The sequence below is a fragment of the Lynx rufus genome, unplaced genomic scaffold (genome assembly GCF_022079265.1).
Source record: "Lynx rufus isolate CCGP_SWC_20201006 ecotype Redwood Valley unplaced genomic scaffold, mLynRuf1.p SCAF_10, whole genome shotgun sequence".
Lineage (NCBI taxonomy): Eukaryota > Metazoa > Chordata > Mammalia > Carnivora > Felidae > Lynx > Lynx rufus.
In genome coordinates, this window is record NW_025814824.1 from 66727717 (window position 1) to 66958483 (window position 230767).

General features: G+C 39.7%; 1 protein-coding gene across 4 annotated transcripts; it reads left to right on the plus strand.

Moving 5' to 3' along the window:
- The first annotated feature begins 15798 nt into the window (after window positions 1–15798).
- SLC44A1 (solute carrier family 44 member 1) lies at window positions 15799–218690 on the plus strand. 4 transcript variants are annotated; one of them, XM_047067383.1, is made up of 16 exons: window positions 15938–16121; window positions 71011–71100; window positions 82394–82536; window positions 110257–110393; window positions 124643–124736; window positions 132596–132765; window positions 134714–134803; window positions 140778–140917; window positions 142814–143000; window positions 144169–144334; window positions 145802–145958; window positions 146661–146744; window positions 157171–157308; window positions 165964–166200; window positions 168213–168293; window positions 218005–218690. In XM_047067383.1, exons 1-16 carry the CDS (start codon window positions 15945–15947, stop codon window positions 218017–218019), a joined length of 2106 nt encoding a protein of 701 aa, XP_046923339.1. In that variant the 5' UTR covers window positions 15938–15944; the 3' UTR covers window positions 218020–218690. The 4 variants fall into 4 exon arrangements, with proteins under 4 accessions (XP_046923330.1, XP_046923339.1, XP_046923336.1 ...); XM_047067380.1 differs by lacking the exon at window positions 218005–218690 and adding an exon at window positions 171475–172231; XM_047067374.1 differs by lacking the exons at window positions 15938–16121; window positions 218005–218690 and adding an exon at window positions 15799–15910 and having other exon boundaries at window positions 168213–168518.
- The last annotated feature ends 12077 nt before the right edge of the window (window positions 218691–230767 follow it).

Consider the following 230767-nt stretch of genomic DNA (forward strand, 5'->3'; position numbering starts at 1 on the left):
ATTTGTTCATTTACATTTTCTTATGTCTTTCTTTACTGATATATTTTATTTATTAATTTTTTTAATGTTTATTTATTTTTGAGAGGGGGGGAGGGCAAGGGGCAGGGAGACAGAGAGAGACAGAGGATCCGAATTGGGCTCTGCACCTATAATAGAGAGCTCGATGTGGGGCTCAAACCTACAAACCATGAGATCATGACCTGAGCTGGAGTCAGACCCTTAACCGACTGAGCCACCCAGTTGCCCCTCTTGGTATATTTTAAAGCAGTTCCCAGAGTTCATATTGTTTTGCCCCTAGAGGCAGTATTTAAATATTGAATGGCTGAAAATTTTCCAAAATCAGTAAGAGACAGCATCCACACAGATTTGAAAATTCCCAAGCAGGATAAACAAACAGAAATCCAAATCTGGACACTTTGTACAGAAACCACAGAGTACCACGACAAAAAGAAAATCTGAAAAGTGGCTTACCCAACTTGCTCAAGGCCATGCAGCCAATAAAAAGACAGTCAAAGCCTCCTTCTGGGGTTATTTCATTCCAAATTCAGCATCTTTCCTCAATACTACATGTAGAGCAAGGCAAAAGGGCCCACAGTGACTACTGAACTGAGTGCCGATAGGCAATGCAAACATGCTCATTAAGCAACCCACCGGGAAATAACCATAGGCCCTAACTGACCAATTACAACCAGGCACAGTTCCTAAGATTACTAGAAAAGGGAAAATTCTATACATCTCCACACTCCCTCACTTTGCCTTGTAACTGTGGCCCCTCACTACCACCTTGTCCCTGCCACTGCCCACCCCCTCCACCATCGGGTTGCTCCACAATACATTAATCCTCTATACTAGCAACGTCTTTCTCAGGTAGCATTCAGAGAGTTAATATATCTACCTTGTCCTTCAGCATTGGGATCAGAAGAACTAACACCCAGTTCTTTATTGGTCTGTTTTTACCCAATGATTGGGGTGAGGCAGGGACTTTAGAGCTCAATGACTTTGTGTCTTCATTTTATAGATGAGAAAAGTGAGCCCCAAGTGAAGAGAGGCAGCTAACATTATCATTGCCTACATATTTAGGAATGTTACACTTATGATGAAAATGGCTAACTTTGTCCAAAATTTCTGGAGTGAGCTAGCTACAAGGACGTTTTTATAAGATGGGAAAAAATGTTCCATCTGATTGGAGAAATTTGGACTGTGTAAATATTTCTTTCCTTAACCTTCCTTCTGAAAGAAAGGAATTGAATATCCTTTTAAAAAAGCAATCAGGGGCACCTGGGTGGCTCAGTGGGTTAAACATCCGACTTCAGCTCATAAAGTAATCTCTATACCCAACATGGGGCTCAAACTCACAACCGTGAGATCAAAAGATTCACAAACTTTATCAACTGAGCCAGCCAGCTGCCCCTATGCCCAACTTTGTAACCAAATGTTGTATGAAAGATTGGGATTTGGGGCTCCTGGGTGGCTCAGTCGGTTAAACATCTGACTTCAGCTCAGATCATGGTCTTACAGTTCGTGAGTTTGAGCCCTGTGTCGGGCTCTGTGCTGACAGCTCAGAGCCTGGAGCCTGCTTTGGATTCTGTGACTCCCTCTCTCTCTGCCCCTCCCCTGTTCAAACTCTGTCTGTCTCTCAAAAATAAACGTTAAAAAAAAAGAAGAAAGATTGGGAATCAATAAGTTGAAAATTCACCAAAAATCTACCCACATTTTTTAAAATATATTTTTTTACAAATTTTTAGAAGATTTTACATTTGAAAATCTCACATCCTTATTATAGAAATTTTAGGAAATACTGAAAAATACATACAATAAAATAAAAATCATCAATAGTTCAGTAACTAAGAGTTAACCATTGATAATATACTATGGTTTTCTTCTCAGCTTTCTTCTATGAACATAAATATATGTTTTTACAGCTGTCATCGTGATAAGTATCCTCATTCATAAATCTTTGAAAACGTTTATATCCTTTGAATATATTCCCTAGGGTTATAAAGACATACAATAGCAGAGTTATTAAGAGATTGGGCTTTTAGTAAGAGCTGTCACTGAATACTACTAGCCTTGCCACTTACAAACTTATTTAACCTCTCCAGGTCTCAGTTATCTCTACTGTGAAAAAGGAAAAAAAAATGTGAAAAATGAAAAATGTAAAAAAGTGAACCTATTTCACGGGTTGATAGTAAAGCTGAAAATAATTGAATGTATAGCTCTTGGGATACATACAGTAAGTGACCAATAAATTATTATTTCAGTCTTTGGATAACAGGACTACAGGGACTTTTACTACATTTTGTATACTTTTTTTGTACTTAATATGTTTTCTAAATTAAACAGCCTCTATTGTGATAGGGGCATCTGGCTGACTCATTTGGTATAGCATGCGACTCCTGATCTTAGAATCCTGAGTTTGAGCTCCAAGTTGGGGATAGAGATTACTTAAAATAATAAAATAAAATGATTAAAGTGGCAAAGGTTATGTGTTCTTTACCCCAGTTTAAAAAAAAATGTTAAAGCATCCATCACTATTATCACAGAAAAATATTATTCTTTTTTAAAATGTCTTTTTTATTTATTTTGAGAGAGAACGTGTATGTGCATGCACGAGGGAGGGACAGAAAGAGAGAAGGAGAGAGAGAATCCCAAGCAGGCTCTGTGCTATCAACGTAGATCTGACAAATAGTGAGATCATGACCTGAGCTGTGAGATCATGACCTGAGCTGACACCAAGAGTGGGACACTTAACCAACTAAGCCACCCAGGTGCCCTCAGAAAAACACTACTCTTTTTAAAAGATAATGCTAGGGGCGCCTGGGTGGCACAGTCGGTTAAGCGTCCGACTTCAGCCAGGTCACGATCTCGCGGTCCGTGAGTTCGAGCCCCGCGTCAGGCTCCGGGCTGATGGCTCGGAGCCTGGAGCCTGTTTCCGATTCTGTGTCTCCCTCTCTCTCTGCCCCTCCCCCGTTCATGCTCTGTCTCTCTCTGTCCCAAAAATAAATAAACATTGAAAAAAAAATTAAAAGATAATGCTACTTTTTATTAGGGAATTAAGTCATGTTTCCATGTCTTTGTTTCTCTCTCTGTCTTTCTGTCTCCCTTTCTCTCTCTCTCTCTCTCTCTGCAACACAAAACACCCTGTTTTTTTTTTTTTAATTTTTTTTTTTCAACGTTTATTTATTTTTGGGACAGAGAGAGACAGAGCATGAACAGGGGAGGGGCAGAGAGAGAGGGAGACACAGAATCGGAAACAGGCTCCAGGCTCTGAGCCATCAGCCCAGAGCCTGACGCGGGGCTCAAACTCACGGACCGCGAGATCGTGACCTGGCTGAAGTCGGATGCTTAACCGACTGCGCCACCCAGGCGCCCCAAAACACCCTGTTTTTAAAAACTTTTTTTAACATGTATTTATTATTGAGAGACAGAGAGAGACAGAGCATAAGCATGGGAGGGGCAGAGAGAGGAGAAGACACAGAATCTGAAGCAGGCTCTAGGCTCTGAGCTGTCAGCACAGAGCCCGACGCATGGCTCCAACTCACAAACCACGAGATCACGACCTGAGCCAAAGTCAGATGCTTAACCGACTGAGCCACCCAGGGGCCCCAAAGACCCTGTTTTTAAAAGACTTGTAGAGGGGTGGTTCATTCAGTTAAGCCTTTGACTTGGGCTCAGGTCATGGTTTGTGAGTTCAGGCAGGCATGCTAACAGGGCAGAGCCTGCTTCAGATTCTCTCTCTCCCTCTCTTTCTGCCCCTCCCCTGCTCATGCACGGGTGCTCTTTCTCTCTCAAAAATAAATGAATAAACTTAAAAAAAAATAAAAGACTTGCAGAAAAATACTAATAGCTGACACTTCTGGAGTGTTTACTACAGCCAGGAAATCTACAGTAGTAGGCCAAGAGTCGGGTAGTGGGAGTGGCTAGCAACAATATAAGGTTCATTGTAGAGAATTTTAAAAAACAATCAAGTCTTGTCTGCCTGCTTTTTTTTTTTTTTTTAAATTTTTTTCTCAACATTTTTATTTATTTTTGGGACAGAGAGAGACAGAGCATGAACAGGGGAGGGGCAGAGAGAGAGGGAGACACAGAATCGGAAACAGGCTCCAGGCTCCGAGCCATCAGCCCAGAGCCCGACGCGGGGCTTGAACTCACGGACCGCGAGATCGTGACCTGGCTGAAGTCGGACGCTTAACCGACTGCGCCACCCAGGCGCCCCGTGCCTGCTTTTTATTATCGCCACGTGGCTGCAATTCTGAACAATGTCAGTGATAAAATGCCTTTTCCGAAAACATCTTTGGTTGGTCTAACTTTTAAACTTCTGAGTTTTAAGAATGTGTATATATTATATTTTGTGTATATACATATATATACATTTATAGGTGTTTATTATATAATATGTATACATATTACATATATATACATATATAATACATATATTCAGTCTTTGGATAACAGGACTACAGGGACTTTTACTGCATTTTGTATACTTATACAAATACATATATATACATATATATACATGTATATATAAACATATATAATACATATATAATATGTATAATATTACATATTATATAATACATATATATACATATATACATATATAATACATATATAATATGTATAATAAGAACACTTATTATATATTATATATACCTCATATTAGCAAATGTTCATTACTCATCTCTTAACAAATGCTATGTTCCAAATGAAAATTCATCCAGAGAAAACCCTAGTTACACAGTCAACTCTGACACACGTGGACACAGCTTCATGGGTTTGCTTCAAGAGTAAGTTCACAATGGTTAGGAATTATTCAAGTGTACTTAGGGCAGTGTTCGTGTTCACTGGGGTAGGACACGCCCTTCCATTTAAACATCAAATATAAATAAACTATAATAGCACGGTCATTCCAAAGGTAAAGAAAAAAAACAAGATTAATTTAACCCAATCATTTTATGTCACAATTTGGGTTTTTAATAACAGATTAAAACTTAAAATGCTAAAACTATGTACTGCAAGATATAATACCTTGGTTAGTAAGTGTATATTTTAATTCACACAAAACATACCTTTTTGTCCTTAAAATTTGGAAATTTTAAAAATTGTTTTGAGACAAAAAAATAAATTAAGAAAGTGATTATTCCTGATAATAATTTTGTCATCTAGAGCAGTGTATTCAATAAATGATTTGTTCCAGGCATCAGATATGCCGGGAACAGCAGTGTAAACTTGCAAAGTGCTCCTTCCCCCCTGCCCCCCATTTAAAAATCACAGTGCAATGCCACAGACTAGGACAAGGTCCCACAGCTAGTAATTTGCAAAGCTGGTTATCAAACCCACATTTGTCTGACTCCAGAGCTCAAGACTGCAATCAGAATGTTTGAGTTGCTAACCAGAAAGGCAAAGTAAGGAATAAAAGTTGTTGTGCCTCAGGCTTCTTTTGGAAAAAGAAAAAAAGTGCTTCAGGGAAGTTCATTACTTTTGCCAGGAACCTTGACCCCTAAGATTGTAAATTATCTCTACCAATACTCTCCTAAACAATCACCCAGGAGCCTGAAAGAGTTTATGTACCTTCCCATAGGAAATAATTTACTTTCTTTTCCCAGGAGTAAAAGCCCCATTAAGCTTCTAAATAAGACATTTTTTTCCCTATTACCTGGTTGCTTTAATAGATGTTTAATTTGTTTTTCTAAATAACATTAAAATAATATAGAGGCCCTATTTTCAGAGTTTAAAAGAGGCTACAATGATGAGGCAAATGGGCTTTCTCAATAGGTTTGAGAAACCAGAGGCATTTATGCTCACTCTATATTAATGTGCCTTGACATTTACTTCCTAGAGAGGCTCCAACATTTCCAGTGTTTTTAAATGCAAAATTGTTCTCAAGCCAGAGCTTTTAATTCCACTGTGACATTATCCTTTCCTTTTACCTGAAGTCATGAATGAGTTGCGCTTGGCAACACATGAAGAAAATTGCTGATGTCAGAAAAAGGACTGATAATAGAATCAGAACTTTTGTCCTGGAAGTGTTGGGATCAGGTTACTGATGTCTCTCCTCTGGCAGAATTTCAACTAGAACTTTCAGTGAAAGGTGTCACTGTGGAAGGATTTCCCATCGTAGGAAAGCAGTTGTGTGACAGAAGGAGGGCGGGACAAAGAAATGATAAGAATTCAGATTTAAACATCTAGTGATGAAATGTGACATATCAGAAGGTTCTCACACTTTCATCTTCACGGTGACCTAATGAAAAGAGCTTTATTGATCCCTATTTTATAGACAGGAAAATTGCTGTTAGCAGAGAGGCTTAGGGACTTGCCCATGGCATCCCAACTAGTAAGTGGCAAAATGGGCATACAAACCCACCTGTCTCAAGTCCAGAGATCTTTCTACTCTGCTACAGCTGCCTCCAGTGTCAAGGCCACCTCTATCCCTAAAATAGCATTATGAAGTTTTGAAAAGAAAATGCAATGATTCAGAACATGGGGTGTGGAGTCAGACAGCCTGGATCTAGATGCTAATCCCACGGACAACTTATAACCTCACAGGGCAGTGACAATGAGTGAGCAATGCTTACCAAATAACCCATTTCTCCTACATTTCCTCCCCCTACTCTTCTGTAAGGACATGTGACCAGTACTAACTAATGAAATACAACCAAAAGAACAGGCATCATTTCTGGGCTAAGACAGTGCAAAGCCCATGGGTAAGTAATTATTTTTTTTCTTTACAGGTTGAAAGACCTCAAGTTGCACAGGGTGCAGCTAAAATGCGTCCAAGCCTGGGTACCTGAATAATTGCATGGAGCAAATACTACCATCCACTCCCCAGCTGGACCAAATGCTGTGTCATAAATACTGTGAGGGAGAAGAAAAACCTTTGCTCTACTAAACTATTAGATTTGAGGGTAAATTTGTTGTAGCAACATAATCCAGTCTATCTAGACCACTTTTTTTTCCACCTCATTTTCCTAATCTCTAAAATAGTCATAATAATTTTTACTTAACTGAATAATTGTGAGGATGAAATGAGACTTTTTAAAAGCCATACCTGAATGTATTAGGAAGTTTCCATCCAAACTAGGAAGAGGCAGGAGGAAAGAGCTGAAGGAATGGCAATCTGGGTGAATCATTGTCTGCTTTTTCCAAAAGTAAAGGAAAATAAACTGCATGATGTTCAAAGATTCCTTGCCACCAATTGCAATGTTCTGCTACTTCTCTAAATTTCTCTTTGAGGGGCACCTGGGTGGCGCAGTCGGTTGAGTGTCCAACTTTGGTTCAGGTCATGAGCTCATGGTTTGTGGGTTCAGGCCCCACATGGATTGAGAGTTGACAGCACAGAGCCTGCTTTGGATTCCCTGTCTCCCTCACTCTCTGCCCCTCCCTAGCTTGCACGTGCTCTCTCTCTCCCTCAAAATATAAACATTAAAAAAAATTTTCTCTTTGACCTTGAAATTCCATCATTCAGTCATTTGACCCAACGTAACTGGTGACTATTCCACGTCAAACGCTGACCTCAAGGACAAGTCACAAGAAGGGGCAATCTGGGGACAGGGTATACATGTTCTGTGAATAGAGGGAAAATGGCCTGAAGAAACTTGGCATAGTCTCTCTTTCCTACTTTTGAAGAAGCCATAAATGAAGCTCTCTAGGAAGGAGTCTAGGGAAACTGGAGATAGTCATGAGAAGGCCCTTCGGGAGGGGAACAGCATGTCATTTTTGCTTTAGTACTCTTTTCAAATGTCTTTCTATATCCCTGCAACTAGCTGAGGGGGAGTAAGAGAGCAAAGCTGTCAGACCAGCAGCATCTTAATTATGGAGATTAGAAATATTTTATGCAATTGACACAGCCTCTTCTAAATTACATAGTATTAGGGAAAATGACTCTGTCTAGTGCCAATGAGGAAGGAAGAAAGGAGCTCTGAGAAAAAGAACAGGTGGATTTTGACAGTTTGTCCAATAAAATAATAATAGTTGGGGGGGGACATTAAAAACCAGGCTAATGCTACAATTTTCATTGCCTAACACAAATCTCTTAATAGGACTTGGGGGAAGCTGGGGATGACTAGCTAAGCTTCAAAGGGCCAGTCCAGCCAAACCTTGCAGTCTCTGCCCACCCCTTTTCCTTCATTTTGTTCTGTAGCACCACACTGGGAGGCCAGCTATTGGAACAGTTGGGAAGGGAGGAAGCTGGTCAAGAGATGGCTTGCTTCTTGGGCAGTCTATGTCCTTTGCTCAGTTGGAGAAATATCACTTAGTATCCCTGAAGTGGTACCTTGGTATCTCAAAAAGTTCAATTACTTCCCATGGCCTAGTAATTTCCTGCCAGGCATAGGAGCATCTGGTTCTACAAGAATTGACGCCCATTGAGAGCATCCTGAAGACTGAATGCTTTGGTAAGAATATGGAGGACTCCCATCAATCATACTTAGGCATCATTTTGCTGAATTGGAGCAGAGCAGTTGATGACTAGGGGCAACAGCTTTAGCACCTACTGTTTTTATTATGTAATCTCTCCTTCCTCTAGACCTCCCCACAAGGTACCACCACAGTGATCTTTTTTAAAGCAAAAAAGCTCTATTACCTCTTTCTTCCAAATCCTCAGATCCTCTTGTCTGTAAGAGGTGCAAACTCCAAGGTCAATGGATGCCAGGGGGTAGTGCAGGTGGGAGAAGCTGGCTCCTGCCAGGAGAGACTTTAGAGAGTGCTAGGAACTATGGCAAACTGGAGAGTTCATAGCAAGATCTCCCATCCCACATGCTCAATGTCACATTGATTTTTCTTCAGTTGGGGGTTGGGTGGTGGTGGCATCCATCATTCTTTCCCTTGTCTGAATGGGCCTGTGACTATAGCAACAGCCATGCTCCATGCTTTCTGAGGCTAGGTCATAAAAGGTAATGTAACGCAGTGTTAGCCTGGTCCTCTTGGGATGCTCACGCTTGGAACCCAGCCACCGTGCTGTGAGGAAGCCCAGGTCACACAGCAAGGTTCCATGTAAGTATTCTGGCTCGCAGCCAACAGCCAGCATTAGCTACCAGGCAGGTGAATGAGGAAACTTTGAGATGACCCCTGCCCCATCCATTGCATGATTGCAACCACATGAGAGCCCCCAAGTGAGAAGGTCCAGAACTGTGAGAGGTGGTAATAAGTAATTGTTGTGTTAAGTCTGTTTTGTGATGCAGCAATATAACTGGAACACCCAACAGATCTTTTTTTTTTAAGTTTATTTATTTATTTATTTTGAGAGAGCAAACAAGAGCAGGGGAAGGGCAGAGAGCGAGAGCAGGGCTCAAACTTATGAACCCTGAGATCGTGACTTGAGCTGAAACCAAGAATCAGAAGCTTAACTGTAAAGCCCCCCCTTCCTCCAGATCTTATTCATTCCTAAACCTGACTTTTGCTTCAGTTATTTTATGTCGAGAAATCTCTTTTTCTTTCCTACCTTCACTTACTGAAAATCTACCTGTTGTTCAAGGACCAGCTGAACGCCACTTGCCCCAAGAACCCTTTCTTAATCATGGCTTTCAATAGTGATCCGTTCTTTCTCTGTACTCTGGACAGTTTGCATAATTTCTCCATGATTAAAAGGTCATCTGGGAGGACCACTTGCCCCCACAGTCATTTTATAAAAATATTTTAGTATAGTTTAAAAAACAGGACCTGCTTTCTCAAAACCACGATGCAGAAGTCTATAACTCAGAAAGTGTCTCCCTCCTGTCTTACTCTACCTCATCCCAGTTTACCCCCATTTCCTCTCCTAAGGTAACTGCTCTAACAGAGTGATATGTCTTTTTTATAGCCTTTTCTACAAACACACACACACACACACACACACACACACACACTATTTGCATAAACAGGATTCTATCATAATGCTGTTTTGTAAACCTTTTGTAGTTATCTTCCCATGTCAGCGAATACTGATCTATCTCATACTTTTTAATAGCTGTAAAGTACTTCCTATTATTTAACCAATTATTTAACTAACATTCTATTTATAGAAATTTAGGTCTTTCCAATTTCTCCTTATTGTAAACAAGACTGTATTATTGTTGGATATGTTCCTGGACAAGAAATGGCTGAGCTAAAAGGAATGCATCTTTTCAATATATGAATTCTTAAATTCCACTCCAGAAAGAGGTAACTATATCCCCATCAATAGTATATGAGAACACTATGACTTTCTCTGACACTGAATATTATCAAGCTTTTAAATCTTTGCCAGTTTGTTAGGTGAAGAATGATAGCTCCTAATTTTTTAAGTTACAGTTTTATTATTAGTGAAGTTGAGCAGCATTTCACATTTTATGAGTCCTTGTATTTCTTTCGCTGTGGATTTTGTCTGCTATGTCCTTTGCCTCTTTCTCTACTGGGTTATTTTGGTTTTCTTGTTTTGTTTTGTTTTTTATTTTTTTCAATAGGAGACTTTCAGGTATTATCAATAGTAAATATGGTAGTCTGTTCAGGCTGCTATAACAAAATTCCATAGACTGGGTCGTCTATAAAGACGACAGAATTTAATTCCTCACGGTTCTAGAAATTGCACGTCCAAGATCAGGGTACTACCTGGAGTTCTGGTGAAGGCCCTCTTCTGGGTTGCACACTGCCAACTTCTTGCTGTGTCCTCACATGGGGGAAGGGACTGGGGGTCTCTCTGGAATCTATAAATCACTAATCCCATTCATGAGGGCTCTATTCTCACCACCCAAGTACCTCCCAAAGGCCCACCTTCTAAAACTATCATCTTTGGGGGTTAGGATTCCCACACATGAATTTCGGGGGACACTGACATTCGTGCCATCGCAGTAAACCTTTTATATATCCCTTTGCAAGGATCGTTTATCTGTTTGTCAGTTGGGTTCATTTACGGTAATTTTTTAACAAAATTTATTTATTTATTTTGAGAGAGAGAGCCTGGGAGCCAGGGAGGGGCAGAGAGAGATGGAGAGAATCCCAAGCAGGCTCCCCTGACAGCGGAGAGGGATGCGGGACTGGACCCCACAAACCGTGAGATCATGACCTGAGTGCAAATCAAGAGTCAGATGCTTAAGGACTGAGTCAACCAGGTGATCCTATTTATGTTAAATTTTGCATCTAAGAGTTTAAAAAGGTTTATGTAGTTAATCCTATCTGTGTTTTGCCAAGGTGTTAGGCTAGAATATCTTCAAAGAAAAGCCATCTATACTTTCAGTATGATACAAATAAATATATTTTATTCCAGATGTTTCAAGAAAAAAAAGCCAAACAAAAAAAAAATCACATACTATTTCACATATTTCTTTTGAGACATTCTAGACATTTGCAAATGTAAATTTCTAGGAGCCCATTGACAAAATTCAGTTATTCACTGAAGAAATATTTGTGACATATTCCAGGATACCAAGCTCTTTTCTACGCTTTTGGTACACGGTGGGAACTTGTCCAGTGGAGATAAGAATAAGGGTTAACAGGGGCAAAAAACATAATGCAGCATTTTTAATGAACAAAATAAATCCATTTCTGTGGGCCTCCTCTGAGCTTATATAGCATGTGGACTCATTCCTCTCGTTACATTTAATCTATACTCTAATTCTTGCTTTAAATGTCTTTTCCACCTCACTAAAATGTAAACGACTTAAGGGCAAGAAATGTACCTCATTTATCTTTGAATCCCTGGCATCTAGCTAGGTGTCTGGCTCATTATAGTGGCTCAAGAACTATGTTGTTAAATAAATGGCTTTCCCTACTTTACAAGTTGCCCCTTTCCTTCTCACATGAATACTCATAATCCTGTCTCCCTTTCCCTCCTTCCTCACCCACCACCTCAAAATAAAAGCCAACACTAGTTGTATGTTGGCAACAGCTCAAATCCCCAAGGACTGATGTTTGCATAATGATATTTAATCAAACACACTAAGCTCATAAGAAGGACTCAATTAAAAAATTATTGAATAAATGAATAACTACAGATTTTTTAAAATGTCATCCAGAAAAGTGATAGGGGAAATGCTACCCCTCCCTCCAAATGCCAGTTCACAGCAAGTGTTTTTAGAGAACTTATAAAGTGTCTGATATCGCAACGCAAATCCAATTGAAACCGTAAATAAAAGAGAGTTATTAACACTGGAGAGACATTAACTTACAAGTATGGGTAGAAAAAAGTTGCAGGACTAAGGATTTATAATTGTCAGAGTCTTGCTGGGAACAACGTTGTCTTTTTCTGTCACACGCCTGAGTTCAGGGAAGCTCTTTTCAGGGATTTCTAACTTCAAGGCTTAACTGGGAGGTTGAGATACATTTCCATATTCCCAAATAGAGACTTGCTCTTGCCTTTCTGGTAATGAATGAACAGTTACAGCCCTTGGTTACAATTAGTTTTTGCTTCTGGAGTATTTCCCAGGGGTGATATGCCCGTGCTTTCAGGAGGAGGTTGTGAGGCAGATCTGGAGGCTGGGGCTCCGCTGAAGCAAATGTGCTCTTGTGGGATATGGCTGTGAACACAGTAGGTGCTAAAATGTAAATAACACAGCCAAAAGCACCAAATGCGCCCTGCCCCTTTTTTAAATTAGAGGACGATTCTGAGCACTTTATAGGCATACACATATATCGATGCATTTATATTTGTTACCCCCAAACCTGTAATCATGTGAACAATGAGTCAGGCATTATTAAAATCTTTGGAAAGACCATTAGTTCAGTGTTCTCCTTCTGTGAGTGACCAGCACCAAGCCCTCCATCTGAAACTGGAAACCCTGGAATTCACACGGCCAATTATGCAATACTAGACCACTGGGAAGCATTTCTGGCTGGCTCAGCTAGTGATCTGCTTTTACCCTGCAGCACCAAGATTGATAGACCTTATAATTTTATGCTGGTTAGTGCAGATGCTGTTCTTACATAAGTTGAAAAAAAAAAAAAAAACAACAACAAAACTCCACTCTTCCCAAAAGAAAAACAAACTAACCCCTTCCCAAGTGGCTTGCCTTGATGACACCTCATGGCGGTGAGATCAGTACCTTGATCACTGGCAAGAAAAAAAAAAGACCTTTCGCGATTTCTGAATTTTCTGTAGCTTAATTTCATTGAATGCTGAACGTGCTTGTTTATGAGAAAGTGAAAAGGAACAGCAATTTGCCCCCCTCTATATCATTCCTTTTATGGGGCTTCTTTAGGGGTGAAGGCGATGGGAAAGAGATTCTCCTTAGAAGGTACAGAATATCAATTCAGGAGCCGTTAGTTTCTCTTATGCTAATGACGAGGTATAATTTTAAAACATCACATTCATATGCATATATGGTGCATACATACATAATTAGTATGTTTACAAAGCACCTTGCAGAACCCTAGAACTCCTAGTTCCATTAACCCTTAAAGGGAAAACGAGTTCATATCAGTCAAGCACAATGGAATGTACTCCCTTTCAATTATATTCACCCATCATCCATATCTAGGAAAGGGACCTCCAAGAAAGTGAAATACGTTTTTTTCTGAAGCACTGCCATGGTCTGTTACGTATTTATCTGTTCTGCAGCTCTAATTACAAAATAAGCACTAGCTACTACATGGAATAACTACACTAGCCAAAAAGATTTTTATAATCTGAGAGAAATGCTCCCATATTGACTCTGCTAAGAGAAACAACTCCCCTTTCCTTGATTATAAAGAAGGAAGACAGATGGCTTCTTGTTTAAGACTGTAATTTTACTTTCAGCCTCCTCCCTCAGTTAAAAACAAGATGTACTCTGAGGCTTTGAGGGAAAATCTCAAGGGAAGGTTTTTTATTCCTGGCTGCATTGAATAATTCAACAAACATTTGAGAGAGCTGAGGGAAATACAAAAGAGAAAATCCTTTCCCTTGTTCTCAGGGAGTTTACAATCTAATTGCGAAGTTTATAATCAGAATTGGGACTAGTGCCTTTAAAGTTTTATTTTTTCCACTTCTATATAATGGCCTGATGGTTACTGGTAACACACTTAGGATTCACCAGCCTGGCAGTAAGGTGCACCCTCTGATCAAATTGGTAGAGAACAAAGGTAGAATGTCAAGGAAGTGTTTGATGATCTCAAGCAGTACTTGTTGAGTGTGGCTCCACTTTCTAGCTGTTTCTTATCTAATCTAGATAACAACACTTCCTGGTCATCTTATCATCAACATTTCACAGAAGATTAGAGAGGTTTAGAAAGGTGATTCATCCACGGTCACAGACCTAGGAAATAGTATTGGAATACACCAACCAGAAATTCTTCTCTGGCCTTTTCTTTAGCTGTGTCCAGGTTCCTATTTCGACTTTCCGTTGCTTTCAATGCACATAAGGTCAGCTTACTTCTGTGCTGTTTCTTTCCCCTTAGACTTCGAGTAATCTCTCAAATTTGCTGTCTCTCATTCGTGTCAGGCCTTCTAGAGTCTCATTCCTGTACATCTTTGCAAATCAACTTTTTTTTTTCTTTTCTGATTCTGTCTGTGAGGATGAAATGAAACATGTAAAAGGCATCTGGTACTTGGTTTTCTTAATATTAAACCTGATCTTTACGTTTTATTCCTGCCACATTTTCACTTGCCTCTTTTCACCTTTTTTTTTTTTTTTTTTAAGTGAACTCTACACACAACCTGGGACTTGAACTCAAAAGACCCCAAGATCAAGAGTTGCATGTTCTACTGACTGCGCCTGCCAGGTACCCTTATTACTACCAGCTTTTAACTGTTCGTTCTCATTTGACACTATTTCCCAAGGACTCTCAGGGTTGTAAATTTCTTAAAGGTAGTGACCACGCCTACTCTAACTTGGTGCTACCCTACAGTGTATTAATTTAGCCACAGGGACTTGTAAGAGAGCAGAAACTATCTTTATTCCCAGTGTCTGTAAGTGACTGGAACTTATTATGTCCTCAGTAAATATTTTTAATATGAATGACTTAATACTCGTTTATTGTTTTTTGTGGACTATCCTGTGTGAGAAAGCTTAGTTCAGATCCAATATGGCTATGTACTGAGAGACCTGGCGAACTTGTTGCCTTTTTCCTATTTTGGGCTCTTCATAAAAATTTCGACTCGGGGTGCATTTCATTAGGCTGTTTCCTTCAAGGTTCAGTTTCATCAGCAAAATGGGGCCAGTAGCAACAGATGCTTGTTTCTCCCGTTTTCTATCACTCACTCCTTCTCCTGGGAAGGTTTATTGTGTACACTTTCCTCTGGCTAAAAAGCAACCGTGGGGGCAGTGAGATGCCTTTACGGTCTTCGGGTGGCGCGTCCAGTGGGGACAGCGAGCAACTCCTCATGCCTCGCCCGTGCCTCCCACGTCCGGAAGCAATCCGGCCCCATTTCAGCGGCGAGCCTGCTCAGCCCCTGCGAGCCTCAACCCCGAGCGACCTCTTGTTCCGAGGCAGCGCTGTGCCTCGGTGCCACCGCTAAATAGGCTCGGCACTGCGCAGGCTCCGAGTCGGGCCGAAAGGCCCGGCCTCGTTTTGGCCGCCGCCGCCCGGCTGCCGGCTCGGCGCTGCACTGGGGGCGGGGAGTCTGATGGGAGACGCGCGCGGCGCTGAGGAGGCGGCGGCCCGGGAGAGGGAGCGGGAGAGGGACTGGGCGCGGGAGGCGGGAGGCGGGGGACAGGGGGAGGCGCCGCCGCCGCCGCCCGCCCCTTTCCACTGGGGAGCAGCTGCAGCAGCAGGAGCGGAGCAGGAGCCGCGCAGCCGCCGCCGCCGCCGTGGGATGTGGCCGGCGCCCGCCCCGAGCCGCGCCGCCTCCTGAGTACCCGCCGCCACCCGAGCCGCCGCCGCCGCCGCCGAGCCGTGCGGGGCCAGGCCGCGCCCTCCCCGGGCGCCCGCCGGCTCGCATGCCGAGGGGCTCCGGGGCGTAGCTGCGCGCCCGGCGCCGCCTCCGGGCTCCTCCGGCCCCGCCATGGGCTGCTGCAGCTCCGCCTCCTCCGCCGCGCAGGTGAGGGGCTCCCTCCTCCCGGCCGCCCGCCCGGATGCCTCCCCCGCGCCGCGCAGCTGGTGCCTGCTGCATCCCGCCGCCCGAGAGCCTCCCTCAGCCCACCCTGCACTCCGGAGACCCCCGCCCCCGCCTCTCCCTTGCGCCTGTCCCGCAGGTGCCCCCGCGCTGGCTCCGCGGCTGTCGTCTCGCAGCCACCTCTGCGCGGCCCCTAGTAAGCCCCCCAGCTCTCTCCCTGGCGCGTCTCCGACTTGGCCTCCTCTTCCCAGTCACACCTGAGCGGCCCGTCCCGCCCGCCTGCAGGTAGAAGCAACACAGGCGCCTCCTCTCTGCCCCAGGTGGCACCCGGTTCCCTCGTCTTCTGGGCCTTGCGCCTCTCTTCCCATCTCCTTGGAGTCTCCCCTTTGCCCATCCACCGGCTGTTTTCTGTGCTCCGTGGCGGAGTACCTCCAGCACGGGCTCTTCACCCTTCTTCACCCCTTTCCAGTTTCTGCTCCATTAGGTATTCTGTCCCTTTCTCTTGCCCGCCGCCCCCGACACCAGGTTCAACTGTTTCAAGCGAGTCCGGGAGCCCTTACGCGGCCCACGTCCCAGATCCAACCCGCTCGCCTTGCACCCCATCCCCCCTTTGTGCCTTGACCCCGGGCACCGCGGCCTCTCCGCACACCGAGGCCCCTGCGGGAGCGCTGAGACTAGGCTGGGAAGGAGATTGGGCACCTGGTGGGTGACGGGAGCGTTACGGAAACTCCCTCTTTGTTGCCAGTGTAACAGGAGGAAGAGGTGCCGAATTTAGTTTTTCTGTGGGCACTGGCTGAATGTTGTCGCTGAGGGCTGAGATGCAGAGATTTCTCCCAGCGTCTACCCTGCCCCCATCCAAATTTCGCTAACCTCCCTCTCCCTTTGCCGATCCGAGCCCTTAACCTGGATGGAAATGTTTAGACAACTGTATAAGGATCAAATGTAATAGAACTTGACTGCTGGCCACTAATAACTGAGAGGACCTGTTTGTAAATTACCTAATTTAGTGGATTAGTGAGTGTATTTACAAATACGATAAAAAGCAATCAGGAATACTGCATCAAACTGTCTGGTGGTGGTGTATGAAAAATAGGCTCTGACAATGCATGGGATGTAATCTCACAGTTTCATTAGCGTAGAATTTAACTGTGGTCTTTGATTTGTTTGTTTTGGGGGAGACAAGGGCTCTTGTTTTTAGAAATAAAGGCTGGTTGGTTTTTGGTGAAGAAAAATGCTAGTTTGGAAAAAAAAAATTCCTCCAGAGATCTAGCATCTGTGGTAATGCCAGAAGTGTTTTGCTGCTGCTAAATGACTATATATAACTCAGTTTTAAATAACCTGCATACTTGTTCTGAAAATCTGAGATCTGTTAGAAAATGACTAGAATTGCAGATGAATGGAGGACATTTATGTTTTATCAAGTATCCAACCTATTTGTCCAGTTCTTTTTTGGAGTGTTTGCTTACCCGTGTTTTTTCCACCCTCACCACCCGCCCAGGATCGTGGTCAGGCTGATCGGTTTAGTTAGTTAAACCTTCCCATTCGTTTGGAATAACAAATAAAACTACATGTAGTGATGTTAGGAAGGAGCGGTCGATAAACCAGGGTTTTCATATTAACAGTTAAAGATGTGGGATTACACAATACCTTTCAACTGGTTAGGGAGTTTTGGGGGAGGGGGGAATCTAGTTGAGTGCTATTCATTTAACATTTACTTACATATTATTTTCGCCAAAAAAGGTGTTTCAAACTGTTTTCTTTTAAGCACTGGGTTACTTTACATCTTCTTTTGGTGGTGGAATGCCTTTAAGACAGGAAATTATTGATAGTTTATGGATGGCTTGAGCAGTTAAAATTGGGAGGGATGGATGCTGGACCAAAACTCTGCTTTAATCACAGGTCTTGAATTTGGCTAGCTCCACATCTTACTTTTCGGAGTGCTGTCTGTCACATGCATTTTCTTTGCTGTTTCCTCCTCTTGCAGCCACTGCTTCCTTCATGCCATGTTCTACAGACAAGATGTATGTCATGCACCCTGAGGGGTGCATTTTTTTTTTTTTCCTGTAGATTCCTATAACCAATTGGCAGCTGTCACATGCCTTTAAGTTCAGCTTTAGGGACTTGTAGTGTTCAGTGGAGCATTGAGGAGCAGGTTTTGTGCCAAAGAGCTTGTCATTTTTTTTTTTTTAATTTGATATTTTGGCTTTGTTCTTCATTTGTGAAATGTTACCAATCTGCTGGCATTTTAACGCCCCTTTCAGGAGTATCCTTGGTTTTAGAATAATATCATGTCTGTCTGTGTTGTGTTGAAACAAAACAGGGATGCAACTTCACATCACTTTGAACCTGTGTTAGAGGCCTCGATTGATTGTATTTTTAGGCAGAATGTGTTTCTTTCATCCTTTCTACTGGATTGTAAGCTTCTTGAGTATAGGAACTGCTTTTGTTTTGTTTTCTCCATCTTTGTATCCATTGCAGTGCCTCACCATACCTTGTGCAGAATAGTTGCTTAGCAGTAGTCGATAAACAGAATGTATCTACACACATTTGAACATCTGGCTGGCAAGTAACATTAAATATGAGTCCAGCCCCGACCCATGTGCTGTTTGACTTCCTTGGGCTGGTTGATTCCACCAAGCCATCCTCTTTGAAGCTCAAATTTAAACTGTTTAAGTTAAAATTGACCTGCCTTTCCTACATTCCTTCCTACTCTATCAATGGTACCATCAGTTTGCAAAATTGAGCAGGCTTTTCCTTTTCTCCTGGTGCTCTGCTCAGTGCCTATATTTTAGTTGGAGCAGTGGCTGTAACATCTTTAAAAAGCTTGTCTGCAAACTCTAATGATAACCTGCATAGCACATCAAAACAACGTGCTTCGGGGTACTCTGCGGTTCAGCTTAGCTTTTCTCAGTGGTATCGTCAGCAATTTTAAAGCCCTGGCAGGTTTTATCAATGTAAATATAGTGCGTTTCCTTTTTGTAGTAGGGATTCGCTTTTGAAATGTAATTTATTTTTCCTTATAGTCCCTTGCTATGTTGTAGACTCTCATAAAAGAGTTTATGGTCTTCCCAACTGTTTCATCTCTTGTAATCTGTCCTGGTGTTATTTCCATTTTCTTGTCAGTGTCTGGATATCATAATTTGCCATCGAAACAATTATCCTGTTTTAGGATTTAGATCAAAGAAGTGTCACATTCTGTACTAACTTACATTTCATTGCTGAAGGAGCAAATTATTGGCAAAATAATTTGTGCTGTATTAGGTACGTACATCTAAGAATCTTAAGAATATGTACGGAGTCAAGGACTTATAGAACTCTTAATTACGATTTTTGTTAGTGACCACTACAAGTTATTTGCAGATATTAGAAACTACTCAAAACAAGCCAACCCCTGATAGCCTTTGCCTAAAAATCTCTTTGAAGGGAACATAAAAGTGAGATAGTCTTGAGTTTCTTTTTACAAGCACTAATCTTCCCTAAGACTCTTAAAATTTATTCCCAACTCTCCATAATTCGTTTGTTCTGTTATAACCTGACATAATTTCTATTCTTGTAATGTTAAACTTCAAAGTTCACTTGTAAATCTTCAGATTTATGAAATGTTCTTTCCCATTGACAAACCAGTTTGAATGAAGCAGGCTTTCCAAAGATTACTTAGCAAATTGCTGTAAGTCTTTGTCGTTAATGGCTAGATCATTATTTCTCACAGCAGTGCTTCGGAGGCCAGGAGATTTGCAAGTGCTCTGAAGTGCTGTGTCCTTTGGTTCTAACCTTAGAAACTGTGAGAAGGATGGAGGAGAATCTTTCTGGTTGAACAAACCACCCCTTGTCTGACTTGAGGAGGAATTGTACTTGTCTACTGTCGTGTTTCATGGTCCTCAAATAGAGAGCTATAAATTTAACTGTCTTTCTCTAGCTCTTAAATCTTGTCTGGGGAGTGATGAAAAACAGTCAAGTGCTTCACTAACACTGGTTAACTTTTGAGTGTGTTAACTGTTCCTTAACAGATTTTAATAACCCTGTAGTTTCTGTCTGCTTTGTGGAATTTAAAGTCAGATGGTAAAAATGGCATTTGAAGAGTGTAGTGGGATTTCCCAACAGAAACTAAGTTGTTCCATTAAAATATGTCCAGCAAAGCAGACTTGGTCTGACCGGGATGAAAAAAAAAAAGTCATGGCATGGGGGGCACCTGGGTGGCTCAGTCGGTTAAGTGGCCAATTCTTGGTTTTGGCTCAGGTCATGATCTCACTGTTGGTGAATTGGAGCCCCGCATCAGGCTGTATGCTGACAGTGTGGAGCCTGCTTGGAATTCTCCCTCCCTTCTTCTCTTTCTGCCCCTCCCCTGCTCATGCTCTCTCTCTCGCTCTCTGTCAAAAGAAAAAAAAGTCATGGCATGAGGACAGTTTTTTCTTCTTCTTTCTTCTTCTTCTTTTTCTTCTTCTTTGATCCACTCCTCAAAATATGTAAACCAAAGAATGTCAAAATCGGAAAATACTGTAAAAATGGTAATGCTTTTTGTATAGCTATTTTCCACAGCCATTTTCAAGTTTTAATTTCTATGGTAACTCTGAAGTTGACTGTACTTTCATTTTACAGCTAAGGAAATTGAGACTTGGAGTTTAGGAAACCTTGGTTGAAGTCAGAGCTCCTGAGCAACAGATCCAAACTTTAACCCTGGTCTTCTGGATTGCAATCCTGTGTTTCTCAGTTTTCACATGCACACTTCCTAAATCTTAAATTGCAGCTCACTCTATCTTTAGAAAAGATCCACTCCATAAAATTTTGAATTAAGGAATTTCCAAGTTGAATTCATGCCACCATTTTGAACTTCCTGCTGTTCCTGTCTGTGGAACAACATCATATAATATAGCAAAACTAGTCTAGCTAGACTGTTCTCAGACTTGACAAATACTATCAAATACTATTTGATGTGTTAATCCTATCATTTAGAAGTGTTATTGGCTTGGGAGGATATTTATAACAACACATTGTATATTCTGGTGATTGGTTAATAGCTATTTTTCTATATATCCCTCTACCCTTCCTCTCCTACCTTCCAAGAAGAAAGAAATATTTCCATTTTGTAACTTTGGCCCCGATTTTTGGGACTTTGGGGGATAGTAGAGATAAACCAGTGCTATTATCTCACTTTCCTGTTGAGCTAAACTATAATTTAGAGCTATGAAGTACTCTGAGGTCAGAGAAATCCATTATCAGGTAGTTGGGACTAGAAACTAGTCTCTTAATCTCTTGATCTTTCTGTAGTATAGTTAATTCTTAATGTTTTAAGTCCTATCTTTGCAACCTTAGCTGTACATTGGAAACGCTTAGAGAACTTTAAAAAACAGTGATGCCTGGGTCCTACTCCCCGAGATTCTGATTTCATTGGTTCAAGATCACTGCCTGGGCACCAAAAATTTTAAAGTTCCTCTGATAATTCTCCTGTGCTGCCAAGGTTGAAAACCACTGCGAACATACCCTTTCTTTAGGTAATTGCATCTCCTCTTATGGTTTCAGTTACAATCTGTATGCTGACAATTCCCAAACTGAATTACTCAATTGGAAGAAACTCTGTCCTGGCCTCTGATCCTAATATCCAACGGACTACTTAGCATTTCCACTAGAATATCTTACAAGCAACTCAAACTCAGCATGTCAGAAACTGAACTCAAAATCTGCACACATACATATGTCTTTTTCAGTATCTCTGGTTCGCTGAGTGATACCAGTATCCTGGTGTGGAAACTGGAAACCTGAGATGTGCAGGAGCCCACCTGTCATTCTTCCGTATCTTGTGACCACATTTTGCTTATTTTACCTTCTAAATTCTACTGCCACCACCACAGTCTAAGCCTCCGTCATCTCTGGCCAGAAACTCTCTCCTGGATCTCCATGTATTATTCATGCTCCCTTCAAATTTTTCTCCATATTTCAGTCTTAGTGATCTTTAAAAAATCCAAAGCTGGGGCGCCTGGGTGGCGCAGTCGGTTGAGCGTCCGACTTCAGCCAGGTCACGATCTCGCGGTCCGTGAGTTCGAGCCCCGCGTTGGGCTCTGGGCTGATGGCTCAGAGCCTGGAGCCTGTTTCCGATTCTGTGTCTCCCTCTCTCTCTGCCCCTCCCCCGTTCATGCTCTGTCTCTCTCTGTCCCAAAAATAAATAAACGTTGAAAAAAAAAAAAAATCCAAAGCTGATTGTGTCCCTGTGCTACTTGAAACCCTTTAATGGTTTCCAGTTGGTTTTAGGACAAAGGCCAGAATCTCTGACCTTAGCCAACAAAGTCTTTGTGGGCTGGTCTCCGTCTCTCCTGTGTCGTTGTGCTCTCCTGCCATGTTTCTCCTTATTCTTTGTGGTCCAATCTCACAGAGTCTTCAGTAGATTGTATTCCTTCTCCTTTTAGGACTTTTTCCACCTGCTATTCACTTGTCTGGAAGACCGTTTTCTCCCTGGCCTTTGGCGGGCTGCTACTCATCCTTTAAACTTCCAGCCTTAAAGTCAGTTCAGTTCTTTGGAAAATCCTCCCTTGATGCTTCAAACCATGCCATGTCTCCTTATTAAATTCTCATAGCCTTATGTATTTTCCCTTTGAGTGCTTAAAGCAATAAATAATTATACAGTTGATATTGTCTGGTCCATTGGCAAAACTATAGCCCATGGACCAAATTGGGCCAACTACCTGTTTTTATATGGCTTGCAAGCTAAGAATGCTCAAAATAGTGTGTGTGTATGTATTTATGCATATATATGCAAATATGTATAATATATATTTAATAAAAAAGGTCAATCCATGATAAATTTATTTAGTAAAAGTTGTATGAAATTTGACTTTTAATTGTCCACAAAGCTGTTTGTTTTTTTTAAGTTTATTTACTTATTTTGAGAGAGATACAGAGACAGCATAGCATGAGTGGGCGGGGGTGGGGGTGGGTGCAGGGAGAGAGAGAATCCCAGGCAGGCTCTGTGCTGTCAACATTAGAGCCCAATGTGGGACTTGAACCCACAAAGCCATGAGATCATGACCTGAGCCAAAACCAAGAGTCAGAAACTTAACCAACTTGGCCACTCAGGCGCCCCTGTCCCAAAGTTTTTTTGGACCTGATCCCGTTTATTCGTTTATATATTGTCTGTGGCTGCCTTCATGCTATGGCAAGCTTGAGTAGTTAGTTGTGACAGAGACTTTCTGGCCCACAAGTGTAAATATTTACCCTGTGGCCTTTTACAGAAAATGTTTGCTGACCCCTGGTCTAGACTGAGCTGACAAAGAGCAGGACCATGTCTGTTTTGTTCATTGCTGTAATTCTCTATGCTAGGCTGGTCCCTGGTACATGATAGGTGCTCAGGGAATGTTTGAACAAATTAACAAACGTTCTCTTTCCATGGATGGATGTGGATGAACTCCTACCTTAGTAATTCTGATGTTTTAAAATTCAATACAAAAAAATTTTTTAACGGGTTGAATACTTTCAAAGAAGGTTCTCAGCATCTTCAGCAACATTCTTAAGCGGCTTGTTTGTTGCAGGTGTATATCTCAGGTGTGAAGCAAGCAGACTTACAGAGGTGTGGTGCAAATTCCTAGGTCAAGGTGGATGGGAAAAGACTGGTCCACTCAAATAATGGACCAGTTGGATTTACAGTGCTGACGTTTTTATAGCAGGCACAAATGGATGGGACTTTATGTATAGTGTTATAAAGAAAAAGTGTTTGGACTGGTGAAAACTTCAGTCATTAGAGAGGCATTGTTATTTCTACTGTGGGAATTCACTCTGGAAATGGTTGAAGTTTCTGGCACGGTAATATTTTTTCCCTTTTAGTACTTTTTGTTTTCTCATGTATTTGGAATATAGCATAGCATTATACTCCAATTTTGAATTTATGCATTGTATCAAACTTGGTACTCTTTTCAAAAGGTGATTTTTGAAGGTAATTTGCATTTTTCAGTATCTTTTAATATACTTAGTGGTGGTGGGGGGTCTTATTTTATTTATTTTTATTTTTTAATGTTTATTTATTTTTGAAAGAGAGAGAGAGACAGAGTGCCAGGGGAGAGGAGCAGAGAGAGAGGGAGACACAGACTCTGAAGCACGCTCCAGGCTGTGAGCTGTCAGCACAAAGCCCGATGCGGGGCTCGAAGTCATGGAACTGTGAGATCATGACCTGAGCTGAAGTCGGACGCTCAACCAACTGAGCCACCCAGGCACCCCTTAGTTTTTTTTTTTCCTTTGATAGACTCTTTTTGATTTCGTATCAGTTGTGTAATAGGATTTACTCAAAAAACAATTGATAAACCACTGGAATTTATTTTTTGTGTAAAAATAATATTACTCTTTTTAGCTGTTTTCTACAACATCCTACAACCAACTATTTAGACACTTATTTAGTAAGGAAATTGTTAAAGGCCATTTTTAGTCTGGGGTGCCTGGGTGGCTCAGTAGGTTTAAGTGTCCCTCTCTTGGTTGCCATGAGATCAGGCCATGGTCTCATGGCTCATGAGTCGAGCCTCACATTGGGCTCTGCACTGACAACATGGAGCCTGCTTGGATCTTTCTCTCTCTGCCGCTCCTGTGTTCATGCTCTCTTTCTATCTCTCAGAAAAAATAAAATAAAAATCTTATTAAAAAGAGCCATTTTTAAAAACAAACAAACAAACAAAAAAAGAGCCATTTTTAGTCTAATATTTAAAGTTGCCATATATACTGAAAATTGTTAAACAGTAAGTGTTTGATTTCTGGATACATTTGTATAATGTAAAATAAAATAGCAAACAAAAATAAAAATTGAAAATAGATGGTTATTTCTAGATGTTGAAGTAGCAGTGAAGGTATAAAAGTTTGCTTTTTTCTGTAGCATGTGATGATGATAATGATCCTGTAAGATTTTTCATTATGAACTTCTTAAAGTGATTCAGCTGTAAGAAATAAAGAAACCTTAACTCTAAATAGCTAAAACACTAAAGGGTTAATCTCACATAAGGTGAGAGGTACAGTGGCTTCTGGGTTGGTTACTTTAGTGGCTTGATGATGTCACCAAGGACCTGAGTTTTTTCTTTGCTTTTTTTTTTTTTTTTTTTTTTTAATAATTTTAAGGATGACCACTTCTCACCTATTTGCCCTCAGGATTCCAAGATGCATGTGGCTCTTTGTGCCTTCTTTTGCTGAGCTGACAACTTCCAGGGGTTTTCCTTTAGTAGAAGTTACGGAGGGCCGCATACTCATCCCTAGACAATTTCTAGTAAGGGAGAGGCAAAGAACCCTGTAATTGGCTTAGACTAACCAGGATTTCCCTGAGTCCAGTGGAGGGCGGGGCAACACCAGAACAAAATTAGAACGCCAACAGCGGTGCGGAGGGTAGGGATGGTGACTCCACAGTCCGCCAATAGTACCTGTTACATAGTTTTGCTATTTTTCTTCTGCCTATAAAGTCACACCTCTGCAGTGTTTCCTAACATTTTGCTTATAGCTCCATTATAAGACTTTTCACAGTTCAGAGCTGAAAGTCACACAATTATCTTCCTGTTCTCCCAGTAATACTGCTCAAGCCACTACGGAAGTCCTCGTTTAGCTCTTTCCCCCACCCTACTGCCTGTTTCCTGTTCTGAGCTTCAGGATAAAGAAGACCATTTAAGGTTGGGATCATGGTTAAGTAGCTAATTAATATTCTCACAGTTAGTGATCCCCAAAAGAATCTTGTGGGTTAGTTTAACCTCTTCCTGTAGCTCTCAATTTCTTTTCTGCCTCTTCTAACCTCTCACTTCTGTGTGTATTTATCTCTATTTGGTACTCATGTATCTTCCCCCAAATTTTCTTTTTCCTTTCTATTCTTCTCACCCCTCCCTGATGCACTTAAGGAGTCATAATACTGAGTGGGATATGCTAGGATAGAGAAGGAAAAAAAGAGAGTATCTTTTTTTCTTTCTTTTTCCCCCTCCTGTTTAATTTCTTTCTTTTTTTTTTGTATAAACAATAATAAAACTGAAGATTCACATCATTCTTTAGAATATCTATGATATAAAGAGCTCATAAAAAAATGCAACAAATAGCTCATTTACAGAAGAGGAAATAGTAAACTAATATGTAAATGTGTTCAATTTTGCTGATAATCAAATTAACTGAAAGCACAGAGACACTCTTACACCTGCAACTTTGGTAAAAGTTAACAGAATATTAATTGCTCATGTGGTTTTGACTCAAGTGTACTTTATTGATTCGCTGAATAAATTGGAATGACTCTCTTGGGACATTGTTTGATGACATACATTAAAAGCCATAAAAAGCAGTTGACATCCCTTATTTAGCAATCTAAATGTACAGTAAATGCTATATGCAAGAATCTTTCCATTTAGCATTATTTATAATAGCAAAAGAGTTTAATTTTAAGCAAAATAGTTTTGGTGTAAAATTTCTTTTTTAGTATAAAATTCAGTTGTACTTAGACTATTGTATGTGTCTCATTTTCCATCCCGCCCTTAATGATCCCGTCCTTAATGTGTAAGTGGCCTTCTACCTTCCTTGTAAGACATCCTTTCTGTTGTGTTACTCTACAGGGCTGTTAGAATCCATAGAATTGAACACCATCTTATACTGATTGTGGAGTGTGGACTGCATAGCCAGACGACATGGGTTTGAATCTCAGCTCTGTCACCAGCTGGGTTATTTGGGCCACATTCTTTAACATTTGGTGCCTCACTTTTCCTAGATGTAGAATGGGAACAATAATAAAACCTATCTCATAGGCTTATAGCAAATTGCACAATCTGTGAAAATATCTCAGACATTATGATATTAATGGAAACTAAATCTGGCAGATGTCCTTGTATCCATTAAGCCTCCCCTAAAAAGAATCCTCTTTGGGTTTTGGAAAAGTGACCCTGACTTTCAGAAATTTTAAATTGTGTCAGGAAGGTGAGTGCTAAGGTTGAAATAAACAGCAATAATAACGAGAGGCTAAATTGGGTGCTTAAGAATTTAGGGAATGGGGAAACCAAGAAAGAATGGACTAGTTGGTTGAGAGGGCTTCCTGAAATGACCCTGGATCTAGCCTTGAAGGATGGGATTTTATTTATTTATTTATTTATTTATTTATTTATTTATTTATTTATTTACGTTTGCTTATTTTTTGAGACAGAAAGAGAAACAGCAGGAGCAGGGAAAGGGCAGAGAGGGAGGCACAGAATCCAAAGCAGGCTTCAGGCTCCGAGCTGTCAGCACAGAGCCTGATGTGGAGCTCGAACTCACAAATCACAAGATCATGACCTGAGCCAAAGTCGGACACTTAACCGACTGAGCCACCCAGGTACCCCGAACAATGGGATTTAGAAAGAGTGGGAGAGTAGATAGATTTTAGTAGAAAGGTGGGGGGGCATTCCAATGAAAGGAACACCTTGAACAGAAAGACAAGGAAGCCTTTAACTTACTGCATGTCCCATGTCCGCATGGAAAGGAGACCTGGCTAGAGTAGACAGAAGAGATGTTACATGTAGGGAAGGCATTAATATTTGAAGGCAAAGGACATAGGCAGCCATGGAGGGTTTTTTAGCGTGACTTAAGGAAGATTAATCTGACAGTCTTGCCTGTGCTTGAATTGGGAGAAAGGGAAACAGATGGCACCCAGGAAGCTGTTCACTAACTTGGACCAGTGTTTCTCAAATGGGAAGCAGAAGAGATACTATAGAATTGAAATAGGATAGACTTTCCTGACTTATCTGGGTATGCCCTCATAAAACCAGTTTAGAATGCCATGTAATGGAAGAAGGGTATTATAATTGATAGGCATCCCAAGTAGAGATGGAGAGTAGTATGTGGGGGAAGGAAAGATGAATTTAATTTTGTGTGAACTGAGTTTTGATACCTCCATGTAGCTAGCAATTTCCCATAGGCAATGGAAGACCCAGAACTGGATTTCAGATAATGCTTTAAGTCATGTGGATACACAGAGATGCTTTTGGGATGGGTGATCTCTGAGAGGAAGGAAAAGGCATGAAAAAGGACGGCAGACAACTAGGGAATGAGTAATGACTGCTTATTCCCTATCTACTCTCATAATAAATTTCATTTTATTCTCACAACTCTCAGAGGGGTACCAGTGTTAGCCCCATTTTACAGATTAGAAAGCTGAAGCCACGAAAGCATAGGCAGTTTGCCCAAGTTCCCCCAAGAGTAAAGCCTGTAGGAGTTCAAAGCATGTACATTTCCTACTGCACTACTTTCCTTTTCCTCTGCTGGACTGAAGACTACTACATTAGAATAGTATTTAAATGTACCTCAGACACCACTTTTCTGTCACCTAGAGTCAGAGTTTGCGTGTACTGTTTACCCTCGCTTTAAAGTTGTGTGTGTGTCAATGGAGTACTACGTGGCAATGAGAAAGAATGAAATATGGCCCTTTGTAGCAACGTGGATGGAACTGGAGAGTGTTATGCTAAGTGAAATAAGCCATACAGAGAAAGACAGATACCATGTTTTCACTCTTATGTGGATCCTGAGAACAGAAACCCATGGGGGAGGGGAAGCAAAAAAAGAAAAAGAAAAAAAAAAGAGGTTAGAGTGGGAGAGAGAGCCAAAGCATAAGAGACTCTTAAAAACTGAGAACAAACTGAGGGTTGATGGGGGGTGGGAGGGAGGGGAGGGTGGGTGATGGGTATTGAGGAGGGCACCTTTTGGGATGAGCACTGGGTGTTGTATGGAAACCAATTTAACAAATTTCATATATTGAAAAAAAAAATAAAGTGTGTGTGTGTGTGTGTGTGGGTAGGGGAGGGTGTTGGTTTTAAATCAATGCACCCCAAACTAGAGGTCCGGGGTGACAGTTTGGAGCAGAGTCTGTGGTCTGTGTTAAGTGGTGGTTATAAATCTCAGGCTCTAGGGACCCTTAACTGCTGTGCATTTCCTCTTGGGCCCTTGTACAGTTTCTTCTAAAATTGTAAGTCTGAAAAGACTGTCATGGCAGTAAGTTTACTAAATGTGACTATAATGGTGTCCTTTTCCCCAGAACTCAGATTCTTTTTTTTTTTAAGTTTATTTATTTATTTTGAGAGAGAGTGTGAGCAGGGGAGGGGCAGAGAGAGAACGAGAGCGAGAGAGAGAGAAAGAATCCCAAGCAAAATTTGCACTGTTAAGGCAGAGCCCAATGTGGGGTTCAAACTCACGAACATGAGCTCATGACCTGAGCCGAAGTCAAGGGTTGGACACTTAACTGACTGAGTCACCCAGACGCACCCCCCACCCCCATCACTCAGATTCTTGAGAATGTAGTTTTAAATAAAGAATATATGTTTATTTAGTCAGTCTTTGGAGATCCATGGCCTCCAAAAGGGTTAATGTAATTGATGCAGGTATTATTTAATACTGAGTACCAACAAGGCTCTGGAGAGCACTAAGAAAGGAAAGGGTGAAGAAAATGGCCATGTTGAAGTTGACTTTGTAGCACAAATGATTAGTATGCACATTAGGATCAAATTACAAAGGTAGAGATTTTCACCACCAGGGCACAAGTTGGATTTTTTTTTAAACGAAATTGTACTTAACAACTCAGCATATTGAAGAGTTTTATTCCTTGCTTGCTAGGCTCTGATGTTTTTTCAAGTCTATTTTGCATGTGATTTTGTATTTTCATGACAAGTCCAAAAACATCAAGCATTGAATGAAAATTCTGAAGATACCAAGTTTCTAGGTCTAGCATATTAAATATATTTTAAAACTAACCATACTTGTACATCAAGAAAAAAATTTTGGGATAGACACTGGTGGTTGAAATAGATTTCAGTTATGAAAGTTTGCAAATAATACTTTAATATTTTCATTTTAAAAGTGAATGCAATTCTATTTTGTAGTGATAATTTTTTTAATTATTTTTTTTTTAACATTTATTTATTTTCGAGAGACAGAGCATGAACAGGGAGGGACAGAGGTGAGAAGGAGACACAGAACCGGAAGCAGGCTCCAGGCTCTGAGTAACCTGTCAGCACAGAGCTGGATGCGGGGCTTGAACCCACAAACCTTTGATCGTGACTTGAGCCAAAGTTGGACGCTCAACTGACTGAGCCACCCAGAAGCCCCTGTGGTGATAATTTTTAAAGGTTTATAGTTTAGTCTGAGAATGTGAGCCAAGAGCAAGTAGAAAGGCACGTTTCTCTTGAGGTAGTAAGGAGCAAACAGAGCAGGGAGCTCAGAGGCAGGAAGAACACTTTCCCCTGATCTGCTACTTACTGGGCTCTACGTTCCATGGCTGGTGCTCTCTCTCTGCCCCTCCCCCGCTTGCTCTCTATCTCTCTCTCTCAAAAAAACAAAAAACAAAAAACAAACATTTTTTTTAAATATTAGCAGAACAATGTAAATAAATTTCAAGTCACTCAAGTATATTGTGATAATATAAAAGCCTTCATGTGAATTGTTTCTCAGATTTGTATTTGAGATCTCCCAAGAAGTTAGGGAAGGGTTAATAGTTCAAGAAAAGACCCTTTAAGTTTATAACTTGGGAATCTGGACTACTGTGAGGCCAGCTGGGCCAACAGAGAGGGGACCAGCCATTTGTGCTTGAGGGTTTTCTTCTCCTCTTCCCTGGGTCTGCTGCTGAGACCTGAGGGACAGTTACCATTTTAACTTAACACTCCAAATGGCCATCCAGAGGTGGGACCTGGTGATTGAATGCTGTCTTGTTGGAGAAAGAATTGAAAGTGGAGATGATGTTATGGGGGCTAAGCAAATAATAGATCCTCAATAAGTGCTTATTGAATATATGTGACGGGGGGATGGGGTATTCAGAGACTAACATTTTAGTGTAGGATGCTAATGATACCTGTCAAAATTACTATTAAATATAACCTATGGTGGAGGGAAATGGGAATGAACCTAAAAATTACAATATGCCATTAGTTGAATTTTTTTGTTTTGTTTTTAATGTTTATTTATTTATTTTGGGGTGCGGGGGAGGCAGAATCAGAAACAGGCTCTAGGCTCTGAGCTGTCAGTACAGAGCCCCACGTGGGGGCTCAAACCCATGAGTAGCGAGATCATGAGCTGAACTGAAGTCAGATGCTTAACTAACTGAGCCACCCAGGCGCCCCTGAAATGTTTGTTATAAGTTAATTCTAGTGATTGTGAACCTAACCTTGTTAGCATGTATTTCTTCATTATAATGAAGTCTTGGTGAGGACATTAATATTAGCTAGTCAGGGGGAAAAAAAAGAGCACATCATAAACTAGAGACCTCCCAGCTGGTACACACCTAAGTATGCTAGGTAATCAGCACTGGTTGATAGATTTATGAGAAATGGAGGCTTCTCTTCCCTTCTGCCTCCCCCCTTCCACTCCCTCCCCCCTCTCCCTTTTTTGTTTTTACTGGTTCACACTGCAGAATGCATGATGGAAGCTCTTCTAGCCCATCTTCGCAATTCTTGTCTGGGAACAGAGTGGGTAGAGCTACACATCCTATATATTTTGTTCAAAGTGTGACTGGAAGGCTGGAAATTAGCACAGTAAAAATGACCCCTGCCCGTGACTGCGGCATAGGAACAAGGAAACTCCGGGGGCAGTGGGAAAGCACTGAAAAGAAAAAAGTAAAAGCATCAAGAATGCTGGTAAAATAAAGAAGAAATTCCACGCCAGTCACATTCTTGGTTTAGTTTAATGTTGACTGGCAAGGGTGCTGCTCAGGCTACTAAGTACGGCTTTAACCAAGAATGAGACTTTTCTTCTTGAAGTATGCAGTCTACAGAGGGGTGTAGGGGCTTCCACAGTGGTGGAGTATATGTGCATCTTTCTTTCTTTCTTTCTTTCTTTCTTTCTTTCTTTCTTTCTTTCTTTCGTTCTTTCGTTCTTTCTTTCTTTCCTTCTTTCCTTCTTTCCTTCTTTCTTTCTTTCTTTAAAAAAATTTTTTTAATGTTTGTTTATTTTTTGAGAGAGAGAGGGGGAGACAGAGCGTGAGCAGGGGAGGGTCAGAGAGAGAGGGAGACACAGAATCCGAAGCAGACTTCAGGCTCTGAGCTATTAGCACGGAGCCCAATGCGGGGTTTGAACTCCCGGATTGTGAAGCCAAAGTTAGGCGCCCCACATCTCTATTTCTTAAGCCAAAAGTTACACTCGTTTGCAGTGTGTAAAGCACAGATAATTTCTTGGTAGATTCTAAACTAGTTTTTAAAAATAAGAGCTAGTAATACGAAGGGCCCCAAAGGAACATAGACATTATTTTTGAAGTATGATCTGTGTCTATTCTTAACTAGTAAGGGTGGAGTTCAGTAAACTTTGGGATAAATTTATTGTGTCTGTAGGCATGATAGTATCTTATTACACAGTGAGAGGAAAAATACTGTCCTTCACTAGAAAATAAAGCTTCCCTGAAGCCTGTAGACAAGGCACACTGACTCTTGAAGCAGGTCCCATAGAAAAGATGGTACCTATGGTATGTTTAATATTTTTATTCCGGCATTGAAATGACCAGCATTTAAGCTAAGGTGTGATTTCACTGAAATGACCAGCATTTAAGCTAAGGTGTGATTTTTGTTCTTTGGTAGCGCAAGTAATTGTATTTACAACAGAGCAAATCAAAGGTGTTTTTTCTGTTGTTCACTAACCTCTGGTGGCTCTTTTGCTGCTCATTCACGTGTATTGACTGAAGTCCCAGGTCTCTGTCCTTCTGCCCTGCCAGGAAGCCCAGGTACTCTTGCCTCATACTGGAGGTGTGGTCCCACCCAGAGACTCATACCTGACTGGGTACCGTAACCTGTTTAATGTCCCATGGCCACCGAACCACGGGGCCCCCAGTGTATTCTTCTCTTGTCTCTTATCACTACATCAGACCATCTTTTTTTCTTCCCATTTTCTCCCACTCAGATGGGCATTTTCTCTTCTACTTTGTAGGTATTTACACCTCATCTGCTTCTGAAAATATGTGATTCGTAACCAAATGTAAATATATTTAAGACTTTTGAAATGAAAAGTCAAAGCTAAAAGGCAGAGGTGGTACAGAAGGAAGAGACACCCATGTGCTAAGTGCCTACGCTTATTCACCTACCGGAGTTTCTAGCCCTACTGTAGAATGGTACTAATTCAACGGAGATTTTTACATGGAATCCTTTTACAGAATCCCACAACTGGCAGGCACTTGAGGTCTGCAGCCCATCCCACCAAGGGGTCATATCCACTAAGTGGACGTCATTCAGGCTCTGCTTAACTACCTCCATCAGAGAACTCACTGCTTCCTGAGATAGTTAATTCTGCTTTTAGGCAGTTAGTAGAAGTGTCTTCATTTGTGCACGCCTGAGCCCTTATATGTCCATGTAACTTTACTGTTGGTTCTGATTCGGCACCTTTCAGCCAGATAGAATAACTGAACTGAAGATAGAACAAGTGAGATCAGCCTTCAATGTGTGCCAAGTTTGTGTGTGTGTATTTGAAACTTAAAAAATCCTTAATTTATAGAACCACTTCTAAAGGTCATGATTCCAGATCCTGTACTATTCTGGGCTCCGCCTCTTTTCCCCTCTTAGGCTTTGATTTTTAAAATTTATTTTCCATTCCTATCAAAGCTATATATGCATATATTTTTAAAGAGTCAAACAGTTCTAGCATGATTTTTTTTAAGTCTCTCCCCCATTTTCTCTTGCCCTGAGGCCATCACTTTCAAATCTTTGAACAAAATCTTTTTGCTTTTCACTCTGTATATCTAATATGCTTATATTGCTGCCTCCTGGTTCTTTGGGTTTTGGCATGAATTTTGGCCTTTGTTATGGACAGTGAAAATTGAGCTGTCTTGGCAACACCATTCTTTGCCCCATGCCATGTGCATTCTTCTTGTCCCCATTACCCTTCTGTGTAGACATTTCATAATTTTGTTTGGATCAGTGTTCAGTCTTTACATTATGACTACCTAAGTGCTCTTCACAGCTGAGTCATGTAATATTTCATCAATCTTACATAAGCTTTTGTTGCTCTTGGAGATAATTGGCTTGTTTTGCTATTTATCTGGTTTTCTATGTACTTAACGACTGATCCACCTCTAAATTTTTGCCTAGTTGTGTGAATTTCTTTGAGTCAGCTCAGATACTTCAGATACTCTTTTCAATTGCAGTTTCCCCCCTAGATCTCTCTACCATAGCTCCAATCTAGGCTGGCTACTTATCAGGCCTGCTGCAAAGGTCTTAATTGGAGATTTCCCTTCATGTCATACTAGGGATTGCCTTAGTCTATTGTGTGTTGGATTCCCAGTTACCTTGATCCCACGTACTTTTAAAAAATTTATTTAAACAATTAAAAAAAATGTTTATGTGGCTTTTTTTCTTTCATGAATCTGTGTAAGGTAAATGAAGGAAAGGAGAGAAGAAGGTGAAGTAGAATTGGAGGAAGAAAACATTTTTGCTTTCAGACTACAAGGTCTCCGAAGAGTTCAGAATATATGTATGCTTGGAATGAGACCAGAGAATCTGGTCAACGTGGTGGATTCAAATGCACTTACCTACCTCTGCTCCAAACTCCTTGGCATGGCATAAATACAGATCCAGATCACCAGGAATCTAAGGCGGAGGGATCACTAAGGGCATGGGTGAGAAAAGAGGCTGAAAACAAAAGAATTGGTTGACAGTGTGTGTTAGGAGTAGGTAGACCCTCTGATCTCTTCCCTAGCCAAGCAACTAGATAACATACTGCCCTACAATTTTCTATTTTTATGTGTGACCGTAAGGTTTGTGATCCATTTGAGTTCACTTTTGTGGAGGGTTTGAGATATAGGGTGGGTTTTTTGTTTGTTTGCATTTTTGTATATGGGTATCTCATTATTCCAGTATAATTTGTTGATAATGCTATGCTTTTGGGGCATCTGGGTGGCTCAGTTGGTTAAGCATCCGACTCTCAATTTCAGGTCGGGTCATGATCTCAAGGTGGTGAGATCGAGCACTGTTCGGGCTCCATGCTAAAGGCTGAACATGCTCTCTGCCCTTCCCCCTGCCCTGCATGTGCACACATTCTCTCTCAAATTAAAAAAAGAAAGGAAAGAAAAAGAAATGCTATACTTTTCCACTGAATTGCCTTTGTACCTTTCTCAGGTATCAACCATATACATGTGGTCTATTTCTGAACTTTGTATTCTGTTTCATTCATCTGTTTTATGGTAGCTTTTTACTATATATTGAAATCAGATAGTGGGATTCCATCAACCTTTTCCTTCTTTTTAAAGAACTCTTTTGGCTGTTATAGTTCTTTTATCTTTCCTTATACATTTTGTTTTATTTTTATTTTTTGAGAGACAGTGCAAGTGGGAGAGGGGCAGAAGGAGAGGGAGAGAGAATCTTACGCAAGCTGCATACCCAGCCCAGCATAGGGCTTGATCTCACGACCATGAGACCATGACCTGAGCCAAAATCAAGAGTTGGATGCTTAGCCAACTGAGCCATCCAGGCACCTCCTTCCTTTATATGTTTTAGAACCAGTTTGTCAGTATCTACAAAAAATCTCTTGCTGGGATTTTGATTTAGCTTGTGTTAAAACTGTAGATCAGTTGGGGCTCCTGGGTGGCTCAGTTGGTTAAGCATCCGACTTCAGCTCAGGTCATGATCTCGTGGGTCTCTGAGTTTGAGCCCTGCATCGGCTCTGTGCTGACAGCTCAGAGCCTGGAGCCTGCTTCAGATTCTGTGTCTCCCTCTCTCTGCCCCTTGCCCACTCATTCTCTGTCAAAAATGAATAAATGTTAAAAAAATTAATAAAAACAACCGTAGATCAATTAAGGAAGAATTGTCAATAGTGAGTTTTCATATCTGTGAATATGGTATAGTTCTCTGTGTATTTAAGCCTATGGTTCTTTTCATCAGTGTTCCTGTTGTGGTCTTTTCTGGGTTGGTTTATTCCATTGATTTGGTAAAATACTCCCCTCTATAGCCTCCTGAGAAAGGATGCTTGTGGTAATTTTTTTTGATACTTTGCATATTTTTATTCTTACCTGATACCTATTTTATATTTGGTTGGATGTAGAATTCTGGATTGGAAATTATTTTCCCTCAGAATTTAAGATGTTTTGTTCTTTTGTTGTCTTTGTCTTTAGGGTGGCTGTTGACTCTGTTGCCTTTCTGATTCTTGATTTTTTAGTATTAAACTTGTTGAATTCTCTCTGGAATCTTTAAGAATCTTCCATGTTCTGACATTTTTCAGTGATGTGTCTTTTGAGGAAGGATCTGTTTTCATCCATTATGCTGAACACCACGAGGTCTTTCAGTCTGGAAATTTGTATTTTGCAGTTGGGAAAATTTTTCCTGAATTTTCTTTGATTCCTTCCCATCTGTTTCCCCGTTCCTTAATTTTCTAATTTTTTTCTTTCATTTCTGAACTCCTTGTCTTCTATACCACATTCTGGTAGATTTTCTCAATTTATCTTTCAGTATTTCCATTGCATTTTTATTTCTGCTCTGAGTTCTTAATTTCCAATGGTATTTTACTCTTAAAAAAAATTTTTTTTTAATGTTTATTTTTTGAGAGAGGGAAAGACAGACTGCAAGTGGGGGAGGGGCAGCGAGAGAGTGAGAGGCTGAATCCGAAGCAGGCTCCAGGCTCTGAGCTGTCAGCACAGAGCCTGACACGGGGCTTGAACTCTCAAACTGCAAGACCAAACTGCATCTTCTGTTCGTATATCTCTGTGCAAATACATGTGAATTTCTTTTAAATTCACTTTTCTATCTGCACCATCTCTTTCTTACAACTTACTTTGTTATGTTGGTCTCCGCATTCATGTTAAAGCTTTTCTTAAATGTCTGGTAATCTTAGCTATCTGTTCATTATTTAAGTACAGTGCTGTAAAAGATTGTTTGAAAATACTGTATTCATTTGGGAATGGTTGACTGGGCTTCACTGTAGAGTGGTCTGTTTCCTTGGGAAATGCCCAGTGTCACTTCTTTTGGACTGGTCAGGTTTTTCCAAAGAAGTCTCTTCCTGTCTTCATTTCCTGAGACAGGAAGGTGTTATTAGTCTGGCTGCCAGAGTTCTGGGACCTAATGGGGAAAAGAAGATTGGGTGGGAGTTGGTCTCAGTATTTAAATATGTAAACTTCTACTTAGGTTTTCTGTTTTCCGTGTGGTGCCCTGCCTGCAACCCTTCTGGGAAGATGAGGAGCAGTTAGCTTCTCAGTTGCACACAGCGTATATCTGCTCTTAAGCGTCCTTTCATTCAGTTTTCCCATTTGATCCCACTGTCCTCTCCAGTTCCAGAGATATGCCACTAATTCCTGAGGTTTGGGGGACTTTTGTGCCATAAATTGGTATGCTACCTGGCTTTTCCCACCGTTGACTCAGAATTCAGCCTTTTGGAGACTTCTAGGTCAATTATCTCTCTCCTACCTGCTCCCAAGCTCCAGATATTTAAATCCCTTTACTGTCATTTTAGTGGTGTTTTGGAAGGGAGCAGAGTTAAATGCATGTATTCAGTAAGTCAGCATTTACTGGAAGTACTTTACAAGTCTCTTTCATCTATATGAGTTCTAGTTTAACAGTTTCATTGAAGTGTGGTGCACAGAAAGGAGCTTGCTAAACTAGATGAAGTCAGTCCTTCTGGATTCTTCATGTTGCCTAAGGTGGAATTAGCCTTTCTAAAAACTTCACTTACATTACCTTGCAGTCTACCAAAAGCCCTAAGTCATCTTTTTTCCTGTCCTGATGTTTTTGTAATGTTGGATTTTTAAAACATGAAGACAAAACTTGAATTTCCCTGGGAAATTTAGAACTGTTGATTTTTGCCCAATTTTGTAGACTTTCTTGAATTTTTGGAATTCTGACACTATTATCCAGTGTATTTGTTATTCCTTTCTTAAGTTTTTATTTTATTTTGAATTTCTATTATTTATTTTACTTTAAAAATTTTTATTTTAGAGAGAGAGGGTATGTGAGTGGAGGAGAGGGAGAGAGAGAGGAAGAGAGAGAGAGAGAAAGAGAGAGAGAATCCCAAATAGGCTTCTTGCTCAACACAGAGCCTGATGTGGGGCGTGATCCCATGACCCTGGGATCAGACCTGAACTGAAATCAAGAATTGGGTGCTCAACCGGCTGAGCCACCCAGGCACCCCTATTTTTTATTTATTTACTTTATTTCTTTTGTTTTTATTATGTGATGATTGGGTCAGCAAACCAATTATGTCCTTATATTGTTTTGGGGAAGGGCTTGTGGATTGTGGGGTTCACTGTACTGTGGTCTGGCTGAACTGTTTCCTTTGGAAAACACTGTGTCATTATCTTTAGGCCTTGATATTATTTATCATTTATATATTGGTAAAAATATATTTCATTTCTTTTCAGGACCTCTCTTTAGTTGGTCCGTTCTTTTCTCAAGACTATTTGAGTCATTCCAAATATACTTGATCCTTATGTGAGTCCATTTACCCCCATCTTATCTTCAGAGATAGTATTAGAGATGGGATCAATACATTTTAGTAAAATTCAGCTATATCATGTTTCCCAGTCTCTACTCCTAATCGCACACAAGGACATGGCATTAGCTAGGGATGGCTTGCTCAGGTATGTGGGCTGCTCTTACTGTTATTTACCTCTTCTTATTCTCAGAGCCCACAAACCCTCCTTTGTTAATCTGCTCTAGAACTTTACTCGGAGTTGAAGTTATGCTCAGTTGCAAAGTTTGTAGCATTCTCTTTATTCCCCTTTCTAAAAATGAGGATGCTAACATGTTTCTTGCCGTGCTTCATTCCTCTGGTTCTCTGCCATTGTGGAGGGCATGTACCTTGTCTGGGTGACCAGGTCATAAACTGCCCTGGATGATAGGAGAGGAGGAGTCTTATGTGTTCTCAGCATACTGCACCTGTCTAATATAGAAGACACTGAGTAAATTGGTTCGAAACAGTTTAGGGTTCTTTTTGGACTCCCTCACTTATTCACCTATTGGGCTTCTGTGTTCACAGTTCAATGTTGAGTCTCATCCTACTAAATCTTGGTGATATCTGTGAGGGTGTACTTTCTTACTTGCATTTGAAGTCACACGATTTATTTAAAAGTCATTTTTTAAAATATGTATTTATTTTTGACACAGAGAGAGACAGAGCATGAATAGGAGAGGGGCAGAGAGAGACAGAGACACAGAATCCTAAGCAGGCTCCAGGCTCTGAGCTGTCAGCACAGAGCTGGATGCAGGGCTCGAACTCCTGGACCGCGAGATCATGACCTGAGCCGAAGTCGGACGCTTAACCGACCGAACCACCCAGACGCCCCACAGTCACAAGACTTACTGAAAAAAGTCTTTGCAGAGTACCTGTTGGTGGTCCAAGCATTATGCTGGCCTTTATAGTAAACAATAAAACAGCTTCTGCTCTCATGGACCCAGCGAGGGAGGAGAGCACTGAAGAAGTGCCAACAGTCAAGTTTGTGCGTGACCCATCTTGTGCACGTGTTATATTGACATTAGAGGTCATGTATGTGATACTTCCTTCCCCCTCCCAAATTCTCTCCTAGGACTGCCTCTAGTCTTTCTTTACACATGTCTGGCCTGTGCTAACTTTGCTGCCACCACCCTCGTCTAAGTCAACATCGTCTTGTGCTTAGGTACTCTAGTCCTTTTTCCACACATCAGTCTGTGTTATCAAAAACTAACTCAACCCATCTCCCCTGTACCTAGAGCCCTCCAGTGACTTCCATCACACTTCAGTGGGATATCCAGACTTCCTTTCTGCCTTGATCTGGCTCTGCCTACCTCTTCACCTCCCCTCCTACCAGTTTCCATTCATTATGTTCTAGCTGAATTCACTGTGTTTTCAGACATGTCGAGATCTTTCCATGTCAGGGCTTGCTCTTCTCTCTCCCTGGCTGTACCCTCAGATCTGTCAGGCTTGTTCCCTCAGTTCTGAAATAGCCCTTCTACCCCAACCCTGTCATGTTGGGTTTTTCCCTCCATAAGCTCCACAAGCACAGGGATTTGTCCGTTTGGTTGGTTGCTGTATCCCCAGTGTTACACCAGGCTGGGCAATTAAGAGATGGTCAATGTTTATTATTGAATGAATGAGGCATTATAGTATCAGTTGACATCATTTCTTCTACCTCTTTATAATTAGTTCAGGGCCCTTTGGATGAGATAGGCCAGTTTCTGAGCAAAAGCATTTTTCCAGACTTAATAAGGTACCCACTGGTAGAGTAGTTAAGTGTCTTAAACTGTAAAAAACTAAATTCTGTTCTTTGATGCCATTTGTGTAACCAGTTGTAAACTTTGCATATGCTTCATAGTCTCCTCCTGGAGGAATACATTTCTCAGATTTCTGCTGCTAAACATTTTGCATCCTGCAATCTTTTTTTTTTTTTTTTTTTTAAAGTACAGTTTCTGCCCTATGTGGAACTCAAACTCAGGACCCTGGGATCAAGAGTCACATGCTCTACTGACCGAGGCAGCCAGTTGCCCCAGTATCCCATAATCTTTTTCTTGCCTCTTGGATCCTTCCTGTTGGACTTTGATAGACTTACTAATTTTCTGTGTAGCATGGGATGATGGTTTCCTAGAAGATTCTGTAAATCCTTAGTCTAATATTTATATTATAGCTCCTCTGGTACAAATTTTTCATTCCCTTCTTCCTCTATGTTCCTTGGTATCATTTTATTTTATTTAATTTATTTAAATAAATTTTTATTTTATTTCATTTTAATTAAAATTTTTATTTTTGAGAGAGAACATGTGATTTGGGGAGAGGGGCAGCAGGAAGAGAGAAAATCTTAAGAAGCACAGAGCCTGACCTGGGGCTCAATCCCATGACTCTGGGATCATGACCTGAGCCAAAACCAAGAGTTGGATACTCAACCGACTGAGCCATCCAGGCATACCCCCCACCTCTTTTTTTTTTTTTTTTTAAATCACCTCTCAGGGTGCCTGGGTGGTTCACTTGGTTAAGCATCTGCCTTTGGCTCAGGTCATGATCTCACGGTTCATGAGTTCAAGCCCCACATTGGGCTCTGTGCTGTCAGCGCAGAGCCTGTTCCAGATCCTCTGTTCCCCCTCTCTCTCTGCCCCTCCCCTGCTCACACTGTCTCTGTCTCTCTCTCTCTCTCAAAATTAAATAAATAAATTTTAAAAAATAAAATAAAATCACCTCCCTAATCTCCCTAATACCGACTGGTCAGTCATGGGAAAGGCCGTGTGAAGCAAACAGAATGGAATTTGGTCTTGAGGATGAGTAAGAACTTCAGTGGGACATAGGTAAGGGGACTCTGACCTGTAGGAATGACATTAGCAAAAGCACAGAAGGATACAAGGCACAGTGTGTTTCGCAGAAGTGGTTTCGGATCCTTGGAGTATGCGTTTATCAGTAGTGTGAGGTCTGGCTGAAAAGATGATTGTGACCTTAAATGGAGGCTCAGGATAATGGAGGTTCTGTAGTCTCTCTCAAGATATTTTTATATTTTTAGTGTGGGAATTATTTTGTTCTTTTTACATATTAGTTGAAGGTGAGGGTCTTTTAGTACAGTAGATTGCACATAATAGGTGTTCATTGTTGAATTGAATTCTGATAAGATTTAATCTTCCCAAGAATCTAGAAGGCCAGACTTTTTCTATTGAATTAATCTAAAAAAGGAGATACCTCATATCCATCTGCACTGTGGACGTTCATTTTTTTATTGTCTTTGTATCTTCCACATCCCTTTTCCATTTATTATATATGTTATCACAGCAAGCAGTGCTGGCATCAGGGAGGGGCCTAGGGTATATTTAATTTTCCCAGTATCTCCATCAAGGCCCTATTCTTTTTTTTTTTTTTTTTTTTAGTATATGAAGTTTATTGTCAAATTGATTTCCATACAACACCCAGTGCTCATCCTGAAAGGTGCCCTCCTCAATACCTGTCACCCACCCTCCCTTCCCTCCCACCCCCCCATCAACCCTCAGTTTGTTCTCAGTTTTTAAGAGTCTCTGATGCTTTGGCTCTCTCCCACTCTAACCTCTTTCTTTTTTCCTTCCCCTCCCCCATGGGTTTCTGTTAAGTTTCTCAGGATCCACATAAGAGTGAAACCATATGGTATCTGTCCTTCTCTGTATGGCTTATTTCACTTAGCATAACACTCTCCAGTTCCATCCACGTTGCTACAAAGGGCCATATTTCATTCTTTCTCATTGTCAAGGCCCTATTCTTGATGGGACAGTTAATATTTTCATAATCTTAAGTGCAGTGCTGTACAGGGGCATCTTCATGCACCTTGCTTCTGTTTCCCTCAAAGAAGAAAATCTGGAACCACCGTGAACTATCCTGTGTTAGATATAACTGTCCTGTTTACAGATGAGAAAACCAATTGATAGAGGTCAAAGATCTAAGATTATTTAGTAAACAAATAATCTGGAATCAGAACACAGGTCTTAGGTTTTTTTTTTTTTCTCCTCTATTTTTTAGGTTTCCCAAATTCCTGTTAAGGTTGATGAGTGGCCTGTTGGCCAGTTGAAAAAAATGCAATTTGTGAGCACTGGCTAGTAGGCCACATGCTGAAAGTGGCCTTCCCCATCTGCTGAGAATTATGGGCAAATTCAAAGCCTCTGGCCTTTCTTGTGACACGTAAATGAAAATGGGAAATAAAAAGAAAAACATACGTTATGCCACATTAAATATTATGTTAAAATAATTCCATTCAACATGCTTAATTTTTAATTTTCTATATTTTCACCAGTGACACTGTAATTCTCACAAGGGCTTTTTCCATTTTGTGTAAACTATAATTGATACAGATAACTTTGATCAGAATTAACCAAAGTTTATTTCTAGGACATAAAATGTTGATGAATTAGAGGTAGAGGTATTATTCCTTATTGTCAATGTAGTCAATATGGAGACGAGTGGGCTACATTTTGTTTTTATTAATGCTTGTCAACTAGGTTTTTCTTTTTTTTTCCAGTTCTGATTGAACAGGTGCACACTGATTTGAAAAATACATATGTAAACTCAGGATGCTGGGTGCTTATATCATTTCATAGTGGGTGATTGTGTAAAATTGCAACTGAGTGAATTTCATTCGAGCAATGGGAGTCTTGAAGATGTGAGTCCATTACGAAAAAGTATTATGTTCTGTGTATGTTGTCTGGTTTGTCCCCTGGAGTCACAGAGCAGTAAGAATTCAAACCATTGTGCATATCAGCATCATAGTTCATTAACTAATTTGGCATTGCTCTAACATTATGGTTTTTGTTTTTCCCTCAACAGAATGTGCTTAATTTTGTTTGTTCTTTGTAATATTAATAATAAACTAGTTTTCTTGGCCCTGATGGTCTTTAGAATCAGATAATATTCTTCAGTTGTAAGGAACCCTCAGCACTGTGTCTTCTGTGTTTTATCGACACCCACAGTCCTGTGTGAATGAATACGGTAGTTCTCTAAGTTATTATTTCTCTGTGCATACAAAAATGTTTCCCGGTGCTGAAAGACAGGGTAGGATAGGCACACTGACACTGAAGTTAGAGGTAAAGATAGTGAATATGGTCAATAAAAACAAAGGATATATATCTGTTAGGGTTTCTTCATGTTCATTGTGGCAAACTCTCATTCATGCATTCATTAGATAAACCCCTAATTCTTATTTTATTGGATGTTTTCCTGTAAGCAATGTGAAGCCTGTCTTTGCCCATTTTTATCCTGTTGAGCAGTGTATCTTTTATACCAGCATTAGATTCCAAATTCCCTCTGGACTCTACCCTGAGTTTATTCATGTGGTCTTTGTCTACTGAGCAAGATTGTACTTGAGGCATACTGGCCTTTTCAAATAAGCATCTTTACTCCTGCCTCACTGCGTTTACTTATGATGTTCTCCCTTTGAGTTTTTCTCCCTGCTTTCCAAATCCTGTCCTGATGAGCCAGCTCACATTGCTTTCTTTAAACAAGTCTTTCTCTTTAGTCTATACTGATCATTCCCATCTCTGAACACTTGGCACATAGTCATCTCACTAGCCTGAGTATTGTTATCTAAGTGTTTCTTGTCATCTACCTACAGAAATACTTTTTAAAAGTATAGAGATGAAGCCCAGAATTTAATAACATTTTTATTAGCAGTAACAGTAACACATAACTCTTTATCAAGTTATTTGGATAGTTTGCTTTAAATTTACTTTGCTACATGTGGTGCTATGTATTTTACACATATTATTATTAGTCTCAGAATGTTACAGATGAGAGAAATTAAGAGCACATTGGTTAAGTGTGTTGCCCCAAGGTCAGATAGTAGCTTGTTTATAGTAGAGCCAGGGTTTATAAACAGGTTTGCCAGGCTTCGAAACCAGTGTTCTTTGTACTCTCTGAAACTCTTTGTACCTCTCATACAAATGTGTATGTGTGTATAACTGAAGGAATTAAGTAGAAGTCTTAAGTTTGCCTGAACATGATTTTCTTCTTTAATAGACACTGAGACTACTACCTCATGGCATTATCATGGGTCCAGGTTGTGAAGGATAATAATTTCGCCATTCCTGTCCTCAAAGCACTTGAATCTAATTGGGTAATATAGGCATAGGTATTGTTACCTACACAAGGAAGGATGGAATAAGATGTATAAAAGGAAATTAAATAGTTATGTGGGTTCATGGAAGAAGAATTAGAGATGGTACCAGAAGGTAGCATTTATTCTGTGATTAATGGAAAGATAGAAATTGGAAAGAGATTGTGTTGAGTTTGGACTTTGGAACTTGTAGACTGGGCTTCAGTTTCTTACATCTTGGGAAAATTAGCCAATAGCTCTGACTTTTCCTCATTTAGTAGCACTTATCTCTCAGGGTTAATGATAATACTGTAAGAAAAATTACATGTGAATGTCTTGGCATTGTGACTAGTACATAACGAGTGCTCAGTAAATGTTAGCTAAAGTAATTTTATTAATGAAAAGGTCATGAACAAACTCTTAGAGGAAGCTTAAAGGTGACTATTAAGTTTGTGGAAGGGTTTAGTCTCTTTGGGACTAAATATGATGGTACATCGTGGACTGATCCTTGGAGTGTAAATGGAAAATTATGGTTTCAGTGAGTCATTTCATCCTTAGAGTATTACTGCCTCTTCCTTAGACAATAGATAGAGCCATTAGAATTTTGGTTTTTGTTTTGTTTTGACAGAAATGATGTGTTGTAACCTGAATTTTAGGAAAATAACTTATAAGAATGGGAAAAATAGGTTGAAGATGAGTGGAGGGGTATGGGAAGACTGGCTCATAATGAGCAGACTCGGGGAGAACTGTTCAGAATCCAAACCAGTGGAGATTGGTGGGGAGAAAGGTAAAGCAAGAGCGTGAGAGCTTGCAGAAGCAGGAATAACACCCTGTTATTTCACCCCAAGATTATATGCACTAATACAGAAATGTATGTATCTTTTTTTTTTAATTAAAAAAATTTTAAGTTTAGTTGTTTATTTTGAGACAGAGGGAGATCCAGTGTGAGCAGGGGTGGGGCAGAGAGAGGGAGACAGAGAGAGAATCCCAAGCAGGTTCCTTGCTGTCAGTACAGAGCCCAACGCGGGGCTTGAACTCACAAACTGTGCGATCATGACCTGAGCTGAAATCAAGAGTTGGACTCTTAACTGAGCCCCCCAGGCACCCCTGGAAATGTGTTCTTATTGTTCAGATTATAAAGTCTTTATGTGCTCATTGTAGAGAAACATTTAAAGAGTAAAACAATCATATGTAAGTCTAGCATATAGAAACAACCACTATGTGCTTTTAAGTCCCTTTAAAATTTAGAATGTCCTTCATACCCAGTATTGGTTGAAATAATGGTTTATTCTTTTTTTTTACAGTTTATTTATGTATTTTGAAAGAGAGAGAGAGCACGAGCAGGGGAAAGGCAGAGAGAGAGAGGGAGAGAGTGAGTCCCAAGCAGGCTCCACACCGACAGCAGAGAGCCTCATTTGGGGCTCGAACTCACAAAATGTGAGATCATGACCTGAGCCAAAACCAAGAGTCTGATGCTTTTAACCGACTGAGCCCCTCTGCACATCACTTTGAGTCTGTGTAAATGTGATCACTGTTACTATGTTGAGGTGACTTCCCTTTATTCGTTTTGGGGCATTTATATTTTGTTGTAATAGATCAATGAAAGATTTTTTTTTGTTTCAGTGTGTCTATTTTTGACAATTTGCATATTGAGAAGGGCTGAATTTCCAGATTTTTGTAACCTTTTTCAATCCTGTATTAATAGCTAAATGAAGCCAACTTCGTGGCATTTGCCTTCTTGTTTATCATCCTTAAATGGCTACAGTTTTTGTTGTATGTCTAGAATTAGCACTCTCTTTTAAAATTTTATTTGGAAAGAATTTTAGATTTATAGAATTGCAAAGAGAACAGAATGTTCCTGTATTCCCTTCATCCATCTTCCTCTATGTTAACATTTTAACCGTGGTGCAGTTATCAACACTAAGAAATTAACATTGGTACAATATTGTTAACTAAATTACAGCCTTTATTCGGGTTTTCCCAGTTTTTCCATTACTGTTGTTTTTTTCTATTCAAGGATACAGTCCAGGATCCCACATTGCATTTAGCCGTCATATTTTCTTAGTCAACTCCTCCAGGCTGTGACAGTTTCTCAGTCTTTCTTTATATTTCATTACCTTGTCTTTATTGGAAAATAAGCACCTGTACTTTTATTTTATTTTTTACCATTTATTTATTAATTTTTGGGAGCAGGCAAGCGGAGGAGGGGCAGAGAGAGGGGGACAGAAGATCCAAGCCAGCTCTGCACTGACAGGCTGACAGCAGTGAATCTGATGCGGGGCTCGAACTCACAAACTGTGAGATCGTGACCTGAGCCCAAGTCAGACGCTCAACCAACTGAGCTACCCTGGTGCCCCAGCACCTGTGCTTTTAAAGTTAATGAATTACAGGTTTCCCCGCTATCCAAAAGTAGAGGATTCCCATGAAAATTTTTGTAAGTGGAAATCCTGAAAAGTGAAGAAACAATTACCTTTTCATAGGGTGAAAAATCCGCTTCGAATTTTCTTTCATTTGAGGAGAGCAAGAACTAAGGTCGTTCTTTGATAAAAGTGAACTTTTGGATAGCAGGGAAAACCTGTATATAATTTGAAATCCACCTCTGTGTGGGCTCATGTGAAGTTTAAACTCTTTTTTAAAAAAAATTCTTGATAATGATATAAAACAGATTTATGAAATTAAGATTTCAGAATTAATTCAAAATCATTTTGAAAACTAATTTAATAAACTTGTTAATCCCCAAAGTGCAAAGTTACATGCCTGGAGCTAGCCGTATAGCGGCCTTGATGTATTGATAGGAAAGTGCATTTAAGGAACAACCATACTCTACAGCTGTGGGGAGTGTATAGTCAGGCATATTTCAGTTTGTCCTGATGCCAGGGTTACATCACACATGTAAAGCTCCACTGTTCATTTTGGCCTTTCATTCATGAAAATAAATATGTTTTACAGCATCAGGGATGGTAAATACATTCCAGAATTGAGCACATTGTCAGAAGTTTTCAGATAACTTTAAGCTTGTAAATTCATCTTTAGACTGTCCTAAATATTGACTTTTTGTTGGTTAAATTTTGCCCTCAGCTCTTGCACTTTGTTCATGAAAATATGAGCCATGCCAGTGGGACAAATGCTTGATAATTCAGGCCTGTCCCCGAAGGACGCACCTCAGAGGTAACCCCAGATACTCGAAGTGTGATTCCTTCTTTAAGACAAAAGTGTGAATTTCTTTTGAGATTGATTGGTAAGATTTTCTCATTTTTAAGTTCAGTGATTCCATTGAGTGTGGGGGTTGGTCAGCTGTGGAAAATGAATGCAGTTTCCATTTGCTTGGTTCACATGTCCAGTTTGAGTCACAACACTTGTATTTCGTTGGTCATATCCATAGTGCTCCAGTTTTCTCTCCCTGCAGTTTCAGTTTGGGTGTGCTCAAATGTCTTGTCACATCATGGAAGAACAATCTTGTGAGTCACCAGGGGGTCTGACAAGTCGAGCCACTCAAAGCCCTTTAATTCCAAGTGTCCTTGATCTGAGGAAGCGGCTCAGTGAATCTCTTAAATAAGTTTTCACAGCCTAGCCATATGCCTGCATTAAAATAAAGTAAACTTAACAGAAGTCCATGAGGGAGGGGAAGAAAAAAAAAAAAGAGGTTAGAGAGGGAGAGAGCCAAAGCATAAGAGACTCTTAAAAAAACTGAGAACAAACTGAGGGTTGATGGGGGGTGGGAGGGAGGGGAGGATGGGTGATGGGTATTGAGGAGGGCACCTTTTGGGATGAGCACTGGGTGTTGTATGGAAACCAATTTGACAATAAATTTCATATTAAAAAAATAATAAAAAACAAAAACAAAACAAAAAAAAATAAACTTCCATGTACTGCTTCACCTTCTTCTAAGTATTCTTTGAATTTGTGATGATGAAGGCCGGAACCTGGAGTCATAATCTATCACTTCCTTCATCACTTCATGTTGTGAACCTGATTCATTCATTCAGTAAGTAGTTATTGAGCTCAGTAGCATTCCCTGTGCCAGAAGTTCTTCTAGGTACTGGGGATACAGCAGACAGCACCAGGCTTCTTTTCCTAATGGACAAGACAGGCACACAAAATAGGTAAAATACACAGCTTAGCAGATGAAGACACAGGCTGCTATGGAGAAGAGTAAGGGAGGGGGAATAGGGAGTGTGTGTGTGTGTGTGTGTGTGTGTGTGTGCGCGCGCGCGTGTGCACGAATAATATGGTAGTCAGGAAAAGCCTCTCTGTGATGATGACATTTGAGCAAAAACCTAAGGGATGTGAGGGGGCAAGTGAGCCTGATTACTCAGGAAAGGACCGTTCTAAACAAAGGGAACAGTAAGTGCAAAAGTCAGAGGAGTTGGAAGCAAAGCCTGAGAGACCAGAGGAGCAGCAAGGCCAGAGTGGTGGGAGGGGGGTGTGGAGAGAAGTGAACAGCTCAGAGGTGGGTGGCACCATAGCACCTAGCGTGTTGTAGGCCATTATAAAAACTGGCCTGGGGCGCCTGAGTGGCTCAGTTGGTTAAGCAGTCAACTTCAGCTCAGGTCGTGATCTCACAGTTCATGATCTCACAGTTCGTGAGTTCGATCCCCACATTGGGCTCTCTGCTGTCTGTGCAGACCCTGCTTCAGACTGTCTGTCTCCCTCTCTCTCTCTGCCCTCCCCCTGCTCACTGTCTCTCTCTCTCTTTCAAAAATAAACATTAAAAAAAACAACAACTGGCTTTTGCTCTGAGTGAGGTTGGCAGACACTGTGGAGTTTTGAACAGAGGAATAATGTGATCTGGCTTTCCAATAAAAAGGATTTCATTTTACTGAAACTAGTGTGGAGGGAACAAAGACAGAAGCAAATAGAAAGCTATTGCAGTAATTTGGCTAAAAGATAATGGTGGCGTGTGCCAGGGTGGTAGCAGTGGAGAAGTGAGGAGAAACGGTCAGGTTCTGTACATGTTTGGAAAAATAAGAGGCATCAGCATTTCTTTTTATTTAAAATTTATATTCACTTATTTATTTTGAGAGAGCGACAGTGGGGGAGGGGCAGAGAGAGAATTCTAAGCAGGCTCTGTGCTTTTAGCGCAGAGCCCGATGTGGGTCTCTATCTCACGAAACTTAAGATCTAGATATGAGAGGAAATCAAGAGTCCGATGCTTAACAGATTGAGCCACCCAGGCGCCCCCAGGAGACATCAGCATTTTTTAACAAATGGGACATGTGGTTTGAGAAAGAGAGGCCATAAGGTTGTTAGTCTGAACACCTGAGAAGGTGGAATTACTGTTTACAGAGATGGGGAAGGCAGTTGGTGGAGCAGGTTGTGTGGAAGAATATCGGGAGTTCTGGTGATATATGTGCGTTGATGTGCCTTGTAAATGAGACAATGGGGCCTGGGTGTGGTCACCGTCATTGCCTGAATGTGCTTCAGGAATTTGCCTATGCCCCCTCTCTCTTCACTGCAGATACTCCTTCTACCACAAATGATTTAAACTTTTTAATATTTAAATCAAACATCTTAACTTCCTTGATGGCAGGTACTTCATGTCTATTGGCTGACTGGGTTAAGAAAGAATCACATCTCAAGTGGGCTACACTGTGATAAACAGGTTGCATTAGACCCGATGGTTGTGTGAGGAATACGGATGTTTCTGCCTGCACGCCTTATAGGTGAACCTGGAAAATACAAGCAAACAAAAACAGAACAAAACTAAAACCTCAACAATTTAAAATCACCTCATGTTGTGCAAAATCAGGCACCAAGAACAACAGAGCTGATGTGAGAAATAGAGTTGGGACAGAACACTTAGAACTAAGGAGCTTAGTAACCAAGTAGTCCTAATAGAAGTCTTTTTTTTTTTTTTTAATGTTTATTTTTGAGAGAGACAGAATGCAAGCATGGGAGGGGCAGAGAGAGAGGGAGACACAGAATCTGAAGCAGGCTTCAGGCTCTGAGCTGTCAGCACAGAGCCCCACACAGGGCTCAAACTCATGGACCACAAGATCATGAGTTGTGGTCTTGATTGAGCTGAGCTAAATCAACTGATTGACTGAGCTAAAGTCAGTTGCTTAACCAACTGAACCAGGTGCCCCAAGAAGTCTTAAGAAAAATGTAGCACAATTTACTGGTGTTGCACCTAATATGGGAGTAAGAAAATTCTTTGTAGCTTTGGATGCTGGAGCTCATGCTCTCTTCTTTGAGAAGTAGGTCTTAGAGATCTTCTAATAGAGACCTTTTCCTCATAACTAAAAATCTGATCCAGGTTATGGCCTTCTTCATTAATCCATGGTTTTAATAGAGGGAGAAATGTCTTTACTGCTTCCTCATCTGCATTTACAGCTTTGCCAGATAGTTAGAGGAAGGAAAAGTGTAGTTGTATTTGAAGCCACTGCATCAACTACTCCTTAAAAGTAAGTCACTTCTGTAGGTTTTTCAGCTCTTTTTCCCCCTTTAATGTCTTCTTGCTAAGGCTTTCTCCTTACTAATCATGAGAAAACTTGTGTCTGGTAACTCGGAAACATTAACATGCTGGGGAAAAGTGCATGTGAACTAATGTGACTTCTTCATTATATGAACATCATTCATCTGTTTGCCAGTCGTGTGTGAGATAGTGCGTGTCAAACAAACACACTACATTAGAACAGACTGTGCTGCTGACCCGGGACCCCTTAGAGTTGGTATACTATCCGGGACCAAACTGTAGGTCTACCTCCTTATTGGATGGGCTAGAATTTTCCTGTTTAAAATAGATATTCACTATGAAAAACCCTAATGTTATCTCAATAGTACGTTTAAAAAAAAACATTTGAAAAAGTTCAGCATTTGTTCCTCTGAAAAGCTATTTAAAAAGTAGGAAATGAAACCACATCCTCCTCAAGACCACCACTGTCTTGAACCAACATTGTCATTGTGTGACAATGACACACTAGAGGATTTTCAGCTTACTTTGGGAACATATCAGCAAGACTTCCATCACCATTAACATTGTTCTAGAAGTTCTGACTGTTGCAGTAAACCATAAAGGAAAAATAAGTATAATTATTTGAAAAGAGATAAAATACAAAAACCAAGAAAATCAACTAAAAATATTAATAAGAGTATATATATAACATATATAAATAGTAATATATATATATTTATTTGTTTTTAAAGTTTATTTTTGGGGGAGAGAGAGCGTACAAGCTAGGGAGGGGCAGAGAGAATGAGAGACAGAATCTCAATCAGGCTCCACACCATCAGTGCAGAGCCTGATGTGGGGCTCGAACTCACAAACCGTGAGATCAGACCTGAGCCAAGATCAAGAGTTGGACACTCAACCGACTGTGCCACCCAGGCACCCCAATAGTAATATATTTATTTTTAACATAATATAATCAACATATTATTGTAAACATTAATTATAAATATTAACATAAAAATATTAATATGGTAAGTTTAAAAAATCAGTAGCTTTCCCAAGTGTTGACAATAACCACTTAGAAACATGTAATGGGAAACACATCCCTTCACTACAGTAACAACAAATGTAAAATACCTAGAAATAACCCTAACAACAAATATGTGGTATCGAAATGAAGAATACTACAAAACTTGAGATTTATAAAATAAAACTTGAATAAACTGAGGGGTATACCTTGTTCCTGGATGCAAAAAGTGGAATAGTGAGATGTCATTTTTTCTCCAGTTAATCTACAAATCTAACATGATCTGAGTAAAAATTACACACATTTTTAGAGGGGCTTGAGAAAATGATTCTAAGCAATAAACATAAAGGAGAAGGGTGCCTGGGTGGCTCAGTCAGTTAAGCATCTGACTTTTGATTTTGGGTCAGGTCATGATCTCACAGTTCATGGGTTCGAGCCCCCCATCAGGCTCTGTGCTGATAGTGTGGAGCCTGCTTGGGATTCTCTCTCTCTTGCCCTCGCTTCCTGCCCTTCCCCTGCTCTCTCTCTCTCTGTCTCCAAATAAATAAATAAATAAATAAATAAATAAATAAATAAAAGCATGATGCTTCTTTAAAACAAATAAAGGAGAGACTAGTATCAGATAATAAAACGTAAAGCTATAGAAGTCAATCATGTGTTACAGTTTAGCACGGTGGCCATGAGGTTAGGTGTTGAGACTATTTGGATTCTAGGCTTGGCACTTAACAGGCAGGTGGTCATGACCCAATGACTTAAACTCTCTATGACTGAGTTTCCTCATCTGTGAAGTGTAAGATTAAATGAGGTAATGTCAGGGGCGCCTGGGTGGTGCAGTCGGTTAAGCGTCCGACTTCAGCCAGGTCACGATCTCGCGGTCCGGGAGTTCGAGCCCCGCGTCAGGCTCTGGGCTGATGGCTCAGAGCCTGGAGCCTGTTTCCGATTCTGTGTCTCCCTCTCTCTCTGCCCCTCCCCCGTTCATGCTCTTTCTCTCTCTGTCCCAAAAATAAATAAACGTTGAAAAAAAAAATTTAAATGAGGTAATGTCAATAAGGAGCTGAGTATATTGCTGGTACATGGGAAGTACCCAAAACACGTAAGTTGTTCTTGTTTTGTGTTGACACGAGTAAAATAGGTCAATGGAAGAGAATTGTGTAAACACAAGACCATAGTATAAATAAGAATTTACTATTTATTAAAGGAGCCATTTTGAATCAGACAATTGATATTATATTTAGTTAAAGAATTTTGGATACTCACATTGCACATCAAAATAAATTCTATGAAACCATAAATAGAAGAAAAAAATTTATCAAATAGTTGAAGAGCTTTAAAAGCAGTGAAAAAAAGACCAAAGTCAAATTGATTTGCCTCTACAAAAATTGATTTCTGTATAGAAGAAAAACTCACATGTTGGGTGATACACTGAGGCATAGTAGTGGTGTAATGGGAAAGGTGTAACAGCCATCTCTGAGAGGGAGGGGAGAAAATGCCCAGGTTTGTCACATTTGTGGATTTTCTTGGTAGAAACTCTCCCACTGTACTGATTTCGGGCTACTGACGTGAAGTCGTTGAGCAGGAATTGGGAAGAGACGTGCATTGTTGGCTTTCAGGAGCTGGTGCAAGCCGGCTGCAGCATACCACTTGATGAGAAATGGCAGAGCATGCTGAAAGACCACCTAGATATCGTCCCAATCCAGAACGCATTCCTGCTGGAAACAGGAGGCATCAGAGATAATTGAGAATAAAAATCTACTCTGCTGTATCATGGAGAGTACCTTGACCTGGACCTGGACCTGCACCAGCACAGGGAAGCTGAACCTGCAAAGGGTGTCTGGGGTGGAAAGAGCCCTGTGGGGTGGCTAGGGCCTATCCTGGGAGCAGCCTTTTGGGAAACAAAATCATACATTGACTGAGGACTAGGGGGCAAGGTGTTGTAAGGCAAACGTTTAGCAGAAAAAGCAGTTAGACCAGAGAAGAGGATGTTTCTCCCTTGGTTTCTTCTATTGAAGCCCCTGGTACTCTTGGTAGTGGTACATGTGTTTTAATATCTTCTTCTGTCTCTATATTCTTTGTTTTTTATTCTCCCTTTAATACTGTTCAGTTATTGTCTATAGTAGTTTTCATAAGTGTGGTCCCCAGAAAGACCAGTCATGGCAGGAATGGTGATGTGTGAGAGCAGGAAGGCTTGTGTTTACATAGTTACGAGGTGAGCCATGTGCTTTTTTTGTAGTAGACCAGGAGGCCAGAGACACGTTGCCTTATGACCAGGGAATCATGGTATTGTCAGGAAGGGAGGCTTCAAGGTATGGAGACTGGTCTCATGTTTGTTGGGTACTGGGATTCCACCAGGAACTTGTACTTTTTATTCCACAGTGGATTAGTAGCTTGTCATTTGGTAACCCAGTCTTACATGTATCATCTTAGAGTGAAGTGTTTCTTTGTGATCATATCTGTAGTTCTCATAGATTGGAAGTAGGATTTAATTGGATTTCAGGGAAGTGGAGACTTTTTGAATATGGGAACAACATGGTTGGAAGTTGTATCGTTGTTTGAAGTGGGACTGTGACTGAGAATCGTCACATACTTTGGGCAGTACAGAAAGAACCAATTGGTATGGAGTGGGATAGCGGTGTGGAAAGAGAAAAAAAGTAGTTGCTTTAAAGGGGTTTATGAAAATTAATCTTCTGATGTAAGAAAAGTAACTTCAGTAGACACAGAGGACTAGTTGGTGGGAAAGATGGGTTGCCAGATTTTGATACAGACTGGTCAAGGTACAAATACGGTCAGCTAGAGCTTAGAACTTGGCTTTGGAGGTGGACAAAAATTGTTTCTTATGAGTGGGATATTTTAATAACTCATTGGGCATAGAGGTTTACAGATGTTCATGTTTTGGAAGCATTTATTCAAGTTTGGTCCATTAACATTCATTTTTCTTGGTTGATACATATTTTTTTTTTTTAATTTTTTTTTTCAACGTTTTTTTATTTATTTGTGGGACAGAGAGAGACAGAGCATGAACGGGGGAGGGGCAGAGAGAGAGGGAGACACAGAATCGGAAACAGGCTCCAGGCTCCGAGCCATCAGCCCAGAGCCTGATGCGGGGCTCGAACTCACGGAGCGCGAGATCGTGACCTGGCTGAAGTCGGACGCTTAACCGACTGCGCCACCCAGGCGCCCCTGATACATATTTTTTTAAAGAGCACGTTTAGTATCTGTCATTTATAGGGCTATTAATTTGATGATTCAGTGTTCCTTCTCACTTATTTGGGTGTATCTAGTCTTTTTTTGTATGAGTTTTCTTTTTAATCACTTCAACTCTTCAGCTGGTTTTCATTAATTTAGCTCCTGATGTGCTCACATATTTTCCTGAAAACCTTCCCTCAGGATGGAACCATTGTATCTCAGGGTTGGAAGGGACTTAATAGTCTTCTAATCCAACTGTTAATTTGATGCTTGAATCCCCTGTATTATTCTTTTCCATTTCGGACTTACATAATCGATGTCTTGATTTTTAATAGTTAGATTTACCAAGAAGTGGGTTTTGAGGGTTTCTGGCAATATAGCATTCTCAGACCCTGCATTCACTTGGACATAAGCATCTGGTCATACTTAGGGGTGGCTGAAGGCCAGCTGGTTGCATGATGCTGACATGTTGGCACCATTCAGTGGCCCTTACTACTGGGTGCTCTGGCCTCGAATTTTAAACTCTGGGCAGGGGTGGGAATGTGGTTGGACTTAGGACCCAGATTCTAGGGCCAGGCTAAACCAGGACTCTCCTGTTCCTAGGGCTTCCTCCATAGCTCCTCATCTGTTTGTAGGCAGGGAGAGGGTGTTTGAGGTTGGTGGTGGTATAGAACCAACCTCTTTGTCTCCCAGGCCTGCCAGTTAAGGCCAATCTGTAGGTCTAACAGCTGCCTGTTTGTAAATTAGGCTGAAATACTGGGAGAACTCTCCAGAAGGGATCTAAACTATAGCTCTTTATTATTTTCTGCGTATAGAATTTGAATGCATAAAACTTGGTGTGGTTCAGGTTTTACCAAGGAAGCCCAGCTGTTGGCTATAGGTGACTTTACCGAATATCATCGGTCTTAGAATTCACCACACCCTAGAGCTTTGGAGGCTCAGAAACTTAATTTTGCTAGTGCATATAGAGTGCATCCTTCCACTAATAGTAGAATCACATAAAACAAAGTCATAAGACACATTCGTCAGCTCAGGAGGCTAAGTTAAAACTGACATAGAGACTAGAAAATGTTAGTTGTCTCAGCTAGTGTTAAGGTAAAGCCAAATTATTATTTTTAAATTATCATATTTATTCTTAATAGGAAGTAGTACTTTTTTTTTAATAGTGCAATCCAAATATGGAAAGTCCTTCTGATCCTGCCTCACGAAACAACAGTGGTTAACAGCTTAGTTTGCATGTATTCATCTAGACTCTTTGCACGTGCAGTAGCCTCTGTTACTCTGTTATTTTTTTCCATAGCTCTCTAGTTAGGTTATGCACATGGCTTGTTAACTTGTGGGAAGAAGCTACAGAGGACAGTCAGAAGGTTGCCCAGTGACGTGGAATCGGATAAACAGAGCAAGCTGGATGACTCACGTCTCACTAGCCTGGCTTGTCTGTTGATCAATCTAGAGTCTGCTGCCCTGGCACCTCTTCCTCAAGACCGTTTGGAAGGACAGGTGTCAACGTTTATATCTCAGACTGTTATTTCTCAGTGTAACTGGTCAAGTACAGATCCTGCCAACTAATAGGTGCTGAATAAATAGTAGTTGTGTATATACCTGCGCTTTCTGGCTCTTTTTTTCTGGCAAGTGCGTTCTAGGTGTGTTTACACCACAGTCTAGTTTTGCCTTGGTGTGTGTGTCCGTTGGTCTCTTTAAGATGACTTTTCTGTTTCTACTTTGATCTGTTTTATCTTTTATTTCAGTTCTCTGCAACCTTATTTCTCTTTTCCTCTTGTGACCCCCGCAGAAGGATTGAACTATTCTGTGAAAATCAGCACTCTATCTTGTAATGCTTGTAATTTCTGATTTCTCAGAAAAATCTTTCTTTCGTTAAATTCCATCATTACCCAATTCTTCACCTGAATTAAAAGTATTCAGCTTTCATCTTGTTGTATACCTAATGTAGCTATATTGAAAGTGCTAATAGGAAGTGGCCAATATGGCCCCCTTTTAAGTATTTTCTGTGATTTCTTTTATACATAAAACAGCTTTATTGAGATGTAATTCTTACACCTTATAATTCACCCATCTAAAATTTACTGTACCATAGTTTTTAGTACATTCAGAGTTGTGCAACCATTACCACAATCAATTTTAGAACATTTTTATCATCCCCCAAAGAAACCCCATACCCATGAGTGGTCATTTCCCATTTCCCCTCAACTCCCATCCAACACTAGGCAAGCTCTAATCTTTCTGTCTTTATAGATTTGCCTTTTCTGGACATTTTATATAAATGGAATCATATAATATGTGGCCTTTTGTGTCTGCCTTTTTTCACTTTAATGTCTTCAAAGTTCATCCATGTTCATGTTGTAGTATGTATCACTTCACTCCTTTTTATTCCAAAACTTACATTCCATGCTATGGGTATATACCACATTGTACTGTTCCATTCATCTCTAGATGGGCATTTGTGTGTGATTTCTTTTTTTCTTTTAAGTAAGCTCTCTGCCCAGTGTGGGGTGACATCAAGTCAGATGCCCTAACCGACTGAGCCAGCCAGGCGCCCCTTCTATGTGATTTCTTATTAGCAAAGTAGTACTTTAGTATTGTTTTTCTCTTTGAAACCCGAACAAGTGTTATGCAAAACATGGATGGAAGTTACAGAGGGCTATGAGGAACCAGCAGTTGTTCCTATCTGTAGACATCACTGCAGGTGTTTTCTTCAAATATCAACAGCAATATTTGGACATTTGGAAATTATCTTTGAAATCAAAATACAAAATATGTTAATAACATGTTATTCTTTGTTATGGCCTATAATTTTCCTGTGAGGAAAATGTTAACTGTGCAAAAAAAAAAAAAAAAAAATCAATTTAGATAAAATAAGCCACAGAAGGTACTATAGTATTTTGCTGTAATTCTTCTGCCTCTCATTATTCTGTTTTCCCTCTTCTCTTTCACGTACATTAGTCCACAGTATTTACACAGCATACGTTAACGACAGTGAACACGGAAGAACAGAGTGGTCATGAGCCCTGGAACCCAACTACCTGCTTCATATCCCTGCTGTTTTAGTACTTACTGGCTGTGTGACTCGGGCAAGTTATTTACCCCCTCTTTGCCTCAGTTTTCCCATCAGTAAAATGGGAATGATAATAGTATCAACCTCAGAGGCTTGTTGTGAAAGTGAAATAGGTTAATATGGGTAAAGTGTCTGGCACATGGAATATGTTCAGTAATATAAGTTATTGTTTGCATTTAGTGTCACACAGTCACTAAATACTTGGAATACAACATTATTTTGGTAATCTCAATTGAGGTTGATGCATGACCTTTTCCCACTGTTGGTAGATATGTGCATTTTGTCTGTCATTTCACCAGCCCGCATATGTGAACTTAAATGAATTGTGTATTTATGAAAGGGAGGAGAGGAAAGGTAAAACCCCAGAGATGAGAAAGGTTAGCAAGAGGAGAACAGAAAGGTGGGTGTCAAGTAATCAACTCTCTTAAGTCCCAGTGTGGTTCCTGCCGTGCGATAATAGCTCTATGTTGAATGGATGGAGTTTTGTATAGTTTGTTTGACTATGGGTTGTAGAATTGAAGTTTTCTTCAAATTTCTTAAAATGTTTAAGATCTAAGAAGCCATTTCATTTGCTGTTGTTGTCATTGCCTTTTGAGGGTTACTGTTAGTTTGTTTCTTACGTTCACCATGATTATCTCTACACCTGTGCACTCATTAATTTCTCCTGGTTATATTTCCTTTATAACTAATGTTTTGCTTTTCAGGCACACATTTTAGAATGTATGCAATATGGGAGCAATTCATGTTTGACATGATTATTGTTAAAAGTCAATTTTTAAGATGTATCATGGGAAAGATTTTCCCCCTTTGCCAGTTGTGAAAGGGCATTAACAATGGTTTAGGGCCTGGTCCTAGTGTGGAGTTTTACTTAAAATCATTTATTCCTGCAAATCACAGCACATGGCTTGTGGATAGTTTCTTTACCTTGTAAGTGGGGGGATCAAGTCAGCTGGTCATACTTCTATTTAGAAGAGGAGCCAGGGGTGCCCGGGTGGCTCAGTTGTTAAGTATTTGACTTCGGCTCAGGTCATGATCTCACAGTTCATCAGTTCAAGCCCCGCTTTGGATGAGCTCAAGCCTTGCTTTGGGTGAGCAGGAGCCCCGCTTTGGTTAAAACATGAGCCCTAGGTGAGCCCTGCCTCTCGCTCTCTCTGTCTCTCTGTCTCTCTGTCTCTCTGTCTCTCTCTCTCTCTCTCTCTCTCTGCCTCTTATGGGATTCTCCCTCTCATTCTCTGCCCCTGCCCCTCGCTCACTTGTGCCCTCTCTCTCTCTCTCAAAAAAAAAAAAAAAAAAAAAAAAAAAGAGGAGGAGTCAGGATTCGAACCCAGGCCTGTGTTGCTCCTTCTCACCATACCCATGTATTACCGCTCTAATGTTTGCTAGTATATTTATTACCTGTCTGGTCTTGCCACTTCTTCCACTTTCTTCAGGAGAAACCTTGCTCCTGTCTAGGTGATTTTCAGCATACAGCTTTCTAGTGACGTTTAAAGTGTTCTGATCTCCTGTCAATAAATGTCAGATAGAATAACGTGAACATTTTCTGGAGGTTTTGGTACTGTGTCTATATATAGCTGATACTACACTGAGGAAGTAGAGAAATAATAATCTGGAGAAATGGGAGCCAGGAGCACTTTTCTGTTGTTGTTTCTTCCATAATTAAATAGCATTGATGGAAGTCAAAGTGAGGAAAACACATTATAAGTCAAACTATTTAAAAATTGCACTATCCCCTTCCAAGGTGTGTACATTTTCATATACTATTGTACAAGTTGTAGAGCCAGAGCATAGATACAGTTTCATACCATATTTAAAAAAAAATCTTAACAATTTTTTTAAGTTTTATTTATTTTTGAGGGAGAGTGAGAGCATGCATGAGCAGGGGAGGGGCAGAGAGAGAGGAGACAGGATCTGAAGCAGGCTCTGTGTGACAGCAGAGACCCCAGTGTGGGGCTCAAACTCACAAACTGTGAGATCATCACCTGAGCTGAAGGCAGACGCTTCACCAACTGAGCCACCCAGGTGTCCCCCTACCATATTTTTTAACACTATTTTTTTTTATCATTTTCATTTTCATATGCTACAAGGCAAAGTCTTCATAAGTATTTTTATGATTGCCGAGTATTCTATTCTCATATTTAATGATTTTCTGTTAATTTCTAATTCTTTTTTCATAATAGCACTGTATTGAACATCTCGTGTGTAGCCATTTTAATGTTTTAGCTTATTTCCTTGGAGTTTGAAGTGTATTGCCAAATTACTTTCCAAAAGTATCTATCCAGTTTAAATTGCTTTCAGCATTGTCTTAACTAGCATTACTTGCCTTTACTTCTGAAAGTGTTTTTCAGTGGAAGCATGAACCCTTATGCTCTGGTTTCCAGAAATGTAGCGTTAGAGAGGTTGGCACTGTCTGTATTCATGTCTCCTAATGGGTGTATGACCAAATAAGTTTTGGTGACTCTCACAGAAAGGCCCCAGACAAGTTATGCTTGAAAGACTAGATTTTGTTAGTGTTTCTGAAACTTATTTAAATTTGGAATTTATTTTTCTTGTAGATCTATAATAAACATCTTTGTGGAATACCGTACTATATAATATCTGTGGGAAAAGGAGCCAGCTTGTGATGCAGTAGAATGCTTTGTAGGGATGTGATCTTATGCAGGAGAGGCAGTAAGGATGTTTGCTCTAACATTATGTCACCCCAATGGTAAGAAACCTAGCCTTGTTCATTCATTCATTCATTCATTCATTCATTCATTCAAGCAATTGACTGAGAGCCTACTATGTGCCAGACACTGTTCATCTACATAGCAGTGAATAAAACCAATACATCCTTGCCCCTAAGTAGGCAGTAAGATGGGAAGAATGGACATTATATGTTCAGTCCCTTACGGGAAGGTTCTGCACACATTGTTTCATGTGGAATAGATTTTACAGCTTACCAACAGTAAATAGTGCTGCTCCCTGATTTAATTAAGAAATAAATAGACATATTACCCTTACCCTCATGAAATTTGTAATCTGCTGGGGAAGCAAATAATTATATGTGAAGTGATAATTACTGTAATGGTGGTATATGCACACTATGTTATAGGGACACAAAGGAAGGGAATCTGGTCCCTATTGTGAGGGTTCCAAATTTTTTAAAAAACTATTATAGGGATTTGATTTCTCAAGAGTTCTTAGGCACTGCCACAGAATTGAACATATATTTGTTTCTGTGCATGTTTGCGATGAATTAAAAACATCTTCATTGGCAAAGACAACAGCTAATTTTGATTTAAAATATAAATTTACTCAATTCCACCCACTCATTATCTGTGTTATAATCACTGTAATCTTCACATTCCTTCTCCTTAGTCAGCCTGGACTTCATAAGTCAGTTCTTACCTATTCTGTCATGGAAAGGAAGCCAGATTGGAGTAAGAATCCTATACTGAGTACCTACAAGTTCCTGCTTTAATAAAGGTTTCTAGTATAGCAAGGAAACTCAGTAAATCCATTCATAGTACTGTAGAAGGGAGGGGGTGCAAAGCAGATCTTTGGTCTTATTAGTCTGTCCTTGGTATCAAGTCCCTAAGAAGTTTGGACACTTGTTGGATGTAATGGGGAAAAATGAAGGCCATCAAAACTGTCTAATTAAAAAAATTAAATGGTAATTTCAAATTAAAAATATTGCTCACCACTGATTCAGAAGAAAGACAACTTAGAACTACTGTTGGAGGATTGCAGACAGGCTCGTCTGTATAATTTTGATCATGTTTCATTGACGACGGAGGTAAAAGATGCTGTTTGCTATATTGCAAAGCAGGATGATCTTGGCTTATCGCCAGTAATTATCATGTGCTCATGTTCGAGAAAGGCGGTCACTGAGGAGTCTGATGTAAGAACATCTTTGTAGCGGGTCCCCAGGTATCTATCTATCTATCTATCTATCTGTTTTTAGGGCAGTTGGAGGAAGAGTGAAGACAAAAGCAAGATACCTCCCCATGATCTTTCTATCACTGTGTAATTACATAACTTGTAAGCAGCTCTAGTTGCCACTTCCCCCTTTTTTCTTAAACGGATGAATGTTTGTGATTTAGCATAAAGTTCATGAACTAAGAAAAGCAGTTGGACACAGATGCCTGTATCTTTCCACTCAATGTATCTTATTACCTTTAACTGCCTGTTAAAATCATGCTTTTATTTTTACCTTTCAAATATAAATTGCCAACACCAGGCTTAGCAAATGAAACGGATTACTTATGGTAACTGTAAGTAGTTATGCACTCCAAATCCTTGAGAGAGCTTTCCCAAAGGGCAGGCAATGTCTTTCAAAATCCTATTACAGGATTTTATTTGCAGGTGCTGTGAACAGAAGGCTGAAAACCTCCATGTTTTATTGCTACCCAACTTCATCAGGTCTGCTCACTCTATTGAAAATTGTGGCAAAAATGATACACATCAGCTCTTTTATTCTTTTGTTACTACTCTGCGCAAATAAAAGCATATTGGGGAATTTAATGAAGCAGTATGTCCTTGGAGGGAGCTTTGAAGATTTGGAGTGTATGACTATTTGTCTTTAATACTGGAGATTTTCGTGTAAAACAGACTGGCATGAACAAAAGAAAGTCCTCACAGATAGCCCAGTGTTTGCCACACATGTGCTTAAATCACAGATAGTAGCAGTCACCTTGGAGGCCTCCTGGGTGTGCCAAGGAGCACCCAGGACAATGAAAACTAGCAGACTCATTGGAACTCTGGAGCCACTTTTGGAGGTGGTCTGTTTGCCCAGAAAGTAGAGAGATCAGGATATCAAAAAACAAAACAAAACACTGGAAGGGGGAATTTGATTATTCAACAAATTAGCAAACATACCCCAAGGACACATGCTGGGAATCTGTGCTGCTTGAGAGGCTACATCTCAGCTTGCTTTGGCCTTCACATGCACGGTTGGCTTTTCATTAGGGCCTGGGAAAGGCAGCTGGGATGGAGGGGATGGATCTGTGCTGCAGAGATCTAGGCACACATGAGGGATGGGCATCCATAGGCTTCTCATGAGGTGTAGTCTTCAGGTTACTGCAATTACTGACCTACCAGTTTCACTCTCCTGATTGCTGGCAAGTAGGACTGTAGGGATGTGTTGATGACCTCATAAGGATAATCTTGACTCTGCTTAAGTTTCTAAGCTTCAGTGCTTAGTTATAATGCATATTTGCAGTATACCTCCTGATTGATCAAAACATAGAAGTATGGGCAACTACAGTTGTGAACTCCTGGCCCAAACGGTGTTGGAGTTGATGCTGGTTTGTCTTTTTGCAGGCTTAACGTCGCCAGTACACCACGTCTTTCCCTTTGGAGCAGCCTCGGGGGTTGTCAGTTATTGCTGCTTTGAATGTAGGAGAGAATACAGTCCTCTGGCTTACTCTAGGGAGATGACAAGGGAGCTTGTGGTCAATTAGTGCACCAGAAGTTCTAGGCTGAAGCAATTCTAGATGTACGTGACCAGATAGTACTTAGGAATCTCACCAGTGACATCAACATGAAAATATTGTGGCAGCTTAGTAAATACCGCATGGCACTAATTGTGTGAAAGGCTGAGAGGGCTCCTTCCTAAAGGGAACAACCATAGAACCTTTAGCATCAAGAAATCTTAATGGATACAAAGTAACGAAATGGCTGATTTTTGTATTTTTAAACCAACCTAATGTTCTGTTTGTTTACTACTAAACATTTCTGAGTGGAATAATTCTTATTTGGCAGTCAGTATTTCCCCATCATAGCAGCAAGAATTTTCAGCATGTTTTGGGCACAAAACACATTCTATTTTAGACACCAAAGAATCATTTTTCAATGTTTGCTTCAGAGTTTGTGAGGTAATTTCAACAGATCTCACAAATGTTTACTTAATAGTTCCCATCTCTATTCCTGCAGTACTTTTTACGCATCTCTATTTTGGCATCACTCAGCCATAATCATAGTACCTAATTTGTTTCTCTTTTACTAAACTAGAGCTCAGAGAGGACAGAGGCTTTCTTACTTGGCTTTGAATCTCAGGTCCATTGTAGTGGCGCTCAGTATTGAAGAATCAACAAAATGCTTGAGAGTGTTGTCTGAAAATCAAGTAACTTCTTAGTGTAATTATGCTCTTTTTGTAGCACGTTTTTCATTTTCTCCAAACCATGTCTACACAAGTCTGCTGTGTCAAGGAAAGATTCATAGCATTAGGTAATGATGTTATGAGATTATTGTAAGAATCTTTGGGAAGCTGCATACTTTTATTTAATTAGGAGAAAGTCATACAGAGAGTAAGCATAGAGTATAAAAAGGAGGCCAGAAGCATTCAGTCATTGCTGTTAGGTATTAGGTATCACCAGAGTGTCTCGTGACTCCCTCCGCTTGCCTCCGTATTTGAGACCTACTTGACTTTTTTTTTTTCTTCTTGATTCTGGATTGTTGGTATTGCCTCTCTGATCCTTTCATTTCTTCCTGATCCTTCCTGCCCTGTCTAGATTCACATCTGCCAGACCTTTTCCTACCTAACTGATCCCTGACTTGGCCCACCCAATTACTGCTGATGGCTTCCAGTGATACCTGATTTGACCTGACTGGTTATGACCTATCATTTGTCAAAACCTTTGTGTGTTACTAATATCTGCAATATATTTATTCAGCAACTATTCTTTCATTAGAAATAACATGGAAATTTAGGTCAAAACTTTTTATGGGTTTAGTTCCTAAAAAATATACATCCCTACTACAGCTTATCAAATTTACCAGAAGGCCTTGGATTTAGCTATTAGGGCTTATAGTGAATGTGGAGTCTAGGACATAGATGCTCCTGCTAAGACTTCTGTAAGAGATACTGTGGAAGCTTTTCTTTCTTGTTTCCTTGCTTGTATCTATGATGTGTACAAACTGTAGGGAGGAATATGAAGGTATTAAACATTGTTCTTACCTAACTTCAAGGATATGAATATAATAAAAACATAAACATGAGATAGAGGTCAGTTGTGGTCTTAGAATTGCTTTTTATGTGCTTCAGATTCTCTTTCTCTCTCTGCCCCTCTCCCACTCATGCTCTGTCTCTCCAAAGTAAATAAACATTAAAAAAAAAAATTGCTTTTTATGGTCTAGTACTATTATTAAAAATTATAATTCTGCCTTCTAGATTACTAACCTTGTATAAGTCAAAAGGCTATATAATGTGAATGTTGTTATACACATATACCCTTCTTTTATTTTTTACTTTATTTTTTACCTTTCATTTTTTTATTATTTTTTAAATATGAAATTTATTGTCGAATTGGTTTCCATACAACACCCAGTGCTCATCCCAACAGATGCCCTCCTCAATACCCATCATCCACCCTCCCCTCCCTCCCACGCCCCATCAACCCTCAGTTTGTTCTCAGTTTTTAAGAGTCTCTTATTCCTTCCCTCTCTAACCTTTTTTTTTTTTCCTACCCCTCCCCCATGGTCTTCTGTTAAGTTTCTCAGGATCCACATAAGAGTGAAAACATATGGTATCTGTCTTTCTCTGTATGACTTATTTCACTTAGCATAACACTCTCCAGTTCCATCCACGTTGCTACAAAAGGCCATATTTCATTCTTTCTCATTGCCACGTAGTATTCCATTGTGTATATAAACCACAATTTCTTTATCCATTCATCAGTTGTTGGACATTTAGGCTCTTTCTATAATTTGGCTATTGTTGAAAGTGCTGCTATAAACATTGGGGTACAAGTGCCCCTATGCATCAGCACTCCTGTATCCCTTGGGTAAATTCCTAGCAGTGCTATTGCTGGGTCATAGGGTAGATCTATTTTAAATTTTTTGAGGAACCTCCACATTCACATATACCCTTATTTTAAAAACTTTATGGAAAATTTCAAAGCTTCATTTTTCCCATTTTTGGAAATCTTTCTTTTTATACATTCAGATTTGTCTGGTATTTTATTCTTTCAGCCTGAAGATTTTTTTTTTTTTTAACAGAAGGCTCAATGCCAAATGTGAGGCCTGAACTCACAACCTTGAGGTCAAGAGTCTCATGCTCTACTGACTGAGCCAGCCACAGCCTGAACAGTTTTTGTAGTTCAGGTTTGCTGCTAATAAATTCTTAGAGTTTGTTTGAAAAAGTCTATTTTTGAGAACCATTTTTCTCAGAAATATAGATATAATTTTCTTTTTTTTTAGAGAGCGAGTATGAATGGGGGAGAGGAGCAGTGGGAGAGAGAGAGAGGGAATCCTAAGTGGGGCTCAATCCCACGATTCTGGGACCATGACTGGAGCTGAAATCAAGAGTCAGACCCACGGAGCCACCCAGGGTCCCCTAATAAGTGTTGACTTTTTAAAAAATTTTTTCAATAATTTAAAGATGTCATTGCATGCTTTTTGTTTTGTTTTGCATAGTTTCTGACAAGAAGGTTGCTTAATCTTTGTTTCTCTGTATGTAATGTGCCCACCTCCTGCTGCCATCAAGATGATCTCTTTATTTTTGGTTTTCAACAGTTTGAATTTTTTTTTTTTCAACGTTTATTTATTTTTGGGACAGAGAGAGACAGAGCATGAACGGGGGAGGGGCAGAGAGAGAGGGAGACACAGAATCGGAAACAGGCTCCAGGCTCTGAGCCATCAGCCCAGAGCCCGACGCGGGGCTCGAACTCACGGACCGCGAGATCATGACCTGGCTGAAGTCGGACGCTTAACCGACTGCGCCACCCAGGTGCCCCGCGGTTTTCAACAGTTTGAATATGATATGTATAGCGTGTGTATGTGTGTGTATGCACACATGCGTATGTATATTGGATTTATACTGTTTGGGATTCTCTGAACCTCTTGGATCTGTGCTTTGATTTTTTTTGTTATAAATTTAGTAAATATAGCTGTGCTTTCTTATAAATTTATTTTGTGATAATTTTTGTAAGATTCTCAGTCATTATTTCTTCTAACATTTTCTCTGCCCCATTCAATCTTCTCCTTCTGGGGTTCCAATTACACATATATTAGACCATTTGATATTGCCCTGTAGTTCTTGGATGCTCTTTTGTGGGCTTTTGATTTTTCGCTCTTTTTTTCTTTGTGTTTCATTTTCAGTAATTTCTATTGACCTATCCTTGAGTTTATTGATTCTTTCCTGGGCTGTGTTTAGTCTGTTGATGAGCCTGACAAAAGCATTCTTCATCTTGTTACCATGTTTTTTTTCATTTTTAGCATTTCCTTAAGTCTTACAGTGTCCATCTCTCTGCTTGAGTTTGAGGTCTCAGGTTTCAGATATAGATTTTCCACTTATTTTCTCTGAACCTTGGTTTTCTCTTTTACAAAGTAGAAAAATCAGGAACATATAATAATGACTAACAGACTTATTTTGAGGATCAAATAGGATCCCTTGGGCTAGTCCCTACCTCTCCCTTCCCTCAGTCTCAATCATTGTCATTTAAGGTTTGCACAGTATGATTACGTTGACCCTATTTAGTTCCTAAATTGTAAGATTGTGTGAAGGGGAAGGGACCTAACATTTACTGACAGCCTGTATTAATCTCATATAGAATTTGAGAAGGGGATAAAAATCACATTTAAAACGTGCTTTTGTAAAACATTTTACTTCTGCCAGGTCTATGTGGATTTTAATTGGAAGAAACAGACAGCATTAAATCCAGTTGCCACTTGGTTAAGTCTGTTAAAGAATCATTAAAATTTTTCAACTGTTGGGTTTCTTGACTCGCTTGAGAAATGTCATGGCTCATAAAACATCTTTCTTTCTCGGTGCCTATAGGATTTTAAATAATTGAGTTGGCTCCCCAGTTTTGCGTTGTGAGGAAAAACTAGTGGAGTTTTGTTCCTTACTGACTGGTGCAAATGAACGATATTCTCATTGGATTTGGCTTTGTGGTCACAGAGTTGGATTCAGAGTCTCGTTGCACAACTCTAAAATCTTGGGCTGATTATTTAACTTTTGAGTTTGGGTTGTTTTTTGTTGTTGTTGTTGTTGTTGTTTTTTAATCTGTGAAATAAGGATGATAACCTGCATCAGAGAGCTGTTTTGAAGACATAATGTATGTAAAGAAGACATAAAGTATGTAAAGCTTTGGGTATAGTACCTAGTTAATAGTGATCAGTGACTGATAACATTAAGAACAGTAGCTAAAATGCAAACATGCCACCATTCAGTCAAGTTGTAGTAAATAGAAGGGGAAAGGCAACTTTAATATTCTTTTTATTTCTTTTATTTGGAAAGGTCCATCTGGTAAAAGGATATCTTAATAGGGAGAGGTTAACTAAAAAGTGTGGATGAATAAGAATAACTAAGAATTAGTGCTTACTGTGTGATAGATACTCACGTTTAGTCCTCAGAATACCCCCAAGCCATCGTTCCTCTGAGACGCCTTTCTTTATCTGAGTAAGAGTGACCACCCTCTCCTTGATGTTCTTCTGTTCTAGTTTGTACCTTGTCACTATCTTTTACATGTAACTCCCTCCTCTCTCCGCTTCTCCTCCCCAGTGAAAGGTTTTTTACGTATTTGGTCGCAAGTGGCCCACAGTAAGTAGAATTAAATTGTTGGGATGTCAAATCTCTGTGTGTTTCTGGTCAAGAGTGAAATCCCACTTTCTTTATGTTGTAGGTGAAAATTTAAGCATTAAAAACTGAATGTTGGTCTAAGGTAACATTGCTAAGAAAATAGTTGTGGATAAAGAAACTGCTCAATCAATCCGAGGCTCCTCCCTGCCCCCCCCCCAGAGACTGTTTTTTTTTTTTTTTTTTTTTAGACTGTTTAAGATAAACAAATACAGCATCTTAAAGTAGCTCTTGCTCTGGAAATTACCTTAGGGTAAATATGAATTTCAAAGAGGTATCCAAATTCTGTATTTGTAAGTCATTTTACTCTAATGGGAATTATTCAAGATTGAAATTATTTAATACAAAGAAACATTCTTTATTCGTACTGTGAGTAGCTGTGTTCCAAACATAGACCACAATACTGGCATTCTTGCTTGAAAAGTACAAGGAATAATGTCAAATTATTTTTGCAGCTTTTCTTTTCTTTTTTTTTTTTTTTGTCATAAAAATTTTCACAAAATTGTCCTGCTGATCATAGATTTTTACAGTTGGAAGGAACCTAAGAGATGCAGTCTAACTCCTTCCTGCCACCCAGAGAGGTGAAGCAATTTTTCCAAAGTCACGTAGCTAACTAATGACAGAACCGGCGAGAGAACAGAGTCCTTGATCCATTTTCCATAGTGTTACATTCCTTAGGAAAAAACTGCCTACTCATTCTTGGTTTTTAATTTTAGTTAGAGTCTTAGGGTAAGGTTTTCCCTGTGAGTCACTACTGCTCTTTTGTTTTCTTGTGTGGGTGTCTGGGACCAATCTATTAAGGGGGGTGGAGTTTTTTGCTGTTGTTGAACAATTGAACAGTGTAAGGCACTAAACAAGGAAAAGGCATCTGTCTGGTTAGCATGTGAGGGGTAGGGAAGAAGGGTTGTAGCTCAGACTCTCTGCTTTTAACATTGATAAGCAGGTATTTTAAAGTTGAGTTTCCTAACTTGGGGTCTGAATTCCCTAAAGTTTTATGAAAACTATGCAAATAGATACATACCTCCCAAGAAAAGAATGTGTAGCTTTCATCAAGTTATTAAAGGGTACATAGCTAAAAACTGTTGTTTTCTTTTTTAAAGGGAGGAAAAGCCAATAAGCAAACCTGAGAACCAGTTCCCGACTCTTGTACTCTAAATACTAATTATACTAGAGGCCTCCTTATTATCTCCAGCCGCCTTCTGTTGGTATGCCCTTTCCTGAAGATAAGCCTTCCCAGATGGCTTCCTGGATCTTGTCATGGAAGCCATTGGAGGCCCCAACCTTCTCGAAAGAACGTTTCCCATAGGTTTCCCAAGGCTGCCTTCTCTCCCTTCTCTGCCTATTGTTTCCAGCATAGGGTGGGAGACCCTGGGTTTTTTGTTCATTAGAAAACTTAGGGGTGTTTTTTCTATTACATTCTGGTTAAAAGGAATTTGTAAGCTGACTTGAGAGCCTGAGAGTATTTGCTATAAGAAAAAAAAAATGCAATCAGGATTCCATTCAATACTTCGCACATTTACTTTTAGAATGCTTCTAGTTCTTCAGTTAGGGAATCTCTGTTTGATCGAGAAACTCTTTCTACTTTCTAGAAACAGACTGAAAATCCGTGGATGGTGGCTTAGGAGTTACCCAGATCTGTCTCTAAAAATGTTTTAATTTAGTTTTTCTCTCCTGAATTTTATTAGATCTAAAAGAAATTACCCTTGAATAGGAATTCACTTTAATGGGCTTTCTTCCTAGAAAAGAACATAATATGTAAAGCACATTCTAGATTAAAAAAAATTTTTTTAATGTTTATTTCTGAGAGAGATGGACAGACAGACAGTGCAAGCTGGGGAATGGCAGAGAGAGAAGGAGACCCAGAATCCGAAGCAGGCTCCAGGCTCTGAGCCGTTAGCACAGAGCCCGACATGGGGCTCGACTCACGAACTGTGAGATCATGACCCGCGCCGAAGTCAGACGCTTAACTGACTGAGCCACCCAGGCGCCCCTCTAAATTTTTAAGTTTAGCATCTGGACACACAAAGAGAAAGCAACCACTAAGATTAAAGTTGGAAGAATTTGTTTGTTCATTTATTCGTTAAAAAAGGCCGTATTGAATACATGTCTTGAACCCTCAGGTGTCATGTTAGGTGCTGGGAAATGAGAAGAGGTCTTTTCCCTTGTGAAGCTCATGTTCTTCTGGGGATACAGTTAACAATTCCAACCCAGAATGCTAACTACTCTAATAGAGGTACAAGAAAAGCATTGGAGTCAGTACTCTGCCTAACCAGGAAGAAAGGTGGGGTGTTAGGGAAAACTTCCCAGAAAAGTGACCTGTACTTGAGTTGTATCTTAATAGGTTCAGTAGAAACTTGTCAGGCAAGAAGGAGTCTAGGTATAAGTGGTATTTTTGTGCCTTCCTCATTTTAACTACGTTTAACATTCGCCACTCTCTTATTTTGTATTTTCAATTAGAGCTCTAAACGAGAATGGAAGCCACTGGAAGACCGTAGCTGTACAGACATACCCTGGCTGCTGCTTTTTATTCTCTTCTGCATTGGAATGGTAAGAACACTCTCCTAGATTATCAGAACCTGGTGAACTCATGATCCAAGGGGATGATGGGGAATTGGTTTAAAGGGGGAGCTTGTTATTTATTTATTTATTTATTTATTTATTTATTTATTTATATTTAACCCCTCCTGAATTGCTTATAACAGGAGGTCCTAGGATATCATTGAAGCTGGTTATTTTTGTCCCATACAATTCATTGGTATTTGATACCCCTTGATTTTTTTTTTCTTTTTTTAAGCTTACATGAGATAACATTAAGGGGATTGGAACTTTGTCTCTTTTACTAGATCACTTAAGGAAGCCAGATCATTCCACATAAATTTCTGTGAATTGTGATCTTAATGGCATGTTGACCAGAGCACTGGGCATGGAGTCTTGAGTATTTATCCAACCCAATCACACAAACCTGATGGCTATTTTTGTACCAGTTTTCCTTTCAGGGACTTGGTGTGTTCCTTTGTATAACATTAGAAGTTGTGCCAGGGGGTATCGACAGTGTTTCCAATTCTGACATCTTTTAGTTCTTCCTGAAGAGGTGAAGCTGCTTGCTCACTGCTTCTGCCCATACTAGGCCCCTGCTGCCTGCTGTGTGTGCTGTACTGAGTGGCGTCTCTCAGTTGGAGGTGGGGGACTTGGTGATTTTCCATTGGGTATAGACGATGGAGGAGCAGAGTCCCTCGTACAGAGTGTCGGGGGTGTGCTGATTCAAACTGCATACCCATCCGGCCCTGCAGGGGTTTCTGACACAGCCTTCAGGGACTTGAGAGTCCCTGCCAGTGTGCTGGGCTGGAAAAGAAGGTTGGAAACAACGGTTTTAAAGCTAGCTGATGTGTAGAGCTACAGTTAGAATGGACTTGGAAATCCTCATCTGGCTCATCACCCTCATTCTACAGAGTGAGAAGCTCAAACCCAGAGATGGCAATGACCATCCCAAGGCTCATTGTTAGTTATTAGCAGGGCTGAGAACAGAATCCCGGTCTCATAATTTCCAGGGCAGTGCTCTTTTCTGCCACCTTGTTTCCTCTTCCTCAAGGGGACTGTGCAGATGGTATCGCTTTCTTTTTCGTGGTCTTTACAAACCAAAACACAAATACACTACCTCTGGCAGCCTTTTTTCACAAATACGTGAGCGGTTTTAACCCCCATTTCCCCATATCTTTTATAGAGCTTCTTTAGGAAAATCTTATTCCGTGTCCTCTGCAACGGTACACCTTGCAAATGCCACTTGAAAATCACAGAACTACCCTAAGCCCAATAGGCATAATTAGCAGGTGCCAGTTCTGAACCTGAAGAAAGGATAAGAAAGCAGTAGACTTTTTATTTATTTATTTATTTTTTTTTTTTTTTTAATTTTTTTTTTCAACGTTTATTTATTTTTGGGACAGAGAGAGACAGAGCATGAACGGGGGAGGGGCAGAGAGAGAGGGAGACACAGAATCGGAAACAGGCTCCAGGCTCCGAGCCATCAGCCCAGAGCCTGACGCGGGGCTCGAACTCACGGACCGCGAGATCGTGACCTGGCTGAAGTCGGACGCTTAACCGACTGCGCCACCCAGGCGCCCCAGAAAGCAGTAGACTTTTTAAAGAGATATAATAAATTGAGTAAAATAAGGAGTGTTAGTTTTAAAGATAATAGCTTAGTTTCAAGAAACCTGAGATACTTAGAAAACATCAAAATACCCATTTCCTCACTTAGGACTTCTAAGATGTTGTTCGAGAGTCTTCTTAGTTTAATGGAGTGGCACCTGAAATGCAGTGTGCATACAGAGTGTGGGAAAAATTTTTTTGTTAACAGAATTAGTCCACCACCTCTCCCCATACCCTGAATCATCCCTGAGACAAACAGCAGCTGACCTTTCGAAATTAGATTTATAAACACATGTACCTGCCACTCCAGGTGCTTTTGATTTTCTACTCTAAAATAGCTCGGGAAAGCATCATGAATGTTGATAGGCTGACTTGGGAGTGACCTGAGAGTAAGGAGTATTTGTTTACTGACATGTTTTAATGCAATGGTAATTAATGTTGATGTCAGTGCAGTGGTAATTAAGACCCACTGTGGGTTCTTTTTATTTTTCTTTTATTAAAAAAATTTTTTTTAATGTTTATTTTCTCAGAAAGAGACAGAGAGTGTGAGCTCGGGAGGGGCAGACAGAGAGGGAGACACAGAATCCAAAGCAGGCTTCAGGCTCTGAGCGGTCAGCACAGAGCCTGATGCGGGGCTTGAACTCATATCACAAACCACAGGATCATGACCTGAGCAGAAGTTAGACGCCTAACCGGCTGAGCCACCCAGGCGCCCACCCCCCCAACCCACTGTGCGTACTTTTAAATGCAGGCATAGTGTTATGTGTCTTGGAAGGATTTTTTTAATGGATTACCTCCATGGAGTTGAGCTAACCTCAAATTTTGCCATGTGGAAACTGGAGAAATTTTCAAGTTCTGTTGCCCACCATACTGGCACAACACAATAGTAGGCCAATGTTTCTTTGTCTTCCGTGTATTCGTTTTGTATGGTTTTGAAAAGGTTTTTTTCTTTTAGGATTTCATCCTATAGTACTTCTCAGAGAAACATTCATCAAACATTTATTGATTTATTGAGCATTGCCCTATGCTTGATGCTTTTGTATGTATTTATCTTGTTAAATTTTCCAAGTTATCTTATGAAATAAGTTTTATCCCTAGCTTTTGAACAAGGTGTAACAAGGTTAAATATTTGCTTGTCTAAGAATATAATAATGGCAATACACGGCAAAGATAGAATAGGAACCAGAAGTTTCTGCCTATACTCTTTTGATCTAGTGGCCTTTCTGTCATCTTGTGACCTAATTTTCAAGTCATACCTTTATTCACTGTCCCTTACTTGTAGTTCTTTGCTCATTCCTTGATGTCTGTGCTTTGAAATATGTTAAGATCTTGTCTTATTTCATTCATCTTCACCATTAAGTCTTATTTACACATGTTCACCTCTTCATAAATATTTGTACTTCTCTTTTATTTCCTCTCTTACATTCAAGATTTTTCCATGCTTACTTGCCTTGTCTAGAACTTAGGGTATTTTTCTTTTCTTTAATTTTATTTTAGGTGGGGGGCGGGGGGGGGGAGTGCACATGAAAGTGTGGGAGAGAGGCCGAGGTGGGGAGAGAGAGAGAGAGAGAGAGAGAGAGAGAGAGAGAGAGAGAATGAGAATCTTAAGCAGGTTCCATGCCCAGCATGTAGCCTGATACAGGGCTCAATCCCATGACCGTGGATCACGACCTGAGCTGAAATCAAGAGTCAGATGCTTAACCAACTGAGCCACCCGGGTGCCCCAAGAACTTAGGTTATTTTCCAAAGCAAATTGCTACCAGCCTTCTTGAGAGCTATCATCTTCCCCATTTGAACTTTCATCAGTATTTTGAAATTATTGGACATACATTTAACTCCATTCTAAAAAATTGCACGTAGTATTGTGCTTCTAAATTTCTATTTTCCTTTAAGGTAGTAATCAAGTGGTTCTCATATTAGACAATAAAAAAAATACTTGTTCCTGGGTCCCACCTCTGATTGTGATTTAATCTCTGTGTTCGATGTTCAGTCAGGATTGAGAGACCACTGTTTTAGGCACCAATAAACTGCTGAAGAGTTTTGAGCAAGAAATGATGTGACCGGGTTTAGGAAGATAGCCCTGGTAGCCAATGTTAAAGATGGTCTGTAAAGCCATTGTAAAGGGGAACCACTTTGAAGGCTGATGGAATAGTTCAGATAACATGTGGAAAACTGGAAATAAGGTAGTAATAAAGGAGAGGAAGAGAGAGCATCAATGTTGCAGGCAAGACAGAGTGAGGATGACTAAGAGGTTCTTGTGTTAGGGGTTCAGGTTAGAACTTTTCAGCTCAAATCTGACTCCAGCTTGTAAGTTCCAAACCACAGTTTCTGTACACATGAAGGAACAAAAATAAGATGGATAAACAAATATTACTTTATTATTTTTTTTAATTTTTTAATGTTTTTATTTATTTTTGAGAGAGAGACACAGAGTGTGAGCAGGGGAGGGGCAGAAAGAAAGGGAGACACAGAATCCGAAGCAGACTCCAGGCTCTGAGCTGTCAGCACAGAGCCCAATGCAGGGCTCAAACCCACAAACCATGAAATTATGACCTGAGCTGAAGTCAGATGCTCAACCAACTGAGCCACCCGGGCACCCCAATACTAATTTATTAGTCACCAGACAGTCACCTGATTATATCCAATAAAGAAATCCTTGGTGAAAATGACTTGTAGAATGAAGCTTGTGCCATGTGGGCTGAAGATCCTTCCCATCTTGGATAGTGCAAGTTCATTCTCTCTCAGGGAGAGAGAGGTATGTATGAGAAGAGGGAAGAGATCCATCGGGACCCTATCTGCCCAGATCAGCTTACCGCAGAAATCAGGAAAGAGAGGCAACTGGATGGCCCTAGTAGGAGTGCTTACCATGGACAGTGGAAGGTAGAGAGACCTTACAATTTAGCCCTCTTACTTATTGCTTCTTACTGTGGACGAGGGGCTGTTCTGTATGTGACACAGAAACATTGAAATTTCACAACTACTTTCTCATTTTACAGATAGAGAGCAGAGGCACAGAGATAAGTTCAATAACTTATCTAGATAACCCAGTGGCAGCATTGAACCCGGAAGAGAAGAGGTAGAAAAGGTGAGGCCTCAAGAGATAGTCCCTCCTTTGTTGCCTGGAATTGGGAACAACAGATAGTTATTTAGAACATGGATGCGGTAACCTTGCCAGCCAGTAAAATGTTGTCTCATCAGTATTTCAGATTCTGAGCAAACAGTTTAGCATTCTTACTTCCTCTGGCACAGTTAGGAAGCAATAGTGATGGCCAGAAGTGTGGAGGGGGGAGACTGAGCAGTACCCTCACTCCATATCTTACATGTGCAGTCCAGTAAAGAATGAAACGACAAATGCAGACAGGGTATGTGCAGGAGAGGTGAGTGGTTTGGGGAAGTGTGGAATGAGAAGATGAATTCGACAGAAGTAGGGCATGGGTAAGGATAAGCACTGGGAAATGCAGAGTTGGAGCTTTGGAGAATGGTCTGGACTAGAGCTAGGCGTAGGAGACATCATTGCATACGTTGTCCCTTCAGACTGCTTTCAAGGACCTTTTTTTAATTTTATAGCATTAGTCTAGTTCCCAGAGCATAGTGTTTCTACCTCATTAACTATTGTTGAGCATGCAGCACCTAGTGAAAGACTCAGAGACTCACTGCAGTATTTAGTCATCTGTGTGATGGTCTGTGCTTTGCCAGGAAGAGGAAGAAAATTACCTTAAGGTTACCTGATCCAAATATGTACCTACTTAATGTTAAATCCTTTGTTTTTTTTTCCTTTTTTTTATTATGGTAAAATATAAATAACATAAACTTTACCATGTTAACTATTTTTACATTGATTACATGGATTTGGTTTTTAATTTAATTTAATTTTTTATTTTTTTATTAATTTTATTATTTTTTTAAATTTACATCCAAATTAGGTAGCGTATAGTGCACAATGATTTCAGGAGTAGATTCCTTAATGCTCCTTACCCATTTAGCCCATTACCCCCTCCCATACTCCCTCCAGTAACCCTCTGTTCTCCATATCCATGAGTCTCTTATGTTTTGTCCCCCTCCCTGCCTTCATATTATTTTTGTTTCCCTTCCCTTATGTTCATCTGTTTTGTCTCTCAAAGTCCTCATATAGTGAAGTCATATGATCTTTGTCTTTCTCTGACTAATTTCACTTAGCATAATACCTTCCAATTCCATCCATGTAGTTGCAAATGGCAAGATTTCATTATTTTTGATTGCCGAGTAATACTCCATTGTATATATATACCACATCTTCTTTATCCATTCATCCATTGAGGGACATTTGGGCTCTTTCCATACTTTGGCTATTGTTGATAGTGCTGCTATAAACATTGGAGTGCATGTGTCCCTTTGAAACAGCACAACTGTATCCTTGGATAAATACCTACTAGTGCAATTGCTGGGTCATAGGGTAGTTCTATTTTGAGTTTTTTGAGAAACCTCCATACTGTTTTCCAGAGTGGCTGCACCAGCTTGCATTCCCAGGATTTTCTTTCTTTCTTTTTTTTTTTTATTTATTTTTTTATTTTAGAGAGAGAGAGCAAAAGCAGGGGAGGGACAGAGAGAGAGAGAGAGAGAGAGAGAGAGAGAGAGAAAATCAGCGCAGAGCCTGATGCAGGGCTTGATATCATGACCATGAGATCATGACCTGAGCCGAAATCGGGAGTTGGATGCTTAACTTACTGAGCCACCATGTACCCCTAAATGGATTTGCTTTTAACCTACTCTTGTTTTTGTATTCTTGATCACTATGCTGGACCAAATGGGCTTATACTTCTTCCTGCAAGTATACTCTGAAAAATTTTACTTTGTGTCTACTTTCCCTTAGGATCATAAATTTTGAGAAGAGGAAAGCGCTTTAGAGATTAATCTAGTTAAACCCAGGAAACTGAGGCTCAGAATTTAAAGTGACTTACCCAAGATCATAGGGAGTATTTGTATCAGAGCTGGGTTCAGTGTCTAGTATTCCCTGTTTGTGTTTTTTCTTTTTTTCATTGCTCAAGCTGCCCATGAAACTGAGCCTATCTGATTTTGCTTCCTCATACCGCATGATTTTCTAACCTTTTGAGAACATTTCAGTTCTTTTTTTTTTTTTTAACGTTTATTTTTTTGAGAGACAGAGAAAGACAGAGCTCAAGTGGGGGAGGGGGAGAGAGGGAGACAAAGAATCTGAAGCAGGCTCCAGGTTCCCAGCTGGAGTCAGCTGATGCAGGGCTCAAACTCACAAACCATGAGATCATGACCTGAGCCGAAGTTGGCTGCTTAACCAACTGAGCCACCCAGGTGCCCCCATTTCAGTTATTTTAGGGTAAACTTCATGTATTTTAACCTTTTTGTACCCTGCATAGCATCTTGCATTTGTAAATGCTCAGTAAATACTTTTTGGGTGTATATTTTCTAGACTTCCAAACATTCTTGCTTATTGATTCTTTCTTCTTTCTTAGAGTAATACATCCTATTAATGTGTGAAGAAATCCAGAAATCTGGAAGATTGGCAAAATTAAAAAAAATTTTTTTTAGTTTGTATAAATATTAGTTATTCATCAGGTATTCTTTTTATAAAATGTATTTATTTTGAGAGAGTGTGTGTGCACACGTGAGTGGGGGAGGCACAGAGAGAGGGGGAGAGAGGATCCCAAGCAGGCTCCATGCTGTCAGCACAGAGCCCGACTTGGGGCTCAATCCCACAAACTGTGAGATCATGACCTGAGCCGAAATTAAGAGTCAGATGCTAACTGACTGAGCCATCCAGGTGCCCCTGCATCAGGCATTCTTGTCCTGTCTTCTAGGTCCTAATAGCCTTCCTTGTCTCCGGGTTCTCAGAAAAGGAGGAACAGAAGCCAAATGCTGCTTCAAGGTTTGACAAATTAGTGATTAGGAGATTGATTCCAAGCTTTCACTGAGTTTAGGAATAGAGGTAGAGGATTAGGTATAGAACTAAAGGAGGTAGTATTGAAGGGGGAAAAAAGAGCCTGGATATACTTTCATTTCAGAGCTATAAACATAAATCTTTTCCCCCATCTTTCTATTTTGAAACATTTCACTAGATTTGTATTTCATCCCCACCCCGCCACACACCACATGTGTTTTTGTTGACCGGTTTTTTTCCACGCCCAAAACCCAAACTAAGGCTTTCGCCTTGCTCAGTTGCATGTTAAGGCTCCAGGTTTGAAATTCACACATGCTTGTGACATAAAATGTGTCCCCTTTTTTGACTACTAGTGAATGAAACTAAGCAAATCCTCCTTCTTAAATTGAACTAATGAGTCCAGTTCAGAAATTGTCTGTCTCCCTCTGAGGCAGTAGGTACTTCCTAGTTTGCCAGATCTGGCATGGGATCCACCACCGCTGTATGCCTTTATCTGATTTGAGTCACCTTCTGTTTGTGATTAGATTTGTCTGCTCCTCTCTCTCTCTCTCAAAATAGCTGTTCTGAAAGCAATTCAGTAACTCAGTCCTTTTAAGATTTTAGCCATGGTTCTCTTCCTTACTAATAGGCTTACTTTCTCTGCAGTGATTGCTCTCTTCTATAGGCATATAAAAGCTTTCCTCATCCCCCTTATCATTTGCTTCATTAATATGATTTCTTTCTCTTGAATGCCTCTTCCTCTCCCCGCTTAGAGCCATTAAATTATTGAGTGCATTCTGTAAAGTTTCTCTCATCCTATTTTAATTTCGTGCACCACATTTTTTTTCTCATCTGAAACTATATTGCTTCCTGCATTTGGATTTCAGAATTTTTTGTTTTTTAAAGGAGATTGTATTTTTAATTATATTTGGCCTAATTCCCCATTGTAGGTACGTGTACCATATGGGAAGTCCCTGGGATAACAGTCATGGTTTCTTCCTATCTTCTTAGCTTACTATTCTCCTTCCTTTCTCCCCTGAAGCTTCTCACCCTCTCTTCTCTAATGCTTTTGGAAACTACTAAGAAGTTTAAATGGCCAGTGTGAAAATATGTCAGTGTCCCCATTTTACCATATATATGTAACATTTATAATTTATACTCTGCCTACATCCCAGAGGGATGTGAGGTGGCTTATGATAAAAAAAAAAAAAAAAGAACCTCACATGTCCCACAGTACTGTTAAAAATAGTCAGAAAGGGAAATCAGAAGCCATTGAAAGGAATCTGTAACACAAAGTACGTATGAAACATAAGAAGAAAATTTCTATAAAAAGTGAAAGAAGAACATAACCTTTTAATTATGCAAGGGCCTTGCTATTTTGACTATAGTGGAAGAAGATTGTAATTGTGGTCTAAATGTTTCTGTGTAGTGACAGAGTTACAGTATTTCTCATTTTCCCCCTAGAAATTTTTGTTCTAAAAGAAGAGAACTGAAGGAGTGTTTGGTTAGTCCCTAATTACCGTTGTCAGCCTCTTTGGTCTGGCTTCGTCATTCAGATTTCCCACTACCAGCCACCATGTCTTGGTCACCAGCTGTGTACCAGACCAGCGAGGGATTAGATGTGCATTATCTCATTTACTCCTCATCACTGGGTTGTGAAATAGAGGATGGGGCTCTGTGTTAGGGATGAGGAGGAAATACTCTAAGCAGGTAATTGGATCAGAGTCGCATAGGTAGTACGTGGTAGAGTGAGGGTTTAAATCCAGATCTTTCTGGGTTCCCTTTCTGTTACTTGGTGGTTCTTCTTGTCAAAGAACTGTGTTGGAAAATTAGCCGTTCAACCTCCTAATGTTTACCTCCACTTCCGGTTTTTGTTCAGTGTAGGATTTCCCAATGATAGGTTCAGGGATCTGCTTAAGATGGAAAGCTGATTTGAACATGTGTATGTGTGCAGAGGATTAAATTTTTTTATTTTCTTATGTTTTCATATTGGCTTGAAGTCCTGACATGGAACTAATTGTTTTGCATTTTTCTTGGAGGAGTCAGGAGAGAGGGAGTGGGCCACAAGATGAGGGTGCATAGGTGAGTCCTGACCAGCCTGTGCCTGACCCTAGTGCTAGCAGTTAGCTTTGAGGCAGAAGGGTACTAACATTTTTATTGAAACAGGACACTTACATGCATTATTTCGTGTCATTCTCACAGCAGCCTTTGTGGTAAGTGGTTTTAGCCTCAATTTATAGACGGGAAAACTGAAGCACAGAGCATTAAGCAAGTTTGTTCAATGTCACACAAGTAGAAAATGGAGTTCTCAGTGAAGCTTAATCTGCCCCTGGAGCCCATGGTCTTTTCCTTTACATGTTCTCATTTCTAACAATACTAGCTAATATTTATTGAGCTCTTACTATGTGCCAAGCAGGATTCTTAGCACTTTACAGGATTATTTCATTTAATCCTTACAGCAGTCTTATGAGCTACACAGTCATTATCTCCATTTCACAGGTGAGTAAATTGAGGTGTGGAGAGTTAAAGTAACCTGGCAAGGATCAGAAGGCATGGGAGTGGCAAATCTGGGATAGTCTCCACTTCTGGAGTTGACTTTCTTGTAAACCGTAGTTTCAAGCAGTTTCTAGTATTTAGAGCCACACTCCTTACTCTTTTTCCTTACCTGCAAGACAAAAATAAAGGGGTCATTCAGAAAAAAAGAATTTGTTTACCTTTTTAGGAAAGTAATTAAGGGGGGAAATACTTTTCTTGTAGGAACTGTGTGTGAGGACAGTACTTAGCACCGTAGCCCTGAGACCTAGCATGGCTGACTGCTTCTATGAGTACTACTCGTGAGACTTGGCTATGATAAGTTAAACAGTGCTAATCTCTGCCTTCATTAACCACTTCAGTAAAGATGATCAAAACTCAACCTTTCAATGACCACATTGCAAGATTTTCTAGCCCCAGCCTTTTCTCCCAATTCGGTTGATCAGTAATGATTCACCTTACTTCCTATTCTTAATGCCTACCAGCCTGCAGTGGAATATAGGCTGTTACTGCTCTTTGTGCATACTTGATTTAGCAAGCATGATGCAGTTCGGAAGCATCTACCATTTATTTGCCTTGGGCACTGTGATGAATCATATTCCCATGAAATGAAGTGACCTTTGTGGCACACAGACCCAGTGCCTCACTCTCCTTGGCTCTGCAATATTAAAAGCAGAGTAGTGTTTCATGGTGTAATTTTTTGGCTTGTATACAGCTTTACTGAAGGAAGGAAACAGAAATGTTGTGGGCACCAAAGTGGTAATAATTCAAAACCCACGTACCTATTGTTCTTTGAATTTCTTTCTTTCATCGGTTGCTGTTAATTTAACAGAACTCTTTTACAACCAAAAACTGCTGAAGAATGAAACAAGCTGGGTTTGATTTTATGCTCTCATCTAGCTTCTATGGCTTTGGACAACTTATTTAACCTCTCTGGGCCTCAGTTTCCTTATTATGAGGATTAGCGATAACGTCTGGTAAGCACCTACTACAGAGCCTGGCACAGAGCAGATGTTCCATACAGAGAAGCTGCTCTTATTATTATAAAATGCAAAGACGATCTCATGATGTAAAAGCTTGAGATTTGTTTTGTTATGGTAGTAAATAGTGTTTCCCTGTGGACTTCTTTGTGCTGCTCATGTGAAATCCAAGGAAAACAGTAGAATAGTGTTTGCAATAAGGAAAGATAGCTCTTTGTTCCCCTCAACAGACAAAAGAAGCTCATTATCGTATCAAGTAGTGACTGTTGCTATTGAAATGGTTTATTTGTATGTTTTTTCTGTTTTTTTTTTCTAGGGATTTATTTGTGGCTTTTCAGTAGCAACAGGTGCAGCAGCGAGACTAGTGTCAGGATACGACAGCTATGGAAATATCTGTGGGCAGAAAAATGCAAAGTTGGAAGCAATACCAAACAGTGGCATGGACCACACCCACCGGAAGTGAGTAGACTGTTGGCTGAATGAACTCCATGGAAACTTTGAACGGGGGTAGAAAATCCTGCTCTTTTATATTTTCTAATAATCTTCAGTAATATATTATTTTCATATGACTCCTGTTGGTGTTTTTACTTTTTAACTGTCCACTTGAATCATTCCTGGTTTTGGTCTCTAAATACATTTTCCAGGAAATAAAATGAGCTGCCAGGTTAAAATGGGTGACCTTCAGGGTTTAACAAGTAAAGGCTTGATTTGAGAGGGTTATTCCTTTACTCTGTTTTCCCATTAGCCTATAGGTTGTACACAAAGTTTTAACTCAGGAAATAACATAATATTTTTTCTTCCTAAGATTGTACTTGATGGGAGAGAGAGGGATGGTAATGGATTTTGAAACATTAAAGGTATAATGAAACATTTTGTGATGCATCATTTATAAGTACAGTACGCATAAATTTCCAATTTTATAAAAGATACATTTTCTTTGTCAGACTTTAAAATTTGTTTTGAGTTCTCAAGCTTCATCTTTTGAATGTCTTGAAATTCCTTAATTGTCTTTTTTCTTCGGAGGAGCTATGACTTCATTTTTAATGTCTGTGAGGGAAATGTATTTCATGAAACATATTTTAGGTATGATGTCAGTGTATTTGTCCACACTGTATATTTATGCCCTACTTGATTAGACAGGTCTAATAAATAAAGACAGATCTTCAGAATTAACCAAACTAATTTTAAAGTAATGGGTTATCCAATTCAATTAATGAACTTTATAGGAAAAGGCTAAGCAGTAGAAACATTTTTTTAGGCTATAGTTGTCTTAAGAAACATTTTCCAGGATGTGATAACTATTCTTATTATTAGATAAATCTGTTTGTTAAGTCATGGCCACTACCGGCAAATATAAGATTAATTTGATAATTTCACAAACCTGAAGAGACCCAAAAGGTTAGTAATATCTCAAAGATAGTTCCCCATTGAATGAAGGAATAATGCTATTCAAATAAATGAAATTTTAAATAATAATAATAAATATTTGTCTAGCATGCCATAGTTGGCAAGCATATGATACCATGCTGTGAGGTAGGTGTAGCAGAGGCTTAGAGAGATTGAAATGATTTTCTCAAAAGTCTGGTTGCTCAGTGGAATATCAAACGCAGACCATGAGCTTTTCCCCTGATAAAGCACCTGCATCCCTTGACAGAAGTAAAAACTGGACTCACGGAGAGTAATTTGGAGGATTTTCATTTATCCTATTTTTTGATTGCCTCATAAAATTAACACAAATTTTAAGCCTTGTATCCCCGTAACAAGATAGCCCATATATATATAAATTTTTATTTTGAAATAATTTTAGACTCATAGAAGTTGCAAAAATAGTACAGAATTCTACATCTTTTTTTTTTGTAGGTTGTGTTTTTTGCTGTCAAATACTGTTTGACTCGTTTTTGTTTTTTTTTTTTTTAATGTTTGTTTTTGAAAGAGAGAGTGCAAGCAGGGGAGGGGTAGAGAAAGAGGGAGACACAGAATCGGAAGCAGGCTCTGAGCTGTCAGCACAGAGCCCAACATGGGGCTCAAACCCACAGACTGTGAGATCATGACCTGAGCTGAAGTCAAATGCTTAACTGGCTGAGCCACCTGGGTGCCCCATGTTTGACTCTTTAACACTGTTCACATGTACCAACCATAAAATATCACTATTTAGATAATTTAGGAGGTTGGAAAAGGGCTCTCTTCCCTCAGGTCTGCTGCTCATATGAGGTCATACTCATGTATATGGCTTCTTTTGTAACTTGCTGATGGTTCCAAGCTTATTCTCACCATAAGGTTTGTGTAAATGTCACTCTTCACATTAACCTTGTGGAGGTTCATTTGGTCGATTTTTAATTTATATATACACACACACACATACACACATATATGTGTGTATGTGTGTGTGTGTGTATTTTGGCCTCTCACAAAGAAAGCCTGCTTTTTATTCCAAAAAATGATTACTTTTCCCTGAGTGCTTAGCAGAGCTGGGAACCATTCATGGATAGCTGTAGGGGAAATAGTTTCCCGAGTATAGCTACACTTTAATTCGTGTGTACATGTTTATTTATTTTTGATCTCTCCTTGTTCTTCTCTGCATATAAACATTTTAGTACCGACCCATCTAAGTATTTCTACCTATAAATGGTATATATAGTATTTAATGAACAATACGTTTTGAACATATCTTTCTCAGGTAAGTCTATACTGTTTGGGTTTGAAAGAAGACACAGTGCCTTTGTGTTTGTTACCTTTATGCCATCTTCTTCTTTTTCCTGCCACATGCATTAGTTTCCTCCTATATCATTTCCTGATATATCTTTGTCTTCATTATGAATACTAGGCCCTACTATAGCTATACAATTTTTTAAACCTGTTTTATCTGCTACTACCTCAACTTGACCCGGATCACTATTTTCTTCGGTTTCTTATCCTCGGTCCCTAGTACCTGATACTTATTAGGACCTACCTCCATACATATTTGTTGAATAGGTTAAAAATCTTGAATACAGGGGTCCCTGGGTGGCTCAGTCAGTTAAGCATGTGACTCTTGATTTTCGCTCAGGCCATGATCCCAGGGTCATGGGATCCAACCCCATGTTGGGCTCTGTGCTGGGCATGGAGACTGTTTAAAATTCTTTCTCTCCCTTTCCCTCTCTACACCCCCTCTAAAAAAACAAATTAATTAATTAACTAATTTTGTAAAAAAAGAAAAATCTTGAATACAACTAACTCTTTCTTGCCTTCATGAGTATTATTTCCTCTGTCAAGAAGAAAACTTTCTCCCATTCTTTACGTGGCTAAATTCTACTCACCCTTCAGCTCTCAATATAAATGTTATTTCCCAGGTGGCACTTGGGTGGTTAAGTCGGTTGAGTGTTCAGCCTCACTTAGCTCAGGTCATGATCTCACAGTTCATGAGTTTGAGCCCCACATCGGTTTTGCTGCTGTTGGCACAGAGCCTGCTGTGGATCCTCTGTCACCCCCTCTCTCTGCTCCTCGCCTGCTTGTGCTCTCTCCTTCAAAAATAAATAAACATTATAAAAATAAATAAATGTTATTTCCCAGAAGGGTCTTTTCTGATCTCACAAATTATTTTTTTTTAATATTTACTTCTGAGAGAGAGAAAGACAGAGAGACAGAGCGCAAGGGGGGAGGGGCAGAGAGAGAGGGAGACACAGAATCCGAAGCAGGCTCCAGGCTCCGAGCTGTCAGCACAGAGCCTGACACAGGGATTGAACTCACGAACTGTGAGATCATGACCTGAGCTGAAGTCGGACGCTTAACTGACTGAGCCACACAGGCGCCCCTGATCTCACACTTTAAATCAAGTGTTTAAAAATGCTCTCTCTTCTGGTGCCCAGTTGGCTCAATTGGTAGAGCCTGCAACTCTTGATCTCAGGGTTGTGAGTTCAAGCCCCATGTTGGGTGTAGAGTTTGCATACGTACATAAATACATAATCTCTCACTGTATCCTATAAACTTTTGCACTTATTTGTTAAATGTTTGCCTCTTCTAAGTTCCCTGAAAGCAGAAGTGAGGTATGTTTTGTTCATTACTATATCCTCAGTATTTGGAATGTAATAGGCACTTAATTAAATGTGTTTGAATGGGTAAAAAATATATAAATTTTTTTCTTAAAATATTCTTTAACAAGTGAATTATCGGGGCGCTTGGGTGGCTCAGTCGGTTAAGTGTCCGACTTCGGCTCAGGTCATGATCTTGTGGTTCACAAGTTCGAGCCCCGCATCGGGCTCTGTGCTGACAGCTCGGAGCCTGGAGCCTGCTTCCAAATTCTGTGTCTCCCTCTCTCTCTGACCCTCCCCCCATTCATGCTCTGTCTCTCTCTGTCTCAAAAATAAATAAATGTTAAAAAAAAATTTTTTTAAGAAGTGAATTATCAAGTCTAAGGATCTGAATATTTTAAGATTATTAATAAATATTGCTGATGAATATGGCTTTCCATAAAAAGGCTATTCCATTTACATTCCCACCAACAATGTCTGAGATTGCTTTATCTTTGCTAGTATTACTAGTTTATATTTTTCACTAATTTGGTTAACCAAAAAATGGTGTTGTATAGTTTTAATTTGCAGGTCTTTGGTTATTCATCAGCATGAGCCTTTTTCCTCCACACGTTTGCTGGCCTCAGGACAACTGTTGTGCTGGCATTATCTATTCTTGGTCTTCTAATCTCTAATCTTCTCCATCCTTTATACTGTGATAGGATTAAGTTCTTTAAAACACTTTTTATGGTCATTTCCCTGCTCAAGAGCCTTTTGTTTAGTGTGGATGCCTATAGTATCGTAAATGAGCCCACTCAACACCTGCCATTCCAGGCTTCCCATGATCTAGATAGACCCTTTGTACCTATTCAGTCCTCTCCCACTGCTTCTCCGTGTAGTAGTAGTCTTGTCCGGGATATTCATTCTGTCTGTGTGCTGTCCGCTCTACCGCTCAGCTGCCAACCTAAGTTCTTGAAAGATGTAAGGGCCGGGGGGTCTCATAACTAACCTCTTCATGACATATTTCAAAACAGACTTTATCCCATAGCCATCTTTTATTACCTGAACTTTCCTGTCTCAAATTTGTTTTTCTCTTGTCTTGAAGTTCTTCTTCAATTATATTGTGTGTTTTTTCTGCCTGCATTAATTATAATTTGCTAGGTAACAATATTGCATAAACTTAGTGGCTTAAAGCAAGACACATTTAGAATCTCAGAGTTTCTGTGGGTCAGGAATCTGGGTATGGCTTAGCTGGATCTCTTGCTTCAGAGGATCTCACAGGACTGCAATCGAGGTTTTGGTCAGGGCTGGGACTCTGCTTGGGAGCTCCCTTTCCAAGCTCATGTAGTTGTTGGCAGCACTCGGTCTTTCAAGATAGTTAGACTGAGAGCCTTAGCTCTTTATGGCTGTCAGCCCAGGGCCACCCTCGGTGCATGCTATATGGGCCACTCTGCATGGCGGCTTACTTCAAAGCCAGAGAGGGAAAGCATCAATAGAGAGAGTCTGCTAGCAAGATGAAAGTTAGATTTCATGTAATATAATTATAGAAGTGATGTCCTTTTACCTTTGCCATATTCTACATGGTAGAAGCAAGTCCCAAGTCCCACCCAAACCCAAGGGGAGGGAATAATTGGAGCATCTTAGAGTCTTCCGGCACCCTGCCCAACTCTGTCTCTCTCGAGTGCCATGTTTAGCTCCCAGATTTAAATACCCAAGAGTTATTCCATAGTAGCTTATTGAATTGAAATAGTAGAGGAAGGAAGAAAGTTAGAAGAGAAATGGGAAAGGGAATGCCTTTGACCTGTTCTAACCAGAAAATTTAAGATGCCAAGATGACTGTAAGAATTCCACTAGTAGTAAAGAAAAGGCAGTATTGTATTGCCTTACCATTCTTATTGTAATGTGTTCTTTTTCTCCAAATAATATTTTTGACCTGACAATGTATTTACTGCAGTAATAAGGATGTATAGGAAAATGGTAGACAGTGTCTTATGAGATACAAGAAGGCCCCAACTTCAAATGGATTATGTTCCCAAAGTTCACTTTTAAGTTGGTTCTTTGAGATGTGTACAACTTTTCTGTGTAGAAACAATGCTATCAATAAGGTTTTGAGCCTGGGTTAACTCAGGAAAGTTCATTTATCTTAGAACCACATAGCATCAGAGATGAAAGACTTCTTTAAGATTATCTAGTGTGTAACCTCCTTAAAGTACCCCATCAAACATTGGTGAGTGCCAACTAAGGCTCAGAGAGGAAAATGACTTGTTTTGTAGCTGAGCTATTATTATAGCTGAGGTGCTAGAGAATGTGGGTAAGGCTTATGGTCTTTCTTTTTTTTTTGGTTGTGGGGAGAGGGATAGTAATAATATATTTTGAACTCTGATCGACAATTCCAAAAACATCTCTTCCGCCACATTCTACATGGCCTACCATTTTCAAAACCATAAAGCTAGCTTTACAGTGTATGTGCCAATTTTTAGACAGAGAATTATTATTATTATAGAAATTGTTCCCAAAGGGGAAGCCCCTTTGAATAGAGAGGGCTGTTTCTAGTTCTAAGATACAGGATTCATGGATGTGGGAACTGTAGTAGGACAAAACCTCTAGCTCTCTTGGCCCCTGGGGAGATGATTGGATGAGGGGAGGTGTTGTGTTTCCTCCATGGATGTTACCTTGTCCTGGGTATCTGGGACGGGAGAGGCTATGGTAAGGTGCCCGTGACTCTTAGCACGCATAGGTTATTGTAAAGCTAGGTTCACGTATGTAGGGAACTGCTTTAATCTTTTTTATATAGGTATTATATCATTATTAGAAATTTTTTCTCCATTCTGCAAACAACCCTAACAGAGTTTAGCAACTCTTTCTTTGTAACTCTTAAGTAATTTTCTCAGTCAGATAAGTGAGATATATCTCACTTATCAATATTGATTTTTCCATAGAGGTTCCAAAGATATATTTTTTGCACATATCTAACTTTCTTCTTTATCTTTTTATCTTTCCTCTGAGGAAGCCATTTAAAGCCCCAATCACTGATAAAGGCTCTTTGACCGTAAAATGCCTCTCTGATTTCAGATAATCAGTATTAACAGGATATGCGGGAAGTAGAGGTCTGAGGAGGTTGATGGCATACATTTGTAAGTAAAATCTTTAGGGGGCATTTTATTTGAGACCTTTTTCAATTACCTTTGTAACCTGTGGCAGAGTATCTAGCGTGAGTTTTACTTCTTTCCTTTAACTGTCTCGTTCCCCAGAAATCCACAGTATAGAAGGTTTGTGCTGGAAGGGCCCTGGAGATCACAGAGCCCCTTCATTTTACAGGTGAAGAGACTGGGGTCTAGGAAACGTCAGTGGCTTGATGAAACAGTAGCATTAGGACTAGCACCCCACTCTTCATGCCCTTGTGCTCTTTGTATTATATAGTGGTAAGTTCCTGTGATTCCATTACCACCCCCCCCCCCCACCCCACGCACTTTTCACTTTTGGGGCATCTCCCTCTGGATTTTTAAAGATGAAAGACCTTTAGTAGAACATGCAGAGAAGAAGGGGCAGGTTACATAAATCAGTAAAGTCATAACTAAAAAAACTTTGAAACCTGTACAATCTATGAAGGCTTTGAATAATTTGAAGGCAGTTTTCTCTGTTTTTCTCTCAGGTAAAGAACAGACATTTTAATGATTAAATACGTCGTTCTTATTTCACATTTGGGCATTTCTACCATTTGTGTGTGATTGATTGATTTTTATATTCTAGAGAGAGAGAGAGAGAGAACAGACAAAAGGGGCAGAGGGAGGGAGATTGAGAATTTTAAGCAGGCTCCACGGTCAGTGCAGAACCCAACATGGGGCCCCATCCCACGACCCTGGGATCATGACCTGAGCCAAAATCAGGAGTTGGATGCTCAATTGACTGAGCCACCCAGGCCCCCCAGTTTGTGTGTTTTAAATACTTACTGGAAGATATGTAACTTAAACTGATAATGTTACTTTTTATTTAGTTGATTGTTTAATAGAAAATAGTCTTCTTTTAAAGACACTCTCTATGTTTAAGATCTCTGTGTGGGTACATCATTGGCCCCTGATTACTTTCCCTAAAGCTCAGGGCTCTATAGGTTCAGTGTCTGATTCAATCTACTCCATGACACTTATAAAGGCTTATTTGGGGGGCGCCTGGGTGGCGCAGTCGGTTAAGCGTCCGACTTCAGCCAGGTCACAATCTCGCGGTCTGTGAGTTCGAGCCCCGCGTCGGGCTCTGGGCTGATGGCTCAGAGCCTGGAGCCTGTTTCCGATTCTGTGTCTCCCTCTCTCTCTGCCCCTCCCCCGTTCATGCTCTGTCACTCTCTGTCCCAAAAATAAATAAACGTTGAAAAAAAAAAATTTAAAGGCTTATTTGGGGGTTGGTAGTGATACGGTAGAATTTAGAGAACGTGTTTACTCTTTAAACTACCCATAACAAGATTGCCCAGTTTCCTGGGCCTGCACCATGCTGTATACCCATCTATTTTAGGAAGAACATTTTTCTGTAATTAGTTAATATGTAAAACATGCCTTTTTTGAATACCTTTTAAGGAGTTATGAAATCTTGTTGACCATGCATACCTGTCCCTTTTTGAACAAGAAAAAGAACTGAAAAAGTAAAGTTAAAATTACTTGCCTTAAGGATCCTTTAATCAGCCAAGTACAGTTAGTTCTTCATGTTTATGGACCTAGGACTTCTGTCTCGTCTTCCTGATGACTTAAATTACTGTTTACTGAATGTCTATCATTCACCATTCTTTTTTTTTAATTTTTTTTGTTTATTTTTTTAATTTAAAAACTTTTTTTAATGTTTATTTATTAAGAGAGAGACAGAGTGTGAGAGAGGGAGGGGCAGAGAGGGAGACACAGAATCTGTAGCAGGCTGCAGGCTCCGAGCTGTCAGCACAGAGCCTGACGTGTGGGGCTCGAACTCAGAGACCGTGAGATCATGACCTGAGCTGAAGTAGGATGCTCAACCAACTGAGCCACCGGGTGCCCCATATGTTTGTTTATTTTTGAGAGAGAGAGAGAGACAGAGTATGAGTGGGGGAGAGGTAGAGAGAGAGGGAGATACAGAATGGGAAGCAGGCTCCAGGCTCTGAGCTGTCAGCACAGAGATCAATGCAGGGCTTGATCTAACGAACTGTGAGATCATGACCTGAGCCAAAGTCAGATGCTTAACCAACTGAGCCACCCAGGCACCCCTGTCCTTCACCATTCTTGAAAATACTGTTTATTATTTTATTTAGTTCTCAGCAAACACTTATTGACAGTCTGTGTGCTAGAGACCTCTATTAGGAATAATAAAATAGGAGGCAACCTAAATGGCTGAAAAAAGAGGTTTGGTTAAACTCATCTATTCATGCATTACATTTCTTGGCTTTTATCTCATGGAAATTATAATCTAATGGAGAAAACAGAACTTAATAAACTCATCATATGATCACAAGAGTTATTACAGCTGTTGAAAGTGTTATGAAGGGAGAGGTGTGGGGCATGAGAGAGGTTGTAATAGGAGGACCTGGCCTAGTCTGAGGTACTACAGAATGGAAAAATTATGGTGTAGAATCCTGTCCATTGACATGGAATAGCCACATAATGTTTTTAAGGGAGAATATTACAGAACAGCGTATATAGTATGATTTTATTTATATGTATAAAAATATGCAAGTATATAGAAAAGTATAGAATGGCATGAAAATGTTAACATGTGGTTAACTGTTAAATTGTGGATGGTTTCAGGGTGCCCGGCTGCCTCAGTCAGTAAAGGACACAACTCTTGATCTCTCGGTTTTGAGTTCAAGCCCCACATTGGGTGGAGAGATTACTTAAAAAAAATGTGGGTGGCCTTAATTTTCTTTTATACTTGGTCCCTTCATTTTTCATTAATCCATATATATCATTTGCATAATGAAAATGGAATAAAAGGCATTCATAATCTCTGTCCTTGAAGAGCTTGCATTTAGTGGGAAGACGGAATATACAGATAAGCCATAACAGTGCAATGTGGGACATCCTAGAAGTATTATGTATTGGAAACTCAGTGACTCCAGTTTCTTAGGTTCCTAACTGCAGACTAGTGGGGACAGAAAAATAAGGCAAGTTGATGGGGGCAGGGGAACCACCACTATATTAGTTTCTACTGTTGCTGTAACAAATTGCCACAAACTTTAGTGTCTTAAAACAACAAAGTTCTCTGTAAGCCAGAAATCTGTGCACCGCATGGCTCAGCTGGTTCCCTGTTCCAGGTTTCACAAGGCTGAAATCAGTGTCAGCAGGGCTGTGTTCCCTTCTGGAGGCTCTGGGGAACGAATTTTCTTCCCAGCTCATTCAAGCTGTTGGCAGAATTTAGTTCCATGTGGTTGTCAGACTGAGGTCCCATTTGCTTGCTGGTTGTCCACAAGGGGTCATTCTCAGTTTCTAGAGGCAGCCCATATATCGTATAGCCTATATTCTGCGGCTCATGATCCATTTCCTTTAGCAACCGTGGATCAGATACTTCTCATGCCTCAGTCTCTCTAACTTTGCCTTCTTCAGGGTAGCATCTTGGTCTAGATTGTCTACGTGGGTGGAAGAATCACTCAGCCAATGACTGGGGGTTCGGGGACAGAGTCATTTTAAGTGGGGTTTTAGAGCTTTAGGTGGGTTGGAGGTTCAGAGCAGGACTTGCATTCTAGCGGGGGAAAATCATACACAGTGGTGATGAAGGCTTCTTGGACCGAGTGGTAGCTCAAGAGCCTATCACTAGTGAATTCCAATTAGAATACCAAACTTGGTTCTCATTGGCTGAAGAATATTGTGGGCTGAGTCTACAGGTTGGAGTTCTGTAGGTCAGGCTGAAGCTGGGTGAACACTGGCACCCACAGTAAAGATCTCCTAACTCTGTCTTGTGGAGATATAGAGGCTTAGGAGGGGAGAGATAGTGCATTTTATCCCTCATGCTAATGCTTGAGTTTTACAGCTTTCAGAATATTCTTGAGAGCAGCTCGGTAGATCACCTATCTCTAAGTTTGAACAAATGGAGATACTTTAAGCCTTTGATGGATTTGGCTTTGCTTTGAGGGAAAGCACTGTCCTCTTTGCCTCTTGTCAAAGTCTCTGATTCTAACATTAACCGACCACCTCACCTAGTTTGGCTCAGCATGAAAAAGAACAGCCTAGATAGATACTTAACTTGAACTTGCATTTGAGCACTCACTTTGCCACACATTTATAAGCATTGGAAACAGTAACATTTATGATGTTCTAAATAGAAACTTATTGTATTATTTATGCAGTTTTTTCTAAACTTTATTTTTCTCTCATGGAAAATGTTAGAATTTGTAAAAATGAGGGGCACCTGGGTAGCTCAGTCGGTAAAGCATCAGACTCTTGATTTAGGCTCACCTCATGATCTCACGGTTCGTGAGTTTGAGCCCTGCGTTGGGATCTGTGCTGACAGTTGAAGCCTGCTTGGGATTCTTTCTCCCTCTCTCTCTGCCCCTCCTCCACTTGCCTGCTATCTTGCTCTCAAAATAAATAAAAATAAATTTTAAAAAAGTTGTGAAAATGATAGGTAAATTTTCCGAAGGCAAATTTATGGAGGCATCTTTGGAAAAAATTTTTTGTCCTATTTTGTGACCATACTACTCCTTAACCTGAATTGTAAAACTTTTTACAAAGGTAACATCTGTGTTTCTAGTATAATTCTACCTGTAGGGTACTACTTGCTATGGATAATACCACTAGCAATTTGAAAGAGGAGATTCAATTACATACCTTAGAAAAATGTACGAGTTGAAAGTTGAAATGTTTTGCAGATTCTAAGTAGGGAAGTAAAAACCACTTAGGGGGTGCCTAGGTGGCTCGTCTGACTTTTGATTTCAGCTCAGGTCATGATCTCAGGGTTTGTGAGATTGAGCCCCACGTTGGGCTCTGCACTGACAGCGTGGAGCCTGCTTGGGATTCTCTCTCTCTCTCTCTCTCTCTCTCTCTCTCTCTCTCTCTGTCTCTGTCTCTTTCTCTCTCTCTGCCCCTCCACCACTCATGCTGTCTTCCTCTCTCCCCCTCTCTCTTTCTCTGTCTCGTAAAATAAATAAATAAACTTAAAAAAGCCACTTAGAATTAGATGACATGTATGCACTGAGGCAAGGATGGGATGGTTGGTTTTTGTCTGTGTTACCTTCTTGGGTGTGTGCTGCTGTCATTTAAGTTAAATAGCTGATTATACGTGCTCAACCCAGACTTTCACTACTTGGGTTGGTTCCAGGTTAACCAGGCAGCTGTAAAGATTCTAAAAAGCTTTTGTAACTGTTTGTAAGCTCATAGATATGACCTTTGTAATATGCTTAGGTAATTATTAACCACTTCAACTATGAATTTTCAAGTCATTCGCTTGCCATCTATTTATTCATCTGCACGTGAGTGTTGAGGGCAACTAAGAAGTTGGGGGGGGGGAGTCCACAGTCCACACATGACTACCCTTACTTCCTGACACTAATTGCAAGTGTAGGTCTCTAAGATGACCCTTACTTCTGACACCAGTTGCAAGTTCAAGGGTCCACAAGACCATCTTTACGAAGCCTCACAGAACTCACTGAAATCTGTTATACTCACAGCTTTGGTTTATTTGAGGGAAGGGCTGCAGATTAAAATCAGCCAATGGAAGAAGTACAAAGGGCAGAGTGTTCGTTGTTTTCTCCCTCCTATGGAGTCAGGGCATTTACTTACCTGACACTGGTATGTGACATACACATGACACATTGCCAACTGACAAGCTCACCCAACGTCTCAGTATTCAAGGTTTTCATTGGATACAGTTAACCATTTGTTTTCCCCTTTCCTTTGTCCTTGGGCAGCCAGGAGTGTCTTAGCAATATCACACATATCCCACCTTGGGGGAGGGGGTTGTGGTAGCTTGTGCTTGGCCCTTGGCTTGCCTTATGGTCCCTCACCAGTTTCTTCCCCCATCCTTGTCCCCAAGCAACTACTGATCAGCTTTCTGACAGTATAGTTTTGTCTTTTCTAGAATTTCATATACATGGAATCATGTAGTATATTGTGTTTGGGGTCTTTTTTTTTAACATCGCGTAATAATGTTATTGAGATTCATCCATGTTGTTAAATACAATAGTTTATTCCTTTTTCATTAGTGAATAGTATTCCATCGCATGGATATGCCACATTTTGTTTACTTGTTCAGTTTTGAGATATTTGGGTCATTTAATTATTTAACGTAATGGGGGGGGCACCTGCTGGGTTGGCTAAGTGATTTCAGCTCACGCTAAGTGATTTCTAGCAGTTGGTGAGCTCGAGCTCTGTGTCAGGCTCTATACTGACAGCCCAGAGTCTGCTTGGGATTCTCTCTCTCTCTCTTTCTCTCTCTCTCTCTCTGCCCCTCCCCCACTCTCAAAAGTAAATAAATTAAAATTAAAAAAAAAGAATTTCTATTGTGAATAACACTACTTTGGAAGTCTGTGCACATGATACTGTATGGATATGTATTTCCTTACTCTTGGATAGGTACCTGGGATTGGGATTGCTGAGTCATGTGGCGAGGATGTGTTTAACTTTATAAGAAATTGCAGAACTGTTTTGCAAAGGGGCTGCACCATTTTATATTCCCATTATAGCTGGCACACAAGGATGCCAGAGCACCTAGTTCCGGGGGTCCCAGACAGACCGGGTTCAGATGGTCTAGTGCTCATTGTAGTTTTAATTTGTATGTTTTAGTGAGCAGTGATGGTGAGAATCTTTTTATAAAATACTGGTTAACCATCCGTAGATCTTCTTGTGTGAAGTATTTGCTCAAATCTTTTGTTGCACATTTTTGGACACATTTGTTTGTTTTAAAAAGCTTTGAGAGTTCCTTATTCTGTTTACTAGGCACACTTTGTTAAGTATATCTTTTGCAAATATTTCTCTAATTTGTGGTTTGCCTTTTTGTTTTCTTAATGGTAACTTTTGACAAGCAAGTTTTTAATTTTGATGGAGTCTAATTTATCCATTAGATACATTTAAAAAAACACGCACACGAAAATGTATCTTTTTAATGGCTCATGTTTTTTTGTATCAGAAATCACTGATATAGCCCAAAGAGTCATAAAGCTTTGTTTCTGTGTTTTTGCAGCTGGGGCACAGGGCTCCGGGGGTTCCCAAACAGACCAGGTTTGGCCACTCACCCCTGACAAAAATCCAAAGATAGAGAGACAAGCAGTGGTAAAAAAGAAAGGAATTTATTTCTGTGAGGCCAACACCCAGAAGACAGCCGACTAATGTCTCAAAGACTGTCTCCAAAGTGCTGAAAATACTTCCAGGTTTATATAAGGAAAATGTAGGACAAAGGTGGGTGGGTACACGCAGGTGGGCAGTAAAGGTTGGGTTGATCGTTGTCTTGGGGTCAATCACATGGAGTCATGCTGGCTCAGGGCTGGCTTGAGGGGGTAGTGTCAGTTCCCGTCACAGAGATGCTTTGCCTGCAGGGTCTTTTGCCTGAGTTAAGAGATAAGCTGGAAAGAAGAACTTAATCAATTAGAAAGTACAGACTGAGGTCATAATGAAGGTAGCTGAAGTCCTCTTTCATTTTCCTCTATTAGTTTTGTATTTAGCTCTTATGTTTATGCCTGTGATCCATTTTGATTTAATATTTGCATATGGTGTAAAGAGGTCAAGGTTTGTCTTTTTCCCCCCTACAAAAGTCCAGTTATTCCAGCTTCATTTATTGAAAAGATTGCCTTCCCTGTTGAATAACCTTGACACCTTTGTTAAAAAATAGATTTTAAGTCTGAGGACATGAAAGGAAACTGATGGAGTTTCTGGTAGTGGCAGATACCAGTATTATGGAAAAAATTAGTTTATTTCAAGTTAAAATCAGGATATCACCTTTTTTTATAACACTGTTTTAAATAACTAGTTGTAACAAGTTATATGAAAGAGATCAATGGAATGCGTGTAGGTCAGTAGAGATAAAAATAATACTATTTGCCTACGACAGGTGACTAACCTGAATGTTTAGGAGACTCAACAAAAACATATCTTGAAATGAGATGCTTGAATCCTGGGTTATGAAGTACACCCTAACTCAATTCAGTCATTTATTTTATCACTAGACAAAATATAATGAAAAACATAATACTTGTTTTATTTAAAAAAATAGAATCAAACAAGATACAGGGCCTAATACAGAGAATTATAATACTTTAATAGAATGAAAAGAAAACAAATAATAAGAATATATTCTACTCCTGGCTGAATAGTCTTAATATAATAAAGATGACAATACTAACAAAGTGAATTTATAGATTTAATACAATACCAGTTAAGATCCTGATAGGATGGTGAATTGAACTTGATTGATAGTATAAATCACAGAATAAAGGAGCAGGAAAGAACTTCAGGGGGGAACATTTTTAAAAATTATTCTTGTTCACAAAATAACTTGAGAGGATTAGAATTAGGTGCATCTGTTGTAAATTAAATGGGGATAAAAGATCGGGAGCCATACAATGGAAGTTAAGAGATTAGACCAGAAATCTAGGCTAGGTGTAGTTACTAAAGTTAAGTAGCAAATTGATTGTGAACTTTCTGGCTTTGAAGGTAGAAAGGGAAACTTGTGGGTTTCACCAGAGTTTGCATATCTAAAGGCCGCTAAGCTGGCACTGTACATCACTTAAGTGGGCTGGGAGTAAGACTCTAGGGAATGTTGGGCACTTTGAACTTGATATGTGTGTGCCCAATAAAAGGATAGCTTCTACTTGGTTCTGTCTGATTTTTGGCATGTGGGTAGATGGCCCAGTGATGCTCATTTTTCAAAAGAAGCCAGAAATCTATTGGTGGAAGGAGAGTAGGGGAGGACACAGGACTTATCGCCTTAGTCTGTTCAGGCTGTTATCACAAACAATCACAGACCGAGAGGGTTAGAAACAACAGAAACGTAATTCTCTTAGTTCTGGAGATTGGAAGTCTAAGGTCTACACCAGAATGTCACATTCTCATGAGGGCCCTCTTTCTGGTTCGTTGCTAGCACCTTTTCACTGTGCTCTCATATGGTGGAAGGGGATAGGGATCTCTTTGGAACCTCTTTTATAAGGGCACTAGCCCTACCCATGGAGGCTCCACCCTTATGACCTAATCACCTCTCAAAGGCTCCTAATACCATCACCTTTGGAAGCTAGGATTCAACATATGAATGGGGGGGGGGCAACATTCTGACCCTAGCACCTTATTGATCTTCTGATCTTTAAATATTGGCAATTAGTGTATTGACCAAACAAAACAGGTAGAGAGGAATTGCTACTCATTGTCTAATTAATGATTGTGTCGTTTAGAGGGGAACAAGAAGGAATTTTACTATTCAAAACCAACACTTACCTCCAAAGCATATTAATAAGACTACCTGAATGTGTGTTGGTAACAGTGATGGAAGAAACAAAATAGAAATATCAGAAATAGGGGCGCCTGGGTGGCTCAGTCGGTTGAGCGTCCGACTTCGGCTCAGGTCATGATCTCACGGTCTGTGAGTTCGAGCCCCACGTCGGACTCTGTGCTGACAGCTCAGAGCCTGGAGCCTGCTTCCGATTCTGTGTCTCCCTCTCTCTCTGCCCCTCCCCGTTCATGCTCTGTCTCTCTGTGTCTCAAAAATAAACATTAAAAAAATTTTTTTTAAAAGAAATATCAGAAATAAACTGATAGTAGTGTATGAGAAAATAAGTAAAATAAAAACTAATACCATCAGTGTTTAACAAAAGACATTGTTGAATGATAATATGAAGGAACTACATCGAAAACTGTTTTAATCCCATACCATGCAAAATAAATTTTAGATGAGTTAAATATCTTAAAACAAATATTATACTTTGTTATGGAGAGGAAACCATTTATACATTGTTGAAGCATTAAAGGAGCAAAGTAGTACCAAAGTGGGGATGTTTGATTGTCAAAAAATTTGAGTCTCTGATACAAAGATAAAAGCAGTGCCTTGAGAACAGTATTTATAGTTTTTCTATAATGGGTAAGATTTTTCACGTAATTGGGGATATATCCATAAGGGTAGATTCAGTAGACAGGTAACCAACTGTGGTTTACATTTTTAACCAATGATTTGCATTAGAGAAGATAACATTAATATGTTTGACCTAAAGATCTTCATTTGTAAAATGAAGATAATAGCAGTACGTACGTCCTAGGGTGTTTTTCAGGAATAAATATGATAAATGGTGTCTATTCCTGAGCACGTTGCCTAGAACCGTAGATGTTAACCGCTATTTATTATAATCATCTTCATGATTATTATCTTCCAAAACAAGTTTCAAAGTTACTTATCAAAGCTTCTTGCCTTTTTAACCCAGATGGGAAAAACGGCTAATTTAGCCAACTTTACATCTGTGGAGTTTGCAAAGCACTTTCACATATTCTGTCTCATTGATTCTCACTCTAGCCCTGGGAACTCTTTGAATTTCTTCTCAGTGGGGGCTTTCAGGATTCAGTCTTCCGTAGTCACAGCTTGGTTTTTGGTCATCACCCTTTACTGCTCCACCTATAAAATCAATTCAGACTAATTCAAGAATTCCCCACTCTGACCACAGCCTTCCATCTTCCCAGCTTTTGCATTCTTTGCCCACTGGAGCCGTTCGTTGACCTTTAGTCTTTTGACTCCTGTAATCTCTCTTAAGTGCTCTTTTTTCTTTACTTTCATCCTTATTTTCTCTTATAACCTTTCATACTTTTGTGATAATACCTAGTGCCTGTCCTGCCTGTTGTTCTCAAAGATTAAAAAGGAATCTATGGTGGGCAAAGGATTTGAATGGGCATTTCTCCAAAGAAGAGAGGCGAATGGCCAATAAGCACACGTGAAGATGCTAAACATCATTGCATCAAGGAGATGCAAATCAAAACCACAATGAGTTACCACTTCAAATCCACTAAAATGGGTATGGTAAAAAAGACATAGTTGCAAATGTTGGCAAGGATGTGGAAAAATTGGACCCCTCATACATTGCTGGTCTGGACGTTAAATGGAGCACTTGCTATGGAGAAGTCTGACAGTTCCTCAAAATATTAAATACAGAATCACCATGTGACCTAGACATTCCATTCCTTTACCCAAGAGAAATAAAAACATGCATCCATAATAAGTCTTGTATACAAATATTCATAGCAGTGTTATTCATAATAGCTAAAAAGGGAAAACAATACAAATGTGTACCAACTGATGAATGGATAAACAAAATGTGTTATATCCGTACAGTATAATATTATTCAGCCATAAAGAGGAATGAAGTATTGACACATCCTGTAACGTGGACTAACCTTGAAAACATGCTAAGTGAAAGAAGTCAGTCACCAAAGGCCACATATTCTATGATACCATTTATGTAAACTGTCCAGAATAGACCAATCTATAAACATAGAGCATATATTCCTGGTTGCCTAGGGCTAGGGGTTAGAAAGTGTGGCCAAATGGAGAGTGACTGTTAATGGGCATGAGGTTCCTTTTTAGGGCAATGAAATGTTCTAAAATTAGATTGTGGTGATGGATAAACAACTGTAAAATATGCTTAAAAACATTTAATTGAGCTGAATTGTACAAAAGTTTGAACTCTACAGTTTCCAGGTAAATTTTATGGCATGTAAATTATATCTCGATAAAGCTGTTAAACTAAAAAGAAAAATAAAGTTCTGGTCATTGACTCTTAGCACATACTATTTCTCAGCCTGAGTGCTGGAACATGTTGATTTTGAGAATGATCCTTGTAACAGTGTAATATTGCCAATGAACTTGGGGTTGGGGTGATATTCCAGTTCACTAGAGTAAATAGAGAACTTTTCTTTCCTATAGCTCTTGTAAATTATTATTATTATTATTATTATTATAAGATTTTATTTAAATGATCTCTACACACAACATGGGACTCAAACTTATTTTTTTTTTAATTTTTTTTTAACGTTTATTTATTTTTGAGACAGAGAGAGACAGAGCATGAACAGGGGAGGGGCAGAGAGAGAGAGGGAGACACAGAATCTGAAACGGGCTCCAGGCTCTGAGCTGTCAGCACAGAGCCCGACACGGGGTTCAAACTCACGGATCTTGAGATCATGACCTGAGCCGAAGTTGGACGCTTAACCGACTGAGCCACCCAGGCGCCCCTGGGACTTGAATTTAAAATCCTGAGATCAAGAGTGGCATGCTCTACCGATTGAGCCAGCCAGGTGCCCTGAGTTATTTTTCTAAAAGATGATTTAGGGGCACCTGGGTGGCTTAGTCCGTTAAGTGTCCGACTCTTGGTTTCAGCTCAGGTCATGATTTCACTGTTTGTGAGTTCAAGCCCCACATGGGTCTCTGTGCTGACAGTGTGGAGCCTGCTTGGGATTCTCTCTCTCTTTCTCTCTTCCTCTCTCTCTCTCTCTGTCCCTCTCCCCCCTTGTACTCTCTGTCACTCTCTCACAAAAAAATTAACTTAAAATTTTTTTTAAAAAAGATGTTTTAATTTGCTTGTTTGTCTCAGTTTAGTATGAGGAACACAGTTTGCTGTCTGACTCTTGGTTACCATTCTGGTGATTATTTCTCCCTTATAGTCTATGTATAAGGAGAAGAAAGACAACTTAGCTAAATAGTAGAATCATTTTTTTCCCATGCCTTTTCAGTTCCATGCCTTTGTTTTGGCTCTTTGATCATCTTACTTTGCTCTTAGTGTTAATCTCTTTGGGGGACTTGGACAATCTGATCAAAACTGGAAGTATGAAATCTCTCTTTAGAAAACTGCATGTGAATTTGCATACCAAATTTTGCTTATGGTTTCAACAGGGACACAGATTTCACCAAGGATCAGAATCCCAACTCTGCACACTAACTTGGGTGATCACTCCTGGGGGTGAGGTTATCATTCATATGCTGATAATTCTGCCGTCTCTATCTCCTGTCCGATTTCTCTGCCAGAACATTCCAGCCAGCTGTTTAGGCTTACTCAGACACTCCACGGACACTCCAGACTCAAACTGTCTACAGTAAGAGCATGATCTTTATCTCTTCCAACTCTATTCTTCCTCCTCAGATGTAGGTCTTCTCAAACAGGAGTCCAAACCAGAATGCCCTGACCACCCTAGTCTAAACCAGATCATTCTTTTTGTTTTTTTTAATTATTTTATTATTTTGAGAGAATGAGAGAGAGAACGTCGGTGAGGGGCAGAGAGAGAGGGAGAGAGAATCCCAGGCAGGCTCTGCACCAACGGCACAGAGCCCGATGTGGGGCTCGAACTGTAAGATCATGACCTGAGCTGAAATCAAAAGTCAGATGTTTAACTGACTGAGCCACCCAGGCACCCCTTAATTTTTTCCTTATCATTCTTAATTTCTTCCTTTCTTAATTTTTTTCCCATAAATAAGCATCATGCTTAATTTCTTTCTTTCCCTCCACATAGAATCAGTCATCAGGTTTTCCTAATTGTGCCTAAATGTTTCTGAAATCTCATTTTCGTCCCCATTCTCAGCCTAGCCCAAGTCATCTTCTCTTGTAGAGATTCAGCAGCCTCCTCACCAGTCTCCTGACTTTCTCTCTTGCTTGCCTTTAAAAAATGCCCCACATGACAAATGGTGAACCTTTAACGGCTCCCCGGGGCCTTTAGGACAAACTCCAAACTTTCTGACGTCTTGGATACCACCTGTGAGGCCTGCATGATCTAGCTCCAGCTTGCCTGTCCAGCCATCTGGTTCTTCATCACCGTCCACCTCCACCATCCTGACATTCTTCATTTTCTCAATTATGCTGTGCTGTGTCTCACTTTTATGTCTTTGCATATTCTCTTCCTTCCTTGGTCCTGCCTCCTTTCCTCCACACCTTGCAAACTCTGACTCATTCTTTAGGTCCTGGCTTTAGATTTCCCTTCTTCTGGACACCTATCCATTCGTGGGGCCCTTTGGATGCATTTTCTTATTCTCTTTTCTCTGCTGTAGCATTTATACACTTTTGCAATTACCTCCCTACTCTCTGGACTATAAATGCTGGAAAGGGAGACACTTGTTTGTGTTGGTCTCATTTATCACGGCATTGCTTGTGCTTATTTAGTCGTATACCTGGCAGAGGTATTTGATAAATTTCTGTTGAATATTCCCTTCTACCTAAAATATCGTCTTCCTTACCTTCCCTCTACCGCCTGCTCCACTTGGCAAAACCTCATACAGTTAACATCCATTTGTTAACTCAACAAGTAAGTAAGGAACTCCTTCTTCATTCCAGGCACTGTTTTAGCCACTGTGGATATAGTGATGAATAAGACAGCAAATATCTCTACCTTTTGCAAGCTGACACTCTGTGGGTGTAGACGGATAATTAAATAGATAAGTAAAATATACAGTGTGTTAGTGAGCATAAGTGCTAAGGAGAAACAGAAAGCAGGAAAGATGGATGATGCACATCAGAGTGGAGAGACAGCATTGTATTTATTTTGTTTTTGTATTATGAAAAATTTTTTAATGTTTTATTTATTTTTAATTTTTTTAATGTTTGCTTATTTTGGAGAGAGAGCGTGAGTGGGGGAGGGGCAGAGAGAGAGAGGGAGACACAGAATCTGAAGTAGGCTCCAGGCTCTGAGCTTTCAGCACAGAGCCCGATGTGGGGCTCAAACCCACTAACTGTGAGATCGTGACCTGAGCCAAAGTCAGACGCTCAACTGACTGAGCCACCCAGGAGCCCCTTTAATGCTTTATTTTTGAGGGAGACAGAGTATGATCAGGGGAGGAGCAGAGAGAGAGAGGGAGACACAGAATCCAAAGCAGACTCCAGGCTCTGAGCTGTAACACAGAGCCCTACACGGGGCTCAAACTCACGGACCACGAGACCATGACTTGAGCTGAAGTCAGACGCTCAACCGACTGAGCCACCCAGGCACCCCTATTTAAAAAAATTGTTTTTAATGTTTATTTTTGAGAGAGAGAGACAGAGCATGAGCAAGGAAGGGGTTAGAGAGAGAGACGCACACACACAGGATCCGAAGCAGGCTGCAGGCTCTGAGCTGTCACCACAGAGCCTGAGAGATGGCATTTTAGATAGGCAGCTGGGGGAGGCTTCATTGAGAGGGTGACTTTTGAGTCAAGACTGTAAGCAAGTGAGGGGGCGACCAGTAGCTGTGCTGGTCTCTGGAGAAAGAACACTCCAGGCAGAGAGAAGGGCTGAGGCCTGTAGGAGAGAGTAAGGCGAGTAAGCCTGAGAGCAAGGAACAGAAAGACCTTGGGATGTAAGGTGAGAGTGGTAAACCTCTCAGAGTGTTGCTGTCTTACTCTGATTCCTGGGCTTCCTCACAGTTGGAAGCTGTTTTCAGCTCTCAGTGCTGTGAATTTACCAGAAATGATCATGGAAGTTTCCCTTCTTAGCAGTTACCTGTGAACCTATGGAAGTGCTATAGTAGAAGGCTGCAGGCTGGTCAGTGCCCTTTGGAGGCTGGTGAGGTACGTGCTGAGGCATCTCTATAACAAGTGCTACCTCTTTCTCGGGACATTTTTGCCTTTTTTTTTTTTTAAGTTTATTTATTCATTTGGAGAGAGAGGGAACACAAGCAGGGGAGGGGGCAGAGAGAGAGGGAGAGAGTGAATCCCAAGCAGGTTCTGCACTATCAGCACAGAGCCCGATGTGGGGCTCAAACTCACGAACCATGAGATCATGACCTATGTTGAAACCAAGAGTCGGACGCTTAACCGACTGAACCATGCAGGCTCCCCTTGCCTTTTCCTCATTAGGATTGGGAGGCAGTGGGAAAGTGGGGCGTTGGTGGCCTCAACCTCAGGGGTCACGTTGCCCATAGTTCAGCTCCGCCCTTTTCTTCTGTTCCCTGGTCTGTGTTCTTGACGTCTTGGGGGCATGGTGAACATTGCACAATTCTCTCAGCCACTATCTAGAGTTACAGTTTTGAAGACCAATCACTGCTTTCAGCTTGTTTCTCTCTTACCCCTTAGCTTTGTTGCAGAAAGTAGAGGGCAGGCGGGGTTTTAGTTAATTGTGTGTTGCATTAGTTGGTGTTGGGTTAGTTTGGGTTTTTTATTGGCTTTAGTGTGCAGACTCCATACCTCTGTCCTTGTGTAAAGCACAGCCCGTCATGGGGCAATTGGGCCCCACCCCGGGGTTGGTGGGGGGGGGGGGATGACTGGACTTGCCTTGCTGGCACCCCACGCAGGAAGTAAGAGGCCTCCTCTGGGCACAGTTCCACTGCGAGTGGAGCGGAGATCTAGGGCTCTCTGAAGCCTATATTTAGCAATAGGAGAAGCCTCTGCCAGGCTGTTGTGTTGTTCTTTTTGGTGTGATTCACTAATGGCAGCATACTCTGTGGAGAGGGGCTGTAAATTGTAAATTGATATGAGGTAATAATTGGCAAAATGATCAGACTCCATTTTTATTCTCCTCTGGGGAAAACACGTGTTAGGAATCACTAACGCAGAGGCGACGGACAGAGGGGTTTTTCAGCCAGCTTTCCAGCTTTAGTGCTGCAGTGCTTCCGTCCTGATTAGAGAGGACAGGAGCCAAATATGGCAGGAGGTGGCCAGCAGACTGGTATCTGTTTGCCACTCTTTACTCCAAAAAGCCTTGCCGCAGAGTTGCCATGGCAGCAGGAGGCAACTGAAGGCAAAGGCTCCGCTCTGGAGCAGCGCCCCCTGGTGGCCCAGCCTTCCCCTCCCTGGCCTTGAACCCAAGGGGCTGGTCACACGGCGGGGGGCTCCGGGTGCTGTGGCTTTTGAAAGCACATTCCCTAATGTAGTGGAGCTGTAAGGTCCTTCAGCTGTAAGGATGGCTGCCTCTTCTGTCCCCTGTTTCTCCTTGGGCATAGCCCTTTGATGTCCGATCCTGTAGTCCACCTTATCAAATTATTTGCTGTTCCTTAAATATGCTCTTTCATGCTTCTATACTTTTATACATGCAGTTTTCTCTGCCTAGAACGCTCCCTTCCCCATCTGTGTGGAAAATTCCTACTCATTGCCAAAATGTGGCTTCAATACTGCCTCCTGCTCCATAGTGCTTCCTCTAACCCCTTATGCTCTGCGCAGAATTACACTGTTTCCTCCACCATCTCAACCTTGCCTCATAGCAGAAATGACTGTTTTTGTTTCTTCTTCTCTAGACTGTAAATTATTTGCATTTAAGAACTGTTGTTTATTTTTTAATGAATTTTGTATCTCCAGGAGTAGACTCATAATAACACTTGGTAGTGTTTGTTGAATGAATGAAGTATCTTTGTGTCATCCTCTTTAATCCTTATCATGGGAGGGTTGCATACCATGTGGAGGACAGTACTGTGTTGTGTCCACGTAGGGCTTCAGAATCCTTGCTCTGGGGTTCCAGAGGGTTTAATCGGTGCCTGGGTGGCTCAGTTGGTTAAGCGTCCGATTTCAGCTCAGGTCATGATCTCATGGTTCATGAGTTCGAGCCCTGCGTCAGGCTCTCTCCTGACAGCCTGGAGCCTGCTTCGGAGTCTGTGTCTCCCCCTCTCTCTGTCCTTCTCCCCCTGGTGCTCTGTCTCTCTCTCTCTCAAAAATTAATAAACATTAAAAAAGTAGTTGGATGCTCAACCGACTGAGCCACCCAAGTGCCCTTCACTTTCCATTTTAAGTTGGAAGAGCAGTGGCGGAAAGAGCAACACTTGGGAGTCGGGCACCCCAGGGTTCAAGTCATCAAGTCAGTATGGCTTTTGGTTATTTGTCCAGCTTGTCAGTCTCAGTTCCCTTTTGTTGAATTAGGATGTGTGAGGACAGTGCCTAAGATACTTTGTGGCCCAAAGTAAATTCCCAGTAAATCTTACTTTCTCTACCGCGCCCTGTCTTCCTTGAAGAAAATGAAAGCAAAATAGAAGTGTAAAGCAGTTGTGAACCATCTCTGGCATCCTTATCTACATCAGCTCGTTCTGTGTTCACTGCCTTGCTCTGAGCACAGCTTTAAAAGTCACCTCTTTCTGTGCCTCTTGTCCCTTTTCCCGACCCTCCATGCTTTAGTGTCCTTCCTTTGCTTTACTGCCCTGTTTTCATCTTTGGTGCATCTGTCCCCATGAGTTTACTGTGTATGTAGACATTTTATTTAGAACTCTCTCCTGTCCTGTCTTTTTGGGGATAACCTGTATTTCAAGAATTTCGATTTGAAATGAATTTATCTGTTTCTCTCCTTCAGTAGTTCCCAGGAGCTGTCTTGACTGTGATACATAGTTACGTGCCTTACCTGCTAGCCTCTATAATGTTCGCTTTACGGTTTAGTCTTAAGCATTTGTCGCTGTTCCTCTTAACGTTGAAGTTCCAAGCTCGCTTAGGCTGTTTTGCAGATCTCTTTGCAAATGTGTTCTTCTCAGTACCACGTGGTGATGCTGCAGGCCCCTGTCCTGTGTGCCAATGCCTGCAGGTATCTGGGCTGTTCAGTTTGTGAAGTGTTTTTCTCTTCCTTCTCTTTTAATCCCACTTTTGGTAGTTGATTCATTCCTGCTCCTCTACAGGATGTGGAACTGGAAGCTGTTTGTAAGTTATTAGTAGGTCTAGTAGAAGACTCCCTGAGAATGGCAATGAAAATTTGCTTGGGTTTCTCGGTTACCCGTGACAGTGGTTGGCTGTTTGTGAGAAAAGCCTTTTGGGAATGTTTTATGGCCTCCTACCTCACATCTTGTGCTGTCAGTTTAAAAAAACCTACTTGGGGCGCCTGGGTGGCGCAGTCGGTTAAGCGTCCGACTTCAGCCAGGTCACGATCTCGCGGTCCGTGAGTTCGAGCCCCGCGTCAGGCTCTGGGCTGATGACTCAGAGCCTGGAGCCTGTTTCCGATTTTGTGTCTCCCTCTCTCTCTGCCCCTCCCCCGTTCATGCTCTGTCTCTCTCTGTCCCCAAAATAAATAAACGTTGAAAAAAAAAATTAAAAAAAAAAAAACCTACTTATCAGTAGATTTGTTAGTTAATCTGGTCTGCCAGTGCCGTGCTTACTTGAAAGTTGGCTATTTGTCTCCTTTCCAAAAAATGGAATTGCCGCATACAGTTCATTTTTGTTTGATGTGAAAACTGAAACTAATGTAAGGATTTATTTACCTGGCTAAAGGGCATTTTTCAATCAAAAGGCAAGAAGGGTACAGTTTTAATGAATCATAAAATTTATCTGTTCGAGACATGCATTTTTCCTACTCTGTAAATATTCAGTTAAATGCCATTTAGTTAAAATTTAATTACGTAGGAACTTGTTGCCATGGATTGAATTGAACTTCAGAATGCTGGAAACAATATTGTAAGTTAATATAGAAAGGTTACAATGATTTATTATTTTGTAGGAAATATTTTGGGGATAGAGCAGGTTGTACATGGGATGAAACTCAGAAGGTCTAGGTTTGAATTCATGCACCTTCTAGCTCTCTTGGGCTACATAGTCATTCTCTGTGGAATGGTAATGGTTACAAAATACCTTTTTTTTTTTTTTTTTTTAAAGTTTGGTGGTTTGTAGTTTATCCCTGACCTTCATGCTGGGTTCTTCGTCCCTGGTGCTTCTCCTGTGTGCAGTGTTACTCTACCTGCAAATACCTCTCAGGCCCCCATCCCCCTGATGTACACACTTCTTTTTTTATTATTTAATTTTTTTTCTGGTATCCTTTTATATATTGTCCATCCCAGCATATGTAGTGACTTGATCTTTTTGCTTTTCCGTTTTCTCACCTAGTTCTTATATTTGGTTATATTTCCTGATTTGAATCCTATTTTATATAGCAATAGAATTTAACAATGTGGGAAAGGCTGTTGGCAGAGAGACAATTTCATAAAACCTTCCACGGACCCAGGCGAGTGGAAACCAGCACTGGAGGTTCTTTACCTCCTGTCTTGCATGAAAACAGGAATTCCTGCTTGTTTCCCCTCTGTTGATCCATAACGTTAGACTTCGCTTTTCTTAGTTAAGAGTATTCTTAGTTAAGCGTATTTCTTTTGGGGCAAATGATAACATCTGCAATCTTTATCATCTTTTCTACTTTTTAACATTTTTTAAAAAAATGTTTATTTTTGAGAGAAAGAGTGAGAGAGAATGAGTAGGGGAAGGGCAGAGTGGGGTGGGCAGAGGATCTGAAGCAGACAGCAGGGAGCCCAACCGAAGCAGGGTTCCTGAGAACCCCACACCGAGAAATCATGACCTCAGCTGAAGTCGGACGCTTAATCCACTGAGCCACCCAGGGCCCCTACGGTTTAACATTTAAAAACAATCTGTTTCAGGGACGCCTGCGTGGCTCAGTCCATTGAGCGTCCGACTTCAGCTCAGGTCATGATCTCGCGGTTCGTGAGTTCGAGCCCCGCATCGGGCTCTGTGCTGACAGCTCAGAGCCTGGAGCCTGCTTCAACTTCTGTGTCTCCCTCTCTCTCTGCCCCTCCCCAGCTCATGCTCTGTCTCTCTCTGTCTCAAAAATAAATAAAACATTAAAAAAAAAAAAAAAACCAATCTGTTTCAGTGTAATTTCTGGTTAATCTTCCTTTTCCTAAAACATGAATGTACAGAACACAAAAGGGATAAATTAAGATTTGTTGATATGTAATCGACCTTTTTAATAAATGATATTTACTGTAGTTATCTCACCTCAAAAGTCATTTCATTTACTAGAAAATGAGAATTCTGAAAAATGAAAGAAAGAAAATGAAAATCACTTTATTCTAACATCCAGAGATGACTGCAGATAAAATGTTGGCATAATTCCCATTAGTCTCCATTCAACATTATGTATTCAATTGTATGTAATTTTACAATTCATTTTTATAATTACATATTAATTAGCAAAAGTTTATATTTCATTTTTATAATTTTAAATTTTATATGTAATTATATATTAGCTAAAGCTTATACATAAACTATAATTCACATTATATAGCACTATTGGAATATTCTAGTAACTTTTAGGGCACAACCTTGACCAAAAAAAAAAAAAAGAAAACAAATTAATTATCTAAAAAACTAAAATAGATAATTTCTAATTATGAACTACATTATAAAAATGTAAACATTAGAAAAATACATCATGACAAATAGGAGTCCTGTAAGTCCTCCAGTCCCCACTGTTAACAGTATGTTTTCAAACAACCTGTGATTAGATTTCTGAATTGTTTGTTCATCTTTGATAAAATTTGTGAAGGGTATGGATGTTCTTTGCTTACAGGCTTGGTCAAATTAGACAGTGAACCAGAATGTGTTTTTGCAAAATAACATCTCAATATTTTTCTCCATGCTTTAGGTATGTGTTCTTTTTGGATCCATGCAATCTGGACTTGATAAACCGGAAGATCAAGTCCGTAGCGCTGTGTGTAACAGCATGTCCACGACAAGAACTGAAAACCCTGAGTGATGTTCAGAAGTTTGCAGAGATAAATGGTGAGGCATGAGGCTGTCCAAGTCCTCACCCCGGTCACTTACTCCCACCATGACATACTGTATGTTTGCATTCCAGTATAAATTTGTGCTGGTGTTAAATAAATCACCAAGGAACCTCAAAACGAAAAAGGGAATTGAAAGTCCTCCTGGACTTCCTTGATAAAAAAGATTATAGTCACCTGGGGAGCTTGTTAAAACTCCAGATTCCTAGGCTCCCCCCAGGGAAATTCTGACTGAATAGGTCTTTGGGTTCTGGAAACTTGTATTTTTTTACAAATGTCTCATGTGATTTTGATGTAGCCTGTTTGAACATTTGGGAACGACTAGACTACTTTTTGTGAAATTGGTCTTTTTTTCTTTTTCTCTTCCTAAATACGAATTAAAAATTTTTTGATTAGTGTATTTTATTTTTGTCCCTGGATAACAATGTAATATATGTCTGTTACAGGAAATTTGGAAAATTCAGGGAAAAGAAATTGTGTTGGTGTGTTTTGCTTTTTTTAACTTAATATTATCTCATAACCATTTTTCTAAGAGTAAAGTTTTGAGAAACTTTGAGGTTAAACATATGGGAATTAGCTGAGAAAACGAGCATAGTCAGTTTTCTAACCTAACTCCGATCCCTTGGGTTTCTGATTTCCAAGTACTATCCTCAGTTCCCTCTGACTCGCCTCAGTTCTCTTCAGAGAATGTTATTTATAACCTCTCTTCCTGGAGGGCCACAAACTGATAGCCTGTGTTTGTGAACTTCCATGGGGTTTGATGTTTGCGCTCTGTGTGTTGGAGTCCTCAGAGCTGCCTTGGCCTCGCCTGGTTTACAGGCTGGTTCTGGTTCCTTGGAACAACGGCTGACTCAGCATCCGCCTGGTGTCACTTCTAGCTGGGCAGAGAGATAGCCTGGGAACGCAGCTACACACGCACCCCTAAGCAGCTTCAGAGTCTTCCTGAGGGGGTTGCTGGCCTTTTGAGGGCAGAAGGACTGCCGCCTTCTAGACTGGCAGTGTTCCTGTCACTACTGCTCCAGGCCTCAGTGTAAGGTAGTAGGAAGCACATGAGACTAATATGACTCTGGATTCTACTTCTGCTGCTGTCGTTAACTGGTTCTGTAATGAGGGACAGAGAGTGTAGCCTCTCTGAACCCATATTTCCTCATCTGAACAAAGTGGATTAAAAACAACGCCCCCATCATAGGATTGTTGTGAGGATTTGATGAGATGATGCACAAATGATTGGCACTTGGTGGGCACTAAATAAAGAGGTACCAGCGACTCTTCAAGATCTCATTTATTCCCACATGATATCCTCACACAGACTGATTGGCTGAGTCTAATACTAGAACTGTCGGCCCTATCATTATCAAGTTTCTTAGGGAGAAATGAGTTATTCCTTATGGGTTTTTCTGAAATCTTAGGCAAGGTGAGCATACATGGTGCACTTTGGGAGGTGGTGGTGTTGAGTTGGCTTTGGAGTATAGGCTCTGGAACCAGATTATCTGGGTTCAAATGTTGGTCCTACCACTTACTAGCCATGAGACCTTAGGCAAGTTACGTGATCTCTGGTTGCCTCAGTTTCCCCATTTGTGAAGGAGATAATATTTGTACTAAAGCTGCCTCACAGGGTTGTTATAAGGACCTCAGACATGAAAAATGCTTAGAAGAGTGTGTGGCAAATGGTAAATTGCCAAAAAAAAAAAAAAAAGTATTGGTTACTGCTGTTATATTATTACTATTAATGTTATTATTCCCCCAATGGAAGGTAATAATCTTTCTGCCTCTAGTCTCTCTCTGCTTCTAGCCCCTGACATACTGCTGCCATATTAACATTGATAGAGCTTTAGTCATGTTAATCCCTTACTCAGAAGCCATCAGAGGTCACAAAATAAAATAAAACGTTATATATCTTACCTTGGCATTCAAAGCTATACTCTAGTGTCAAACTATCTTCTAACACGTTTTCTTGAACCCACTGGGTGTGAGTCTTGGTCCCTTGAACCTGACATGTCAGCTGGAGGGCCAGAAGAGAGTTAGTTTCTTGTCGACCGTATTGCCTGCTGTGATGATCCACTGGGGAGAAATGCCCCATGCAGCCTTGCTGGTATGTTTATTTCCAGGTCATTATCCTTCTAAGTGATTATGATACTGAATATGGCCTATTAAGGCCAGTTTATAAGACCTTTCTGGTGAGTTTTGCAGCTTTGTTTTTTTCACAGTCTTACACAAAGCAGGTGTTCAAGAATATTAATGAATAAATATTATTCCAGAAAACAGACTTCTTAAATTGGTGCCTAACTACACAGGCACCCTTAGGCTTTTCGGCAGCTGTTTGCAAAGTAAGTCAATGTGTTAGGCATAAAAAAAAGTATTAATAATGGCAGCATCAAGAAACACAGCAGTGGAGGATAGAGAAGATAAATATTTAAAAGGGAATAGAAAACTATGAAATTATAATAGAGAAGAGAGCCTTTGGTGGTGGGATATAAGTACCTTTATTTTAATAGTAACCCTAGGTTGAAAATTTTTAATTTCTTAAAAAAAAATCTGGATTATTCTTTGGATTGGTGACTTAAAACTGGGCCTGGTAAGGGGTGCCTGGGTGGCTCAGTCAGTTAAGCGTCTGACTTTGGCTCAGGTCATGATCTCATGGTTCGTGAGTTCGAGCCGCGCATCGGCCTCTGTGCTGACAGCTTGGACCCTAGAGCCTGCTTCGAATTCTGTATCTCCCTCCCTCTGCCTCTCTCCTGCTCACACTTTGTTTCTCTCTCAAAAATAAACATTAAAAAACGTTAAAAAAAAAAACAAAACAAAACTGGACCTGGTAAGATTTAATTCCAGTGTTACTGTATCTGAGAGAATTCTTTGTCTTTTTGCATTATCTTTTTCCCCTTCTTTGTCTTTCCATCATTTGAGGTGCACATTGATTCGGAAGGAGCAGATGGTTTTTATAATTATTTGTATCCACACGTTGTTAACAGCTACATTTCTGTTAGAAAATGCACAGGCCCTTTGACCTCACTTATACACATCAGAGAGGAATATCTTCAAGAGCTAATTTAGGTTTAAGTGGGGAATTTCCAAATCTGTAAGAGGGAATTGCTCAAAATCCATGACAGAGTCTGCATGTAAGAACAAACTCCAAAGCTCTTAGAAGTAAACGTAGGAGGGGCGCCTGGGTGGCGCAGTCGGTTGAGCGTCCGACTTCAGCCAGGTCACGATCTCGCGGTCCGTGAGTTCGAGCCCCGCGTCGGGCTCTGGGCTGATGGCTCAGAGCCTGGAGCCTGTTTCCGATTCTGTGTCTCCCTCTCTCTCTGCCCCTCCCCCGTTCATGCTCTGTCTCTCTCTGTCCCAAAAATAAATAAACGTTGAAAAAAAAAATTAATTTGAAAAAAAAAGAAGTAAACGTAGGGGAAACCTTCATGACGTTATACTGGCAATAATTTCTTAGATATGAACCAAAAGCTTGGTCAACAAAAGAAACAACATAGGTAGACTGGACTACATCAAAATAGAAAACTTCTGTGCATCCAAGGACACAGCAGCGTGAAAAGGTAATCCATAGAGTAGGAGAAAAGATTTGTAATTCATTTATTTGATAAAAGGTTAATACTCAAAATATATAAAGAATTTCTACATCTCAACAAGAAAGAAAGAAAGAAACAGACAAATAAACAACCCAATTAAAAAATGGCCAAAGGACTTGAATAGACATTTCTTCAAAGAAGATATATGATGGGCCAATAATAAGGACATGAAAAGATGCTCAACATGCTAATTGTATGGGAAATGCAAATGAAAACCATAGTGAGATACCACCTTACACCCATTAGGACAGCTTCTATTGAGAAAAAAATCACAAACACCACAAAACAGAAAATAACAGATGTTTGTGAGAGTACAGAGGAATTGGAATCTTTGTGCATTGTTGGTAGAAATATAGAATTGTATGTCTGCGATGGAAAAGAGTTTGAAGTTTCCTTAAAAAATTAAAAATAGAATTAACACAGAGGATTTTTAGGGCGGTGAAAATACTTTGTATGATACTATAATAATGGATATATGTCACTATATATTTGTTCATGTCCATAGGACATACACTAAGAGTGAACCCGTATGTGAACTATGGACTTTGAGTGATCATGATATGTCAATGTGTAGGTTCATCAGTTATATCAAATGTACCACTCTCGTGGGGGATGTTATAATGGAGGAGGCTGTGCATGCGTGGAGGCAGGGAGTATGTGGAAAACCATTGTACCTTCCTCTCAATTTTGCTGTGAACCTGCTTTAAAAAATAGTCGTTTAGAAAATAGATTATCATGACTCAAAAATCCCGCTTTGAGGTGTATATCCAAAAGAACTGACAACAGGATTTCAGAGAGATATTTGCACACTCATATTCATTGTGGCATTATTCATAATAGCCAAGAGAGGGAAGCAACCTAAATGTCCACTGATGGATGAATCGCTAGAGAAAATGTGGTATGTACATACAATGGAATGTTAGCCTTAAAAAGTAAGGAAATCCTGTCATATGCTACAACATGGATGAACCTTGAAGTTGTTAGTCTAGGTGCAATAAGCCAGTAACAGACAGATAGGGCGATGGTTTTCTCTGGCTATAGAATTTCAGTTTTGCAAGATGAAAAAATTCTACAGATCTGTTGGATAACAGTGTATCCAGTGTATAGCTAATATGACTATACACTGAAAAAATGGTTAAGATGGTCAATCTCATATTACGTGTTTTACCACAGTTTTTTTAAAAAGGAAGGATATTCTGATACATGCTACAATATGGATGAACCTTAAGACATTGTTAAGGGAAATAAGTCAGTCACAAAAGGACAAATACAGTATGATTCCACTTATATGAAGTACTTAGAGTAGTCAGATTCATAGAGACAGAATAGAATGGTAGTTGCCAGGGGCTACAGGGTGAGAGGAATGGGGAGTTACTGTTTTTTGAGGAAAGAGTATGAATTTTGCAAGATGGAGAGTTCTGGAGATAGACAGTGGTAATGGTTGGACAACAATGTGAATCTACTTAATGCTACCGAAGTGTATACTGAAATAGTGTGAAGGTAGTAATTTTTTTTATTATGTGTATTTTACCATAATTAAAAAGATGAAAGAGAAACATCCCGTTTGGGGTAGTAACTTTTTTTTTTCTAATTTTTTTAATGTTTATTTTTGAGAAAGAGGGACAGACAGCATGAATGGGGAGGGGCAGAGAGAGAGAGGGGAAACAGAATCTGAAGCAGGCTTCAGGCTCTGAGCTGTCAGCACAGAGCCCAATGCGGGGCTCGGACCCATGGATTGTGAGAACATGACCTGAGCTGAAGTTGGGTGCTTAACCCACCCAGGTGCCCCTGGGGTAGTAACTTTTTAAATGATAATTTTAAACCTTATTTGAAAACATAAGGTAGGGGCACCTGGGTAGGGCTCAGTGGGTTAAGCGCCCAACTCTTGATTTCAGCTCAGGTCACAATCTCATGTTTGTGGGTTTGAGCCCCACATCAGGCTTCATGCTGACAGCACAGAGCCTACTTGGGATTCTCTCTCTTCCTCTCTCTTTGCCCCTCCTCCACTTGCGTGTATGTGCACTCTCTCTCTCTCAATAAATAAACTTAAAAAAACTGTAAGGTAAAATAACATTTTTCTTACCAGACAGGAAGATAATACAAATCATTTTCAAAGAGTTTTAAGTTTCCATGACAACATTTGAGAGTGCTTTTTTAGTATTTACAACTATCCATTTGTATGAACTTTTATTACCTTTCCAAATTATTTAAAATCTTTTAAGGAAAAGCTAACTTAGGTTCCTAGAATAATGTTTGTAAGAAATGTATTTATTAGGAAACAAAATATTGCCTTAACTCTTTCTTGTAGACAAGAAAGAGGAGTTGTTTTCTTGGACCCTGAAGTTTGTAGAGCGCCTCTGTGGCATATGTCTGACCAGCACAGAAAATTTAGAAGAAGTAGCCGGACACTCGATTGGTTGTGTGGAGATGCTGCCATAGTACAAAGAGCTGTAAGAGGCGAGCAGAAGAATTTAGATAAACGTAAAAGTCGAAGTTCTGGTATGTGAGTTGTGTGGTAGGTGTGCAAGTGTACAATTTGTTAGTTTGGTTTGTAGTTTTTATATGATACAAATATAAATATGATGCTAGAGAATAAATTAAAAATTGCTTTTGAAAAAGTAAAATTGACAGGGTGCCTGGGTGGCTCACTTGGTTAAGTGTCCCACTTCAGCTTGGGTCATGATCTCGCAGCCTGTGGGTTCGAGCCCCGGGTCGGGCTCTGTGCTGACAGCTCAGAGCCTGGAGCCTGCTTCGGAATCTGTGTCTCCCTCTCTCCCCTTCCCCTCAAAAAGAAATAAACATTTAAAAAATTTAGAAACTGAAAAAACATTAAAATTGGCAAGTATCACAAGGACTCTGTACTAAGCGTCTTTGGCTCCTTATCACCTTCTGGCAATAGTGTGCATGAGTTTCCTGTGGGGCAGGATCATGCTCTTCCTTTCTGAATATCCAGGCCCTACCTCACATAGGAGCTCTTCATGGTTTTTGAAAGAAGGATGGATTGGGCTGCTCTCTTCCTCCCTATTGACACTTACTAATTTCTCATTCTCTCAGCACACTGTATCTTTTGCTCGCTTCTGAATCTCTGTCTGTTGCCACCAGCGGGTAAATTGTTTAGCTTCATTCTAACCAGAATTGACGTGAACCTTTGTTTATCTTCTTATTCATCTCTCAATAATCCATCTTATTCATTCATTTGTCTTTCCTAACCATACTATCCACCTGAATATTCATAACCTTTTCTTTTCTTGAGCCCTCTTGTTTTTCCTCTTTCCTAACCTTGTACCCTCCAGAGAAGACTGCAGACATCTGGTGAGAGCTTGTACCTGAGTTATTCTCAGCAGAGCATGAATTCCATCTCTCATTTTACTTCCCTCCAGTTTCTGGTGAACAGGTTTCCTTCTTACTTACTTACTTACTTTATTTATTTATTTTTATTTATTTATTTATTTATTTATTTTGAAAACTCGAAGAATGTATACAATGCCCCTCCCTCTGAAGCCAACTTCACCTTTATATGAGATTTTCATCTGAACCCAGCCTGGCCATGTGAGGCAGTGAAGGAAGTGGGGAGAGGGAGGTCATGCCTGCTTGGACAGTCCCTTCCCTTCCTCTCTCCCCACTCTGAGTCTGGCCCATAGTTCATCCCTTGCTTTTCTCCACTGTCCCTGTTGTTCAGATCAATCAGGCTTGAGCCCTGCATTGTTTCATCGTACCATTCATTGATACCCATTTTGTGCCATGCACAGAGCCAGATGCTTTGCAGGTCATTTTATTCTTTCCACTTGCAATCTAAAGTCTAAATAGCAGTTTAGAAATGAGAACAACCTGTAAGTTGTGGGCCCACTGCATGGTCTCAGTGGGTGCTAATATTTTACATGGAATAACTTATTACCTTTTACATTACTCTTATCAAACTTTTATAATATCTAATTTGTTTTCCCTAACACAGTAGTAAAATGGCAGAAATCTTATCTTCCTTGTTTGTGTCCCTTTTATAGCATGTGAGAAATCACTCCCATTAGTGAGTGCTTCTTCAGTGTACCGTATTTTGTAGGAAGTCTGAGAGGTTTATGACCTACCGTTCACACTGTGTTAATGCTTTGAGTAGAGCCACAAAGGTGGGTGTTTTCTCAGTGATCATTGTTCTGTCTTTGAAAACCTCAAAGATTATGTGATGCATCAGATAAAATTCGTGAATATAAATAAGCCTTTGGTTATCATTATCTGGGTGTTACATTTAAAGTTAGTATCAATAGGGGTGCCTGGGTGGCTCAGTCAGTTAAGCGTCCTTCAGCTCAGGTCATGATCTCACGGTTCATGGGTTCAAGCCCCGTGTTGTGTTCTGTGCTGACAGCTCAGAGCCTGGAGCCTGCTTCAGATTCTGTGTCTCCCTGTCCCTCTGCCCCTTCCTCACTCACTCTCTGCCTCTCTTTCTCTCTCAAAAATAAATAAACATTAAAAAAAATTTTTTTAAATCAATAAAGCTAGTATCAATAGATGATCAGTATATTACCCTCTTTCTTACCAGTCCGTAACAATACAGCTTAAACCACAGAGTTAGTATTGATTCTTTTTCTTATAGTGAATCAAAAGATTGGACTTGATATCATTTATAAATAAAGAAAATGATCAACCTTAGCAACTGATTTAATTGCTTCCAAGTTCAGAAACCAGCAAGGGGAAAAAAAAATCCTTACATTTGATAGTGTAATTTTAAGTAATTCCTTCATTCAACAATTAAATGGGGCGCCTGGGTGGCTCAGTCGGTTAAGCGGCTGACTTCGGCTCAGGTCATGATCTCGCGGTCCGTGAGTTGGAGCCCCGCGTCGGGCTCTGTGCTGACAGCTCAGAGCCTGGAGCCTGTTTCAGATTCTGTGTCTCCCTCTCTCTGACCCTCCCCCGTTCATGCTCTGTGTCTCTCTGTCTCAAAAATAAATAAATGTTAAAAAATAAAATAAAAAAGACAACACCCATCAAGTGTGTGACACAGAAACAAAGACAAGGTATGGTCCCCTTGTTTAGGCAGCTTGCATAATAGAAGACAAACTTTTCATTGTCCTCCACAATACCTAGAAGTCTTGCACATAGATTTCCAAAGTTAATTCACTTAGCAAATATTTATTGTGTGCGTAGTATGTGCCAATAGGAGTTGACAGATAATGTCACACCACCAGCTGGTTAATGGGGGCTTCTTGGGAATTTCAAATACGTCCATACTTTTTACTGGTTACTGAAAATTGCATTCTTCCTGCATATATATATATATATATATGTATCTATATCTATCTATCTCTCTCTATATACACACATACATGTACATATATATGCTTTCCTAGTTAGAGAGAAAGGGGTTAAATTCATTGGACCTCATATAGCTATGTAATTTGTTTTTCATAATAAAAACTGTTCTGCATTGGGAGATTTTTATTAATTACAATTTTCTAAAGTATGTTTTCTCTTAATTTAGTATATCCTACAATAATACTGTGATAACAAGTCAAGCAAAATGTTATTTTATTTATGTTTTGTTTAACAGAATTTTTTTAATGTTTATTTATTTTGAGAGAGAGAAAGAGAGGGCTGGGGGGGGGGGGGAGAGGCAAAGAAAGAGGGAGAGAGAAAATCCCAAGCAGGCTCTGCACTGCCAGCCCTGAGCCTGATGTGGGGCTCAACCTCACCAACCATGAGATCATGATCTGAGCCCAAAACCACGAGTTGGACACTTAACTGGCTGAGCCACCCAGGTGCCCCGAAAATCAAGCAGAATTTTACAGCAAGAGTTAGCCTCCAACTTACCAACCCCGTTTTGTATTTTTGTTTCAAATTGGTGTTTTAGACCAGTAGTTCCCAACTAAGGGTAATATTGCCACTGCATGCCCCCCCCCCCAACTTTCTACTCCCCACACTTAGCAGTGTTAGGAGACATTTTTGGTTGTCACAACTGAGTGAAGGGTTGCGGAGTGGGGGGAGGGTCCTGGAATCTTGTGGATAGAGACCAAGGATACTGCTAAAAATCCTGCAATGCACAGGACAGCCCCTACAACCAAGAATTGCCCAGCTCAAAATACCAGGGTTGAGAAGTCCTGTTTTATATAGTATAACTTATAGTGAATAGTGAAAAGCAAATAAACATTATATATAACACATAACACCAAAATAAGAGATTACAAATAGTTATTTCATATTTTTTTTCAATCAGGATGTCTGTTGTATGGCTTTTGACGTACTGCCTATGTACCAGGAGAGAGGGATCCCACATATTTTGAAGACATAAGGTCCCAGTTCTCAAAAGAGTGCACTTTCTAAAAGTAGAGATGATATGTAAGCCAAAAAATTGCAAAATAATATGCTAAGTTTTATAATAGAATGAAGCAGTAAGTAGATTTGGGTGCATCAGAGAAGGCTTCCTGGAGGAGGTGAGGCTTGAGTAGTTTGTAGAATTCTGCTCAAACTGAACACTCAGATGGTAGTTAGGAATGGACAGCCCATGCAGAGGGAACAGCATGTGAAAAAGCCTGAAAGCTTGTTAAACAGCAAGAATTGTAGATAGTTATGTTTTGTTTTGTTTTTAATATTTTTAATGTTTTTTTGATTTATTTTTGAGAGAAAGAGAGCACAAGTGAGGGAGGGACAGAGAGGGAAGGGGGACAGAGCATCAGAAGCAGGGTCCGTACTGACAGCAGTGGGCCCAATGCGGGGCTTGAACTCATGAACCGTGAGATCATAACCTGAGCCGAAGTTGGACACTCAACCGACTGAGCCACCCAGGCACCCCGTAAGTAGTTTATTATGTTAAGATGAGGCTGGAGTTCTAGGTAGAGGCCTGCTTTAGGAGAGCTTTGAAGCCAAGGAGTTGGAAATTATTCTGAGGGCAGGAATATGATACAACTAATGCCCATTTTACAAAGACCCCTCTCAAGGCTGTGTGCAGCATATAGAGGAGAAACCCTTTGGGAGAGTGGTTTGAACCAATAAGAGATTTTAAAGGCCTGAGGTAGATAACTCATAGAAAGATCCAGTTGTCAGAACTTGGTTTCTTAAGTGTCTTGAAGGATATATGAAGACGATGGGTAAAGAAGAAGATATAGGATGACTTTCCATTTCAAATTCATGGGGATTTCATGGATGGTAGAGCCATTAACAAGGATGGAAAATACATGAAAGGAGGCAGAGCAGATTTGGAGAGTGGGTGATGGAAATGTCTTTTTTTCCCCCAAAACATGTTGTTTTTGAGGTATCTGTGGAATGTATGTTTTTTTTGCCCAGGAGCTTATTGAATATTTGTCTGATTATGATTATTAGGAATGGCACGGAAGAAGCATTGTGGCCTAAGAGTAGAGAATTTCATTTCTAAATTTGTCAGTGATTGCTTATAAGGCCTTGGAAGTATTACTTACTTTGTTTCATCTGTAGTGTTTGGAGCATGGTGATGGAAACATCCCTCTTAAGGAGGGAGTTCTTATAAGTGATGTTGAGCTAAAGAATAAATAATTGAATATTATAAGGCACTTGAAAAATTATAGTAGTTAAACATTCTGGGGACTATAGCAACTGTTTACCAAGATAAATGTTTATATACCCAAGTTGGCGTCCTAAGATCACTCATTTTGAATAACACTGGCTGAATTGCATGGATTGCCTCTGGTGTGGTTTAGATAAGCTTTTGTTTTTGGTTTTAGACTTCATTACTCAAGTATGGTTTTCCCTGCCTTTTGCATTAGAAGAAAAACTTTGTCTTACAGTTTCTGACCAAACCTCTTGTGCTAAGTATTGTTTATACCTTCACTTAAAAAAAAAAACCAAAAACACCTTAAAAGTGTTCACTGAAAATGCATTAGCTAACAAACATGAAAAGAAAAACAATTGTAACATGTTTGCCATTACTGGGTTATTTTAATGTTCTTCATTGAGGCTTCTCTGTCCATCAACTTTTGAGCAGGAAGCATTATAAAGTTTCTTCTGATTGTTACTACTAACACATTGTAAAGATCTTTTTCTTTTAATCTATTTAGTACAGGATCTATTTAGTACTGGCCTGTGTCCCAGAATACCATCAGAGATAAGGCTATTATCCTTTCATTGAGCATTATCCTGGGAAAGTATTTATAAAATTGAACTCTGTTGCACCTGCTGACCTCCTTTTTTAAATGAAGAAAGGGTGGGGACGGAGATTATGTTCACTGAATTCAGCAGAAGCAGTGTGTTTGACAGCACTGACACAGTGCTTTAGTTAGGGCCTTTCATATTGTGTAAATCGATTCCATCTTGGACTCTGAAAGGAAGAAGTTGACCATTCAGATCAGGAAGTTGATGATCACATTGGGTGCTCTGCGGTTATTGGCACAGTGGCTGGTTTTTTTCATGAGCAATCCTATAGTAGGACTCCCGGATATTTCAGGATTAATCTAAAATGTTTGCTTTTCACCGCTGCCATGTTTTCTCTAAAACTGCTGTAAATGGAATCTAGTGGCATTATCTTCAAACATGAAAGACTAATTTTAGAAGAGTTAGATATTTAATATTCATGCATATTTAACATGACAAATAACATGCAAATTTAACTTAACTACAATAAGTCATTAAAATGGTAAAGAATGTTCAAAAACAGTTTCAGAAACTTAATTTCCTAGTGAGTCTGTCTTAAGAAGCTGAAGAAACTTAAGTGCCATGTAACTTTCAAGTGTCTCTTTAAAAAGATCTTACATTGTCCAATTACTTGAATTATCTTTATATAAAATAGATGCTACATGGTTTTATGACGTATGATATATATAGCCCACATATTTTTTTTTACTTTTTTTTTTTTAATGTTTGTTTGTTTTTGAGAGAGAGAGAGAGTGTGAGTGAGGGAAGGGCAGAGAAAGAGGGAGACACAGGATCTGAAGTAGACTTCAGGCTCCTAGCTGTCAGCATGTCAGCAGGGAGCCCAACACGGGCTCGAACTCACAAATCGGGAGATCATGACCTGAGTCAGATCTTAACCGATTGAGCCATCCAGGCGCCCCTACAGCTGACATATTTAAATACCTGGCAGGTTTATTGCTGGTTTGGGGGCAGCATTACTGAATTAAATGCAGGTTTGTGGCTTTTTAAAAATTCTTTTGGTTGACAGGATAAGGTATAAATGAAATAAAACCACTCTCAAGTTTGCTTGTTATCCCAGCAAATCTTTTTTCTGTAGTCTCTTCTAGCTCTTTCTTACATCCTCACATGATATTTCTATAATTAGTTCAATGTTAAAACCTGCCATTTTCACCTCACATTTTATTTTAAACTTTTTCCAGGGTGGTACCATGTGAAACTTCATTGTTGCTATAATATAAACACAAAGCTATTCTATTTATATTTAATAATAAAATATTTGGCCAAATTAGTAATCTGGTAGGAACTGCAATTAATAAAATATAAACAGTTTACATGATAGAGTGCAGTAGGTCCTTAGCAAGATTAGGACTAGAGCCTAGGTCTTCTCAGTTAATGGTATTTATCGTTAAAATGAACCTGACAGTATTCTCGGTGCTGTATTACAAAATCAGCAGGTCAGTAAAATAATACTTATCAAGGATTGGCTGGACTGCATCCGACTTTTACATATTATTTAGATTTGTATTAGCCACACAGACCAAGAAATAGATGGCTGTTTGCATAACCAACCTAGGATTGAATTTGAGCTTGTTTTAAACTCTCTGAAAGCTGAGAATTCTTTGATCAATTTGTTCAGTTTATTTACAGTTACTATTTACTGCCTTTAAAATAAGGAAAAAGTAACGTATTGTCTGAAAACATATGTGCTGTATGCAGTCCTTTTACATACTTAGTAATGGGAAGCATAGGAAAAAGGGACGTCATGTGTAGTTGAGGCAGGGTTTGTAGTCAGAGACACCTAGGGTTCAATTCCAGCTCTCCTTCCTAGTAGCTGGGTCATCTTGGGCAAGTTATATATCTTATCTTTTAGCCTCTATTTCGTCCTCTGTAAAGGAGGTGTAATAGCCCCTGCTTAATCAAGTTAAAGTAAACACATAATTAACATATGTATGGGGTGAGAGGAGAGCCCCTCCACCTAGTGACTTTCTGAGTCCCCAGTGTGTTGGAAAGAGGGGTCCATCTCCATTCCTTCTGCAGGGATGCTAAACTTGCATGGGTATAGAATCAGCCCTGGAATCTTGGCCTGACCCTCAGAAATGCTGGGGTGGGCCAAGATACTTGGCTTCTTCAACAGGAGAATTTTGTCATGTTTCTGTTGTTTGGTTGTTTGGAGATGTGCCTGGACATGGTTTGGTTATGTCCCTGGACATGGTTTGGTTAGTTATAATTAAAAGTTGACTCTTTAAGAAAAAAAAAAAATGTATATATATATATATATATATATATATATATATATATATATGGCCACATATATGGCAGACACTCAAGAAAGGTAGTTCTAGTACTTACTGTTATTATTACCCTGAGTATTATTAAACTTTGTACATAAATTGCGAGAGAGAAATTAGTTTTAAATGATTGAGGACTGATGCTAAAGACCAAGTCAGATTCTTATTAATTCTAGTGTTTAAAAGTTGTATATGTTGAGTTGATATTAACATACAAAATGAAATTACAGTGAATCCATGGGAGAATTTATTTAGGCTCTGTTCTGCCAGCTAACATACAGCTTTTCTTTCAACAGGCTCAGCACTGTGTAGCTACAACCTAAAGCCTTCTGAATATACTACATCTTCAAAAGCTTCTGTTCTTTGCCCCAAACTACCAGTTCCAGCGAGGTAACTTTTATTGTATTTTGTTAACTTGTGACTTTTGTTTTTGTAGGTAGATTTTAAACTGTATGTATTATTCTGAGAGGAAAGTTACTTGATGATACCTGTTGCTTATGACCAGTACTTATTTTTACAACAAGACTTAAAAAGTAGTAGTAGAAATGACAACATGTGTTTCATATCTTAAAACACACACAGAGACAAACAACTTTTCTCATTCTCAGATATTTTAAATTTCTTTGGGGGGGGGGCTCACTTTTTTTTTTTTTTTAATGCCATACTTTTTAAGTGTGGAGAACTGCTGAATCATTACAAAATCTGCAGTGAAATTAGAAGCCAAGTCTCACAGTCTCCAAAGATTCTCTGAAGTTGATTCCAGTAATACTTAGTGGGATTATTTTTTAATTTACTTTGTAAATTTAAAAAATATGCCAGATTATTCTCCATCCTTTATTTCAGGCTACATCTTTTAGGTACATTCTCTATAATAATACGCTGTTTGCCATATCTTATCCAAGGTCTTATTCAACAGATATTTATTATTAAGTACCTACTGCATATCATGGATGCACAAAAGAGACAAGAAATATTCTTTATTTGGAAGGATCTCACAGTAGTTATAAATAAAGCCAGCTTTAAAATTACAGATTTTTTTTTAACAAGGAAACAAATTTGCAAGCATTGTACAATATGTCCGCAGAATTAGGGGCGTAGGATTTGGAACATGTCTGATCTTGAGAACCTTAAGTGTGTATCACTAACCATGTATGACATGCGTCAACTTCACTAGGAATACTGAATTGAGACCATTTTTATTATATCTTAGTATATGACAGCAAGCTACAGGTTAACATTTTGAGACCCATCTTATGTCTGCTTTCCTTTGGCTTGCTTATGGGTGTAACTTGTGCTTTATTAACTTGAGTGAAATTTGAAATTTTCTGTTGAAAAAGTAGACAACGGAATAATATCACTTTAGTTGATTTCCAGCTCTTTTAGTCTTGTCACGTTGCTATTGAAATTAAAATGTAAAGCCTATGGAAATAAAAATAAAGGAACTGTTTTAAAAAGATAGTAAGTAGGGCCTATAAATTATGGGCTTAGACCAATTGGTAAAAAGACTCCATTCATGAACATTGAGACTATTAGGGAGGCTGTGACAGTAAAGAAAAGGAGGTCCTTTGAATAGAGTCGCTGGAGAAAATTTATCAATGTAAAAACAAGAAAGGCTCTGTCCTCTTATCGACTCAACTGCTAAAAGCCTGTTTTAAATGCATACTTTGAGTGTAGAGTCACATTTTAAGGCGTAAACATGTTATGAAAGGATTACCTGAAAGCCTTGATGTGAGGATGCCCCTGTGTAATATGGGTGGGGTCAGGTAAATCTCCTGCACCAATGACCTCCGACTCTACCATGTTGAGGACTGCCTGTTCCTGGGTATCTATCTCAGGTGTTCCATTCTTGGCTGTATATAACTCACGTATCTCACATAAGGTGTCCTAAGGACATTCACTTTGAAGATGAAACATAGTATTAGGGGCTTGGGTTTTAGACATGGACAGACTGGGCTTCTCACAAGGTCATCTACTAATGTCTCAGTAATCCAAGAAGCAATGATGACCCTATGCCATCAGAAACCTGACTGTATACTGTTTATACTTATTTATATATCCCCATGTTTCACTAATCTTAGTACCTTACAGTCTAAAAGTATCTTACCACTTTAATTTGAACTCAGCCTGTTGGAAAGTAAAAGCGAAGTAACAGTTGATAGAAGGAAGTCAGATTAGGACCTTGTAAATATCATCATTTAGCATATGACAAGCAAAGTATAAGGATCAAAAAACAAAGAATTTGTTCTAATAAAAAACTTGGGGCAATACCATGTTCCACACTTTGTATTAGATACCAAATCTCCAAAGATAAGTAAGATCTAGTCTCTGTCCTTAAGAAACTCTGTCCTTAAAAAAAAAAAAAAAATAGGGACTGTTTTGGTGACTTTTTTGTATACACTAAAAGACTAGCACTAGGCAAACCTGTGCTGAGGCAAGTGGCCCTCAGCATGGTTCCTATCTATTTTGTGGTCCTCTGAGGAGTGCCCTAGTGGGACAGAAAGAGCTAAACCTTAAGTCCAGATAGGCCTGGGGGTGAATTCTGTGTCACCAGTGTCTCTTTGCCAGCTCAAGCAAGTCTCTTAACCTCTCTGTGAACCAAGTTTTCTCTTATGTAAAATGGGAATGTTAATACCTCTGTCATGGAATTGTTGTAAGAATTAAATAGGCAATATGTTTTAAGCATCCATTATTTAAAAAAAAAAATTAGCGTTTATTTATTATTGAGAGACAGAGACAGAGCATGAGCATAGAAGGGGCAGAGAGAGAGGGAGACACAGAATCTGAAGCAGGCTCCAGGCTCTGAACTCAGCACAGGGCCCAACTCAGGGCTGGAACCCACAAACCACGAAATCATGACCTGAGCCGAAGTCAGACGCTAACGACCGAGCCACCCAGGTGCCCCTTTAAGCATCCATTATTGTACTTGACATGTGGCTTAAGGAGTAAGTATTTCTGTCAACCTCTAGAGCCTCCCCTTTTGCCCCTAACCTTCCTGGGTCCCCAGGGACCCTCTGCAACTGAAAGCAATGCCTGTTTCTTAGATAAAAGCCATTGTAAACTAATTTGCAATAAAACACTCACACCACATAATTGCCAAATGGTTACTATTCCTAATGAGCTTTCGAATTTTAAAAGCAAATGCCTAGAAAGGGCCATATTTTATCCAAATTCATAACTCTCTGTTGATGACATGCCAAGCATGGTAGCAGTAGGGAGACAAGCTAGCCCTTATGCTTAAAATGCTTAAAGGTTTAGGTATAGCTAGAGAAAATTGCAGTGGTAGAAACAGATTACATAAATTCAGTTTATTCACCATTTATTGGATACTTCTGGATGCCAGTAAGGATATTAGGTGTTGGAGAATTAATAGCATGATATGGAAATGAGAAACCAATAGCCAAGAAAAAAAGTGTTATCTGTACATATTTTAAAATGAAGAATTCAACATTAATTAGCATTTATAAATCATCTGCTGTGTGCTATAGCCACCATATTAAGTTTCTCATATATGTTGTCTTATTTAGTCCTTACAAAAGCCTATAAGGATATTGCTCCTAATTTATAGATGAGGAAGTAGAAGATCAGTTACATAAGTTGTGCAAAGCCACAAAACTAATCGTTGGGAATCATAATTTTAATCTAAGATCTTGTGAAGTCTATACTGCAGTTAGTTTTACCCTGATGTGAGCGTTTTCTAGTTGTATCCATAGTATAAGGTGAGCTTAGGGCCCTCCTACTCTGCCGTCTTCCCCAAGACAAAGTCCTACACCAGTTGGTTAAAAAAAAAAAAAAAAAAAAAAGGTGGGGGAGCCTGGCTGGCTCAGTCAGTAGAGCATGTGATTCTTGATCTCAGGGTTATGAGTTCAAGCCCCACATTGGGCATGGAGCCTACTTAAAAAAAAATTTTAGGGGCGCCTGGGTGGCGCAGTCGGTTAAGCATCCGACTTCAGCCAGGTCACGATCTCGTGGTCCGTGAGTTCGAGCCCCGCGTCAGGCTCTGGGCTGATGGCTCGGAGCCTGGAGCCTGTTTCCGATTCTGTGTCTCCCTCTCTCTCTGCCCCTCCCCCGTTCATGCTCTGTCTCTCTCTGTCCCAAAAATAAATAAACGTTGAAAAAAAAAGAAAATTAAAAAAAAAATTTTTTAAAATTTTTAAAAAAGAGTACAAGAATGAAAGTGAGAAAATAAATAAAATGAAATGTATGAAAAACCAATGAGTATTGCCATTATAGTCTTTATTTATTTGCTGTGTTTTCTGTGCTATAGAGCTATTGCCAGAATCCTTTATTGTTACTCTTTCTTAAATAAAACTTTTCCTTAGAAATCATGTGTAATTGCTTATTTATAACCTGAGATTTTAAGATAATGGAGATGCAAACTCCTGTCTTCACTTCTGAAGGCCTACGGACAAGAGATAATACATTGTTTGTCATCATATTTTGAGGGAGCTCATTAGCTATGATAGTCTGGACTTAAGGCAAATGGACAGTATGTTTGCCAAGGTAAGATACAATTTTCCTCTGAGTGGCTAATTTTTAAAAATCTTTAAAAGACTCATTATAAATTCATTTTGTTCTTGTTGACTGATGTTTCAATAATGTGAAACAGCATCAGTTCCTAACAGGACTACATTGACTTCTTAAAGATTCAATATTCTGTGGGCTTCAAGAGGTAGAGGAACTTACTATAAATAGAATTCTTTATGCTGTCCTCTTAATTAAGAAGCACAGGGTGTGTCATTTAGGTTAGATACTAAAGTAGAAAAGATCTCATAGAAGTATTACTTTCTGAGAGGTATATGAAATCAGCTAACTCGAATTCATTGTATCACATAGGATTTAAATGGTAAAATATAAGACAAACCATTTCAATGCCATGATTACTTAGATTTTTTAACAAGAAAATCATCTGAGTATTAAAAACTCATGGCTGATTAAATTGTTTTTGTTTGGGAAACAGTAGAGAAAATGAAGACAAGGGAGTGTAGTGCTTTTTCTTTGAAACTAAATATTTAGGGGCGCCTGGGTGGCTCAGTCGGTTGAGTGTCCGACTTCAGCTCAGGTCATGATCTCACTGTTCCTGAGTTCAAGCCCCACGTCGGGCTCTGTGCTGACAGCTCGGAGCCTGGAGCCCGCTTCGGATTCTGTGTCTCCCTCTCTCTCTGCCCCTCCCTTGCTTGCACTCGGTCTCTATCTTTCTCAAAAATAAGTAAACATTAAAAAAATTTTTTTAACTAAGTATTTAACTTTGATTTTTTAATTGTAACCAAACATGGCCTTCTCTTGTGTCTTCTATTTCTGATATTCCTTACCACTTGACCATTTTGACCATCAGCTAGACAATGTAATCTGCCTGTACTAGTTTTATACCTTCAAATGTAGAGCTGTCAGGTTTTTCTTTAAACCAACATAGATTAAATTATAAGGTAAGGGACCCGTTGTTACTTTGCTTCAATCCTTTGAAGGAGACTTGTAAAAGCACTCTTTCCAATTAGCCAAGTATTTATGGATAGTATAAAAATGACTTGAGAGGGTAAGAGTGCAAATATTGCTCAGCATTTCCTCTTAAATAGGAATGAAAGATTCGAATTTTAAGAGTATAATCCTTCCCTTTTCAAACCATCGATCCTCATTATAAGTCTGAAAAGCAGAAAAACACAAACACTACTGGGCATCTGCTCCTATTAATTTAGAATTACTGACTTATGGCTGGGATCTATCACAGTTATCATCATCAACATCATCATCATCATCATCATCAAAGACTCAGAGAGGTCTTACTCCTACCCTTTCAGCTAACGGATGGAGAAACTGAGAAAGAGAGATGGAGTGACCTGAAGCTATGTAATGTTAGGAGGATCACCCAGGGCTTTTGAAGTCAAGGCCAGTTTTCTTTCTGTTATAACAGGCTCTTCTCTCTTTTAGAAATGTCGTGTATGTCTCTTTGAGTATAAAATTATATTAAAATCCTGTTAGTATATGGGAGATACAGGTGGAGCTGCTTCTGGACAGAGGGTAAGGTACACTTGTGGTTATATGACAGGAAAAAAAAAACAGCAGGGCCAAGAAAATTGGTGGATGTTGAAAATGAGAAAATGACATCAGTATCCTTAAGGGAGATACATTTTATGTTCAAGGTTGGAGGCAAGTGAGTTAAACAGAGGCTATATCAGAAATGATAGGGTAATAAGTAAAGCAGATGAAGATATAGGTAACCATGGAACAGAGAGGACTTTGGTTTCAAAGGATAGAGAACGAGGCTTCAGTTAAAAATATGGTTAGAAGTCCTCAGACAGGGATATTAAAGTGTCAGGGACATTATCTAGATAGCATCAGGAAGAAAAACAGTCATAGGTCACAATGAAGCTAATGTGTCCCACATTAGCCTCCATTGACTATGAACTTATGGTTAATTCTTTTGATTCTTTCCTGTAATATTTCTGACGAAATCCATTTCACTTAAAGGTATTCTGTAATAGCTTTTCATATCATTAGCGAAACAAATTTGGTCAAAAACAATGACTTGCATGCCTGTAATTTAAGCCCTACTAAGAATGCTCTGACTTTCTGCAATTTCTGACAAAATATTGAATCTTGGACATTAACTTTCACCAACACCATTTTAGAGGTATACACAAATACACCCACAAGTCACAAGAGTCACTTCTTTTTTAAGTGAACATTTCTATCATAGTGTCACATCATTTTGGGGGGATACATTTTGCTGAAGCATAACTAAGGTAAGACTAGACCTTTATAATTATTTTATTGTTCCATGAAGTTCAACAGGATGGAAGATGTTGCCTATTTTTACTCCCAGTGATGCTCATTTACCAGCATTTAAGGAAAATCAATACATAGTACACGTTTATTTTTATTGGAAAAATATTTTTGTTGTTTTTTGAGGAAGGAAAAACAAAGATAGTGTCTTGCTTCAGGTCATACAAAATTGCTTGCTGAGATCAGAAACTTTGGAATTTGGTCCCCAATCATAGACTCTTCTCCACTTATTTGATACAAAATACAGTGCCAACCAAAAATGAGAGCATACTTATATCATTCCAGCCAACGGTGTTATATTAGAGCTATGACTGATAGTTCCACAAATAATTCTGAAAATATGAGATTTATGTTAGTGATAGCTAAATTTTAGTGCACACAGAAGTATGTATTTCTGTATGGACAGACATATGGACTCTCTTAGAATTCATTCAAATCACAACTGAGGGCAAGTTCATAGAGCTTTTTTAGAATCTCTCATTGATCAGATGCATACCATACTTTCCAAGGCTAAAGTAGAATATGTTATAACAAACCAGACTTACTTATGTCATGGTTCACACATAACTATGTTCCTTCACAAAAAGAGTTGTGGTCAGTGTAAACCTGATAATAACGGATTACCTCTTTTTTTTTTTGAACACAAATAATTTTATAATAAAAATTATATATAGAAAGAAAACAGCTCAGAATCCCATGACCTTAACGAATCAGAGATTTTTCATTTATTTATATTTTTTCTGTTCTCATTTTTATGTATATATCTTTTGTACAGAGATACAACCATCACTTTAGATACAAATTTTTGTTTTTTTCCCCTTGTACTATTAACCTCGTGTTTCCATACATTAGTATCCATGGTTATTGTTTTAATTAGCTGCACATTATGCTGTATGTTGATGTCTTGGCATGATTAATTTATATGAGGATTATTAAGCTTGTGCCCCGAACACCTTTTTTAATGCAAGGTTCTGTATGCTGTTCTGATAGAGGAAACATTCTATTAATGGTGGCACATTTCAAGCAAAAGCATGTGTGTTTTCTATTTTTAAATAGCTTATGGCAAAAATTCATTTTCAGCTCAATGAAGTATATGTTCCTTAAGTTTTGTCATCTGCCCCTTGACTGATAGATGTGCAGGCTGAGGAGTTTAAGTGTTTGGTTTTGCTTTTGGTAGTTCTGTATGTGCGTATGTGTGTGTATATGTGTGTGTGTTTCTTTTCAGAAGGGGAGGGTAATGTCTTCTTTGGAACATGCACTCCACCCTCTTTGATAAGGCCTGTGGCAAGATTCGCATCCCTGCCCATGACAGTCATCTTCATAGCATTAAGCTCACGGCTCTTAGCGCCCATATGATGTGTGGAGGGTGGAGTGTATTGCAGTCATAATCACCTTTCATTTGTGTGTTTGATGTGGCATTTATATTAAGTAGGAGTAATTTTTTTTCTGATTTTTTTTTCTTGTGTCACCAGTGCACCTATTCCATTCTTCCATCGCTGTGCTCCTGTGAACATTTCCTGCTATGCCAAGTTTGCAGAGGCCCTGATCACCTTTGTCAGTGACAATAGTGTCTTACACAGGCTGATTAGTGGAGTAATGACCAGCAAAGAAATTATATTGGGACTTTGCTTGTTATCACTAGGTAATTGTTTTTCTCATTATTAGCTATTGCATAGTACTGCAGTAGAAGACTGTTCTGTCTTTTAACCAAAATATGAATACAGTGGGGATACCTGTAAAATGTTTAACTTCCCATAGCCAAAATAACTGTTTCAGATTATATATAGTTATAAATATATACATATTTATATATATATATATTTATATATCTGAAACTAATTTCCTTTCTTTTTCTATCATTGGAGAAAACTGGTGTTTTCCCAGACTTTGGTTACTGTCTCTAATAACCTTTAATATGATAGGAGGAGGCTTCTCTTAATGAATCAACACCCCTTTGTTTTCAGTTATGATTCCAAAGGCTTATGAAAGGAGGCCACATATTCTCTTACACATTTCCATCAAAGAACATAGATTTCTGATAGATTACTTTTGAAATATGTTTTTTTTTCATTGCTACAGTTCATGATGTCACTGTATTGCTGGAAAAATTAGGAAATCTCCACTTGTTAGCCATTGAGTTTTCTTGTCAATAGATAATATAATTAGGTAAATGTTATTTCAACTCCCTACATTATCCTAGAACTATATGTAGCCATATCAGAATCTATAGATCTTTCTAGTTGGGAGGAGTAAACTGTGGTAGGAACCAAGCAACTATCTCATTATATATGTGAAATGAGTTATACCTTATACCTGTTAACAACAATTATAGTCTTTGAGAAGACTAGCTGTATTTCCGTCTTGTCATTAGAGAGTATTTTCTTTTTGCTTAGGTAGTACTTGACTCAATTGAAATAATGCTGTCCATATGAAAAGCTATTTCTGTGATATTTGAAACGCTCCCATCTGTTTTTGGTTCCTGTACATTTATTGCAAAAGTGAGTACCTTAATAATGTTACCCAGTCACAGATCCCAACCATTTATTTGGCTTTGCAAATGGCCCGAAAAATCTTGACTACTAGTCTGGCTTTATGAAAAAATTATTTGGTTTCTGAAATAGTTGAATACTTTGACCAAGGCGGGGGGGATGGGGGGGAAACACCTTAAAACTGGTGATAATAATGTTAAGTCATTGGGATTCCAGTTTTTATTAGAATGGTTCTCTTGAGGCTTAAGATCTTTAAGAATTTATTTGTGAAATGGGCCTTTAGATGATTAAAGATGAACAAATTATGATTTTAGAAATGAATTTCCCCATGCAAAGGTCAAATCTCCCGTTTCTTTTTTAAGATTTTCACTCCAGATTTTAGCATGTTGGAATTTAGCTTGGGATGGGTAGAGGCATTTGGCTAAATAACTCAAACTAAGCTTTGCTTTTCTTTGAAGAGTCTCTCAACCAATCAGGACCCCTGACACCAGTTGAAAATTAAGGTCAGAGGAATTTGGGCCTCCGTAGGCTTCAGAATATTATTCTGTAGGATCAGAGCATCTCTTGGAGTTTTAGAAGAGAAATGACCAGAAAAAGATAAAATACTGTCTAGCTCATTGACCAACTGTTAGAGAAGTTGGTCTTGAAATGTGAGGATTACACATGGAAGTGTAGCTAGTTTAACTGATCTCTGTCTGTGTGTGGTAATTTTTCTCATCACCAACATGACACATCATTCTCTACACTTTGTATGTTAGCATGTATGTTTGCATGTGAGTTCCAGTGTCTTCCCGTGGTGAATCCACAACAGTTCTGTGCTGTTTTTGAGTCACCATGTGCATTTGCATGTTTTCTTTTCTGTCATTTATAAACCCACAGTTAGGTGCCTGTAGTTTCCAAGTGACACAATTCAAGTGGTGCACGTAGGCTCGAGTACCAGAAATGCAAAAGTAGCTAGTTACCCTTCTTCCCTAAACTGGGGTCTTGAACTGGTCAATAGCAACGTATTATATTCCTAGGAGAAAACAATTGAAAGAGTTTCTCTTTGTGTTTTCCAGTGTTTTAAAATAATATTCTACATGTTCTCTATCTTCCCTGCAGTTCTCTCCATGATTTTGATGGTGATAATCAGGTATATATCAAGAGTACTTGTGTGGATCTTAACAATTTTGGTCATACTGGGTTCACTTGGTAAGCTGCTTCTTCCTTTGTTTTTTAGTAATTAGAATTGAGAGTGAAGTTTGCTCTTAACAGTCCCTCAGTGCAGAACCACTTTGATTACTTTAAATAATTTTCCTTTTGTAAGCCTTGTGAATTCATTTATAAACTATAAAAAGACTGGTGAGTGGATTACACTGAAGTTAATTCACTGTGAGATCACTAAATGGAATAAAATGGCAGAGTCATCGGCATATTTGGAATAAAAGGGGGCTCACATTTTTCTGTCAGTGTCAGTTTGGGGAGAAGAGCCCAAGAGGAAAAAAAAAAGCAATTGAGGCTCTGTTCTGCTTCTTGTTCTTTAATTTTCACTTGATTCTTTCAGTGTTCCCTGCCTGGCAGAGGAAGGGACCCCTTTGCTTTTATCTTGGACTTTTTAAAGGCCTGAATCTACCATTTTAAGGTGTTGAAATTCTTTCTGGTTAAAATATTTCTGGGAGGATAATTTTATGTGTGTAAAATTTCATTACTCATTTTTCTATTGGCATTCTATTTTGTTTAATGTTTTTGTTTTACTATTTTTTTAATTTTTAATGTTTATTTATTTTTGAAAGAGAGAGACAGAGCATGAGCAGGGGTGGGGCAGAGAGAGAGGGAGACACAGAATCCCAAGCAGGCTCCAGGCTCTGACCTGTCAGCACAGAGCCGGATGTGGGGCCCAAACTCATGAACCACGAGATCGTGACCTGAGCCGAAGTCGGATGCCCAACCAACTGAGCCACCCAGGCGCCCCTGTTTTACTATTTCTAATGAAACCTTGTGGGATTTGTATGTTTATTGTCTTTTTTGAAAATAATAATTTCTCCCCCCTCCCAATCATAAATGTGACACCTACTAATGGTATCTAACTACTTCTATGGCTGAAAATAGAAATATAAAAAAAGAAAAAAGTTTTATTTTCACATACCACCTCTTTTCTTTAAAGAGAATTTACTTTTGCTTTTAAATTTTTCAGGAACCCTACTTCCCTTCTGTTGACCACTATTAGCAACTTGAAATTCAGAATACATTATATATATATATATTATATTATATTATATATATATTATATATATATATTATATTATATATATATTATATATATATATAATGTATTCAGAATACATATATATAATACAGATATATATATACATGTACATATATATATTTTTTAATGCTTTTTTTCACTGCTTTTTAAAATGAAATAGTTTAACTCATATATATTATATATATATATAATGTATTCAGAATACATATATATAATACAGATATATATATACATGTACATATATATATTTTTTAATGCTTTTTTTCACTGCTTTTTAAAATGAAATAGTTTAACTCATTGTGAAACTTTTTTATTAGGGGAGTTTGTCCCCATTACACTTATGATCCTGTCTGCTATGTTTGGTCTTACTGATGTCATCTCTTTTATGTTTTCCTTAAGTCTGTGCTTTTTTATGTTGTTTTCCCTATCTTTACAATATGGATTGTGCTTTCTTTGGTTATTGTCACCCTTGCTTTGGATGGCATATATATATGCCGTGTGTGTGTGTATGTGTGTGTGTATTTTTTAGTAATTTTTTTTTAGTGTTTATTTATTTACTTTGAAGGGGGTTGCAAAGGGCAAAGAGAGAGGGAGAGAGAATCCCAAGCAGGCTGTGCACTACCAGAGCAGAGCCTGATGTCGGGCTTGACTCATGAACCATGAGATACTGAGCCAAAGTCAATAGTCGAACGCTTAACCAACTGAGCCACCTGGGCACCCCAACATATATTTTATTTTTTACTTCTACAGTTGGTAACCTATATAGTTTCAGAAAATATTCTTTAATCTAGAATCCTATAATTTTTGAATGGCTCATTCTATAGAATTCTATCCTATAAAATTTTTAAATTCCATAATTTTTAGGGGTGCCTGGATGGCTCAGTCAGTTAAGTGTCTGATCTCGGCTTAGGTCATGATCTCACGGTTTGTGAGTTTGAGTCTCGCATCAGGCTCTGTGCTGGCAGCTCAGAGCCTGGAGCCTGCTTTGGACTCTGTCTCCCTCTCTCTCTGCCCCTCTCCCGCTCATATACTTTCTCTCAAAAATAAACATTAAATAAATTTTTTTTAATTCTGTAATTTTTAAAGGCTGAAATGAAGGAGTATGTGTTGAGTTTTCCTCCACCTCGTTTAAATTCAACATAAACTTCTTTCTTTCCAACCTGTCTCCCACTTTATAACTGTTACCAAATAATCTGTGTTTTTGCAATCAAGTTATTTTAAAATTAAAATATTATTTAATACATTGTACCCTTTTAAAGAATTTTTGCTTTGCCTTGAAATGTTTCATAATTACATTTAAGTTTATTACATTCTTCTGTCCTAGATTTAGTGAGAACTATTTTTGTAAAACTTCATTCTTGAGTTCTAAATTTTGGTTCGTCTTTGTTTTGACGAGAATCTGAATTCGAGTAACTTATTCACGAGGCAATTGTGGGTCGTATATTTTCTCAACTCTTGATTATCTAAGATTATTTTTGCCTTACATGTGAATATTGAATCTGTTGCATGTAAAATTCTTGAGGTGCAACACGTTCCCAGTGTCTGTACTTTAGTTTTTGGAGACCAGCCTAATTTTATTTCTGAGCTGAAATCAAGAATCAGACGCTTGACCGACTAAGCCACCCAGACACCCCTTAACTTATTCTTATAATTTAAAGTTTCTATCTAGTTCTGAATCTTTAAGTTTGCCTATGATCTCTTTTTTTTTGGGGGGGGGCAGATATTTTCCAACACAGAAGTAAGTTTTCTTATTTCTGTATTTGATTATTGTTTCTGTTCTAGTGGTTTTCTTCTTAGGACCATTGTTCATTCTTTTGCTATCATCTTCTAAATTATCATTTTAATCCTGATAACATTTTCCTTGTATTCAGGAAGTGTTCTTCGAGCGTATCTTCCATATCACTGATTTAGTTTTCCTCACTGCTGGTTCTGTACATGACTACTTCTTTCTATTATTCCGGTTCTTCCTTCTCCCAGCCATATTTCTTTTCATTTCTACTTGTGACCTTTGTATCCAGTTCTAGTGATGGTGTCTTAGTCACTTTTGGGCTGCTATTACAAAGTACCATTGACTGGATGCCTTATCAACAGGGAACATTTACTTCTTACAGTTCTGGAGGCTAGGAAGGCCAGATCCAGGCATGTGCAGGTTCGGTATCTGGCGAGGGCTGGCTTCCTGTATCCAGCCATCATCTTGCTATGTTCTCACGTGGTGCAAGCAGGGAGGAGCTCTCTGAGGTCTGCTTTATAAGGGCGCTAATCCCATTCATGAGGGCTCCACTCTCATGACCTCATCATCCTCCAAACACTCAACTCCAAATACCAACGATCACATTAAGGATTGGGATGTCAATATATGAGTTTTATGGGGACACAAACATTCAGTTTATAATATATGGAGAATTTTTTATAGTTCTGCCACTTACTTGGTATGTGACATTTGGCATGTTACTTAACTTTCCTGAATTTTGATTGTATTTATTATGTAGAAGATGGGACTTGTATTACCTACTTAATTGTATCATAGTGATTCAGTTTGGTCACATCTGTTGTACGGTTCCTGACACAAATTTATTTATTTATTTATTTTGAAGTGTATTTATTTATTTTTTTAAGGTTTTTTTTTTTTTAGATTTATTCACTTTTGAGAGAGAGAGAGACAGAGCATGAGCAGGGGAGGGGTGGGGAGAGAGAGGGAGACACAGAATCCGAAGCAGGCTCCAGGCTCCGAGCTGTCAGCACCGAGCCTGACGCGGGGCTTGAACTCACAGACTATGAGATCACGACCTGAGCTGAAGTCAGACGCTAAACCGACCGAGCCACCCAGGTGCCCCTAAGTGTATTTATTTTGAGAGAGAGAAAGAGAAGGAGAGAGGAAGAGAGAGAGAGAGAGAGAGAGAGAAAGAGAGAGAGAGAGAGAGAGAGAGAGAGAGAGAGAGAGAATCATAAGCAGGCTCTATGCTGTTAGTGCAGCTCCTGACACGGGGCTCAAACTCAAAAACCTCGAGATCATGACTTGAGTGGAAATCAAGAGTTGGGTGCTTAACCGACTGAACCACCCAGGTGCCCCCCCGACACAGATTTACATGTTTAATAAATGATGTCTGCTGCGGCTGTTGTGGACAGTATCCTCCTTGATGTCTTCATTATTAGCTCATTCTGTTTTCTGTTTTTCTTTCTCATTTGTGTTTGCCTTTCCTCTCCTCACTTTTTATTCCTGTTTGCAGAGAACATATTTTATTCCATTTTTTTGAGGCTGCTACAATTTTCTTTAAGATTTCAAAATGGAAATATTTCCCTTTTTCAAATGTTTTTCATAGACTGGTGGTTGTTGAAGTTTGTTTACTCATCTTCAGTAGAAAATAATTCTTGCTTGCTATTTGTCACCAGGTAGAGTTGGAATTTCCCTTTGACACTATTCAGTGTTTACTTGAGCGCAGTTGGAGGTCATGTTGATTTGCACAGATCTCAGCCCTATTTGTCTTCTCCCAGACGTTTATCTTGTCTGCCCACACATACATATCTTTACTCTGAATCTTCCATTTCCTTACCGTGGCCTACAAGGCCTGACAGTATGATCTGGTGCCCGGTGCCCCCCAGCCCGCCACTCTTCCTACTCTGCCCCTTGCTAGTTGCTGTAGCCACAGTGGCCCTCCTCCTTTCTCTCCTGCCAGGCATGGTCCCATATCAGCATCTTAGAATTTGCTATCACCTCTTGCCTGGAACATCCTTTCCTTAGATGTTGTTTGTTTTTGTTTTTTTTTTTTTAATGTTTTTATTTCTTTTTGAGAGAGAGGTGGGGGTGGGGAGACAGAGGATCTGAAGCAGGCTCTGCACTGTCAGCATAGAGTCTGATGTAGGGCTCAAACTCACGAACCGTGATATCATAGCCAGAGCCAAAGTCAGAGGCTCAACTGACTAATCCACCCAGGCACCCCTTTCCTTAGATACTTTTATAGATTGTTTTCTCCCTGTCTTTGATTCTTTTGCTCAGATAACATCTCACCACTGAGACCTTGCTTACTCATCTTCTCACAATGCTTTCCCAACCCCAGCACTTTCTATCCCTATTAAAAAGTGACTTTTTTTTCTTAGACTTCATATTCTTTATTTTTACTTACTTCCTTATTTGTTTGTTTGTTTGTTTCCTTATTACTGTATAAGCTCCATGGAGGACAAGGGTGGGGACTGGGTTTTGTTCACAGCTCTGTCCCCAGTACCTAGATGGGTAGATGGCTCTGGGCACTCAGAATGAGGGTGTCTGATGCAACCCTCTTCTGTGGAGGCGGGTTGCCCCCCTCTTCTGTCTAGTTCTTGGACTCTGAACCAGTGATGAGGAGAACAACTCCCATCTCTGGCACACACTTCTATTAAGCTATCAAAGATTTCCTATCTTTTTCCCACTTTTGGTGGGAACCAAGTCTTTGATCTTCATTTGCTCATTGGTACTGAATCAACTGCATAACTGTTTTAGCACGAGGCAGGGGGGTTTCTGTGATGGCCCAGTAGAAAAGATCTTTGCCTTCCTCAGCTTCATTGCTGATTTCTGTGACCCTTACTTGCTTCGTACAAACTCCCCAGCTCTCAACAGGTGCTGAGTCTCTTTATGATCAGTTCCTCTTGGGGTGCCTGTCTTTGTAGGCTCTCTCTGAGCTTCAGAGCCAATAATAGATACAGTTGAAGGATGTTTATTTGATACACTGAAAGATGTCTTAGTAACCTAGTGTGCATGATGAAAATGGAGTAAATGGAGCTCCCCTTATGCCTGCAAAAAGTTACAGCCACACACCTCCCAGCCAAATGGATTGTTGCCATGTTAGTCCCCCGGTGTTATGTAGGAAGGGTCCAGGAAAGTGAAGATTAATGTTAACACATTTTCTTGTGCTAGTTATTTCCAAAACAATTGTTTTTTGAACCCAGGTGGCACAGGTGTACTATGGTGGCTGTATGCAAAGCAAAGAAAGTCTCCCAAAGAAACAGTTATTCCTGAACAGCTTCAGATAGCTGAAGACAATCTTCGGGCTCTCCTCATCTACGCCATTTCAGCCACAGTGTTCACAGTGAGTATGGACTTGGGCCAGCTATCTTCTAGGTTTGTGTTTTTATTCACAGGGATCATTAATGAAGCAGAAACTCACCTCTGGCTATTGCATGCCTAACCCCGATCTCCCTTAGATAAAAACTGCCCCATGGTATGGAACACTAAAGAGTCTTCAGAAGGCTTTCCTAATGGAACGTTTTATTCTGTACTGCCCGCTTGTTGAGAGAGGATTTTCACTTAGAATATTCACATTATCATTTGTTAAGAAGAACATATTATTTTCATAATACAATTCCTTTTTAAAAAAATGGGTTTCTTTACTAAAGTATGTTAGGAAATATACATATCGTTTCATTTACCTGTTTGCTAATTATCTTCCTATGTTTTCCCTTTAAACTTTTTTTTCCTTTTTAAACTTTTAACAACATTATTCCAAATAAAAGTGATCTTTGCTGCCTGGGCACTATACAGTAAATTACTAATGAACATGTGGTTATATAATATGTATTTATATCTTTGGTCTGTCTCCTTCTCCTCTCTGAAAAAAAAAAAAAAAGGAACACAATCTCAGACCACTTCTTGGACCAATCCCAAGCTTTTAGTTGAGCTTTAGAAGTAAAAAAATGAAGCCACCATAAAACCATTGGTGCCAAAAGGTATTTGTTTGTTATTATTATATAAATATTTACTAATCATTTTTAAGTATAGTTTTTTTTAATGTTTATTTTTGAGAGAGAGAGAGAGAGAAAGAGAGAGAGCGTGAGCAGGGGAGGAGCAAAGAGAGAGGAAGACACAGCATCTGAAGCAGGCTCCAGGCTCTGAGCTGTCAGCACAGAGTCTGATGCGGGGCTCGAACTCATGAACCGTGAGATCATGACCTGAGCTGAAGTCGGATGCTTAACTGACTGAGCCACCCAGGCATCCCACAGTACAATTTTGTTTTTTTTTTTAAGTACAGTTCACCTGCTCTCACTCAGACCACGATGAGGGGGGGCAGGAGGTAAATGCGACATGGACTGTGCTCTGTAGGTGCTCTTTTTTTTCTTATGTTTATTTATTTATTTTTTTAATTTTTATTATAGAGAGAGAGACAGTGCGATTTTTATTTGTTTTTGAGAGAGAGAGAGGAGAGAGAGTATGAGCAGGGAAGGGACAGAGAGATGGGGAGACACAGAATCCAAAACAGGCTCCAAGCTCTAAGCTGTCAGCACAGAGCCAGACATGGAGCTCGAACTCATGAACCGTGAGATCATGACCTGAGCCGAAGTCGGACACAACCAACTGAGCCACCCAGGCACCCCTCTTATGTTTATTTTTGAGAGATAGCACATGCCTGCATGAGTTGGGGAGGGTCAGAGAGCGGGGGGACAGAGGATCCCAAGCCGGGTCCGTTTGCTGATAGCAGATAGCCTGATGCGAGGCTCAAACCCACGAAGTGTGGGATCATGACCTGAGCCAAGTCAGATGCTTAACCGACTGAGCCACTCAGGTGCCCCTAGGAGCTCTTGGTCTGATAAAGGAAATGAGGTACAAATACCTCCTGTGCTTTTGTAGTCATGGCATATGGTCTTCTCCCCTATTTTCATAGTGACAAGCATGTATGTATTCAAATAAATTAAAAGCCTCATCTTGATGGGCAAACAACACATTTTGATTCATAATGAGTAGAAAAGGAAAGGTAGAAGAACTCGAAAGACTTATTAATACATTGAGAAATCCTTTTGTGTGCTGCTTTAAGAACATTTTCAATATTCAGTTGAGGATGCTAAGTGCTGCAAGACGGATAAAGTATTATTGGGATTCAGAGAATAATCCTTCCCTGATTTGAAATGAAGGAATTTCCACCCTGTTTCAGTTTCTGTTTTTACTGCTTATAGCGATAACTGGGACCTTTCTCTGCATTCTCTCCGTACAGGTTCTCTTGTTCCTGATAATGCTGGTTATGCGCAAACGTGTCGCACTCACCATCGCCTTGTTCCACGTGGCTGGCAAGGTCTTCATTCACTTGCCACTACTAGTCTTCCAACCCTTTTGGACTTTCTTTGCTCTTGTCTTATTTTGGGCATACTGGATCATGACACTTCTTTTTCTTGGCACCGCTGGTAAGAAGCTATGTTGCTTCTTTCTCATAGTGATGAATTTGATTTGCATTAAAATATTTTAAAACATCAGCTATAATTCTTAAGACATTTATTGACCAAGGTCTAACAGCCGTCAGAACCAGCGTGGTTATGGCTCTTCAACAACCCATTCCTAATTCATGATTTTTAGATCATCCTAGCAAAGTAGATCTAAACCAGTTCATGGCTTTGAAGTAAACTCCAGTACTGATTCAGACTTTTGGATTGATTCTAAGATGAACAAATGAATGCAGAGCTCTCTGGAACTGCCTTAAACTCCCATTACGGCCCAAATCAACTTACTTCCTTGGGATTCTCTAGTTTGGAAAAGATCTGAACCTAGGTAGAATTCCTGGTGATGATACTGTTCAGAGTTAGACTCTCAGACTTGTTGGAGCCACTCTTAATATGAGAGAAAGACAGATACCATATGTTTTCACTCTTATGTGGATCCTGAGAAACATAACAGAAGATCATGGGGGAGGGGGAGGGGGGAAAAAGTTACAGAGAGGGAAGGAGGCAAACCATAAGAGACTCTTAAATACTGAGAACAAACTGAGGGTTGATGGGGGGTGGGAAGGAGGGGAAAGTGGGTGATGCGCATTGATGGGATGAGCACTGGGTGTTGTATGGAAACCAATTTGACAATAAATTTCATATAAAAAATATATCAAAGTTTACACTTAAATGGAATTAATTGTGAGGAGTGGTGTAAGGGTAGTAAGTTTGTATGTAACTTCTCTGGCCATTCAGCATGCATTTACCAATTGAATATAATATTAATTTCTGTATTTTGCAAATAACTTAGGTCTATAATTATTGGAAGAATAATAAAATAGCTACAAAAAAATTGAAGTTTGAAAATTCATGCCTAAATTAACTGATGTGATGGAACTATATTCAAATAGAACACCTTTTAAAAGCTATATGATGCCTTTGGGGAAAACAAAATGCTTACTTGTACAATGTCTGGCTTCACAACTTTTCAAGTAATTTTGTCTGTTAATTAAAGAGCACTGTGATCATAAAGTTTGTGGTTTGGGGGAAGGGGCCTATTTTTGGAAATTAGTTTCATCTCTTATATTCAATAGCCATATTTCTTGGTTTGTACTTTATGTGCTTCTTCTTTCCTTCCTGGATATTTTCCTAGGCAGCGCTGTTCAGAATGACCAAGGCTTTGTGGAGTTCAGAGTTTCTGGGCCTCTGCAGTATATGTGGTGGTACCATGTGGTGGGCCTGATTTGGATCAGTGAATTTATTCTAGCGTGTCAGCAGATGACTGTGGCAGGAGCTGTGGTAACCTACTATTTTACCAGGTGAGAATTGATACTTGTCGGAAAACTTAAGATCATCTAAGTGATTGTGCTTGAAGGAAATGGAACGGAAGCTGGTAAACAGTTTCATTTCTTTAAAAAATAATTGGAAGCGAATATTGGGAATGCAAGCTGGTGCAGCCACTCTGGAAAACAGTATGGAGCTTCCTCAAAAAACTAAAAATAGAACTACCCTACGACCCAGCAATTGCACTACTAGGCATTTATCCACGGGATATAGGTGTGCTGTTTCCAAGGGACACATGCACCCCCATGTTTATAGCAGCACTATCAACAATAGCCAAAGTATGGAAAGAGCCCAAATGTCCATCGATGGATGAATGGATAAAGAAGATGTGGGGTGTGTATACACACACACACACACACACACACACACACACACACACACACTGGAGTATTACTCAGCAATCAAAAAGAATGAAATCTTGCCATTTGCAACTACATGGATGGAAGTGGAGGGTATTAGGCTAAGTGAAATTAGTCAGAGAAAGACAGAAATCCTATGACTTCACTCATATGAGGACTTTAAGAGAGAAAACAGATGAACATAAGGGAAGGAAACAAAACTAATATAAAACCAGGGAGTGGGACAAAACAGAAGAGACTCATAAATATGGAGAGCAAACTGAGGGTTATGGAGGGGTTGTGGGAGGGGAGATGGGCTAAATGGGTAAGGGGCACTAAGGAATCTACTCCTGAAATCATTGTTGCATTATATGCTAACTAATTTGGATGTAAATTTAAAGAAATAAAAAATAAAACAAGTTAAAATTAAAAAAAATAAAATGAAATAAAAAGTAATTGGAAGCAAATATGACAAAATGTTAGAGCTGATGATTCTGGTGGGTAGTAAAATGGGAGGCAGTGATTTTAATCTTTCTACTGCTCTGTAAGTTTCTCAAAAAATTAATCAGAACAGCAGGTCATGATAGAACTTCAATTCTATTTAGCCGGAGAATAAATCTTACAGTGTCTTATGTACTTTGGCATTATATAAAGGTCCATCAAAGGACAATAAGCCTTTTTAATTTGTTTGGATCAGAACAAGTATTGTGACTCTCTTTCCTAACTTGAGAGCTGAATATAAGCTTGTAGGCCTTACAATTTTCTATTATAATGAGGTACCAGGTCTCGATTGTACATCTTCTTTAAGTTTCATTTTTTGATTGTACATTTAACTCCATAAATATTTACTAGTAAAAGCTTTCAAAGCACAGTATCATTTTATTTAAAGTCTTAGAGCATAAGAACCCCATGAAACTATCATAGGAAATGAAACATTAATTTTATCTGGTACATCTATAGCATTTGTATTAGTTACATGTTACTTTGCCATTTTGTCATAAACCTAGACTTTTCTTAAATGAACTGTTTTCACTGCATTGGGCTCTAAACCATTCCTGCACTTAGCCTTTATTTTAATTGTCTTTTTGGTTATCTTTCAAAAAGGGATAAAAGGAATCTGCCATTTACACCTATTTTAGCATCAGTGAATCGCCTTATTCGTTATCACCTTGGTACTGTGGCAAAAGGATCTTTCATTATCACATTAGTCAAAATTCCACGAATGATCCTTATGTACATTCACAGTCAGCTCAAAGGAAAGGTAAGGAGAAAATTCTTTTCTGGACTTAACTATGGTCACATTCTAGACCTCAGCTCTGCCTGTAGTAAAGCTCCCAACCATGTTCAGTTCATAGTTGTGAACGTTTTCTTCATAATCCTTGCAAAGTAGAATCCAGTCCTTCTGCCTTGTCCCACACTCTTGCTTACGTTGTGCTCTGGCAAAATCCATCATATCCCTGGTTTCCCAAAATGTCCTGTGCTTCTCGCACTCTGTGTTGATTCACACCTTCCTCCCTGGAACCTCTTCCCTATCCCTGGCTGTGGAGATAACATGCATTTCAACATGGGTTAGATGATATGCCACCTCTTCCTAGAAACCTTCCTTGATTCTTCCTTCTCCCAGATGATGTCATCTCTCTCTGTTCTCCACTCTCATAGTATCAATCGCATATTCTGATTCTGACCTTTTTTTATGTTTAGCTTTTTTTCCTTCAACTATAGTATAAGTTCCTTGCCGATCTCATGTATCATACTCTATCTTACATGCAATAGGTACTAAATATGTGTCAAATTAAATTGATTAAAAATAATTTAACCATTACATTTTGAGGGAAAAGAGGGTAGGTGGGTATGGAGGTCTTGAAACATAGATTGTGATTTTTTTTTACTTTATTCATTTTTCTAATATTTAGAATATTCTGTATGTTGGTTTTTAATTATTTCAATTTTTTGTCCTTTCCAGGAGAATGCTTGTGCTCGATGTGTGCTGAAATCTTGCATTTGTTGCCTTTGGTGTCTTGAAAAGTGCCTAAATTATTTAAATCAGGTAAACTATTTTAAAAATAAATTGAACATTCACTTTCAAAGATAAGTTGATCATTTCTTCTTCCAAGATAAAATAATTGAGCTTAACTGAAAGATGTTATATATTTCTCATGGTGTTGTACATTGTTCCTTGACCAGGTATATCTATTTCTATCATATTCTTTTATTTATTGATTGGTAGATTGATTGATTTGAGAGAGCGTGCACACATGCATGTAAGCAGGGGAGGGGCAGAGGGAGAGAGAATCTTAAGTAGGCTCCACACTCGGTAGAGAGCCTGGGATTATGACCTGAGCCAAAAATCAAGAGTCGGATGCTTAACTGACTAAGCCACCCAGGCACCCCATATTCCTATTTTTAAAAGTAACATATGTTCTTAGCAAGGCTCGTTATTAATTAATTGTAACATGAGGATAAAATATTATTAGGGTTCATCTTTCTGGAAGAACATTTATCTCTTATACCTTAATTTACATCCTTTCATCTTTGATTTTCCCTAAGAATCTGTCTACTCTAGCCATGTTTCTTTAATTCTTTTAAATGTTGTTTGAGAGGCTCCCGGCTGGCTCGGTCAATAGAGTGTGTGACTCTCAGCCTCGGAATTGTGAGTTCAAGTTCCACATTGGGCATGGAGCCTACTTTTAAAAAAATGAGTGAATGAATGAATGAATGAATGCTGTTGAAAGCTTTAGTTTAGTGGAAAGACATTATGACACTTAAACTCATTTTTTTGCTGCTGTCTACTATTGTTCAAAGCTAGTGTCCTCCGTATCCTGGTACTTTTTTGGGAGTCCAACTGCTTGAGGACTATGATCCTGGCCTAGGAGATATTATCAGAGGAAGAGCTATCATTTCTCACGTTAAGTGAAGGAATTGGTATTATGGGTTAACATTTCTTAGGGAGCAGGTTGGTCCTCTGTCGTTCTGTGTCTGGGCACCCGGGACTTGCTATGAAGCACTCTACCCATGTTTCCTTCATCTTCCTTTTTTTTTTAACCACTTCTCTCCATTCCTTAAAAATCAGTTGTGATGTACCAGTGCCTTCATCTAATAGAGCAAGGATACAAATGGACTTCTTACCATTTACCCCTCAGTGATTGAAGAGTAGCATTGCACTTTCCATTCACTCAAGGACAGTCAAAAGATGGTAGTCCTGTTGGCCATGGTGTTGAGCTTGCCTAGAGTTTGCTTTATTGCAGCTCTATGGTTAATATGAAAAAACTGGCATACATTTCATTAGTAAAAGAAGTTCTTGTAGATAATAATACTGTATGGATGGAAAGTGTTTGGAAAGTCATTATTAAAATAATCAGTAACAGCCATAGAAATCTGAAAAATTAACGTTCTTTAAAATTTGGTTTGGGACCAAGTCACCCTTATCAAAAAGTTGATGGATGAATAAAAATAATCATCGTTACATTGTGTACGCATCACTAAATAGCTTATCCACAGAGAGAGATGCTGAACCCAGCTCTCTATTATCAGTTTCTAGCAGCTTTCCACAGGCAACTTTTGCTCTCCCAATTTCCTCAACCTGCCTGGAGTGACTTCCTTCCAACACTTGAATAACTCCTACTGATCCTTAATGATTCTGCCTGAGCATCACCTCCACGAAGTCTCCCCTCAGTACCCCAGCCCCTCTGCTAAACTTTCGTAGTGCTGGTTCATACCTCTGCAAAAACACTAAGAACATCAACATGGAAATTGTCTGTTTACCTCTTTATCTCCACCTTTAGACCTTTAGCTCCTTAAAGGCAGAGATCCTATTTTTGTCTCTCCAGAAACTATCACAGTGCCTGGTACACAATAGGTGGTCTTTAAATGTTTTCTGAATGAATTGTTAATCAGTGAATAAATATTCAGATTTTAAAAGACTAATTGGTTGATACAAAGCCAGAAGAAAGCATCTCAAAAAAGAGGTGTGTAGTTATGTTGAAGGAAGAGAACACATCACATGATGTTAAGATGTTCAGTAACCAGGTGAAAAATTCCAAAGTTTTCAGCTAATCCCAAGCTAAACGTTAGTTAGCAATTTAGTACCTACAGTCCTGAAACATATCCGAACTTCAAGTTGTTCTTTCTTGCACAGGTTTTTGTGATTTATTTATTTATTTACTTATTTATTTATATTTTTGAGAGAGAGAGCGTGTGTGTATGTGTGTGTGTGAGAGAGAGAGAGAGAGCAGGGGAGGGGCAGAGAGAGAGAGGGAGATAGAATCTGAAGCAGGCTCCAGGCTCTGAGCTGTCAGCCCAGAGCCCAGTGCAGGGCTCGAAGTCGTGAACCACGAGATCATGACCTGAGGCGAAGTCAGATGCCTAACCAACTGAGCCACCCAGGCATCCCAGTTTTTGTGCATTTTTAATCTTCTTTAGGTAGGTCTGATGTTTGAAGATTCAAGAGAAGCACTGAAAGAGGAATAAATAAGTGAGTGAAGGTTTAGGGAGAGTGATTCTGAACTAATACTTAGTTCTGTTTGGGAATATGAAATGCTCTGATATGAGGACTGATTACCCAGGGTGCTTCGTGTCTCCTGTTTTCACAGGAATTTCACTCTAAATGAGGTCAACATATTGAAGACATTAGAACACTTCCTCCCATGACAGGTTAAGCATAGGTATTGGTTGCCAGTGGAATTTTTTTAAACCCTTGTTGCTGTGAAATGTTTCAGAGCTGGGTGGGCACCCATCTGTTTGAAGTATTCAAGATGATAGGAATCATGGCAGTGCTGAATAGATGAGATCTAGGGACTTTTCTGAAATTTGAAAAACCAGCAGGGTCTAAGAGTCTGATCTGCTGGTGTTTGAAGGGGCATTCTTCTCAGTGCTGCCCTGTACATTTGGCAGTTATGAGATTAGTGCTTTGCTAGAGATCAAGCCAGAGCTGGCACTGAGATATCAGGCGGTTCACACCAACCCTTTTGTCTCTGCTACTTATCACTGCTTTCAGAAAATGAAGTTCCATACACATAGGATTGAGTCCACACTAATATAGCCTTGTTGGAGAAGGCACAATGGATAATTAGGGGGATATTCAGTGGAGAGAGCCCAGATATTAAAGGTGTGTTTCAATCCTAACAATGTAACTGTTTGGCAAGCTCAGTGAAACCTTGGGAGTCTCGGCTTCTTTCTTCAGTGAGTGGAGAAAAATACACCTATCCTCATAGGCTTTAGGTAAGGATGAAATATAATGCAGATAAATCAACTCTTACAGTGCCTGGCTCTTGGTCCTCACTTAGTGTTATCGCTCTCCCCCGCTCCCCTCATTTTATTGTTTTATAAAGAACTCCCAGGGTTTTTACTCTAAGATAAGAGAGCTCTGGCCAAGATAAAACAAGAGGTTGTTCTAAAGATGTATCTATTTTCTCTAAAAATAAATGTAATGTAAAACACTGAGGAGCTTGTAAAACCAAGACAAAACAAAACATCACCCATGATCTCACCACGCTAACATAACAGTTACTTTTACTGAAATATTTACCATTAGCTTTCAGAAAAAGTTTCTAATTTTTCACTGCAGCATGGTAATGGCTTATCAGACTTTGCTTACAGACTGTTTTATCAGTGTATAAACCTCAATTGTAAAATGGTGGTAATAATAGTATCTGTAGTGCCCATTACCATGAGGATACAAAAAGATGGTATCTCCCATACTCTGAGTACGCACCTGACACAGCAAGTCCTCTGTAATGCCGACTGTTCTGTAGTATAGAATAGTTCTATATAGTATAGAATAAGTTCTAGATGTTCAGGGTTGGTTTCTTTTACATTTTTTAATATGCAGTGGTTTTTATTTTTCTCTTGTCGGGTCTTTCAAACTTTTTTTTATGGTTTTGCACTTGACTTTGATGCTTAGAAAGATTTTTCCCACCTCAAGATCAAATAATTATTCTAGTGTTCTTCTCTATAGTTTTTTAGAAGTTTCCTCTTTTTTTTTTTTTTTTTTTTGATAAGGAGGCTCCATGTCCAACGTGGGTCTTGAACTCATGATGCTGCAACCCCAATATCAAGAGTCACACATGCTCTACCAACTGAGCCAGCCAGGTGCCCTACATTTTTAGTTTTGGGATTTAATCAGTTATCCCAGAACCAGTTAATGATTAACCTGTTCTTCCTTCTGCTGTGAAATGTCAATCTGATCATGTATTAAATTCTTACCTATCATGCTTGAGTATGTCTCAGGACTTTCTTTTCTGTACCATTGATCTGCCTATGCTTTTATCAGTATGCCAATATTTAGTTACTATAGCTTCATTATATACCCCAGATGTCTTATAATACAAATCCCTCTCATTCTAATTTTTCAAAAATTTCTTGTCTAATCACCTGTTTATCTTCTGAAATTATCTTTGTAGTGTTCAATAAGATACAGTGAAGGGGCGCCTGGGTGGCGCAGTCGGTTAAGCGTCTGACTTCAGCCAGGTCACGATCTCGTGGTCCGTGAGTTCGAGCCCCACGTCAGGCTCTGGGCTGATGGCTCAGAGCCTGGAGCCTGTTTCCGATTCTGTGTCTCCCTCTCTCTCTGCCCCTCCCCCGTTCATGCTCTGTCTCTCTCTGTCCCAAAAAAAATAAATAAACGTTGAAAAAAAAATTCAATAAGATGCAGTGAAATAATAATACTAATTATAATGCCAGCCAGTATTTACTGAGCACTTACAGGCACTGTGGCTCACACTTTATTGGCAGTGGCTCCCATTTAGAGATCTGTTTTGTCTAACCATTTGGCAATGGTTAACAATTAGTTAATGCCCATTTGCATTGTTTTCCTCCTATCCTCTCTTTTGCTGTCACTCCTGAGATCAGCATACAACTTGAAGTCAAAAGCCTTGAGCAGAGCTGGACAACACAAACCGTCTGGGCCAGTTGAGGCGTATCACGTGACTCATGGAAATGAGTGCAGCAGACAGGGTCTAAGGCAATAGAGAGTGGCAGAGACTGGTAAAATGGGGAGTTCATATTCTATCCAAAGAGGGCTGTCACTTCTTAGCTCTTGTACACTTGCCAACGTGAAGATTTATAGACAGTTTCTAACTCTTCCAATTTTTCAAGAGAAGCCAGAATTCTGGATGTTTGCATTTTATGTCCTGCTATTAAAATATATATATATATAAAAGATATATTATATATATAAAATTATATAATATAATTATAATATATAATTATATATATATTATATATATATATAAAAGATAAGTGAGTGGGCCAGGGCAAATAAGGTCTTTGGGCCACACAGTGTCATTTGTCCATGGGCCGCCAGTTTGTCGCAGTGCTTTAGAGAATTGGGAGGATAGCAGAAAAGAGTGTTGATATGGAGGCAGAGTAGGCCAGACTCATTTTGCAGCACAGTATGAAATCCTGTAATCCAAAGCCATGCTCCACTGCCAAACTGCATGGAAAATACAGCTGGCTTCAAAAAAGAGCTTTAGATTTTCAAAATAAGCCATTAATTATTTATAGCATAGGTGCTGGAGCTTTGCACATCAACAGAGTGAACTGTGGACTGTTCTTTGTTTCTGCAGGTGCTTGTGTTAATGTGACAGTGAAGGTGATTGCATATCTCATCTAACAGAATTTACTTTAGGTAGAGAGACTGTTACAACTAGAGTCTGCTTCTTGTGGGCATTGGATTACTCAGGCCTTGCTTTACTTCGACACCACTTGGAGATAGAACATTTAATACTGGAAAGTATCTGCTCTCTGGCCACCAAGCTTGTAAGATTATAAAGCTCTTCTCTACGTAGTATGAGTGGGAGTTGCAAAGAATATTTTTTGAGCACCTACCACCTGATACTTTACTAAGCACTTAATATATATTATTGCTTTCTCCCCACTATAAGAAAGGCTCATTTCCTCTGTCTTATAGATGAGAAAGTTGAGACTAGCATCTTGTGGCAGAGCATATGGCCTAGAGGTGGATGAATGAAATTTCAAATCTAAATTTGCCTCATTCTTGCCATGATATCCCCCTGTTTCCCATATAAATACATACCTGTTTTGTGTACATAAGGAAGACTAAAGTATAGATTATTACAGAGAATATGCAAACATCTCAAACTTTTATGTTTCCTGCTATAAACTAACACAAGTGATAGTTTTAAAGGCAATCAATGTAAGATTTGCATATTTTAACTCTTATTTCCCTTAAAAACTCTTAAGAATTTAGAACCAAACTAAATGAAATCTATGGTATAGATTGGACTTTGTGCCCCCTCCATTCCTTGTTCAAAATAACAAAGGGATCATTTTAATTACTTTTTCCCTTATTTAATTTATAATCCACACATAGAGTTTCACATACCTGTTCCCTTTTTCCTACCATTGTTATCTAGCTTGCCACTATTAAGTGAGTTATTATATAAAGACTTTAAATTTAAACAGAATCTCAAGGTCCACATATTAAGAAAGGAAAGGTGTGACAATGTAGAAGCTATGTTCTGGGACATGTGGCCAAGCAGGCCTGGGTTACCCACACGGTGACCTTCAACCCTAACATTTTCTTCCACAGGACTTTTTCACCTCATCCTGTCGCACAAAAATCTTACCAGGGACCACTTGTGCTAACTGTCATCCTTTTAAAAATCTTCCTGGGTGGTGATCACCTTTTATGTTGTTTCTGGGAATTAAATAGTCTTAAGCCTATATCCTGCCTGAGCAGATGTTGGGCACTGGCTAAATGTTAATCATTGATGGTTCTCTGTGGGCAGTTTAGCTCAAGATCAGGAGGGCTGTCAGAGAAGAGGTAGGTGGGCTTAAAAAATCTCAAGTAGTTGAGCAGAAAGTTCAGAGAACACTAATAGGGAAAGCCACAAAGAACTCAGAATTTCTTGAGAACCTTCGTGTGAATCCTTTCAGACTAGGATGTAAAGAAGTGGAAGAAGATTTCATTGCCCTGCTGTGATCTGTAGCACAATTTTCTCCTTGAAGAGGTCACCTTGACCTTTGCATGTCACATGCAGCTCATCTTCCTGCCCCGGGAGTGGAAGAAAGAGCTTATAAAATATCCACTTAACTTTTTTTGGTTAGGTTGAATACAAAGGAGTTGCACAGATCTGTAGGAATGTTGCCAAGAAGGCTAAATTTCCGTGAGCATATCCAACGCTGGAATGCAGGAGTAGAGAAAAGAAATTGCTGCTGCCTCCTTCTATGTCCACAAAAAAATAAACTGCTCTCAACGTAGATGGGACATGTGAGGTCAGGTGGGGAGAGAAGAAGTGAGAAAGGAGGAATAATAATTTCTTCTGAAAATGAATGAGGGCAGCAAAACAGCTTTTATGGTTGGGTTTGGAGGTGTTAGGCCCTCTCTGAGTCAGCTGGTCTGATGATAACAAAGGACAGATTGGAAGTATGTGGATCCTCTCTTGCTGCTGTCCCTTTCAAAGAAGGTCATGTTCAAACTGGGAAGGGTAAAATAACATAATTAAGAGTGAGTTGTCGATCCTCATTGAGGAGGTAAGTTTTAAGACAGTACCTACATGATTTAAATGGGTTTTCCCATATCCCTGATTCTAGACATTATATGCCTTCTTTTTTTTTTTTTTGATTTCACGAAGCATCTCATAATCAATATATAGTTAATATGGCAGGGTATTTTCCCCTGAAAACTTGTTATTAACTAACTGGTTCATTAGTCTCTTAATCATGTCTCAGAATAAGGGAAAATAAGGTATTTTCCTTATGGGATGTTGTGTCTCAGATCACCATAGACATTTGTCAGTCATTGAACTGAAGAATTATAGTGAAAGGTTGTATGTAGAAAAAGGTACTAAAAGACTAGAAATGAGAAACTGGGGTTCGTATTTCAAAAGGGATAAGAAGATGGGTTCCATAGACCGTGAACAAGGTTGATATTGATCCTGGGCAATACTCTAGAACAAGGGACGGCAAAGCTTTCTTATAAAGGACCAGGTAGTAAATATTTTTGGCTTTGTGGCCATACAGACTCTGTCACAATCGCTCAGTTCTGCCATTACAGCGTGAAAACAGCTGTGCTAAACAACATGTAAACAAATGAACATTGCTGTGTTCCATTAACACTGCTTTTTACAAAAGGTAGGCAGCAGGTCAGATTTGCCAACCTCTACTTTAGAATACATTTGAATGGTTTTGTGTGTGTGTATGTGTGAGTATGTAGAGAAGTGGTCAGTCTTGGTTCTTTGAGAATAAATCGGGCCTGGGAAGTTCTCCATCATTTTTCAACAGAGTTATTGTTATATAAGATCAAAAGTGTAGTTTATTTTGAGGTCATTGAGGCATTTGGCAGAATGTTTCAAAAGAAGCTATACAGAAGATGGAGAAATGTGGACCACTGCAGTTAGATAGTTAACTCTTTGGTGCCTGCTGTCTTTTAACTGATAAGATGACCATATATGAGCGCAAGGCAGAAACGAATGCTACCAGAATAATTTAACAGTATCATTTCTTTAAAATACTCTCTATATTAGCTTTTGAGATAAAAAGAACTGCAAACATAATGTACTATATTCTGATAATAAATTACCCCAATTTGTTTGATCGAATTATGTATATTAAAATCATAATTGTGTTTTTAAAAGAGCGTCATTATTTCCTGCTGCTCCATTGCTGAAAATGTAGTGTGCCCCACTCAGTACAGTCTTCATTCCTTGGCCCTGAAATAGTCTGCATTTTTAATCAACACATTTAATGGTACAATGGCAAATTAAATTTTTGTGACTCAAACTTCATCTTCATACCAGGTTCCTATTAACTAACAAGCATACAGTAGGAACATTCAGAAATTAAAGGCTGTCTCTCCCAAGTTCAGTGTTTAAAGTGGGGTGGCTTCCAGTTATGGAATGAGTAAGTCCTGGAGATGAAAGTCACAGCATAGGGAAAATAGTCAATGGTATTGTAATAGTATATGGTGACAAAAGGTAGCTGACTGGTGGTGAGTATAGCATGAATTATAGAGTTATGGAATCACTATATTGTATAGCTGAAACATCACGTGTCGACTATATTTAAGCTAAAAAAAAAACAACTTCATAGACAACACAGTGTAAAGTAAGCCCTTTGTGTGTAGCAGTTTTCCAACAATTTAAGTTGGCACTAGACCAAAAATTCCTCAGGACTATAAGTTTTAGCCACAAAGTCTATAAACTTTCCCTTCCTAAGATTCAGATGTATTTGATGTTATAGTACTTATTCACATTTCCCAGAAAATGCCAGCCGTCTTCTAGAATGCAGTGTAAAAAGGGGGGAAAAATCAGAGTCTGTGACTGCGGGTCAGAGAGGACACAGAGCAGAAGCAGGTATAATGGAATAAAAGTGTGTCAGCTGGGACTCAGTACTACAAGGGACAGAAAGCTAGCTCAGTCTGGCCTAAAAGGAGAGACAAAGAAAAGGGGGGACAGAGATTGGGAGGAGAGGGGAGAGATTTTTAGCCATGTATTCGCTTCTCTGGCTGAAAAGTCCAGCAATCTGGCTAGTTCCTAATCATGCAGACATCATGTGACAGCTGTCACCAAGTACTAGTAATGGGTTTCTCTCTGCTCTGACCTCCATGATGTTAGCCTCACCCTCCGTTACACATTGTGACCCCCAGCAGTTTTGGGTTCTTCCCATATCATGTTGGCAAAACAGCCCTCGCAGCCCTCACATCTCGCTATCCAGGAAAATCAGAGAGCTGCTTTGTCAGGAGTTCCATGGAAGAGAAAGGAAACTTCTTTTTTCCAGAAGCCCCAGGGAACATCTTTTACTTTCATTGGCTCTATGAGTTTATGTACCAGTTCCTGAACCAACCGTTGAGAAGGTGGGTAGAACATGCTGATTGGCTCACATCGATCAAGGCCTGCCCCCAGAGCTACAGGTAGTGACCCTGACTCAGACTCTAAGAGAATGGGGAAGGACTGTTTTCTCAAAGGGGATTCAGGGTCCTGCTCCCAGGAAGGAGGGAGCAACAAACGGCTGTCTACCACAAGAGCTGTGAGAAGTGACAGCATGAAAGGAAACACCAAAGAGGAGATGGCAGATGTTCCAGATAAAACAGCACAGCATCCTTATGCCTTTACATATTTGTGCAGCTTTTAAAGCATCACTAAAATGGTAATAACGCATCACTGATATTCATAGTAATGAACCTGAGACATCCAGGAAAGGTTAAATTATGTTTGATTTACTAAGACAGGGAAGAAGTTAATGGATGTTAGAAAAATCTGTGTGTGTGTTAATAAATGTCAGTGTTTTAAAAAGGACTAAAACTAAGCCAACCAAAAGCTCTTTTTACCATATCAGGCTTTTTTTTTTTTAATGTCTTGCATTTCCTTGCACTTAATCTTAACCTGTACCTCACCAAAGCCATGGGTTTAACTGTGGACTATTTGAATAAGCCGTGTGTTCACTGTATTTGGTTTATATCTTAACGAGGTAAAATCACATTTATTAATGAAAATACTGTTTTTTGCCTTGTCCAGAATGCATACACAGCCACAGCTATCAACAGCACCAACTTCTGCACCTCCGCCAAGGACGCCTTTGTCATTCTTGTGGAGAATGCTTTACGAGTGGCTGCGATCAACACGGTGGGGGATTTCATGTTATTCCTAGGCAAGGTAAGACCAAATATGTTATCTGGGACATACAGTGAAGTTTTATATATATATATATATATATATATATATATATATATATATATATATATATATATATATATTCTTTCATTTGAAAAATGTCTAGCTCATCAAAAAACTATTAAGTAAAATATGTAATATAAAGGAAGCACTTACAAAGCCCTTAATTTGCATCAGGCACTGTTCTAAATTCTCGGGGCGCCTGGGTGGCGCAGTCAGTTGAGCGTCCGACTTCAGCCAGGTCACGATCTTGCGGTCCGTGAGTTCGAGCCCCGCGTCAGGCTCTGGGCTGATGGCTCAGAGCCTGGAGCCTGTTTCCGATTCTGTGTCTCCCTCTCTCTCTGCCCCTCCCCCGTTCATGCTTTGTCTCTCTCTGTCCCCAAAAATAAATAAATGTTGAAAAAAAAATTAAATTCTTTACATGTATGGTATTCATTTAATCCTAACAATAAATTTGTAAAGGAAGTTATATTATCCTCACTTTACTGATGGGGAAACTGAGGTACAACAGTTCAGTAATTTGCACATGTTCCTCCTTACATAATTTGGTCTGTAAAGAATTCAGAAACAGCCTGCTTAGTGGTTAGGGGTACTATATCTGGAGCCTGACTGCCTGGATTTAAATCCTAGCTCTGTCACTTACTAGCTGTGTGACCTGAGGCAGGCTACATAGCCATTCTGTGCCTCAGTTTGTTCATCTATGAAACTGGGATAATAATAGAGCCACACTCTTAGGGTTGTAAGAATTAAACTGGTTAATACATGTAGTGTACCTAACATGGTGCTTGATACATTGTAAATTCTCAGTGAATGTTAGCTGTCATTGTTACTACGTATAAACTCCTTTAAAACAGCTGTGAGGCGCCAGTCAGAGTGGCCAAAATGAACAAATCAGGAGACTATAGATGCTGGAAAGGATGTGGAGAAACGGGAATCCTCTTGCACTGTTGGTGGGAATGCAAATTGGTGCAGCCACTCTGGAAAACAGTGTGGAGGTTCCTCAGAAAATTAAAAATAGACCTACCCTATGACCCAGCAATAGCACTGCTAGGAATTTACCCAACGGATACAGGAGTACTGATGCATAGGGGCACCTGTACCCCAATGTTTATAGCAGCACTCTCAACAATAGCCAAATTATGGAAAGAGCCTAAATGTCCATCAACTGATGAATGGATTAAAAAATTGTGGTTTATATACACAATGGAGTACTTACTACATGGCAATGAGAAAGAATGAAATATGGCCCTTTGTAGCAATATGGATGGAACTGGAGAGTGTGATGCTAAGTGAAATAAGCCATACAGAGAAAGACAGATACCATATGGTTTCACTCTTATGTGGATCCTGAGAAACTTAACAGAAACCCATGGGGGAGGGGAAGAAAAAAAAAAAAAAAGGTTAGAGTGGGAGAGAGCCAAAGTATAAGAGACTCTTAAAAACTGAGAACAAACTGAGGGTTGATGGGGGTGGGAGGGAGGGGAGGGTGGGTGATGGGTATTGAGGAGGGCACCTGTTGGGATGAGCACTGGGTGTTGTATGGAAACCAATTTGACAATAAACTTCATATATTGAAAAAAAAAATAAAAAATAAATAAAACAGATGTGAGGGAATGAGACTTACCTATCCTTAAAGCATCTGAAAAAAGGTATTTTTTCTATACTATTAAAATCTGCAGAGTAATAAATAGCAATATAATTGAATTTCTTTGTATCTGTATTTCAAACCATAAAATGCTCAGAAAATTTGAAAAATTGAGCTGAGCTGACATCACTATAATCTAATAATATCATTTTTATATATGCCCTCCCAGTGTTTTTCTTAATAGGTTTATATTTCTATGGTATAATAATTATAGCCTACATACCAGTTTGTTCTGTCCTTCTCACTTCACATTATATCATATACATTTTTCATATTGCTTTGATAATCTTCATAATTATTCATTATCATTGTCAGTATTTCATCAAATGCTATTTTTTTGTTATTGTTATGTATGTATGTATGTATTTTGAGAGAAGGAGAAAGAGAGCGAGCAGGGGAGAGGGGCAGAGAGAGAGAGAGAGAAAAAGAGAGAATCCCAAGCAGACTCCACGCTCAGTGCAGAGCCCGGCATGGAGCTTGATCTCATGACCATGAGATCATGACCTGAGCCGAAATCAAGGGGCAGATGTTTAACTGACTGAGCCACCCAGGCACCCCCATCAGATGCTACTCCTAAACATTCTGTTACTACCAAACACTTAGGTTACTCCAGCCACTGTGTGTTGAAAATGTTTTTGAAAAGGAAAAAATATTTGGTGTAGAGAGGCATGGAAAGCACAGTGTGGTGTTAAGTTCTCAGGCAACTGTCATCTAAAAAGAATGATAAAACTGTACACATAGTTCTTTTGGAAATTTGTAATTAAACTTACATTATGACTGTTGGATTTATTATTGTCATGTTTTTACAATAAGAGGAAATGTTTTATAGTAAGGATTTAATAAGTTAATCTGTGTCAAGGAGTATAGTGTTGATAACAGTGTTACTGTTGTCAACTATTGCTATTATTTATATGCTATATGACTGATTTAGGAAGGCTTCAGATTTTTTGTCTATTGTCTATTTTATGTTTTACATACTTGTATTTATCCCTGCTACTAAGAAGGATGTGAAGCAACTTAAAATAAAAACATATGTACACAGAACAATTGAAATAAAAGAGGGCGCCTGGCTGGCTCAGTCGGTTAAGCATCTGACATTGGCTCAGGTCATGATCTCACAGTTTGTGAGTTAGAGCCCCACATTGGGTGAGTCAAGCCCTGCTTTGGGTAAAACATGAGCCCTGAGTGAGCCCCACTTCTTTCTCTCTCTCTCTCTCTCTCTCTCTCTCTGCACCTCATTCGCTTGTGCTCTCTCTCTCAAAAATACATAAATACATAAAAAATAAAAGAGAAGCCATATATTGGAATAACAGAAAACAATGTGGTAAAAAGGGCAATTTTTATATCTCTTTTCTTTTTTTTTTTTTTTTTAACTTTTGTTGTTTTTAATTAAGTAGTCTCCACGCCCAACATGGGACTTGAACTCCTGACCCTAAGATCAAGAGTCGCATGCTCTACCGGCTAAGCTAGCCAGGTTCCTCTGTCTCTCTTTTCACTTCATATTATGTCATGAGCATTTACTATTTTATTAAAAATGTTTTAAACATGGTTATACAATTGTATCATCATTTCTTTAACCAAACCTCTAATTTTCTTTTTCTTTTTTTTTTTTTTTTTTTTTAACATTTTATTTATTTTTGGGACAGAGACAGACAGAGCATGAACGGGGGAGGGGCAGAGAGAGAGGGAGACACAGAATCGGAAACAGGCTCCAGGCTCTGAGCCATCAGCCCAGAGCCCGACTCGGGGCTCGAACTCACGGACCGCGAGATCGCGACCTGGCTGAAGTCGGACGCTCAACCGACTGCGCCACCCAGGCGCCCCTAATTTTCTTTTTATAGTTAAACTGTTCTCATTCTACTAATATAAAGTGTGATACAGTGAAGCCATTGTATGCAAACCCTTGCCTGTGTCAATCCTTATTTCCTGAGGCCAGAATCCTGGAAGTGGAATCAATGAGTCAGAGTACCTAATAGGTTTCTGGATGTGCATTATCAAATTGCTTACCAGAAACATGAAAGTTTGAATAATACAAAACTTATAACACTGTAAGAAAATTACTTTTAAAACATAGAGAGATAGACTTTTTTTATTTGATTTATTTTTTAAAGTTTATTTATTTATTTTGAGAGAAAGAGAGAGAGAGAGACAATGTGAGTTGGGGAGGGGCAGAGAGAGAATCCCAAACAGTCTCTGTGCTCTCAGCGCAGAGCCTGATGCAGGGCTTGAACTCACGAACAAAGAGATCATGACCCAAGCCGAAATCAAGAGTCGGACACTTAAGCCAACTGAGCCACCTGGGTACCCCAATATAACTTTTTTTTAAATTGAGATATCCAAAAAAGAGAAAAAAAATAAGAGGGGAAAAAAGTATTTTAGTTTCCAACATACTAAGATAAGCATTCTTTAGTTTTCTTTTTTAAGACTGTAGTTCTGATCACAGAATACAGTAAATCTTTTAAAAAGAATTTCTGGGGCGCCTGGGTGGCGCAGTCGGTTAAGCGTCCGACTTCAGCCAGGTCACGATCTCGCGGTCCGTGAGTTCGAGCCCCGCGTCGGGCTCTGGGCTGATGGCTCGGAGCCTGGAGCCTGTTTCCGATTCTGTGTCTCCCTCTCTCTCTGACCCTCCCCCGTTCATGCTCTGTCTCTCTCTGTCCCAAAAATAAATAAACGTTGAAAAAAAAAATTAAAAAAAAAAAAAAAAAAAAAAAGAATTTCTTTCACTGCAATTAAAAGTAGCTGCTAGTATGCAGAAATGGTCCCTGATCAGATAGGTCACATAGGTAGATCAGAATAAGCATTATAAAAGATGGTGTCAGGAACAAACTATGGATAACATGCAGCAACTTGGATAAATCATGAGGGAATATTGCTGAGTGAAAAACATTAATCCCAGAAAATTAAATACTGTATGATTCCATTTATATAACATTCTTATACTTTTTTTTTTCAATGAAGTAAGCTCTACACCCAACGTGAGGCTTGAACTCATGGCCCTGAGGTTAAGAGTCATATGGTCTAAGTGAGCCAGGAGGTACCCCAAATTATTTTCTCTTACATACCTTTTCTTTTTTTTAATTAAGTAAGCTCTACTTCCAAAATGGGGCTTGAACCATTTATAAACATTCTTAAAATGATAACATTATGGAAATTGGGAACAGATTTATGGTCACCCAGTTAGGGCTGGGGTTGCAGGGAGGCAGAGGGGAAGTTATAAAAGGCTAAAGTGAGGGATCCTTGTTATGATGGAGATGTTCTGTACGTTGTCTGTATCAATGTCAGTACTGTGGTTGTGATATTGTACTCTAGTTTGACAAGGTGTTACTGTTGAAGGGAACTGGGTAAAAGGTACATGAAATCATTCTGTGTTATTTCTTACAATGAAATGTGAATTCAAAATTGTCTCAAAATATAAAATTTAATTTTAAAAACCCTGAATTTAAAAGAAAACAGAAGACAATTCCATGGATTCCATTTCTGTGGAACCCCAGTGGTTTCATGGAATGGTAAATTAGATTTAGGAGGGATCTTATCTCCCCTAGTTTAGTGGCTTGTGATCTGTGACCACTGGCCTATTGGGTCTTCACAGGTAAGAACAGAGATTTACAAACTATTTCAACATTTTCAGGTCTCATAGATATTGCATATTTGCCCAATAAAACTATCCAAAAAAACCCACAAAATCTGAAGCTCTTCACTTCTGTGTGAAATTATTTTATCTCATTTGCTAATACTTTTTCTAACATTAATTATTGGTAGTTTATTTGGTGTTGATTAATAAAAATGATAATATGAATTATTACTTGTAGGTGCTATTTTACTGACAAAATCTTTTAAAACATGAGCTCCATGTGGAAAGGGCATTGCAAATGCAAGATTTATGGTGGAAATGAAAGAAACAAACAAACAAAGATTGCTAAGCACTGTGTTAAATGCTTTCAGAATGCTTATTTTAACAATGGGATGTATGTATTTTTATGTCTCTTTTAAAGGTGGAAAAACAGATTCAGAAAGGTTACATGAACTTGCTTGGAGTCACAAAACTAAGAAGTATTAACTCTGTGATTCAAATCTACATCTTTCTGATTCTAAAACTAGCACCCTTTCCTTTCTGCTTCTCCCATCCTACCCTGTGTATGAATCTCTTCTATGGTGTCATCAAAAACGTGTCCTGTAGAACAGGAGCGTGGAAATGTTTAAAATCATGCATCCTATTAGAAAAAATTTTTGAGCACACTTCCTAATATATTTACATTTATTAATGATATATGTACAGCTTTTACTAATATATACATGGTAAAGCATAGTATAAAAGGAAATTAAAATAAATGAGAAATATAATTTGAAGTCCCAGGTGCTCTTAAATTCTCCCTTGGGTATGTGTACCCCACCACGGAGATCACTGATCTAAGCCAGTACTTCTTGTAGACTTTATCAGAATCACCTGAGGCAAATTTAATTTAATTTAATTTTATTTTATTTTATTTTATTTTATTTTATTTTATTTTATTTTATTTTTTAAAGTTTATTTATTTTGAGAGAGAGTGTATATGTGTACATGTACACACACATGAACAGGGGAGGGGCAGAGAGAGAGGGAAGAGAGAATACCAAGCAAGCTCCCCACTGTCAGCGCAGAGCCCAGTTCGGGGCTCCATCTCACAAACTCACAAGCTGTGATCATGACCTGAGCTGAAATCAGAGAGTTGGATGCTTAACCAACGGAGCCACCCAGCTGCCCCCACCCGAGGAACCTTTTAAATGAATATTGCTGGGCTTCATCTTAGCTCTAACCAATTGGACTCTGGGGGTAGGGCCCTGGAATCTGTATCACTCACAAACTCCCCAAGTGATACCTAGCCCTTCTGCAGTTTGAGAACCATTAATGTATCCTCTGCTTGACACCCTTTCATTATATTTGGGAGTAATTATTACCTTATTACATTCCCTTGGCTTTTGGGCTAAATATCATTAATTCTTGAAGTTGTTTCTTACTTGTTTGCTTATTTGTTTGTTTTGAGAGTGCAAGTGGGGGAGGGGCAGAGTAAGTTGGGGTGGGGGGCACAGAGGAACCGATGAAGCCTGTGATGACAGCAGAGAGCCCTATGCAGGACTCAGACTTTCAAACCATGAGATCATGACCTAAGCCAAGCCAGCCGCTTAACCAACTGAGTCACCCAGGTGGCCCTTAAAGTTGTTTCTAATGTGACAGTATCCAACCTTCCACTTCAACAGATTTTGTCTCAACGTCTAGTTTGTCGGAGCCGCACCTTTTCCCTGTAATTGACTTTAACATTTCAAATGTGGCTTAACTTTTAGTGGTTTAGAGTGAGCATAAAGAACCTCAGTCCTTCTGTAGGACGGATGTCAAAAATTTGAAGAAGATATAAGAAACAACTCATTCTAAAAACCAAAAAGAGTGAAAGAAAATGGATATAATTAGCTATCTGTAGAAGTCACCCCAGAAAGTAAATGACTGTAAGAGAGAATTCCTGAGTGTTTGCCACAAAAAATGGTGGAGGGTCATCTAAATTTTGGGCAGACCCAGATTTGCTCCCTAAAATCATCTGAAAATTTACAGGTCAATTTATAGTCTGCTCCTTCTCAGCACTGGACCAGAAAAGGCTGCTGTGGTTCTAGAAGACTCTTTCTTTTCCTTTGTTATTTCATGTTGTATGTTAGGCCAGGTGTAGGGCTGAGCACGAGTGTATTTAGGATTCAGTATGACCCATTACTGCTTTATATCAATATCCAAGTATTTGCTGAGTTCTTACCTTGAAAGAGGGCTGGATTTGGCATCATAAGAGCATTATTTGGGTGATATCTGCCCTTCTACTCTGTGACCTTGGGCAAGTTGGCTAGCATCTCTGAATATGTTTCCCAGTCTATAAAATGAAGGTGATAATGTTTGCCATAAACCATTCCTAGGGATTGAAAAGCTGAACTAAATGTATTAAAAGAACCACAAGAAATTTCAAGTGCTGCACGGGAGGGACCAGAGTAGGTGGTTCTTGACAATAAGCAATTTCACTGTTTCTTATATTCTTCTATGATGGATATTTGTGGCAACCTCTTTCTTCACAGGTAATCCAAATCTAAACTACGTGGCGACTCATATTAAATTTACCACATGTTCTCTGTGAAAAAATACAAAACAAAGAAAAAACTCTTAGAGATGTTTGTTGCAGCATTATTTATATCAGAAAACAATATAAGTCTCCAACTGTAGGAGAATGGTCAAATTTTAAGTCACCCATAAGATGAAATTATGCGGCTAAGTATTGGTGAAACATTTATAATGCTACTATAAATATTAATGAATAGCTTTTAATGATTTATTTATATAATACTATTTCATATATATAAAAGCACAATACCCTGGACTGTCAATAATTTTATTCTGAGTGCAATAGTGCAATTTTCTAAAATATGCATTCTTAGGGGCGCCTGGGTGGCTCAGTCAGTTGAGCATCCGACTTCGCCTCAGGTCATGATCTCTCACGGTCCGTGAGTTCGAGCCCTGCATAGGGCTCTGTGCTGATAACTCAGAGCCTGGAGCCTGCTTCAGATTCTGTATCTCCCTCTATCTCTGCCCCTCCCTCATTCTCTCTCTCTCTCTCTCTGTCTCTCTCAAAAACTAAATAAGCATTAAAAATTTTTTTAAAATAAAATATGCATGCATACATTTGTCTTAAAAATTGCCACAGGTGCTTAAATACGTGAAGTTTTAAGGAACAAGCATAACATTTGGAAACATGACTATTTTTCATGTAAACCAGAAGTGTTTAAAAGACTATTTTTTATTTATGTGATATACATGTATATGTGTGTGTATGGGTATATATGAATTATCCTTTGTAGCTTGCAGTAGAATGAAGGTATGCAGCCAGCGTTTATAAATATTAAAGGGAATTTGAAGTCTGCAAATGATGAAGAAATAGTGGTTTTCTATGGTAGGATATTAAATGTGTTCTTTGTTCTCTCTGCTTCAGGTGCTGATAGTCTGCAGCACGGGTTTGGCTGGGATTATGCTGCTCAACTACCAGCAAGATTACACAGTATGGGTGCTGCCTCTGATCATCGTCTGCCTCTTTGCTTTCCTAGTCGCTCATTGCTTCCTGTCCATTTACGAAATGGTAGTGGATGTATTATTCTTGTGTTTTGCCATTGATACAAAATACAATGATGGGAGCCCTGGCAGAGAATTCTATATGGATAAAGTGCTAATGGTAAGTATTTCAAACGCCCTCTACTCCTTTAGAGGTAAACATACTAGTAAAAATATTTTGCAAAACATTCTCCATGTTTAATTCCTGTTATATGCAACTGAGTAATTTAGAATTAAACCTGTAGGGCTCACGAATTAGGTTAGTCTTGGGGAAATCAGGGAAGAAGGAAGGTCCTCTTGGCATGGATGAGACCATATATATACACCTAGCTAGAGCAATACCCATTAATAGTCCTGAGTTCACATTATTTCATACTGCTCCCTCCCTCTCTGCAATTAGATGGATTAGAATTGACTTTTTACAACCTGAATTTTAGTCCTTGAATTGAAACATTGGACCACTGATGTTCTAAGTGCCCTTTCTTGAAGTGGAGCTCAAAGACAAAAAGTCTTTATTTCCCCAGTGGTAGCACCTGCCTATATTTTTCCGTCTACCACCTTTCCAAATAGTATTGCTGTCAGCCCCATTGGAAGTCATTATCCTAAGTATGCCAGGCCAAACTGAAAGTGTTTTGTAATGAATACAGATTAACAGACTCAGGACTGATAGATTATATACTGTTTTCCATTAGTCAAGATCTGAACTTTTACACAGATATTATATTCCGATTCTTTAGTTATCTAGCCTCTGCAGCTTCCCTGTATTAGAATCTCAATTAAAAATTTTAAAACTTTAGAAACTATTTAAATGTTTCAAATATTATTATCAATGTCAAATGCTCCCAAAATAAGGATGCTTCTTAATAATAGTACTTTGCCATTAAGCTGTGAAATATTCCTATCTGAAGAGTAGGTAATATTGAAGGGTAAACATTAGACCTTGAGATAACAAGTCCTCTTCCAGGAGCCTGGTTTATCTAGTTAAATATAAAATAATGTGTTAATAAATAAGATAGATTTTTTTTTTCAATTGCAGAAATTTCAAATGATTTAATGGACATATTGGGTACTGATTATCTCTTTCACTGAAAACACCATCAACTAAATTTTGGAAATTTTCATAATGTCTAAATTATATTTCTAACTGGTTGTTTTCATAATGGAATTTGACTGTGAGCATTCCATCTCCCTTCTGATTAAGACATTTAGAAGAAGAATTTGGGGACACCTGTCTGGCCCAGTTGATAGAGCAGGCGACTCTTGATTTTGGGGTTGTAAGTTTGAGACCCATGTTGGGTGTAGAGATTACCTAAATGAATGAATGAATGAATGAATGAATGAATGAATAAATAAATAAATTTTAAAAACCTTAAAAAAAAGAAGAGGGAGAATTTGTTTTTTTGTGTCTTAAACCCTTGATCCAGAGCAGAGTAACAAAAAATACTTTTTTCTTCTTTTAGTTTTTTCAGTAAGAATGATGAGGATATTTAATGGAGAAGTGCTCCATAAACTTGGACATGATAGAAACATTTCTTTGGGGCATAATCCCATTTTAACTACTTTTGACCACAGGTTCTGGTTGTTACTTCCTGTCTTCCTGCTTTATGGAGTAATTTCAAAGCCCGATAGACATTTTTTTAAAGCAGCTTATTTATGGTTGGGTAAAAACAGTATTCTGCGCTTAGTAGAATCAATGCTTTTTTTTTTACCTGCTAGGGCTAGTTTAAAGAGAGGGCTTATGGAATAAAACGCTCTTGTTTTTCTGTTTAACCTTGATATGGAAAAAGTCAGACAACAAATAGAACAATAATCTAAGTATGAAAAAACAGTCTTTTAAGAAAGCATTAGAGATTTTCTCTTCCAGATAGAAGTAACATTCTCTCTTTGAGCTTAAGTGAGATTGTCACAATAAATGGACGGAAAAAAGATGTCCTAAAGATATCACAAGTTGCAGCCCATGTGCACAGATTTAGCAGCCGTTGTGTAGTGATAATAAATATTATTCACTGCTCTGGTTTTAGGCCATCCATGTACTGATATTGAATTAAAAATGTCAGTGTTCCTTAGAATTCATCTGCCAACCAAAATCTGAAAGGACCTAAGAATTTATGCAATTTGGTCCATATTTTGCAGGAGTTTGTGGAAAACAGTAGAAAAGCAATGAAAGAAGCTGGTAAGGGAGGCGTTGCCGATGCCAGAGAGCTAAAGCCGATGGTAGGTGGAGATGAGGAGGTGACCGCCCTCCAAGAATTTCACTTTCACTTCCTCTCTCTCTCTGTTTTCACTGACTGCACTTCTTCAGGAGAAGCTTTTGTTGTCTGTATCACACAGGATGTGCTGCTCTTTCTGTTTGTGTGTTTACCCATCACTTGGATGGCAGAATTCTTGTCACAACTGAGACCGCCTTCTGTAAAAGTAAGCTGAAAGGAACAACATCTGTCTCAGGGCTTATCACGAAGCAGGGGCTAATTTTTGTCCCTAAAGTAAAATGGCCATTTCTGGTTTTGGGGTTTTTTTTCTTTTAATTTTTAGCTGTACGTGTTTGGTTTTCAATGGAATGAACATTTGGTTGTACACTTGAACTGACAGTTTAATTTTTATCATTTTGGAAGGTGATACTAGCAATTCCTTTCAACTTGCTAAAATTCACATTCCCCACTTTTTTAATATTGGTTTGTTTCTGTTGCTGTCTTTTATCCTTTGCTGACTTTTTCTTCTGTTGCCTGGATTGTACTTTCTTTGTTTCTTAAGCTGTTTTTCAGTAGCAAACAAGATTACTCCATCAACACTCACATTCCCACTCAATAAAACAACCTGGTCTTCTCTAACCTCAGCTTAATTGTGAGAAAGGTCAATGATCTCTGGTTAGTGATATGTATGTATATTCTAAGTACTCTACTTTCATTTGGGAAAAAAAAGGCAACTTAATCAATGTAAGAGAATCCTGAGTTGCTTTTGCCACAGATACTCTCACCTCTGCATAATGACAGATAACCCTCGCATATCTTTGTGTAATTACTGCTTATTTTGCAAATGTATTGTTATTAAACAGCATGTTATTTAAAAATATTATATAACTGCCTACGTCCTGAAACAGCTAATTTTAAATAATGTGCCTTCTGATTGCACGTGATGTCCCAAAGTGTGAGATGAAGACTCCTCTTTCTTACTAAACTATAAAGTTTAATAAGTGGTTGATTTCATAGGTTTCCAACTTGCATAAAACAAGCACGTTTAAGTATATAAGAGTAAAGGAAATGGGTTTGTTTGAGGTTGGGTGCTGGGGAGGCCATATTTATATGCAAAATAATTGCATATTCAACCTAAATTAAAACCTCAGCAGAATGTTTAGATATAAATTCCTCCGTAACCGCCTCCAGGGCCTATTTTGGTGTTGCTGTTAATAGCATTAATGATTGTCAGAGTCAAAACTTCAATGTTTATTTCCCAAGGTACAGATCACTCTAATCGTAAGTCAAAGGATGTAGAACTCTTAGTTTTAAGTGTGCACCAGCCAAAACTCCGTTGAGTGGGCAAGGGGCACCATCAGCAATCCCCCTGGTCTGGCTTCTTGCCTTCTCTACCCCCCCTTTCTGTATACCTCCTACTTGACCCTGGCCAAGGGGGACGGTAGTGAAGATTCTGCCGACCCTCTGGTGGCATGGTTAAATGAGGAAGGCTTCCTTCTTGCCACTGTTTGTTTGTCATACGTGTTCAGTAACTGGCTCCCAGTGTAAACCTTAAAAAGGTAAAATATAAAATCTTTAAAATGTAAACTACCTTTGCCCCCCTTTTTTGTCAGTCATAATCATTTTTAAAAAGGGAGAAATATTTGGAGGTCTTGACTGGCTTGGTTTGACCATGAATTGGCACATATTTCTGCATTATCCTTTAGTGAAGGATACAGTGTGGAAGACGAGAATACAAGTATGCTGACTCTTACCTAAACCTCTAATTCGTAGGTAATGATACAAGGAGAAATCCCCAGGTTATGTGGCATTCTACCAGAAGCCAAAAATTTAGGAAGATTTTTTCCCCCTAATATTGCTTTCAGTTTTAAATTAATGCCCCTTAACTGAAACACTGCTTTAAAATCTTCATTCATTTTTTGCTTTTGTTTTATGTTGCTCATCAGCTCATTGCTTGCAGATTAATGGCAAAACCCTCCACTATGTTTCCAAATATATCTTCTATGTGCATTGTGCTTCTGGTGTTTTGGACATTATAGCATTTGGTCCCTAAGAATGGTATTTTTTTATGCAGTTTAAAAACTTCCCGGGAGAGAAGTTGAGATGTTGCTTACAGAGTAGTTAAATATTTTAAGTACATCAGTACCTCTGATTCTTATCTCTCTTTTGCATTAGCATGGTAAGAGTTGACCCTGCTACCACTATGCATCTTGGATGTGTCCCTAAATAATTCTCTGAGAGATTCCTCGTTAAAACTTGGGGTTTGGTAGAAATCAGGATTGCTAACTTGTCTTTGCCTGATTTAATTCATATGTTATTCTCTTAGATTAAAGTTCTGTAAAAGCGCCATATCTATTTAGCCGTATCTATACAATCTGCTGTTAAGTTCACTTGTTTATCTTCTTTCTTAATGGGATATTTTAATTTAGGGTTTACTTTTAGCCTAGAGAATTAATGTTCAGGAAAATGAGGTTTTAAATTTCCCTTTTGACGAGGGATCATTGAATTAAATATAAGTACTTCCAGTTTTCCTCTTGGACTTTTTTTTCTTTTTCTTTTTTTTTTTTTTGAGAAAGAGCCTCACTAGTTCAGGACACTCTGAAGGTCTGTGAGGTCGTCCTATAAATCTTTGAAAATGATTTTAGAAAGATTTACCAAATGTGATGTTATAGAAGTTTAAGAAAGAGAACTTCCGGCCATCTGCTTCAACAGGAAAGAATTTATAGAGGAAAAGGAAAAAAAAAAAAAACCTGAACACTGTAACAACATAGGCCAGAGATGTATTCTCTGCATATCTCAGAGATTATCCAGAAGGAAATGTGACTTTCTTTAAATTTTTGTTTTTTTAATGTTTACTTACTTTTGAGACAGAGTGTGAGCAGGGAAAGGGCAGAGGGAGAGAAAGACACAGAATCCAAAGTAGGCTCCAGGCTCCTAGCTGTCAGCACAGAGCCTAACAGGAGCTGGAACTCACAGAGCTGTGAGATCACGAGCTGAAGTCGCTTAACTGACTGAGCCACCCAGGTGCCCCTGACTTTCAACATTCATAGGAATTGCGGCCCCTGGAATATAGGTTCGCGCAAAGGGCTCTCAGTCCATTTTGCTTTGTTGCCGCTTGTGACCATCTGTGTACTTGTAACATCATTCATGACCTCCTTTTAATGGTAATTGTCTAAGATTATACTCTGTATGACTTTGTTTTCTAGGCTTCGGGAGCAAGTTCTGCTTGAACCTAGCCGACCGTTATGGAACCCATTGACATTCCAAAACAATATATACACATAACTATGTATTTGTGTGTGTGGGTGTGTGTATATATGTATATGTATGTGTGTATATATATGTATATGTATATACACACACACACATAATCAGCCAAAATCAGAGAAAAGGAACAGGGATTTAATACCTTTTTTATGCTTATTTTTGTCAAACATGTACTCCTTTCATACGGGTGGCTTTTACAAGGCAACTGCCGTCATTTAATGTTTTCAATTGTAATTGTCTTAATGGAAATGTTAAGATTCATATCTGATTAACATTTTTAATAACTTAGAGGAGATTTTAACTTTAGTTATTTAAATGAGATAAAATTATTGTACCGAATTCTCTGTCTAAAGTTTATTCAGGGGTGATTTCCCTGATGTGTGCATAAAATCAAGATCTTATTTTACTGATGCATAAGTCCTAGTGGGACGAGACTAGGCATATGCTTTCAGATAAATAAGGAGTTACTCCAATCAGTTTTCCCCAATCAAAGAAGCCATGTCATTTTACTTTTAGAAACATACAAGTGGACTCAATATGGGAATTTTCATAATCGCTCATGCATTTGTCAGCCAACATTAAAAAGTAACCAACTCCTCAGGTATTTGTAGTTTACCCTAAGCTTCTATAAGAGAGTAGGTTAAAAAGAAAAGGGTAGATAATCTTTCTTATGCAAACTTTGTTCTTATAGTTTGTCTTTTCTTTCATTTTTTACTTTAGTAGCATCCTCCACACATTCGTGTGCCTAATTTGAAGGGAAGCTGGGGCACCCAGCGAGTTTAGCCATTAAGTTTCTGTGTATTGATTTGCAGATTAAGTAATGCTGGGAGGAATAAAGAAGGAAGGGAAACTTGGAACACAAAAGCCTTGCAGATTCCAGTGCTTGGGCTTCTGCTTCTAAGGAACTTCAGTGGCTTAGGGCTAAATGGCCATTTTATTCAAATGCTATGAAATCTGAAAACATACTGGCAGGTGCTCCTCTCCTTGGCAATTCATTCAGTATCCAGATTCTACAATGTTTAACTGAAGAATTGGTCATGTTTTGATCCTAAGAGTCGAACATTCTTTTTGTTTGGGGATGGGTTTGGGGTTTTTTTGTTTCTTTGTTGTTTTTCTTTTTTTTTAAATTCCTAAAGCTTACCAGATATGAATGGCTAATATTCCATTGTTCTGCTTATTGTAATGGTGAATGCTTTAAGAAAAAAAAGTGTAATTTGCTAAGAATAATTCATGATCTGTTTATGCGATAACTCCTTTTTGTTACAATTTTTTTAAAAAAGGCTATTTTTGTTAATGTAAAGTAAATATTTCAGAGCAAATTTTTTAAACTTATTGCACTAAATACAGGCTCTGTACAAAAAAAAAAAAAGCCTCAGCATTTTATCATTCCATGGAAGAAGAATCTTTTGAAAGAAAGCATTGCCTCCTACCAGAATTAGACAGTGAATTAGACCGGTATGATGGAAATGCATACAATTAATGTCACTAGGGCTTAATAAGCAGCTGTTTGCTAATGTGCTTCCTTTCAAAGGGTTAGACCTTTAAATTGCTGCAAAAGGTAAATTGTATTTTTTTTTTTAAGTATCCGTGTTCTTTACTCTAGCTAGGCTAAAATTTGCTAAATGCCTTGGTTTCTTTTCAAAGCTCATGTAATATTTCTGATTTTTCAGAATATTTGCAATAAGAGTCTGGATTTTTTAAAAAAACAAACAAACAAAAAACCACACACACACACACAGTTAAGAGCTCATATCTTGGCAAGACCTGGGAAACCAACATTGTGAGACTAGCTATTTTGAAACAATAATTCTCCAGAAGTTAACATCTAACATCGCCAAACGGTATCATTGTACTCTTTTATATCATTTGAAATGGAATAAATATAATTATGTAACTAACAATTTTCCAAATAGATGAGAGAGCAAATCATGTAAGGAAATTCAGAATACCTTCTGTTTCATAGCCACACAGATTTTGGACGTTAAGAAACATTGGGAACTAAATTTAGGATTGGAAAAAGTTTGGAAGATGAGTATCAAAACAGAAGACATTCTAGGAGCTAGCTATTCTAGGAGATGTCCCTCCAAAGTGACCTGATGGAAGTCTTGAATTTGGAAATTAGGTTCTGCTCACTTGGACATCCCAGCATCATGGACTCTTGCTGCTCCCTGTTCCATTTGCTCGCAATCTCAGCTATTTGGAAGCCACCAGGAATGCTTTCTAATTATCATTTGCAACTAGAACTGTAATCAGAAAGAAATTTTGTATTTTTGTATAACTTGATTGTGTGCCATTTTATATAACAGGTCCTGTTTTACAAATAAATTTCGTTTTACTAACATTGTGTTTAGAAATTATGATCTATGTGTAACCATGTCATTTGAGTTCCAAATTAATTGCCAGGCTGTTTTCCCTGAGTGAATCTGTGTGCTGTCTAAGTAGATATATGCATAGGTGCATATATATTACCACAGGCACACACAGAGAGATGTTTAATATATAGAATATCACTCTCATATGAGCTTCATTCCTTGATACATTTTATAAAGCCTCACAGAGGCTTTTTAGCAATATTTAAATGTTTTGAGGTTATGTTTGGATATTCCTGCTGCCTCTTTCATTCATTGTGAGTCATTCTTCAGCTAGCTATGGGCCGCCTTATTGCTACTCGCTCACTGCCTCCATCTTCTGCCCAAGTGAGAAGAATAGATGAAGAACAAAAATTATCTGTGATATGTGGTTGCCTGAATAACTTTATAAGCCATCGACTCTGTGTTGTGGTTTTTGTCTTTTTCTGTGATGGATCTTCAAAATTGTGTTCAGTACTTACATCTCCAGAGTTCTAGTTAGGGTCCTCTATTGTAAATGCTGATCGTGGTGGCCAGAGTGTCACTGTGGGCTCTGCCATCAGAAAAAGCCTCTGGTACATGATTTAGACTTTCTAGGCTCCCGCCTCAATAGTAAGTGCTGCTATAATGTAGTATGGAAGGGAGAAGGTTACATTTCGGTGTAAGTCCAAGAGACCTATGTTCTACTGGAGGCTTAACCAGTGCGTTAGGTAAACATTAGGAATTTAGCTAGGGCGTTGAGATTACATAATCCTTGCATGGATGAGCAGAGCTCAGAGAAGGTTGTTCCTTTAAACCATTTAATGCAGTGCTTAATGTTTAGGATTAGAGCTTTTATCCTATCCTATAGCACGATTAAGTCCTACGTTACTGCAGTTTAAGTAGCTTAACTGTGTGTTGGTACCCAAACTTTTTCCATATTGGTTGGGGAGGAGGCATTCATTGAATCTTATTTTTAAATTATGCTGGAAATAAGTTCCTTTGTAGAGATGCTCCCTTACTCTTAGATATTTTTTTTTCTTTTTTTTTTTTTTTTAGCAAAGAACATTAAGTTGCTGATTCCCAATACCATTGATCTTGGTATCTGCCAAGGCTCCTTGTCTTTCCAGGGCAGTTTCAGGATTTCATCCCAGTAGGGGTAGTGAGGAGATGACCCCTTCCTTTATCCTGGTCCTGAGCTGTTGCTTTACATGAGAGTAGTGCTTCTCCCACCAGAACTGCAGGCACCAAATATCAGGCCATATCAGTGTCTCCAAAGCTTCAACCATTTGCACCATGCACCAGCACTAGCTAATAAAGGCCATTTCAAGGGGGTCCCCCAGGCCACCCCACCTGCAAAATAGAAATAATGGGGTCCATTCCAAAAATGGAGCTGCCAATTATGGTGACTTGAACATTTTAGTTTATCTTTGGTCAGTAACCTTCTCATTTGAATTTCTGGAGTTTCCAGTAGCCTTAAGGTAGCCTATGAGAAGTTTCCTTCAGAAAATACTTTAAGCTTTCACCTTTCGATAAGTTCTCTATCGCTTTTTTTATTGCTACTTAAAAAAAAAAATCCTCAGAGTCTGGAGGCTTATCAATGCACCTGCCACAGTTAATTTCTGTATTCTTTTCATACATTTCATCTGACAGATAGGAGTGCACTATAACAGCTTGCCTAGAGTTAAGATGTGGTCCGTGAATATATATTAGAAAATTGCAAGTTCAAAAGTAAATGCACATAAGGCAGAGATTTGCATATTATAAATTCACAGCATAGAATTCCTTTTGCTTTAAATGCATATTCATGCATCTTTGTGTACTAAGGATACATATTAGCCCTTTTGAAGGGTAGGTACTGTTCACATACAGTGGCCGCTTTTGAAATTAGCTCATCTTTGATTAGTGGCACATAGCCCAAATTTTGAAACCAGGACCCTTGAGTGTGCCAAGAGAAAAATCTAGAGCTAACAAACTTAGCAAACAAAAAACTAAACATGTTGCATACACTTGTCAATTTAAAATAGCACACTTTCCCCCATTCAAACTTCATAAATGTGAGCCAAATTCTTACTCTACAAGTTTTAAGAGGAAAATTTTAATCCAAGATTCAAATCTTTTAAAGTGTCTTTCTTATAGAAAGCTTCAATGCAGAGTTTTAAAATTTGAGAATTTCTGTGGGAAACCTTTCTAGGGAGATACTACAGTAGCTTTTCGTCCTTCCCATCTTCATGATTTTTATATGGATAAAAAAAAGTCAAACTTATGTTTCAGTTTCAATATTGCATGAACAATTATCACTTTTGTAAATTACATGGGCAACATTTAAGTTTGATATTTTCTAAAGGAATTCATTAGTAAATTTGTGGAAAAGATATGAAATTACTAGGAACCAAAATATTAGGCTATTTTATTCCATTTTGATACTCAGTTTTACAACTAAAATGATTTCCTGAGGAAAAAAATACTCCAGGCCAGGGCATTGAGAATAATAAAGCTTTTAGGTTACTCAAGGTCTAGTCAAGACCTAGCTGAATATGAAAGCATCGTAATTCCCAAATGTTTCAGGAAATTTTGACTTGTATTTGCTAAGACCTGAATTTAATATTTGATATTCATAAGCAGGTTCTTAATCTTGTGAGAGGACTGTGGGCCCCTTTGAGAAACTTATGAAAGCAATGGACTGTCTTTCTCTCAAAGGCACATAGCACATTTATGAACGTTTAAAATGGTAATCGAATTTCAGGGCCCTCAAACTGCCAGCCTCCACCCCACCGTCCCCTTAGGGCCTCATGCACACAAATCAAAGGCTGCTCTAAAGTTGGTTTGATAACATGTTTTGAAATAAAGTAGTGATTAGGACTCCACTAAAAATACTTTTAAGATGGCACCTACCAACTTCTGACCTGGAATCATTTGTGTAACTTAAGACTTTTCATTTAGTACCAGTTTTGGAAATAGAAACCGCACTGATGTGATAAGTAACAAAATGGTCGACACTGAATCTTCAAGACAGTGAGATTTCTTTCCTTGGAGGTGTGATGGTGTGTGTGTTGGGATGGATTTTGGCAAACTACCACACTATTTGCCATGGATGAGAAAATCCAGACAGTGAATAAGGAAGGAACCCTTATAATTAGCCATCTACAAATTATTGATTGATTCTTTTTATTGTTGCTCAGATACGACAAGTGTTATCAGTAGATTACTGTCTAAAAATATATCAGTCATCATGACCAAGAACAGTTGAAGATGATGATAAATTAGCAAACTCATTTTAGCTCATAGTTGACAAAGTTTTAGTGGAAAGTTGGAGAAGCAGATGCTGGGGATGGGGAGGAGGGAATTCAGAAGTTGTTTTCCTCCCCACTTAAATCGGGGAAGTGTTTCTTGCTTTGAGTGTTTTCCAGTCACCCACTAGAGCAGCTTTTGACCACTCTTCCAATGAGACTGTGCCTTCACTCCCCACACCCACCCTGTCTTGCTTCTTTAGGGAAGCACGTGGATTTCTTCACATCTGCTCCATACTATTAGGTAGGGGTGCTGCGTCTACATGGAGGGCCCTCAGGGCCCTTAAAAAAGCACGCAGAAATCCTTAAAGGAGTTTGAAGTTCTTTTAAGGTTTGATTCCAGTGAGTCATGATTTATAGTCAGACATCAAACCATTACCTACCTTTTCAAGCTGAAGAAAGCAGTGGAAATCTCATAACTGGCTGGAGAAGAAAGGAGAAAAGTCAGCTCCCTACCCCACCCCACACATCCAGAAGAGCTTTAATGAACCTTCTACAGTAGCAAATGGAGAGACCATGGGTGGAAATTCCCATATCGGGTGAAAAAGGGCCTGAGTCCAGTGTAAGTATCTACATTTGATATTCCTTTTGTTGTAGATGTGTATGACTTAGAATGTTCTGATCTTCACCTCTGAATCTGATTCACCCATCCTGTCAGATAGAAATATAGTTTGAGTTAGTTATTTTTTTCAGGAATTTGTGTTAAATCATTCCATGTGAGTAAAAAGTAGGCATGGAACAGAAGACTGGACTAAATGGGCACAGAACTGAGATGAAGCTACAGCCAGCAGCCCACGGACCATGTCACCTGCCACTAGAAAATGTGAGCACTCTCTTTATTTACCATGTTGATCATCAGGCCAGGATTCCTAAATGGTATTAGATACCTCACAGGAATGAGACAGTAACAGGACAGCTTTTGGGGGCTGATGATCTGAGACAGAGACTAGTCAGTTGTCCCCATCCTCTGGGCTCCAGTAGTCTGTACTTGGAAGTTCTTTTTGGCTCCTCTTGGTTTTTGCTAGATTTGATTTTCAGAGACTTGGCATGGGGAAATTTACCTTTCTTCTGTGTTGACTTAGTGCTTACTACAAGGTTATGTGGTGTTGTTGAGGTTTTCTGACTTCTTCCCTTTTACAAAAGGGTACCGGGAGCTCCGTAATAGAAAGAAGTTTCAATTATACTGTCTCAGAATATTCTTGACCACTGAATGCACTTTAAATAGGTCTTGTAACCCCATGAGGTAAGTTCAGTGGGTTGTTAGCTGATTTGATTATAAGAGGAAAAACTTTACAACTAACAAACCAGAAAGGTGGGGAGAAAAGTGTGGAAGGCTCCTAACAAAATGACAGGGGCTCTGGAAAAACAACCAAAGACAAATGCATATCTTCTGAAGACCAAAGGCCCAACTCTGAGTACTTGCTGGCACAACCTGTCCAAACTTCTGGAGTTTAGAATAGAGCCCCTAGAACAGGCAGCCAAGCTTTAAGACAAGTCAGTGCAATAGGGACCTGCTATAGACCTCTCAGGCTTTGAGCCTTCACATCGTGTCAGGCCCAGCCCAACGTATGGGGTGATAGGAATACAAAACACGCATCAGTGTGTCCCTATTTCTCACTGCTGTGTGATACAGCATGAGAAGTATGTTGTGGTGCCGCATATTTCTCAACTTGATGCCTTTTTTGTCTTTGTCTTTTTCTTTTGCCATTGCATCCTATTCCATAGTGTCAGAATGAATTTTTGTACCATGTCCTGTCTGTCCATTATGAACTGGAGGATCACAGTTCAGCCTTCCATGAATTCCGTAGTTCAGGATCCTTTACCTTAGTGTTATTTTGAGCTTTTTCTTATCACAGTGTCATTACACTGTATTCAGGTGGGGAAACAAACATGTAGGTGCTTGAACATGCCCCACAGACACGGTGGTAGCCCAACTATTTGTGACTGTCATTATTGACACAGTGCAGACTTTACAGACAGAGCATGATGCTCTCAGAGGACTTTAAAAATATGTATATTAAGCAATTAACTTTCTGGAGTTATCAAATCTTGCTGGGAAATTAACTTCCAAGAGCTCTGAATTGGATGAAATTCCAGCTGGCTTCAGAGTACAATGAGCCGATATGAAATGGAGCTTTGAAATGTTTTTCTTGTGCAGAAATATGAAATAGAAAAAAGTGCTGATCTAATGCTAAGTTTTCTCTGTGTACTGACTCAGTTGCCAGAATTATAATGAAAACTGTATTTTAGTCTAACAAATGTATAGAATTTTTTATGTAATAAATAAAATTTTATAGGAAAGAATGTCATTGTGTACTGTGTTGGAACACTTTCCCATGACCAGGATGGTGATTAATAGTAGTGTAAGGGAGGAAAATAATTCCCCCCCCCTTCTGAGTTCTTAGCTGAGACCTCCTTAATAGAAGACAGATTAATGAGAAAAACACGCAGAAATGTATTAACATGCGTACCTCATGTATACATGGGAGATACCCAGGGAAAATTGAGTAACTCCCTGAGGTGGCTTAGAATTCAAGCTTAAATACCATCTTTCCAGAGAAAGACAAGGGGTGAGGTAAGCCTCCTGGGGAATAGGACATGATTTTTAGGAAAGATGCGTGGGCCGTTAGAAGAATAGAGGGGGAGGTGAGATAGTTTGTGAGAAAGTTTGCCTGGGTGTGGTGTCGACTTTTTGTCTCCTGTGATAAGAGTCAGTTCTCCCTGGTTAATGAACCTCCCAAGAAGGGACTTGACGACAGTCCTTTGGAGGATCTGTCTTTAGGCAGATAAGGAGAGTTCAGAGAAAGCCTCTCCCTGCATCTACTCTTTTTCGGGTACCTACATGTAGCTCAAAATGGTCAATATACCAAAGTGGCATTTGGGGGTAGCATGTTTTGAAATCCTACCATCCTATTTTGGGGTGGCATATTCTACTCTTCAATAGAAAGTGATCATGGGCAACATCTTGGCTTCAGATTAGGTCCTTATGCTGCAAGGGTGCCCCAGAATTTCCAAGCTCTTCCTTTCTAGCAACTTGCCGCATGTCCTAGGATCCTTGAAGTACAAAATATAAATGTACTACAAACTAAAGAAGTACAAAGTTCATCCACTGCCCGGTGGGGCTTGAGTCTGGGCTGCCATTGCAGCTGAATTAAGTCATTAGGTAGAGTAGAAAAAAGCCTGTTGGATAACATTTACCAGAGAAAACACACACACCTGGTACGGTGCCCTGCCCACGAATTGAAACCTGGATCTGTGCTAAGTTAGTGGGTTTGCGAAACTCTGGTGTGCTGTAATTTATGCTGTGCCCCATGAAAGTTTGGAAAAAGTCAAGCTCATTTAAAACTAATATTTTATTTTATTTATTTATTTTTAACAAGGCTTCAAGCCCAGCACAGAGCCCAGTGCTGAGCTTGAATTCACGACCCTGAGATCAAGAGCTGGGCTAAGATCAAGAATCGGACGCTTAACCGACTGAGCTACACAGGCACCCCATTAACCATGTTTTGATTGATACTGGGGACTAAGGAAGGGATGTTCATAAGTAGAAGAAGACCGTTTTCAATAGCAATAAACCTCTCCTAATTTGTTTCACAATGTTGGCCTTTTTTTGAGAGGCTTCTGTACAGACTGCTTTTCATGAGCAAATGCGAATAATGCCCAGATCATAGCCCAGCTGTTGATCTATACCGTCTTGCCAAAAGTTGCTGCTCTAGAACATTTATGAGGCATCCTCAAACAACGGAGGTACTTGAGATACTGAAGAATATTAATGAGTCTGGACTGTTCATTCATATTTTGGGTCGTTCTGATGTAAGTTTACATAATTTCTTGTTCTATAGACCACCTAGAGATTAAAGAGATGCAAAAAGCCTCACGTCTCCTAAAAGGTACCCAGAAATTTTTTCTGTTTGACTATGGAAATATACTCTGTATTCAACCTCAAATTTTAGAAAATTAAAAAAAAAAAACACCTACAGGATTTCTTTCAGGAAGCATACTACTTACACACTTCAGATGTAAGTTATGTAAGTTATTACATTAATATGTAAGTTATGATTAAAATTTGAGCTTCAAATAGCTGTATAGCTCAAAGCTCTTACAGGTGTTGAAAAATTGAGAAAGAAGCCAGTGTCCTGCAAGGCTCTTTGGCCTTAGATCTCCTATCAAGTGCTGTGAAACTAATCAGTGCCTCTTCACACATTATTTTTTTTAGGTGGGGCAAGTAGCAGTGAAAGTAAGAAGTGCTTTGTGCCTTTTGTTTCATAGTATGCATTTACTATTCACATCCTGAGAAAAATAACTTTAGAAGATGCACCTAGGTGAAATTTTGGATTTCAGAAAACGCAAAGCTAAGCTATTAGACCATTTCATGGGCTTACCAGCATTTTCAATGATAGTCTTAAAGCTTTCTAGGTAGTTATAACTCCCTGACCAGGTATGTCAGACTAGAGAGGACACAGTAAGTAATTGCCTTCAAGGCAAAACAAAAGGGCTTTTAGTCATCCATACTCATCATATAACCTTACATTTGGAGGCAGGATATTAGGGGTTTGTGTTTGATCTACTCACCACCTGCCTGGAAGGATTATCACAGCTTACAACAAAATAAAACAATTTAACGCCAAAATTAAAAATGTGAATGAAAATTGAGAAAAAGATTCGCTGTTTAAGAAACCCAAGGATGAGCATAAGATTGACCTCCAAATGTTCTCTCAGTCCTGCAAAGAGGAAATCAAGAAAGGTACATGGTTTTACATGTCTAAAAAAAAAAGGAAGAGTTGAATAGAACTTTAATAGGAGGGACTAGGCAGGTATTAAAAATGAGTAATATTTAATGACTTGGAATAACGTCTACAGTATAGCCAATGAAAGGGGGGATAAAGCAGTATTTACAGCCTGATCTCATTTATATAAAATCCATATTCTTATATATTTTTAAATGACTGAAGGTATGGTAGGTGCTCTCTGAAGCAATTCCATAAGCACTGGTAGTTAATCCGTTAATTGAAAAATGTGGTCAAGGAGAATCATTATTAAAGAAAAAAATGTTTAAATTCAAGTAAACATTCATTGGCCAATCTTTTGACATAGGTATAGTTCTTTTTTATGACTGACTCCTCTGAAGTTGTCTGTTGCCTTTTTTTTTGCATTTAACCGCACCAATAATATAACCACCCAAAACTTTAATAAAGTGAAATCATGAATTTTCAAAAGTGGATTAGGAATTTAGACATGCTTATGAAGTCAGCTGAGTATGCACTCCCAGAGTTTTATAATTTCTATTCTTTATAATTTTCACACAGTTGAGAGTAATAATTTTAGTATCTTTATAGTCTTTCCAAGGCATTCAACTTAGTTTTCATAGAAATTACTCTCTTCATACTCAAATTTTTTTAATTTTTAAAAGTTTTATTTATTTTGAGAGAGAGAGAGAGGCGGGGAGGGGCAGAGAGAGAGAGGGAAAGAGAGAATCCCAAGCAGGGCCTGCACTGTCAGCGCAAAGCCAGACGCAGGGCTCAAATCCACAAACTCTGAGATCATGACCTGAGCCGAAACCAAGAGTTGGATGCTTAACCGACTGAGCGACCCAGGGGCCCCCATAGTTTTTATCAATATATATTACATAAGTAAGCATACCATTAAAATAACCCATTGCACCTGGCATAACATGTTGGAATAAACACACCTGACTCTTACCATGAATAGTTCACTGATGTTGAGAACAGAGTACGCAAGCCCCTGGGAACATTCAGCCAGCTATGATATCAACCAGTACATTCTAGAGTATCGGAGAGTGTCATGGTGAAGAGGAAGGCAGCTAGGAAAACCACCCTTTTTACATCAAAATCATAATTATGGTTATCTCTTTGTTATGGGATTATGAATAATTTAATTTTTTCTTTGCTTATCTCTATGTTTAAAATATTCCTCTAGAGTTTCTTAATATGAAAAAATGTAGTCACATTCAAAAGCAAATAGCTAGGTAACTGAAATAAAATGACAGTAACTAAACCCATATGGTAATAGATCTAATGGAGTAGAAGAATAGTTCCCAAAACATATTATTTATAAGAACTTAATAAAAGCTAAGGATATACCTCAAATGAATAAGGAAAGAAAGAATTCACTCAATAAATGGTGTTTAGAACAATTGGCTTTCAGAATGACAGCGAATCTAAGTCAAATACAAATGGATTAAGGATTTTTTTTTAATTAAATGAGGGAAAGATCAGGGGAAGGAGTGAGAAGGACTTAATAAATTTAGAAGGATTAGGTAAAAAAAAAAAAGGAAGAAAAGAAAACACAGTCTGATGAGAGTTGGTGAGGAAAATTTTTGTGGCAAATGTAATAAGTGAGGCCCATTTCAGATGCATTTACTCAGCATGTCTACAGCAATGCGCTAAGTGTGTCCACTTTAATTCAGCAAGCATTTCCTGAGACCTCCTCTGGTCAGCAAGATTTATAATGCGGGAACTTGGTGGTAAATATTCACTCACTCCCTACCTTAAGTAGCTAACAGCCTAATGAGGGAGATAGACAGCAGTGAGGGTTAAGATGAGAACAGGGTGCTCTGGGAGCACATAGGGAAGTATGGGGTCATTAGGAGAAGCTACCTGAACCGAGCCTTAAAGGATGAGCAGGAATTAGCCAGATGATGGGAGGGGAGGTGGAGGGAAAGGAGAAGATTCTAGTCAGAGGAATAACATCAGTAATCGTACAGCAACATGAGAAAATGCCAGTTGTCCAGCATGTTCTGAACCAAGAATATGTGGATATGCAGCAAGAGGTGACCCTGGAGAGGATACAGGAGTCTTGCATGTGCATTCAGACCTGAACCAAGATTTATCAGGAGCCTGGGACAGGAGGAGGGAGACCTGGGAGAGAGTAAGAGGGGAAGAGGAATATTCCAGGGAGAAATCTAACAGGCCTGGTGACCAACTAGATCTGGGGGGGAGGAAAAAGAAATCATGGAAGCCTATACTCAGGGTGGTGCAGGTCGCCTCTGCATTTAAAGATAGGGGCTTGCACCTGATGGTCAAGTTCATCCATTAGAGCCAATTAGAGGCTCTGACTCTGATTAATTGAATTCAGAAATATTTACCTTTTCTTCTCAATGCTATCTGATGCAAAATGTCTGTACTGTTAAGAAGGAGTCAGTTGGAAAAGAGTTTGAGGGCCTGAAAATACTTCTCTTTGCCAACAAAAATATTTATTTTTTTCACTCCCTGATGAATGAAATCTACCTAATTGCTGGTTAAGAGACCCCGACCTAACAATGACTATGCAGCTTCAGTAACTGCAGGCAAACTTTGTCTTAATGGCTGTAACTCTGTTCTACTAATTGTCACCTTAATCATCCGTGCACTTCTATGATAATAAGAAATAATGCAGTATTTTTGATGTATTTGTATATTTACATATTTATTCTCTACTTTTGCCAAAAATGCATATATACAATAAGATTATTAAAAACAGAAAAACAAAGGCATAAGCAAGAAGAAACAAATATGCTAGACTCTAGGACTAATTGTCACAACATAGCAAGGTAGTAAATATTTTGAGCTTCCTGGCAACCTGAAAAGAAAGGAAAACACCAAAATTAGTAGAATTTTGTTATTTGATGGAAGTTAGTGTACACATTCTTCAAGTTACTATGAAAGCAAAATAATCTGCATATGGCTCTCAAATTGGGATTTGAGGTGTTGAGCTGATAAAGTCCCAGTTTATAACTTCCTGATTCTTTAACTGAATGTATTACTTCATCCTTACCCAGATCTTCCTCTATTAGGACTTACAAGACACATTCTTACGTATTAAAAAAAAACAGAAAGGAGTCTTCGTTTATCCCAAAGACATTTATCAAGTCCTATATTAGCCAAGGATGCAGAAATTAGAGATCCAGTCTTTGCCTTCCAAAGTCTCACAGTCTGTTTAAGAAGACAAGGGGTAAGCAGATGATTGTAATACAGTGTGCCAGACACTCTAATGGAGTTAGCTCAGGAGCAGCACGGAGACTCCCTGAAGGTGGGAGGGGCAGGGAGATAGGATGTGATAAGGTAAAGAAGCGAGGGAACAACACGTATGAAGAAACGACGTGTCTGTGAATCTGTACAGAGAATGGGTATGGAGACATGAAACTGGAGAACTCAACCGAGGTCAGACCTTGAGGGTCCTGTGGGCCATGCTAAAGGATTTGATTTTATGCTGAGGAAAATGGTGACTCACTGAATGATTTTAAGCTAGAATACTTGATGATTTGTGCATTTGGGGGGGAAATCACTGTGGTAGTAGAGGGGGAACTTATTTATGAAAACCACGCAGCTAATGTCATATTCAGTGGTGAAAGACTTGAAGTTTCCCCCCTAAGATCAATAACAAGACAAGCATGCTTATTCTTGCTATTTCTATTCAACATTGTACTGAAGGTTCTACCCAGGGCAACTCAGGAAGGAAAAGAAATAAAAGGAATACAAGGCACCCAGATTAGAAAGTAGGAAGTAAAATTATCTCTTTTCAGAGGACATGAACTTATGTAGAGAAAATTATAATGACTTCACACACACACACACACACACAATTAGATTTAAACAAATTAAACGTTGGGGTTACAAGATCACATAAAAATCAGTTTTATTTCTGTGTAGTAGCAATGAACAATATAAAAAGGAAATGAAGAAAATAATCCCATTCCCATTAGCATCAAAAAGAAGAAAGTAAAATAAATTTAACTAAGGTGGTGGAAGATGTTTACATTAAAAGCTACAAAATACCATTGAAAGAAATGAAAAGAAGACATAAGTAAATGGGAAGACATCTATATTCACAGATTGGAAGAGTTAATTTTTTTTTAAGTAAGCTCAGTGCCCAATGTGGGTCTTGAACTCACAACCCTGAGATCAAGAGTTGCATGCTCTGCTGACTGAGCCAACCAGGGACCCCTGGAAGAGTTAATATTGTTAGGATGATAGTACTACCCAAAGTGGTTGGCAGATTCAATGCAATACTTATCAAAATCCCAATGGTCTTTTTTTGTAGAAATAGAAATGGTGATTCAAAAATTCATATGGAATTTTACAAGGGACTTCATATTGCCAAAACAATCTTGAAAAAGAATAAAGTTGGAGAACTACAACTTCCTGATTTCAAAATTTACTGCAAAGTTATGGTAACCAAAACAATGTGGTACTGACACATGGATAGAAATAGAAATCAATGGAAAAGGGTTAAAAATATAAAAATAAAAGCATGTGTGTATTTCAACTGTTTTTTTTTTCAGTAAAATTGCCAAGATTACTCAATGAGGAAATTTGTCATTTCCTTATCATTTTTCAAATGATGCTTACACAATTCAGTATCTCCATGTGGAAAAGAAAAAGAAATTGGACACTTACCTCACATCATATATAAAAATTTAATTCAGTCAGTCAAAGACTCAATATAAGAGCTAAGACTGTAGGGGTGTAGTCAGTTGAGCATCCAACTATTGATTTAGGCTCAGGTCATGATCTCAGGGTTGTGAGATCAAGCCCTGTGTTAGGCTCCATGCTCAGCATGGATTCTCTCTCTCTCTCTCTTTCTCTGTCCCTGTCCCCAGCTCACATACATCCTCTCTCTCTCTCCCTCTCTCTCTCTCTCTCTCTCCCTCTCTCTCAAATTAAGCATTTTTTTTAAAAAGCTAAAACTATAGGGGCGCCTGGGTGGCTTGGTCGGTTAAGCGTCCGACTTCAGCTCAGGTCATGATCTCACTGTCTGTGAGTTCGAGCCCCGCGTCGGGCTCTGTGCTGATGGCTCAGAGCCTAGAGCCTGTTTCAGATTCTGTGTCTCTCTCTCTCTCTGCCCCTCCCCTGTTCATGCTCTGTCTCTCCCTGTCTCAAAAAATAAATAAACGTTAAAAAAAAAAGTTAAGGGGCGCCTGGGTGGCGCAGTCGGTTAAGCGTCTGACTTCAGCCAGGTCACGATCTCGCGGTCCGTGAGTTCGAGCCCCGCGTCGGGCTCTGGGCTGATGGCTCAGACCCTGGAGCCTGTTTCCGATTCTGTGTTTCCCTCTCTCTCTGCCCCTCCCCTGTTCATGCTCTGTCTCTCTCTGTCTCAAAATAAATAAACGTTGAAAAAAAAAAAAGTTAAAAAAAAAAAGCTAAAACTATAAATCCCTTATAAGAAAGCATAGGGATAAATTGTCATGCCCTTGGATCTGGCAATGTTTTTTTGGATATGACACCAAAACACAAGCAACAGAGGAAAAATAGATAAACTGGACTTCATCAAAATTAAAAACTTTTGGCATGAATGGACCCTATTTTTAAAAGTATGCAAAGGCAACCCACATAATTGGAGAAAATATTTCCAAATCATATACCTGATGCGGATCTAGTATCCAGAATATGTAAAGAGCTCTTACTACTCAACAATAAAAAGATAACCCAATTTAAAAATGAGCAATGCACTTGAATAGACATTTCTCTAAATAAGATTTTTTTTAATGGCCATAAAGCACATGAAAAGATGCTCAGCATTTAAATATTTTGGAGAAGTGCAAATAAAAACCACAATGAGATACCGCTTCACATCCACTAGGATGACAATATTAAACAGATAATAACAAGCATGAATTAGAATGTGCAGAAATTGGAACCCTCATATGTTGCTGGTGGGAATGCAAAATGATGCAGACACTATGGAAAACAATTTGGCAGTTTCTCAGTACATTCTCAAGCATACAATAACCATATGACCCAGCAACTCCACTCCTAAATATATGCCCAAAATAATTAAAAACAGAAATTGGAGCAAAAATTTGTACACAAATGTTCATAATAGCACTATTCACAATAACCGAAAGGTGGAGACAATCCAATAGCCATCAACTGATGAATGGATAAATAAAATGCAGTATACCCATACAATAGAACATCATCTAGCCATAAAAAGGAGTTAGGTACTGATGCATGCTACATCACAGATGAACGTTGAAAACATTATGCTAAGGGAAAGAAGCCAAAGACCATAAAGTGTATGATTACGTCTGTCTAAAATATCTAGAATAGGCAAATTCATGGAGACAGGGAGTAGATTAGTGTTTTTCAAGGACTAGGAGAAGGGAGAAAAGAGGGGTTGCTGCTTAGTGGGTATGAAGTTTCCTTTTAGGATGATGAAAATGTTCTGGAGTATATTATATAGTGGTGATGACTGCACAACTTTCTGAATGTACAAATGCTATTGAACTGTGCACTTTAAAATTATTAAAATGGGGGCTCCTGGGTGGCTCAGTCGGTTAAGCATTCGACTTAGGCTCAGGTCATGATTTCACAGTTTGTGGGTTTGAGCCCTGTGTCGGGCTCTGTGCTGACAGCTCAAAGCCTGGAGCCTGCTTCAGATTCTGTGTCTCCCTCTCTCTGACCTTCCCTCCCTTTCTCTCTCTGTCTCTCTCAAAAAAAATTTAAAATTATTAAAATGGTACATTTTTCTGTTAAGTGTATTTTACTACAATAGAGAGAAAAAAGCTAATGACACTGGTAGATATTATTTTTTAACTTTATTTTGAAATAATTTTAGGCATACAGAAAAGTTGGAAGAGTAGTACAAAGAATTCTTACATACCTCACACTCAGAATTCTAAAACGTTAGCATTTTATCATATTTGTTTATCATTTTTTGTCCCTCTTGCTCTCTGTGTTTCTATTTGTCTGTCTCTATGTCTCTGACTGTGTGTGTGTGTGTGTGTGTGTGTGTGTGTGTTCTACAGACTTTATTTAAATTTTACAGTTGTCCTATGAATGTCCTCTACGGAAAAAAAAAAAAAACAATCTGGTCAAGAATTCAGTCTAGGATCACACATTGCATTTGGTTTCACATGTCTTTAATGTCCTTTAATTCGGAACAATTCCTCAGTCTTTCTTTGTCACTTATGACCTTGACATTTTTTAAGAGTTGGGCCATTTACTTTATAGAATGTCCTTCAGTTTGGGTTTAAGTTTCTTCATGATTAGGTTATGCACTTTTGGCATGTATATCACAGAAATCATACTGTGTTCTTCTCAGTGCCTCATATCAGGAGGCACATGATTATCTGTTTGTCTATTATTGGTGATGTTAGCTTTGATCATTTGGTTAACGTGATCTTCCTGGTCCCTTCACTGTAAGTTTTCTATTTCTCCCTTTGTAATTAGTAAGTATCTTGTGGGGAGATATATTGAGACTATGTAAAGATTATGTTTGTCATCAACTTTTTACCCAACTGGCTTTAGCATCTATTCATGATTCTTCTTGGAAACAACTACTACTGTGGTTTTTGCCTAATGGTGATTTTCCAATACCCTCATTCCTTCTACATTTATTAGTTGGTATTCTACTATGAGGAAGAACTTTATTTTCTCTCCCACTTATTTATTCACTGAATTATGGATATTTTTTCTATCATCATTATCTTTATGCCCAAATTATCTCACATTTGGCCAATAAGAGCACATATACTGGCTCCTATACACTTTTGACTGGTCTCTATGAGCCTTTTGAGTATTTCCTTGTTTACTGACACAACCCAGCTATTCCAGGTTTATGTTGTGCTTGCCCTATCTCAGCTCTGTAATCAATAATGTCTTAAAGGAATCCTGGTTCCTTTTAATGGAAATTGGTATTTAGAAACCAAGACCTGGGCATTAGAAGTACTCATTGTGCTAGCTTTTATTGAAATTACAGAAAACTGACTTTCCACCTGATGGCACTATGGAATGCTTTTTTTGTTGTTTTATTGAAAATACAATACTAAAACACTGAAAATATTCCACCCCTTTGCCCACATCCTTGTGGCAGTTCTATTTTTATTTTAGACACATTCTTCCTAGTTCTACACAAGAATGAACATGTGCGTATACATATAGTTATAGTTATATATACAAAGTTGCAACCATATGTACTATGGTTGTCTTCCTTTTTTCACTTATAATAAATCCTGATCCTAAATGTGTTGTCATGCTGCCACAAGGACTCAGTCCTGTCCTTTCAAATGCCTACCCACAGTTCCACTGAGCAGCTGTGCCCAGTATGCTAAGTTCTTCCTTCCCCAACACGGGCATGTAGTGGCTTTTAGGTTTTAGCTCTTCAGAGACAGTTCTGAAAATCTAGCATCTATGTTTTTCCTTCAGTTGTATTTGTTCCTTTGGATAAATTCCCAGAAGTCAAAAAAGAGTTTTTTCTAAAAAAAGTGTAACAATTTATTTTCCTCACTATCTTTTCAACCTTTAATCTTTCACATTTCTTTCTCCTTCAAGGATGCCTGCAGCTCCAACCATGCGTTGGAGTTTCACTGGTTTTCATCAAAGTCCTAAAGCAAGGGAGTACCTGCCAGGTACCAGACTCTGTGCTGTATGGTTTGGAGACGTGTCCTTGTGCATGCATGTGTATGTGCAAGGTGGGTCTTATCTGAGGAAATCGGGAGGCAAAGAGATTAAGGAGTTTTTCTGATGGCAAATGGCAGATCCAGGATTCAACCTGAGGTTTTTCTTACTCCAAAGCCACATGAAAGCACTCTGTACTGCCATGATGTGTTGCTGGACTGCCACGCCTGCTCCCTGCATTTGGGTCATATCTCCCATTTGTCTTCAGTGTAAGCCTGGTTCTGGGAGCCTGTCCTGTTTATCCAAATTACAAAGGACAAGGCTCTTAGGAGCTAAGCTGACCTGAGAAGAAATACGGGTGGAATAGTCATTAATTGAAAGACCAAGCCTAAGGCTTGCTAATTAATTTCAACCCAAGGGAGGGCTCCAGTAGAGGAGGAAGATGCCAGATGTGAGTAACAAAAACCCCAAAAATAACAGTTGCTGAAATAAGATAGAAGTTTATATTTTTCACACATTGCCCTAAGGCAATGCATTGCAGTGATTAATTAGAAGCAAGAGCTCCAATTCAAGCACACCTGTATGCCTTATAAGCTATGTGAACTTGGGCTTCAGCCTCTCTAGGCCTCTGTTGTTGTTGTTTTTGTTGTTGTTGTCGTGTTGTTTTCTACCTATGTAGTAGAGTAATAATGCCCAATGTAAAGTTTTTGTCATTAGATTATTACATGTAAAATGCATAGAGAAGTTCTTGGCACATAGTGAATATTCAGTGAATAGTAACTCTTATTGTTGGTCTTTTGCCTTAGACTTGGACAGTTTAATATTTTTCCCACTGATATGGATTAAGAAATGGAAAGAGGGGTACCTAGCTCGCTTACTTGGTAGAGTCTGTGACTCTTGATCTTGGGATTGTGAGTTCGAGCCCCAGGTTGGGCATGTTACTCTGTTACTTAAAACAAACAAACAAATGGGAGGAGTGGTCAAGACTCTAAGTTGTCTCCTCATATTCTTTTTTGTCAGTCTTTGATGGTGACATTTACTTGATTTTTAGATGGACATATAGCCATTCTGAACAGAACTACATTTCCCAGCCCCCCTTGCAGCTAAGTTATGACTATGTGACTTGGTCCTAGCCAATGGGATATAAGCGGAAGTGACATGTAACTACCAGGAGATGTCTAAAAGGAAGGGCTATTGCCCCTTCCTTGATTTCCTCTTCCCTGCTGGCTGGAATTCAGACATGATGGCTGGAAGTTCGGCAGCCCTCCTGGATGATTCAGTAACCTTGAAACTGGTAGAACTTCATGATGGGGTAAGAAGGTAAAAGGTGACTGCATCCCTGATACTTTGGCATACTGTGTCAATTCTGGCCTGACGACCTCCAGACTTCTGGAATAAACTTGTCTTACGTCAGCAATTGTTATTTGGTGGTGGTTGTTGTTTTCCATTACAGCCGAACATAATACTAATTAATACTAAAGATAGACAAAATTTTAAGGTGAGTTAGAGCTAAAAATGCTAGCTGTATAGTTCCTCAGGTAACAACCAGAGCTCAGGAGCAATAGACTAAATCTGGCAGCATGGAGTTTAACAATGATAATGTAAAGTGCTTCCTGGAGTCCATAAAACCAGCCTTGCAATGGCCTGAATGAGATTGATATGGCCTTGGGGTCTTCTGAATGGAATGCCTTGTAAAGAAGACAGCGGAGTGCCTTTCACAGGGTATGTATTCAGTGATGTGTGTCCCCATTGCCCCCCCCCCCCCTTCCCCACAAGCCTCGGAGTTCAAGGCAGGCTCTGTATAAATTGACAGTGGGATGTTTTAGTTCAAGGGATTTGGGGCTCTGTTAATAGCATGGTGTACAGCAGGAAGAAGGCAATGACTCTGCATTAATTTTTATAGGTCAATCCACACCTGGAATATGAACAAATGGGAATGTTTTTAAAGACAAACCTGGAAAAGACAGCTACTTGGAAAAGAGACATCTTGGGGGTGGGGAAAGCGAAAAGATATGGTCACAGTGTTCAATTATCTGAAGGGATGTTACAGTGAAAGAAGAGTTTCTATAATCTCGTCCCAAGCCCCTGAAGGGTTCTAATGGTTAGAAAGACAGATTTTTATCAGCCAGTTAATATGTTAATCACCATTTAACTATCAGGCTCTGGCAGTGACTGCTAATTGTCCTACCCAATATCTATTCTGCCCTTCTTCTTCATGAGTTTAACCCAGATGTTGTTCTGGTCAACAAAGTGCCCAACTAAAATACCCACCTTCCCATACTGAAGTTTGAGGTGGTCATGTGACATAGTTCTTGCCAATGAGATGTAAGGTAAGATAAAAGGGGGAGTTCCAAGAAAGTTTTGCCCTTTCAATATAAGTGCCGTTCATCCTCCTGGTTTTCCCCTTCTTCTGCCTGTCTGGAATGTAGATGTAATACCTGCAGAAGCAGCAGTAATCTTACAAGCCTGAGCTAGCACCACGTGGGAAAGAGGGTAGAGCAGAAAGATACAAGGAGCCTACTTCCTGGAGGACATCATTGCACAGCTTTTCACTTGGGCTTGTTGTCTTCTGGGCTTCCTGTTACATATGAAAAATGAATGCTTTCCTTGTTTAGGCCACAGTAATAGGTTTATTTCCCATGCAGCCCTACCCCAGGCACCATGCTAACTTTGAGGGGTCAGGGAAGGCTTTCTTGTGGAGTCACTGGCTTTTCCTGCCTATCAGTCAGCATGCGAGGAAGACATTCCTAAAAACTGGAACAGTCACAGGATGGACTGAGCTCCAGGGAAGGAAGCGATCCCTCAGAGGAATGCATGCAGAGTCTGGGAGGCACTTTTGCAGCTGCAATGTGGTAAAGCAGTATTGAGGGTGGAGTGAAAAATTGGGTGCAATGACCTTTAAAGTCCATTCTAGAACAAAAACTTTTCTAAAGTCAGAAAGTTAGTTAAAAAAAAATAGTAAGTGTTGGTCACTGAACAGATTGTGTGTTTCAGCTGTAGACTACTTTGGAATACACAATTTTCATTAGTTTCTAAGAAAGCACTCTCCTTCAACCCTCCTGGTCAACCATATCATGCCAATGTTAAGTTTCTAATGGAATTTAGTTTATGGTTTATTTGTAGTAATGCAATTTATCCTACTCTTTTACTACCGGGTTTTTATTTATCTTGGATTTGCAAAGTGAATAGGACAGTGAAACGTATACTCAACAGCATTTGGATTTTCAGATACTAATGGATTTATTATTTTTGTCTTTGTTTTAAAATCATGAATGTGTTATTGTTGTTAGTGTTTTAAAGAATGGATCTTGGTAACAAGATTCCTTTTTTGACTATATGTTTATGTCCTGTAAACTAACCATTAGGGATCTATTTATTGGCAGAATTTCTGTAAACATGGGAGTGTTCTTTATGGGAAACGAGGACCTTTTTCCTCTCATGATGTCAACCAGATTCTTTGATAGGGTGAATATAAGAAAGGGTAGTTTGAATCTTTGCTGGATTCTCTAAGTGATCCCTCAGTGGTGACCTCAGGCCTGAGCATGAGCAGCCTGGCTTTGTGAAGGTAGCTGGCAGTGACTGGCAAGCTGTATGGGCTCAGTGGATGTCTGGTAAATGAATGAACAAATGAATCTATTTCTAGCCTGACTGTCTCTGAGTCAAGGCTATGAAATGATGTCGTACAGTCTCTGTGGGTGCAAATTAGTATTTCTCAAAGTGCATCCCAATGGAGGGTTTGGGGAGGATAATAAGGTTGTGCTTATTTTTGAAAGAGAGAGCACAATTGGGGGAGGAGCAGAAAGAGAGGGAGACAGAGGATCTGATGTGCAGATCCCAATGCGGGGCTCGAACTCATAAACCAGGATATCATAACCTGAGCCAAAGTTGGACACCTAACCAACTAAGCCACCCAGGTACTCAAACTGGAAATTTTTTATCCAAGGCCCTACTCCATACATACTGAATCAGAATCTCTGCAGCTCAGGCTCAGAAATCTGCATTTTAACAATCCCTGCTCTCCACGTGACTTTCCTGTGTAATAAACTTTGGAACCGCGTGGATATTGGCTTACAGTTGAAGCTTCTACAGAAGGATGGGACCTTAGAAAGCAGCAAGAATTCCAGCTGCAGCAGGATTTTGGGTGGTCATCTCTGAGAAGGCAGCCGCAGTAGATGTTCTTGTCTCTGATGACACCTGCTGGTTGACAGTAAAATTAGCAAACGCACAACCCCCTTAAACTATACAAGTGTTTTCTCACATAGGGCCTGCAATACTGTGGGTGCTATGTTTTAGTGTTTGAATTCTAACAGCAACGAACAATATACCCAAAGCCCCAGTTATCAGGGAGGAGGGACACAGGCTTTTACATGTCTATCCCCTTTTCACTAGCTTGAGGTAGAATCAATAGATTCTTGAAGAATATTATCCTTCATTTATCTTACATGTATCTTAGAGCTGATATTCTTATCTCATGTTCATCTGAAACATTGACAACTTTTGGATTTCCTCTGGAAGGATTTACTGAGACTTTGACTAAGGAACTTGTTGCTTTAGAGAAATAATGAGAAGCCAGCTTTGATCTCTCATTGAAGACTCCAAGCAAGATAAAGAAAAAGTGTTTCAAGAGATCTTAGAGAAACTGTTTCCTTTCCTTACTGAGCACTTACTCTGTGCCAGCCCTCTTCTCAGGGAGCTCATCGTTGAGGCATGGAGAGGGGGTAGGTGTGGTCAGTGCCATGGAAGTGTGCATAATGTATAGAATCAACGAGGGGATAGAGGTGGAATCAAGATGAAGATAAAGCCTGGGAAAAATTCATTCTCCCAAATCCTACACAGATATTACCAGGTCAGAAAGTTCCCAGAATAGAGACTGGTATGTACTAAAACACAGAGGTGTGAAACGGCATTTGGGGTGTCTTCACTGGGAGGGGGTAACCTCCAAATAATTTGCTCTTGTGGAGTGTGAGGATGCACGTGATGGGAGATGGGGCCAAGGGCAGGCCCACCTGCAAGAAGGTTAGATTTCATCCTATAGGTGTGAGTGACCACTGAAAAGTTTAAATTTAAGATTTACTTTTCATCAGGTTGTTTATTCCATTGGAATATCAGTACCCTAAGTACAGGACCTCCTTTTTATCTAACGGTGGTCAAATCTGAGTCCGAATTCCTGATTAAGATTGTACGTAGTAGTTGAGCATTTTGAACAGGTTCAGCACAAAGAGTCCCAGTGCGTTTGGAGAGTCTCTTCTGGTAACTAGATTTGGCTTGTGTGCTGTCCCAGGAGGTTCTTTTTACGTGGCTACGTGGCAGGGCTGGATTTCTGTGCAGAGCTTCTGCACTGACTCCTCTTCCTGTCCTAACAGGGCCTTCCGTGCAGAATTGCCTGTCACACAAAACCCAGGAGAATCCCACAGGTGTCCTTAGGACCAAAATCTAGCACTGCTTCATCTTCAGAACCAGTGGCTCGAAATAAACCAATTCATTATTTTGTGCATTTTTCCCACCTCTTAAAAATAGTAAGTGAGAGGGCACCTGGGTGGCTCAGTCGGTTAAGCGTCTGACTTCGGCTCATGTCATGATCTCACAGTCCGTGAGTTCGAGCCCTGCGTCGGGCTCTGTGCTGACAGCTCAGAGCCTGGAGCCTGCTTCAGATTCTGTGTCTCCCTCTCTCTCTGACCCTCCCCTGTTCATGCTCTGTCTCTCTCTGTCTCAAAAATAAATAAACATTAAAAAAAATAGTAAGTGAGAATGGATATATTTCCTCATGAGAGATGGACAAACGCAATCTCTTTGTTCTCCCCTCCTCTCTTCTCCTCTTCAGCTACATGATGCATATCCTTACACATTTGGCCTGACCTAGCAGAAAAAGCATCAGACATGGAAATCGATGGACTTGAATTTGAATCTTGCCTCCTCCCTGCCATTATGTTGGCAAGTCACTTAACTTTTCCTCTTTTTTTCTGTGCAAAAGGAGCTAATAATACCCTCTCTCAAGGATTCGGTGAGAAAAATATGTATAAAATGACTTAGACCAGTGCCCAATACACAGCAGGTCCTTAATAAATGTTAGCTCCTTTCCCTTTTTTCTTCTCTTCCCTTGATACCAATGAATCATCAAAAGACCAGGAAGCACACGGCCTTCAGACTGCAGCAGTGGTAAGTGGCTATTAGTTCATGCTGTTCTGTGCTGTTCTATGGGGTTTACCTCTGAAATAGGTTAATTAAATAAGAGACCTTTTCTTAGCTTACAGATTTTCTGTCCCAATCTCTCTGTAAAGAGTTTGAGCTCTTTCAAGTATGGAGTCTGACGGTCATTAACTAGCTGTTCTGAGAGGAATCCAGTTCTGTCAATATTTGTTCATGACTGGACATGCGCCATAATTCTGATGTGATACCCAAAGCCAGGCTCTCCTGACCCATGGGTGGGGCTGCTCTATCTGCACAGATAAGCAGCTCGTGCCTGACTGGCCCGACCCCAAATCAGGAGAGGGTCTCTTAGCCACTCGTGCTGAAGTGTGACTTTCTTATTAACAGGTATTACTTAACAGACTGAGGGTTCTTACTTATTAGCCAAGTCAACAGCCTAAAGGACATTACTCTCAAAGATTTGGTCCAAAGTTAATCTTTGACTTAAAGGGATAACATTTGCGGGGGACAGTTCCCCAAAATTGCATGTATTCTGTTCTGTTGTTGTACTCATCTACTCCCAATGCCCTGGAAATGCAGAGATATTGGAAAATTGTGATCGAACAAAGTTTGGCAGTAAACATGACAATCAAAAAAGCCAAGTGACAAAAGATCGAAAAGCCACAAAAGAAAAAGACTTAGAAGCCGAAGAACCCTTATGTTAGCAGAAAAACAGACGTATGGTAAAATGTGCTAGTTGGCACAGCTTCAGGACTTCGGAGTAGGACTAATGTAAACTGTCCAAACACCTGCCCGAGGATGGCTGCAGACAGAGCTGGTGACTGACATGGGGAGATAATGATGATACTCAAACTTTACTCTGCTTTATTTTAGGATTTTAAAGTATGTTCAAAGCAATTTTTATTTTAGAGTTTAATAAGCTCAAAAGGCTGGAAAGGAGATTGTACCTTCCATGTAGTTTTACAAAGGGAGTATCTTTCAGGAAAGACACAAGTCAGGAGAAAAAGCCTTGGGACAGACCATAGGTCCCAATCTGGGATTTAAAAGGTTTGAACACACTATACTCCAGGAAGCGTCTTGTTTGCTCTGGAACTCCTAACTTACAGGTACCCTCAACTGCTGATTATTAATAGAAATTAATTTGGTGATCCCTACCTTCTGACCAGTTCAGGAGTCCTTGTAAAGGGTGGCACGTTTCCACGCTGTCTGCTCTGACAGTTGGGGAGCAGAATCTGGTGACATGTGCCTTCCACAGTATACTCTGCCGTGTTGTTTGGAACAGCTGGTGCCTGTGCTGTTCGAAGCCCATCAATCATTCGCTCAGAGGTCTCTGTTGTCTGCCATTATTCAGACCAAATGCCACGGTCCCCAGAGCCCTTTCTAATCCAGGATCCCTTGGTCTAGATGGAAAGCATCCCACTGCCTACAGCACCCCAGTGTTGTGACAGGAAGAGAGGGGAGGCACCAAATGTCCTGTTTAACCTCTTGTTAAATTCCAAGGAAGAAGGAGGCAGTCACAGAAACTTAATTAAATAAAAGTCATGGTTATCTATAACTTCTATTATTTATGAAGTGTTGGCCTCCTATTGGGAATGGAAAATTAAAATTATCACAGCATTCTTAATTTGTCCCGGAGACAGAAATGTGTGAATGGAGGTGTAAGAGTGGAGTTACAAAGACTCTTTCACTGGGGATCATATATCCCTTTTTTATACATCTGTTTCTTTTCTTCCAAAATAAGGAAGACTAAGTGTCAGAAAGCTGAGCTAATTATAGTCAACGTAATATGTATTTAAATAGTATGGTCCAGATAGATCTGCAGTTCAGTTCCTTTGATATCCCACTAAGCAAAGAACTGTAAATGCCCATTCAAGGACACAGATAGATAGCATAGTCCTGGTGTATAAAAAGTGTTCAGGGACGTCTGGGTAGCTCAGTCGGCTGAGCGTCTGACTCTTGATTTCAGCGCAGGTCAGTGATCTCAGGGTTGTGAGATCAAGCCCCTTATAGGGCTCTGTGCTGAACATGGAGCCTGCTTGGGATTCTCTCTCTCCCTCTCTCTCTTTCCCCCACTCTGCCCCTCTCCCACCTCAGGCACATGTGCTGTCTCTCTCTCTCTAAAATTAAAAAAAAATGTGCAGCAGAGGTTGAATAAACTAATAAATATCTAGAGTTCCAGAGGTTGAACCACATCATACATTTTAAGAAGACAGATGTTAAGTCTTTAACAAATAATTTTACGTTAATTTATTCTCATTGTAAAACAATACCTGGGGATGGTTCCTCTGGTTTTCAAAAACATGGTCCGATAAATAAGACGCATTAATATTTTATGAACCAGATGTGCTAGTATGGTATACTTTGTTCCAGGAACAGCCACCACTTACCGAACACTTCCTAAGTGAAAGCTACTGCACTATGAGCTTTATGTGCATTATTTCTTTAAATACGTAAAAGAATCATGAGACATTGCATTGTTCCCCATTTTAAAAATGAGAACACAATGACTCAGGTCAGAGACGCTCTAGCATGTTCCTTAAGTGTTAGAGCCACAGTCATTAACAGAGCTCTGAATTATGGAGGTTTATGTAATAGCCTATGTTCAGAGAAGAGAGCAACAACACTCATAATCCAGTTTTGGGTTAGGTTCACAACCTCCTTGTAATTACTTTGGTGCATGGGCGTGTTCTTATTATTTTCCAGGTCTGTATAGGTCCTGAGCATCAACTACGGTGTCGTGCACGCTGAAATCTTTTACTAGGTGCCAGCTGAGAGAAGAAAAGATAGCGTTGTTGTGTTGGGCTCTCCTATCTAGGTTACAACAATAAGGATGCCCACTGGCACCTTTTTAAACTCAAGGTCAAAGTCAAATCTAGCCATTTAGGCGCTCAAGCCAAGTAGTATGAAATGTACTTCAAGTCAAGAAGGTGAGGGCTGGCCCTAGTGTGCACAGAGGGGGCCTCATGCCCTGACCCAGGGGCTCTTGCTCCATCCTTCTCTATCAGCTGCCATGAGACAGACTCCTGGCTGGGACAATCTTGCCACAAGGCCTGGTGAGGTGATGTGGCCATTGGCTAAGAGTAAAATTTGCATCATATTTTAAAAGCTTGCTGTAAAATAATGCTTCCCAAATTATAGTTCCTTGGGGTAAAACCTGGTCTCCCTGTCCTATTTGTGGTCAGCACAGAGTTACACATTTTTTTCCACCAAATTCTAAGAGTAGCATCACCCATCTAAAAGAAGAAGGGATTTTAACTTATCTAGATTGCTACCCAGAGCTAAAGAAGAAGTTTGGGGCAGGACATCCGAGTCACCCAATTCAAAAAAAATTTTTTTTTTTTCAACGTTTATTTATTTTTGGGACAGAGAGAGACAGAGCATGAACGGGGGAGGGGCAGAGAGAGAGGGAGACACAGAATCAGAAACAGGCTCCAGGCTCTGAGCCATCAGCCCAGAGCCCGACGCGGGGCTCGAACTCACGGACCGCGAGATCGTGACCTGGCTGAAGTCGGACGCTTAACCGACTGCGCCACCCAGGCGCCCCCGAGTCACCCAATTCAAAGCTGTATAGAGTCTTCCATAGCTTTTCCTTCTCCCCAGCCATCTCCCAGCCCCCAACAAGGAACAAAGCTAGATTTATCTCAGGCTCTGTGTGAGACATAGTAGGTATTCGACAAAATGTTCCTTACTGAATGGACAAAGGAGAAGTGAGAGGGAGAGCAAGAAAGAGGGAGGGAGACTTAGAATTTCAGCGTTCAAAATCTGCCCTAATGTTAACGGTATGAGGAAAGAGCTCTTTTAAAAGTTATTTGACAATGTGCATTAAAGTTCTAAAGAATGTGCACATCCCTTAATCAGGTAATTCTGTATTTAGAATTAAGGATGTTTGAAAAGATTTTGCCACAATCGGAGTGTTGTTCCTAGTTATAAAATACCGCCACCAACCTAAAAGTCCAACAAGAGGGAATCAGATCAGTGAATTACATGTATCCCTGTCCTTCCCCTGGTCTTTCCCATCTCAGTAAACAGCACCACCATTAAACCAGTTGCTCAGGCTGGAAACCTAGAATCATTCTTAAATTTCCCTCCCTCTATTTCAAGCTGTCATTCCAAGTCCTATCATTTTCCAAAATATACAGGGAGTCATCTTATAGCCGTATTAACTTAAGCAGGCAATAGATGCCATCAAGCCTAAAAGCCCATGCATAAAATAGTTATGAATGCTTTCAAGGGTTTACTTGTCACGATACATGGGAAATACATTGTTCCAATAGCTAGGTAAGTGGGTGTTGATGACTCCATTAATGTCGTGTGGGATGAAATTAATTTGAGAGACCTAGAGGAACATGGACAAGGACAAATTAGAAAATAATGATATAGGGTCATACATGTAAAACAGATATACAGTATTGTACTTCATGGATGATTTATGAGATTTTTCAAAGTTAATTTTGACTAGATGCAATCAGTACTGCCATGAGTACCACTGAGCATCAGGTCCTCGCTCTTGCCCTCCTTGCCCTGGACCCCTTCATAGGGCAAAAAGGCCACAGAGCTGAAGGGACATGAACACCCAAAGCCCACTTCCTTCCCCTGAGAGCACACTGAAGAAACTCGGGCCCCTAGAACTCCCTCCTCCAACAAGGCCTGAATGATCTCTTCTCCAGGAACCTCCTCCTGAGGGTGGATCCTGGCTGTAGCAGGTGGTGTGGATGGAGCTCGGACCAGTGGGCTCGGGAGTCCACCGGGGAGCATCAGAAGCCTCTTGCAGCATGGGCTGGAGCAAGGGATGGGGAAAGAATGGGAGCAGGATCTTCTAGTTGGCCTCTCGCCTCAGATCTCACAAACGCCAATAGCCATCCTGGATGCAATGTTTACTGCCACGCCTTCCTCCGTTATATCTCATATCCACCTGTTACTAACTCCACACTATGCTAAGCTCTGTCACCTCTTATTTGAATTGTTGCCGTACTTCTCTCAATAGTCTCCCCGTCTTACACTCTTGTCCCCCAATCCATTCTCCTGCACAGGATAGGCAGAGCGAGCTTTCTAAAATATGAATCTGTGAGGGGTGCCTGGGTGGCTCAGTCAGTTGAGCGTCCGACTTCAATTCAGGTCATGATCTCACGTTCTGTGGGTTTGAGCCCCACGTCAGGCTCTGTACTGACAGCTCAGAGCCTGGAGCCTGCTTCAGATTTTGAATCTCCTTCTCTCTCTCTCTGCCCCTCCCTCACTCACACTCTGTCTGTCTCTCTCAAAAATAAATAAATATTTAAAAAAAATTTTTTTAATAAAATATGAATCAGTGCCAGCCACGCACACCATCTTTCAGTTTCCAACACTTAAGAATGTTTCCACCTCAAGGCCTTCAAATATACTGCCTCCTCAGCCTGGAATGTACTTCCTCATCTCCCACATGCCATCCGCCTCCTTCAGGTCCAGGCTTACTCCCTCATTACTCCCTTATTCCCTCAGATGGACCTTCTGCAACGCTTGGTGTATCCCTACTATTTTCTCTTAGTGTCCTCTTCTTTTCCTTGATGGCGTTTTATCATGATTCAGGCATCTACATTTATTTCTCCTGTTTGTTTAACATCTATTACCTCCATCAAACTGTAATCATCATGTTCAATAATATATATACCAGAGCTTAGTACTATATACTATGTGTGCAATTAATTAATCTGTAAATGAAGCACCATCTAGTCATAAAAATAATGCTTACTGGCTTAGATGGTTGCACATGATGTAAATTTAAATGAAAAAAGCAGGGTAGGGATGCCTGGCTGACTCTGACTCTTGACCTCCAGGTTGTGAGCTAGAGCCCCACGTTGGATGTAGAGATTACTTAAAAATAAAATCTTTTTCAGGGAACCTGCATGGCTCAGTCGGTTGAGCGTCTGGCTCTTGATTTGGGCTCATAATCTCAAGGTTCGTGAGTTTGAGCCCCACATCGAGCTCAGCACTGACAGCGCAGGGCCTGCTTGAGATTCTCTCTTTCCCTCTCTCTCTCTCTCTCCCCCTTCCCTGTGTGCACTCTCTCTCAAAATAAATAAATAAACTTTAGGAGCGGCTGAGTGGCTCAGTCAGTTAAGCAACCAACTCTTGGTTTTGGCTCAGATCATGATCTCATGGTTTGTGAGTTTGAACCCCATGTTGGGCTCTGTGCTGACAGTGCAGAGCTTTCTTGGGATTCTCTCTCTACTCTTTCTGTCCCTCCCCTGCTTGGACTCTCTCTCTCTCTCAAAATATTTAAAAATAAATGAATAAATACACTTTAAAATAAATAAAATCTTATTTTTCACTTTACAGACAAAAAGAGAGAGAGCACAAGCAGTGGAGAGAGGCAGAGGAAGAGAGAGAAAGAGAGAGAGAGAGAGAGACAGAGAATCCTAAGTGAACTCCACACTTAGAGCAGAACCCAATGCAGGGCTCGATCCCACAACCCTAGGATCATGACCTGAGCTGAAATGAAGAGTCAGATGCTTAACTGACTGAGCCACTCAGGCACCCCAAAAATAAAATCTTTAAAAAAAAAAAAAAGCAGGTTGGAGCATCTGAGTGGCTCAATTAAGCGTCTGACTCTTGGTGTCAGCTCAGGTCATGATCTCATGGTTTGTGGGTTCAAGCCCGAGACGGACTCTGCCCTGGCAGTTCGGAGCCTGCTTGGGATTCTCTCTGCCCCTCCCCTGCTAGTGCACCTTCTCTCTCTCTTTCACAGTAAAGAAATCAACTTTTAAAAAAGCAGGTTATATAATAATATAATCCTATTTTTGTTTTAAAAATTTTGAATATATGCTACATATATGTTTATGTATATATTACACATATATGTGTATGTTAAAAAGTCTGCAAGGCATTATGGTGGTTTTCTGGGTTGCAAGTGTCATTTATTTCATTTTTGCTTATCTTTAAAATACTGAGTGTGTATTATCTTCATTATAAGAGTATATTTTAATTTTTATAACTAAATAAATACAGTAATATTCACCTGTACAGAAACTATCCCAGTAAATTGACATTTTACTTGGAAGTCGATTACATGGCCAGCATAATGAGAATGTTGAGCCAAGGTATGGCACATAGATTCAATAAAATGGCAGGCAGCCATTAAAAACTCATTGTGAAAAATGCCACAGCATGGAAAATGCTAATGATAAGATGTTAGCTTAGAAATGTAAAAAGTGGGGGGTGTCTGGGTGGCACAGTTGATTAAGTGTCTGACTTCAGCTCAGGTCATGATCTCGCAGTTTGTGAGTTCAAGCCCCACATTGGGCTCTGGGCACACAGCTCAGAGCCTGGAGCCTGCTTTGGATTCTATGTCTCCCCCTCTCTCTCTCTCTGCCCCTCCTCTCTCTCTCTCTCTCTCTCTCTCTCTCAAAAATAAATAAACATTAAAAAAAAGAAAAGTAAAAAGCAGGATGGAATTATAAAAATAATTTTAAAATGATGTTATCACTTGGCAGGGTTGGAATTATGGTGATTTTTTTGTTCACCAAACTCTCTGTAATATCACTTTCTACATTTCTACATGCTTGAACAATTTATGTCTGACCTCATCTTGTGACCTGTCAATTTTTTTGGTAAGAGAATTTGAGGAATTTAGCCTTTCTATATAAATAACTTCAAAATCAAATCTCAAATTCCCTGGGATGTGAAATGCATACTAATTCCACAAGGTGGCAATATCATAGTTATTAAGCCACATGAGAGACTGCTGGGGTTACTCCCTGCACTGCTTCATTCCTAACATTATTTCTTCTTATTATTTGGTCTTTGATTTACATTGACATTTACATTCCTTTTAAGTCCTAGAAATGTAATGTCTTTTATGGTTTTTATTTTTAAATTAGGAGGTAAAGAATTCCCCTGACTGGGAGAATGTGAAGGTCTCTGCCCACACATTTTTGGTTCCTTGCTACTTCTTTGCTTCCAGAATCTTTTTCATTTGTTAAAACAATTAAATAATATAAATTGATATTTTTTGAAAACTTCTTATGAGTAAGTCATTGTGCTGGGTCTTTGTATACATTACCTGGTTTACTCTTGCACAATGGGTGGGAAGCTACGGGCCAACGGGGAATTTGCCCCAAGTCACAGTTATTTTTTGCCAGAGCCTGGATTCAAGCCCAGTCTCTATAAAAAAAAAAAAAAATATATATATATATATATATAGTTAAATGGATACATTGAAAAATAAGCAAATAAACAAATAAATAAATGACTATCCATAAATAGAGAGAGAAAGTGTGTGTGTTTGTATCTATCTATCTACTATCTATCTAATTCAGGTCATAAAAATAAAAGGTTACAGTAAATAAGATACATATTAGATAGTTTCTTCTGTTTTTCCTTAGCATAATATATGAGAATTTCCTTGTGTTATTAAAAATCCCTTGCATCCATTCGTCAGTTGATGGACATTTAGGCTCTTTCCATAATTTGGCTATTGTTGAAAGTGCTGCTATAAACATTGGGATACAAGTGCCCCTATGCATCAGCACTCCTGTATCCCTTGGGTAAATTCCTAGCAGTGCTATTGCTGGGTCATAGGGTAGGTCTATTTTTAATTTTTTGAGGAACCTCCACACTGTTTTCCAGAGCGGCTGCGCCAGTTTGCATTCCCACCAACAGTGCAAGAGGGTTCCTGTTTCTCCACATCCCCTCCAGCATCTATAGTCTCCTTATTTGTTCATTTTAGCCACTCTGGCGTGAGGTGGTATCTCAGAGTGGTTTTTACTTGTATTTCCCTGATGAGGAGCGACGTAGAGCATCTTTCATGTGCCTGTTGGCCATCTGGATGTCTTCTTTAGAGAAGTGTCTATCCATGGGGGAGGGGAAGAAAAAAAAAAGAGGTTAGAGAGGGAGAGAGCCAAAGCGTAAGAGATTCTTAAAAACTGAGAACTGAGGGTTGATGGGGGGTGGGAGGGAGGGGAGGGTGGGTGATGGGTATTGAGGAGGGCACCTTTTGGGATGAGCACTGGGTGTTGTATGGAAACCAATTTGACAATAAATTTCATATTAAAAATAATAATAATAATAATAATAAATCCCTTGCAAATAGGACTAATAGATTGATAATGTTCTTTCATTTTTTGGTACTATATTTTATTCAGTCTTCTTCTATAATTGAAATTAGCAGTTCCCTCTCAAAATTAAAGGGTCATTAATAATGTTAAAATGGGGTGCCTGGGTGGCTCAGTCAGTTAAGCATCCGACTTTGGCTCAGGTCATGATCTCCCGGTTTGTGAGTTTGAGCCCCGCGTCGGGCTCTGTGCTGACAGCTCAGAGCCTGGAGCCTGCTTCGGATTCTGTGTCTCCCTCTCTCTCTGCCCCTCACCTGCTCACGCTCTCTGTCTCAAAAATAAATAAAACATTAAAAAAATTTTAAAGAATACATCTATAAAAAAATAATAATGTTAAAATGATCACCTTTGTATAGAAATCTTTATCTTTATCTCTGACCATTATTAAAGATACATTCCTGGAACTTGAATGACTTACTAGATGAAATGAGCTTTTAAAAGGCTCCTGTTAAAAGTTTTAACCTGATGATCAAAATAACATATTTTCCTTTTATTTTTTTATTTCTTTAATAATTTTTTTAAAGTTTTTATTCATTTATTTTGAGAGAGAGTACAAGCAGGGGAAAGGCAGAGAGAGAGGGAGAGAGAGAGAGAGAGAGAGAGAGAGAGAGAGAGAGAGAGAATCCCAAGCAGGTTCTACAAGGTCAGGTTCCACAGAGCCAGATGTGGGGCTCAAAATCATGAACCATGAGATCATGACCTAGCTGAAACCAAGAGTTGGATGCTTAATCGACTGAGCCACCCAGGTGCACCACACATTTTCCTTTTAATATATGTAGCAAATATTTCCAGAAAAGAGAAAAACTATGCTGTACCCCCTGACCAGAATAACTACATTTATGATTTTTGTATTTCCTGCTATAGTTATATATTTATGTCTCTATAATATTTATCCACATATGTATCTCATTTTCAAAGTTGATAATAAAACATATACACATAGAAGCTTTCAAATTTAATACTATATAACATTACATATATATACACAAACACATTTCAGGTCATTATTCTTCAGCAACATGATTTATAATAGTTGATTTATATTTCCTTATATGAAATTTTTATTATTAAACTTTTAGATTACTTATAATCTTTTTATTGTAGAGATATATTTTTCATACTGCTGATTAGTTCTTTAAGATAGACTTCTAGAAATGGTATTACTAGATCAAAAGATAAAGGTACTTCTTTATGAATGTTGATACATATTGCCAAATTGCTCTCTAGAAAGTTTCTATCGGGGCGCCTGGGTGGCGCAGTCGGTTAAGCATCCGACTTCAGCCAGGTCACGATCTCGCGGTCCGGGAGTTCGAGCCCCGCGTCGGGCTCTGGGCTGACGGCTCAGAGCCTGGAGCCTGTTTCGGATTCTGTGTCTCCCTCTCTCTCTGCCCCTCCCCCGTTCATGCTCTGTCTCTCTCTGTCCCAAAAATAAATAAACGTTGAAAAAAAAAATTTTTTTAAAAAAAAAAGAAAGTTTCTATCAATTTACTAAAGTAAATATTTGCTAAGGTCTATGAATGTCCCCATTTTCCCACACCTGGCAGGTATCACCTCTGATAACCCTAAAGGCAGAAGATGACCCTAAAGGCAGAGAGTGTCTTGTTTTTACTTGCATTTCTTTATTAGTGAATTAAGTATTTTGCATTCATTTATCAGCCCTTTATATTTCCTCTTCTGTAAATTCTCTATTCATGTGCTTTGCCCACTTTGCTATTGAGATATCACTGCTTTTCTTACTGTTGGATAAAAGATTTTTTATATTAAGAATATTAGCACTTTTTCGGTCATATATTCATTGCAGATATTTTTCTTTCTTTATAATTTGTCTTTAATTTTGTTAGTGATGTTTTATCTATAAATGATTTAAATTTTTGTGATAGACAAATTGATTTATTTTGTGTTATTTTCCCAATTTTTTGTTTGAGTCTTTCCTTAACCCCCCAGTAAATCAGTAAAATACTTACATATATGTTCTTCTATTTTTTCATTTTTTTTAAATTAAGGTATAATTTATGTTCTGTTTTTAATGGCTTTATCTCTTTCATTTTTCATATTTATTAGTAGCTACAAATAATTTTGTTGTATAATGTGAAACGAGGCCCATGTTGAATATTTAACAAATCTCCACCAAATCATTTATTGAATACTTCATCCCTTCCCCTACTGGTTTGTAAAGATGTTTTATCATATGTAGTAGAACGCTTAACATTCCAAGAAGTATAGTAGCTAAGAGTTTGGACTTTGTGATCAATCACATCTGGGGTCAGATCCTGGCTCTGCTATTTTTTTGGTTTGGAGGAAGTTACTTAGCCCATCCAATCCTAAATTTCCCCATCTATGAAAGAGGAAATGTAGAGAGGACTCTATCATATGGTGCATGTAGAGCATTAAGCATGAAGTGTGTCACCTGGAAAACATACCATAGAGTACATATTATTAGCTACTACTGACTATGATATTGGTAAAGTTATTCCATATTTTAATACATCTCGATGTTCTTGAATGGGGTAGACGTAGAAAACTTTAATGAGTTACTGGGAATCTGAAAAATGAAACAAAGCTACATTTGTTTTAACCTGTAATGAATTACTGGGAATTTGATTAAAAAATAAAACAAAGCCGCATTCATAGCTCCACATTGGACATTAGCTAGGCTCACGCACAATTAAGTGATACACTTCCACATCCACAGGGCACACAAGTCATATGGCCTTAGGAGAAAAACCCGAAGGAAAAAAAAAAAACAAAAACAGACTACCTCAAAAGCTAGAGGGACTTGAGGGTACCGTTTTCTGTATTACTTAAATTTTTTGACAATAATTAACATATATAGAGGCAAGAATAATAAAGTTTCCATTGGAAAAACTGCATGCCTGAACAAAGTTAGATTAATCATCCCCCAAGATTTAGAGCTCACTGGAAATAGTAAAAACATCAATGCCTAAATCTGTAGATGCAGAGAAGCCTTGTAGGAACTGTTTTCAAGGTATATTTCTTGTTTCATCGATCTCTCTGACTTCCTGTGCCGGTTTTGTTTATTGTGGTTTTAGATTGCACTTTCACATCTGTGAAGCCAATTCCCCACCTTAATCTTTATTTTGAAATTTTATTTAGCAACTCTTGCCCATTATTCTTCCAGATGAAATGTAGATTCATTTTTAAGCCTTTCCAATTGCCTATCTGCCTTCTCCACTTGGATTTCTAATCAGCACGTCAAAAGTAACATTCCCAGACCAAACTCTCTCCTCAGCAAATGGCAACTCTGCCCTTGCATTTGCTGAGAACAAATGCTGTGAATCATCCTTGACCATGCTTTTTCTCTCATGCCATACACCCAGTCCATCAGCAAATCCTGTCGACTCTCTTTTTCCATAGAGAGCCATAACATAATCATTCTCACCTTCTCCATTGCTGCCACCCCTTATCTCTTGCCTGGAAAATTGCAGCAGGTTCCTCACTCATCTTCCTGCTGTCCTGCTGTCCTGCTTCCAGCCTTGTCTCGCTACATATTATTCTCAACACAGGAGCCTGAGTGATTCTTTTAAAATGTAAGTCAGATCCCATCAGTCCTCTGCTCACAACTCTCCAAAGGCTTGCCATAGCGCTCAGAATAAATTTCAAAGTCCCTACATGATTCACCCCCCACCCACTCACCCACCTGCTGCTGCTCTCAAATCATTTCCTACCACTCTCCTTTCATTCACTCTGCTCTAGCCACAAGACCTCCTCCTGCACCTTGCTGTTCTTTGTACAACCAGGTATAGCTCAGGCCTTTGTACTTACTTCCACGTGTCTCATGCCCTCACTCGCTTCAGGTCTCCATACAAATGCTACCTTATCAGTAAGGCCTTCCTTGAACTACTTACAGACAATAGTAACCCCACTACCACATTCCCTGTCTGGTTAATATCCTTTATTTTTCTATATGGCACTTATTATCCTTTGATATATAAAATCACTTAAGAACTATTTACTATCTGTCAAAAAAGTCTCTACAATTTTTTAAAAAGCCTCTGCAATTTTAATTAGAAGACTACTAGATTTATAAATTACTTTGGGGGTGCCTGGGTGGCTCAGTCGGTTAAGCGTCCGACTTTGACTCAGGTCATGATCTCACTGCTTGTGGGTTCGAGCCCCGTGTCAGGCTCTGTGCTGACAGCTCACAGTCTGGAGCCTGCTCTGGATTCTGTGTATCCCGCTCTCTCTGTCCCTCTCCTGCTTGCACTCTGTCTCTCAAAGATAAATAAACATTAAAAAAATTCTTTTATAAATTACTTTGGAAAATATTATTTTTAAAATATTATTCTTCCCATTCAAAACTGTACCTGAAAAGAGAGTATATGTACCTCTGACCATTTCCAAGAGCCTCCTAGAGACAAATGGGCAAATGAGACCCAAATTCCAGTCCATACAATATGGCTAAAAGAATTGGAAACCTAGTCAGTTTTAGGCAGGCATATCCTATGTGTATCCTAGTACCCTCAAATTCGTCTGATAAATACTTACTGAGCTCCTATTCTGTACTATGCACCATAAACCAGGTTTGATTGTGGACTTCTCTTTCTGGCATATTTCCAATATTTTGCAAGGTTACCAAAAACAGTGAGTTGACTATATTAAATTATTATTTTTCATAGGTTAAAAATAGTTAAATGGTGACTCGGCTTTTTGAACGGTTGCTTTAAAGACCTTCTCTTTGGCAATAATTATCTCGTAAGCCAACTATCTGTTCAGACCACTCCTTGTTAAAAGTAATAAAACCTTATCACTTGGTATAATAGAATGCTTGGCTTTCTGTTTCACTCTGTGGAAGGCACCTGCAGGATTGAAGAAAACTTATTCAAAGTGACATCATGTTATTAATAAGCAAGGTATAAAGAGTGACAATGATTCTCTGGGCCTGGAATTTTGTCTTCCCTTTAAGGACCAAAGCTTTGTTGTAATGTGGTGTTCCAGAATAACCATGGGTGGATCTCTCTCTTCCTCTTTACTGGTGCCAGAGATCCTACAGTATCACAATATACAGTTTATGTCTGATAATATTCAATCATGAGGACAGCTGAAAAAAGGGTCATAACCCTGAACTTTGGAACAAAGATGGCTTTCTGCTCAGCACAAGTTTTATTACACTGCATTACAGTGAACGCAGAAAGACAGCCCTGAGTTTTTGAATAAAATTTTTCCCTTTGAACTTGCTTAAAATTGAGCCCTACATTTGCCAAAATAAAATTAAGAGCTTCTGTTCATCAAAAGACACCATTAAAGAAGGGGCACCTGGGTGGCTCAGTCAGTTAAGCATCCAACTCTTGATTTCAGTTCAGGTCATGATCTCACAGTTCATGAGTTTGAGCCTCACGTTGGGCTCTGTGCTGACAGTGCAGAGCCTGCTAGGGATTGTCTCTCTCTCTGACCCTACCCCAATCGCACAAGAGGTCTCTCTCTCTCAAAATAAATACATAAACTTAAAAAAAGGAGATAGAGAAAAGACAAACCATAGACTAGAAAAATTATATTTTCAAAACACATTTGATAAAGGGTTCCTATCCAAAATTTATAAAGAACTTCTGCAAATGAATAAGAAAAAGACAACCCAAATGGATAAAAGGCTTGAACAGGCACTTTCCAAAAGAGGACACTTAATGCCCAGTGAGCACATAAAATGGTGCTTAACTTCTTCAGTTATCTGGGCATGCAAATTAAAATCACAGTGTGAAACTAGAACCCACCCACCAAAATGGCTACAATTTAAAGTGTTGGCTAGGTTGTGGAGCAACTGGAACTCTCATTCACAGCTAATGAGAAAATAAATTGGTGCAAGCACATTGGAAGCTTATTTGGTTATATTATTATTTTTTTTTATATGAAGTTTATTGACAAATTGGTTTCCATACACCACCCAGTGCTCATCCCAATTGGTTATATTATTAAAAGCAAAATACAACGTCCTAAGATCCAGCAAGTTCACACCTGTGTATGTACCCAGTGGAAGTGCATGCATACGATATGTTTAAATCTTCATGGATGGATTATTTGTAAGAGCCAAAACTGGAAAAAACTCTTTGTCAACTATACCTCAATTTAAAAAAATAATAAAAGCTAGAAATAATTCAAGTGTCCACAATAGTCGAATGGATTAGTAAATTGTGGTATATTTAAACAATAGCATACTACACAAAAATGAAAAAGAGTGAGCTGCAGCTAACTTGAAACAACATGAACAAATCACACAGATACAATGTTGAGTAGAAAGCTATACACAAAAGAGTACGTACCATGTGATTTCATTGAAATCAAGCTTAAGAACAGGCAAAGGTCAGGGTGCCTGAATGGCTCAGTCAGTTAAGTGTCCAGCTTTGGTTCAGGTCATGAACACGTGGTTTGTGGGTTCAAGCCCTGCATCAGACTCTGTGCTGACAGCTCGGAGCCTGGAGCCTGCTTTGGATCCTGTGTCTCCCTCTCTCTTTGCCCCTCCCCTGCTCACATGCTGTCTCTCTCTGTGTCTCAAAAATGAACAAACATTGGGGCGCCTGGGTGGCGCAGTCGGTTAAGCGTCCGACTTCAGCCAGGTCACGATCTCGCGGTCCGTGAGTTCGAGCCCCGCGTCAGGCTCCGGGCTGATGGCTCGGAGCCTGGAGCCTGCTTCCGATTCTATGTCTCCCTCTCTCTCTGCCCCTCCCCCGTTCATGCTCTGTCTCTCTCTGTCCCAAAAATAAATAAACATTGAAAAAAAAAATTAAAAAAAAAAAAATGAACAAACATTAATATATATATATATACACACACATATAAAAGAACAAGCAAAAGTCATCTATGGTAAAAAAAAAGAGCAGAATAATGGTTACTTGGAGAGTGCTCTGACTGGGAGGGTGCATGAGGGCGTCTTCTTGGGCGCTGGAAATATTCTATATGTCAGTCTGGATGATGTTACACAGATACAGACACATATAAAAATGTCATTATGCTGAAGATATTTATATTAAAAAAACGCTTGTGTACTTTACTATATTATGTTATAATTACAAAATTTTAATGTATATTGAAAGGGGCACCTGGGTGGTTAAGCACCTGACTCTTGATTTTGGCTCAGGTCATGATCTCAGGGTTGTAGGTTTGAGCTCTGCGCTGGGCTCTGCACTGACATGGCAGAGCCTGCTTGGGATTCTCTCTCTCCATCTCTCTCTGCCCCTTCCTCTCTCTCTCTCTCAAAGTAAATAAACTTCAAAAATGTATATTAAAAAATAAAGTTTTCCAGGCGCTATTGTCTATTATGTGAAGTTAGACAACTGCCCCTTCTTGTTCCTAGCAGACAGCTAGAGGGGTATTCTCTAAAGAGGGTAAAATAGAATTTAGGGGGATATCACAAGTAGAACTACCATACTTAAATCAGGGGGATTAAATGGAAGTCTGAATACTGAAAACGAGGACCTGAGGCCTTCTCCCCCCTCGTAGCTCCCAAAATTCAAGCAAATGGGCCTTCACCGACTAAGCAGGAAATTAGAAAATCATTCTCTGGGGAATCTGACTAGGCCAAGGGAAAATACCTAAATAAGCTAACATGACTTCTCCAACTCAAGGATTCCACCTGCGGCGCCTGTGTGGCTCAGTCAGGTAAGCATCTGACATCTGATTTCTGCTCAGGCCATGATCTCATGGTTTGTGAGTTCAAGCACTGACAGTACAGAGCCTGCTTGGGATTCTGTCTCTCCCTCTCTCTCTGCTCTTCCCCTGGTCATGTGCCCATGCTCTTTCTCTCTCTCTCTCTTTCAAAATGAATAAATAACCAAAATAAAATAAAATAAAATAAAATAAAATAAAAGACTCAGCCAGATCACCGTTAGTGAAGCACGTCAGTGACAAAATCTTTCCACAAATGAAAAACTGCAACTAGTTTTCGTTTTTCTTAAATATGAATTACCAGACCCTTGAGGCAAGTCTCTATGGTAAGAGAGAGACCAAGAACAAGACAAAACAACAAAATGATTTGCAGGAAACAGACTGTAAAGTAGAAGAATACATCTTAAAAAGTACTAAATTCAGATAGAAATGGAAAAGAGTATATAGTGAAAATAGCTTGTTATTTAAAAGAGGAAGATTCAGGGGAAAAACAGCTCTTGAAAATTAACAACAGAACAAAAATGTAAAATTCAGTAGAAGAGTTAGAAGATGAATTTGAGGACATCTCTCAGAAAGTAGGGCAAAAACAAGGTGGAAAAGATAAAATTAGACATTCATTCCAGGGGATTCAACATTCAAATTATAGGCACTCCAGAGAGGTTGGAGGGCAGGGGTCAGTGGGAGGGAGAGAAAGGGGGAAGGGGGAGGGGAGAAATGTTATACATAAAAAAAAGATCAAGAATCAGAATGGCAATGGCTTTCTCAACACAGCACTGGGAACTACAAAAAAATGGAAGGATACTTTCACAGTTCTGAAGGAGAATGGTTTCCATTGTAGAATTCTCTACCTATACAAACTGAAATAAATGTGAGAGTAGAATAAAGACATTTCAGATATGCAAGGGATTTACATGGAATCATACCAATCATACCAGATCATAATCAAAGACTGTTAACCACTCTAAATGTTTTCTACATAAAAAGAGATAATAATCACGATCAACTGTTTTTATTTCAAGGAGATAGAGTGAGAAAAAACTAAGTCAGAAGAAAGTAGGATGATAAAAATGAAAATGAGAGTAAAATTTGAAACCATCTAAATTCCCTTTTTTTCAACGAGTATGTACCTAGTGCCTCCTTTTTGCCAGCACTGTTTTGAATGCTGAGGGTACAGTGGTGAAAACAGACAAAAGCCTTTGCCCTCATAAAGCACATTAGGGAAATGTTTATACACTATTATGTAACCTTTAAAAATATACATGAATATCAGGGACATAGGAAATGTTTATAATATAATGTGAGGTGAAAAGAACACAGGGTTGGCCGAAGACAAAAGGGAAGTCATAAACCTGAAATAGGTATGCTACAATGGGGAAATTATGAGCGAATTTTTCTTTTTTAAAAATTCGCTTTACTTTTATATTGGGTTTTCAAACAGATAAGGAAACATCAAAAATTTTTAAAAATAGAACTGGTAAAAATCCTATGTTGGCTGTTTAAAATTCTGTGCCAAGCATTTCATTTGGAAAGAGTTGCTGGTAAATATGTTTATTTTCTGAAGTCTTTGTAACTATTAACCCTTTGCTAGTAGGATACTATTTGATAGCAGGATTCTAAAGGATACTGTATGTAAGTTCAGTTGCCATCTAAGAAACTCTTCTACAAAGGGATATTATTTCTCTTCCCTAAGAGAGAGAAATTCCCCACTCCTGGTGGGGAAAATATGAGTCAGAAGTCAAGAGTCAGATGCTTTAGCGACTGAGCCACCCAGGCACCCCAACCTGAAACTATTCTAAAATTAAAAAGTAAATTTAAATTTAAAAAATAGGAAGAAAGAACTCAACCTCAGACAAATTACGACTGGCCTGAGCCAAGTATTCAGACCACAAGACCGTAACTAAACATCAACCACTATCAAATGTCAGACTAATAGGCTCTGTTATTTTCTTTTTTTTAAATTTTTTTTTAATTTTTTTTTATTTTTATTTTTTTATTTTTGGGACAGAGAGAGACAGAGCATGAACGGGGGAGGGGCAGAGAGAGAGGGAGACATAGAATCGGAAACAGGCTCCAGGCTCTGAGCCATCAGCCCAGAGCCCGACGCGCGGCTCGAACTCACGGACCGTGAGATCGTGACCTGGCTGAAGTCGGACGCTTAACCGACTGCGCCACCCAGGCGCCCCAGGCTCTGTTATTTTCAATCACAAGAAAAAAAATCATGAAAGTTGAAACTGCAAATGAAAATATGTAAAATCATAAAACATGGAACTGATGAGACAGCAAAGTTTAGAAAAGGTGTTGTGGAAAACAGGAAAGCATTGTAATTTCTTGAGTGAGGGACTTGAGGTAGTGAGAGGATTGACTTAAGGATTTATTCAGCCAACAGTGCAGAATGGGCTGCAGACGAGGAGGAATCTGCGACAGGGGATCAGCAAAAAGGCAGTAACTGGCGTGTGAGACAAAAGTCTCAAGACCAAAGCTCTAAAACGAAACTCAGGGCAAGGAGGGCAAGGGTTTCAAGCAATGGTATTCTTCCCCGCCCCCCCCCACTTTATTTTACTTTATTTATTTATTTATTTATTTATTTACTTAATATAATTTATTGTCAAGTTAGTTAACATACAGTGTATGCAGTGTGATCTTGGTTTTGGGGGGTAGATTCCCCCGACTCATCACTTACATACAACACCCAGTGCTCATCCCAACAAGTGCCCTCCTCAGTGCCCATCTCCCATTCTCCCTTCTCCCCCGCCCTCCCTCTCTCTCTGTTGGAAACTATTTTTTCCCCTTCCCTTCCCCCATGGTCTTTGGTTAAGTTTCTCAAGTTCCACATATGAGTGAAAACATGATATCTGTCTTTTCCTGAATGACTTATTTCGCTTAGCATAATACCCTCCAGTTCCATCTACATTGTTGCAAACGGCAGGATTTCATTCTTTCTCATTGACAAGTAGTATTCCATTGTATATATAAACCACATCTTCTTTATCCATTCATCAGTTGATGGACATTTGGGCTCTTTCCAGAATTTGGCTATTGTTGAAAGCACTGCTATAAACATTGGGGTACATGTGCCCCTATGAATCAACACCCCTGTATCCTTTGGATAAATTCCTAGTAGTGCTACTGCTGGGTCATAGGGCAATTCTATTTTTAATATTTTGAGGAACCTCCACACTGTTTTCCAGAGTGGCTGCACCAATTTGCATTCCCACCAACAGTGCAAGAGGGTTCCCGTTTCTCCAAATCCTCTCCAGCATCTGTTGTTTCCTGAGTTGTTAATTTTAGCCACTCTGACCAGTGTGAGGTGGTATCTCATTGTGGTTTTGATTTGTATTTCCCTGATGATGAGTGATGTTGAGCATCTTTTCATGTGTCTGTTGGCCATCAATGGTATTCTTAGTGCCACATACAACCTGTTTTAGGCACCTGGGGACAAGCAGAGCTTACTGGGGAGACATGTATCAGGGGGGTCCTAGCCTGACTTTCCTGAACATTTGAATCTTAGAACTACTTCATGTCCCCTTATTCAAGTCCAAGCTCTCCTGGTGTCTTGTCAGGACTGTATCTTATCACCTCTGCTTGTCCTTTCGGCAGACCTGTGCTTGTTTGATAGTAGAGCTGGAGTTAACATTTCTTTTCTATTTTTAACCCATCCTAATGGGTTTTAAAAAGCTTTTTATTTGGAAAACATTTCAAGCTTATAGAAAAGATGCAAGGATAAGAATAGTACATAGGACACTATAGACTCTTGTTACACCTATTGTTATACATCTCTGTGTGTGTGTGTGTGTGTGTGTGTGTGTGTGTGTGTATCTATCTATCTATAGATATACCCAATATTTTTGAGCCATGTGAGAATTATTCACATATATCATGGCCCCTTAGTCCTAATGACTTCCTTGTGTGTTTCCTAAGAATAAGGATATCCTTTTATAAAACCACGGTATAGTTGTCAAGTTTGGTACATTTACTCAGTCATTGTTTCCTGAATTGAACTGAACTATGGGAACACCCATTATCCTGGTTTGACCTGTCCTACTGCTGAGTCATGGGAGTGAAAAATCTAAAGCCTCATTTGAATTTCAGGTTTGAGTCATTGAGAAAACCACAGATTCAGATTTTTCAGATTACTTTTGAATTTGATTCATTATGTGGTTTGTTTGGGTTTTGTTTTTTTTTTTATTCTGTGGTTCAGGTATTCTGAAAACATCCTTCTCAAAGAAAAATGCTGATACCAGCATTGGTGGATACTAACCGGACGTTCATTATTAGGTCAGGCACTGTTCTGAGCACTTTGTATTTATTAATGCATTTAATCCTCACAACAGCCGTAAAGGAACATACCGTGACTGTCTTCATTTTGTACGTGGGGAAGTGTAGGCATGGGAATCAAATAGCTTGATCATAAATATATAGCTGATAAGGGTATAAAATCAAGATTTGAACCCAGGCTCTCAGACACCTTTCTTATTTGTTAATCTACGTGCTTGTGCTTGTGCGTGTGTGTGTGTGTGTGTGCGTGTGTGTGTATATTTAGCCTTCTTACATTTCACAGTGTCTTCTCTACAGATGATCCCATGCTATTTCTTGTTATTGATTGATTCTCATTGTGTCCTGTTCCCCTAGGAGAGAAGCATTCATTTTCTTGATGTGTTTATTTTGCAGCTGAAGCGAAGGTGACTGGTCCCATGAGCCCGGAAGAATGAACTCAGAAAAGGCTGTTTACACGAGGATCTCCCACTCACCAGCTGTTGAGACTCTGTGGATGAAGAGCAGGATCTTATTACCTCAATGGAAGTGTGCGACCATGTTCCCGAACCAACAGCAAAGGGGATTTGGTACAGTGGGGCTGCCTAATAAATGATTCATCAGAAGTATTTGATACAAATCTGTCTTGAAGCAATGTCTTCAAATTTAGTGTTGCCTTCTTATCTGGCCTCATGTATGTTTGTGTGACCTCTGCTGCTTCTCTCTCCAGTGCCACTGCTGGCCTGAAGGCTGGATCCACAATGGAATTCTCTTCATTCAGGCTATTTATAGAGCCAGCGTGGGTTCCTAACTATTTATTGAATGCCTGTTTCATGCCAATCATTAAGCTGGATGCTTTAAAACATTTAATCTTCACAAAAATCCTATAAGGTTGCACCTACTGTCTCCGTTTTGCCCACGAGGAAGAAGAGGCTCAGAGAGGTTGTGCACTGTGTGTAAGATCACACAGTTGGCAGAATCGGGGCTCAAATCTAGATCTAGATACAAAGGCTCTTCACTTTAACACATTGCTTTGCTTATCACTGCTGCAGGGATGATTAGCCCATCATATCATCACTGGTATTCCTCTTATAAATAGAGGTGGTGGGGGGGTGGGGACAACACCTGGGGGGTTCAGTAGTTTAAGCGTCCGACTCTTGATTTCGGCTCAGGTCATGTCACAGTTGGTGACTTCGAGCTCTGCGTGGAGCTCTGTGCTGATAGCTTGGAGCCTGCTTGAGATTCTCTCCCTCTCTCTCTCTGCCTCTCTCTCTCTGCCCCTACACTGCTTTCTCTCTCTCTCTCTCTCTCTCTTTCTCAAAATAAATAAATAAACTTAAAAAAAATAGATGTGAGGATGGTAGCGTATGTGTATGGGAAGTGTCTGAGAGGGAGGGTCAGGGAGGCTTTAGAGACACTAAAAGAACACCATGTTCTTTTGGATTAAAGGTTGATAAACTGTGGCCTGTGTGTCAGATCCAGCTCCCAGCCTGTTTTTGTAAATAAAGTTTTATGGGAACACAGCCATCTCCAATCCTGTATGTATTGTCTATGACTGCTCTCTCTACAATGGCATAGTTGCATAGTTGTGGCAGAGATTGTATGGCCTGAAAAGCCTAAAATATTGATCCCTGTTTTAGGTGATTTAGGAAGAAAGCCAACAGTTTTCATTAAGGCCAATTTATTATTTTTCCCATTGGACTGAAAAACGACTTAAAAGTTTGTAATGCTGAGCTAATCATTATATTCTAATGGTGGTGGTGGTGGTGGTGGTGGTGGTGGCAGAGTGGGGGATGGGAGCAGGGGTGGGGGTGGGGGTTTGGGGGAATCTAACCTGGGAAGGTTAAGGGGCAGGGAGTAGAAGGCAGAGGTCTGGCCTGCGGGTCCCCAGTCAACTCCTCACCCCAGACACATCCCACTCATGTCCTTCCTATTCCTCCTGCCAAATCAAGTTTCCTAAAATAACCCTTTGCTCATAAACTTCTAAGTGGCTTCCCACTTGCAACATGCTCAAATCCCAACACCCCAGCCTGGAATTTAGAGACCATAACAATCTGACCCCTACTAATCTCTCTTTCCACCCTCCTCTTTTGTTTTTTTTTTTAATCATGAGGAAGTCATGCCAAATGTGAGTTTATATTTCAAAGCCAATTTATTTGCCTTTGATTCACCTTTTTTTAGTTTTTAATGTTAATTCCAGTATAATTAACATACAGTGTTATATTAGTTTTAGGTATACAATATAGTGTTTCAACAATTCTATACATCATTCAGTGCTCATCATAAGTGTACTCTTTAATCCCCATCACCTATTTCACCCATCCCCCACCCTTTAATGTACTTTTATGTAAGCAGAAAAGTAAACATGTGAAAGTATTTGATAACAGGAAACCAGGCTGAGCTTTCCTATATGATGGCACTGCACCTAAGCTAAAACTTATAAACAAAAGGAAAATTTATAAAGGTGTCTACTTTATAACAGTAGACATTACCCATTTATATTTTGAAAAAATACTCTAGCTAAAACTTCTGTTTTGTTTTTAAGTTGTAATATAAGCTTTTCCCCAGGAGTGCCTGGGTGGCTCCATCAGTTGAGTGTCCGACTCTTGATTTCGGCTCAGGTCATGATCTCACGGTTTGTGAGTTCAAGCCTGATGTCCTACTCCACACTGACAGTGTGGGGCCTGCCTGGGATCCCCTCTCTCTGACCCTTCCCCCATCAAAAATAGATAAACAAGCCTTAAAAATAAAAAAAAAGCTTTCTCCCATATTGCTGTGTATTTTTAATAAAGATAATTTTTCATGCTGCAGAATATTCCATGTCTTTAAAAAATTTTTTTTAATGTTTATTTATTTTTGAGAGACAGAGAGAAACAGAGTGCAAGCAGGGGAGGGGCAGAGAGAGAAGGAGACACAGAATCTGAAGCAGGCTCCAGGCTGTGAGCTGTCAGCACAGAGCCTGACATGGGGCTTGAACTCACGAACGTTGAGATCATGACCTGAGCCAAATTTGGACACTTAATTGACTGAGCCACCTAGGCGCCCCAAGTGGAATATTCCATCTCTCATATGCTCCAATGTTTTCCTAATACTTGGCTGGTATTAAGGCATTGGGGGTTCCTATTTCCATTCATTTCATATCTTATCTCCTGGAGTTGTTCTCTTCATTTCCCACCTTCACTTAGGCTGTTTCCTTGGCTTGGAAAGGGTCCTATCTTCCTTTCATGACTTGTCTTAAGTTCCTCATTCCAGCTTCAGTTGTGTCTCCTTCCCTTTTCAAACTCTGATTGCTAGGGAAAAGTTCGGATTGCCCTTCAGACCGAGAGATGGATTGGGGCGCCTGGGTGGCTCAGTCGGTTGAGCGCCTGACTTCAGCTCAGGTCATGATCTCACAGTTCGTGAGTTCGAGCCCCGCATTGGGCTCTGTGCTGACGGCTCGGAGCCTGGAGTCTGCTTCGGATTCGGTGTCTCCCTCTCTCTCTGCCCCTCGCCCACTTGTGCTCTGTCTGTCTCTGTCTCTCAAAAATAAATAAATGTAAAAAAAAAATTTAAAAAAAAGAATGAGAGTTGGATTCAAAAGACTTATTTCCTAGGAAGTGCTGATGTAGTACCATCTGATCTGGACAACGACAGCACCACAGTATCAAAGGACTCACAGACACCATTATTTCCCGGTGCTGTGGTCAGGAGAATGGTTTATTTTGGAAAATAATAAATTGATAACTACCATATATTTTGTACTTCCCAGTAATTAGGCATTATTCTAAGTAAGCACTTTACACACATTGTCATTTATCTTCATGACAACACTTTCAAGTGGGTATTGTTAATACTCTCATTTTACAAATAAGAACGTTGAGGTAGAGAGAGGTTACCAAATCACCCAAGGCAACACAACTGGTAAGTGGTAGACTTGGCCTTTGAATTCAGACAGTCTGGTATCAGCATCTGGGTGCTTGGTCGATGAAACAGAAGTGTGGTCAATTCACTGTGGGCCCTTTATCTCCCTAGTCTCATTCACTCATTCACTCAAACTGCCCCACATCATTCTCAGAGTATATGCAGAGGAAGAAGGGCTGCTGAGTAATGTTCTCACTAGGAACAGGGAGCCAGTTACTCTGTGTTGGAGAGACCTGGGGATGGGGGGTGGGGTGGGCAGCATCCTTTTACAATGAAGAGATCAACAGACAGATAAATTTGCTTTGTCCTTGGTCATTCTCTGAACTAGATGAGTCCAGAGGCATTTTGAGAGCTAAGGCAGGAGGTGATGGAAACACCCGTGTCTTCCAGTCCTCACTCATTTCAGTGTCTCCAGTGCCTAGTATAAAGCAAGCCATCATGCATAGAGAAGGTATTGTGACATAGAAACATCATAATGGCTACAGTTTAGTTAACTGCTCCTGGCATGCCCTATCCCGGGAAGGAGAGGGGCCTCTTGCAATGGAGCTTATGAGAGTGGGGGTGGGGAGAAGAGATTCAGAGCACATTCCAGAGGTGAGTACAATTGCAAAGCTGAGTCAGAGAGGGAATGAATAGTTATTGGCCTCTAGTTTGCAGAATGACATAGCCTCAGGGTTCAGAAAGATGTTAAAAGTTATCTCTGCCATCTACCCTTTCACTGCCTGATCCCCCTAGGCAAATGCCTAGCCCCTGCTTGGATACTTCCACTGATGGGGGCCTCACCACCAAAGTCCATTCCAGCTCTGTATGGCTGTTAGAAAGTTGGACTTTTTGTTGATTGGAAATCTATCTTCCTGTAGCTTACACTAACTGGGTCTAATTCTGTCTGTGGGATGCTAGAGAATAAGTCAGCCCCCTCTTCCATACAACAGCTCTAGAGAGTTTTGAGGTGAAAGATCATGTCCCCTCTGACATGAGAAATTTTCCTTTCCAGATGAAATCCTCGATTGTGTCCCTTCTCATGTGGTTTCCAGGCCCTTTCTCATGTTTTTGTCTACTGATTGCTTCCCACTTTGCTTAGAGCTCTCCAAATATGGAGCTAGACCACTTCATACAGTGCCAGCTCACATCAGAACGGAATCATCCTTTCGCTCCTATGAGAATGTAAATGTCTATAGTGAGTTCCTAGGATCAGAAATTTGCACTCTGGAGTTCAAGGGGGTCCAGGACTTTGGGTTGAGTTTGTTTTTAGTCAGAAGGAGGCAGAGGAAAAAAGAATTAGGTTTCTATGATTGGGAAGAGATGATAGCTAATATTTTTTGAATACTTACTACATGACAGATGCCGCTAAACATTGAACACGAATTATCTCAGTGAATCAACTCAAAAACCCTTGTAGGTGGTACTGTTATGATTCCTCTTTCATAATTGAAGAAACTGAGGCTTAGAGCAAACTCAGGGTTTTCCTGGGTTTGGTGGTGTATGCTAAGACGTAGGCCAGATATGAACAGGGAGAGAGACATGGTTAGAGATTTGGTGCTTCAACAAAGAGCAGCATGTGGACTGTGATTATGCTTCAGAAAAGCTAGGATAACAATGAAAATGAGAGTTAGGGGTGAAAATAGGGCTTCTAAGGCCCCAAAGACCAAGGGGGAAAAAGCCATCCAAGGGTGGCACAGAAGGATATGATGTACAAGGGAGTAATAATAGTAACAGCCACACATTTGTTACATGTAGACTAAACCAGGCACTTTGCATATGTAATCTCCTTTGATTCCCCACAACAACCGTAACTGGGAATTACTACTATTATGATCATGATGTTACAGATGAGGAAATTGAGGCTTATCCTGGTTTAAAAGACTCACTGAAGGGTACACAGCTGGTAGGCGGTAGTGTCAGGATTTAAATTCAGATTTGCTGAGTCCAGGCCGAGCCCTATACTGACTCCCAAAGGGGAACACTGTTGGCACCACTTAAGGGAAGTAGCTTTCTCTCCCAAGAGATGGGGGAATCCCAGAACTCATGAGGGTACTCAGGGCTACAGGGGTAACGCCTGGCAAGAGTGGGTAGAGAACCTGTTCTGGAAGAGACAAGTTTGCCAGACACTTCACATCAGTAGGGCCAGTCCTGAGGTTATTCTAATTCGATGTTTCCTCAGAAAGGCATTCCTGGAGGCCCAGGGACCTCAGTAAATACCTACAACTAGATATGCTATCTCAGAATTGAAACATAAGGGTTAAAAAACGTCATCTCTGGGGCGCCTGGGTGGTGCAGTCGGTTAAGCGTCCGACTTCAGCCAGGTCACGATCTCGCGGTCCGTGAGTTCGAGCCCCGCGTCAGGCTCTGGGCTGATGGCTCGAAGCCTGGAGCCTGTTTCCGATTCTGTGTCTCCCTCTCTCTCTGCCCCTCCCCTGTTCATGCTCTGTCTCGCTCTGTCCCAAAAATAAATAAAAAACGTTGAAAAAAAATTAAAAAAAAAAGTCATGTGTTTTATCCCTCTGTAGTTTTTCCTTTTTTTTTCCTTTTTTTTTTTTTTTTTAACAATTTGCTTTCTCTTAGTTCAATGGTTCTCAAGCATTAGTATGCATCAATCACCTGGAGGACTTGTTAAAACACAGATCTCTGGACCCTCATGCCAGAGTTTCTGATTAAGTTAGTCTGGGGATGAAGGCTGAGAATTTGCCCTTCTGACAAGCTACCAGGTGGTGCTGATACAGCTGGTCTGGGGATTACACTTGACAACAGCAGCTTTACTTTATTAGTAAAGCTACTTTTGAAAATTTCCCAGCTGACTTGGCTGTGAAAAGGTAAGTTCAGAAAAGGCAGAGGACTTGCCCATAGGCCAGAAGCAGTGGGGGTGCAGACTCAGTGCCCCGCCAGGTGAGTACTGCTGCCAGAGAGCCTGCATAGGTTGGGGAAGATAGAAGTCACAGCCAGAAGGGACAGGAACAAGGGCAGGCAGAAGGCCCGGGTGAGCTGGGCAGGGAAGCCAGACTGCCTAAAGGAAATGAGATCTGGCAAGGGCAGGAGTCAAATGGGGCAGAACTCTTGACAAAAGCTGCAGGCTCCTCGCTGGGCTGCAGGGAAAGAACTCGGGGACTGAGGAGGCAAGGAGCCAGGAGTGAGCTCCTGGGATATGACCTGTGACAGAATTCTGGCGATCACATTTCAGCTGTGACTTGCTGTCTCCAAAGCCTCTTTCTGTCTCCTTCTGTGGTTATACCCATCAGTCATAAAGTGCCCAGGAGTTGCTCTCCGAAGTTAAGTCCTTACAGCAAGAGAACTGGGAACAGCACTAAATGCTGTGGGTTTTTTTCCCCCTTAATGATGCGTCCCACAGTAGAAGGCAGGGTCACGGCTAGGGAGCTCACAGTGGGGCGGTTTGACCACTAATGTTGTCCGATCCCTAGGCTGCATTTCTCCCTCATGGGAAACTGACTCACTACACTGAGTCCGCAGTGCGGAGAATAGCCTTCATGCACTAGACGCTGGGTGCTTGGCTGCTCTCACTGATCCTCATGGAATTGGCCAACTTGGATAGGAGGCATCTTTCCCTTGATACCAAGAGAGGGAGCATCTCGGGGCGCCTGGGTCGCTCAGTCGGTTGAGTGTCCGACTTCGGCTCAGGTCATGATCTCGCGGTCTGTGAGTTCGAGCCCCGCGTCGGGCTCTGTGCTGACAGCTCAGAGCCTGGAGCCTGCTTTGAATTCTGTCTCCCTCTCTCTCTGCCCCTCCCCCTGCTCATGCTCCGTCTCTCTCTCTCTCTCTCTGTCAAAAATAAATAAACATTAAAAAAAAAAAGAGAGAGGGAGCATCTCTCTGCAAGTTTGCACACCATTTGTCCTTTTAGCTGCAGGAGCAAAATTGTTCACACAGGCCCTCCCTGGACCCTGGCCTTTAAGCACTACCCACCTAGCTTGAGCCAAGTCCCTGTTTTCCCTTTTGGGCCCTTCATCCCATTTCTTATACATGTCTGTCCAGTTAAAAAAAAAAAAAAAAAGGATTTATTGAGTGCATACTAGATGGCAAGACCTGCGCTGGGGATACAGATATGAGTAAAAGAAATTTCGACCTTCATGGAAGTCATAGTAACAGAGTATAATTGTAGACAGGCAATTATAGCCTTGTAGGATAAATACTGTTTCTTATATAGAGCTCATGCCCACTCAGGGCCTTTGTATTCGCTGTTCCTTCTATCTATAATGCTTTTTCCCAGACCTTTGTATGACTCATTCTCTCACTTTACACAATCACTTCTGAGAGAGGCCTTCCCTGAACTTCTTATGGAAAATGGAGCCCTCATAATTCTGAGTGCATATAAACATATATAATTACATATATATGTTAATAAACATATATATTAATAGTGCTTCTAAACACTGTGTGTGTATATATATGTACACATATACACATATATATACACACATTTATTTACTATATATACACATTAATTTTTTTTTGGCCTCCCTCCCATACTAGATTGTAAGCTCTGCAAGTGAGAGCAGGGCCTTGTCACTGCTGAATTCTCAGTTCAGAGAAATGGTACCCGATAGATACTCAATATGTATTTCCCTTCTGTTCATTCCTCGTGAGTGATTGCCTAGTTGGAACTTTTCTGAGCCTCTCCAGAGTCATCAAAATGGAAGCTGAGGCCTTTCTGCTTGGAGAAGAACATTTTCAGGCCTACTTCCCCAAGCTTTCTACAGTCTGCCCGGTCCTTTTCAGACCAGACTGAGCAGGTTCTAGCCCCCCACGGACAACTATAATTTACTGGTCATTAACTATGTCCTGGGCACTTCGAATACATTACTTAATCCTCACAATGCTCTACAAAGTCAGCATTATTGCTCTTATTTTATGGAAGATGAAATAGGCTCAGGGAGAGTGACTTGCTCAAAACACAGCAAGATGCCCAGGAGGGCTCTCTGGGAAAGGTCTACCAGGCCCCACCCTCTACCCATGTTTCTACCACGTTCCTTCAGGCCTTCTCCATGTTTCCACGATATCCCTTACCCCAGCCCTTTCCTTCTCACTGGACAGTGGGTTTGGTCTAGCCTGGCTGCTCCTTGGCGGCGGGCAATGTCAGGGGTGCTTAGATGCGTGCAGGATGGAGCGGGGGCTGATCTCAAGGACCAGAGCTTTCCTTTCCCAGCCTTTCCCACGGGCCCGGCTGCTGGATGCCCAGTGGCCCATTCCAAGGCCTGCAGCGATCGGGAGCCATGGAAGAAAAAGGATGCGGTAAGGAAGGAAAGGCTTGGTCACTGGACCCGCAGCACCACTAGTTTTTGCCCCTCCCACCCAGCATCGGACACCTTCCACTCCATCCCGTCCCGCGGCAGCGCGCATGCGCGGGGCGCTCCGGTCTCTCATCCTCCCTCCCTCCTGCGGGCCGCCCTTTCACCCTGGCAACCGCGGCGCGACGACGGCGCGCGCGCGGGCTGGGCGCGGACCGGGCGGGGTCGGTTCTGTCTGAGGCTGAGGCTGAGGCGGCGGCGGAGGAGAGGGGGCGGCCGCGGGTAGCAGTGTTGGCTTGCCCGACTTCCCTCCGCCTCGCCGCAAGGTTCTTCGACGCGGTTTCGGGCCCAGTAGACATAGCCCCTGGCCATGGACTCCCAGAAAGTAAGTGGGAGAACGAGGCGCGGGGCGGCCGAGGTTGGGGAGAGGGTGGGCGGGGCGCCCGGGGCCGGGTGGGCGGTGGGCGCTCTGGGCCAGGCAGGGCTGCGGCCGTGGAGGGCTAGGCAGCTGCCCTCCCTCCCTCCCTCGTTCCCCGGTGGGAGCAAAGCGGCGCCCGCCAGGCTGCGGGGACCGCGCCCGGTGACCCGAGCTGGCCTTTGGCCCTGGGCCCTGGCTCCTGCGGGGAAGAAGGGAGCTGTCCCCATTCCACAATCATTTTCTGCAGCGCTCTAGGCCCCCTTTGATTCTGGAGCCTCCCCGCGTGCGAGCGCGGGTTTATCCCGCCTTAGCACCAATCGAGGTGCACGGGGTCTACCTGCTGACAGGGACCGCACACGCTGCTTTAGGTCAGGAACCAAATCTGCTTAGTACCGCGCCCTCCACTCCCTCCTTCCTCGTGACCAGTTCAGAAGCAGGTCTTGGTGTTTAGTATTAGTTGAACTGGGAGAAGAGACTTACAGTGGCAGCGGTCCCACCCTCTTCGACCAGTTTGTTGCTCGTCACGGTTATCTATGGCTGTTGTGGCCTGTTGTATATATACTTTCCGCACAAGTTAAGGAGCTAGTAATTTCGATTAAGAAAAAAAAATGTTTTGAGAACATAGCCAATGTTTTGAATACATTTAGAGTTATTAATATGCAGTCATAATCCCTGTATAGTTTAGTAACCACCCTTTTCTCTTTGTTAGATGATAGTAATTGAAGTATAGTACAGTAGAGGAGGGAACACAAGTGTTATTAATAATGTAGCAGGGAAAAAGAAGGGCATATCCAAGAGGCCATTCTTTTCTATTATTAGATAGAAAGCACTGGAAAGACTTATTAGAACAATGGTTTCTCTAATTTTGCCTGGATTTCACCTTTTCAAGGGAAAGAAGCACAGGGGACACGGGAGAATAGTGTAGTGATGTGTTAAGCATTGACTATTCTAGTATTTTACTAAAGTGCACACGATTTGATTGCAGGCATCTTGAAACTCAATTGGGTAAACTCAATTTTATTTCCGTGACTATTAGTAAGACATCTGTAAAAAATTACATTTCGTGTGTTTTGAATATGTATGTTTAAAACATCTCTGCCTAAATTCGTAAAACATGTCACGCCTTATTTAACTTTTTAGGTAAAAGTCACATGATAGCTGAATGGATGTTGGTTCAGGGCAAAAGGAAGAGCAGAGACTTAGAGTCCTTGAGTTCCATGTTGCTATTTACTAGCTCTGTGCTCTGGAGCAAATTACTTAACTGTGATTAATCTAGTTCTTCATTTATGCAGTGGATGTAAGAATATTTTATAGAGCTACTGTAAAAATCAGATAAAGTAATTCATTATGAAAAAGTGTTAAAAGTGTTTTAATGTTTACAAAGTACTAAGATACTCTGTGTGTTATAAAACAATTTGAGAAAGTATTTTAATATGGATCAAGGACTCAAGAGTTGGCAGTTGTGGCTTCTGCAAGGTCATACCACTAGCTAGAAGGCTAAAATTTGAACTTATTTGGTCTCATTCCATATGGTGTTTTTGAGCACCTACGAGTACCATGTGCACTTTCCCCAGAGGTGGCAGAGAATTAGGTGTTCCTTGTGGTAACTTTGAAAATCAATTTCTTAATTTTAGAAAATGTGTTGATTTTCATTTCATTTATTGGTATCAAATAATATTCTTATAAAACTCTTTGTTTTATTGCTTATAACAAGTATCTGGTATTAATGCTTATAACCACTTTAGTGCTATGAATTTGAGCTTTTTTCCCTCATGAACTATTGCAGAATCACATACCTCAACTAATAATGAACTAAACTGTATATTTCTTTTTAAGTAAGTAGTACACCCCTGGCATGATTTTTCTTCCCCATTATAAAATGTTACAATGAAAATAGTAACAGGGATGGTACTTCAGTCATTGTAAGGAAAATGGTGAGGATGTCTTGAATATATACCTGTTAGTAAGGCATTGGGATTTGGGCTTCGAATTATTGGAGGATGTCTTTGGAGCCAGGTCTCCAGTCCTACTACTATCTCTGAGCTGAATGAGCTTGGGAAATTTGCTGTGTGTCTCTATTTCCTCCTCTATAAAATAGAGATAACAATTGTATTTACCTCAAAGGGTTGTTGTGAGGATCATGTTAATTTTTAAAAATCCTTGGTGCCTAGCATATGTAAGTACTGCTGGCTATTGTTATGAAATTCATAATCCCAACTTCGAAATAACTTTCTTCTTTTGTTGATAATTTGTACAACTTTTTCTAATCCAATCTACCATTTTTAACCTTTGTCCTTAAGTTTTAAAATATGTTTTCTGTTTTTATGTCTGTAATAAGTGATTTCAAATGGTGGTGTCAAAGAAGAGTTGTTAAATCCTAATTGAAAGAGGACTGGGAGTTCTGACTCATGCAGTCTGACAATAGAGGTTAAGTTAACTGGACAGTCTTACAGAAGCTTGATGGTGGCTAGTCAGCAGATGGATTAGCTTGACCAGCTGCTTTTTTGTCTGTGAAAATAACTTGGACTTCAGTGTTGTGTTAGCAACAGATGCTCTGTTTGAGTAGAGGAAGAAAACATAATTGCCTTGGGTATGTAAGGCATACTGTTGGATACAGAAAACCACAGTGTTATCTCCTAGAAATAAACAGAGGGATTTTGTTTACATCGAGTTTCTGGGACACTTTTGCGAACAGGATGTGTTATGGATAGGTGGCTTTGTTTGATACTCAAACCTTTTGATTATGTCCTTAAGTGGTTTTAAGATAAAATCCCAAAGGTTTCTATACTTGATTAAATGTGTATGTTCAAAGAAACCATTGAAACAAAAAGACATTTACACCTTTCTAGAATCTGGGTGCTTAGAATTTGATAGTTAAATTTTTGCACAAGAGATCTGTTTATATTCATAGGGATTGCTGTTTCTAGGAAAGGTACATGCTGTAGGAATAATAAAGGTGGAGAGGAAGGGGATCCCAGAGGAAGGATGTTGCCAAGAGTATACATTGTAAGTTGTTTGGTTTTCCCCAGTTTTTCCTGCGTATTCTTTACTTTCCACTTGGAAAGTGGTAGTGACAGGTGAGGGGTTGAGTGTGCAGGATTGGACAAACCTAGATTGGGGAAATTGAGTAGGGGGAGTTTTAAAGCATGACATTTGGTAGCAAGTAGTATGTCTGTATATATGCTTCCTTATCCCAGTTTCCTCCTCTACCCTGGTATTTGCTATTTTTTTTCTTCATATTGTACCTTAGTGATTCAGAGACCTCCACCATATCCAGATAACCAACCATCTCATGTTCCAAAATTACTTCTTCTTGGTCAAAAAATAATATTTCCTGAAGAAAGGAAAGAGAAATGAAATTTGAATATTGTTCTGCATCCAGTATTGTGTTAGATTGCTTTAAATTCTCTCAATACCTCTTATTCCTGTTGCACAGATAATGGAAAACCAAACTCAGAGGCTAAATGAGTTGTTCAGAGTCACGCAGCTAGCAAGTGATAGTCTGAATTCAAACTTGGTCTTTCTTCACAGCCCAAGCTTTGTTCATTACCACCCTTCTTGCCTGAATTTTTTGCCTTTAAATAGTGATATGATTAATTAAAATTCAAGATGTTATTAGGAATGA

Coding starts and splice junctions, on each gene's coding strand:
- SLC44A1 (XM_047067366.1), top strand. CDS start 15,945: ATGCCTCCCCCGCGCCGCGCAGCTGGTGCCTGCTGCATCCCGCCGCCC. Junction 71,101..82,393: donor TTCTCTTCTGCATTGGAATG/GTAAGAACACTC, acceptor TTTTTTTTCTAG/GGATTTATTTGTGGCTTTTC. Junction 134,804..140,777: donor GGTCATACTGGGTTCACTTG/GTAAGCTGCTTC, acceptor TTTTGAACCCAG/GTGGCACAGGTGTACTATGG.